General features: G+C 39.1%; 2 protein-coding genes and 1 non-coding gene across 3 annotated transcripts; 2 read left to right on the forward strand and 1 right to left on the reverse strand.

Moving 5' to 3' along the window:
- Positions 1-9,424: 9,424 nt before the first annotated feature.
- Mccc1 (Methylcrotonoyl-CoA carboxylase 1) lies at positions 9,425-147,513 on the forward strand. Its single transcript, XM_067149707.2, has 14 exons — positions 9,425-9,561; positions 25,133-25,295; positions 37,762-37,979; positions 45,877-46,024; positions 58,227-58,460; positions 83,204-83,416; positions 90,112-90,283; positions 109,204-109,325; positions 113,442-113,591; positions 117,952-118,102; positions 120,687-120,880; positions 131,832-132,014; positions 141,562-141,670; positions 146,940-147,513. Exons 1-13 carry the CDS (start codon positions 9,518-9,520, stop codon positions 141,667-141,669), a joined length of 2,100 nt encoding a protein of 699 aa, XP_067005808.2. The 5' UTR covers positions 9,425-9,517; the 3' UTR covers position 141,670; positions 146,940-147,513.
- A 28,957-nt stretch (positions 147,514-176,470) lies between these two features.
- Positions 176,471-277,271, reverse strand: Mtpbeta (mitochondrial trifunctional protein beta subunit). Its single transcript, XM_068228035.1, has 11 exons — positions 277,130-277,271; positions 273,179-273,350; positions 272,882-273,069; positions 267,925-268,112; positions 266,426-266,600; positions 242,548-242,678; positions 233,312-233,439; positions 210,368-210,455; positions 202,837-202,987; positions 202,660-202,748; positions 176,471-177,123 (listed from the first exon to the last, which is right to left on the reverse strand). Exons 1-11 carry the CDS (start codon positions 277,197-277,199, stop codon positions 177,073-177,075), a joined length of 1,431 nt encoding a protein of 476 aa, XP_068084136.1. The 5' UTR covers positions 277,200-277,271; the 3' UTR covers positions 176,471-177,072.
- A 5,680-nt stretch (positions 277,272-282,951) lies between these two features.
- On the forward strand, positions 282,952-283,058 carry LOC136876596 (U6 spliceosomal RNA). The gene has a single exon (XR_010860627.2). It is a non-coding gene; the product is annotated as a U6 spliceosomal RNA (small nuclear RNA).
- Positions 283,059-288,358: the final 5,300 nt, after the last annotated feature.

Below are 288,358 nucleotides of genomic sequence, written 5' to 3' on the forward strand. Positions count from 1 at the left end.
AAATGAATGAACACTTCTCTCCCAGTCACGGATAGCCACCAACTGAGGAGAAAGCATTCGGTTCGCAGGATAAATGCATGGATGGGATTATGCATAACTACTGCCCGGTCGTATTATCCACCCCTGGTGAGAAAAGGAGCCACCTTCCCAAGGATAACACGTCCGGCCCTTTCTCTTGAGGCCCAAACGGAAGACCCCACCTGATCTAAAAGCTGTCAAACACTAATTTCTCACCATTCCCTAATTTCTGCGAGGCACACGTAAGCGGAAATCCCGCTCCCCATGTGCCCCCCTCCCTATTCTTATTTCTCTGTTGCATTTAGGTCACTCTACATATTCGATTGAGATAGGCCCGTCCTATCCCGTCCTACTTCGGTTATATCCTTACATAAGTGTATGAATTAATGAATGAATTAATTAATTGGCTATGATTCCCTGCCTAAATTAGTGCCTCCTTGCACAGGCGGATCGCCATTCCACATGCAAGGGCCACGCCTACGATTATCTACATGAATGTATGAATAAATGAATTAATTAATTCCGCCTCTGTGGTGTAGTGATTAGCGTGATTAGCTGCCGCCCCCGGAGGTCCGGGTTCGATTCCCGGTTCTGCCACGAAATTTGAAAAGTGGTACGAGGGCTGGAACGGGGTCCACTCAGCCTCGGGAGGTCAACTGAGTAGAGGTGGATTCGATTCCCACCTCAGCCATCCTTGAAGTGGTTTTCCGTGGTTTCCTACTTCTCCTCTAGGCAAATGCCGGGATGGTTCCTAACTTAAAGCCACGGCCGCTTCCTTCCCTCTTCCTTGTCTATCCCTTCCAATCTTCCCATCCCCCACCAAGACCCCTGTTCAGTATAGCAGGTGAGGCCGCCTGGGCGAGTACTGGTCATTCTCCCCAAGTTGTACCCCCCGACCCGATGTCTGAAGCTCTCCCAGGACACTGCCCTTGAGGCCGTAGAGGTGGGATCCCTTGCTAAGTCCGAGGGAAAAGCCAACCCTGGACGATAAACAGATTAAGAAAGAAAGACCTTATAGTTTTTTCTCTTCAGTAATGATGAAATCTCCCACCCCCACCCATCCGTTATATCCCGCAAACCCGGATACTGCTTGTTGTCCGTATTTTTTGCCCCCGCACTTTTAATTCCCAATCGCCGCTACTGGCTACGTATGCAATGATTACGTGTACATAGTGCAGGGACTTTTTTTTATCTATGACGGGGACTGTCACTCGTTCGGTCGCCGTCTCTGCGAACTTGTCTCCCGCCAAATACTTTGCCGTAATGCTCTTCTCGGCGCCACAAATTCTCTTTCATTGCATTCTGCTCAGAGCTTTATCAGCGTAAGTCTGATCGACTGTTCGCGCGTTTAGTGCTCAGTGTATTGTTCCAATGCCATTTTCATTGCGTGAGCGTGTGTATACACCGGGTGGTTCACCAGCTTCTTTATTTTTTCGGAGGTAGGTAACCCAACTAACGCGTATATCATAGTCATCCGAAAAAGTTTAGTACCTGCTCCTTTATGGCTTTAGTACAACTATACCGTTTATATAATGCTCGCGAATATGGTAGAAATCGTTAGCGGCAGTGTTATTTAAATTACAATGAATGTATAAAACGATCACAGCTGCGAATAACACTACCGGTATCTTTCGTTTGGACAGGATGTGTCTATAAGGACTACAACGTGTTAGCCGTGAGCAACGGCTAGCGGTTGCTAATGTGTCTAAATCAGGGATCACTACTATTGTATGAGCCAAGCTGTCTGGTAGTAGGTTCGATTCACATTCTGGTACAGCCATTTTCGATTAACGCCATTTACAGTGAATGTAATATGGCCACATGTCATCCTTTTAAAAAGAGTGCATTTTTATTTGGTCCTGAAAAGGATCGGTTTTTTTTTTTTCAGATGTTACGTATCCAAGTTGGATCACGACATGATGTTCTGTAGGTAGGAAGTGAGGTACCCTGGATATTCAATGTAAGAAGTGTTCGAAATGTTGACCACCTTGGTTTATGCAATTTTCTTCACGACGATTTAAAGACATTCATGTACGTTGTAACACTTCAGAAGCAACAGCTTGGCATGCCTCGGTGATCAGTTGCCGAAGGTGACCAGGATCTTCAGGCTCCTGATCATACACTACCTGCTTTAACTGACCCCACACGATGAAGTCAAGTGGCGTTGTATCGGATGATCTGGCGAGCCAGTGAACGGATGCGCCTCTTCCTATACATTTATTTGGATATGATGCATGAAAATGGTTCCTGACAAACACCGATCCGTGAGGTGGAGCCCAGTCCTGTTGAAAACCCATTCGTAATCGCTCGTACAGTGGCACGTTCTCCAGTAAGTGTGGGAGTTCATTTTGAAGAAAATGTAGGTTAGCGTGCTCCCGTTAGATGTCCGCCGAAAAAGTATGATCCGGTGAGATAGTCTCCCAAGATCCCACGCCAGACATTTACTTCCCATTGCACTTAAAATGGGCCCTGTCTTACCCAGTGGGGATTCTCTGCGCTGCAATAGTGCATATTGTGCCGATTCAAAAACGCCATTGTTGTGAAATTGTGATTCGCCTGAAAACAGGGCTCTTGACAAAAAGGCTGCACTATTGGTCAACCTGCGTAATGCCCATCGATAAAATGTCAATTTAGTATCGAAATCACGTCCGTGAATCTGCTAGTGTAACTGCAGGTGGTATGGGTGAAAATGATTTTTATGCAGTATACGCATGACTAATAACCGGCTGATGTTAATATGTTGTGCAAGTACCCGAGTACTAATATGAGGGTTATTATCGACAGCGTCCAAAATAGACTCTTCGTTTGGACCAGACGTTATAGGAGCATCTCTAACGGAAGTTACATTTCCAAGCGTCCCAGTTGACCACAATATTCGTTCAAGGTTTCGGAACGTATTGGCAGTCGGTAGTCTTCTGTCAGGAAGACGCTCGTGATAGAGATGTTGCGACTGGACTGCATTCTGCCTTGTTTCCCCACATATGACCAACATATCAACGTACTTGTCACTGGAATACATCGCGAGTGAACGTGCTGTGATGTGACCTAGTAAGTGTGCATAAACATAGTGTGTCCCTTGAAATAGGGGACAATCTCTCGGTCAAAAAAAAAAACCTAACGGGCGAGTTGGCCGTGCGCGTAGAGGCGCGCGGCTGTGAGCTTGCATCCGGGAGATAGTAGGTTCGAATCCCACTATCGGCAGCCCTGAAAATGGTTTTCCGTGGTTTCCCATTTTCACACCAGGCAAATGCTGAGGCTGTACCTTAATTAAGGCCACGGCCGCTTCCTTCCAACTCCTAGGCCTTTCCTATCCCATCGTCGCCATATGACCTATCTGTGTCGGTGCGACGTAAAGCCCCTAGCAAAAAAAAAACGCGCATAAGGTTGGAATCCAACCACTGCATTATCAGTAATCAAACACTTTGTGTCACCGGCCTTTAACAGACTTAGCCACAGACACAAAACAGAAGATGCTCGCTAAAGGATTATTACCTAAGTATGGCCGTTCGACACTGAAAGTGTATATCCGTGTTAAAGTCTTCAATAATGCTTTACAGTGTTCATTTAACTTTTTACCATTACGGTGCATGTGGCATACATATTAATTTGATCGTACTTCCTCCATAAATTAACAACAACCAACGTACTCTTCATAGGAATACATCGTGAGGAAATGAATAAGTGCTGTGATGTGACTTCGTAGGTGTGGATTACTATTTATGTACGTTGGACTCGGGAGGTTGTGGATTCGAACCCCATGCTGGCCGTCCTGAAAATGGTTTTCTCTGTTTCCCATTTTCACCACCAGGCAAATGCCGTGACGGTACCATAGTGAAAGACCAAGGCCGATTTCCTTCCCAATCCTTCCCTCACCCATCCTTAAGGGAAAGACTCCAAATCACAGCTCCTTCCTTAAAACCAATCGGAAAAAAAAAATTATTGTATGCCCGCTGAAATGGAGCACCTCTGTCGTTGAATAAATTTGCCTTATGCCGCATTCGAACCATTACGCTGCCAATATTCACACACCCTGCGCTCGCGCCCTTAACCGATGTGGCCACGAAGTCTACACACGTACTATGTGCTAGAGGTTTAGTACTTAAGTATGACCGTTCCACCTCGAAAGTTAATTTCCTTGTCAAAGTCTTCAATGATGTTTTACAGTGTTTTTTAAATTACAGAACACGTGGCATAACCTATTAATTTGATCGTATTACGGGAACTTGTTTTACTTGAAGGTGCATAAATTCACATGTTTGCAGAAAGGTCCTCAGTATTTGGCGCGGAATTGTGCATAGTAGTCTTTCCTTTGCTAAGTCCATGGATCAATTTATAATGATGACACACAGGTCGTCCGCTTCTCTGGTGTAGTGGTGAGTGTGATCAGCTACCAACCTTGGAGGCCCGGGTTCGATTCCCGGCTCTGCCACGAAATTGAAAAGTGGTACGACGGCTGGAACGGGGTCCACTTAACCTCGGGAGGTCAACTGAATTGAGGTGGGTTCGATTCCCACCTCAGCCATCCTGGAAGTGCTTTTCCGTGGTTTCCCACTTCTCCTCCAGGCAAATGCCGGGATGGTACCAAACTTCAGGCCATGGCCGCTTCCTTCCCTCTTCCTTATCTATCGCTTTCAACCTTCCCATCCCCCCGCAAGGCCACTGTTCAGTCTAGCAGGTGAGGCTGCTGAAGCTCCAGAACACTGCCCTTGAGGCAGGATCCCTCGCTGAGTCCGAGGGAAAAACCGAACCTGGAAGGTAAACAGATAAAGAAGAAGAAGAAGACACACAGGTAGCAGAAAACCTTATCGACCACAAAGAGAAATTTCAAGTTATTTGGTGTTTATAAAACTAAATTATAAGGGTCTTTAGATTATACGTGTTATTTCGGTTGCTGATATAAAAAAAAAAATAAGGAGCTGGTATGGTACAGGTATACCGTGTGATTCAGTCGCCCCTTCCAATGTAGTTTTATGCAACCCAACTAACGTGCGACATGGTTATAAGGAGGCTATTTCCCTGCAGGCCTGCTGTATGGTACTAATGTCCAGTGAGCACATTTTGCACACGATTCTGAAACCTACCGGCAGGTTATATCGTCCGCTCGCAAATCATGACGCCTTGAAATCATCTAGGGACGTCCTTTGTGTAGTTCCTCAGGACCGGGTGTAACGAAGAGGGGAATCTATGCATAAAACTAGGTAACAGTGCAGTAATTAATGTCTTAGACACCGAATCGGATGGCGTATGGACGCTACTCTCGTCGTACTATTAAGCAAGTCCCCAGCAGTGCAGCATTGCGGATGTAGTTAGGCGTTACCCTAGCAATCGATGGAATGTGTCATCGGCGGTTCGAATCCCGTATCTTTCAAATATTTTTGCATCGGTATGGTGTTTGAATACCTAATCTCCCGCCCACGTTTGCCAAATTCAAACAGTTGAAGGACGCTGTTATTCATCTTGAGCCCTGCGCATAATCCGCTGGTTACGGCCTGAATGTACTGTAATCTCTGCTCTCATTCAGCATTTTTCCACAGATAACTACGTTGAAATGTTCCTAATTTACGGGGAAGCAACACAAAACGCGTGCGAAGCACTACGTCGGTACCAGGAACGGTAACCCGACAGGCGAAACCCGGTTGGTACGATATTCCGCCGTGTTGAAAGATGCCTATGGGCAACAGGCGTGATTTCCAAGCAGCCGCGATAGGCCCGACACATCGGGTGTAACAAGAGGCCATTTTGGAGGCAGCTCGTAATAATCCACTATCAGTACAAGGCCGATTGCACAACAGGTGTACACCAACCAGTCATCCGTCTGGCGATTACTGCCTGAACATAAATTTCACCCATACCATCTTGAGCTATACCAAGAGCTCCATGGGCGGGATTTCGAAGCTCGAAAGCCCTGCCAGTGGCTTTTAGACAGGCTGGACAATGATGGAGCCTTCGTATCGTACATTTTGTTCTCGGACGACTCACCCTTCCACCATAATGGGAACGTCAATCTCCACAACATGCACCATTGGAGTCCGTACAATCCTCACTGTGTGCGACAGTCGGCCCAGCAAGTACGATGTAGAGCGAATATGTGGTGTGGTATCTTCGGGAATCGCCTGCTTAGACCTTATTTTTTTAGGGCCATTGGACGGGCCCAAACTACCTGCACTTTCTGCGTCAGGAACTCTCACTGCTGCTGGAGGATGTGCCCTTGCGCGATCGTTTGTCGATGTGTTTGCAACAGGATGGAGCTCAGCCCCATTCGACTTTATCCGTTCGTAACCATGTGAACGAGGAACTGCCAGGGAAATTGATAGGACGAGGAGACCTTGTTTCTTGGCCCGCCCGATCATGGGATTTAACGCCGTTAGCCTTCTTCTTGTTGGAGCATTTGAAGAACGTCGTTTACACTCACGCGCCGTAAATTCCGACCAGCTCCGGCAACTCATCATGGGCGCCTGCCGAGCAATTGCACTTGGAATGCTTCAGCGCGCATGACGATCTATTGGACACCGGGCCCGAATTTGCATAAACTAAAGCGGTCATCACATCGAGCATTTTCTGTGGTAAAACAATGTCAGGGCCGTTGTGTTCCAATTATTTAGTCTCGATGTGTCCGGCCTGATAATGAATCGTCCCTTCTTAGGGCCACAAACCATATTCATTCACACACAATTTGCATGAAACTTACATTAAACAAATATTTCAAGAATATGGAATCTTCGCCACGGACTTGAAACTTCTACCACACACATACAAAGGGCACTAGGAACGTTTTGCAATACGCAAAAACGGTTGGCTGGACACCCCTGTTATGGTGATGAATGAAAAGAGGGGTGAAAACCGGGCTAGAATACAGCAAGGCGTGACGTTCACACCAGTTGTTACCAAGCAGTGGGATTGAAAGCAAGTTAAGATGTCAGTGTGTCTAAAGGTGAATATCGCGCAATTATCCGCTACAATTTTGCTCGTGGATTAACTGTTGACCAGTGCCTAGAGGAAATGACTCCTCTGCTGGGGAAAGACTGTCCACAACGGACAACAATTTTCCGCTGGTACAAAGAGTTCCAGAGGGGAAATTTTGGGGTTGAAGACGATCCTCGTTCTGGGCGACCGTCTGAATCAGTGACTGAGGAAAACGTTGTAGCTGTGAGGAAAATGTTGCAGCAAGAGAGGCGGTTGACATATCGACAGGTAGAAGAGACCCTCCACATCCCTGCACCAGCTATTCATTCAATTCTACACGACCATCTCCATGTTAGAAATGTTTGTTCCCTTTGGGTGCCCCATTCACTTTCAGAGGAACAAAGGGTACATCGTGTGAAATGGTGCCGAAAAATGTTAAAACAGTTTGAAAATGGGACTTCGCGTAACGTCAGTAGCATCGTTACAGGTGACGAAACTTGGCTTTATCATTACGATGTCCCAACAAAATCCCAGAACGAGGTTTGGCTGTTTGAATATGAGGGTACTTCTGTGACCGTGCGAAGTCAAGGTCAGTGAAGAAAAAGATGATTGCAGTATTATTCACTAAACGGGGCATCCTGACTCGGGTTGTGTTAGAAGGCACACGCATACCTTTCATTGTTTAATACGAGTATAATATTACGGCGTCCAATCAGGGTGAGTCGGTAAAAACCAAAATATCCGGTTGTGTTGTTTGAGCATACAGGCAGGGCAGATGTTTTCAGGCCGGAATTAATATTGCGGGTTACGTAAAACTACATTGGAATGGACGTCTGGATCACACGGTATAACGCCTTCATAGGAAATCTTGTGGGAAAACACGACAGAAATTCCGTAAGAAATTTCCAAACAGAACCGTGCCTAGCGTCAATACAATTAAAAAATCTAGCTAAAAAGTTCAAACAGACAGGTTCACTAAATGATCGTAAAAGACGTAGAAGGGGGACATATTCTTACCAAAGACTTTAACATTACTTATCGATACTTTCAGAAGAGAGATGCTATTTGAGAGAGACTAGAGCACACCCCGCAAAAATAGGCGTTTGGTGCGAGAAACCGAAGTAAGTAAGAGTGTTCTACTAATAAAGCAGTTAGATTACTTGAATTAAAGCCATACAGGATCCGACGGTACGAGAGTTTAGGGAATATGACCCAATAAGAGTTTAAGTTTTTGTAACTGCATTTTAGAAGGTCCGCTTCAGTGATGTAGTGGTTAGTGTGATTAGCTCCCACCCCCAGAGGCTCGGGTTCGATTCCCGGCTCTGCCACGAAATTTGCAAAGTGGTGCGAGGGCTGGAACGGGGTCCACTCAGCCTCGGGAGGTCAACTGAGTAGAGGTGGGTTCGATTCCCACCTCAGCCATCCTGGAAGTGGTTTTCCGTGTTTTCCCCCACTTCTCCAGGCAAATGCTGGGATGGTACCAAACTTCAGGCCACGGCCGCTTCATTCCCTCTTCCTTGTCTATCCCTTCCGATCTTCCCATCCCCCCCCCCAAGGTCCCTGTTCAACATAGCAGGTGAGGCAACCTGGGCGAGGTACTGGTCATCCACCCCAGTTGTATCGCGACCCAGAGGCTGAAGCTCCAGGACACTGCCCTTGAGGCGGTAGATGTGGGATCCCTCGCTGAGCCCGAGGGCAAAACCGACCCTGGAGGGCAAACAGATAAAGAAGAATAAGAATTTTAGAGGGAATTGATTCTGGGAAAATCGATCCAAAGTTGAAATGAATGATTCCTGGGGGGCATGGAACTAAATTTGGATGTCACGGAGTCAGCAGTCGCCATGGATTGATTTCCCTTTATTAACTCCATCATTACCACTTGTGATATCGATCTGCTCTTAATTGATTCTTGTACAGTACCGGTACTAATCCCGAACACTGTAATGTATCTTCAGCAATCTCCATCATTGATTTCTCAGGACCCAGGGGCTCTGAACTTCGAAGCGTGGGTTGGCGACCACGGGGCCCTTTGCTGAGTCCGAGCATTGCTTCCACTTACTTGTGCCAGGCTCCTTACCGGTACTTTCATATATCCCATCCGACCTCCCTTGGTCAACTCTTGTTCTTTTCCGACCCTAACGGTATTAGATATCGAGGCCTAGGGAGTCTCTTCTTTACGACCTTCGTGGCCCTTGTCTTTCTTTGGTCGATACCTTCATTTTCCGAAGTGTCGGATCCCTTCCATTTTTGCTCTGATTAGTGTTATGAATTATGATGGTTGCCTAGTTGTACTTCGTCTTAAAAGAATAATCACCACCAACACCGTCATCATTCATTTCTCAATGATAGGCCTATTGTCCGAGATTCTTACCGGTAAATGTTATGTTGGCTTAATTGAAATACACTACCGGGACCGCTAAATGTCTAGTAGGTGTCTATTATACTTTTGACATGACCTAATGACCAGCAAATATGATAAGTAGTTTATGCAACGCTAGTCGTAGCGATATCAATGAAATGAAACAGCCTTTTTATTTTGTAGTCAGTAGCGTCAGTAGGAGAACAGTAGATAAAAGTGGAGTAAAGTGAAAACACAATGGCATGGATAAGGCTAAAGAACGGAAACGCGGTAGTATATGGGTACGTTTTGTTATGTACAGAATTACTTGTTTCAAGTCCTGTAAGTTTTTAACATCGCGAGCATTTTTTTTCACACACTTTTTGTAAATTAACGGCGGCTGGCAGGCCTAGAGTTTACCATTTCTTCCTCTGTTTCTTGTTGTTGACCATGTTTTTACTATTGAGGTTAGTTTAAGAAATTATTTCTTTTAGGTTTGCTATTAACGAAAAAGTAACATAAAAATGCTCGTATAACAGCAGAGCAAATGATTTGGTAGTTCAGAATGATTAAATATATATGTAGACCATTGGATCCCTATTTTGTTACTACTTTGCCTGTTCGATTTCTTGTGATCAAATCTTTATTTCTGCGGATTCTGTTGCTGTTAGATTCTCGAACTTTACGCTAAGATATTTCTCTCTATCAGTCATTGTCCGTCATGTCAAGACATCCGATATTTCTTGTTGCTTCAAGTAAGGAGCTGGACTGCTTGAGACATCTCAATAAATCAAACAATCATTCATTAATGATCTGCGTTTTGGGTTGTCGCCCAGGTGGCAGATTCCCTGTCAGTTGTTTACCTAGCTTTTTCTTATACATTTTCATAGAACTTTGAAATTTATTGAACATTTCCCGTGATAATTTATTTTAATCTCTTACTTCTCGTCATATAAATGAATATTTGCCCCAATTTGTCCTCTTGAATTTCAACTTTATATTCATACTACGATTTTTCGTACTTTTAAAAGCTCCACTCAAGTCAGGGTTGTCAGATACCTGAAATCAAAATACAGGACAGATGCGAGATCGAGGAAATCAATGGGCTCGTATTCTACATGTTATAAATTTTGGTTCAAAGTGTTATGCTTATTATTATGTTGACATCATAGTGCAGTTTATTAATGCATGCCTTAACATTTATAGACAGACTGAAACTAACAGTACCGTGCAAGTTGGCCGTGCAGTTTGGGTCATGTGGCTATGAGCTTGTATTCGAGAGATGATGGGTTCGAACCCCACTGTCGGCAGCACTAAAGATGCTTTTCCGTGATTTCCCATTTTATACCAGGCATATGCTGGGGCTTTAGCCTGACTTAAGGCCACGGTCGATTCCAATCCTAGCCCTTTTCTATTCCATCATCACCGTAAAACCTGCCCCTGTCGGTGCAACGTAAAATGAATAGAGATAAAACTTAGTTTATTTAATTATTCATACCAGTTCTTTCAATTTCTATATATTTTCATTTCTCTGAAGTGCTGTTATCAGTTTTTTATCATTCTTAGCAATTTCATAAAAATCACTGCATGTCATTTAAGAAAATTCACATAACTTAAATGAACAGCTCAGACCTAATCAAGTCAACAGAACATAATATTTCTCACAGTTGACAGTTTCACACAAACATGCGGTGGACTTTGACTACCTCAGGTAGCTGTCCGCTATTACACATCTTATTCGCCAGGATGGACAACCCGAGAACTGCAAACAATAAAATAAAAAACTATTTTAAAAATATACGAACTCACATCACATAAAGAAACCAGGGAGTGAAGAAATCTATCCTCTTTGAAAGAAAGAAGAAAAGCTCTTGGTAAGTTACTTATCACAGGTGGAAACGCTGGCATATTTCTTGAGGTTCAAAATACGGGACAGTTGCCGTGTTCGGGACGCAGGACATTTAACACGAATGCAGTACTGTCCCATAAAATCCAGGACGTCTGGCAATCCTGACTCAAGCTTATTCGTCTACTTATGTCATTCCACGCCAACTCTTCACTAACAACTCGAAAAATGTTCGATTTATAATGTCCAATGATGGACCCATTATATTGGCACCGGTATTATAAATTTACTCATTCGGGACAAATAGTTCAGGTTCCCTAAGGAAGTGTATTATCCCTTTATGAAACAGCAATCAAATAAATATTTCAACTCATAGTCTTTAATATACTCCCAGAAATCTTATGAATCCGAACTGCCTTTGTAGCTTTCAACTTTCTTTCTTTCTTTCTTTCTTTCTTTTTTTTTTTTTTTTTTTGCTAGTTGCCTTACTTCGCACCGATACAGATAGGTCCCCCTGTGGGTGGGGGTGATAGAATAACACCCACGGTATCCCCTGCCTGTCGTAAGAGGCGACTAAAAGGGGCCTCAGAGGCTCTGAACTGTGGAACGTGGGTTGGCGACCACGGGGCCCTTAGCCGAGTCCTGGTATTGCTTCCACTTACTGGCTTCTAACTTTCATCTCTTTCATCTATCCTATCCAACCTTCCTTGGTCAACTTTTGTTCTTTTCCGACCCCGACGCTATTAGGTTTGCGAGGGCTAGGGAGTCTTTCATTTTCACGCCCTTTGTGGCCCTTGTCTTCCTTTGGCCGATATCTTCATTTTTCGAAGTGTCGGACCCCTTCCATTTTTTCTCTCTAATTAGTGTTATATAGAGGATGGTTGCCTAGTTGTACTTCCTCTTAAAACAATAATCACCACCACCACCGACACAGATAGGTCGTATGGCGACAGTGGGATAGGAAAGGACTAGGAGTGGGAAGGAAGCGGCCGTGGCCTTAATTAAGATACAGTCCCAGCATTTGCATGGTGTGAAAATGGGGAAACCACGGAAAACCATCTTCCATCTTCAGGGCTGCCGACATTGGGGCTCGAACCCACTATCTCCTGGTTGCAAGCTCACAGCCATGCGCTCCTAACCACACGGCCAACTTGCCTGGTTGTATCTATTTATGTATGTCTGTATTATCATAGATAATTTGAGTATTTTGCTAGTATTAGTCGCCTCCAGGACATTATAATCATCTACCTTTACATATTGCTGACTGAATACTTCTGCTTTCTGAAAGTCCTCGCACATACACTCCCCTTGAGCATCAATGATTCCCAGAATGTCCTTCCTGGAACCTGTTTCTGCTTTAAAGTATCTACAGTATACATATCCTTCCATTGCGCCCTGAAATTCATATGGCTGCCAATTATGGCATCCAGTTATGTTTGCCATCATGTTATCCTCAGCTGATTTTTTTTTTTTTGCTGAATTCAATTTCCTAGTAGTGAGTTCCTTCCATCTTTCCTTACTCCCACAACCATTCCTAACTCTACTTCTTTCTAATCTGCACTTCCTTCTTAATCTCTTTACTTCCCTGTTCTAATAGGTCCTTACTATTCCTTATCACTTTTAAAGGTGCATATCTGTTTTCACACTCCTCAACAGTTGTTTTAAACCCATCCCATAGTCTTTGCACATTTCTATTTACCATTTTCCATTGATAATAATTGCTTTTTAAAAATTCACCCATTTCCCTCTTATCAGCCACATGGTATTGCCTAATAGGCCTACTTTTACAACATTCCTATCTAACACATTTATTTTTAACTCTGACAAAGACAGATTCATGATCATTTTTACCATCTATCATATCAGTTTCCCTATAGAGCTCATCTGGTTTTATCAGCACCATGTGTAGAATATTTTTTCTCTCTAGTTGGTTTCTGATTCAGCTGATTCAGCTGTCCTTTCCATAATAACTTATTCACCATTTGTTGGTCATGGTTTGTCATTAGCATTCCCTTCCCAGTTAACATTTAGCAGGTTCAGATCATCCACTACAATAACGTTCCCTTCTGTGTCATTCCCCACACAGCTGATTATCCTGTCAAATAATTCTGCATCAGTGTGAGCACCAGCCTTGCCAGGTATGTGCATCCTAAAACCATCAAGTTGCCTATTGTCTTTAGACATGAGTCTTACACCTAGAATTTCGTGTTCCTCATCCTTAACTTTTTTGTAACTTACAAATTCTTCTTTCACCAGTATAAATACTCTCCCCTTCTATCGTTCCTAAATTGTGTCTAGGATAAACACTCCAGTTCCGTGAGAAAATTTCCGCCTTCATAATATCACTTCTCAGCCAGGATTCAATTCCTATTACAAAATCTGGTAGATATATATCTATCAAATGACTTAATTCTGTTCCTTTCTTCACAATATTTCTACAGTTTAACACTAACAATTTTATGTCATCCTTACTTGACTTTATGCTTCCTATCATTGATCTGTCTCAGCTTTATCCTTGGCTTTGACAAAATGAAAGTGAGTGAGGTATGAGTGATGCTAGTAATGCCATTCCATCTGCAGCCAGTCCCTGTTATGAATGATGTGAAAATATTGCTCATAGGGTCGGTTGGTGCATGCATTTCAGTGGGCTTGAGAGACTGATATGTAATAGCAACTTCTGGCTCGGTGAGGAAAGCAACGGGAAACTACCTCACTCCTCATTTCCCTAGTACGCCTCTTCAGTGACGCCTAGGCCATCTATGACAGCTGATGGTGGAGCTGTTGAAGATCCAACCACCCTTCGGGCTGAGGACTAAACATACACATACACACTGTCTTCACTGCTCCTTGCTCCACCCCATTTCCCTCCCTATAACTCTTCTAAACAAACCCCCTAACATATATGTACCATTGCAGTTCAAGTGAAGGCCATTTGAGAGTAGATCCCTATCTTCTTCCCATCCATTAGGATCTACAAATCTCACTTCGATTTTCTCATATATCCATTTCATAGTCTCATTTAAATCCCCAATTTCCCTCCATTCAGTATCCCTGTACACAGTATCCCACTGATAACAGTCTCTGCAGTCTCTGCTTTCATAAACTTCTTCTGTGCTCCCATAACCAGATCCCAAACATCTCCAACTATGTTAGTACCAGTACCTACCAGTACATAAAAACAAATAACATTATTATTGTTGACTATGGACCATGGACATGAGAGCGGGCGGCGACGGCTAAACAAGCGAGCCCCCACATTCTGTATAGCATCACTGAACTTTGGGACTATGTCTGGTTGAAGCAGTGAACTGGCCACAGCACTTGAAAGAAGGCATATAGACATCTGCGTGGTGCAGGAAACAAGATGGAGTGGAGAAAAGTCACGCAACATTGGGTGTGGATACAAATTCATATACAACGGTACCCGAAGAACAACTAACGGTGTTGGCATTGTTATATCAGCAAAATTTGATGGTTATGTCTCTGAGGTGCAACGCTACGATGATTGGTTGATGAAAATCATATGTCATGGATAGAAGGAAGGTCCATTTTTTCAGTGCCTATGCTCCACAAACCGGCCTAGACGCGGAAACAAAAGATGCCTTCTGGGAACTGCTTGATGAGAAGACTGCTGAAGTGCCACCAGAAGACTACCTCATCATTGCCGGTGATCTGAATGGACACGTCGGGCAGAGGAAAGAAGATCACACTGCCCATGGTGGATATGGATGTGGAGAGAAGAACGACGACGGCCAACGAATTCTTGATTATGCAGAAATTCATGATCTGATCATCACGAACACCTGGTTCAAAAAGCGTGATACTCATCTAATCACGTACTACAGTAGCTCCAATGCAACTCAGATTGACTACATCCTTGTGAGACAACGGAATTTCAAAGATGTTCTAGATACAAAAGTTGTTCCTTACAAAACTGTCAGATGCAACACCGACCTGTCATCTGTAAGCTACGGATAAAGTCGCCAAGAGCTGAATACTTACCCAGAAATGGGCCTAAAAGAATCAAATGGTGGCGCTACAAGGAGAAGGAGGCCGACATTGTTACAAAAATTATAGTGCCACCAATCACTACGGTTGAAGAGAGCTGGACTAAACTGAAAGACACCGTTCATGAAGCCGCATAATGTATTCTTGGAACAACTATATCAAGACAACGTAGGATTGACAAAGACATGTGGATTTGGAATGACGGTGTTAAAGATGCAGTGCAGAAGAAAAAACAGCTGTACCACGAGTTTCTTTCAGATAAAACACCATCTTGTTGGAATGCCTACAAAACAGCCCGTAATGAGGCGAAGAAGGTCATTGCTGTAACAAAAGCAAACCGATATGCAGATCTATATGGAAAACTTGACACGCGCGAAGGCGAGTGGCACATTGACCGGCTACTCAAATCAAGGCACCACAAAACGGAAGACATCCAACGTTTTTACAGCATCAATGATGAAACAGGTGACCTGCTGGTCAACTAGAAGAAAGCGCGAGAACGCTGGCGGAGCTATTTGGAGAATCTTTCAACCAAAGAATTTCCCCACCCACCAATCCTGACCAGCTCTGCTGTTGAAGGCCCAGTGAAGGAAATTGACGTCATGGAAGTTCAGGCTGTACTGAAGGAGATAAAACCAGGGAAAGCCACGGGCCCTGATGATCTTCCGGCAGAGTTCTGGTGCTCTGAACGGTGGGATGTGGCAATATGGCTAACACAGCTTTTCAGTCAGATCATCAAAGAAGGTCAAATACCATCAGATTGGCGACGGAGCATTACTGTACCAATCTTCAAGAAGAAGGGAAGTCCTGCCGATTGTTCTAATTATCACCTGATCAGACTTCTGAGCCATGCAATGAAGATCTTCGAACGTATTCTCGACAAAAGGATTCGCGAGATAGCCAAACTTACAAAAAGCCAAGCTGGATTTGTGAAAAATTGCGGCACAACAGATGCAGTCCATGCTGCACGGCTGTTAGTTGAGAAACACCGTGAAAAAATAAGCCTCTTCATCTCGTTTTTCTGGATCTTGAGAAGGCCTTTGATCGGGTGCCACATGACCTAATCTGGTTAGCACTATGAGAACATAGCATTCCAGAGCACCTTGTTAAGTGGGTACAGATGCTCTACGTAGAACCAAGGAGTTATGTTCAAGCTGCCTCAGGACCGTCCAATGATTTCTGCATCACTGTAGGAGTACATCAAGGCTCTGCCTTCTCACTAGTGCTGTTCATTCTTGTGATGGGCACTGTTACATCAGACCTGCACAAGCCAATACCATGGACACTTCTCTATGTTGATGATGTCATGTTGGCTGGAGAATAAGTTTGATCTCCAGCACCAAACAGAAGAGTGGAACAACTGACTGGCGCAATATGGTCTGCACCTCAACAAAAAGAAGACAGAATACATGACATTAGATCCTCGAGAAGTTGGAAACATCCACGTTGATGGTGAAGACCCACCACAAGTAGAGAAATTTAAATATCCTGGCTCCACACTCTCTGACGATGGCAGACTTATGACAAGGTCAACACAAGGCTGAAGTGGCGAATGACAACGGGCGTCACCTGCGACCGTCGGATGAAGAACCATCTGAAATCTAAGATCTATCAGACTGTTATCCGTCCCGTCGCTCTCTACGGCACTGAGTGTTGGCCTGCTACAAAAGAGGCAGAACGTTGAATAAGCTTCATGGAGACAAAAGATGCTTAGGTGGACAGCTGGCATCTCTAGACTAGATCATATTTCAAAAGACGATATTAGGAAACGCTTTGGCATTGCACTGATCCAGAAGAAAATGCAGGAAAACCATCTGCGCTGGTTTGGGCATGTGTTGCGTGCAGAAGACATACATTGGCAAAGTCAGCATATACATTGGAAGTCGCTGGAAAGAGGCCCAAGGGACGACCAAGATAGCGATGGACCGATACAGTGCACAATGACCTGAAAGCCATAAGACCACATCCAGACATGGCCCGAGACCGAATTAAATGGAGACAACGAATCCACACAGCGGACCCTGCCACCAGGCGGGACAAACGCTAAAGAAGAATAAGAATAAGAAGAAAACAAATAAATTTATTATTGTTGACTATGGACCATGGACGTGAGAGCTACCTGTCGCCATTAGTGGAAGGGACTTCAGGCCGGTTGACAGCAGCCTGCTGTTGACGAGGATAGAGGAAGGTGGCACCACGTGAGATGTCTCGTCTGAATACTCCATGCCCCTTTCTACACATGTGGTGGTGTGCAGTGGAGTGGCATGGTAGGCAGTGGACCATGTGAAAGTGGAATAGGCTACTTACATTTTATTATAGACTGTTATGCCCTTCACGGTTCAGTCTAATGATAATAATAATAATAATAATAATGTTATTTGCTTTATGTCCCACTAACTACTCTTTTACAGTTTTTGGAGACGACGAGGTGCCAGAATTTTGTCCCACAGGAGTTCTTTTACATGCCAGTAAATCTACCGACATGAGGCTGACGTATTTGAGCACCTTCAAATACCACCGGACTGAGCCAGGATCGAACCTGTCAAGTTGGGATCAGAAGGCTAGTGGCTCAACCGTCTGAGCCACTCAGCCCAGTGCTATTCAGTCTGCAGGCCTCTGTGGATTTATTAAATGCCTCCTCAATCCTCTATTTCTAACTAGCTCTGTGGCCTCCTTTAATTCCATACCTCTTATCTTTATACTGAGTCAAACTATCACCATCTTGGTCTCCCTCTAGTTCTCTTACACTCCATGACAGAGTCCATTATTTTTCCAGATAACCTATCCTCCTCCATTCGCTTCACATGGACCCACCACCGAAGGTGGTTTATATGTACCATTTTATCCATTGAGTTCATTCTTTCTGCAATTGTTCCAATCTGTTTTGCTACTTTCATGCCTATTAGGCCTACTTCTAACTTAAGAATAAGATATCCTGAGTCCACACAGTTTTCACTCGTGCAGCATAGTTGGTCTGAAAACGGACCACTGGACCAGTACGAAGACAGTTTCGTCCAGGAGCTGACTTCTTTCTTACAGAATATTGTTGATTGCAACTGCAAACTCATTGCATTAATTTTGCTACACCTTGACCAAAAGTATGGCTTCTGATTGAGATAGCTAAATAACATTCAGGAGTTTCATGCTAGCCCAGGAGGGCATATATAGCAAGCGGAGATGCAGTTCTCCCATAGTACATTGGCACTGCATTGTGCTTATCACATGTATAGCTTGCAGTAGTGTCGCTACCGGCCAGTGTCTTGGTCAAGGTGCGATATCCAACAGATGAACCCATGCTGTACTGGGGCAAAATACTGGTAATTTTGATGATTGAGTTCCTGAATATTATTTGCTACACCTTGATTCAATCTCACTATATTACCATCCTGGGAAAATACATATTCTAAATACTTCCCTACTTTCCTGCTTCTTGCTTCCCTGCTGAAACCCCTGTGGGTGGGGGCAGTAAAACAACACCCACAGTATCCCCTGCCTGTTGTAAGAGGTGAACAAAAGAGGTCCCATGGGCTCTCAACTTGTGAGCATGGGTTGGCGACCATGTGCCCCTCAGTCCTGGCATTGCTTCCACTAACTTGTGCCAGGCTCCTCATTTTTGTCTATCCTATCTGACCTCCCTTGGTCATCTCTTGTTCTTTTCTGACCCCGATGGTATTAGAGTATTCGGGGCTTAGGGAGTCTTTCATTTTCACACCCTTCGTGACCTTATCTTTCTTTTTTTCTGAATATATCAGCAACTATGTTAGAAGAATAATAATTTAAAATCTAGAATTCAATCTTTTGGATTTTAAGTAATAATAATAATAATTAAGCCCACTAAGGAGCGCTGGTGACTAGTTCTTCCTCGATGCTCTTCTTTGTTCCCAATATCTCTTGAGCCCTGCTGATAATTTCTCCTTTCTCTCCTGTGAAAGGGGCTTCCGACTTCTAGGAACTCTAGGTGGTGGGGTCCAAGACTGTACCATAGCACAAAATTTGGAACGATCTTCTATATCAATATCTGAAATCCCAGCCGAATCCAAGTCCTTCTGTACTTCATTAAGCCACAAGCTTCCAGTCTTGTAGCTTTTAACCAAAGAAAAGATCTTCTTGGTAAGCCTGTTGCTGTCCATTCGTTGTAGGTGTCCATAGAACTTAAGCCTCCTACGTCGCATGCTGGTATTGGCTGATTCTAACTGTCGATACAGCTCAGAGTTCGATTTAAGTCTGTAGGTTCCATCTGGGAGCAATCTCGGTCCATGAATTTTCCTGAGGATACGTCTTTCGGCTTTCTCTAGATCATCCATGGTGCCTTTTTTGTTTATCAGGAGGGTCTCTGAGGCGTACAAAAACTGTGGTCTGACAACAGTTTTGTAATGACAGATCTTAGCATTTTTCGAAATGCACCTCTTATTATAATGGTTGTGGGATAGTTGGTACGCTGCATTGAGTTTGTTACACCTTTCTAGGATGGATGTACCGTCTCTACCATTGGGGTGGACCCATTCACCAAGATAGCGGAAGCGATTGACTTTCCCAATCGTTCCATGTATGGTCGTCAAAGGGGGGTTACCGGGATGCCGAGTCTCAAAGTACTTAGTTTTGTCATACGATATGTGTAATCCAACCTTCACCGCTATCTCGTGCAGGGCTTCAATAGCAATGACAGCATCCTTAGAGTTGTTGGTTAGGATTGCAATGTCATCTGCGAATGCTAGGCACCTGATCTCAATCTTTCGAGTCCCGGCTCCAATGGCAACTGGTTTGATTTCTAGATTCCTCAGTGTACATTCCCAGTTCTTGATGACTTTATCAAGCACTAGATTAAACAGAATGGGTGAGAGGCCATCACCCTGCCGTACTCCAGTTTTTATCTTGAAAGTCCAAGATAGTTCTCCCCTGAACTTCACCTTAGATGTTGTATCCATAAGAGTCTGTTGGATGAGGGTGCGTGTGTTGTAATCAACACCTCGTTCTTGCAGTACGGAGAAGAGTGTCTGGCAGTCGATGGAATCATAAGCTTTTTTAAAGTCGACGAAAACCACAGCGATGTTCATACTCCTTACTTGTTTTAGTTGGAGAATGGTTTTTAGGTTGAAGATCTGCTCGGTACAAGACCGTCCCCGCCGAAATCCTCCTTGATGTTCACCAATCGTTCGATCACATTGGCTTTCTACATTGTCCAGTAAAATCCTTGACAGCACTTTGTATGCTACTGACAGCAGAGATATCCCTCGGTAGTTGTTGACATCACTGTGGTCACCTTTTTTATGTAAAGGGTGTATGATAGCTGATTTCCAGTCATCAGGGATCCTGCCAGTCTCCCAGCAATCGATCAAGATCTGGTGTATGGCCTCTGTGATCTTATTTCCACCTGCTTTTAGAGCTTCCGCAATGATGCCATCTTCCCCGGGTGCTTTGCAGTTCTTAAGATGTCCGATGGCATTAGCAACTTGCTGCATTGTTGGTGGGTTAGATGGGAGGTGTATCTCTGGAGGATCTTCAACAGGTAATCTTTCCGTGGGCTCTTCGCAATTGAGCAGCTGCTCAAAGTAGTTTGCCAAAAGTTCCACGTTCTGGCTGTTGCAGGTGACCAACTCCCCGTCTGTATTCTTAAAGTGAAGACATTGTGGTTTATAACCTGAAAGTTCCTCTTTGAAGGCCCGATAAAAGTTTCTGGTGTTGTACATTTTGAATTCTTCATCTAACTTCTCCAGTCTTGACCGATCGTAAGATCTTTTCACACGTCTGATGGTCTTACTCGACAGTTTCCGCATCATTCTGAAATTCTCCCAATCTTCCTTTCGTTTAGTCGAGTACCACTTCGTCCACGCTGCGGCACGCTCATCAACTGCAAGATCGCATTCAGTATTCCACCATCTATGTCGTCTCTTCCTTCGAGGTTGTCCGAGGTTATTGGTCGTTTCGCATATGGTGGACTTCAGTTGGTTCCAGTCTTTCATATCTTTTTGCAAGATGTCGGTTACAAAACGTTCTTTATTCTCCGACAGGAATTGGGGATCAATCCTTGGTGGAACTGTGGTAGAAGGTATATTTCGTTTTGGCAGTAATCTGGTCTTTATTTGTGTGAAGAAATGGTCAGAATCAACATTCTATCCTTTACGAACTCTGACATTCATGATCTCTTTCCTGCATTTTACACCGATTGCAACATGATCGATGATCCTATAGCTGCGTTCGGTGATTGCCAGGTGGTCTGATATTTTGGCTTTCTGGGGAAAACTGTGGACATGATCTTCAACTGATGTAATCTACACAGTTCAATTAAGCGCTTGCCGTTGGTGTTTGTTCGTCTATGTGCTGTGTAAGGCCCCAGTATATCTTGGTACTGTCGTTCTTTTCCCAGTTGAGCGTTGAAGTCACCTACGAGTATTTTGACATGATGACCGGGGATCTTACCGATCTCGTCTTCTAGCATCTAATCAGTTTTTTTTTCTCTGGTTTTTGGTTATCATCATCTAAATAGTATAAATTCAGCATCCTTATGGCCATTCACAGTTTGTGAACTGATGTCTTTCAAATATATTACATTAATATACAGGGTGGACCATGTAAGTTGAGACTGTACAATATCTCAAAAACTAAGCTGATGATGGCAAATACAGTTGCCGAAATGGGTCCCTATGTTGAAATCTAATGAAGTTAAATGACAGTCCTTTGTGAATACAGTGGCTTTTAATAATATTAATATTATTATTATTATATTATTATTATATTTTACCAAGGCAGAGTGAACACCTTTTTATAGTTCGCTGACATTCATTTTACGAGGGACTGTTTTTGTTGTATACAAGGAACTTGGCATACAAGGCACAACATAAAAGTTTATTGCTTCAACACATTTATACAATATGTACATGAAATAGAACGAAACTTGTCTTGAAGCTTGTTGAGTTGCACACGTTTAATGTTAATATAAGGTAGTAGGCTGAGGGCCTGAATAATATTTACATTTGAGATTCCTATATACATTCAATCTTGTCTTGAGGGGACAGTCTGTTCAAATGAGAGAATGTTCTTGATAGTCGAAAACTATCGGTCATGCATAATAACAAGTGTAACATGTAGAGAGAGTTCGTACTAGCAGAATGCTAACAGGAGGCATATAACTTGCAAGAAACTTGCGTCTAATGCTCATATATGGCAGAATGCTATGATTGGAGTCGGAGCACTGTATGGGACTTGTGTGAGTAGCAGAATGCTTGGATGGGTGCTTGACATGGCTACGGGATGCAGGATGAATGAGGCAATGTCCAGAGGTGAAACCTCACGGCCAGGAATCAGTCCACCTATTCAGAACACATTTTTAAGAGGGTACCTCTGTGTCTGACTTGCGGTGTAGTCTGGTCGTTGGACACTGTAGGAGTCCTGGAGAGGTGAGAAACGTTGCTCCTTTTATAGCGTTGGCTGATGTTACCGATGATCACGTCAGCGCACTGCAGTCTGCCTCGTGGTCTCTAGAAACATCCATGTGTCGGGTGAGCTGCGGAGATTGTAGGCGCGGAGAACACACACAACAGTTTTTCACTAAAGATCTGTACTACAATGGACCTCCATATCAAACATAAAAATGTTTAATGTTTCAAAATTACATCAGCCGAATTTATTTTAATGCATGTCAATAACTAAATTGTATAATTGGCCAAGAAACATTGAATGCCCTTAAAATCTAAGCAAGTGTAATTTTAAAGAGATAGATTTTACCAAAGACTTGTATTGCAATTAACCTCCATACCAAGCACAAATATGTTTAATGTTCCAAAATGATATTAGCTGAATTCATTTTAATGTATGTTAGTAACCAGAATGTATAATTGGCCAAGAAAAACTGTATGCCCTTAAGGTCTAAGCAGCTGTAAAAAGGTTTTTTTAAGAGACTGATTTTAACTAAACTAGATGCTTAATCATCATTTTGCAACAACTACAAGGACTTGACAACGTTTCAACTATTTATATCCAAAAGATTGTACAGAATTAATGAATTATAATATATCGCATAAGAAATATGCTAGTAATTTCAACAAAAAAGTTTGATAGTGTACACCTAATACACAAAATAGTTTAAGAGTATGGTTCATTTTGTATATACATATATTTTAAAATTATGATAATATAGATTTGTATAATGCCTTGTAGCAATTTTTCCTTTTGGCTGATGATGGCAAATACAGTTGCCAAAACCGGTCCCTATGTTGAAATCTAATAAATATGTGATGTATTAATAACTTTACACTGTTGTAGTATTGAATAGGTGGAAACAATCACCCTCATTCCTTAATGTAAAGCATGTCCTATGCACGCCTTCATGTTGTCCGGAGTCGTTGGGTTTTCATAATACAGTCGATCTTTCAGGTAACCCCTAAGAAAAAGTCCCAGGATGTAAGGTCAGGAGACCGAGCAGGCCAATTGATGTTACCTGTGCATCCTATCCAACGATCATGGTAACTGTTATTTAAAACATCCCGAACAGTACGTGCATAGTACACAGGGCATCCGTTGAGCTGATACCACATTTGCTTCCTGATTTCTAATGGTACATCTTCTAACAATAATGGCAATACCTCCGGTAACAAGTGTCTGTTCTTTGCACCTGTTAAGGTGCTATCAATAAAATATGGTCCAAATACGTCTGCACCCAAAATCCCACACCACACATTAACTGACCAGAGTCTCTGATGTTCCACTTCTCGTAACCAATGTGGATTGTCCACAGACCAGTAGTGCATATTGTGTTGATTTACTTCACCATGATTTATGAATGTATACTCATCACTAAACAATACTACCTGAAAAAGTTAGTATTATTCCTCTGCCAACCTACAGAACGTTAGTCCAAAATCATCACTGTGTAGTTCTTGATGTAATGACATATGGTAAGGATGGAATTTATGCCTTTTCAGTATTTCAAGGACACTGCTTTTGGACATTCCCGCATTGGTAGCTAATATATATATTGTACTGAAAATTTGTCAATTTATTTCTTATAATTGCATGTCAGTATGGAGCAAAAATGAAATTTATAGCTTATAATTGGTAGCTAATGCATGAGAACTAACACGGGGTTCATAATTCACTGCAGCTAGCACCGCAACTGCTCTATCGTCATCCGTAGTGATTTGTCTGTTCGTCTTTTTCTTTGGCTGGACACTGCCTTCTTTGGTGAATTATTTTATCACACGATAAAATGAAGCTCTTGATGGAGTTCTTCTGTCAGGAAACCTTCCCGCATACACAAGAATAGCCTGTTCCACATCTCTCCTAGATTCGCCATAAATGAGAACCATTTCCACTTTCTCTTGTTGCAGAAGTCAGTCCATTTCAACTCGCAGACAACTGCATATGCTTCAAATGCTAAACAACTTGCATGGAACTGATGGTTGTACTTAGTGATCACTAATTGTAGTAGGTACATACTACCAATGGATCCACCTGGACTTGCAGGCGGTTGCAAGTACAATAACAACAGATACCAGGAAACTGTCCTACCGCGGAAAGTAAACAAAACAGCAGACACAGTTGTCTCATGGCCACCTTGCCGTAGTGTTATGCTGGACTGTGTCAAATGGGTCCAGCCATTCATGTAATTCATTCATACTTTTCGTTGTTATGTACGTTGGTGTATGAACAATTGCAAGTGCGTTATACGAAAGTTGTTTAATTTTGTATGAGGAATGTGAAAACAAAAGAAAAGATGTTGGTTCCCAATTTAGAAAAACGTCATGTGACCTTCAGATGACCATACAAACGTTCTCCAAATAAAACATGACAAATACAGCATGTTCTTTCCCCCTTAATATCAAGCAACTTTTATTCCAGACAGTTTTTTACACAACACTTGGTTTTTGAGATATTGTACAGTCTCAACTTACGTGGTCAACCCTGTACATTGTTTTGCACACCGGTGTATTTACACAATATGAAACTTGTTATTGAAATTTACTAATATTGTAATATTCATGAGAACTATGAATGTTAATGAAGAAATAATTTTAATTTTGAAGGTATCGCCACATCTTGAAGTACTCTACTATGCCCATAAGAAAAGTTCTGATAGCAAATCGTGGGGAGATAGCCTGCAGAGTTATGAGAACTGCTAAGAAGATGGGTATACAGTCTGTAGCAGTTTACAGCGATGCTGATGCTCGAGCAATGCACGTGGAATTGGTAAGTGAAAAGTTTACATAATATGAACCTTTTAAACTAAAACTAGAACAAGTTCATCAACATCATCCTCCTTCTTTCTCCTTATCCAGCTCCTGCTGGGTCTGGATATGTATAGCACTTCTCCACCTTCCTCTCTCCTTCCACAATTCCTCTTCCATCAGTGTGTACCAATCCAGGTTTCGTCTTTACATTGGTCTGTTTTCACACCAACTTTGCTGAACGGGAGTGAAAGTTGGGTGGGCTCAGGGCATCTTATTCATAAGTTAGAAATAACAGACATGTGAAAGGGGCAAGAATGATTGGTGATTACAAACCCACTTCATATTTGATGATATAATCCAATGGTTTCGTAAGAGAATATTTTCCACCTAAACAATACCTTTATATTTTGCCTTTGGCAATTTATAATATCATTAAAAATAACAGTAGGCTACATGTTTTGTTGCTTTGCGATCATCATCAGCTGTATACACAAAAGCTTAGATAAAGAAGCATTAAAGTAAGTGCATAATAAAATCCTTGTTGACTTAAAAACTATTGTTAGTAAAGAACGTATGAGTTGGATGGGGGTGGGGGGAGTGCGGCGGGAAGTGTATGGGTGTTACAAGGAAGTTAATGTAAAATAAGTTAAAAACTCCATCTTATTGAGCTAAAATGTCTTTAGTATCGATTTAAGTCCCGAAGACGTAATTAAAATTACTTATTGTTTTAATACTAGAAGTGGGTGTTGTAATCTTGAAGAAATGTTTTTAACTAGAATGTGCTTCTTCTTTCATTGAATTCTAGTTTTCTTCCGAGTCACATTGTACTGTGCTGGGAAATGTATAGAAAAGGTTGATCCACTTGTTTGACCCTTTCTAAGTTCAAAAGGTAGATTCACTGTTGGTTTAAGTTAGGAGTTGTGTTCACAGACATTTCAGGTTGGATAGCTTGTTGCACAATCCCTGTCCGATTCACTTTCTTTACTCCCCATTTTTACGGGTGTGGGTCTGTATCTACTGTTCTCAATCTAGTGTTGGTCCTCAACAAGGATGCTTTAGAGAAGTCGAAGATGAAATGGTGAGGTATGTGCATGAAAAACATATGAGCGGAATGGCCATATCACAGCACACAAGACTTGCTGATCTTCAACGTCTACGTCTTTACTATACTGAACATAGCTAGCCGCTGAAGCCAGATGAACTTAGCCAAAGCCGGCAAGTGAGACATGCATTTAGCGGCAGCCGGTTATTCCTGGTGCTTAGTCAGACTTTTATAGACGACAGGAATTCTTTTGTGATGTATCGTCATATTGTAGTGAGTTGTTGAACAAGTATTACCAGTGAATTTTCAGTGGGTTCTTTTCGATATTATGATGCCAATTTTAAATTAATTGTTATTAAACATGGGGAAATAAAGAAAAATTGTGCAACCACAAGAAAATGCAGCATAACTAAAGCCACTGTTCGGCGTTGGCGTGAAGACAAAGGGTAGTCTAAAACTGCGTAGGCTATTGTACAAAAAAGGCATTCAGTGGCCTGCAACAAGGGCGCTTTAAAGAAATCAAATTGTAAGGTATGTGCACGAAAAATGCAAGGTCGGATTGGCCATAATATAATATTCCATACAAATGCATGCTTGCGAATAGGAATTCCCTGAACTTTCAAAGGCAGTATCAGATACCTGTAATGAAAATGATTAGGGAAGTAGGTAGGATTTACATGATACTTCTGTGTGTTTATTTTATTTCTCAAATTAAATTTGAAATTTGTTAAAAATAAAATTATGATTCCACAAAGCACTTTTTAAGCCGGATTTATTATTATTATTATTATTATTATTATTATTATTATTATTATTATCATTATTATTATTATTATTATTATTATTATTATTATTATTATTATTATTATTTTCTTTTTTTGAAGGAAAAATTGGGGGTCATTTTGGATTCAGAGAAATACAGTAATTGGAAACAGAGGATTGTGGAGACATTTTGTTAATTCACAGAGGCTTGCACCGAGTGAGGTGGCCATATGGTTAAGGTCATATAGCTGTGAGCTTGCATTTGGGGCATGATGGGTTCGAATCTCACCGCCGGCAGCCCTGAAGTTGGTTTTCAGTGGCTTCCCATTTTCACACCAAGCTGTACCTTGATTAAGGCCTTGGCTGGTACCTTCCCAACTCTAACCCTTTCCCATCCTAGCATCGCTGAAAACCTTTGATGTGTTAGTGTGACGTTAAACTACTAGCAAGAACGTAGTCTCATAGCACGAAAGGACCAGATCACGAGAGTGGCAACGTTTAAATACCTGGGATGTAGGCTAGGTTCACACCAGCAAGCAACTTGCAAAAGTTATTGCTGCAAATTGTTGCAAGGCACTTGCTGCTGGGTTTACACTTCAAGCAACAAAACTAAACAAGTTACTTTGCACAAGTTTTTCACAAGTAACTTGCAGATACTGTTCACATATGCTTGCAGTGTCAGTCAACCAAAATGGCGACATACTGGCAGATTGGATGTGCTGCAGCTCTCTTTATTCTCGTGAATAAGGGAAAAGAAGAGATTTAGGAAGGTTTCGGTTAGGGGCTCGATACTCAGAAGACCACGTCTGGAGTCTACAATAATCTGCTGCAAGAATTGAAATAAAAGAATGCGAATAGCTATCAAAATTTTTGTATAATGTCTACAAAAGATCTCTATTGTTTATTGAAATTAATTAGAATGAAGTGGAAATGTGCTACCTGTCAAAGATTTTCTCCTAGAGATCAAAATTACAATAAACAGGCCCGCCGACTTTGTACCCGCAGTAAACAACAGAGAGATACAAATCTGTTCGGTAAAATACTGCTAGAAAATATTATTTCACTTTCTAATTCAACTATTTATACTTTCTATGCTTTGGCAACTTTACATCTTAGCATGTGGGCACATATTATGTCATATGGTATTACTCCCTCTGGCCTAAAATGTTCCAACACTCGGCACCCGGATTTTCCTCGTATGAAAATGCAACTGCTGCTTCGGTCAAGTGGCTTATAAGAAGTTCCATCGAAATGCCACTATGTTACGTGATGGTTTAAACATTACACTAGTTGAGGACCAGCCCTAACAAAACTCGCCTTGTCTCTTAAATAAGACAGGTGTAAAATTTCATAAAATCACAATCCGAAACTCAATACAGAGTACATTGAAATCTTGGTAATACCAATTTAATGGTCCGTTATTGGACATTATAAACTTTCCAGCTAACTCATTCTTGGTTGCCTGCATTTCACCCCTATGTGCTAAGTTGGGCTCATCAGTTGGTACTTAGCACACCCACCAAGACGCATGGCTAGTGCATACCGTGGAGGCCACTGCATAGGCCACTTGAAGCCACCAGCAGTGCCAATGCACTATGAGAGACTTTGACTCATTTCCAAAAATTGATGCCTGCCTGGCCATCAGATGATATATATGTTGATTCCCACAGGGAATGTGAAATATTTGTCCTGAATGAGTAAATTTATAATACCAATTTAATGGTCTGTTATTGGACATTATAAATTTTCCAGCTAACTCATTCTTGGTTGCCTGCGTTTCACCCCTATGTGCTAAGTTGGGCTCATCAGTTGGTACTTAGCACACCCACCAAGACGCATGGCTAGTGCATACCGTGGAGGCCACTGCATAGCCCACTTGAAACCACCAGCAGTGCCAGTGCACTATGAGAGACTTCGTCTCATTTCCAAAAATTGATGCCTGCCTGGCCATCAGATGATATAGATGTTGATTCCCACAGGGAATATGAAATATTTGTCCTGAATGAGTAAATTTATAATACCAATTTAATGGTCTGTTATTGGACATTATAAATTTTCCAGGTAACTCATTCTTGGTTGCCTGCATTTCGCCCCTATGTGCTAAGTTGGGCTCATCAGTTGGTACTTAGCACACCCACTAAGACGCATCGCTAGTGCATACTGTGGAGGCATCATGAAAAGTTTTCATTCCCCTCCATGAGGGGGAGGGGCGGGCCACCTAGAAGGTAACGCCTTCTCTCTGGCCAGGAGATTCGGCGGGGTTGTGGGTTTGATGGAGTAGGAGGATGGGCTAGGGTGATGATTTGGCATGGTGGAGGAGGTGGGGGAATTTTCCTCTGGCTGTGTGCTTTATTTACAACTTGGGTCTTTTACAATTTTATCAGACTTTTACAACGTTTCATTTACTATTTACAAATTAAGATTGCAACTGGTGAATTCGAGTAATGGTATATACAATGATGTGAGCTAAGAGTTTTCACATATATGTAGCACAGATGTTGAATATGGGCTGGTTAAAATATGACACCAACTTGATAGTTATACTTACATAAATACTGTATGTACAATGAGAAGGGGTAATAGGGATTTAAATTATATGAGTAGAGCCCATGTTGTAATGGGACTATTTACAATGTGATACCAATTATAGAGTTATATTTATGTGAAAACAGTATATACAATGAGATGGGATGAAAGGGGTTTTACAATAAAAGTTAGGATAAATGTTGTATTTGGACTATTTACAATATTGCACCAACAAGATAGTTATAATTGACATATATACAGTAAATACAATCATGTGAGCTGACTGAAGTTTTACAGTAAATGATGTAGAAGAGAAAAGATGACAATAATAATGTTAATTGGATTATTTACAGTATGTTCCAGTTAGATAGTTGTTCTTATATACATAAGGTGTGTACAGTCGACATCTTTATTTAGTCAGTTAGGGAGTGGGGAGGGCATCGACGAGGGCTCACCGTGATATTGAATTGCCATTACGATATGATTTATAGGCTGATTGGGGTGTTAGGGGTGCAGGTGGGGTATTGGGCGTGGGGTGGGTGTTGGGGAGTGGTGGTTGCCGTCGCAGTTCTCTTGGAGGCATCGCCTCAGGGTGGGGGTAGGGATCGGTAAAGGTTGTAAGGTGTCTGGATGAAGTGTGGGGAAGGGGGAGGTGGGCCGTTGAGTAGGTGGTTTAGGAAGGGGTGATCCCGGTCAGGAGCTTGTTGATAGGTGCGCTGAAATTGGTTGAGGACATAGGAGTCCAGATTGGGGAAGGGAAAGATGTCGTGTAGGTCCAAGGTGGGATAGTGGAATGGGAGCCGGAGGGCGTGCCATACGATGCGTCGTTCTATGGAAAGGAGGGGGTGATAGAGGTTAGGGTTGGATTTGGCTATGGCTGCCTAGGTGGTGAGTCCATAGGTTATGGGTGGTTGGACAAAGGATTTGTATGTGTGAAGGAGGAGGGAGGATTGGAGACCCCACTGTGTGCCGGCTAGGCGCCGCACCAGTCGGGCACGATTGGCTGTCTTGGATTTGAGATCTTGGAAGTGGGGACGAAAGGTTAGGTGTTGGTCAAAGAGGATGCCGAGGTATTTTAGGGTGGGTTTACCGTGGAGGCCACTGCATAGGCCACTTGAAGCCACCAGCAGTGCCAGTGCACTATGAGAGACTTTGTCTCATTTCCAAAAATTGATGCCTGCCTGGCCATCAGATGATATAGATGTTGATTCCCACAGGGAATATGAAATATTTGTCCTGAATGAGTAAATTTATAATACCAATCAGTATGCACTAGCTATGCGTCTTGGTGGGTGTGCTAAGTACCAACTGATGAGCCCAACTTAGCACATAGGGGCAAAACGCAGGCAACCAAGAATGAGTTAGCTGGAAAATTTATAATATCTAATAACGGACCATTAAATTGGTATTATAAATTTACTCATACAGGACAAATATTTCATATTCCCTGTGGGAATCAACATCTATATCAACTATGGTAATACATATTCTGTAATGGAAGCAAAGAATCCACAACCTCCGCTCACAGATGCACAAAATAATAATAATAATAATAATAATAATAATAATAATAATAATAATAATAATAATAATAATAATAATAATAATAATTTAATTAACAGGCCCGATCACTTTATACCCATGATAAACGCCAAAGAGATACATACATGTTCAGTAAAACACTGCTAGAAAATATTATTCATTTTCTAATTCAACTATTTAAACTTTCTATGCTTTGGCAACTTTACATTCGTAACATGTGGGCACATTTTTAATAATAATAATTCATTAATATCTTACCTTTGAAGGAACATACTATGTCCAAAATCATTGCTATGCTATTCTCTGTGAATTTCATACCTGAAAAATACGGCCACCGAGACTCGGCTGGTATCTCTGAGGAGCCACATTTTATTTTAACAAGTTTTTTCACTTCCTGGGAAAACTGTGTTTTTGGGTTGTGCCATTCTCTCAGTATTTCCTTCGGTCCTCTGCATTGGTACTGAAAGCAATGGGTGTCTTAATTCTGTCTTTGAATTCACTGCTGTGAACGTCCCAAATTTTTGGGAAGCTCTTGAATTTTTGTATTAATTCACCAGGATACCTTCCTGGACCATTGAGTGGTGTGGTCATCATCATCATCATCATCATCATCATCATCTCCCAACTCCAATTTCCCGGGTGTGGTGTACAAATGCTCGCCATCTCCCTCTGTCTTCATACATCTTCTGTTCCAGTACATCCTCCCATTTGTGTCCTCTCTCCTCCACATCTGATCGTACAGTCTCTATCCAGTGTTTTCTATGTTTTCCCTGTGTTCTTCTTCCTAATGAGATTAAGGTCAAAATATTTTATGGCAGGTCTTTCACTGTTCATTCTCATTATGTGCCCATACTACTGAAGTCTGCATTTCTTTATGACACTGGTAATAGGAACCTCGACACCAGCTACTCTCCTATTCAGTTCATTTCTGATCTTGTCCTTTCTGGTGGTTTGGTTCATGGATCTAATGAGTCTCATTTCAGTTGCTTGGGAGTAATGGAGTCCCACTCCCATTCGACAGGCGAGGGACTCCTTGGAAACAACTTGGCGAACAAAATGGAATTCGATAGGGAGCTATCAATATTAATGAGGCTTATGGGTGAAAGAAAGTAGAACTGGCTTAATAAGCGAAGAGGATGCATCTGGATGTGCCAGGAGTAAGTAATATTCGGGTAAGGGGAGATAAAGAGGAAGAGATAGGAGATTATAGTGTACTTGACGGATGTTAAAAAGGGAAGGGCAGAGTATGGGGTAGGATGAGAATTGTTTCAGTGTATTCACCATGTGAGGTTGCAGAAGAGAATGAAGTTGACAAGTTTTATGAAGCATTGAGTTACATCGTAGTCAGGGTGAACAGCAGGGATAGAATAGTGCTAATGGGCGATTTCAATGCGAGAGTTGGAAATAGAACTGGAGGATATGAAAGGGGGATTGGTAAATGTGGGGAAAATATGGAAGCTAATACGAATGGGAAGCATTTGCTGGACTTTTGTGCTTGTATGGGTTTAGCAGTTACGAATACATTCTTCAAGCATAAGGCTATCCACTGCTACACCTGGTAGGGTAGGGGTACCAGATCCATAATAGACTATGTCTTAACCGACTTTTCAGGAAATCTGTAAGGAATGTGCATGTTTTTTGGGGATTTTTTGATGATACAAACCATTATCTGATCTGCAGTGAACTAAGTATCTCTAGGCCTAGGATAGAGAAAGTGAAATCTGTCTGCAAATGAATAAGGGTAGAAAATCTCCACGACGAGGAAATTAGACAGAAATACACGGATATGATTAGTGAGGAGTTCCGAACAGTGGACAGTAAGCAGGTTCTGGATATAGGAAGAAAACGGGTGGCATACAGGGATGCTGTAGTTGAAACAGCAAGGGAATGCCTAGGAACAACTGTGTGTCAAGTTGGGAAAAGGCCAACATTGGTGGAACGATGAAGTGAGAGCAGCTTGTAAACGAAAAAAGGAGGCTTATCAGAAATGGCTGCAAACAAGGGCTGATGCAGACAGGGAATTGTACGTAGATGAAAGAAACAGAGCGAAACAAATAGTTGTTGAATCCAAAAAGAAGTCATGGAAAGGCTAGGTCAAGCAGCAGGGAAACTTCTCTGGACAGTAATAAAGAATCTTAGGAAGGGAGAGAAAAAGGAAATGAACAGTGCTTTGAGTAATTCAGGTGATCTCAGAATAGATCCCAGGGAATCACTGGACAGGTGGAGGGAATATTTTGAAAATCTTCTCAACATAAAAGGAAATCTTCATGGTGGTGTCGCAAACAACCGAGCTCATAGGGAGGAGGAAAATAATGTTGGTGAAATTATGCCTGAGGAAGTGGAGAGGTTGGTAAATAAACTCCATTGTCATAAAGCAGCAGGAATAGGTAAAATTAGACCTGAAATGGTGAAGTATAGTGGGAAGGTGGGATGAAATGGCTTCATAGAGTAATAAGATTAGCCTGAGTGTTGGTAAGGTACCTTCAGATTGGACAAAAGTAGTAACTGCACCTGCCTATACGTAAGGAAACAGGAAGGATTGCAACAACTATTGAGGTATCTCATTGATTAGTAGACCAGGCAAAGTATTCACTGGCATCTTGGAAGGGAGGGTGCGATCAGTGGTTGAGAGGAAGTTGGATGAAAACCAGTATGGTTTCAGACCACAGAGGGGCTGTCAGGATCAGATTTTCAGTATGCGCCAGGTAATTGAAAAATGCTACAAAAGGAATACAGTAGACAGTTGTGTTTATGTTTTGTAGATCTAGGGAAAGCATATGTCAGGGTACCGCGTGAAATGATGTTCACCATACTGGGGGACTATGGGATTAATGCTAGATTATTAAAATCAAGAAAAGGCATTTATGTTGACAATCAGGCTGCAGTGAGAATTGATGGTAGAATGAGTTCATTTTTCAGGGTACTTACCGGGGTTAGGCAAGGCTATAATTTTTTACCTTTGTTGTTCGTAGTTTACATGGATGCTGAAAGGTATAAAGTGGCAGGGAGGGATTCAGTTAGGTGGAAAAGTAGTAAGCAGCCTGGCCTATGGTGACGATTTGGTCTTAATGACAGATTCTGCCAAAAGCCTGCAATCTAATATCTTGGAACTTGAAAATAGGTGCAATGAGTATGGTATGAAAATTAGCCTTTCGAAGACTAAATTGATATCAGTAGGTAAAAAAATTCAACAGAATTGAATGTCAGATTGGTGATACAAAACTGCAACAGCTAGATAATTTCAAATATTTAGGATGTGTGTTCTCCCAGGATGGTACAAGGTGTAGTAAAGCTAATGCAGTGAGCTCACAGTTGTGATCAACAGTATTCTGTAAGAAGGAAGTCAGCTCCCAGACGAAACTATCTTTACATTGATCTGTTTTCAGACCAACTTTGCTTTACGGGAGCAAAAGCTGGGTGGGGTCAGGATATCTTATTCATAAGTTAGAAGTAACAGACATGAAAGTAGCGAGAATGATTGCTGGCACAAACAGGTGGGAATAATGGCAGAAGGGTACTCCGAAGGAGTAGTTAAAAGGTTAAGTTAGGAATGAACTCGATGGATGAAGCTGTTTATGCATAAACCTGCTTCGGTAGTGGGGTCATGTGAGGCGAATGGAGGAAGATAGGTTATGTAGGAGAATAATGGACTCTGTTATGGAGGGTAAGATAAGTAGAGGGAGACCAAGATGACGATGGTTAGATTCAGTTTCTAATGATTTAAAGATAAGAGGTATAGAACTAAAGAGGCCATAGCACTAGTTGCAAATAGAGGATTGTGGTGACGTTTAGCAAATTCACAGAGGCTTGCAGACTGAACGCTGAAAGCCATAACAGTCTATAATGATGGTGTATGTATGTATATATGTTATGTATGTATGTATGTATGTATGTATGTATGTATGTATGTATGTATGTATGTATGCATTGTTCGTTGCTTCGTAGCATTTCCATTGGCTGAGATACAATTGGATACAACATCATTCCCAGCAGTCAAGTGAAATGCATTCCGTTACCAACACACGCACAATAAAAACGCAATCATTTAAAAGGCTAGGAAAACAACAGATAGTGAATCTGCCACCTGGGCGATTGCCCTAAATGCAGATCAGTAGTGATTGATTTGATTGAACTAAATTCAATCTGTAACAAAACAGTGTACAATACAGACCAATAGCTTTGTGACTAGCAGGCATGCTATACTACTTCAGCTTTCTGAATCCGCCGCTCTCACCATACGGAATGCTAGAGGCCTAACAGCTGTTTCGTGGCCCTAACCTGGGGGCAAGCCCCCAGATCTCCTTTGCTTGATCCCAGTCCAATGGTTTTGTCACTAACCTAACCAATCCAGACCGGTGGTTTGGTCACTAGCCGGACCTAACCAGTCCAGACCAATGGTTTGGTCACTAACCTAACCTAACCAATCCAGACCAATGGCTTGGTCACTAACCTAACCTAACCTAACCAATTCAGACCAATGGTTTGGTCACTAGCCAGACCTAACCAGTCCAGACCAATGATTTGGTCACTAACCTAACCTAACAAATCCAGACCAATGGTTTGGTCACTAGCCAGACCTAACCAGTCCAGACCAGTGGTTTTGTCACTAGTCAGATCTAATTAATCCAGACCACTGGCTTTGTCACTAGCCGTCACAAGTTCGTAAGTTCAAACGTTGGCAGCCTTGTACACCGCTTGATTACGTCCACAGAGAAGTCAGTGAGGAAAAAACCAAATGGCAGTGCAATCACGCGTAGATGTCAACGCCTGAAAAGTGCTGCGGTAACGGAACTTTTGCCTTAGAAGGAGCAACAGAAAGAGGAGACAAAGAGTACATGAATTGAATTCGGTAGGGAAGAGGCCAAAGAATCATAAATATTGGGCAAGAAATAAGGAATTTGTATTTGTATCATGCTGGGCTGAGTGGCTCAGGCGGTTGAGGCATTGGCCTTCCGACCCTAACTTGGCAGGTTCGATCCTGGCTCAGACCGGTGGTATTTGAAGATGCTCAAATATGAAGGTAATCCCAAAAGTAAGGTCTCCTATTTTTTATAAATACATAGACCTGTTTATTTCTACAATAGTTTACATCATTTTACAGCTTGAATATTTAGCTATTTTTCTACATAATCACCATTTCGGTCGATGCATTTTTGTAGACGCTGCGACAGTTTTTGTATACCCATTTCATACCAGATCGCCGCCATGCTGTTCAGGAAGTTGTGAACCTCATCTTTCACCTCATCGTCGGTGCTGAATCACTTTCCAGCCAAATGTTCTTTCAACTTAGGGAACAAGTGATAGTCACTGGGCGCCACGTCGGGATTATCGGGTGGGTGGATGATGATGTTCCACTGAAACTGTCGCAGGAGAGTAATGGTTTGCCAGACAATGTGCGGGCGAGCGTCGTCATGGAGAATGTTTATGCCCTTGCTCAACATTCCTCTTCTCCGGTTCAAAATTGCCCATCTGAGTTTTTTCAGGGTCTCACAGTACTTGTCAGTGATAATTGTTGTCCCAGCGGGCATAAAGTCGACCAACGATACCCCTTTCTGATCCCAAAACACAGTTGTCATGACTTTACCGGCAGGCTGTGTTTGCTTGCATTTCCACGGCTTTGGCAAAAGAGGGATGCCGCCACTGGCGTGATTGTTGTTTGGTCTCAGGTGTAAAGTGGAACACCCAGGTTTCGTCACCCGTGACAATTGAGCCCAAAAAGTTGTCCTGTTCGGCTGCAAAGTGTTGAAGAAATGCACAGGAAGAATCAACTCGTTGTCGCATGTGGTTTTCAGTCAGCATGCGTGGCACCCATCTTTCGCATACCTTCTGGTATTTCTTCTTTTCCATTAAAATTCTGTGAGCGGCCCTTCGGGAAACCTGAGGAACCAAAGGGCAGAGATCATCCAGGTTGATTCGCCGATCTTCACACATGATTTGCTCAACCTTCACAACTGTCTTGACGGAAATTGACGGTCTCCCGCTCCTTTATTCCTCGTGAATTTCAGTCCGAACGGCTGCAGACTCTCTACACCACTTAAGAACATTTTTGACATCCAAGCATGACTCCCCATACACTTCCTCAATTGGCGATGGATTTCAATCGGTTCAGTACCTTTTGCGTTCCAAAACTGAATGACTGTGTGCACTTCACACTTGGCGGTAACATCCAACGGGAGCTCCATTCTCAACGGCTGCCAAGCCAAGACTGAGTGCCTCTTCACAATATTGTGACTAACAGCCACACGAACAGAGTTCTGTATTTATAAAAAAAATAGGAGACCTTATTTTTGGGATTACCCTTGTATGTCAGTCTTGTGTTGGTAGATTTACTGCCATGTAAAAAAATTCCTGCTGGACTAAATTCCAGCACCTCGGTGTCTCCGAAGACCATAATGATAGTGGGATGTAAAGCCAATAACATTATTTTATTTGTATCACATTTTCTCATTGTTAATTACTTAAATTCTCCACTGTATGTGAAGAATACTTATTCTCTTCCATTAGAAATGTCCTTCTGTTTTGTTGCTATAAATGGTAACCCCTTTCCCTGGACCATACTGTTTATCGCTATACAGTATAATAGATTCCATTAAAGACTTCTTCTTGTTGCTAGGCAGATGAAGCATATCACATTGGACCAGCAGCTTCTCAAGACAGTTACCTATGTCAGGAGAAAATCTTGAAGGTAGCTGGTCTTGCAGGCTGCCAAGCAATTCATCCTGGATACGGCTTTCTGTCTGAAAATGCAGAATTTGCTGAGGAGTGCCAGAAGTCAGGTGTGATCTTTATTGGACCTCCAGCCTCTGCCATTCGGGATATGGGAATTAAAAGGTAAATGTTTATGTGTGTATACTATTTCAGACATCCCCCAGTACACCTGAACTATAGTCTAGATCAGAGGTTTACAAATGGTGGCCTGCAAAGTCACATTTTGCGGCCCGCAAAGGCTTTGAAAAAAATATATTTAAAGAAATGTAAAGATAATTTACAAAAATTATTTCATAGCTCATTCAGAAATGTATTACTTTTTATACCCTATATAGACCCAAGACAGAAATAATTCATTCTTTGATATTATTTCCTGTATTCACTTGGTCTGAATACATTGTTTTTGATTTTTTTAAAAATTCAAACTTGGGCAGCAAATGAGCCATTCACAAATGCCAATGCTAGGTCTTAACCATTATAAAAATGGCTGTGGGATCCATACCAAATCTTGAACTTCATGCCAACCATACTGTGGACATTTTATATAATGTAGCATGCAATGAATACCAAGAAATCTTTGATTGTCATTGGTGTAAGAAGTGGTTTCAATTCTTCGTTCTTCTGTCATTGGTAGTACTGGCTGGTACACAGTGCTACATACTGGAATAAATTTTCTGGGAAGTACACTGCTGGGATTTTAGGCTCTTGCAACTGTCTATCATTGTTCCTTTCACACTTCTTCCACTAAATGTTCTTTTTAAAGTTTTGTTTTCACTACATTATTAATTTCAGTTTGTATTTAGGTATTCCTTTTTTCCTTTTTGTCATTTGTCAAATATTAATTCAAATGAACTGACATTGTTTGGTAGTGTTCTTCCAAATTCAATTGTCCTGGGTATAACAACAATTATTTACAAAATTGTGATTCTTTTTTACCTAATTTTTAATTGTTAAAATGGACTCTTTATTGAAAAGCGGTGACAGTGAAAGTAAATTTTATTAATATTATCATTTAGACTTTCACGGCCCGTGTAACTATTCATGAGGTATATTTTTGGGCTTATGCCGTGTAATTAATTATAAAAACACACGCAACGCGTTTCAAAAGGAACCTTGCCTTTTTTCATCAGGAGACACAGAGAAAATGGAATGACGCGTAACAGGTTGCCCGTTTACATCTTAGGGCACCATTTCAAGTTCCTTGTTGCCTTCTCCTAGCAACCTCCTAGCAACCTCCTACATTCAGTATCTTCAATACGGACAACAATGATTTTTTATCACTTGCAATGAAATATAAGCCGCTGAAAAGTTCCTGTTTTAAAAATCCTGAGTATACTCGTGATATTTTTATGGGTTCTTTTTAACTTGCATGTAAAATAAATAACACAGCACTAAACAGATAATATGACACTCAATACTGTATAAGAAAGACATTGTTCATATGTTTGTGGCTATGTGAAATGCCCTAAAACAAGGATCATCACAATGCTACATCGCACCCTTTACACATGTACCTGGATTCCCTTTGTGCCTTCTTCCCTTTAGCATTGTGCACAATGACTCAATGTCAAACTCTTCTTCACTCTCCATTTTCACCTGACAGACGAAGTATACTGAGATAGCAATAAATATGGAAAAGCTGCAAAAACAAGCTGCCCGAGTCACCGATGTCCACTACGGTTGAGTCAGAGACATCTTTTGGCAAAAATAGGAACCTGAAGTAATAATTTTATAAATATCTGGCGGAAATACTGAAAAACAACAAGAAACGAGAATATTCGGGCCTTTAAATTAGTTACTGATCGGTGAGCGACATTCCCGTGTATACTCAGGTTTTTATTTTATATAAATATATAAAATCCTGAGTATACTCTGACTTTTATACTAAGAGGTTAATTTCACTCTTTTATGCAATTTTAAAATATTGTTTTAAGCAATTAAAATTATTAAACCTTCATTTATTTCATACTGGTAACTCTGTTCCATTTGCGGATTTTTTCGAAAATGGCCTATTATTACAATGAGGCCCAGGATCATGCCTAAGGTTTCCAGTGTGGCCCTCAAGCCCTTACAAATTGGAAACCCCTGGTCTAGATGTCACTACGACTGCTGCTGCTGATATAAAAAGTGGCTGAATGTTTGATGTTGAGTGCTACGAGATACCTGCAGAATGGGTGAGGCAAGGGATATTAGTGACTTCAATTTTGGAATGGTTATTGGATGCCACATCAGTAAGTAATCAGTCGGGGCCATTTTCATTCTTTTCACATTACCCAGGTCAACTGTTGGGGACATGACTGTGAAGTGGAAATGGGAAAACATAACCACATCAAAACATGCCCGGATAGATCTTGTGTGTTGACCAACAGGGACCGTTGAGCCTTGAAGAAGGTAGTATGCAAAAGTTGCATGACATCTTTTGATACTTTCACAAGTGACAAATTTTATTATGTCTTGTGTGACCATTTATTTTAAAGATTTTATACCGGGTGGTTCACCAGTAATATGACAAGATGTGTGTTTACGGGCTAGAAGATGGCTGGAATCGTGAGGGCCACTATTAATTCATTATGGGTGCCTTAAATAAACCTGTAAAATGAGCACAGATCTGAAGAACACGTACCTTACAACAGGAGGTGCACTCTCAGACCAGGAGTAGATATTGTGTAGGCTGGAAATTGGGTGCTGCATGTCGAGCCTCACAATAGCTCACTTGGCACTGGTGTTGTGATAGTGACTGGTGCTCGAAGATTCAAATCCCACACAAGTATTTTTTATTTATTTTGCTGCCAATTGCCTTGGATATGGTAAGGTTACATACTTGACAGCTTCCGCGGACTGATTTGTGTATTGGGCCGTATGTATTGTGGCACTGAGCTGAGTTAGACGAAAATGAGGAGGTGAGGGTCTGTGGCTAGGACACAGGCAAACAATTAGCTATGTCGTACATGTTCCAAGCTTCATAGACCACAGGTAGGGCCAAGTCTGCCCTAGCGAAATGATAGCAATATGAAATGGCAGGTAGGTATGTAGCTGCGCGGACTCCCCTCCTTGAGGCAAGTCACAACACAAAACACAACACAGCACAAAGCTTATTCACTGCCTCATCATGTATTCTGATGATGAGTATGTGGATGTGTTACTCATCACTGGAGAAACTAAAATAATGCATACCCTGCACAACGCCTGTATCAAGAACGCTATCCAGATAGATGCAACTGACAGGCATAATATTTTGGAGTGTGGAAATGCATTTGCAGGCTACTGCATCCCTGGGAAGGACATGGTCTGTTACAGATCATCCCATGAGGTCTGCTCACAATGAAGAGGTTGTGTTGGACACTGGCCACATAAACCTTACACTGGCACACGGGCAGTTGCACAGGAGACAGATATCAGCCGGGCATCTGTTATGCGCATATTGCATACCCAGCGGTTTCAACCATACCATCTGCACTTACACCATGATCTCCATGGTCATGATTTAGAAGCATGGGTGGTGTTTTGTCAGTGGACCCTACAAGCATGTGGACACCAATCCTACCTTTTTAGCGACAATCTTATTTACGGACAAAGCACGATTACACAACAATGGAACCGTTAATCAACACAATATGCATTACTGGAATGTGGTTAATCCCCATTGGGTATGACAGGCAGATTTTCAGGTACATTGAGGCGTGAATGTATGGTGTGGCATCGTGCATAATCACCTCATTGGTCCCCATTTTTTTGAGGGACCACTGGTGGGAAAGCGCTATCTGCAGTTTCTCCGAGATGACATACCACCATTCTTGGAATGTGTGCCTCTCCTTGACCACTGCAGGATGTGGTTTGAGCATCATGGAGCTTCACTGCACAAGGCGGTGCCTGTCCAGAACCATCTCCATGTGATGAATCCTGATAAGTGGATAGGAAGGGGTCCGCTGGCCCATCAGATCGCCTGATCTTATGTCCATACATTTTTTTCTGTGGGAGAATGTGAAACAACTGGTGTTCGCAGAGGTACCAAGCAGTCCTGGTCACCTTAGACAGTTCATCATTGAGGCATGCCGATCTGTTGCGCTGGAGATTTTGCAATGTGCCAGATGTCCTTACAACATCACGCACAGGTCTGTATCGAACACGGGGGGTTGTCTGTTCGAGCAGGTGCTGCGTTAAAAGACATAGGTAACTGAAATCCTGTCACATGTTTCGTAGCCTCTTCCAAGCCACTCCATACCATATAACACCATACCAATGGCCCTTTTCAGGGCCATGTAAACAAATCAGTCTGTGGAAACTATTAAGTATGCAACCTTGTCACATCCCAGTCAAGTGGCTGTTAAAAAAAAAAAAAAAAAAAACATGCATGGGATTCAAACCTATCATAACTCCCACCGCGCCCCTGCCAAGTGAGCTATTGCGAGGCTTGACATACAGTGCACAGTTTCCATTTTATACAATACTTGTTCTTAGTCTGTGTGTACACCTCCTGTTGGAAGATACATATTCTTGGTATCTGTGCTCGTTTTACAGGCTCATTTGGGATACTCACAATGAATTAATAGTGGTGCTCACAATTCCTGCTGGTTTTTAGCCCATAACCACACATCTTGTTATTGTACCTCGGTTTAGGGAGAGGGACCGATGTATTTCAGAATTGTAGTAAAAGCGGTGGAATGTGTAAAACTTAATCACAAGGGGCTGGTGAACCACCCAATATTTAAAGATGTCTACCACAATATTCAGTAGCTGAGGATGAACCAACATGGGTCGAAACATGTACTACTTATCATAGTTGGGAAGTACTTGAGTATAAATGTAATAAAATTACTTGTAATGATTATTTTTTAGTAATTTTTGCTTGTAATCATTTATTTTTCACAAAAGGTAACTTTTACACATAATTTACTCCTTAATTGTTACTTTCTAGTAATCGATATACGTACATCACATCAAGTGTTAGGCAACTTACGGGCCCCAGCACTCACAAGCGTCACACCAAAGGCATAAACCTAACTATACAGTGCGCACTGGTTCATTTACTCACAGCTTGTTGTAGTTACTGGGTGAGATTTAGATAATTCTGAATGGAACTGGAATAAACATGTAATGATGAAGGGATTATGGAATTTCCATTCCACTATTTGAATAAATATTTTGAATTACTTGGACCTGAAAATAATGAAAATACGAATATGACATAGAAACTGTGCTGATGGTAGCCACTTAATGTCTATATTCTAAAAAAGTACAAAATGAAATAATGTCTTTTTCCTTGCAAACTTTAGTATTATCCCAGCCCCATCTGAAAAAAAAAAAAAAACAGTCAGTGATTTCCTAAAAGACTTGCATTCTGTGAAGTAATTGTAATTGTATTTTATTGCTTACTTATTGAAGAAGTACTGTAATTAGTAATTGTATTTGAGTAAAATATGACTCAGCTATTGTAATTCAGCCAAATTACTTTTATTTTGTACTTTTGCCATCAGTGCAACTTTTAAAATATGATTATAATTTCTATTTATAATTAAGTGGATAGTCGATAGTGGATAGTGTGTTGAAAAGGTGGACCAGTTAAAAATAATTTCTCTTAAAGAAAGATTTTAATGTTAAAAAATTGTATGAAACCATCGCGTATGAATTCTGTAGTGCCACTGATTGTTCAGTTAGCATCATGACTCTGCACTGGGAGATACATGGCACTTAGCATTTGCTGGTGAACTGTGTGGTTCATGGAGAGAGGTGTCCCTGAGCCAAAAACATGCTGCCACTGGTTTGTGAACAACTGGAGATGCATTTTGAAGTGATGAATTATGCTATACCATGTGGCAGCAAGAGGGAGGGTTGAGGTGTAATGAATGCCAGGCAGATAGTATATGCCAGTCTGTACAGTGCTTACAGTGAAATTTGGCAGTGTTGTGGTGACGGTTTGTGGGGCAGGGTGTTTCTCATGAAAGAGACTTAATACCGTATTTACGCGAATAATACCCGCATATTTTTTAAAAAAAATTGAGGCACAAAATTGGGGTGCGGGTTTCATTTGCATCAATGTTGGCATTTTTTTTCAAAATCAGCTTTCCTAAAGTTAGGGTACGGGGATTATTCAGTGGCAGGAATTATTTGCGTAAATACAGTATTTTCTACAGAAGCATGTTAAAGGCAGAAGATATAAAGACATAAAGAATTGTGTATGAACTAGTTCAGAGATGATAACTGTGTGTTTCTCTGCAATAAAGCAGGATGTGTTTGTAGACAGTAAGGTTCCAGAAATTGACTGGCCAGCCCAGAGTCCCAGACTCAGTCCTATCAAACACCTCTGGGATGAAGTGGAATGGCAACTTTGCTCCAGACCCCAGTGACCCACATCGCTAACAATACTTGCTTCAGCTCTGCAGGGAAGAATGGCCTGGCTCCAGAGATATTCTGATACCCAGTAGACTGTCTCTCCCCCTCTGCAGAATTAAAGCTGTATAAATTCCCACTCCATATTATTGTCCAGTACTAGGCAATGTGTATCCAAGGAACTCTTAAGGCTGGTTTCCACTGATTAACATTAAACAACAACATGTTAAATGTTAAAACTTTTAAATGTTAACTGGTGATACCATTAACATGTTAACTGTTCAGTGTTAAATACTGTTTCATTTAACATTGTGTCCACACTTATGAACATGTTAAACTTTACTTCGCCAGGCTGAGTGTCTCAAGACGGGCGAGGCCCTGGCCTTCTGACCCCAACTTAGCAGGTTCGATCCTGGCTCAGTCCGCTGGTATTTGAAGGTGCTCATATACTTCACCTCGTGCCAGTAGATTTACTGGCACATAAAAGAACTCCTGCGGGACAAAATTCCGGCACCTTCGTGTCCCCGAAAACCATAATAATAGTTAGTGGGACATAAAGTAAATAAACTTGACTTCCTTTGTTTATATACAGGTAGTTCATCATATCAGTTTGTGGTAATACATTCAGATGCCTTGTGTCTTGTGTTTTCAAACAAGGACATTGGACTCAGATGAAGAGGGTCTGGCCCTTGTTATTGCCACTGTTGCTTCTTACAAGATCTTGAGAAGGAAGGAAAGGAGAATGTGGCTACGACAATATCTCAATGAAAGGCACAATGTGGATGACGTTCTGAATGAGCTAAAAATAGAAGACAGGTTCAGATTTAAAAACCTTCTGAGAATGCCTTAGCATGATTTTAATGTAGTTTTGGAGAAAAGATACTTCCTATCATAATAAAGGACGCACAATTACGAGCAGCTTTTCTGCCTCACCTGCATCATGGGATAACTCTGCATTTCGGCACAGTATAAACTTCGTCTGCTCCCATCCCCGACTTCTGACTTTTCTGAACTTTTTGCAATTCTCGACTGTATTGGAAGCGGAGGGAGGCTAGGTTTTTTCAGTGCACTCGCGGGTGCAATTATAGATAATTTCGAGTTCCTGAAAACTGTCGGCTTCCCTTGCTGTATGTCGGTGTTCCTTCGATTAGACATTCCACAAAGGAGGTCTTTCTATTATATCATTAATTAAGTCCAGAGTGATCTCTTTGCTTCACTCCATTTCTGACTATAAGTTTGAGTATAATGCAGATAGAACGACACACGTGTGCATACTGTATTTGTAGCTTGTAACTGTAATCCTAATTTTTTTCACATGAAGCACATCGTTTAAGCTATCTGTTGGCATGGAAACGGCACGGAAGTTGCCGAAGCTCTGCCGACATCTCACGAACAACGAATTGACTTGACAAGTTTTCCACATGGAGCGGAAAGCACGCCAACATGTTAAAAGTGTTAACCATAACATTCTGAGTTAACATGCAAAGTCAATTGGAAAATGCAATGACAACATACATGTCAATTCTGGCATGTTCAATTTAACATGTTGGTGTTAAATGTTCATCAGTGGAGACTGGCCTTTAGAGGAGCAGTTTCACATATCTCTGTGTGTGGTTTAAAAAAACTTTATTATTACTAGGAAGATCTAGCAGTTACTTATATGAAAACTTGTCTCAGTAAAGCCCTGTTTCAGCACATCTAAAGCCATCATGGCTGCTGCAGGTGTACCTATTATTGAGGGGTACCATGGAGAAGACCAGTCCTTAGAAAAGTTGCACCATGAGGCAGAGCGCATCGGATTTCCGCTCATGATAAAAGCAGTTCGTGGTGGGGGAGGCAAGGTAATAAATACTTCTGTTACTTATGCAATTATCTGTTGTAAAATATGTTATCAGAGAAACCATAACAAACAATCTTAACATCTTAATTGGTACCCTTAACTTCATAGTAATTAGAAAAAATGCAGGAGAGTATTGAGTACAGTCGCTTTCAATAAGAAAGAGCCTCGGAAAGAAGATTATAGATACAAAGTATGTTACAAGTGTTTATTTATATATCCACCTATTCAATACAAAGAGATCTTTTTAGAAATTAAATATTATTATAAAATGTTAAGGGACATGTTTTGCCCATATTAAGGGCATCATCAGCCTCAAATTCAAACCTGTATGGTGAAAAATCAGGATCCTGATTGCTCTTACAAGCCATAAAAAGAGGATATCATTATAGGTGTCAGTCTAAACATACAAAATATTAGAATGTCCTTGGCTAAAATTGCAGTATCAAGCTGCATGTCATAAGTTCACATGAATATAATTTCCGGAGCATAAGGAGGGTAAGTGTTTTTATACATTTTCCATGTTTTACCTTTCTTTAAACCCACATTCTCTTCAAAAATACCTTCCTAAGCATTCACTCTCCTCTTGTTACAGACTTCACACCAAAGAGCTCTATCAACGTCGATAAACCTCTGACTTTCGTCCTTCAAATAAGATAAATACATCTATAGACAACCAAATGCTTTTTCCTTGCTCCCATAATTACGTAAGGAAGACTGTTATCTTATCATAACACATTCGACTTTCACTCCTTCAGCCAGTTAAATAGACTATAGGCAGCTGAACAGCCATTTAAGAGATCTGTTGTCTTATCACAACATACGATATTGGCATCTGTAACAGTGTATCAGCTTTGCTTTTTCTTATCATCTTCAAGGAAGCACATTTCTGTTTCATTATAAAGACTGAGCTGTTTACTGCCCTACCCCAACAAGTTTTTCAGCACTCTGGAAATTATATTCATGTGAACTTATGACATGCAGCTTGATACTGCAATTTTAGCCAAGGACATTCTAATATTTTGTATGTTTAGACTGACACCTATAATGATATCCTCTTTTTATGGCTTGTAAGAGCAATCAGGATCCTGATTTTTCACCATACAGGTTTGAATTTGAGGCTGATGATGCCCTTAATATGGGCAAAAGATGTCCCTTAACATTTTATAATAATATTTAATTTCTAAAAAGATCTCTTTGTATTGAATAGGTGGATATATAAATAAACACTTGTAACATACTTTGTATTTACGTACATTTCAATACGGACCTAACATGAGAATTATAACATGTAAGAAGATTATAGACCGGACTGACACGTCCTCTCAGACAATTGTAAAGTATGATGACCGTAAGGCTGATGATATAGAATGTTCTGAAAGGAAACCCCAAATAAAAAAGAGACCCAAATACCGAATTGGAACTATGAACATACTATCATTAACTGGAAAGGTAGAAGAACTCCTAGACATGATGGATAGAAGAAAAATATCAATATTGGGATTAAGTGAGACCAAATGGAAAGGGATTGGAAGTAAGACATTTCGTGGAGGATATAAATTATACTGGAGTGGACAGGAGGAGGTAGCGAAAAATGGTGTTGATTCTTAATTAACGAAGGGACTGATGCTACAGCTGAAGTTATCCTCAAAAGTGATAGAATCATTAAAATGTTCATGAAACTGGAGAACACTAAGTACACCGTCATACAAGTGTATGCCCCACAGACAGGCTGCAGTGAGGAAGGCAAAGAGAAATTTCGGCAAGACCTGGAAGAAGAAAATGTTATTATTATTGGAGATCTAAATGCGCAAGTTGGGGTAGACAGGCTTGGGTATGAGAACATCATTGGTCCACATGGATTTGGACAAAGGAACCCAGAAGGAGAACAACCATTAGATCTGTGCAGAAGAAATGATCTTATAATCAAAAATACATTCTTCAAAAAAAGAGACAGTCACAGAATAACAAGGTACAGTTGGGATGGCCAGTATAGAACATTGATTGACTATGTAATCACGAATAAAGATGGTGGCGGGTAATCACATATGTAAAGGTCATCCCTAGTGTAAGCATGGACAGTGACCACAGATTGTTGGTAGTAGACTTCAAACATAAGACTAATGAAATGCAGAAAATTATTATGAAAAAACCAAGGGTTAAAACTGGGAAGTTGCAAGAAGTCCAAATAAAGGAAGAATACAAACTAAGGATTCAACAGAGTTTGCCGAAGGGTGAAGTAACCAGCGTTAATGAAGAGTGGAAGGCCTTCAAAGACACCTTTGTGGGAGAAGCCAAAAACCTATGTGGAGTTACAAGTTCTGTCAAAAGAAAAAAGGAGACACCATGGTGGAATGATAGAGTGAAAACAGCGGTGAAAGAAAGAAACCAAATAAAAAAGGCACTGGACAAGGAAAAACAAAAACAGGGACAAGAACAAAATGAACAAGAAATACAAAGACTTCAAGGAGTATACAGGAACAAGGAACTTGCTGTAAAGAACATTGTAAGGGAAGAAAAAGAGAAGAAATGGAATGAGTTTGCAGACAAACTGGAAGTGGACAGTAGAGGAAATATGAAATTGCTATACAGAGTAGTGAAAAACAAGCAAAGGGATCAAGAGACCATAAAAGTAATAGAACATGATGATGGAACTCTGGAACAAGAAGAGGGAGAAATTAAACAAGAACTCAAGATCTATTTCGAAAAGCTGCTGAATGGAGATACAGAAAACATCACAACGGATAGAGGAGAGCCAAGTCGAGGAACTCAACTGAACCACCAATTACATGGCTTGAGGTTGAAAATGCGCTCAAGAACATGAAGAAAGGAAAGGCAGTGGGCATAGATGAAGTAAGTGCAGATATGCTGAAAGCAGTGGGAATTCCAGGAATCCAATGGCTCTACAGACTGCTCAACAAGATATGGGAGGAAAATACTATTCCTGAGGACTGGATGTTGGTCACCATTGTACCTCTGCTCAAGAAAGGAAGCCGACAAAAATGTACTAATTACCGTGGTATCACACTACTGTCTCATGTCCTGAAAATATTGGAAAAAATAATAGAGACCAGAATCAGAGATATTGTTGAACCAATTTTGGAAGAAGAGCAGTATGATTTCAGACCAGGAAGGTCAACTACAGACCTTATATTTGCAATTAGGATGCTAATGGAAAAATACTGGGAGAAGAACAAGCCTTTATTTCTAATATTTTTGGACATTGAGAAAGCGTACAACAGTGTACCAAGGGAAAGAATTTGGCAATGCATGAAAGAACTTCAAGTGCGAGACAGCCTCATAGACAAAGTGAAAATCTTGTATAGTGGGAACAGAAGCTGTATTCAAGTAGGATGTAGTTTGTCAGACTGGTTTGAAACAAAGAGAGGAGTGCAGCTGGGCAGCTCATTGTCACCACTTCTATTTATTATTGTAATGGATGTAGTAATGAAATCTGTTAAAAGGAAAGAACATGGAGATATCAAAGCCTTCACATTTGCAGATGATGTTGCAATCTGGAGTGACTCAGAAGAGGAATTGGGAGAGAGAATGCAAAGCTGGAATGAGGAGTTTAAGAAATATGCTTTAAAAATCAGCAAGACCAAGACGGTGGTGATGAAAGTGTATGGGGAAGGAGCAGAACCAATAGTCATGTTAAATGAAGCCCAACTGGACAGCATTCCAGTTTTCAAATACTTGGGTAGCGTTATATCAAATGACAACCTAGCAAAACATGAGGTGAACAATCGAATCAATAAGGCAACACAATTTTACCACCAGGTAAGACATCTGATGTGGGATAAGCAAATATCCATGAAAACAAAAATGACATTGTACAAATCCTATTATATACCAATTCTTACATACAGTCACAAAACCACAACACTGACCAATAGAGATAATTCTAAACTTCATGCAGCTGAAATGAAATTCCTACGCACTATGATCCAGAAAACCAGGAAAGACAAGATTAGGAATGAGAAAATTAGAGAAGTAGTAGGAATAGATGATTCTCTTCTCAATAAGATTCAGATATCAAGACTGAAGTGGTTTGGTCACATGAAGAGGATGCCAGTAAACAGAACTGGAAGGAAGGAATTTGACAGAAAATTAGAAGGAAGACAACCCGTGGGAAGGCCACGAAGGAAATGGATAGATTTAGTTAAGAACGATGTACTGCTGAGAGGTCATGATTGGGATAAGTTGGTGGAGGAAGAATGGTAAAAGGACAGGATGAGATGGAGGAGGCTCATATACCACACCTGGCAAACTGGAGATGGTTTAGGATGATGATGATGATGATAATGATGATGAAACTTTACTAAGGGCCTTCCCTAACTCAGATTTTATATGTCTGTCTTTCACCACTGTACCCCAAGAGTGTAAGGGGTATTTTGTGGAACCAAGATGTCCCGAAGAAATGTACGAAAGTATTATATTCAACCTACTGTGAACCCATACTAAATTAAGCAGCTGGATCGTGGACTACAACAAAATGAGAGGAGAGTAGAATACGGGCAGCGGAGATGAAATTCCTAAGAGGTATCGATGGCAAGACCGGAAAGGATAGAATTAGAAATGAAGAGATAAGGAAAAAGACAGGAATCTTGAAACAACAAAGCTAAAGTGGTATGTGCACATGATGAGATTGGGAGAAGAGAGAGAGTGCCAGAAAATATTTTTTCAGAGAAGTTAACAGGAAAGGGACAACGAGGAAGACCCCGAAAGAGATGGACAGATTCAGTGTGGGAGTGCATAGAGAAGAGGGGAGGAAAACCAGAATATGTACTTAAAAAAAGGAGAAAAGTGGTGGAGAGATAGGCAGCGATGGAGGTCCTTGATTCACAACCCGACCCGGGAAGCTGGAAACGGGAAATGAAGATGATGATATGACCCCAAATTCAAATCGTATGTTTGATAAAGCAGAAATGGGACAAGTTTCTTGTGGGATTTGTAATTTTACCTGTTTCGTTCATTCTTTTTGATGCTCCAAAATCTTTTATTTGCTTTGTTGGATCAATAATAAAGAGAAATTCATCCAAGCTAAAACTACAGCAGTGCTATGCTCCCATGGCTGATAGATGGAGGGAAGTCCTAGCTAAATTATTGGATATACTTTGATGTGTTTGGCAAGCTCATACATCTTCATTCTATGAAAAGTACGCACAGAACAAATATTTGATAGTGAATTTTTAAACCATATTTATTCTGTAGTATTTCCTCATGAAATAGAGTATTTGTATGGAGAATTTAAATTTGAATATGAGGTTCATCAAAATATTTCAAGAAGCTCTTGCACAGCCATGTGATAGATAGATAGATACAAATAGATTTCTCCTTAAATAAAAAAGGAAATACGTACAGAAGTTGATCTACAATAAGGAGGGAAAAATCTTTTTGTGTTTTAATTTGTTTGTTGTACCTGTTACTGACAGATTGGATACCAAATATATTTAAATTTACTTTTGGTTTTTCCAAATGCAGCTGACTTCAGGATGACTGTGCAGAAAGTAGTTGAGAACGCTCCTGTGAGGTAATTCATCTACCATTGTCAGACAGTAGTGACAGTAGTGAAGGTGGTTTAATTCTGTAAAAGTGTTATGATCACTACATAATGAACATCAAGATTCTTTGCAAAATTACTGTATATGTGTCATTGTATTCATGTCGTGACACCCCTCTCCCCCTTCCATTCTTATGCATTACTCATCCCTCTAAAACATGTTCTGGATAGTACCCTCATAGCATCTTTTAAATATTGTATCTTGTTTATTATTTAAACAATTTATCTGGTGTCTCTTACATACTGCAGTAGAATTTGGCTAATTTGAATCTGAAGGGTCCCAAAATTAAATTTGAATTAACCACAAGTTCGATTTTTAAAAAATCACACCCTGTACTGTCCCATCTCGAATTCAAAAGGCTCCCTGGTCTCAGTGCTGTTCAGGGAGACAAGATCAGGTATCCTGTTGTGGCACACTGTACCACAAGCACTTTATGCTAAACAATAGCACTGTTAGTTCTGTTATCAGTTTTTGGTCTGTAGCAAAGCCCAGCTTTTGTCACTTAATCCATCTGCAATTAATGACAGATATTAAATCCATGTGGAGTTTGGGTTTAGGCCTAACAAGCAGATTTTCCCAGTTACCAGAACTCAAAATATGCTATGTAGAAAAACTAAAGGAACATAACATATCCTCAGGTGGTCAAGAGCATCAACCTTTTTTTAGCTTTGCAACAACTACAGTTCCATTTCCAGCACCAGCATGATTCTGCCCTATTTTTTCACCCAGACAGTGTTCAGTCATCCTTAAACATAATTTTTGAAAATATGTATGTTCCAATATGGTATTTTTACTTTCAATTAAAGAATATAGTATTCAAATTAAACACAACTTTTTAACATTTTGTTGTATAAGAATGTCAAGGGACCACAAGAAAAATACAAATTATTCATTATTTCAAATTTAAAACATTCAAATTAAAACAGTTCTTGTATGAATATTGCTTTGCTCTGCAGTAGAGGGAAATGAATACAGAACTAGTTGTTGTTCTGTGGGATTTAAGTACTGATTAAATGTAAACTAGTATGGAATGAGAAAAGTATAATCATATAACACTACCTTGTCTCTCAGCATGAACTATAAAATGTATCATTAGTGCACATTCTAGCTTTTTATAAATTATTATTTTGTGTCCAAGCATTGATACAATATGAACAGTACAGATATACGTACAAATATGCATAAACATAACTTACATGTTATACTACTCAAAATACATGGCACTTTACAGATATACTGTAATTTGATTACAATAATCAGACATCACTTGTATTCCATGACATGACTGTGAAATTGCTTAAAATTTCAATAAAGTAAATGACAGGAAATCCAACAGATAACCATATAACCCGCTTGCTAGAAAAGTAGCACTGAAGCTCAACTTGTAGGATTCCAGCAAGATATAGCAGATATCCTGGATTCAGGAGGTCAAGTGGACTGTATCGCGGTTGACCTATCTAAGGCATTTGATAGGGTGGATCGTGGGAGACTACTGGCAAAAATGAGTGCAATTGGACTAGACAAAAGAGTGACTGAAAATAGAACTCAGAAAATTAGAGTAGGCGAAGCTTTATCTGACCCGGTAATAATTAAGATGGGAATTCCTTGAGACTATTATTGGACCTTTATGTTTTCTTATATATCAGTGCTATGAGTAAAGAAGTGGAATCAGAGATAAGGCTTTTTGCAGATGATGTTATTCTGTACAGAGTAATAAATAAGTTACAAGAATGTGAGCAACTTCAAAATGACCTCAATAATGTTGTGAGACGGACAGTAGGCAATGGTATGATGATAAACGGTGTTAAAAGGCAGGTTGTGAGTTTCACAAATAGGAAAAGTCCTCTCAGTTTTAATTACTGCATTGATGGGGTGAAAGGTCCTTTTGGGGATCATTGTAAGTACCTAGGTGTTAATATAAGGAAAGATCTTCATTGGGGCAATCACATAAATATGATTGTAAATAAAGGGTACAGATCTGTACACATGGTTATGAGGATATTTAGGGGTTGTGGTAAGGATGTAAAGGAGAGCGCATATAAGTCTCTGGTAAGACCCCACCTTGAGGATGGTTCCTGTATATGGGACCCTCACTAGGATTACTTGATTCAAGAACTGGAAAAAATCCAAAGAAAATCAGCTCGATTTGTTCTGGGTGATTCCTGACAAAAGAGTAGTGTTACAAAATTGTTGCAAAGTTTGGGCTGGGAAGACTTGGGAGAAAGGAGATGAGCTGCTTGACTAAGGGGTATGTTATTAAAATCTAATTTTTATTTTAATTTTTTTTTCCACTTTTTCAATATATATTTTCTTATTACATTATAAATTTTACATTATTGTTAATTTCATAAATGGGACATGTTTGGCCTTATATTATGGGCATCATCAGCCATGTTTCTACTTCAAAATCATGAAAATATAATCAGGATGCTGTTTATAGTTGAACTTACATTACTCCTTAAATATAATGAAAGTTATTTAAAATGTGCTTTTGCGTTACAATAAGTATCCACATTTGACTAGTTAAAGAGATGGCTTATAGGATTATGTGTGTATGTATATATATATATATATATAGAGAGAGAGAGAGAGAGAGAGAGAGAGCGAGAGAGAGTGAAATACTGAAATTTAATATAAAATTATTGGAATAGCACTAAAATATTTTAAATTTAAAATTGTTCAACAACTTTGCACTTAGTCTTGTTGTTCACTAGTATATTGATTTATTTTTGAACACGTACTATTAAAATACAATTTTAATTCACGTTGGATGTTCTCTAAGTTATTAATCTGGTTAAATGTCTAGTAAATTTTGTTTACTATCATACTTAAATACCATTAACATTGTAAAATAAACTAATAACTAGGTTGTGACTTATTAAAAGGTGTTGGCTTGTAGAATACAGCAGTCCTATGTTTATGGGTATATCCTATTAAATTTATTTGAAAAACATGTAATAAATTAAATGGATGTTGTTGAGTTATTTAGATGTTTGTTGTTGTTTAGTTGTAAGAATAAGAAAAAAACACAGAACTGCTGTATTCTACAAGCCAACACCTTTTAATAAGTCACAAACCTAGTTATTAGTTTATTTTACAATGTTAATGGTATTTAAGTATGATAGTAAACAAAATTTAATAGACATTTAACCAGATTAATAACTTAGAGAACATCCAATGTGAATTAAAATTGTATTTTTAAGGGTACGTGTTCAAATATGAACCAATATACCAGTGGACAACAAGACTAAGTGCATAAACCTGCCAAAGTTGTTGAACAATTTAAAATTTAAAATATTTTGGTGTTATTCCAATAATTTTATATTAGATTTCAGTATTTCATTCTATGTATATACATAATCCTATAAGCCATCTTTAACTAGTCAAATGTGGACACCTATTGTAATGCAAAAGCACATTTTAAATTACTTTCATTATATTTAAGGAGTAATGTAAGTTCAAATATAAACAGGATCCTGATTATATTTTCATAATTTTGAGGTAGAAACATGGCTGATGATGCCCATAATATAAGGGCAAATTAAATATGAATGGCACAGTGGTAGTTAAGAAAAATACACAATAACGAGCCTGGTGACAGATAATAAATAATACAATAACAGTACGGATTACAGTGCACAGTGATCAGGCAAGATAAAAATTAACACACACTGTGCGACTACATTGACACCCAGAAAAAACAAACAATAAATTGCAACAGAGAGTCACTACACCCGAAGCAGTAAATTAAAAGGAACAGAAATAAATTAGTTCAAGCAAGAAGCAAGGCAACTTACCTCAAGGGGTAAATGTGTGGAGAGCGGCTTATAGTGGATCATTGCAATAATGACCACCCTTTAAAAAAAAAAAGAATTAATATAGTAAATTTTAGAGATTAGTTCAGAACCATTATCATGGGTTTTAGAAATAGTAGAATTTCATAACAACAGTATATGAGTATTACACAAGTCCTCAAGGGAATCGATAAGTAAATCAGTAAATAATTGGATGATTTAGAAATAATAGCTCAAGGAAGAAAGAACTGGTAGTTTAACAATTAAATTAATTGACAAGGTTAAGCGGAGAAAAACGAAACCAAAACCTTAGTACGGTGTTAACACAAGAACAGGGTATTTTAAGTTACCAGGGAGCGGAAATCAAAAGCAAATGCCCTCACATATAATAATTCATATGAAAACCCACCGTACAAGGGACTCAAATAGGGATAATTCCAAAATCAATTAAGGTAGAGAACTTAAAATTAATAGAATTAAAATCAGAGGGCAACGTTAGATAAACCCCCCCACAAAAAACAAAAAAAACAAAAAAAAAAAAACCAACAAGAATAAGGAGAAATGCTTACAACCGAAAGTGGAGCAAGGTAGAGCAAGGACAAGTCACGAAGAAGTCACTCCTTAATCCAAAGGTTTTCTAATTAAATTGCAGGAGAATAAGAAATGGATGACACCACAAATCATCCAATGAAGTGGTAAAATAAATGTGAGATCATTAGATATCACCTTTAAGTCTTCTAGAGCAAACTCAAGTCAAGCAGAAGTAACTGCTTAATTCAATGAATTTCTAATTGAATGCAGAAGAATAACAAATGGATGACACCACAAATCATCCCAATGAAGTGGTGAAATAAATGTAAGATCAGTAAATATCACCATCAAATCCACAAGACCAAACTCAAGTCAAGCAGAAGTAACTGCTTAATTCAATAAATTACTAATTAAATTGCAGGAGAATAAGAACGAATGACACCACAAATCATCTGATGAAGTGGTGAAATAAATGTAAGATCAGTAAATATCACCACCAAATCCACAAGACCAAACTGAAGTCAAATCAATCTGCGACGTTCACCCGATCTCGGTCCAATCAGACTCAAGTCTCTAATCTGAAAAAGAAAATTTAAGTGATGATTTCAATTTTCTCAGTACATAATTAATGACAATTAGTGATTAACAAGTTACCACCACAAGGTGAATTATGTTAAAAAGGTTAACATAGAGAACAGATAGGCATTTTTAAGTTATCGGCCACCAGTAATTAAAACCAAGATTAAACAATAGAATTTAGGAAAATGGCCCAAAACGTCCCATTAAAGATAATACTACACGACTTAACTGACATTCAATGGATACAGAATTACAAATGGAAAAACACAAGTTTGATAGCCTCCATAACAGAAGGACTGAATCAACATTACTGACAACCAGAATTAATTAAAACCAGAAACCAGAAGAATAATGGGATTTAGGAAAAAGGGTCAGTAATGAACTAATGATTAAATCTGCTCCCAAATAATAACGAGAGGAGGTCGGAGTGGATAATCCAAGATCAGAACTATTAAAGACACAAGGTCAATTTACGTATCAAACACAATCAATAGGTAGAAGAAGTAAAAAATAAAACGTCACTTACAAGACTTCCCACCCAAAAGGGTAGGAACCAGGGTAAACCCTGGAAAAATACCGGAGCCTACATGGCACGTCTATCTGTTACAAAAGACAAAAGTAAACTGTCAAAATGGCTTCTCCAACACAGGTCAAAGCCATCCAGCCTCCCGTTAGTAATAGGAAGTGGAGGGGATACACAAATCGGGTGCACAGCATATTGCAGAACTATACAGAGAAAGATCTGTATAGCTCTGTTAACATCTTAAGGTGGACATGGTTTAAAGGAATTCTAAAGTTAAAGTATTCTTACAAACAATAAAGTAAAATTTGTAAAGTAATAAGAAAATATATTGAAAAGGTAGAGAATGTTTTAAAAATAAAAATTAGATTTTATTATTATATTGAAACTCAATACGGACCAAAAAATGAGATTCATAACTTGCAATAAGTGGTATGTTCGAGCTGTCAGTGGAGAGATGGCATGGAATGACATTAGTAGAGGAATAAGTTTGAGTGGTGTCTTTAAAAGTAGGAAAGCCGGGCTGAGTGGCTCAGGCGGTTAAGGCGCTGGCCTTTTAACCCCAACTTGGCAGGTTCGATCCTGGCTCAGTCCGGTGGTATTTGAAGGTGCTCAAATACGACAGCCCCGTGTCGGTAGATTTACTGGCACGTTAAAGAACTCCTGCGGGACTAAATTCCGGCACCTCGGCGTCTCCGAAGACCTTAAAAAGTAGTTAGTGGGATGTAAAGCAAATAACATTATTAAAAGTAGGAAAGATCACAGTATGAAGATAAAGTTGGAATTCAAGAGGACAAATTGGGGAAAATATTTGTTTATAAGAAGGGGAGTTGGGGATTGGAATATCTTACCAAGGGAGATGTTCTATAAATTTCCAGTTTTTTTGCAATCATTTAAGAAAAGGCTAGGAAAACAACAGATAGGGAATCTGCCACCTGAGCGACTGCCATAAATGCAGATCAGTAGTGATTGATTGACTTGATTGATTGTAGCAATAAAACAAAGCACACAAATAATTATTATCTTAAAATTGTTCTGTGTGAACTGATTGGTTAGATTCCCTAACAGGGGCAGCTATCTGTTGGATATTCTTTCTCCCAACATTTTTCCTTGTTTACTGTTCCACAAGTTTCTGTAAGTTTTGTAATCTAGATGAGTGGTTAGAAAGAAAGATGTTCTACTTCTCTTAAAACTAATTTTGGACTTTGTGGCTTGCAGGGCATGAGAATAGCAAGAAATGCTGGGGAATTTAAGAGTCAGCTTGAGTCTGCTCAGAGAGAATCCCTTAAGGCATTTGGTGACCAAGCAGTCTTGCTGGAGAAGTTTGTAGAAGAACCCCGACATGTGGAAGTTCAGATCTTTGGAGACCAGCATGGTAATTGTGTTCATTTATTTGAACGTGACTGCAGTGTACAGCGCCGCCATCAGAAAATCATCGAGGAAGCTCCTGCTGTAAGTCAAAAAGAAACTGACCTCTTATTCCTAACAACTTTGTGTCAATCAATAAAGAGCTCTTTTCTTTGTAATATTTTCCCCTTCTCTGTTATATCAGTTCCGTTGAATTATTTTTCTGTGGATCATTCGGCATACCATGTCGGCATGTAAAAGATCTCTAGTGACACATTTGGGGCTGATTGCAGAAACGGTGTTTAGACGATGTCTATGGTTAAACAATGCCTAAGTATGGCTGCCGCATTGCAGAGACGTTATTTATCACTTAGACACTGTCTAAAACTGATGTTCAACCGGTCATGTTTAAACACTGCCGAGAACACTGTTTAACCTCAAATGAGAGGAGTGAATCACAATCAGAGGTTATGTACCATGAAACATGCAATTTGTATTATCATGTTGAGACGATTCTGGGAAGAAAGGTTAGTCTGCTAAATCGCAGAAATTAATTTGACATGTACGGGGAGATAGATCTTAAAATTTTTCGCTTTTCAAGAGACTGACAAAGGGACAGTCCGGTAACTGTCAACTTGAATACAATTCTTGGCAACCAACATATTTTATTATATACATGGGGTAATTTCAATTGAATTATAGGTCACTTCGACTAGATACATATCAGAATTACGTGTCCCGATCGTCAGAGGGCTGTCACATACATCAACCAGGAGGGATTCACATATATTTACTGCCAAGTAAACACACATAATAGTCAAATCTAAAAAGTAGGTTGTATGTGGTTTTTATAAATACATAATCGTATAAGTTTTCGACAACTATCAGATAGGAAAAGGCAAGTGGTGGTGATGATGGTGATTATTGTTTAAAGAGGAGGACTGGAGAAGAAGAGCCGTGGCCATAATAAAAGCCCTCGTATATGCCTGGTGTAAAAATAGGGGAAAACAAGGGGTGTTGATGATGAGTTTCGAACCTATGATCTCCAGAATGCAAGTTACATCTATTATACCCTACAGGGCATAAACAACAATGCATAATCGAACTTACCTGCTTACCTGTTACCAGATAAATGCACCAGCCTAACTGCAGTTGGCAGACAGTCGTTTACTGGGTTCTTGCGACGAGAGTATAATAATATATAATTTTACAAAGCATAAGTTTCTGTGTTCATATCCAACTTTCCTTTACAATAGATTGCACTCGTAGTGCAAAAGGTAAATGCCCTAAAGGCTTACATCTGTAATTTCCCAAAGACAACATGAAATAGCTCGATGACTCGGCGTGGAGAAGTAGATCATTGAACCCAAAAAAAGAACATCTCCCCTACATGGAACAGCATCAATAGACCTACAAATAAAAGGACATGATGCTAGGATCAGAATTGTCTTGCAGAAATAAAGCCATTGAAAAGGGGTCCCCATACAAATTGGGGAGTACACACACAAATAGCAAGTTTGAATCTACTACTACAGGCATATCTCTCCCTATCCCGCATAGAAATATATATATGGATGCGAACACAGGTCCATTAAACAATCATTGTATTTACAAGATATACTAATTCAACTAATTCCTTAGTGCCAAGTTCATATGTAAGCCACACCTCTATAGACAAGTAAAAAAAAAAAAAAAGAAAGAAAGAACCGCTGTCACATACACGTCTTGCCTGAAAAGAAAGAATTCCTCATAACCTGGCCCTTTAAAGATGGCCGCGAGCTCCCCCGTCGTGCGGGCTGGGGAAATGACATCCAAGTCTCGCCAGTGAAACATCCCCTCACTACAAAAAAATGTAAACACGGCCTAATTTCCAAGCGCTTAGAGCTCCTTCACAAAAGGGCTTTATCTTCCTCTACTCATGACAAACCAATAGCCACGTAATGAGTGAGGAATCACATCACATTCTATATATCCAAATAAGTAACAGACGGCCATGGATCTCATTTATAACACATAAAGTATTTCGCCCTGCTATACACATAAAACATCACCGTCAATACATATGACGTGTTCCTGGTAACCTACGGGTGTAGGGTTCTAGCCCTTGCTTGGCAGAGTAAAAACAGGGTCGCACATATTAACTACACAGCCTACGAGGTGGTTCCATTCACCCACAGTCGAATATATAAATGCAAGCATTAAAAAAAAAAAAATATATCATTTCAGGCGGCATGCAGGCGCTTTGTTACGCATGTCTGACTACCCTTCTCAATGAAAAGAAAATTAGACACTTTCCTAAGTAACCCACAGTTACAAGCAGATTTTATCCGACGTCCGGCCACTAAGGAATACTGATCTAAGCGCATAAACAAGCTCCCGTAATACTAGGTACACTACATCCTATCACATAACCTAACTTAATCCTTGCTTACAACAATAAAATTATATATGCCTTACACTTGAATATCTAAGAAAAAAACATCTCAATAAATAGCCTGATGGGCCATAATCATGTCCCCTACTATTATTTACAAATTTAATTACTGTATTTCTGCATAACAACCCCCCCCCCCCGATCCTAACACATGCATTATTGATTATGGTTCACTTATCTATCATCTTGGAGACCTCTTCCTCTCCTTCCGGGTTGAATCGCCTGCTTAAGCCATCATGGTAGTAGTATAGTCCTGGGTCGATCCTCTAGGTCCAGTCTCCATGTGTAGCTCGTTCATGACGTCGTCTTCCGGAAGGAATACTCGTTCAAGACGCCGTCTTCTCGAAGTTACGGTCGGAGGCTCTCGTATCGCATGTCTCTCTAACACGGGACCGGTCTTCACCTTAGTATCAGAAATTAACAACTGAATCATTCGAGGCACTTGTTATTATTTCATGCCCGATTATCCCAGTCTCATATGCCTAGCGGGAACAATGCCGATTGCTCTAGTTTATTATTAGCACCTTTTTTGCACTTCACAAACTTCCCCTTACCGCTTCATAATGAAGTCTATAAATACGGCATTTTTTACCAATTGTTAGGCACTCGCGACCTCACTGCAAAGCGGCTAAATATTATCCTACACTTGAATTACCTCCGGTATACACGGTATTCTTTACCATCAATTAAGTAGGCACTCGTGACCTCACTGCAAAGCGTCTAAATATTAGGATATACTGGAATTACCACCGGAAAGTTTATAGATTACCGCTCCACTGAAACAAAGTTAGCGCAACTGCACTAGTTATTCACAGTCTTTGTCCTAAACAAAGGTTTCTGGCGTAAATATAAGCAGACACGCGACACGCACGGACAGCAGTCTTATCGTCGAATGAATCCCCTCCTTCCACATCTTTCAGCTCTTATAGGAGGCAGAGACCCACGCGACGCCCTGGGAAGCCCCTGGAAACAACTTGAGATTGGTATGCAGCCACTAAACAGTTTCCCACAGTCGGCGGCTGGCCACGTAGTTATTAATCTGATTATTTTGTTAACAGCATTACACGTATCGTTGGCTTCGTAAAATTCTGGAGATAATTTCTATCCTTTTATCATCCTGGAAAACCTTCAGATAGAGGAGATATCGCTCAATTTCCGTGATGTGGTGCACCTGACTACTCCCGCTAAAATTTTTTGTTAGGATGGCATGGTTCTCCCCCAAGCAAATTCTTATCTCTTTTTCTCCCTTCCACATATTCTGTCTCACTCATGCATCGCCTAGGGAAATCACCTTCTGGGTTCCCGTGTTCTATATTTCATCACGCCCCTCCAGTTGGCGTCATGTTGCGCAATATTATTTCTGCGTTAAATATCATTTGTTAATGACTGAACAGAATGGTACACTATATGGCCCGTACAACACACTCGGTTACACTCCCTTCGTCGAAGCTACCGTATTTATGAGTAGATTACACCCACTGTAACAATGCTATAATCAAAGCTACACTTCCCCGTACGGGGGCATGTCGCTTTAGTGTCGATAATATGATGAGATTTAATTTCAACCGAAAGCGATACTCTTATCTGTGGGCAAGTCCTGCTTAACCATATTTGAGTAATGTGTAGGAAGACAAACAGCTGACGCGTTTGGCACGTGCACCAACGAATTTCATTGGTTGCGACAAGCAAAGAGTTGCAAAAAAAATACTTCTGTCTCCATCTTCAAACCAGTATTGATACTTTAAACGATGTCTAGTTAAACATCGCTGAACAATGTTTATGCAGTGGAATATCATGCTTGATTTAGATGTTGTTTAGGTAGACGTTGTCTAAGGCTTAAAACTAATCATCATTTCCGCAATCCGCCCTGATAAAATTAATTAAAACTCAGCCATAGATCATCCAACAGAGATCTGTTTTACTGTACTTGGCCACATGGTAGAGTAAAACTTAATGTCAGTATTGATGGGCAGGCAGCCTGAATGGCGTCTTATGCAAAGTGCATTGACAGAACTTTAAAAAAAAACAGTTTTACTACACAAAACATACTACACAAAAAAAAGTTCTGTGCATCATCATCATCATCATCATCATCATCATCATCATCATGCCTGCTGAACATGATTGTGTAGGCATCTGACGCTATGATTAGCTAGTTTGAGTCCCATTGGTGGAAAAAAATTCATCATCAGAATATTTGCTAGCAGGTAATGGTATAAAATTTCTAATCACTAGAGTGTGTTGAAAGCTGGAGTTCAGTTCCAAATCTCTCTGCAGCATTCATATGGAGTGAGGGCATGACACTGTTGGCAGTGGTTTGTCCATCTGATGGGGATGTTAAGCCTTCAACAGACCCCTTGTTGTTATTTGGCAGGAATAGGCTATGTGCTGACACCAGGTTCCACCCTCTCTGTACATCATCATCCTAGGAATCATAATTTCTCCATATCCAGGTCAGTCAGATTATATCAAGTACAGTTTCTCTTTATCACTTCTCATTTTCACTTAATACACATTATACTTAGTAACAGAAGATAAAGGGAACAAGAGAAAGAAATAATAATAATAATAATAATAATAATAATAATAATAATAATAATAATAATAATAATAATGTTATTGGTTTTTACAGAAGAACAAGGAGGAAAGTAATGGATAAAAGAATGTCATAGTGGAATTACCGAGTGAGGGAGGTGATAGAAAAATAAAATAAGGCCATGAAAGTGAGGGGTTGAAAGAGCCAGAAAACAGTCAACTGAGAGGTAGAAAAATACAAAAGCTAGACCAAGAATACCAAAATAGGAAATTAGAAGTAAAAAGGATCGCGAGAGAAGAGAACGATAAGTGCTGGGGTGAATTTACCCAAAAACTACAGGAAGATAGTAAAGGCTGCACAGCCTGGTTAAAGGGAAGATAAAGAAGATATCAGAGCACTAAACAGTAAATAGGAATATAGAGCCGGGCTGAGTGGCTCAGACTGTTGAGGCGCTGGCCTTCTGACCCCAAATTGGCAGATTCAATCCTGGCTCAGTCCAGTGGTATTTGAAGGTGCTCAAATACGTCAGCCTCGTGTCGGTAGATTTACTGGCATGTAAAAGAACTCATGTGGGACTAAACTCCGGCACCTCAGTATCTCCAAAAACTGTAAAAGTAGCTATAGGATGTAAACCAAATAACATTATTAGGAATATAGTCGGAGCAAGCAAGAGATTAGAAATTAAATAAAGACCTATTTTGATACATTTCTGAATGAGGGAGAAACTAGTGAAAAGGTGGAAGAAGGGCTAAGGACAGATGATGTTCCAATCACTTGGTCTGAGGTGGAAAATGCACTAAAAGTGACTAAAATGGTGTGAAAATTGGGTTCCAGAGGACTGAACAAGAGGTATTATCCCTTTATTAAAAAAGGATGCAGAAGAAAGTGTTCCAGCTCTAGGGGTATCACATGTCTCTCCCATGGTCTAAAAATAATTATAAAAAACTGTTGAAACCAGACTATGAACAGTGATAGAAACTTTCCTGGAAGGAAAACAGCATGGATTCAGAGCCAATAGAAGAACAACATACTTGATCTTCACCCTAAGGATATTATTGCAACAGCACTGGCGGAGAGGGAAAGACCTAATTGTAGTGCTCTTAGACCTAAAAAAGGCATATGATAGGGTGCCTAGACTAGTCATGTGGAAGTGCCTCAGAGAATTGGGAGTGCCTGAATATCTCACAGGCAAGGTCCAGATGCTGTACTGTAACTGTAACAACTGTGTGTGTGTTGGGGATGGCATTCAGAATGGTTTAACACTTTGAGTGCCAGGCCGAATTTCATAGGATTGTCGTTTAGTGCCGTGAGCTAAAAACATCGAGTTACTCCCTGGTGCCAAAACGTTCACAGGCTTAACCAAGCAAATGATCGCTGAAATGAGGATGTACTTATGATATATTAGGTTAACTTATTATGTATATTAAGTAAAACCCCATATGGGGTCGTATTGCTCATTACAAATTGTATACGTACACGCGCCCCCATATGGGGTCGCACTTATACGGTAGTTACTGTCCCGACGCTCGGTCATACTTACCTTTTCCGTTGCAGGGATGCGTTATATGCTGTTGATTATGAGAGGTGTCTTAGCTTGTTCATACTTGAGCCGTAAAAAGTAGATCCCCGATTTCAGGTCAGGAAATGTTTATAAATGATCTTCCGATTTTAGGTTAGGAAATTTTTGTATAAAATTTTGTTATATAAAGTAATGAAAATCATGCAATTTTTGTTAATTAGGATGTAGCGGGATAGTATTATAAGAAGAATTAGTAGTTACGGAATATTGAATAAGTATATAATTTTATTTGTATAACATTTAATTTGAGTAAGAGAACCTAGCAGCGATGATTGTGCAACATGGGAAACCAGTGACTATATCGTTGAAGACGGTCATAATTGTTTCAACAGCTGGCTTGGAAACCCGGAGTACAATGGGGAAGTTTATGCTGAAGACTGTAATTCATCAATGTGGATGAACGTGCGAGATCGCTATTTGCTCTGTACTGGGTTCAAAATCACTGTAACTATATACTTAGTCTATATCATCTTTGTCCCACTTCTTCCATATATCGTCCAGACTATCTGCACCAAGTCTTTTACTGCTTGATTTACTTGTAACGACTTAGAAAAGAAAACTCACAGCACTGCACACTTACATAAACAATCCGTGCAACAGATAAACAGTGACTTTGTCACCCTACAAAGCACTCTTGACGTATCCATATGGGGTCACGCCAAAACAGGAATTGAGTAATGAAAGGTGGACTATGCATGTACTTAAATAGATGACCAGCAGATGGCAGGAAGAGAACTTATACAGCTTCAAAACACATACTTACTGTGCACCCAAATGGGTTCGCACACTTCTCGATTTAGACTGAATGTACGACCCCATATGGGGACGTGAAGTTCAAAAACTTGACTACTCTCACTACTCTCACTTGTCACTCAACGTGTTAATACCACACAGGGTGCCCAACAAGGGAGCGCACTCTCATCATTGCTATTCCATTACTGACATAGGCGAGCAGCACACCACAGTCTGCACTATATTGTACCGGTAACGGCGGTACAAACTAAGTCCCCGTCATGAAAATCTTAAACTTACGTGTTATGCTCCGGACCGCTTACGAAGAACTAACTAGGCAGCGAGCAACAGCTGTGCGCGCGTGACGTAGTGAGCGGGTGACGTCACAGCATGCCTCGCCACACTACAGAGCCTGGACCGATGTAGAATGTTCTACGAGTTTCGACGGATCAGATATAAATACGTACTGTTTCGCTCAGCAGATCAGTGTCTATTCCAGCAGGTTACAGTATGCTGCAGTGTGTGTGTTCCAGCAGGTTACAGTATGTTGCCTGAGTGTGATACCAGTGTGTGGCCGGAATTTCTATGTGCACACTAGACTGTAGTATTCGCACAGTCAGTTCGCGGGTACCGTGATCGAGCGTGAAGCCGCTATTAAGTTTCAAGTTCGTGGACTTTAATCTCATCGTGTTGAATATGGACTTATGCAGATTTCTTTATATTGTGACAGCCTTTTACTCCGATAGGACGTGAGGTGAATTGTGTATCGTCTGGACATTATCTATTGACTGTTACTCTATACGAGTGTCTACGACCCACAAACGTTTTCGAGTGCTCAAAATTGAAATTTTATGGACAGGACTTAGAACTGATTGCTCCTTGCCGAATACTAAGTACTTCGAGTTATAAGACTGTGTTTGAATCCAAATTTAATTTACCAATCCATAAACTGTGTCGACATTTTAGGTCATAAACTGTGAACTGTGCATGTGTGAACAGTGCATTTCTATTCTAATGAACAGTGTATTTCAATTCTGCGAACATTTAGTTTACGAACAGTCGAACCAGGGACTGTCAGTACTCAATTAATTTCGTCTTTGGTTTCATGTTATTTTCAATACGTGAATGAGTTCTGATTCACGAGCGGAACATCTTTATTTCATTTAAATTATATTGAATGAACTGAGTCATGTGACATTACTTCACGTTGTACTAGGTGCAACGAACTTTAAGTAATTCTGTTAAACTCGACAATCAGTTCCGAGTGGACTTTATTTTACGAATATTTCTTTCACTTTTCACCGTGACAAAATTAAGTGACATTTCACCGAGACATTTGTGTTTGCACTTTGTTAAAAGCATTTATAAACACTCTCTCATCTGTGCAGAAGCAGCCTTTGCATTAACTCGCCCCAGAGCTTAACGATGTTCATTCATGTTCACCATTTACAAGGACTACCTCAACGCCATGGATTTTCAAGACACCGAATAGATCTTCTAGAACTTCCATCGGGGGACGAATGGTGGTTCGCTGCTATGGGAAATGGAGCTGCCGGAATCCAAGGACATCGCCAGCCATAGGACGAGGAACATTTTTGACTGTATACGCTGTACAGAGGTGATATTAATTTCAATCTTTTAATAAACTCTGAAAAAAAAGTTTTTAGGATTTCTTTTAAACAAACCCTCTCCCTCTGTATGCACTTCAGCGACTGGTACACGCCCTGCGTCTCATCTCTACCGAAGTACCAAATTTACTGTTACAGAGGAGAGGGGGAGAAATTGGCGCCCCAGTCGTGTCGGGGCCGATTTGGAGTGCAGTAAAATTAGAAATTAGCGCTTCAGTAATATCAGAACTTAATTATGAGTGCAGTAGACATTAAATTGACACTTAACCATTATAGGCTCAATTTTGAAGTACTAGTAATAAATTAAGAAGTGCAGTGATAGACAAAAACGCACTAAAATCGTGTGACTTAGTAATATAATTCAGATACATTTCCAGTGCTTTATGTGGAATAACTATTGGCATTACAGTGAACTTTCTAACAAGATTTAACTTCTCTTTTATAAGAAGTGCTATCAATGATATGGGATAATTTTTGTGTGTTAAATGTCTTGGAGATTTTTTCTTTTTGAGAATGACTTTGAACATGAACTTTTAACCATTGGACAATAATGGTGATATCTGAATTCTTTTCAAGTGATTTATGATTTTCTTGTTGCTTGGTTTAAATACATTACCATCAAAATGGAAAATATTTTAGCTGCTATTGAAGCTCTTAAGATTAGCTTAAATGAACGTATCGCCAAATCGCATGCTCAAGTAGGTGCTGATTTACAAGCTTGTATTATCGAGGCTAATGCCGCAACTGCTCAAGTAGGTGCTGATTTACAAGCTCGTATTAACGAGGCCAATGCCGTAACTGCTCAATTAGGTAGTACTTTAGAATCTCGTATTACTGAGATTAACACTCGTATTGATGAGGCTAATGCCGTAACTGCTCAATTAGGTACTACTTTAGAAGCTCGCATTAACGAATCTAAGGTTGCAACTACAGCCAACTTAGAAAGTCGTATCACACAAGTAACTAAAGTAATTAATACCAAGTTTACCGAAGTTAATGCTTATTTGGAAAATAGGCTTACTAAAGCTAGTTCTGAGATTGAAAAACGATTCTCTGAAACTAATGCGAAAATTAATTCTAAGTTTACGGAAATAAACGAACGCCTCACCCATGACCTAGAAACAGTAAAACAGGACCTTAAACTACAAATAGTTGAAGACTTAAAAGCTTCTTTTCCTACCTCACATCAATTGATTAAGGAAGTTGAAAGCTTAAAGGCAGAATTTAAAGAATCTCATGGCCAGTTATTACAGGCACAAGCAAAAATAGCCTCTATTCAGGATAACATCCATGAATCTTTTAAGACTAACTTTCAGAAAATAAGTAATGAGGTCAATTTACTTAAAACCAGGCAGGAGGAAACAGATAAGCATGTAAAAAACCAATTAGATAGCGCACATACTCAAATCATTCGCATAGGCCGCGATGTAAATGAAGTGAAGCAGGACCTCGAAAAGGAAGTCCAGAGCGTGGAAAACTCCATCCGTGGGCAAGTTAAGACTATCAAGGTCGAATTGCAAGGAAAAATAGAGACGATTGATAATAGAATCTCTCAAGTGGAGAAGGAGGTGTCTACACACCAGTGTCAAGGGTCTAGCGGAGATACTTCTAGTATGTCCACTATCTTAAAATTATCAGACGATAAACCTGCAAAATTTTCCGGAAAGGAAGAGTACACTGCGAAAGAATTTCTTAATATTGAAGAGTACTATCAAGAGAATAAAGTACGATCCGATCATCAATTGAGGATAGCTTCTAGATTATTGGAAGGGAAAGCACTAAATTGGTACACAGCATTTAAATTTAACATTAAAACCTATGATGAGTTCAAGGAAGCCTTGTTGAAGAGGTTTTGGAATTCGGAAATTCAACATTTGATTAAGCTACAATTGTACTCTAGGAGATACAACACAGCTATTAATTCTTCACGATATTCTGATTTTCTCATTTCCCAATTAAAGAAGATGCAGTTCTTTGATCCTGCTTTGCCAGAACAGGAGTTAATACAGGTAGTAACTTTACAATTTCCGGCGCATGTACAAGAAATTCTTGTGGCAGCCAATGTTCAAGACCTAGAACAACTTGATGATTTATTAAGGAAACTTGACACTGCCCATACACAAAATCCATCCAGGGTTACTAAGACGAAAGAGGTTGCAACCAACCATGTCGAAGTTAACAACCCGCCGAGATCGAATCCCGAACCCCGTGAGGAAGTAGAACCACGGAGAGATCCATTATCTCATTTCCGACGATTTAGGAGACGTCCGTACAGGCAAAGTACGCCTTACAGACGTAATCAAATGTGGAAGAAACCTATCGAGTCGCCTACTCGAGATGGAGATTCGCCGAGAGCCAAGATCGAAAGAAGATGGAGAGAAACTCGCGAATATATCCAGAATCGAAACCGGGATGAAGGATTACCTGGCGCTACCTCTTTAGAATATCAAGAGCATGCCAGAAGACAGAACACGACGCCTGCGACCAACCTTGAATCGACAGGCGCAATAAAAAAAAAAACTTCGACAACACAACAATAAGATTGCCTGAAAACCGTAGTAGAGGGGAAATAATTTGTGTCACTAATATTAATTACTGGTACTTGGATGACTCAGATCTCTTGTATGAAGATCCCACTCCTACAACACCGAAGGTCCAGCGAAGTCTTCCAGTTATTAATATTACTTTGGATACCCTTTACGTAACTGCCTTAATCGATTCTGGAGCTCAGGCTTCATTAATGTCTGAGAGGTTAATTGAAATGTTGAAGGGGGGAGAAGACATGTTATTGATACCAGTCGCACAGATTGAAATTAAAGGGATAGTACCGGACAAGCATATCAAATGTAAATTTCAAGCTTTTGTTACATTTGACATTGAAGGTGTCCAGTTCGAGCATATATTCCTAGTCATTTCGCCGATGAAATTCAACGTCATTCTAGGGTCAGATTTCCTAGCCAAGTATGGGGGAATCATCGATTATCCTGCCAACGTCATACGATTTTTTAATATCAACTCTGTAGAGTTGCAGCTGGTAGATTGTAATAATTTGAAGTGCCAAGGTCTGGGTACCCCATTCATAGAAGCCGGAGGCAAGATGAGCGATGCTTTGCCTGCCGATGAAATAGATTGCGAAGAGGGTAGACCCGGTCAAGAGGGACCCGTCGAGGGCCAGGAAGTGCCCATTGTTGAGGATATGTTCGACGAAGGTCGTGATCACTTCATATTTCTCACCAGTGCGGCTGAAAGCCCAGAGTTCGATTCCCGCATGGCAGAAGCAACTCGACAAATATTTGAGAAATTCCCTGAAGTTTTTGATGACAAACCAGGCGTTATTAGAGATTTTGAATACCAATTGAATGTCAAGGACACCTCTCCTTATAAAAAACGGCCCTATCCAGTTCCTGAGAAGTACCGAGAGGAAGCCAGGACTGTGATAAAGGAAATGGAAAATAATGGTATCATTTCTAAATGTGTCACTCTGTATTTAAACCCCCTGGCTATTGATAAGAAAACCAGCTGTTTCACATCCTGAACTTCGCATTTATGCAAAGTTTTGCCCACTTTATGTAGGACCATATAGAATTGCAGAGGTTCTCGAGAACGGGGCATACAGAATTAATAAACTGGATGGAAGCATCGAGGGCATTTACAATGCAGCCAACCTAAAGAAATATTTCAGGAGAGAATATCATTAAAAGAAAACCCTATCGAATTTTCTTTTCCCCAGGAGGAGGGGGAGATGTACCGGTAACGGCGGTACAAACTAAGTCCCCGTCATGAAAATCTTAAACTTACGTGTTATGCTCCGGACCGCTTACGAAGAACTAACTAGGCAGCGAGCAACAGCTGTGCGCGCGTGACGTAGTGAGCGGGTGACGTCACAGCATGCCTCGCCACACTACAGAGCCTGGACCGATGTAGAATGTTCTACGAGTTTCGACGGATCAGATATAAATACGTACTGTTTCGCTCAGCAGATCAGTGTCTATTCCAGCAGGTTACAGTATGCTGCAGTGTGTGTGTTCAACACCACCTAGATATAAGGCCTGTGCATGGTGTCGAGATTAAAAGGAAAATGGCGGACTGTTGAGGCAATGCCTTGTGAAAGTGATCCGTAATTTTGTCATACAAAATACAATAATGGTCTACAAATGTTGTGTGCCTGATTGTAGGGGAAACTACAGTGCCAATAGCAAAGTACAGATTTTTAGATTTCTGAAAGATGAAGATCTAAAAAAGAAATGGATATGTGCAATAAAGCGCGAGAATTTCGTTCCAACGAAGTATTCAGTGGTAAGTAACTAGATACTAGGTTATGCATTTTTTATTTGCAAATGTTTTATTTCATAGTGTGTTCATATATTAATATAATCAAGAGATGGTAGTATAATATATCTGAAAAAATGGCTATTAGGTTAGACGGGATCTAACCTCTAACATGTATGGTGAAATTCGTTCAGGTTAGGTTAACTGATTGTCTGTAATTGCAGGTTTGTGAATTACATTTTAATCCGTCCGAAATAAGGAAACATACTGAGTTCCACTGTGAGGATGGACAGCTTATAACTTTACCACGGAAGGTTCCACGACTTATCCCCAGTGCTGTTCCTTCACCTTTGCCAAATTGCCCAGCGTATTTGAGTAGTTCAAAAACGTATCGAGAAGGTCCTGAAGAGAAGAGAAGAAGAAGAGAAAATGAAAATATCCAGGCAGCAATCGAGGAGAGTGAAGTAGAATATAATTTACACAAGAATAGAATAACATTTTCTAATTTCACTGACCTGAAAGACAAGTTAAATAATCTGAATGTAGGTGAATCATGGGACATACTTCACAAAGGTGTAAATATAGTAATAGTTAAAATTGTGTTGAACCCTGAACCTGAAATAATTAGTTCTATAGTTATCAATGAAACTTTGGAGTTAAGTGTATACTATAAGAACATAAAATTAGACAGTATTGGTAACTTTCATTTCCCACAGTCTGTAAAGGACTTGGATGAAATTTCAGTGCTTCTTGAAAAAGTTGACACGTTAAGTTCTGAGGTTCACAGTGCAAACAGCACTAATGACATTTTAGGTTTAGCAGCATACCTTTTGAAACAAGTCAGCATGTTAGAACCGAGACTAAAAGGACAACTTGAATTCATGATTGAACAGATTGCACTTTGGTCACACGAGAGGAGGAGTTATAGTCCATCCTTTCTGATTTTATCTTCAATATTGCAGTCCATTTCAGCGCCCGCCTGGTGGCCATGATCGTTAAGGCGCTGAAGTCTAAAACGGTCTAACACCGAGGTTAGCCGGTTCGAGTCCCGTTGGTCGAAAAAATTTTCACCATCTGAATGTTGGCCGGCAGGGTAGGGGAGGTGGTGGTATACAATTTCTAATCACTAGATTGCGTGCCAAAAGCCTGGATTAAATTCCAAACCTCTCCGCAGTGCTCATATGGAGTGAGGGCATATGACGCTGTTGATGGTGATTCGTCCGTCGGATGGGGACGTTAAGCCTTGAGCAGACCCCTTGGTGCTATTCGACAGGAGTAGGCTATGTGCCGGCACCGGGTTTCACCCTCTCCCTACTATCATATATCACGTCATTCATTTCATCTCCCATTAACTCCTCTGATGAGATTGACGTCAGGAAGGGCATCCGGTCATAAAAAACCGCCACGACAAATTCATCTCACCTCATACCCGACCCCGTAGGGAAACGGGACAAGGGTTGGACAAACATTGCAGTCCATTTCACCCCATTGCTATGCATACCTCAGACATCTCAATTTATTGTATCTGCCTCATCCATGTACCATCAAGAGGCTTTCTTCTTCTTTAAAAATAGATCCTAGAATAGAACAGCATGATAACAATTTCCTGAAGTATATAAGGGATAAATTTTCTGGTAATGATAGTGATAAGTTCATTGTGCTTATGATGGATGAAATTCATGTTAAACCATTAATGGATTCTAAAGGTGGTAATGTTGTTGACAAAGCATTCAATGATGAGCAGTTAGCAACAGGTGCTTATTGTTTTATGGTTTCAAGTTTGTTATCTGATTTTAAGGAAGTAGCTCACATATTACCTGTAAAATCAATTACTGGAGAATATTTGCATGGTGTACTAAGAAAAGTTATTGTAGGATTAGAGGAAATAGGGTTTAAAGTTGTTTGTGTTGTTAGTGATAATAGTTCTGTAAACAGAAAATGCATGCAAATATTTTCACCTGAAAATGAATTGAAATGTGTTTACCCGCACCCTGCTGATGAGAGCAGACCACTTTTCTTTGTGTCTGATAGTGTTCACTTGCTCAAATGTGTTCGCAATAACTGGTTAAATCGAAAGGATGAGAATATGTGCATGAACTTCCCTGATTTTGAAGATAACAGTGCAGTGCAGTGTGCTTCTTTTCTTACAATTAAGAAATTATATGATCTTGAGCATGAAAAGTTCATAAAATATGGTTATGGTCTGTCTCTCAAAGCATTAAGTCCTTCATCATTTGAAAGGCAGAATGTAAAATTAGCTCTGCAAGTTTTCAATGACAATGTTATAGAAGGGCTGAAAGTGTTAGGTAAAAAGTGTAAGCTACCATATTATAAAGAAACAGCCTCATATATCAAAATAATAATAGATTGGTGGGCTGTTGTCAATGTCAAAACACCAGGTAAAGGGTTAAGGCTCAACAACAGCTTAATGTGTCCAGTCTCTTCGAATTCAGGGGAAGGGCTTCAATATTTGAAGAAATTCCTACAATGGCTAGTAAAGTGGAGAGATCTAGGTGTAAAAGGTTCATTATCATCTGAAACAATGGCTGCTTTGATATTGACAACTGAAGGATTGTTGATGTTGATAGAATATTGTTTGTCAAAACTTAATTTTGCATATGTCCTATTAGGAAAATTTCAAACAGACATATTAGAAGACAGGTTTGGGAAATATAGGCAGCTTGCAGGAGGGCAGTACAATATTTCTGTGAGGCAGTTGTTTGAAGTTGAAAAGAAGTTAAGGTTACTGTCATCACTGACTCTAAAGATAAGATCAAACGCATTTGGGGAGATTGAAGTAGATGAGTTCTCTGACCCGCCTCCTGAATCCTCTGCCTTTTTGGATTTTGATAATTCATTGTGTAAGAGCATAGATGTACATATAAGTTTACACGATATTGAAAACTGTAACAATGACATGCCAATTTTAGTCTATTTAGCAGGTTATTGTTGCTATAGTGTCTCAAAATATTTGAAATGTGAACACTGTAAAGGAATTCTTGTTACTGAGGACTTCATTGATGCTGATGATGAGGCATATAATCTAATTAGAAATAAGAGTAGGGGTAGGCTTTTGTTCCCTGAAATGTTTGTTATCAATGTAATAATACATAATTATCTGGTAGTAACAAAATTATGTACAGATTTTGAAACAGAGTTTCTTTTAGTAAATGATCATAGGGAGGTTGCATGTGAGAGTACAATGAAAATTATTCATGATAAAGAACTTTTGTGGGAGCCAGATATGTGCAATAACAGACATACATCAGAATGTGTTTGTAGAAAACTGGTGTGGACTTCAACAAACATTCTTTTGAATAATTATTGTAAGAAAAAAAGTTCCATGTCAAAGAATGTATTGACGAGGAAGAAACGTGTTACTTGTCAACAGGACTGAATGTCATGCAAATCTGCATTTATGTAAATAAGTGTGTTGTTGCTTTCAATTTTTTTTGTGGGTGGGGGGACAAAATAAAACATTTATTATGAATTTCGGTATTCTGCCATTCCCTTAATTCTTGAACCTCACTTGAGTTTCAGCATTATTTAGAAACCTTGTGTATCAACTATCCCTATTTTTTTCAGAAATAGTTTCTTGAAGGTGCAAGTGACTTTTATCTGAAAGAATGAGGGTTTGGGGTAATTATTTTGAGGTTTAAGTAGCCAGATCAATTAAAACATATGGTAAGATGCCATAGTGACATTATGATGATTGCCTCTATTGTCAGCCATCTTGGTTTCGTGCTCAGGCCTTATATCTAGGTGGTGTTGGTGTGTTCCAGCAGGTTACAGTATGTTGCCTGAGTGTGATACCAGTGTGTGGCCGGAATTTCTATGTGCACACTAGACTGTAGTATTCGCACAGTCAGTTCGCGGGTACCGTGATCGAGCGTGAAGCCGCTATTAAGTTTCAAGTTCGTGGACTTTAATCTCATCGTGTTGAATATGGACTTATGCAGATTTCTTTATATTGTGACAACCTTTTACTCCGATAGGACGTGAGGTGAATTGTGTATCGTCTGGACATTATCTATTGACTGTTACTCTATACGAGTGTCTACGACCCACAAACGTTTTCGAGTGCTCAAAATTGAAATTTTATGGACAGGACTTAGAACTGATTGCTCCTTGCCGAATACTAAGTACTTCGAGTTATAAGACTGTGTTTGAATCCAAATTTAATTTACCAATCCATAAACTGTGTCGACATTTTAGGTCATAAACTGTGAACTGTGCATGTGTGAACAGTGCATTTCTATTCTAATGAACAGTGTATTTCAATTCTGCGAACATTTAGTTTACGAACAGTCGAACCAGGGACTGTCAGTACTCAATTAATTTCGTCTTTGGTTTCATGTTATTTTCAATACGTGAATGAGTTCTGATTCACGAGCGGAACATCTTTATTTTATTTAAATTATATTGAATGAACTGAGTCATGTGACATTACTTCACGTTGTACTAGGTGCAACGAACTTTAAGTAATTCTGTTAAACTCGACAATCAGTTCCGAGTGGACTTTATTTTACGAATATTTCTTTCACTTTTCACCGTGACAAAATTAAGTGACATTTCACCGAGACATTTGTGTTTGGACTTTGTTAAAAGCATTTATAAACACTCTCTCATCTGTGCAGAAGCAGCCTTTGCATTAACTCGCCCCAGAGCTTAACGATGTTCATTCATGTTCACCATTTACAAGGACTACCTCAACGCCATGGATTTTCAAGACACCGAATAGATCTTCTAGAACTTCCATCGGGGGACGAATGGTGGTTCGCTGCTATGGGAAATGGAGCTGCCGGAATCCAAGGACATCGCCAGCCATAGGACGAGGAACATTTTCGACTGTATACGCTGTACAGAGGTGATATTAATTTCAATCTTTTAATAAACTCTGAAAAAAAAAGTTTTTAGGATTTCTTTTAAACAAACCCTCTCCCTCTGTATGCACTTCAGCGACTGGTACACGCCCTGCGTCTCATCTCTACCGAAGTACCAAATTTACTGTTACAATACATTTAGATGGAATTGCAGCACCACTCCATTCTACTGAGAGCTTTGTAGCAATCCAAGATTGTGGAACCCTTGATAATGCTGAACGTAGTTGTCTGTGAAACGTTGAGACTATCAAATGCTTCTGGTCTACAGCCTACAAGCCCGATAAATACAGACATTGGTTTCATTAATTCAGTCAACTCATCCTCCAGTTGGTCTGGATCAAGGATCATATAAGAGAAATAGATCCGTCACTCCTGTATAATAAAGTTGGCTGAGAAAACAGTTCATGGAAGCTACAATGGCCACTTTCCCTCTGCCAACATAAGGAAATAAATCCCACGATAGTACCTCGTAGTAAACACGATGATGATAGTTGTTACTTTGTTAAAATTTTAATTGTGATAGAGATAATGATGTATTTCGGTAGGAAAGTTGTATCTAAAGCTTCTCTCATGTCTTTTACGTGAAAAGTAAATTGCAATTACCGTATTTGTATGTTGGCTATACTGTTATAACGCTAGCTTGTATCGTTGTTTCACCGTTCGCATTTTAATGTAAATTTACATCTATTAAGTGATAAATGCAACATTGATTACTGAAAATGTTAATGCAATTAATATAAAACCCCAAAACGTCCATACTTGCCTAAATCACGATCTAACATAACCTCATTCTTTCGTTCGTTCGTTCGTTGAACCCCTCCCACGACTTTTATGTATGGGAATGGAAAACACGAGAAGGAAAGGATGAAAGTAAAATACAGCATAATGCACACAGTTTATATTTTGAATTTATTTATTCCAAACAGCAGGTAAGAAGCACAATCACACAGACGTTTACGCGCAATAGCTAGGTAGTTCAATGTGAAGTACGTTCATGATCATAATACTATTTCTTAACACTAAGAACGCGCATAATTATAATTTCACACCATACTCTCAAAAAACTGGATCAAAAATCTCGTTCAATGCGAAAGAATCTCAACAAATTTTCGTCTAACAAGCACTATTACATACCGAACGACAAGGTCCCTTCGCGCGCAACGATAACGGTGTTGTGTTTTGAATTTGCTGTACCACGCAACTGAATGTGTAATGCCAACCTCTGCCTTCTAAATTAACCCTCTAAAAGAGAATTTTAGTTTTCATTAGTTGGCGGAGATCGATTGGCCCATCTCAGAACTGCTTCGCCCATCTCAGAACTGCTTCGGACGCTCCCTATGAAGTGTCACCCCCCTGGTCTGGATTAATGAGGTTCTACCATGACGAATATAAGGACACGTGTGAGGACTCCTTGAGTTCAAGCGCACCCCACCAGGCAGCGCTAGAGTGGGCAAGTTCCACATTACTGATCAACTGGTCTTAGAAATGATGCCAGAGGAAACGTATTACTCCATAACTGACAAGTATATACACTGTTTTTTAAAAAGCAATGAGATATTACAATTAAAATACCATGGCGGGGTACAGTGGAAAAATCATACATGGAAATAAGAGTTACGGCCTTTGTCACATGTTGCCGAAAGCATAGGTTACTGGAGTGTAAATATACAGATAAATAGCACATAACTCCCAGCATATTAAAACAATTTGTCGGTTACTGGACTTCCGAAAGCTTGCGTGAAGATTTGGCGGATGCTCGAGATTATAAATCTCTAAGAAACAATGTTAAGTTTTGGTCCACCCAATCAATATACATCACATTACAAGTGAAAAACTATTTAATTAAAAAGCATATTAAATATTAGGGACATGTTACCATGCAAACCATAGAAAACAGAGGCGAGAAAAGTATTTTGAAGAATAAATGCATCAGGCTTCCTCTGACCACTGTACAGAGGAAACAATATGTTATAACGGATGCAGAGAGGGCAGCCAGGTCAACCAGACTCAAGACGTTTTGGGAGAAGGAAAGGAAGACAAATTTGTTGTAGTCTGATTTAAGTGCTCCAATGTGGGCGTAAACTCTGTAAATAAATAAATTAGGGACATGTTTCATCTCTATTTGAGACTTCATCAGCCATAAAATCACTTGGTAGATTACAAAACTCATTGTTCAGAAATTGAAACAAATGGAAGAACCTAATGCTTTTTTAAGGATTATTTGAGAAACACAAAAGATATATATATATATACATTATTTACACAAAATGACCTCACTTCTTGCAAAACTTTTGTTGTCTTCAATGTTAAAATTGAGATATAACTTGAAATGTGACATGCCTGCCATAACGTCTCATACGGAATACAATGTCCATTGTTGCTGGCCGTATTTAAAACAGAAGTTCCTTTATGAACTGTTAAGAAAACACTCGAGAACAACGCTTTGAATTTCTTGGATGTAACCGTTAAGAGAGAACCAGACAAGTTCTCTTATAAAGTATACAGAAAGGACACGTTTACTCCAGTGACCATTAAAAATGATTCTTTACATCCTGGAAGTCATAAGAGGGCTGCCTATTTCAGTATGGTCTATCGAGTCTTCAATTTACCTCTACCTCATACAGGAAGAGAAAAAGAATGGCGATACATACAGAAGATAGCCATTATGAATGAGTTCAGTAATTATAAGTAAAAAGAAAGAAAACATAAGATAAACACCAGAGAATTCCAATAGTTCAAAGTACGTGAATTTTACTTTTACAAACACAGGGATTTTTTAATTATCACAAAATGATTTAAGAAACACAAATGTCAAGTCTCATTTTCAACTAAGAAAAATAATGGTCATATATTTTATAATCATTGTACCGGGCGGTACACCTCCACTCCGCTAATTTAAAAATTGCGCCAGGTGAAACTCCTCTGCTGGAGGAAGTCTGAACTTTATTGACAGTATTAATTTTCTACCTTCTCAGAAGATGTCACCACGTGGAAAATTTTGAGTTTTTGAACTGTGTCATTTTTGATGTGTTTTTGTTTCGCTTGAAGTAAGAAGTGTGAACTTTCTCTTCTAAAGGACACTACTGAAGATCTACAATAGTGCAACCTAGTGCGGAGTCAAAGAACTATTTTTTTGGAGAAAATTTAATTTCAAGAGTTTGTTCTTTGTTAAATTTCTTTCTATCATTGTTTAAGTTGGCAATATTTACCCCTTTCTTCCCCTTGTTATGAATGTATCCAATCCCGAATTTCTTCAATTAATTTCTATCCAATCAGATGTATCTTCCCCCAACTTGAATCTGTTGCGGGGTCCTATCCAATAAAGAGTTTGTGGGAGGGTGTTTTCTTTCCCCTAACGCCTAGAAACTTCCGCGAGAGTATTTAAACTGCTGATTTTTGGGTCTCTCGGCCACTTCTGTTCCATCTTTCAGTGTGTTAAGTACATAGCAGGGGGCGGGAAGCGCCTCTTTCTTCTCCAGCCGTTCAACACAAGGTAATGGCCGATTAATAACTTCTTTCTTTGCTAGCTCAGCAGTTTAACTTTCGGGGCGGGTTCTAAGCGTTCAACCATGTAACCTTTTCCTAAAATGTAACTTCTCTTTTCATCTATTCTCTTGTAAAACGACATATTGGGATAGAGAGTGCTAACCCTCTCGAGCTCCCACTCACATTGTCTTGAGGTGAACTTATTTTCTCAACCTATTTTTCGTTAATGTAAAACAAATTGTTCTTTCTTAAGTCACCTCTTTAGCATGGGATTAGCCCTTGTATTAACGGCCTAGTGCCAAGTAGGTCTTAATCAAAGTGTATTAGGAGTGCAAGTTCGCCTCCTCTCAAATTGTTATTTTAGAGGTCATTTAATTAACCTGCTTTTCTTTTAATAGACCTCAGTAGATTGGGTATTTTACCCCTGTGTTTATGTCCGTTGAGGACAACTTGAAGGTGGAGTTTGGTGTGGCCTGGGAGAGGCTTAAATTTTGATAGCGAGTGGCTCTTTTGAAAATTCTGGGTTGTATGCCTCATGGAGGTTTTTCAGTGTAATTTGGAGCAAGGGCTCCTAGGTATAAATGGGGTTTTCTCCCCCTCTGTTAAAACTTGTGTTTGAGGTAAAACTGAGCTGATTGCCCAAGCATTGTGAAGTCAGGGCGCGAAGCCCAAATTCTGTAAATATTGTAACTAACCCCTTTTGAATTGCTACTTTGTACCTGCCATGCTTGTTATTTCTTTGTTTTTGAAAAGAAAATATAACCTTGTTAACTTTTAAATTAATTTTACATTGCACTATAATTTCGTAGCTTGAAACCCATTCACACCCGCACCTTCTTTCACCTCTACCTACCACGGAAAAGTCCGTAACAATCATAATAGTGTAAATTACAATAAAGAGGACTTCTTAGATTCAGGAATCTATAAACTTAAGTGCGATCAATGCTTCTTCATGTACGTGCGACAGACAGGTAGGAGTTTTCAAACTAGATATCTCGAACACGTCAATACCAACAGATACAAGGCCGGGCTGAGTGGCTCAGACGGTTGAGGTGCTGGCCTTCTGACCCGAACTTGGCAGGTTCGATCCTGGCTCAGTCCGGTGGTATTTGAAGGTGCTCAAATATGTCAGCCTTGAGTCGGTAGATTTACTGGCACGTAAAAGAACTCCTGAGGGACTAAATTCCGGCACCTCGGCGTCTCCGAAAACCGTAAAAGAGTAGTTAGTGGGATGTAAAGCAAATAGCATTATTTAACAGATACAAGAAGTATTCTGCAATGAGTGTCCATATGGGAGATACTGGTCACCAATATACTGACATAAATAAAGACTTGACCATTAAAAAAAAAAAGTGAGCAAAGGGAATCTGATGAGCAATTACGAAAATATTTATATAGGTTTGGACCAGAGTATTAATGCAAATAAAAATTTAAATGACGTACAAGAGAACAGAAATCCGTTATGTGAACAGATACCATTGCTTCTATCATCACGAAAAATTAATAATTTGAAGTCACCTCCTCTAATTCAAACTTTCTGCCCTCCCACTCCCACTACAGGCCGAGCTATTTCCCCTTCCCTCACTAATAGCACTGTTCCCCCTCGTTCCACCACTAGCCAAGTTCTGCCGGGTGAAAGAAAACAAAACTATAACACGCACAGTAGCATGGCGAGAAGCAAGTCAAAGTGATTCTCAGTCATAAACCAGCTATAGGGAGTTTCATCCAATTTGATGGTAAGTTTTACATTGTACATTTGTGACGGAATCTCTTTTCTTAGATATCTGAGGGTTTTAAACTCGTTAATTTTTATATCTCTTTCTTTCCAGACGTTGTCTTTTTTAAATAGGAATATTCTTAAGATTTAAGCCACGAATATGGCGGTCATGCAGCGCTGATCTTTGCCATACGACAGGCGATATCATATGGCTTCAGATTTCTTCTACCTGAATAGCTCAGTTTGAAAGTATTCCTTACAAGTTAAAGTTTTTGAATGTTCTGATGTGGATTTGTACCAATCCTATTTCCCAAGCCAGAATTTCAATCTTCCCAGTCAACACACTGAAACTACCAGATTCCAACAATGCTTGCAACATTTTCAAGTAAGGTTGTTCATATTTAACATTGCAGAAAGATTGTTTGCAAGAAGTGTTAAACTACCTCATTAAATATGTGTATATTTGTTCTCCAGTGTTTTCTCAACAGTTCATAAAGGAACTTCCATTTTAAATATGGACAACAACAATGGACATTGTATTCTGTGTGAGACGGTATGGCAGGCATGTCACATTTCAAGTTATATTTCAATTCTAACATTGAAGACAACAAAATTTTTTGCAAGGAGTAAGGTCATTTTGTGTAAATAATGTATACTAGCAGTTTCCTGCTGGCTCTGCCTGCAATGTACAAAGTATAGTGTTGTTCATTACTATCTTCACGGATGTATTTGCAAAGTTTCAAGTTAATGAAATAAAACGTATGATCTGCTGTGGTAATAGAATGTAATATTATGTCAACAAAACACTTGAAAATACATCACACAAAGAAATTGAATTAAACGTTTCTTGGAACAACACTACACGCCGAACTGTAAAAAAGTCCTTTAAAGAACTTTGTCGTGGAGACAAATGTACTCATAACTTTTCTCAGAATCTACCGATTTAAGTAGTTATTACCTCAAAAGAAAGTGCTTGATCCACTGAGCGTTTTTAGACCAAAACGAACTGCGTACCTCAATTAGAACGAAAGATATGATTGCTTCAATAAGAAAAAATGTTGAAGAAATGAGACGTCAAATTGAATGTGAATTCATAACTTTCCTCAGAATCAACCAATTTGAATAATTAAGAGCTGAAATGAAAGAGCTTAATCCACTGAGTGTTCTTAGGCCAAAACGAACTCCATATCTCAATTAGAACCAAAGATATGATTGCTTCAAAGAGACAAAAGATTGAAAAAAATCAAATAATTTGAGGAAGGCAGAAGTTACGTGTTTTATAGTACCGGATGACAAATCTGTGCATGAATACCATTTAGTTTTAAAAAATGAAGGAAATCCACTGGATAGAATGGCCGGACTGACTGGCTTTAGTTTTCATAAATTTTTTAAATATATAGATATATCTTTTGCGTTTCTCAAATAATCCTTAAAAAGGTACCTATTAGGTTCTTCCATTTGTTTCAATTTCTGAACAATGAGTTTTAGATAGATAGATAGATAGATAGATAGATAGATAGATTGTTCTTCAAATGTGATCTTGAGAGATTTTCTAGACTGATTAGATTTCTGAAACTGTTTCAGCCTGGTTTGTCTTCTGAGCTGCGGTCCGAGTTGGGCCGAGCAGCAGTCCGCGCAGCTCAAGCTGTCGGCTACGTTGGAGCAGGCACTGTAGAGTTCATCCTGGACTGCCGCACCCATGCTTTCCATTTTATGGAGATGAATACTCGTCTGCAGGTAGAACATCCCATCACTGAGATGGTGACTGGTACGGACCTTGTACAGTGGCAGTTACAGGTATGTTAATATACTGATGTCAGTTTTCCTTCTCCCTAATAATGATGATGACGATGATAATAAAATTCACACAAATAATTGCATCTCTCCCCAACAACAAGACATCAGGCAAGGATTCCATGGTTGCTGAACTTTTGAAAACTGGCTGGTGCCAATTTTGTTGCTAATGGAAGAACTCTTTCATGATATGCGAGAATTGGAAACTATTCTAAGGAGTGGCAATCAGCTCTTATACTTCTTCTTCCACTTTTTCCACTTCTGTGGGGTTGTGGGTGCGAACTGTGTTGCACATGTGGATTTGGTCCTGTTTTATGGCCGGATGCCCTTCCTGACACCAACCCTATATGGAGGGATATAATCACTATTGCGTGTTCCTGTGGTGGTTGTGAGTGTAGTGTGTTGTCTGAATATGAAGAGGAAAGTGTTTGGACAAACAGAAATGCCCAGTCCCTGAGCCAGAAGAATTAATCAGACGCAATTAAAATCCCGATCCCAGCTGGGAATCGAACCTGGGACCCTCTGAACTGAAGGCTTCAACGCTGAGCATTCAGCCAGGGAGTCAGACAACCAGCTCTTATACATCCTCACCATAATAAAGGCAATAAGGTAGATGTGAATAACTACAGTTGCATACAAAATCCTGTCAAAAGCACTTTATAGCCGCATTGAACCTGCTGTTGATCCACAGATTGGTGAATATCAAACCGGCTTCCGTAAGACCCGCTCCTCCAGCGAACAGATTATTCTACTAAAGAGTATCATCAAAATCAGATCTCGTCGCACCAAACCAATTGTATTGACTGTTGTTGATTTCAAGAAGACCTATGATTCAGTTGACTGATTCAGTCTTCTTGATATACTGAAGGAGATGGACATGCACAACAAGACTTGTTCCATCATTAAACAAACTTGGACCAAAACCTATTCGCAAGTGAAATACGTGGGGGAAATCTCTAGGTCCTTGGAGATTAAGACTGGTATTCATCAACTTTTCAACTTTCTTTTCTTGAAAATGTTGCCTGTGAGTGGAGAAACAATCTTTCCAAAAATAGTATTTGGCTGGGCACTGAATCCAAAGCAGTGAATGTCGACTGCCTTGATTTTGCAGATGATGTAGTTCTGATGGCAGATGGCAGATGGCTGCAAAATCACCCATCTCCACAGTGAAACAGTACAAGAGTAGCGGAAGTTGTAGGTTTCCAGATATCTTTTGAATAAACTGAAGTAATGAATATCTGACCATGTTAATACCACTGCATTTCTCAGTATCAAATTTGGAAAAAATCAGACATTGCATTCATTTTAAGTATCTTGGAGAGAATAATTTCCTTTAATGCATTGGAGAAAGAAACCCTGAAATATTGGGCTAAACACATGGAGACAGCTTTTCACTTCTGCAAACCCACTTATCAGTCCGGATCAAACTCATGGCAGCCCAGACACTGCCACTACACTGCAGTAGTATGTCCTGAAACCTTATATACTACTGCATGCATGGGCCTTCACTCACTACAGTGAGATAGTGAGGATTCAAATAGGAAATTCCTAAGAAAAATCCTTGGCCCATGTCAAAATTCTGCGGTTGAATATTGCCTTAGATCAAATTTAGAGCTGTAGTCTAAATTTGAAAAACTCTCACTTTTACTTGTAACTTATCTCGAATGCCTAAGATCAGAATATCTCAAAGAGTTCTTGAACTCATGGCTTGGAAATGTACCACTCCATGGGCAACTGCAGTGAAGGATCTGGCCAGTGTCTCTGAGACACAGGTTCAAGAAAGAAGTTAGTTGAGGATCTGGGTACACAGGATAAAGGATCTTCTTGAAAGAGTGAGAAGACTACCTGGTACAAAATGGTCTGAAGAGCAAAGAACTGCATTCTCCATCAAGATGGAGTATTGGATATTCATAAAGACTGACAGGTGTTAACCATGGTCCTAAGAGGCCGAAACAATTTGTTAATTATAACAACAACTCCTCAAAGCAAGTTCAACGTACCAAGCAAGTGGCTGTGTGGTTTGGGTTACGTAGCTATCAGCTTGCATTTGGGAAATACTGGGTTCGAACCCCATTGTCAGCAGCCCTGAAGATGGTTTTCTGTGGTTTCTCATTTTCACACCAGGCAAATCCCGGGGCCATACCTAAATTAAGGCCAACTACTAGACCTTTCCTATCCTATCGTTGCCAAAAGACCTATTTGCGTAGGTGTGACGTAAAGCAGATTGAAACATATTTCAAATGGAGGTAGAGTGCAAGCGTACTGTTAATGGTTAACGTCAAATTATCACATACATAGAATTCACATAAATATCGTGGTAGTATGGCACAGAGAAATGGCCCGAACGGTAATCCACCGTCAACAAAGGAAGTCACTCACCTGGAACAGCACACATCAGTGATACTTGCAGATCCAAGGCGAACTGTCAGTATTGTCTCAGACCTCCATGAACCTAGAGGTACCCCTACACGTGATGGAGCATGTCCAATACCATATCATTTAACATGTCTTGTGGCAAAATGTCCCATTCCTGTTTGAGAACCTGAATGGTTACTGGTGGATGTGGATGATTTGGAAATAGCTCTTTTGAGGATGGTCCATACATTCTCTATGCAGTTCATGTCAGGGGAACAAAGCAGCCAGTTCATTCTTTCTATCCTACATTCTTCCATGTTCATAGCTCCTGCCCAATTTGCTTGAACGTTATCATCCTGGAGAGTGAATCCTTCCCCTATTTTGGCTGCAAAGCACATTACTGTAGGTTAGAAAATTTTGTATAAGTACACCTGAGCAGTCATGTTCCCCTGGATCTTTTGTGTATGGTGGCCCAGAAAAGGACAGAACCTGCAAGCTGTTAGTGATGCTCTACGGTGAAGGACTCATTGTAACATTTCCCTCATCCCCTCCGTATGTGAATAGAATCATCATCTAGTGCAAACCAATGCCTTCTTCATTAGATATCATATTTTGCATCTGTTGATCTCTTGTACAATTCTGGTGTGTTCTAACCCATGTGATGCGATATGTGATATGTCAGCAACGTGGAGGTACCTTGTATGGTCTCCTAGACATCAGTCTCCAGTTGTGGGGTTGATTTCACACAGTTTGAGCACGTACAGCTACCCGCATGGCTTCTCAGAGTGTTTTGCACAGAGTACTGGCTGTGCATTGAGGGCTGCTTCTTTAACGTCTCACTAACACTGTGACTGAAGGATGGGAAAGGGTTAGGATTGAGAAAATTGTGGCAATGGCCTTAATTAAGGTGCAGCCCCGGTATTTGCCTGGTGTGAAAATGGCAACCACAGAAAACCATCTTCAGGGCTGCCGACAGTGGGATTCGAACCCACTGTCTCCCGAATGCAAGCTCACAGCTGCGTGACCCTAACCGCACAGCCAGTTCATCTGGTGATAAGCTTGCCACTGTGCGGTGGTTTAATAGGTGTATTATGCCAGCGCGTGGCAGTGACATGGGCAATGTGTAAAGGTTTCTAACAGAGTCTGTGTTCCCCACCATATGCATGACTGCTATATATTTGATCAAGGATGGTGCAATGGCAATATGCTAAACTTTCTTTTGTGAGAGAGAGAGTGTTGTACAAACTTTCAGCTCGGCCAGAATGTTGTGGCATGAAGACGTGCAGAGTGAGCTAGACCAGTAGGGAATAAGAAGAGTTAGGGTACACGAAAGTGTTGACAGAGAGAGTGAGGCAGCAAATTCGGCATCCTACAGTGAAGTTACCAGCGGGCCAGCTCGTAACGGACTGAAGCGACACCCCTCAGTGCTGTGATGGACGAATCCAATCCGCAGACCGAAACTGAGCCCACGTGCAAGTGCCACGACTTCCCGGCTGAGTTCTACATATCACAGGTCATCAGGGTCCGTGTAATGAAAACGGCTAAACACGTTGTACTATTGACTAAACAAACTACTGTTTACAGTTATTTTACAAGTGCACTTGAATTTGAGTTTTCCTCATCACATGGCTTGTTCTAACTGACTCAGCCACAGTGGCACGGAGCTCCTACTCTCCATCTCTCGGTGCACTGTCATCCCCACAACACAGCTATTTCCAAGAACTCGATTCACGTGCCACGCTGAATTTTGTTTAGCTAAGACTATCTGATTGATTCACTGACATACTCCCGGATGACACGACCCCCTCACTCACGACTTGTGACTGACTCTCGTTCACTTACAACTGTCTCTTTTTATAGGCCCATGAAAAATTCAAGTTTCTTTCATTTTTGCTTCCAGATCATTCTGGGCACCTTCTCCATAGTTGGCCCTCATTGACACAACACATACATCTTCATTATAGACTGTTATGCCTTTCAGGATTCAGTCTACAAGACTCTATAAATTAAAGATATACTTCCACAATCTTCTATTTGCAAAATTTGTGGCCTCATTTAGTTTTACATTTCGTATCTTTGAAACATTAAAAAGAGAGTCTAACCACAGTCGTCTTTATCTCCTTCTACTTCTCTTACCCTCCATGGCCATTATTCTCCTAAGTAACCTATCCTCTTCCATTCACCTCACATGACCCCACCATCAAAGCCAGTTTATATTCACAGTTTCCTCCATCAATTTTCATCCCTAACTTAGCTCTTATCTCCTCCTTCCAAGCAGGCTTTCCTTCCGGCCATTGTTCTGACCTTGATTGTACCAGCGATAATTCTTTCTACCTTCTGTGAATAGTACATTCTGAGTTCACCAAGCTTTCACTGCCAAACAGTAAAGTCTGCCTTTAAACAGACCAGTGTAAAGATAATTAACTTCTTTCCTACAGAATAGTATTGATCGCAACCAAGCGAGTTGGCCGTGTGGTTAGGAGTGCGCAGCTGTGAGCTTGGATTCGAGAGATGGTGGGTTCGAACCCCACTGTTGGCAGCCCTGAAGATGGTTTACTGTGGTTTCCCATTTTTACACCAGGCAAATGCTTTGGCTGAACCTTAATTAAGGCCTTGACCATTTCCTTCCCACTCCTGGTCCTTTTCTGCCCCATCATTGCCATAAGACCTATCTGTGTTGGTGCAATGTAAAGCAGGTTGTTAAAAAACAAAAGGCATTGATCGCAACTGCAAGCTGACTGTATTAGTTTTGCTGCACCTTAGTTCAGTGTCACGTAGCATGTTACAATCCTGAGACAACACGCAGCTTAACAAAGTACTTGAATTGATCCACTGGTTCCAGTTTTGTATTCCTGACCTGACATTCTATCCACTTGTGTTTCTTCTCAACTGACTTTGATTAATTCCTCTACCTCGGGGACTGGGTGTTTGTGTTCATCTTTGTTCACATCATCATATACGTACAGCACATCACATTGTAAATTATCATTGAAACACATAATAGTGAATACATCCCTCCATATGGGGTTGGCAGCACAACAGGCACGGGTCGTAAAACTGGGCAAAATCTCATATGCCAAGATTGTACAACATGGAGTGTCTGTTTTGGGATACGGAGGCTAATTCTCTACCATAACTCCACAGAGGAAGCATCAATAAAGTCCATCAACAAGACACCTTCATGGTCCCAAAAAATGGTAGCTGTTGTTTACCTGTTGCTCAGAGTCAGGTTAAACATTTTTGGCTTGTTTGGAGGAGAAGGATGCATCCACTGCTTCGACAGTTCTTTGGTTTCTGGAGTGTCATGCAAGACCCAAATTACATCATCAGTAACGTTAGACTTTAAAAACTCTTTTCCCTCACTATAGTAACGCGTGAGAAATATTACGGCTGACGCCATTCACTTAGTTTTGTGATCGTCAGTTAACATTGTTGGGACCAAACATGAACAACATTTCTGGTATCCTAAGAATTGAGTCACATTTCTGTACAAAGAAGACCTTGAAATGTCTGGGATTGCTGTAGGAAGTTCACTGATGGCAAATCTCCATTTGTGGTGGACAAACAAAGATCTTCAGGAGGCTGTCCAAACGCACATTACCTCACTGGCGGCAGACTTCTTTGCAGAGGGCAACGGAAAGCTAGTGTCATGATACGACAAATGCCTGAATCGTTTTGGTGATTATGTGGAAAAATAAGTATGAAACTACTGAACTTGTAGTGATAAAATAATTTTGTTATGTCATTGTGTCTTTTTTTTATATAGTCTATCTGAGGTTGAAAAAGAAACAGCCCTCGTAATAGAAGGAAGCAAACAAACGTCAAATCGATACCTATATATAGAGATAAGGACATGGAAGGAACACATAATAGGATAAATACAATGTCAGGTCAGTGCGAGAAGAAGGAACAACAGAAGGAGGAAATAAGGATAACCTTAAAACATAACAGAACACATCATAAATTACTGTCTCTCATCAATCCCAGTTCTTCTGCACCCATTTCTTCTCAGCCCTTGACGACCTTGTTTCTACTTCCCAGCTTCAGTAGGAGAGTGGGCATCAACACTCATTGAGGGAGGCATGATGGCAGATCTGGGTTATGAGGAAACCTGAATAAAGACACAAAAAGGGACGGGGTTTAAGACAAAGAACTAGTGAAGATAGCCCATCTACTTTTTATTTATCTGATGTATGTCAGGCCAAGTAGTATGAGTACTGAACATTTCTTTCAAGTAAAAGTATTCATTCTCAATTTTTCATGGAACATCTTATGTCCTGTTTGGGGAAATAATGGTCCTTTAACTTAAATGGTTAGATTAAATGTTTATTTTTCTTCCTCAGGTAGCCAGTGGTGAACCTTTGCCATTAAAGCAGGAGGATATCCAAGTTCATGGACATTCCTTTGAGGCACGTATCTATGCAGAGAGTCCAAGGAGAGGTTTTCTGCCTGGTGCAGGACCTCTTGTCTATCTGGACACACCTCCAGCACAAGTGGATGTTCGCATTGAGACAGGTTTGTCTGATACATTGACTATCATGATTCAGCTTATCACAATATGAAAGTAACCTTAAGCCACTGTTTTGGTTGAGATACTTTAAATCTCCCATTGAATTAAATTATTTCTTGCTCTCCAGTTTGTAAGTTAAGCTGAAAATAGTACAAATAGAGTGGAAGAGTAACAACAACAACAACTCGAAAAATCCCAAGTGCCAGGGCGCCATTTCACCTTGGAGATTGGAAATATGAGTCTGACACCTTGCTTTCTGATCTTTATGTGATTCATCATCATCAACATGAATTCCTTCCAGCGAGTTGGGTAGGTTGTTTAAGAACGATGTGCCTCCATTTATTACGGTCCTGGTATGCTTCATTTCTTTCTAGGACAGCCCATGTTTCTCCTCTCTTCTCTAGGTCTTCTCTTATCTGAACTAACCAACTTTTTCTAGGGCGTCCAATTGGTCTTCCTCCCAGAATGATCTTTTCAGAATACTACCTTGCTGTTCGAGTCACCTTCATCTGCTTGACGTGTCCTAGCCACTTCAGCCTTGCAACACTCAGCCTTTCTTCCGTGGTCAGGTTGACCTGCAGGTCTCTTCGTATCTGATCATTCCTAATTCTGTCCTTCCTTGTTTTCTGTACAGCTTAACTAAGGAATATGTGCACAGGGATACATGTGAAGACCTTAACAGCAGTAAAGGCGTAAAATGAAAGTTTTCAATTCGGCTAAACTGGCGGAGGAGTCAACCCGTCCATCTGGGGATAGTACAGATGGAATTCACTTCCTTGTGGGAAGAGGAGAGATCCTCAAAGGCTAAGGGTGTAAACCCTGAAGGAAAATCCTCTGATGCGTTAGGCTGAGCAAGTCAGCAGAAGAGTGTTATTATGTGTTGCTTTCAATCTAAGAGCGAGCCTTGGATGGAAGAATAAACCAAATTGATGTGATTGGGTGTATTAAAAACAAATTATAAGAGTTCAAAGTTTCAAATTTACCTTGAACCTCAAATGTATTTACTTCCATTGAGTGTGTTGAGTGCTGTTGAAAATGTATATGAATTTTATCTACACTTTAAAGAGAGTGCACCAGCTTAGGGATGCATCTGAAATTCTGCAGATGAAACTTCAGAAAATCCAATACCTTCATGCTGTGAGATAGACTGCCAGCAAAGTTGGTGCATTAACTGCTTTAGAGAAGGATTGGAAATGTATCATCATTCATCTTGCAAAGGCAGTTCTGAGAAGACAAATGCTTCTGCAGTTGCTGAAGGACTCCTCAAAAAGATTGAAGATATCAAGTCTGTTGGCATGATACATTTCATTCTGGTTTATCTTCTTAACTTGAGAAATCTCATTCTTATTTCAAATAGAAGATTTGTTAACTCTTCTTCCGGGTTGAATAGTGTTGTTGTTTTCTGTACCTTCCGTACTCTTAGCCAACATTTCAAATACATCACAGTACAAGGTAATCAATCTCCCAGGCAGCTAAAGGTAAAGCACAATAACCATTCTTGTTGTTGATTCTAGCTGTAATCTTTGAGGGATACCCTGTAGAGTAAAGGATGCTTGTAATTGTTATTGATATTTAGAAATTTCATGATCCAAAGAATGGACAGTCCAACTCCGTCCGCCGATCACTCAGGCTGCTCAAGGTTCCAAAACCCATATTGAAGTGGGAATTAATTCTTTGGATCTAACCAAGTTCACCATATGCATGTTTATTTTTCGGAACCAAACTACAGAACATTCATAGTGTCAACTTCATATGACATTAAACTCCGTGGCATAATTTAACAGTTTTAAAAACTAAAGACATATACAAGCTGGACAAACCGCCATGGGCATACAACAACGGAGTCATCGTCATTTTAATGGATTTTAAACTGAAATGCAACATCGTCATGTACCATATTTTATTTCATATTCATCTGTGCAAGGCGTTATAGTGTGTTTCAAAGTTGTTTTAAAGTTATATTTCATATTCATCCGTGCAGATGTTATAGTGTATTTTTAAGTTGTTTTAAGGTTATATTGTGTTTGCCCGATTTGACTTGTTGGCTAATGATGGCACAAGTTTGGTGCCGAAACTAGTACCTCATGTGAACGATATGTGATTCATTCACGTTAATAAATATCTTTGTATTGAATAGGAGGAACCCTCTTAATTTCAATTATTGTAATTGTTATACCAGTAATTAAAATTTAAGACCAAAACGTGTAGGCCTATGCATAAAATTGAATTTGTATTATTGTGGCACCTGGTTTTCAAAACTGAGACCTAGATCAGAAGAAAATTTTTCAGGCCATGCTTATGATTATGATGGTACACCCAGCAACATGACTGCATTGGCAAAGTAATTCTTTAGTGGATGTGTTTGGGCAAAGGTCTTATCTCCAATCATACACCCCACTATAGAGACCATTTGCAACGAATTTACGATTTTCAGGAGTGGAAAGTGTGTTGGAAAAGGAAAGTACAGAATGAAAGAACAGCAAATCACAACAACTGTACTGACAGACAAGGTGTCATAAGTCACGTCCCTTTTCAACATTGCAATCCCAGCTTCTGTGAACATACAGAATTGGATCAGGGAAAATGTTCACAAATACCTGAGTCTGGCAGAGATTTGGCATCAGGATAGATTTGTCAATGTTCCAGTAGTGGTGGGAGCTCTGGGACAAATTCCTCACCAGCTGTTTGATACACTTCACCAGCTAAAGCTCAACAAGAACATCTACATTAAGCTCCAGAAGACAATGGTTTTAGAAAGCTGCAGCATTATGAGAAAAGTGTTGGATAGGGATTCGAAGAATCTCTAAATCAAGACATTCAGACGATCGGTAGTGTTTCACTAGGCTTGAATAACAATCCCACCTAACGCAACTGAACACCATGGAAATAATAATAGTAATAATTGATTTTATTTATTTTATTTTATTTTACATTTTATGGCCTACATGAGACCACTCTAGTCAATTATACAAAATATTTCTTGATTTTTTCATTCTGAGAGATGCTGCCTTCCTTTGTTTTGTTGAAAATACCCTCCCATTAGATCTTTTATTGATCTTGGTCTGTTGCCTGGTGTGTGTGTCTCTAAGTATCTTAATTTTTCTGATATGTTTTTGAGATTGTCTATTGTTATTTGTAGTTCTTTAATATCCTCCTTAATTTCCATGATCCATTAAATCTTGGTCTTGCTATTCCATAATTTTTCAATTCTTCTTCTGCTAATTCTGGTGTCAGGTGTTCTGATAAGATGTCCCAAGAATGATATACATTTTTTCCTAATTGTGTTCCATACGGGTTCAATTTCCTTATAAACGTTTTTTTTTTTAAAATGCTATTCTCCATTGTCCATTAACTTGATAGTTTATTTATGCATGTTCTAATTCTTCTTCTTTCTGTATTAAGTATTTTGCCTGTTTCAGTTGTATTAGTAGTTTTAAAAATGGTTTCACTAGCATAAGTTATTTCTGGCTGTGTGACTGTTTTATAATGTCTTAATTTTGCTGCTGTTGATAAGTTTTTTTAAAATTGTATGTAGTCTTGGTAATATAATTTGCTTTGTTTAATTTATTTATTCTGTGATGCCCAGCTGGTTTCTCATTAAGATTATAAGTTATGATTTCTCCTAACGGCTTAAATTTATCAACAATTTTGATTTCTTGCCCATCAATTGTTATTTTATTTACCAGTGGGGGATGTGTAAACATGATCTCAGTGTTTTCAAAGGACATTGTAAGACCTATTTTTTGTGCTATTTCCTGTAGAGATTTAATTTGGTGTCAAGTTTCCTGAATGTTGTTGGGAAATAGAACAAGGTCATCAGCAAATCCTAAACAGTTTAAAGTTAAATTTTGTGTGGAGCTCAGTGGCAGCTCGTGGCTGTAAAGTGTGGTGAAGAGCTATTACCCATTCGGTTTCGAGCGACAGATTTAGGAACTTCTTTCTTTCTTTCTTTCTTTCTTTCTTTCTTTCTTTCTTTCTTAATCTGGTTGGTTTTTCCCTCGGACTCAGCGAGGGATTCCACCTCTACCGCCTCAAGGACAGTGTCCTGGAGCTTCAGACTCTGGGTCAGGGATACAACTGGGGAGGATGACCAGGCGGCCTCACCTGCTTTGCTGAACATGGGCCTTGGTGGGGGATGGGAAGATTGGAAGGAAGCGGCAAGGAAGCGGCCGTGGCCTTAAGTTAGGTACCATCCTGGCATTTGCCTGGAGGAGAAGTGGGAAATCACGGAAAACCACTTCCAGGGTGGCTGAGGTGGGAATCGAGTCCACCTCTACTCAGTTGATCTCCCGAGGCTGAGTGGACCCTGTTCCAGCCCTCGTACCACTTTTCAAATTTCGTGGCAGACCCGGGAATCGAACCTGGGCCTCCAGGGTGGCAGCTAATCACACTAACCACTACACCACAGAGGAGGATAAGATTTAGGAACTACGTGTTGTTTTTGGTTGTTTTGTACTCGTACCTCGTACCTGTGACTGGCGGAGGGTCCAGCACGTGACCACGATTTATTGAATTTAATGTGTCGTCATGACCACGAAAAGCTAGTTCTTGCTTTCTTAAATAGAGCATTGCATCAATTACCAACTGAAGGCAAAGCCTATTTAAATGTACATTTTCAATGAATTGTACAATTACAATATACAGTCTGGCATTTTCCTTCAGGACATCAGAGATCGTATTTTGGTTTGTTTCCAATGTCTTGAAATCTAGCTGCCGTATTTTATGTTCTGCAGAGTCTGAGTGCTTATGTAAAGAACGTGTTGTGTTCAAAAGGGCTAAAAATCCTTCTTTATTCCAAATGTTATTTTTATTGATAAAAGGCAAGCAGGCCCAACAAAACAGCTTCTGTAGAGCTGGAGAGGAGCACAACCATAGAAATTCCTTAACCACGATAGTTTGAAACTAAGATTGTAAGATTTACCGCAATGTTTCACTTCTTTTGTAGCACAAATTTGCAGTAATTCAGTAGGGCAATCAAAACGTAGAACTTCTGATCTTCGTTTCTCCAACGTGAAAATGGTGTTTATAATAAAATGCACACTATGTCATAAATAGGATACATATTTAAATAAAACAGCACAGCACAACGAATGAACCACGATGCGTAAGTACTCATACTTCACACAGGATGACGCAGGGAAGACAAAACATTCCGCTCTTCCGACAACTTCACTAGCTCATTCCGCTATGTGGAAAGTACGTGGGTGACGTCACGGTTGTCATGGCAACCGCCAAGGCCAAGCGCTAGGAGGGAGCACTTGGGAGGTAGAGGCAGCTGCGGAATCTTTTGTCTTCACTCAGTCTCACGCGCCGTACTGTGGCCGACAGCCGGCACTTTCGTGAGTTCCCCTGCTTTTCATCAGGTGATGAGGTGCTCCAAACACCGTACAATAAATTTTCTTTCCGTAAAACCAACAAATGTCACAAGAAAAATAAATTTAAGTAATTCATTATGGTAAAAATAAGTGGTGAAGTGGCACTTCACCTACTTCACCTGAAAAGCCACCCCTGTTGGAGCTTCCAACTTTTATGTTCTTGTACCATTCCCTAATTATAAATTCTAATGCACAATTAAATAGTAATGGTGATAAACAGTCTCCTTGTCTTAAACCTGTTTTAAAAAGTGGTTCAGAAACCTCTCCTCTAAACTTTACTTTTGGTTTGGTATTAGTTAAAGTTCTATCAGTTTAATTAATTTAGGATGGAGTCCAAAATTCCATAAAATTTTTGACATTGAAGGTCTATGTATACAATCATATGCCTTCTAAAAGTCAACAAATGTGATTACTGATTACTATAGGCTTGTTTTGTTTTCTGTAGTATGCCATCATTAATTTTAGAGTGACGATCTGTTCAGCACAACTTCTCCAGGGTCTAAAGCCTCCTTGGTATTCTCTTAACTCTTTTTCTAGTTGATCTTTAATTCTTTCATATTAAGATCTTGGAAAAAATCTTGTATGTGTAGTCTAAGATAGACAATCCTCTGTAATTATCCAGATTACTCTTATCTCCTTTTTTATGAAGAGGGTGTATTAAGGCTGTTATCCAATGTTCTGGAAACTGTTCAGTGATCCAAATTTTTGTTAAAGCCATGAGTAAGGAGATTTGAACCGTATTACTTGAATATTTCAACATCTCTATAAAAACCTGGTCTTCTCCACATGCCTTATAATTTTTAAGTTCTTTTAGCACTTTTTCTAATTCTTGAAATGTTGGAGGGTCTGTGTTATTAAATTTGGTTTTTATTGGAGTATTTGCATTAAGTTCCTTAGGTTCTTCACAGTTCAAAAGTTTACTGAATGCTTTTGCCGTAATCTCACCATTTTCACTACTGTTATGTGCCATTTTTCCATTTTCATCTTTCAGCATTAATGTAGGAGAAGAAAATATCTGTAGTTGTCTTCCAAAAATTTCATAATAGTCTCTAGAATTGGTGTTATTATGATACTTAACTTCAATTATATCCTTATGAAATTCTCACTTAATTTTTCTATTATTTTGCAAGAATGTCTTCCTGATATTTTTTAGGTTGATAGCATTCTCTTCTGATTTATGGGCTTGGAACTTTAACCATGCCTGATGTCTCTCTTTATGAATTTCATCACATTCTGTTGTACATGAGGTATGGTTTTTACAAGGCTTTAATGGAGCTAAATTTTCAGCTCATTTTTTGAGAACTGGGATCAAGGTCATCTGTCAGTTTTATTGTTTGCGTGACTTCCTTATATTTGTCATTTTTCATTAACAGGTGTGGGTCATAATTCCTCTTTACTTTATTAGTTTTGATAATCTTCCTCCTTAGTGGTGTGAATTTAAGTTTAATTTTGGCAATGTAGTGATCAGAACCAGTATCTATTTCTCTTAATACTTTTTACATTATAAATTTCCTTATGAAAATATTTACCCATACAAACATGATCAAGCTGCCATTCCCCTTTTCTCCAATCAGGATGCTTCCAAGTTTTAAACTTGTTTGGTTTCCTTTTGAAATATGTTGTTTTAGATATAAGGTTCAACAAGTCGTTGGCCATTCTTGTTTGTAAATTTATGTGGAGCCCATTTTCCAATTATATCTCTATACTTTTCTTCCCTTCCTAATTGGGCATTTAACCTCTTAACATACCAATTATTTACAAAATTGTGGTCTTTTTTTACCTAATTTTTTAATTTAAACCTAAGAATTTCATGTTTTGTCCGTATTGAACTGAGAATGGATGATAGGAAAACTTTAAACGGTCCACCTTTTCAATACAAAAATGTTATAGTTTATTTAGAACATGTATTTGCAATTGGAACTAGTTTCGACGCTGTTTTGCGTCATCATCAGCCAAAATGTGGGAAATAGGCCAGCATGTAGGCATTTATATTACACAAGGCGTTACCTTAAACAATACACATTTTACAAGGAGATAAAAACAGGGACGAATATAGAAACAAATGAATCGTTGAGAAAGCAAAAGTTATACATATTAAAAATAACCTTAACCACACATCTTGCAGTGCGAAAGTGTTCTTCTTGAATGATTCTTGAATATAAAACACACGCGCACACATTTCTGAAGAGCCAGCAGGCAGGACAAAGTAAAGTGAAACCTTAAGAGTTCTTCTGAGAAGAGTTCATCATTTTTTCTATGTTCCGACTAACTAATGAAGTCTCCCTTGAGTTCCTGATAAACATACACAACAGGAAATTCTCCTTCACTCTCAACAATAGCTATAAAGACCAACGGTAAAATTTCATTTTAAATATTGTGCAGAGACGTGAAAGCATGATCTTGAACATGATATAACTCCTTCATATAACACAATTTTTTTACACAAGGTGATACATTAAATAATACACATCTTACGAGGAGATAAAAACAGGGACGAATGTAGAAACACATGCATCATTGAGAAAGCAAAAGTTATACATATTAAAAATAAGCTTAACCACACAACTTGCAGTGCGAAAATATTTGCCTTGAATGATTCCTGAATAAAAATGCACGCGCACACACTTCTAAAGAGCCAGCAGGCAGGAAAAAGTAAGGTGAAACCTTAAGAGTTCTTCTGAGAAGAGTTCATCATTCTTTCTATGTTCCGACTAACTAATGAAGTCTCCCTTGAGTTCCTGATAAACATACACAACAGGAAATTCTCCTTAACTCTCAACAATAGCTATAAAAGACCAACGGTAAATTGTATTTTAAATACTGTGCAGAGATGTGGAAGCATGATCTTGAACATGATATAACTTCTTCATTTAACCACCTTTGAAAGTCTCTCTCTATATTACATAGCTTCATTAACACACCATTCTGTAGATGCACAAAATAATCTTGTAATCTTCACAGGTCCGGTATTCAGCTCGACAAGAATATAAAATAGGTATTAAGGAATACGTTGTTGAGAGTTTGGAGGTTGACTGTGCCAGTATTTGTGGTGTATTGTTGCAGCGTTACGTGTAGGGTGGGGGCAGGTTTCTATGATGTTTATTGTGGGACATGAGGCGGTAAAGCTATGGCGCGAGATGAAGAGGAACAGAGCGTGTTGGATAGTTTAGGTCTGGGGAGCGGCCATTGTTGGATTAGGAGGGGAGAGGGGAGGAGCGGTAGGGGAGGAGGAGTGGAAGGAGGGGAAGTATGGAGGGTGATGTGGTGAAAGTGTGTGGCGTGACAAAGTATTATGCATAATCTGAAAGACAGATCTGTTTTTCGGGATATTCATGTTTTTGAAAAATTCAATGAGAAAGTCGAATAGGATCTTTGGTTTCTCTGAGATATCATTTAAGTTTAGGTTGGGATTGAAATATTGGTCTAAATGAATATAGAGGTTTTCAGTGACGTCTAGGAAAGAACCTTTGTTTAGAATATCTAATACCTCAAGATCTTGATTTATTTCAGTAAAGTTGTGCTTAAATTCTTTTATATGTAGGCCGACCGCAGAAAAACGGTTGTGTTTTATGGCATTGACATGTTCTGCATATCTGATTTTAAAGCTGCGTCCTGTTTGCCCTAGGTAAGAACTTTTGCAGTCTTGGCAAGAAAACCTATATACACCTGATTTAGAAAAAGGACTACTTTTATTTATTGATGAAGAGTTGTGTAGGATCTCTGTGCTTCTATTGTTAGTACGAAAGGCTATTTTAACGTTGTGTTTTTTAAAAACGTTAGTGACATTGTAAATTTCTTTATTGAAGGTAAATGTGGAAAACGTGGCAGTGCTAGTATTGTCTTTTATTAGGGTGGTTTTTGGGCGGTGTCTGAATTTATTGATTATTCTTTCAATAAAGGATTCATTATATCCATTGAATTTTGCTATAGAGCGAATGGTGTTCAATTCTTTATTTAAGTTTTTTCTTGACATCGGAATTTTGAATGCTCGGTCTACTAAGCTATTATATGTAGCCGCTTTGTGTGTTTGGGGGTGTAGTGAGTCATTTCTTATAGTAGTGGCCGTTTGAGTGGGCTTTCTATAGATACTATATGTGAACGAAGAGGGGTGCCTATTGATTGTTAGGTCTAGGAAGTTGATGGAGTTGTTTGTCTCTGATTCTAAGGTAAATTTAATGTCATGATCAATGTTATTAAGGTTTTTGAGGGTGGAGCGTTCATCTAGGATTATAAATGTGTCATCTACATACCTAGCCCAGAATTGGGTATTAGCAAATTTGATGTTATTGTCGATGGCGGTGTGCTCTAGGAAATCAAGGTAGATCTCTGCTAAAATTCCTGAGGCTGGTGAACCCATAGCCAAACCATCTTGTTTGTAAATGATCTTATCGAATGTGAAGTAGTTATTGTTAATTAGTAATCTTAATATGGTCATAAAGTCTTGAACTTCTAGTTTACTTAGTTGATTGTTAGCAAATAAGTTCTTTTCGATGATCGGGAATAATGAGTTGGTGTTTATACTGGGATACATGTTGACTATATCAAAGGAGTGCATTGAATGATATGGTTGAAGCTTGAAACTGTTTAGTTTGTTCACTAATTTTACAGTGTTCCTGATGGATTTATTTGATGAGAATTTATAATGTTTATTAAGAAATTGTTGGATAAATTGAGATAATTTATATAAGGGGCTTGGTCTGTAGTTTATTATGGGTCGAATAGGGACACCGGTTTTGTGGATTTTGGGTAGTGCTTTAGCTGTTGGTAGGCCTGGGTTCATAGTAATTAACTTTTGTTTTTCTTGCTCAGTGAGGAGAAAAGATGTGCTCTTTAGAATTTGTTCCAATTGCCTTTGAATTGATTGTGTTGGGTCCTTCTTAACTATCGAAAAGGAGTCATTATCTAAGAAAGTTTTGGTTTTTTGAATGTAATCTGTTTTATCCATAATGACTGTTGTGTTGCCTTTGTCGGCCTTTGTAATGATGAGGTGGTTGTCTTTGACTTTCTTTTTAAGATTGAGAATTTGTTTTCTTTCAGTAAGGGAGTCTTTGTTGATTTTGGTGATAGGGGTCGCAGTGCGATTTTTTGAGAAAAAACTTTTGTTTAATTGTTTTTTTACGTCCATTCCGAGTTCGTCTTGTAGTTCATATGGCATTTTGCTGATAGCAACTTCTGATTCAACTACGAGTTTGGAGGCTGTAAGGGCCGAGTTGAAACAAGGCCAGTTGTGCTTTGGACCTTTCAAAAGAATTCTTATATCGTCCTCATCTAAGTTGGTGGTGGAAAGATTAATTACTGGTGGGTGGAATTGTTGTAGAGTGTCATTAGTGAGGTTAGGCTTGCTGTTAGGTTTTGTAGGGGAGTTGCTGTGTTTTACCTTATTTTTTAAGTGCTACAAGTTTTTTCTCTAGTATTATCTGTTTTTTGGACAAGATATTGAACAACTTGATTTGGACTTCGTCTTGAAAAAGATTCCACTGAGCATTTGAGAGTAAGGTGGCTACCTCTAAGTGAGTTTCATATAAGCGATGATTTAAAAACGACTTTTTCTTATAGAGAAATTTTAGTTCATTTTCTAACCAAAGTTTGTTTGTCCTAACCTGAACATCTTGTTGATGGGGAGGAACAAAACGTTGTTTCGTGACGCTTTTTAAAAAATTAGGGGTTAAATTCTGTGTAATGCACTGTTTGATAAATGCTATATCCTTGCCTATTTTCCCAATTTTGATTTTTAAGCCCAAGTAATGATAGGCTAACGACTTTGCCTGGTTGGCTGCTTCATTTAAACCTAAGAATTTCATGTTTTGTCCGTATTGAACTGAGAATGGATGATAGAAAAACTTTAAACAGTCCACCTTTTCAATACAAAAATGTTATAGTTTATTTATAACATGTATTTGCAATTGGAACTAGTTTCGACGCTGTTTTGCGTCATCATCAGCCAAAATGTGGGAAATAGGCCAGCATGTAGGCATTTATATTACACAAGGGAGACTTCATTAGTTAGTCGGAACATAGAAAAAATGATGAACTCTTCTCAGAAGAACTCTTAAGGTCTCACTTTACTTTTTCCTGCCTGCTGGCTCTTCAGAAATGTATGCGCGTGTGTTTTGCATTCAGGAATCATTCAAGACAAATATTTTCGCACTACAAGATGTGTGGTTAAGGTTATTTTTAATATGTATAACTTTCCCTGTTTTTATCTCCTTGTAAGATGTGTATTGTTTAATTTCCTGTTGTGATCTCCTTGTAAGATGTGTATTGTTTAATTTCCTGTTGTGCATGTTTATCAGGAACTCAAGGGAGACTTCATTAGTTAGTCGGAACATAGAAAGAATGATGAACTCTTCTCAGAAGAACTCTTAAGGTTTCACCTTACTTTTTCCTGCCTGCTGGCTCTTTAGAAGTGTGTGCGCGTGCGTTTTTATTCAGGAATCATTCAAGGCAAATATTTTCGCACTGCAAGTTGTGTGGTTAAGCTTATTTTTAATATGTATAACTTTTGCTTTCTCAATGATGCATGTGTTTCTACATTCGTCCCTGTTTTTATCTCCTCGTAAGATGTGTATTATTTAATGTACCACCTTGTGTAAAAAAATTGGGTTATATGAAGGAGTTATATCATGTTCAAGATCATGCTTTCACGTCTCTGCACAATATTTAAAATGAAATTTTACCGTTGGTCTTTATAGCTATTGTTGAGAGTGAAGGAGAATTTCCTGTTGTGTATGTTTATCAGGAACTCAAGGGAGACTTCATTAGTTAGTCGGAACATAGAAAAAATGATGAACTCTTCTCAGAAGAACTCTTAAGGTTTCACTTTACTTTGTCCTGCCTGCTGGCTCTTCAGAAATGTGTGCGCGTGTTTTATATTCAAGAATCATTCAAGAAGAACACTTTCGCACTGCAAGATGTGTGGTTAAGGTTATTTTTAATATGTATAACTTTTGCTTTCTCAACGATTCATTTGTTTCTATATTCGTCCCTGTTTTTATCTCCTTGTAAAATGTGTATTGTTTAAGGTAACGCCTTGTGTAATATAAATGCCTACATGCTGGCCTATTTCCCACATTTTGGCTGATGATGACGCAAAACAGCGTCGAAACTAGTTCCAATTGCAAATACATGTTCTAAATAAACTATAACATTTTTGTATTGAAAAGGTGGACCGTTTAAAGTTTTCCTATCATCTAATTTTTTAATTGTTAAAATGGGCTATTTATTGAAAACTTATGACAGTGGTAACAATGAAAATACATTTTTCGAGCTTAACAATGAAATATAAGCCACTGAAAAGTTCCTGTTTTAAAATCCCGAGTATACTCGTGATATTTTTTACAGGTTCTAAAACAAATAACACAGCATTAAACAGATGGCAAGTAATACAACATGACACTCAATACTGTTCATATGTTTGTGGCTGTGTAAAATGCCGTAAAACAAGGATCAACACACAATGCTACATCGCACTCCTTACACATGTACCTGGATTCCCTCCGTGCCTTCTTCCCTCTAGCATCACGCACACTGCTACACATCCTGCACATCCTTGTTGGGTTTTGCTTCTTATCCGTCGGAGGAATCACCAAAGGAAAATGGCGGCCAATAAGTCGCATTGGGGTTGCTTTTGTTGAAGGACGACCTACTGCTTTTGGAGAAAATTCCTCTCTATGATGTTGTGCAATCATTTTCTCAACGACAGCCACACGAAAGTCAACAGCATTCGTCCTTCCTCCATATTTTTTGAAGTGGACAAAAGCATTCCATACTGCTAGTACCAAGAGGTGAAAAAATATCTTTTTATAATACTTTTTCCCTCTCTTCCGTGGCAGGGGGTTGATCTACTTTATCAACACTCCCCATTGTTTCGTTATACGTGAACACAGATTTAGGTTTCACAACTTCCTTTTCCTTTTTCTGTCCTCCGCGTCTTTCCATTTCTGCATTATGGATGGTAGATAGGATGCAGACATCTCTTGTGTCTTTCCATTTTATTGCAGTCAGTTTACCTTGCTGGAATGCTGCAATCTCGCCCTTCTTGAGTTTCGTTCTCCAGAAATTTGGAGGCATATCTGCTCTATTGGGGCGCACAGTGCCTAACATATCTGTGCGATTGGTAATCAGAATGTCGGCCGGTTGGGGAGAACTGTAATAGTTATCCACAATTAGACAGTACCCCTTCTTCAGCAGGGATTTCATCAGTGTCATAACAACTTGTGATGACATGGGTAGATGTCTGTAGTCATCATCAAATTTAGAGCCCCTGCCCGTGTATATGATCAGGGACCAAACATAACCTGTAGCTGACTCACACAGCATGAATGTTTTGATACCGAATCAGGCTCTCTTGAGAGGCAGATATTGGACCCAGCCCAATCGTCCTTTGTACAGCAGCAAGCTTTCGTCAATTGTCACATCCCTTTCCGGGTACACACAGTTCCAAATTTAATAGACATGTGATTCAGGATAGGCCATATTTTGTTTAGTTTAGGTTGTGGATGATTTTCTGCAACATATGTACTATTGTCCGAAAAATGGAGGTACCTCTTCAAGTTAAGAAATCTTCGAAAAGGAAGTTGACGAAATATGAGTGTAGTTAATATAGGTGCCTTGGACCAATACATTTGATATGTTGGTTTCTTTACAATGCTTTGCAGTATTGTCAGCGCGATAAAAATATACGTTTCATCAATTGTTGTGTAAGTAAGTTGGCAGGCCCAGAATATTCATGTATAATGGAAGGCTTAATGAACATGCCATTTTCATTGAAAACTTTTGAAGAAAAGAAAAACATAATTGAAAAAGATAGACCCATGCCTTCTCTTACAAATTTATTCACGGAATCAAAAAGAACAGAACGATATTTTCATGACTCATGGTACATAAATCTGGACTAGTTATGTGGTTGTGCAAAAATGAATAAACTGTACTGTTAGCCATGTATTCTATTTTCCTCAGAAAATAATGCTTGGAATGAAGACGGTGTGGACTGTTTAGATAGTTTCAGAGTTTTAAAGAGACACCATGAGGTGTCTCAAGCACACATCAACTCTGTTGCCAATATGATTCAGTTCGGAAGGTCGAGAATAGAGTTCTGTTTGAGTACAGAAAGAAAATTGACGAGCATAATAAGCTAGTAAAAAATAACAGATATATTGGCAGCACTTTAATAAATACTGCGTGTTTTCTTTCAAAGCAATGATTACCTTCCATGGGTCATCGAGAAACTGAAAAATCTGGTAACAGAGGTAATTACAGGGAGTTACTAGCATTAATTGCTAAGAAAGATGACGTATTTCAGCACCACTTAGAAACATCTACAGTTTCCTCAGGACTTTCATCTGATATACAAAATGATATTTATGAAGCCATGGCTCCTTTTATGACTAAATTAAAGATGAGGTTAAGAAAGCAAACTTTATTTCCGTTACTTTGGATGAAAGTACAGACGTTTCTAACAGAGCACAACTCTCGACTGTATTTAGATATGTTAGTCCCAAAGGCAAAATTCAAGAGAGATTTTTGAGATTCAGTAATGTAAGCAGTTACCGTTTGGCTGTTTCTCTCTCTAAACATCTCTTTGGAGTGTTACAAGAATTTCAGTGTGGTGAAAAGTTAGTAGCAGAGACATTTGATGGCATAGCAGTGATGACAGGACAGCACAGTCGGTTGCAGAAGTTAGTCAGGGATAAATACGACCAGACTATATTTGTTCACTGCCACGGTCGTAGGCTCAACTTGGTATTACAGCAATCTGTTAACCACATCAAGAAATACAAAGTATTTTTTCATACTTTGACTGGGTTAGCAGGGCTTTTTCTCATCATCCCTTCAAAGAACCGCTGCTCTTAACAAAGTAATATAGAGATGATTACTAACAGTAGCGCCTACTCGATGGATATATGCTGGTAGGCTCGTTGAAGTTGTGTCCTCTCTCTATACAGATCTCCTTGAACTCTTCAGAGAAATGCAAGATAATGCAGACGAATGGGACGGTGGAACGAGAATTCAAGCTAAGGGTTACTACATAATATTGCCTTCTGCTCCAAAGAGATCCAGCAATTTAAAGCGTTTTTGCAGACAACCAGAAATAATTTTGAAACTATGTGGTCAAACTAGTTGTAGACAACACACTACACTATCAACCACCACAGAAACACGCAATAGTGATCACATCCCTCCATACAGGGTTGGCGTCAGGAAGGGCATCCGGCCGTAAACAGGGCCAGGTCCACATGTGCGAAGCAGTTCGCACCCGCGACCCCACAGGTGTGGGAAAAGCGGTAGGAAAAGAAGAAGAAGAAGAAGTGGTCAAAGTTGCAAGACAATGAAGGGAGGCAAGATTATCCTCAAAAGTGCCGAATTGATTTTATAGGAACTAAGAAAACATCGTATCTCCGATTGTATTTGGAAACAATTGACATCATATCCGTGCAATTATCAGATAGATTTTCTGATATTATCAAGCTTGAGTTCCTTCAGTTAATTGATATTGAGATTTTCTGATATTATCAAGCTTGAGATCCTTCAGTTAATTGATATTGACCAGTTTAACAATTTCGCAAAGGAGTTCCCGAACAGTGTCTATCAGTCGTTAGTGAAAACCTATAGACAAAACTTTGACTGCATGAAACTTGAAAATGAACTGTCTTTCCTCTACTTTTTTCCTCTCTTCCGTGGCAGGGAGTTAGTAGCAGTGTGTTGATCTACTTTATCAACACCCCCGCTAGTGCTACTGTCACGTTCCTTGAGTTGCTTTCACAATTGCACTTGCTATCTCCTGACATTTCAACATTAGTCTCACTATCAGAGGACACATCACTCTCCGAATTGTGAAGAATAATGCATACGACCTGTACCAATATTTGCTCTTAACAAAGTGGTCTTATAAAAGCATATCCAGAAGCAGGGAAATTGATTGACCTCATTCTCACCATCCCGGCAACTAGTGCATCCGCTGAAAGAAGCTTCCAAAGAAATTTTTCAAGTACAGGACAGGCTCTCTGCACTTTCTTTGATTGCGATTGAGAAGAAATTTCTGAGTGACATAATGAAGAGGCCTAATTTATATGATGCTGTGATAGATATTCTTGATGCCACAACATGCCGTCGTATCGAGCTGAAGTACAAATAGGAAATACTGAGGTAAGCCTTGAAGCTCCGTTAGAAATTCATTTCAAACTTTAGTTGTTCCATATATTATGTGCCATTTCATCATTTTCAAATGATGTTATCTTATACAAAAGTAATATCAATTATCAAGTCTTACACTTTTATGAAGTGACATCTGTACTGCTCATAAAAAATGCTGTGGTGCGAGCGACAATATACTCTCAGAAGGAGTGTGGTAACACTTTTCAAAATGTTACGCGTCGCCGCTGCCGCCGAGTAGGGTTTTCCTTCCGTGCTGTTGCAACAATGTATGAGGGATAGTGAGGGGCTTTGATTCTTGTTGGGGGAGGAGTCTTCGAAGGTCTGCCTGGCTGCGGTCTTTCATGTTTATTGTACTTCAATATGATGACCTCCTGACTTCTTGTACAACAAGTAGGCATTTAGGCAGCATATGTCCAGCATATGGCAGAAGTGCTTCTGGTAGTACTTCTTCAGTTCTTTACGAGTACATCGATAGCTCACGAGATACGCATCACTCATGTCAACTCCGCGCATCTGACAGTTGTAGTCAATAGCTAACTTTGGTTTCGTTGTTTCGTTCCCTCTCTCCCTACACGACACCATGGTGTCATCATGCTTAGTGCTTATGAAGCACACATCTTTTTTATCCTTCCACTTCATTATCACGAGTTTCCCGTTACAAACTGCCACTTTTTCTCCCTTCCTGAGTGTGCTGTTTTTGATTTCCGACGGAACACGATTTTGACGCAATGTACCCATTGCATCTGTCTCCTTATCACACAGCTTGTTATACAGATGTGGGCTCGAGAAACAGTTATCCATTGTTACCAAATACCCTTTGTTTAGAAGCATTGCCATGAGTTCCAAAACAACTTTCGAACACCAAATACCCTTTGTTTAGAAGCATTGCCATGAGTTCCAAAACAACTTTCGAACCATATGGTTCATTTTTCAGAGACTCATCAAACTGAGTGTCTTTTCATATATACACTAAGAAATTCCACACGTAACCAGACTTAGATTCACACAGTTCAAATGATTTGATACCAAATCTTGAGCGCGATATGAAAACTTTCCACGACAAATGTCCCTTCCACATCATGAGAGACTCATCTACAGACACATCGCTTTTGGGTATGTACATACTTCAGAATCTGCTATTCAAGTGGTCCAGAATAGATTTCAATTTGTAGAGTTTCTTCGGACCTCATGTGGCTTCATCGTATGCTTCGTTATCGACAAAGGGTAGAGAATTTGAGAAGGAGTTGAAATCTTCTTTCAGAGAACAGCTCCAAAAATATTGGGGTTTCTAATATCTGTCTACGTGAAAAGTAGCTCTTGTTGTCAGGTAGCTGATGAATGCCTTGCAAGAGGAAGAATGCAAGTAAAGTCATAATTTCATCTTTATTCATGTCAGTCCACTGATTCACTTTCGAATATAGTTTCAAGGTTGGTGTGCTTTCTAAAAGCTGTTTAGCATACCGGTTGGTTTCCCTACTTATTAGTTCCACTAATTTAGGAGTGATAAACAATTGAAAATATTCTAGCGGATTATTTACGTCTTCAGTTTGTACCTTTAGTCCAGGTTGTGCCGTAAATGTAAATCTCGGCCGTTCATATCCTATCTTTGTCCATACATCAAGCTGAATATCGCTGCTAGTGCTACTGTCACGTTCCTTGAGTTGCTTTCACAATTGCACTTGCTATCTCCTGACATTTCAACATTAGTCTCACTACCAGAGGACACATCACTCTCCGAATTGTCACAGTGTAATAAATCAAACAGTTCTTCTCACAGACGTTGCCAAGTTCCATTTGCTCCTGCCATAATGCACTATCTACCACTCTCAGCAGCCTGGCGGCTGGTACTGGCTGTGGTTTACAAGACTGGAGAGTGATGCTGTAGACAAAGCTCAAAATGAACATTCACGCATAAAGGAAAGCGATCTCAGTTCCTATGATGGAATAAGTTGTCATACCCATCGCCGAAAGTCATTTACAATATGATGACAAAATATTCCATCATGGCCACTTAGGAAACCATGGGGCTATGACGATTTATTCTGTCATTACTGCTTGAAAGGTTAGATTTCAGTAAGTGGCTTATCGGTTCATATCTGAAACAAATTAAGGATTTTTAATAATATTTAATCAGTTTACATTATTATTATTATTATTATTATTATTATTATTATTATTATTATTATTATTATTATTATTATTATTATTATTATTATTATACATACGTACGTACGTATGTATGTTGTTGTTGTTGTTGTTATTATTATTATTATTATTATTATTATTATTATTATTATTATTATTATTATTATTATTATTATTATTATTATTATTATTATTTATCCTGTACCCTTTTGACTAATAGTAACATGGTGTAATGATTAATTTCTTCCCAGGTGTTGTCCAAGGTGATGAAGTATCTGTTTATTATGATCCAATGATTGCCAAGCTGGTTGTATGGGGAGAAAATCGTGCTGCAGCACTGTTAAAACTCCAAGCCAACCTTGCAGAATACAATGTAAGTTTCATGTTCATAGAGAAATATGTTTATTTATGTTTGAAGAATGAAATATACATTATTGTGCCTAAGGAGATCTATACCGGTACTGTGGAATCTTGAGTATCACTTTGAAGTTATGTTATTGACCAAGTAGACTTCTGCACAGTAGAAATTATGCATTATTTGTAAAAAAGAACTAGATAGATTTTGCAGGAGTGAATAAGATTGCCTCTCACTTGTTTCCTATTGGCTGTTAGGTGTCAGAGTTGCCAGTGCTTGATGCCAGTATCACATGTTCACTTCTTAGTTACAGTGTTATTTATCATCATGATTATCATTATTGTGGACCAACTTCAGTTGCCTGGGTGTTGTTTACAAGCCCTTTTCATCCATGAATCATTCTTCTTTCACAACCTTCTCCCAGTTTTGTCATCCTCTCCTCTACATCTGCCTTCACTAAATTAGTCCACTTTTCTCTAGGTCTATCTTCTGGTAAGTTGGCTAATAATAATAATTTCGTGTGGCTATTTCTAGCCAGATGCAGCCCTTGTAAGGCAGACCCTCTGATGAGGATGGGCGGCATCTGCCATGTGAAGGTAACTGCGTGTTAATGTGGTGGAGGATAGTGTTATGTGTGGCATGTGAGTTGCAGGGATGTTGGGGACAACACAAACACCCAGCCTCCGAGCCACTGGAATTAACCAATAAAGGTTAAAATCCCTGATCCAGCCTGGAATCGAACCCGAGACCCTCTGAACCGAAGGCCAGTACGCTGACCATTCAGCCAACGAGTCGGACTAAGTCCGGTAACAAACATGTAAATATTGCGTATGTAGAAAGAAATTCTGTCTGTTCTTTGTCATTGAGTAGTTTTTTTTTTTTTTGAATTGTTGTTGCTAGGCAAAATTTATAGTTTTTGTTATTCATAAATATTTGTGTTAGGATGGTTGAAGAGAAGTTAAGTACAGAACAGCAGTGACCAACCAGATGTCAGGGGGAACTGAACCCACAACCTTCTGATTTCACATTGGATGCTCAACTGATTCAGGTATGGTGGCCTAAGTCATATTTGTTTCTTTGAAAAGGATCTGAACGACAGGTCTGGAGCTACTGCCATCACAACTGTAGATTGCACGCATGTCTCCTACTGTGGGCCACATTTTCCACAGCTGCATGTAATTTGGATCCTTTCCAACAGAACAAACATGACGTAGGCAAACACAGCTCAATTAATAGAGCATCTGATGTGAGTTCCCCATAGTATCCATTTACATCTCTTCAGCTTGTACTATATTTACTCAACACAGTGTATAGTGTTTGGCAATGATGACCAACCAGTTTAGCGAGGTTCTGCGTAGTTACATCATTTCTCTGCAGCAATCCAATCAGTTTAGTAAAGAACAAAAATAATGATTAGGGGAACACTAAAAATAAAACACCTAAAAGTAAACTACAGCATGTCATTGACCTAGCTAAGGCAGGAGGCGTGTGACATGGTGGAGCCAGTTGAAATTGCACCAACGACAGAGTAACGGTATTGCAACAGCTTGCATTCTGTGCTGGAGTGGAGAGCAGAGAGGACTTCATTAGCATAAGTTCCAAAATTCTATTTTTTAAGGATTTAAATAGAAAGCAACGTGAATGTTTATGCATTTCTAAATATATTTGTGTGTGATTTGGTAGAATTTGATAATGTTCTGTCAAGAACAAAACATTTCATTCTATTTTAATTTTGTTTCTTTTCAGGTATAATTCAGTTACTGTGTGTTTTCTTTTTCAGATAATTTATAAATTTATTTATACAAAATTAGTTTTGGTAGACTGAAGAACCTAATAGTTATAAACTATCCAACTCATCCAAGGTCTGACCATCTCTTTACTGCTGTTGTTTTCTTGAAGTACTCTTCTTTCTTTCCCTTCTCCATCCTTTTAACGTGCCCATAACATCTTGCACATGAACTCTAGATAATTTGTACCACACTTACGCTCATGTTCATAAAAACCAGAACACCTTGAAGGACTAGATATAGGAAGCTCATATTCACAGAACGTGTTCATTAGTATGTTCTGACCTAGCTCAATAGCTGCAGTCACTTAAGTGCGGCCAGTATCCAGTATTCGGGAGATAGTAGGTTTGAACCCCACTGTCGGCAGCCCTGAAAATGGTTTTCCGTGGTTTCCCATTTTCACACCAGGCAAATGCTGGGGCTGTACCTTAATTAAGGCCATGGCCGCTTCTTTCCCACTCCTAGCTCTTTCCTGTCCCATCGTCGCCGTAAGACCTATCTGTGTCGTTGCGACGTAAAACAACTAGCAAAAAAAAAGAAAAAGAAGTATGTTCTGAAGAAATGATTAGTATCTGAACCATGTCAGCCCTCAGATTCAGGTCAACATCAATATCTCTGCGCACCACCACCGATTGGTAAAATGTGCCTGCGGCTCTCATTGTCGCTATAAACAAAAGGTAATGGATCAGTGTGACTTGAGCAGACGTGCAGGATGCCTCACAGACGTATGTGAGAACCGTACCGTCAAATGAGTGAGTTTGAAAGAGGGCACGTTATTGGCATGAGAGATCGTGATGCATCCATCTGGGAAATTGCTGGTTGTGTGGGACGAAGTACGTCGGCAGCACAATGGGTGTGTACAGAATGGTTCACAGAAGGCCGTAGAACATGAAAAGATGGGTCTGGTCGCACCACCAAGACCACCCTCCTGAGAAGATCAAACACCTAATACGAATGGCATTGCAGGACAGATTTGCGTCCTCCTCAGCTCTGGCACAACAGTGGAACAGTGTGACACATTGTACACTGTCAGGAGTGACAGTCTGTTGCTGGTTATTTCGGTCTGGGTTACCGGCGCGTCGTCCACTTCTCCGCCTACCTTTGACTAATGTGCATAAACATGCTAGACTGCAATCGTGTATGGAATGACGTCACTGGGGAAGAAATGATAGCAGATAGTGTTTTCGGACGAATCTAGGTTCTGTTTGTTTGAAAATGATGGCCGCATTTTGGTTCGCCGCAGGCAGGGTGAGAGGCATCATATTGACTGCATTCACACAAGACATACAGCACCAACTCAAGGCCTTATGGTGTGGGGTACTATTGGGTACAACCACAAATCACAGTTGATGCGAATGCAGGGCACTGTGACCAGTTTGACCTACGTGAATGACATCCTGTGACCCGTAGCCATACCCTTTCTGCACGACACTCCAGACGCTGTATTTCAGCAGGACAATGCGCGACCACATGTTGCTGCATACACACCTGCCTTCTTGTTGTCACAGGATGTCAGACTGTTGCCCTGGCCCGCCTGATCACCAGACTTGTCGGCAATTGAAAATGTGTGGGATATGGTGAAACGATGGGTGCAGTGCTGTGACCCAGTGCCAACCATCAAAGATGAACTGTGGAATCAGGTGAATGCAGCATGGATGGCTATACCCCAGGACGCCATTCTCGCCTTGTACACATTGATGCCATCATGCATGGAACAAGTTATCAGTGCCCATGGAGGACCCAGTGCCTACTAGGCAACAGGACACATGCTGACCTAGGTGACTGAAATGCTAATCGTTTCTGAATGTACATGTCCTGTGAATATGAACTTCCTATCTCTAGTCTTTCAAGGTGTTCTGTTTTTTATGATCATGATGTATATTCACACCAGCATCAGCTCGATTCACTTCATTCCTCGTTTTATCTTTCTTTGTTCTCTGAGGCATGGCACATTTAAACTTCATATCAGAATCTTGAATTATACTGCTGTCTTGTTTGGAAGAAAGTACATGTCTCAAGTGCATGTCAGTATGGGTACGTAGTAACTTTTAAGCAGAATATATTTTGCACTGTCTGGGAACTTTGTCATTCCAGAGCAATGTTCTGACTTGATTGTACAAGACTGCTGTACTGTTGGTTCTTTTAGTAATTTCCCATTTACTGAAATATTTTTTGTAGTTTTTAACTGCAGATAATATGTTTTTAAAAATATAATATATTTCATGCTAAATACTAATGCATGCAGTTGATGGTCAAAGATATCTCAACCCTATAATATGAATCAACAATAGTAAAATAGCAAATCATCTTATTTTTCATGTACTACATTAATATGTTTGTTGTGCAGGTAGTTGGTCTTGATACCAATGTTGACTTCTTAATGGATCTGAGCAAGAATGAAGACTTTGGGGCTGGAAAGGTGCACACTGGTTTTATTGAACAGCATCAATCAGAGCTGTTTCCAGAACGACCAGTTGAGAACTACCAAGTTGCTCAGGTGGGTGTTATAAAATTATTATTTTTGATCCCCACATCTGTCAGTTATGATGCAAGATTTTTGCTAATTTAGGGTGCTGTGGACAAGACTCAAAAGATTTTATGAACGTTTTGATCCATTGCATTCTCGTTTACACATTGTTTGTTGAAAAATTTGTAGCTCTGGAGTCACTCTTACAATGTTCAATACATTGGAGTCAGGTGTTTTGATCTATATGATCAGTATGTCAGTTACTTAAAGTGTGCACACTGGGTCTGTGAAAGTAGTTGCTTTTGAATAATTCCATAAGGGTGAGAACAGGAAAGGCACCAGAGGCTAAGTACTTCATTGTAGAGGGCTGGCATTAGTAGTGCAATACATTTTCCTCAAGTGCCAAAGAAGGTGTAGTGTATAGAGTAAGTGTTTCGTAGCAGGATAGGCCAACACTGATTGCAAGTCCTGGAAATCAAAAACGAAAATTAAAATAAACTATTAATGAAGCATATGAAGTGTAAGGAATACATTTTCTGCCATTTAATTGTTTAGTCAGTCATTGCCATCAGATGATTCACATTCCATGTCACATTTTAAACACACGACCGGCAAACAATTTCTGTTGGGAGAAGATCAGTTTGTCTTCAGAAAAAATGTAGGAACACAGGAAGCAGTACTGACTTTACGTCTGATCCAAGTAATCAAGTCCATGTAAATGACATTCATAGATCTAGAAAAGTAATTTGATAATATTGATAGGACCAGGTTATTTGAGATTCTGAAGGTGATCGGCTTCAGATACTGACAAAGAAGGATTGTGTACAGTCTATACAAAATTCAGTTTGCAGTGAGAAGAATCGAGGAATATGAAACAAATCCAGTAAGGAGCAAGACAAGGCTGTAGTTTTTTCCCCTCTTCTTTTCAGTGTTTAAGTACAACATGCAGTAAAGGAAATCAGAGAGGAATTTGGAAAGGGAATCACAATCCAAGGAGAGGAAATCTTTTTGGTATGGTGGGGACAGTCTTGGAGGAGGAATACAGGATGAAATTGAATACATCCAAAACAAAAGTAATGGAGAACAGTCAAATGAAGTCAGGTGACACAGGTAGGCAATACAGTAGAGCCTCGATGCATCATTTTTCAAGGGGGAGGAGGAACATGATGATGGATGCAGGAAAATACTAAATGCAGGTGACTTATAAAATAGTGGGAAAGCAAAATAATAAAATTATGGGTACTGTATTTGGGCATTTTTCGTCATGTAAAAGTAATAATAATAATGACGTGTGGCCTCTTTCGAGTTGTCGCGTGATAGGCGATCTATGCGCTTATGAAAATGCGGCTGTACCTAAGATGAATCCTAATGCGTAAGTTGGCACACACACACAGCCCCCAAACCGTCGGAATTAATCAGCAAAACTTAAAATTCCCGACCTGATCGTGACCCATCAAACTGAAGGCCAACATGTGCTAACAATTTAGGCATGGAGCCGGACACGCTCGTACTATACATAATGATATGAAAATATTGCAATCATGATATATGCAATGAAAATAAAAAGCACGACTTTTACGCTGTTTCGTTTCACTTTTCCTTACATCTCATAGTAATTGGAACACCTTCAAGGTCAGTTTTCTTATTGCAAATGAATGATATATGTGGATATTCCGGCAATAACCTGTATTTTGGTAAAGATTTCGTAGACCCTTCTCTAACGATAGGTTAGAAATCCCAAATGGCGCGGCTTAGACGATGTCACAGAAGTTAGAAATTCAACACAGCGCTCCTCAGATGATGTCACAGCCGGCTAAGCGATGCTGCCAACTTAGGAGTTAGTTTCAAAACCAGGCTAGTGAAAAGATTGTTGGTCTGGCTTGGTTAAGTCTGACTTGTAACAAGACAACTGGGCACGGGGCAATAAAGTGGTCAACAGGCCTCTAGCATCCCACACACATCACAAGGTATGACGCAATTAATAACCCTGTGACTAATTAAAATTGAAATTTGACCAGAAGAAAAGAGAGAATGATACAATACATCGTAAAACACACAGGACTTGTTCAGTTAGTTTTTGAGGAAAACGTAGGTGATAAGAATGGTAGGAATAGAGTAAAGCTTGAATATGACAAACAGATTAGAGCAGATGTAGTAGTTATGTAGAAATTAAAGGGTTAATACAGGATAGGAGCAAGGAGTACTGCATCAAATCAGTTTATGGACTGTTGACCCAAATAACTACTACTACTGCTGCTGTAAAGGGGAAAAAATACCAATGATAGGAAAGTACGAATCACTGAAAGGGATAAACTCAATAACTGGCCATGAAGATGAGAAAGAACAGCTAAATAGGGTAAACACAATGACAGGTCAGTGTGCCAAGAGGAGAGGACAAAATGACCAAGGACAATCTCCAGTTCTTTATACTCGGCCATCTTTCTTTTCATCAGTCCCTGTTCTTCTTAATACATAGACAAGTCAGTAAGTATCTGCAATTTTGCTCCAATTGCCTTTAAGTTCGCTGTATGGCATTCTGTGCTCACCAGTCACTAGGTGGCACCATTCTTTGCGTCTATGGTAGGTTTCAGCGTTATCAGATCAGTACAGCTTGCGCTGTTGCGACGTAAAGATGGCCACGCCACTCTCTGTTTGCACCAAGAAAGAACAGCATTGTGTCATCCTTTTTTGTAGTCTGAGGGTGAACCAGGAGCAGAAATTCATAGAAGACTTTCAGCACAATACAGGGACAATGTTTTGCCACAGCGAAGTGTTTACCAGTGGATTGAACAGTTCAAGAGGGGTCGCACAAGCGTGAAGGATGAGGAAAGATCCAGGCATCCATATGCAGCCATAACTGATGCCAATATTGAGCAAGTGTGTGATATGATCCTGAGTAATGGATGAGTGACTGTTGATGATGTTGCAAACCATATGCACATTGGCCATGGTTCTGCGTATGAAATCATGCTTAACAACCTTAACGTTCAGAAAGTCTGTTCGAGATGGGTTCCAAAACAACTCGGTAAAGAGCAGAAGCGCAATCATGTGAGAATCTGTCAGCACCTACTGGACCGTCATGCTAACTAAGGTGACATGTTTCTGAAACGGGTCATCACTCGAGATGAAACATGGGTTTACCACTTCGAACCAGGGAGCAAACGTCAGAGCATCCCGGATCCCCAGTCAAAATTTTAAAAAATCAGGAAAAGTGATGCTCACAGTGTTTTGGGACTCGCAGGGGTCAATCCTGGAACATTACCAGGAAAAGAGCGAAACAGTAAACAGTTAACATTACAGTGATATGCTGGTAAAGAAGCTGAAACCTGCAATTCGCAACAAATGCAGTGGTCGATTGTCGGAAGGAGTTCTTTTGTTGCATGAAAATGCTCATCAACATACCGCCACCCACACCGCTCAAACTCTTCAGATGCTGCCTTTAGAAGTGTTCGAGCATCCTGCAAACAGTCCTGATCTTGCCCCGTCGGATTACCATCTGTTTGGTGGTCCACTTAAAAATGCTCTGAGAGGTCGTAGATTCAGCTCCGATCAGCGGGTGAAGGAAGCGGTGCATATGTAGTTTGCTGCGCAACCAGAAACCTGTTCTGCAGACGGTATCAGAAAGCTTGTGAAATGGTGGACCATGTGCGTTGAAAAGCAGGGTGACTATGTTGAAAAATAATATCAATAAAAAGTGTGTACTTTTTTTTGTAATAAATTGTAAAATTGATTGCAGATACTAATTTGTTCTCGTATATTTCTTCTCAGCCCCTGACAAGTTTTGACATGAGAAGTGTAAGATAAGAACAAGAAGACTAGATAAATATAGGAAAAAGGAAAAGACATAAGATAAAGATGACTTCAAGTGGTGAAGGAGTAGGAACACATGACAAACAAAGAAGGAGAAAAGTATCCTAATCGGCCAACATTAGTAATGGAAAGGAACAAAAAGGTTACAAATCAATAAATAGAATGATCAGTTTGATCTGTTTGAAGACAGCAGTGGATGAAAATGTGTAGGATTATCATCCTTATTTTTTTTTTTTTTGCTTCCTATACACAGTGACCTGACATTATTCCAAAAATGGCAATCCCTATTTACTAACATGGCGGGACCACACGTTGGTCTGCCACTGTTAAGCAGAGTTCTTCTTCATCCATCTTTTCCGAGCCTGTAATCATCTCATTTCTGCTTCTCTGCAAACGCACATGGCCCAACGACCCAAAAGCTGGTTTTATTCCTGTGATTTTTAGATCTGTCATTATGTTTATCCTATGATGTGTTCCTTTTGATATTCAGTACTTCACCATTTTCATTTTAATTATGTGAGAAAATCTTGTGAAAATTCTTATGATAAGTGGTAAATATAACTTTTGGTTCTCATTTCAGGCTGTCCTTGCATTGATCCTCAATGAGCAATTACAGACTGTTACAGAAGCAATGAAGTCAGCAGATCCATTCAGTCCATTTGCGTTGGGCAAAGGTGTTCGATTTAATCATTGGCTGGTTCGAAGCTTAACACTTACATATGGAGAACAAGGTTTGTATTCATGAGAAAGAAAGAAGACTTTTAAATTAGGCTGGTGTTAACAAAATGTGCCAGCTCTGTGGTGTAGGAGTAGGGTGCGTCTTAGTGCAATGCCGAGGAACGATTATTTTGATCAAATTACGAAATCCACGCGAGTGAAGTCGCGGGTAATTGCTAGTTTATCCATAAATCATAAACAGTTCCATTATACCAACGGTTATTTCTTTGACTAGTAAGGCATAAATAAAATTGCTCTTGCATAAGAAAGTCGTAATATACCGCGCATAATTTTTTCCAGAATTTAGCGAAGGAAAACTTCGGTGCATGCATGAATTGAATTAAGGTTGGTACCACTTTGCCTCAAAAAATGGATTCTGATATACTATAGCGTTGTCCAGGCTTGGTCTGTGTGGTGTCAGTAACACACTAGAAGTGAAATTTCCGAAAAACATCAAAAACAGTTAGTGGGATGTAAACACAGTAACATTACTATTATTAGAAGTGAAATGTGAATCATGTATTAAGTATGGTTACAAGTTCTTGTAATCACTTGTTCATGGCTAAAGAAAAGTTTAGCGTCATTGAAGATGCAGAATACATTCAAAACTGCACAGCAGGAAAAAAGTACAGTGTCAGAGGAAGTTGTACTCATGACTGGTTGAAAAAAACAAAATGCGACTCAAAAGTCAAATAATAATTGCCAGGCATTTTGTGCAACACGTTCTTTTACAGCTAATTCCAGATGGCACACTCATTAAAAAACATAAGCAAAAGGAGCCAATTACAAATATCAGGGGAAGGTAAGCAAACTGCATTATAGTTCTGATCAAACGAGCTGCTTACTGAACTCCATGTGAAGATTATGATGCGTTTCTTAACACATTGCTGACCGAATGCTTGAGCTTGTCACATACCCTGTGGACCGGACAGTTTTCTGCTGAGCATACTAGAGTGCACATGATTATAAAAATGTACATAAGTATTAAACTAGTCAAGATTTTATCTTTAAAGTTGTAAATATGTTGCCATTGTTGCTTTCACGGATCATCTTTATAAAACCATCTTCAGCGTCAATTCCTGATACATCATCAATGTTTACATCATTGTCGTCATCAGAGTCACTTGAATAAATGAGCAAGCTATGTAAATTACGGTGTGTAGGGGCTTGAATATCACTCCCACTATCACACATTCAGTTTCCACTAATTCACAATCACTATATCCATTTGAACGATCATCGGCATACAATTCTTCTAAAATATCGTAAACTAACACTGTATTACACGAGCGCTCCATGTTATCATTGACTGAACCGCCAGAAAGAAAGTCGACATTTCGAAACTAAATCAAAGAATAGAAGAAGGCCGTGAATAAAAGAAAAGTGGCAGATATACATCTACGATTTATTCTACTCATTGTGCAAGTCCGAAATAGTTCAATGTATGGTCAAGAGATGTCGCAGGCAGACCAAAAATGATGTCGTGAATAAAAACGAGATTTCTCGGGGCCCATCACCTACCGCTGACGAGCGTACTACAAGATTTCTCGGAGCCCATCACCCATGTATTAAAAACAATTTATATTTTTTCCAGTTTTGGAATATGTAGCATTATCATCATCATCATCATCCTCATCATTTTACAGTTCCAGTTTCCTGGGTACTGTTGGCGAGCCTCTTCCACTCTGTCTTAGTGAGATATGTTCTGTTGTTAATGACGTCCACCAGTGTCCTTTTCCAGTCTGTAATGTCCATCTTTACGATGTCCATCCAGTGGGTTCTTGGTCCACAATCCAACAAGACCTGCTTATGTTAACTTGGAGAGACATGTGACAGGAAAACGGATGGTGGATGTAGGATTAATGTCTTGTAAATAACAGACAAATTAAAGCCAGTTTTCTTCTTTTTAAAATTATCTCCTAAAATTAGGATCCATGGATTATTTGTGTATATTCAGCAGTGTTTCCTTCCAGTAGTATTATCTGCATTATTATCACATTCAATAGAAACATGGTAGAATAAATGTGAATGCAGTAGAGAAAGAAAACTCTCTGGGAAAGGACACAGAGAGTGAACACACTAGCAGAGTGGGATAGCTAGGAGAGAGGCAGATTGCTACTTCTCTTGCATAGGGTGCTGAGATAAATGACAAAATCAGATATTAAGTTTGTAGCTGGGAACCATAATTACTTGTTTTAATACTTTTATTGAGAATATCAGTTAATTAGAATAGATTTTTTCAGTTTAAAAAAAATTAGGATTTAGCAGCAGTGCAGGGTCCTACAAAGGTGGCTTGCAGTGGTATCTCAACAGTGTATTAGCCAGCATCTTGGAGAAGTGTGGCATTCCAACTAATCAGCCTGCTGCCACACTAAAGTAAAATGTTGGTTTTTGAGAAACCTGGTGAAAGCTATCCAGTTTTGGTTAGCTGAGATCTGCCCATGTGTAGGAGCTATCCTCGTGTGTAGAATTATTACCTGCCCATGATCTAGATCTTATCAGCTTTGTCTGCTAATTCCTGCACCTTGTTGCTTTCTTTATGATAATGATGAAAATTGTATGTTGTATAATTGAATTAAACTTTCTTTGTTTTTATAGCTATCCCTGTTGAGATCACTTATTTGGGCGAAGATCAATATAGCCTTGACATCAGAGGTACAAAATTATCAGTGATGGGGTCGCTCTTGAAGACTAAGGATGGCAAGCTGCAGAAACTCAAATGTATTGCTGATGGTGTCATACACTACTGCAAGGTTGCCATAGATTCTGGAAATATTCATTTATTTAATAGGGTAAGCATTCAGTAAACTGTCAGTTGGCTAATTGGGTATCTGTGTCATTTATGGATGATGTCTGTCAATTATTTTTATGTATTAACATTTCACATTGTACTGGAACAGCCTTGCTCAGTTTCTGTGTAGGATCATACAGCGTGAACAGTAGGGGACAACCTGAACATAGGGATGAGGATGATTATCATATATGCCTTAGACAAATGAATATGTTTTCCCATGAATGGAATAGTTGGCATCACTCATAATTATATGCGATTAACTGAGCCAAGTGTAAAGGAAGAATTCAGGGAAGGTGTCTGTAGGTTGTTGCTGAGACAAGAACTGAAAGTGATAGATGAAGAATGGGATACTCTAAAGAAGGTTGTGGTTGGTACAGCAGAAAAAGTACCTGTATGTGGACGACAGAGTCAAATAAGAAAACCTAAAGAAACTGCCTGGTGGAATGATGATATTAAAAAGGCTATCAATGACAGAAACCATGCAAGAAGATCCTTATATCAAGCAAGAACGCCAGGAGATCAACATGAAATAGAGGAGAAGCTGTCACTTTACATAAAGAAAAAATTACAGGTCAAACAGATGGTTGTAGCTGAAAAGCAGAAATGCAAGGAAGATCTCTGCTACCAAAATAATGCAGGATGGAAATAAAAAACTGTTATACAGTATTGTTAAGAATAGAAGAACTCAAAATGAATCTGTCCAATCTGTATAACTTCCTAATGGTGAGGTGACTAGGGATAAGACCAAAATATTACAGGAGTTCCAAAGGCACTTTGAAACTTTGCTGAACTGTTATGAAAATGTCACTCCATTAGACGATGAACCTTATGATTTTGGGAGCACAAATACCACTAGTCTGACATGGTTGAAAGTAGAGACAGCAATATCTAAGCTGAAAAACAACACATCAATTGGATCAGATGAATTAAGTGTTGAGATGATCAAAGCACTAAGAGAGATAGGACAACAGTAGATATACAGGGTGCTAAATAGAATCTGGAAAGAGAATGTAATGCCCAATGACTGGAAGCAAGGAGTCATCATCCCATTGTTGAAAAAAGGTGATAGAAAGAAATGTACCAACTACAGAGGTATAACTCTGCTGTCACATGGCCTCAAAATCTACGAATCCATCTTTGAGAGCAGGATTAGAAAATATGTTGAACCTACACTTGAGGAGGAACAACATGGATTTAGACCTCATAGATCAACTATAGACCTCATTTTTGCCACCAGAATGCTCTATGAGAAGTATTGGGAGAAAGGTAAAACACTTACAACTGTTTTTCTGGACATCGAGAAAGCATATAACCATGTACCACGCAAGCATATATGGGAATGTTTGAGACATAAGAAAGTGCCCGATGACATCATAACACGAGTACAATGATTATATGATGAAACCAAGTGTTGTGTCCAGGTCCAGGATGGAAGGTCAGGTTGGTTTGAAACAAAAAGTGGAGTCCAGCAAGGAAGTTGTCTTTCACCACTTCTCTTCATAATCATAATGGATGAAGTTTTAAAAGTGGTTGAGAGAAAGAATCCAACAACTAATGCCCTGGTTTTTGCTGATGATGTAATGGTATGGGGTGAGACAGAAGCGGAAGTACAAACTAGACTAGATTTCTGACATGAAGCTTTTACAACCTTAGGTCCCAAAATCAGCAAAACGAAGACGGTTGGCTTGGTGATGAGTAGAAACTCTCCAACTGTTCATCTAAGAATTGAAGATGAGGAGATGGATATTGTAGACAACTTCCAGCATTTAGGTAGTGTTCTGTCATCAGACAATACCATATATCAAGAGATTAGTAACAGAATACAGAAAGCTTCCAAATTCTATCACGCTGTACGTCAAATACTTTGGGATGAAACATTTCTGTTAGTTTCCAAGATCAGCTTGTACAAAATATATCTAGTACCTATATTGACATATGGCCTGGAAGCAGCAACACTTACTGGACCAACAAAGAGTCATCTTCAGGCAACGGAAATGAAGTTCCTCTGTTCTTGCCTACAAAAAACAGAAATGGATAAAATAAGGAATGTGGATATCTGACAACAGTTTGGATTGGAAAGAAGCTTGCTGGAGACTCTAGAAGTGAAGAGATTGCAATGGTGTGGTCACATGAAAAGAATAAACCCTCAAAGGACTCTTCGAACATACTTTGACCACAATGTTTCTGGAAAGAGACCAAGAGGAAGACCTCGTGATGTTTGGGAAAAACAGATAATGAAGGACCTTGAAATTAGAGATGTGAACTGGTGTCGCATATATGAGCAGCATCTGTGGATGAATAGAACCAACTGAAGGAGGCTCGTACACAACCACACCCGGCTTGCTGGAGCAAAGAAATGATGATGATGATGATGATGATGATGATTCAGCTGTTTCTATAGCAATACATACAAATCAGTCAAATTATATCAAACATAATGTGCAGAATGAGCTTGGTTTACTTTCATTCATGCAGTCTTTGTTCAGTTTAGGGAAACTTTACAGCAGATTCCTTTCAAGAGAATAGGGGAAGTATCTTAACATTTTCAGTGTGAAAAGGAAAAATTAGTAAGAAAATTAAACTTCAGAAAAATATTATGTATATTTTAATATTTTAATTTTGAGTATTCACTGATGATGGAACTAAGCTTACGAAAACCAGTTTTGAATTAAAATTTTATATTGTGTGCTGTCATAGATTGTGTTTAATTTTAAGTTTTTAATTGAAAAGTTGTGCACATCACAGTAAGCATATTGGCTTAACCCTTGTGACGCTAGGCTGTAACGTATTGGTTACGCTAAGAATGCCAAGACAATTTTAATGAAAATGCACATACTAAGAAAAAACATTCTCCTACTTACAACTTTAGAGGTAAATCCCTGTTCTTTTTTTTTTCCGTAGCACACAGATGGATAGACAACATGTGAGTAAAAGTGTACAAATTTGTTACTATTTTTTGAAAACTTCAATTTCAAAATTTGACCTAATGTTTACATTTATAGTGTATTTTTAACATGGGTATGATACCTATGTGAGAATATTCAACTAATTTTGAATTAAAAACTGTAGTTTTACACAATTCTTAATGGTATAATTTGAGCATTATGAGTTTTTACAAAATTATGCACACATAGGTTAAATTCACAATAATCTCTTCTTTACTTTGAACACTTATCAGTTGATAAATTATTCTCTGATGAATCACTTAATGTTAAAACGTTGCATATTTTAATCATCTTTCATATACTATCCATCTTGACACTATTGGATGTAAATGAATAAACATATAAACAAGCGAGGTAACAAGCAAGTGACATGAAGCAGCAGAGTGCAGGGCTACCACACGTGAAACTTACAATGCGTCGAAAGAAAGCTTTTATAAAACTTCACTAATATCGATATCACATATTATAGAAATTTCCAGAGAGTAAAAGCTTCAATCTATCCGGCAGTATTACTTATGCTGCCATCGTGCAGCAGGAATTGAAGATACAGGTGAAAGAAAAACATGGCCGACAGATCGGCCTGTGGAATTTTTAACAGCAGCTTGCTTGGCCGATAGTTTGGCCACCTGACACTATAAAAGTTCATTCCCAAACTAAAAGACATACAGCACTTACTAATAATGTTTATTATCTTACATCCAAATCAAACTATGTCTTTACAACATATGCTTGAAATGCCCTCCTGTTCAGTAATGAATGCGCAAGCTCTTTTTACAGGCCACTTTGTGAAGCACCTGTACTCTGATGCCGGTAATCACCCTTGGTAATGTCGTTCTTTAGTTCCTCGAGTGAGTGCAAAATTTTAAATTGACATTTCCTTCAAGATATCCTGAAAGGGGACAAATGAGGTAAACGTGGGGGCCACAATTCTTTTGAATTGAGATAATCACTGTAAAATGGTCGATCATTCTCATTATCATATTGTTAGGAACTGCAGAATTTGGATACCTCCTATGAAACTCGCCTGCAACATCTGTACAAGAATGACGTGTAAATTAATGTTTACCAACGAACACGACATTGTCCGTCAACCAACAGACAAAGCTGTACTGTAGATGATGGCCGATACATGACAGATGGCATTTCTGTCTATTGTTCGTACTCCTGCAGTACCACCTGGCGGTAGGAGATGCAATAACTGTGATACAAGTTATAAATTGATTTGATATGCGTGACCTTTAGATCATCTAAGATAAAATTCTAAATGAATTTCATAGTATAAAGTCCACCTGTTCAATACACGTTTGCCATTTGATAAATCGTCTGTCTAAAATGCTACATAGGACATGTTTTGACCTAGCCTAGAGGTCATCATCAGCTAAAATAACATAAAGAAGAAAGACAAATACAAAAAACAGTGATACATAAAAAACTTGAGATAAAATACTATCAACAAATGCAATGGTAATCTATGTTTAAAGTATACATAGCTTCACACTTGGATGAATTTAGTTGTAAGTGTGGGTCCAACCGTATTTAATACAACTATTGGTTGGCTGTAGGAAATTGTGAAGAATGTTAATAGTTGTTCTATTTAGTCATGCTTTTGGAAATAGAGTGGAGTTTTGAAAAATCCGTTACATTTCTTCATGGAGAATATTAGTATAGCTAGGATCTAAAAGTGAAAACAAAAAGCCAGTATGAGAAAGAAAAGTGAAATAGAAGTAAAAGATAATACAAAGAGTTGCAAAATATTACTCACTTCCTCTTTCCTCCAGCCCTGTCCTTGTATAGATCAGATGGGTGGTGTTGACTGGCTACCGTTCTGATGTTGTGTTGGGTGGGAGAAACGGTGGGTGAGGGGAGGGAGAGTGAGTGGAAGGATGGTAGGACGGACCAGTAATGCGTGTTGTGATAGACTTAATTGAGCTTTGCTCAAGATCTTTCTCGAGTATTGTGTCAACCTGGATGTTCGTCTGTTTTTTTTTCATTAAGATTATGGATGGGATTGGATTTTTGTTTGTCAGATTTGTTAAGTGTGTTTGTGTTATAGAAAAATTTAGAAGTAGTGTTGTTAGTTCTAAAGGTGACATTGAGGTTCTGTTTTTAACACGTTGGCCGCCAGAGCGGTACATTGTACCGCTGAGTGAGTGTCTCATGAGGCCACGGCGGTACAAAGTACCGCTGATAGGTGTTGCTATATGAATTTCTCTGCCTGGCCGGCGGACCGCTGAGCTGTTGAATTCCATATGCTAGCGTACCGCTATGGCCTCGGAGCAAATCCTGGCGTGCTTGGTTTCTAAAATATAGTCTTTATTTTATTTATTATTATTATTTTTTTTTTTTTTGCTAGGGGCTTTACGTCGCACCGACACAGATAGGTCTTATGGCGACGATGGGATAGGAAAGGCCTAGGAGTTGGAAGGAAGCGGCCGTGGCCTTAATTAAGGTACAGCCCCGGCATTTGCCTGGTGTGAAAATGGGAAACCACGGAAAACCATCTTCAGGGCTGCCGATAGTGGGATTCGAACCTACTATCTCCCGGATGCAAGCTCACAGCCGTATTTTTTATTAATCCAATCTCCTTTTATTGGCAATATGCGAGTATTTGTCCAATCAGTTTAGCCATGCGCTTAGGTGTGCTGGGTTAGCTAAATCGCAAGCTCAAGATTTTGAAGATTGTGAGTTTGAATCCTACTGTCGGGAAACCTGATGATGGTTTTCTGTGATTTCCCATTTTCACCCCAAGCTTATGTTTACCTAATCAATAGGCCACACTGATTCCTTCCAAATTGTTGCACCTATACCTGAGCTGATTTCTACGCTTATCGCAGTAAATATATTGTAAACATGAGCGTATTTGCATTTTCTAAATTGACAACATTCATTGACAACATAGCAACATTTTACATTACCATTGAGCATTTGTCAAGGAGTAACGAGTAAATAAATATATTTCAAATTTAATTTGGTGAAGAGTTTTTTGTGTTGCAAAACGTAATAGATCAGTTTGACATGGACACTACTTACCAGAATTCTCATACTGAAGGGCTAGCATAATTATCTTCCGAGTTCCAGAAGAAAACGGTTTTACTTTTATAACTAACCTCTCCGTTCACTGGTAAAATAACTTAGAAATATCTCGCAAGTATTTCACACACACCCTACTGTAAAATAATGAGTACCTTGCGATTATAGTCCTAAGCGGTAGTAAACAAATCATGGCACGCTCTGTTATCTACAATGTGTACTATCAAGCAATGCAAGCTTCTAGTACCGCTAGACTGTACCGCTCTGGCCGTCTAGGCAAAACCATGCAGTGAACTTTTCTGTGGGGCCACGGCGGTACCTCGGGGTGCTGAAAATTTTATTGTATTTCGTATGTACATTGAACACTTAAGTGAAATACCACTTCGAATTTTGCTTTACTGCTTATTTACTACATGCATAGAAAAAAAATGCTTTGGCCACCGGGACATTTCTTGCTATGTGTCCTGGCAGATTTGGTATAGGTTATTGCTGTTGAAAGTGAAGGTGACAAAATCAGTATTGTCTTTCTTTTGTTTTTTAATTGTGGTGGTGGGTTTATTTCTTATCTTATTGAGAATTCTGCTAACAAAATTGCTAAAAAATCCATTAAGGTGTGCTAAAGTGTTGATGGTGTTAATTTCTTTTTGATAAGCTTTCTTGGACATAGTAATATTCAAGGCTCTATATATCGTACTATAAAAAGAGGCCTTTTTTGAGAGCCATGGTGCAGTGAATCTTGTCTCATCATGTTCACTGTCTGGGTGAGTTTTCTGAAGATTTCAAATTTTAGATGGTTGTCACTTCTAATTTTAAGACCTAGCAAATTTAAAGAATTATCTGTTTCAGATTGAACTGTGAATTTTATATAGGGGTCACAAGTATTTAGCTTATTAAGGATACGTTGATCAGTAATGGTGAAAATGTCATCCACGAATCACGACCAATGGAATGCCATATTTATTCGTGTATTAGACCCCCCTTGGCTTTTGGAGACAAAGAAAATGAAAAAATAAATCTTGCATACAACACCTCCTCCCCCTCCCCAACATTATTCACCAGAGAACAACAATAATTCTGCTTCGAAGTGGGAACAAGTCTTACTGCAGCTCTGATGACATCACACAAATTTGTGAATAGTTTCGTCCGTACGGCCCACGCAATGAAATGTCCCGCCTCAGTAGCGTAGGCCTACTGCAGCTCTGATGACGTTGCACAAATAGATGAATAGTTTCGTGTCTGACCCGCGCATTGCAAATTCGCATCAGTCATGTATATATGCCTGTGTTTTGTAGTTAAGAATGTCCACCAGTGTAATGGTTAGCACAATTAGCTGCCGTTCTCGGGAGCCTGATGTAGATTCCCGGTAGCGTATTGCCAGAGATTTATGAATGGCAGGAAGGTTGATTTGTGGTAAAAATGGTACATGCAACTCCCTTCCACTGGGAGCCTGTCTTAAAAGAGCCGCACCATCTCGGGATGGGGAAACGAGTTTACTTTAGTTAAGAAATATTCACAGTTGTTTCTATTGATATAGCAGGCAAGATCATTAATAAAGTGAACATTCAATATCTCATAAATTAGGCCAATATAGGTTTTTTGGAGAGAAGGAGGTTTAAAACATGATTAAAAAAACAATCAAATCATAACGATTGTTTTACTCACCAACGTACTTCACAAATAATAATAATAATAATAATAATAATAATAATAATAATAATAATAATAATAATAATAATAATAATAATAATAATAATAATAATCATCATCATCATCATCATCATCATCAGTTTTCCACTCCAGTTGCCCAGGTGTGGTTTACGAGCACTCTCCACTTCTGTCTGTCCATGTACCACTCTTCTCTCAAGACGACATCCCAGCTGATTCCTCTTGTTCCTATGTCCTCTTTCACAGTCAGGTCAGGAGTGATCCTGATACCGTATCCGACAGTAGACGGTACTACCTGCGACTGTCTGGCCGAGGTTTGGGCGGCCGACACCAAACCCGACAAACTAGGGGAAGACCAACAGCTACGGGTGGAGGAATTTTCCCCTAGAAGGTTTGATGAGACCCTTGTGTAGGAAATGACACATAAATTCATCAGCTGCTGCCTTGCAGTGAGGTAGGGGACTGCCAAAGGCTAAGGGAGAATACCCCTGACAGAAAATCCCCAGCAGTGTTAGGCTTAGCAAGTCAACTGAAGGGTTATATTGATTGCTTTCAACTACAAAACGAGCCTCGGAATAATAATAATAATAATAATAATAATAATAATAATAATAATAATAATTATTATTATTATTATTATTATTATTATTATTTTACATCCGCACTTAACGATTTTAGGAGACGCCAAACGAAACATACTATGCGTTAATAAAAAAATTGAGACAACGATCGTACGAAATTAAACATTGACGTTAAAACGTATTACCGCCACCCCTGTAGATATCCATAAATGCGGCAAATTTTATTTATTTTTTAATCTTCCCGTTGTGGAATTTCTGGCACTATGCGGGCACTTGATAGAATACATAACCTAAACAATGCGGTCTCTGTTACCTCATTTACACCTCTTTAGGTAAATCCTGATATGATAAATGTGGAGAACAAGCATGAAATATACTTAAAAATAAGGGTTTGACCTTCAACAGCCGCAGTTATCCAAAGAACGCTTCCAGTCACTATGTATTACATTCAGAAGCACAACTTGTAACATACGCTAGTTATCAGCTGGTTGTTTGGCACACATTCTAGTTTCTACATCACGGCTTTTCTCCAGAAGCCATCTCCAGAAATCATTTGGGAATAGATTCTCACTGTTTGGACTCGATAGTTGGGAACAAAACTATTTTTAAAAGTTTTTTAAAAAGGCGGGACCTCGAATGCTCTCAATGCATGGCTGACGAGATGGCAGTGAAAATGACAATATTTGGAATGACGACATGCCGGTAGCAGAGAAGTGGGCGGCACAAGATATTAATTCAAATGAAAGCAGTGATTAGGTTTACTCAGGTTTACTCTGTGGTAGGCCTACTGCTCAACTGACAGGGACAAATGACTGGCCATTAAGTTCTTTTGTATCAATATTGTGTAATATGATAATACGATAACCTTATCCCTTTTCTGTACGGGGTGAAGTATGAAGTGAGACGAATCTTTGTAGCGAGTTTTTATGACTGTATGCCCATCCTAACATCAACCTAATCAGAGGAATTAATGAGATGAAACGAATGACGTAATATGAGTAATTAAACCTGACTATAAGTTTATTGACTTTATATGTAGGCCTAAAAGCTGTGTTCACCATTTATTGTCTTTTTACATTTAGAAATACTGCCTTCCAATGAAAATAGCCAGTATAATTCAAATACATTCATATGTTTATTAAAGAATAGTGTAGAATGTTTACATTTAGAATTTGTAGCTCTTTATAGCCTAGAAGCCATATGTTCACTGCACAAAATTTGAGGTTATCGCATATTGGACCCCACCCAACCTCCACCCTCTTATTTTTCTTGGCTGTAAAAGTGGAAAATAAAACATACAAATAAATACGGTATGCCTGGTGAATTGTTGAGTATCTTGGGTTTTTCCAGATTGTCTATAAATTTCTGCTATTTTCCTCTATGAGTGAACACATGAAAGATCACAATCACTCATTCTCCACCATGGATAAAGATCTAGATATACTACATATAACCAAAAAGGGAACTTTATTAAACATTTCAGAAAATATTTATATAAGCCTCAATCAAAAATCCAATCCCATCAATAATCTTAACGAAATCCAAGAAAAAAAGAATATCCTGGTTGACACAATACTCGAGAAAGATCTTAAGCAAAGTTCAATTAAGTCCGTCACAACATGCATTACTGGTCCATCCTACCATCCTTCCACTCACTCTCCCTCCCCTTACGCGCCATTTCCCCCACCCCACACAACATCAGAACGGTCGCCAGTCAGTGTGGAGGTCAACACCGACCCAATCTGATCTATACAAGCACAGGGCTGGAGGAAAGAGGAAGTGAGTAATATTTTACAACTCTTCGTATTATCTTTTACTTCTATTTCATTTTTCCTTCTCATACTCGGCTTTTTGTTTTCACTTTTAGATCCTGGCTATACTTGTATGCTCCATGAAGAAATGTACTGGATTTTTCAAAACTTCACTCCGTTTCCAGAAGCATGACTAAATAGAAAAACATTTATCAGTCTTCACAATTTTAAAGTATTTCCTCCAGCCAACCAATAGTTGTATTAAATACAGTTGGACCCACATTTACAACTAAATTTGTCCAAGTTTGAAGCTATGTACAGTACATTTTAAATACAGATTTCCATTGCATTTGTTGATAGTATTTTATCTCAAGTTTTTTATGTATCACTGTTTTTTGTATATGTCTTTCTTCTTTATGTTATTTTAGCTGATGACGACCTCTAGGCTAGGTCAGTCATGTCCTATGTAGCTTTTTAGACAGATGATTTATCAAATGGCAAACGTGTATTGAACAGGTGGACTTTATACTATGAAATTCTTTTAGAATTTTATCTTAGATATTTAAAGTCAATATGGAACTGGAATGAAGTTCATTACCTTCAGATCACTCTGTATATTTGAATAAAATAGTATAGGACATAAAATATTGGACCAAACTCCTTGGAAAGATGTTTAAAATGCATATTAAAATAACTCGCCACCATTTTTTGAAACACAGATCCAAATTAAATGATATTATCTTTGAGAAAGTTTAGTGTCATTTTTAATTTCATCATGTAGCAGTATGCACTCAGTTGCTACATTAATTTGGTCAAGAGCAGCTTAAAATTAACTACCCCTTCTCTATTTTGCCTTTGAATCAGCTATGTGCTATTCATTAAGTTATTGTGTGATGTCAACTCAGCAAAGCACAAAATTAGTATATCTGATAATGAGATAGATGGCGGTGGATATATATATATTTTTTTTCTTCCAGGCTGGGAGCTGGACTTTAAGTATGCCCGAGACTAGATTCGACACAAAAACTTCAGACGCTTCCAGTAGTGCCGGGGCAGCTACAGTTCCAATGCCTGGAGTAGTGGACAAAGTGTTTGTAACTGCTGGTCAGAAAGTTGTATCCGGAGATCCTCTGCTAGTTGTGATTGCAATGAAGATGGAGGTGAGGGCACAACTTTTGAGCCACCACCATCATCATCATCATCATCATCATCATCATCATCATCATCATCATCATCATCATCATTGTGAATTTCCCTTTTCCAGCCCCACCCTGTTTCAGGATGTTAATGGCATCTCCCTCTGTCTTAACTACCACTGTTCTACCACAACTCTATTCCAATCCAGGTTCCTTAACATGCTGTTCTTGATTAAGTCCAACCACTTAGCATAAGACTACGAATTGTTCTCCTTCCTTCTATATTAGCCTAAGCATCCTTCCCCTTCCATCCTTTTAACATGTCCAAACCATTTAAGGTTATCCCTCTCCATTCTGTCGTAAAGTTTTCCTTCTTACAACCTTAAGGTCAAGATTTGTAAACCTTGACCTAAAGGTTGTATAAATAAGTCTACATAAAATCATGTAGATAACCACATTAAACGTGGAAAGTATTGAATAGGTGTTTTTTTATAAAATTATCCTTGATATCTATGCCTAAGTTTTCCTTCTCCAATTTCTTTCTTGACATCATTTCTTACTCTACTCTTTTTTGACTTTTCTATCATACTTCTTAAAAAATTTAATTTCACTGGTCTAGATTTTATTCTCATGTCTTTTTTGTCAGTGTCCAGAACTCTGCTGTATATATGTCAGCATTGGGCAGTAGTGTTTTTTTATACATCTCCTCTTTACACTTTATTGGTACTTCCTAGCCAAGTTTCTCACACTCTGGTCGAGTGCATTTACCTGTTGCATCCTTATATTGATCTCCATGTCCAGCCCTGCATCAGTTCACCTCGAAGTACTTGAAGCTCTCCACAGTTTCAAGGTTTTCTCTCCTTATTTCTATAATTCCCTCCCCTTCCTCCTCTTGTCAGCACCATTGTACCATTCTTTTCTTCGCTAATTTTCATTCCAGCATGTCAGGTTGTGCTTATAATTCCTCTCACCAGGCAAATGCTGGGGCTGTACCTTAATACAGGCTACGGTCGCTTCCTTTCCACTCGTAGTCCTTTCGTGCCTAGGACTGTCTGTGTTGGAGCAATGTAATGAAAATTGTCAACAACAAAGAATACTTCCTGCCTGTTTGCTCCCCACACCAAAATATCATCTGCAAACAGCATTACATTAAGCTCCCTGTCCCCATATTTTACCTTTGTCTCCTTCACAATTTCATCCATAACCGTTAAGAATAACAGTGGTAACAGCATACTTCCTTGTCGTCATCCAATTCCATTCCAGAACTGCTATGTCCTCCCCACATGCGCAACAATTTTTGTACATTGCTTGTATATATTCTGTCATTTGTTTTTCAAATCTTTTCTGTTACAAAAGAAGCCATACTTTTCCGTATTGACTCAGTTAATGCAACTTTAAAGCTTTTCAGTCTGTCAAACACAACCAACACTACAACATACCTGTAAAAAAAAAAAAAAAAAAAAAAAAGAAAAACTACACTATGCACTATTAAATAAAAAATGACATGTTTCATTCTTGAAAGAATATCATCAGATTCCATCAAATCCCTTTTTCTTAATTGATGAAAATTAGAAACATTTACGCACTGAGTGAGTTGGTCATGCTGTTGTGAGCTTTCATCCGGGAGATAGAGGGTTCGAAGCCCATTGTCGGCAGCCCTGAAGATGGTTTTCTGTGATTTCCCATTTTCACACCAGGCAAATGCTTAGGCTGTAACTTAATGAAGGCCACAGCCACTTTCTTCCCACTTTCCTATCCCATCGTCGCCATAAGACCTATCTGTGTCGGTGAGCCGTAAAGCAAATTTGGGGAGGGGATTATTTATGTTCAAGTTTAGTTTCTTCTTCTTCTTCTTCTTCTTCTTCGGCTTTTCCCACACGCTGTGGGGTTGTAGGTGCGAACTGTGTCACACTTTTGGATTTGGCTCTGTTTTACGGCTGCATGCACTTCCTGATGCTAACCCTAATTATCTTTATATATATATATACGGAGGGAATAGAAGCCTCTGTGGCTCAGGCGGCAGTGCACCGGCCTCTCACTGCTGGATACCGTGGTTCAAATCCCGGTCACTCCATGTGAGATTTGTACTGGACAAAGCGGAGGCAGGACAGGTTTTTCCTCCGGTTTTCCCTGTCACTTTCATTCCAGCAACACTCTCCATTAACATTTCATTTCATCTATCAGTCATTTATCATTGCCCCAGAGAAGTGCAACAGGCTTCGGCAGCCAGCACATTTCCTATCCTCGCTGCTGGATGGGGGGTTCATTCATTCCATCCCTGACCCGGTCAAATGACTGGAAACAGGCTGTGGATTTTCATGGAGGGAAGTAATCACTATTGCGAGTTATTGTGGTGGTTGGTAGTGTAGTATGTTGTCTGAATATGAAGAGGTAAGTGTTCGGACAAATGCAAACACCCAGTCCCAGAACCAGAACAATTAATCGGAAGTGATTAAAATCCCCAACCCGGCCGGGAATTGAACCCGAGACCCACTGAACTGAAGCCTGAAACGCTGACCATTGAGCCAGGGAGTCGGACTCAAATTCCATTTATGCCCTTTAATCCTTGAAAGTTGGAACATATCTTCATGAAGTGCTCCAGGAGTACATCCTCTTTCCTTGCTGGTCCTATAAAGAGTGTGAAGTGGTGTAATGCTCTGGCCAGCTGGATAGTGATTTGAAAGTATCTGATAATGTTCTTTCATGACTGAAACAAGTCATTCTTTGTTTAACTCTTACCCCTCGTCTGTCGGGTGAGGCCCGACATTACGATATTCCGTTTAAAGTCGGATGAGCCCCGACATGACATTGTATCGCCCACCGCTCGTCTGCCGTCTTTTGGCCGACAAAATACATGGTGCCATACTGTACTGCCATCTTTTGATTCAGTGTGGAACTTAGTAAAATCCTGATACTATTTGACAGTCGGTCAAAAATCTATTATTTTAAATCTGGCAGTGTAGCCGTCAGCTGTGTCCAGTCCACTCATGCACGCGAAGGCTCGAGCGATGATAAAACAACAGGTCCGCCATGTGCTCTCTTCATCATATACAGTGTACTGTTCAATGTTGTATATGTCAGGTAATTCTACAAAACTCCAGTATTTTTGCACTCCTACTCCTTCCTTTTTTTTTTTTTTTCTTTTTTTGCTAGGGGCTTTACGTCGCACCGACACAGATAGGTCTTATGGCGACGATGGGATAGGAAAGGCCTAGGAGTTGGAAGGAATCGGCCGTGGCCTTAATTAAGGTACAGCCCCAGCATTTGCCTGGTGTGAAAATGGGAAACCACGGAAAACCATCTTCAGGGCTGCCGATAGTGGGATTCGAACCTACTATCTCCCGGATGCAAGCTCACAGCCGCACGCGTCTACGCGCACGGCCAACTCACCCGGTACTACTACTACTCCTTCCTTGTACCCTCAAGAATATATCTAATAGTATTTGGTGGCGCCTACAAATGAACTGGCAATGGCTTGTAAACCGTAACCCAACATGTAGCTGATGCTGATGCCTGGCCTAATTATAAATCAACAGATCCCGATTTCAAGAAATTGTTGTTTACGGCAGTTTCAGGCTACAAGCAACTGCGATGTGTGAAACAGAGAATGAATGAGAGTTTTTTCAATTGTTTTTTAACGATAATATGTTCAGTGGAATTACTAACGAAATTGGTATGTGATAACGATAGTAAAAATAATAATAAAAATGTAAAATAATATTTCTTAAATTGCACATATTGCTTTTATTTGCTCCAGTATAGCTTGATGTAAACGTTTCATCATCATCGTCAATGTCCCACTCCAGTCACCCAGGTTGGTTAACAAGCCTCCTCCACTCCTTTCTGTCCTTCTACTTTCCTGCTCCATTACTTCCGCCACATCCAATCCAGCTTCTCTAATGTCCTTCCAAATCTGATCCATCGACCTTCTTCTCGGTCTTCCAACTGGTCTCTTTCCCTTAACTTCCCTTCTTGCTACCCGTTCCTTTCCCATTCTTTTTACATGTCCAAACCATCTCAGTCTTGCTTTCTGTATCATCTGTACTAACAGTTCTATATTTAGCTCTTCTCTGATTTTAACATTTTGAATTCTAACTCTTCTTGTCTTTTTAACTGATGTTCTTAAAATTTCATTTCTACTGCTTGGATCTTAATATCCTGTCTATTGTTAGATACCAGCATTTCTAGTCCGTATGTTACAATTGGTATAAAATACTATTTATATAATGTTAATTTTGTTCTCTTGGGTACTTTGTCATCCCATAAAAGCTCTCTGACTTGATGATAAAATGTTGTACCTTTACTTAGTCTGTTATTAATTTGAGGATTGATTTCATTACTTCCATTAATAATGCTACCCAGATATGTAAACTGTTCTACATTCTCTAACGGTTCTCCGTCTATGTTCACTTGGCTTCTCTTTTTCACAGTGCACGACTACAGTTTTCTTTTTACTAATTACTAGAGCCCGGATTTCCATGCAAATGCATGTTTTTAAATAAGCTAGTTACACTTCACAAACTTTTTCAAATATTCGTTTTATGACTTAAGGATTCCAAATAACCGTTCTTTTTCCCTGCATGTTCGCATGTTTTGGCCTTTTTAGGAGAAAATTCATGTATAATGCATATTTTGAATATTTTGGATTTAATATTGAATATTTGGACGTTTATATTGCATAATATGACTTTTCTTCTGACTTTGGCGCATATACAATATTAACTTGCATGATAGTGCCTTTTATGAATGACGGTTTGCAGAATTTGGGACAGTTTTTCCATGTTATACAGTATGTCTGTTATTGAGAGACGGAGATAATGTATTCCTGGCATCCTATCTGACAACCACAGTTAGTAGCATACAAACGGTGGAGATCTCATAAACCAATTAACCAAGCACTTTCTTATCTGTCGCTTGAGTAAACATTGACGTAAGTTGCAAGGCCGCACGTCGATCACTGTCATTCTTAGGAATATGGTGTCCCAGTTATAAATTGCTATGAATTGAACGTTACTAAATGATGGTTCATTTTTTTTGTTAGATGAAATAAACAAAACTTGTACAGTACCGGTACCACACTTCTGTCTCTGTGAGGCCACGTTACTGAGAGAGCAGCTTACAAACCTTGGTTTTGCACTGTAACTTCCGTTGTTATCCTGTATTCTCCTACCCGGAACTCTCACTCGTCACACGTCTTTGTTATCACAGTTTCAATATTTAGCAGTTTTTTAAGACATCATCATTTGCAATCATCGCATGGAGAAGTAGTTGCGGCAGCTAGAGATAAGCTGAACAGTGATCCGTTCAAATCCTGATTCTGAATTCGTCAAGCTTAAAAAAGACGTACAGTATTGTGGTAAAAAAATGCAAAGACGTACAATTTGACCTCATTTTGTCCCGGATGTCTTCATTTAAGTATGCACCTGTCACTTCTTGCTACGTAGAAAGGTCATTTTCTGTGCTAAAAAAATGTGCTGACAGATAAAAGGATAAGCTTAAATGAAGACAATTTGCAGAAATTAGATTTTGTACAATGTTTCAAAATGGAACTTAATTTTATTAGTGCATATTTTCCAGTTTATTGTGCATATTTTTCCATATGATAGGGCATGAATGCATGCATATTTTGAGATTTGATAGTGCATGGAAATCCGGGCTCTACTAATTACCATTCCAAACTCCTTCAGATTTTAATTCCAAACATTCAGTCTCCTTTGTACTTCCTTTTCTCCCTTTCCCCAAGCCACATCATCATCTGCAAATACCAGAGTATTCACTTCATCACTATTTATATTCTGTTTTACAGGTTTTATTATTTCATCCATCAATAAAATAAACAATAATGGTGACAGTGCACTTCCTTGCTTGAGATCTTTTTTTTGTATAAAATGTTTCAGAGTCAGCACTCCTCACTTGTACACTGCTTTTACTCTCATGATACATGACACTCATGATACTCTCATGATGTAAACATTTATAGCCTAAATACAGTGAAACCTCGTTAGTACGTTCCTCATTAACACGTTTTCCCGTTTAACAAGTCTTAAATTTGAAGTCCCGGTGCCCATCATATTAAATCTGTATAAAAAATACCTCACTTAACACGTCACGATTTTTAGCCTTTACCGCTTAGTACAGTCATATATTTCCCAGACCTGAAAATGTTCTTTGTCATCCCTTGTGTGTGGAATGTCATTTCCAACAGAGGTAAGAGCCCTCGCCACAGGTCGGTCGGAGAAAGTTGCGCAATAAGAGGAAATGACCTTGAATTCTCGAACACCGAGTATATTGCGCCTTCAAGGGGCAAGCTGTTAGCTTAGGTAAAGTTGAGTTTTGCGTCATTGATTGGCAGCATAGACTTTACACTAGAACAAGACCGGACAGTACTAATTTAAAGCACAGTAATAGATTCCACTGTGGCTAGGAGCACTGAATTCAGTTTTCACATTTTTTTTTTCAAAGCTGTCCTGTTGACATACATGGCTTATGGCTGGGAGTCATCCAAAATTATGCATCATGGAAGTTACTGCCACAAAATGTGTAGCAGAAGTGTAAGTCCAGCACTGTGCAGTCGTTGGTGGATAGTCATGACCAAGAGACATATCTATGATCATTTGATTTTCTTGAAGGGAAAAGTGGTTTTTTTTTTGGTCTGTGTTCTTTGTTCTATGGAAAGGTCTTTGTTGTCAGTGAGATTGTTGAATAACCCAGTGTGCTTGATTGTGCTTGTAGCCTATTTCGCATTCCAATCAGAAGTTAGAAATTTATTTATTCAAAATCATTCTTTCCAACTTCGGAAACTTTCCTTTGCGCACTTGTTTTCTTTTTCCATTTTTATTTTGCTTTTACGCATTTTCAGTTTTGTGTCGGTTGCCCACAATAGTGTTCAAAGTAGAAGGTGCTATTTTTAACGTTCGTGCCAACTCTACGCGCTTAAGATGTGGATTCCTATCTATTTCAATTAAAGTGAAACAAGAAATAAAGTGGTTCAAACTATTTAATACAAGTAAATAAGAAATGTAGGGTTACATTCTTATTTGGTTAAAAGCGGTACCGGTCTCGACCACAAATCTGGGTCATCATCAGCCGATTAAAAATATAAAATTTTAAATCATAAAATCCAGAAGAAGTCGAAGATCAGTCACTTATATGTAGCAAGGCGCAAGTCCCTGAAGAGTAGCACAACACGCGATGTCCGGCACTGTGCCTTAAAATGTTTACGAGAAGAGGTGAGCAGTTCATTCAACAAGCCTGCAAACACTGCCAGGCGCGAAGTCGCAACACGATTTAATAAATTTGAAGTCCCAAAATCGTGTAGAAGTCGAAGACTACTATACAGTTCAATTTGGAAAATAGATACCACCTACAGTTCAGATCATTACAACATTCAAATTTAAACTCGTACCTTACGCTACCTCAAGTACGACCCAAATTCTTAACTTCAAGAAATAACACGCTATGCATATGCGTTTTTCATTTGCGCTTTTTTACATTTTTCTCCTCACAATTGTTTTTTACGTCAGCTGTTCTGCATCTCTAAAGAATCTACAAGATCCTATTAACATTGATACATACTTCAATTATATTAACTTGTATTATATATTTTCGCAATTGAAGCATTTGCAGGCTTGTTCTTTAAGGTATTCACCGAGATTCACCGGCATTTAAAAGCACATTGCCAGATATTGCGTATGTTGCGCTGATCTTCAGGAGCTAGCATCTTACTTTATTTAAGCAACTTGTTTTCGACTTTTGCACAATTTTGGGACTTAAAATTTATTAAATCGTGTTGTGACTTCGCGCCTGGCTGTGTGTGCAGGTTTGTTCAATGAACTGTTCACCTCTTCTCGTAAACATTTTAAGGCACAGTACTGGACATTGCGCGTGTTGTGCTACTCTTCAGGGACTTGCGCCTTGCTACATATAAGTGACTGATCTTCGACTTCTTCTGAGTTTTTGTGATTTAAAATTGTGCAGTGCTAATCCCTATTTTCTTATATTGCTTCTTGAACTGCTTTTGTGAAAACTTATCTTTTAATTTTTCGTTTTCCTATGCATTGTTTTTGTATTTTTAATCGCTGATGATGACCCAGATTGTTGGTCGAAACTGGTACCGCTTTTAACCAAATAAGAATGTAACACTACATTTCTTATTTACTTGTATTGAATAAGTTGAACCACTTTATTTTTTGCCTCAATTTAATTGTGATACAGTTCAATACGGAACATTATGAAATTTTAAAATCCTATCTATTTCTCGCAGGATTCTATTATTTTTCTTGAAGTTTTCACAGCCCTTTTTTTATCCATAGCTAGGCTATCACAAGACAGATACTGTATGTACAGCGCCACTGAACTTCTCATGATTATCCTATTAGTCTGTAAATAGGCTGTCATGCGACAAATAATCACTTTGCTCCTTTTTACCACTCAACTCAATAAATTGAAGTTAATGCTAATAACTGTTCTTGTGATAAGATGATTTAAATCAGTGTGGTATAACTGAAGTTGAAATAAGTCTATAGTGCAGCAATAGCAGATCTTCGACAGGTCACTTGTGGGTGCCGTTAAACAATAAGGCTTCCATATACTGTAAGCCTATCCCATTAAAATGTTATGTATAGATGCAGGCAATGGTAATGCGGGGTACCTACCATTCATACAAAAATACAAACTACTAGTTTGACAGTTGGCACTTTTTTTTATTCACCGGCGAGTGTGTCTGAAGCAGTGCCGAGTACTGCCGAAGTTTCGTGTTCAAGATGGCGGTCGAAGGCACTTAATCGCGTATGGCGAGTATAACCTCACGAGAAATTCATGCTCGAACAAAGTGCCCAGAAAACCATGCTTAATTACCCACTGGTCAGAAACCTAAGGCTTCAAATAACAATTCATTATACAGTTGTTTTAGGAAGAAAGTGATCTGCTGTTCTAAGTAGGTACTGTAGCTACTTCTATGAGCCCAAGGGCAAAAGAATGTCATATCTGTTCTTCCGTGTTTTTCACATCTTTTAATAGTCTCTTGTTACTTTAACAGGCTCCAGTAGAAAATCATTGATATTTGTTCTCTCGACTTTTTCACACATTTTAGTGCTCTCCTGTATTTCCTGACTGGCCGAGTTGGCCGTGCGATTAGGAGCACACAGCTGTGAGCTCGCATCCGGGAGATAGTGGGTTCGAACCCCACTGTCGGCTACCCTGAAGATGGTTTTCCGTGGTTTCCCATTTTCACACCAGGCTGTACCTTAATTAAGGCCACAGCCGCTTCCTTCCCTACTCCTAGACCTTTCCTGTCCCATCATCGACAAAAGACCTATCTGTGTCGGTGCAACGTAAAGCCAATAGCAAAAAAAAAAACCTCTTTCAGCTATTCTATTATACAGTATTTTCTAAAGTTTCATCTCACTTGCCTGGAGTTTGCTCTCCTATCATTTTGTCAATTCCAGCTGTCTTCAGCATATATTTGAGTGGGGCAGTAATACGTCTTATACAGACATACTTTTAAGTATTGGAATTATTATTGCAATACATTTCAGAGGCTCATTCATGGACATTCTTTTCTTTTTGCCAGCATGTGATCCGAGCTCCCCGAGATGCACGTATTGACAAAGTCCTGTGCCAAGCGGGAGATAATGTACCCAAGAACAGTACGTTGGTGACATTCTGTGAAGATAGATGAGGTGAGTAAACAGATGGTAAGCACCAATTTGGAATAGACAGAGAATACGGTTTATGGTATTTTGGTTTACTGAATCATCATTGTTATCATAGACTGACTCTAATTGCAGTATACAAGTGCTTTGTACTTGCATGCCCTCATTCCTCTTCACCTTGTTTGATGTGATGAAGCCACCTTTCCGTGATATAACACGTTGTCTCTTGCCTTCATCTGCAATTTCCAGCCACTTTCTTGCAGTTCTTTGTGGTTCCAACTATTTTTAAGTGACCAAACCACCTTAGCCTGGCCTTGAATAAGGTTTTAGCTCACTAGGGAAATGAGGAGTGAGGTAGTTTCCCATTGCTTTCTTCACTGAGCTGGAAGTTACTGTTACAACACTCTGCCAAGCCCAGTGAGAATGCATTTTTTTAAAATTTTTATTATTATTATTTAACACAACATGCTTATTAAGTATATGGAATCCTCTGTATTTATTAAATGAAAATATCTTCATTTAATGAAGTTTTACGTTCAGCTAATATGAACCATGTATAGACAACAAATGTGTTCCACCGATCAATACCTATTTATTGTAAATGGATTTACATTAGTACCGGTTTCGGCCTTTCGTGGCCATCATCAGCTAGTACATAATTATATTACAGCCATTAGACAAAATTACAAAGTTGTTATGTTAGATCATCCGGATGTCTAATGGGGATGGAAATCGCAGCAGTGTGAGGTTAAAATATCTGTGATCAAAGGTGGTGGTGAAGGTTACAACAAACTAAAACCTATTGAGTGTACTTTGGACATGAGTACATTAAACATATTAAAATACATAGGCCACAGTATAAAACATTTAAAAAGTTAAACACATTAAAATATGGTATATATATGTTAAAACGCTTATTAAAATTTGAGTTCGTATTGCATGGATTTCATTCTTCAATCTTCTTTGTGGTTCCTATGCTTCTGTATCATGTTGATTTAGTTGTATGAGGTGATCTTCGAGATTGTTCTATGGCTGATATATGTCATATTGATACGTGGTAAGAACCCTTGTCATGAAATTTTTTTTTGAGTACTATGTAATCCAACTGTTGATGTACTTCAGTAAGTTTTTTATGATAAACTGCAAGACTTGAGTTTAAATTTTGATTATGGGAGCTGTTAGTGGCGACACCTCTCTCGTCTATGTTCGTGTTGTGGTTGTTATTATTGTTGTTGTGGAGGTCGTGTACCGATATGTTTGGAGGCTTGCAGACACGGTACACGACAGCCATAGAACAATCTCGAAGATCACCTCATACAACTAAATCAACATGATACAGAAGCACAGGAACCACAAAGAAGATTGAAGAATGAAATCCATGCAACACGAACTCAAATTTTAATAAGCATTTCAACATATATATACCATATTTGAATGTGTTTAACTTTTTAAGTGTTTTATACTGTGGCCTATGTATTTTAATATGTTTAATGTACTCATGTCCAATGTACACTCAATAGGTTTTAGTTTGTTGTAACCTTCACCACCACCTTTCATCACAGATATTTTAAACTCACACTACTGCAATATATTTTATTTCCATCCCCATTAGACATCCAGATGATCTAACATAACAACATTTTTGTGATTTTGTCTAATGGCTGTAATATAATTATGTACTAGCTGATGATGGCCATGAAAGGCCAAAACCGGTACTAATGTAAATCCATTTACAATAAATAGGTATTGAGAAAGCTTATGATTGCATCCATAGAGAATCTCTGTTTAAAATTTTAAGACACCTTGGACTACACCCCAAATTAATAAACATGATAAAATTGACTCTCACCAATACCAAGTCAAAAGTGAAGTTTAGGGGGGAAACATCAGAGACATTTGAAATTAAAACTGGACTACGGCAGGGAGATGGGCTCTCACCACTATTATTTAACTGTGCTCTAGAAATGGTAATGAGGGAATGGTTTAGAAAATGTCCCCCCAAAATAAAGATTGGCCGAAAAATCAAAACAAATTGCCTGGGTTTTGCTGACGATTTAGCATTACTAGCAGTGGACATAAAAGAAGCAAAAACCCAGATATCAGAACTTCAAAACATTGCAAATAAAATTGGCCTCAAAATATCATTTGAAAAAACAGAAATTATGCCCCAAAAACCAACACAGCTAAAAGAAGTCACCATAAATGGTAATAAAATCAAAATAGTAACTCAGTTTAAATATCTTGGAGAAGTAATAACACATAACTTAAATGAAAAAATCTCAATCCAAGTAAGAACAAATAGATTAGCTAAAGCACAAAAATTAACATGGGATATCTACAAAAAGAAATGTCTATCAATAAATACAAAAATAAAACACTACAACACAGTTATAAAACCGGAAGCTACATATGCAGCAGAAACACTCTTTTACCTGAATAAACAATCAAAGACTGACAGACTTCAGAAAATTGAAAGGAGGATTGGAAGAACCTGTATCAACAAAAAATATCAGAAAGATGGACAGTGGCGGTTAATACCTAACAAAGTCGTGTACAAAGAGCTAGAACCCATTACAGATACTATGCGTAAGAGGAGACTGGGATTCTTTGGACATATCATGAGGATGCAGGACTCGAGACTTCTGAAACAACTAGTACAACACAATCTCGTCTCAAAAAATACCACAACAGGATGTAAATGGATCAGAGAAGTAAGAGAGGATCTGAAGGAAATAGGCCTTACAACAGAAGACACCAAAAATAAGATAAAATTGAATACAAAACTCAAGAATACAAACCTCCGCTTTACCCTTACACAAAACAAACCAACAACACGCACATTTTCAACTGAGGAAAGGGCACGAAGATCGGAGCGTCTGAAGAAGTACTGGGAGGACCGCAAAGCCCGAACAATCCCTTCAAAGAGACCTGAACGACGGACTGACTAAAGTGATCCTATGTGGTCATAAAAGAAGAAGAAGAAGAAGAAGAAATAGGTATTGATCAGTGGAACACATTTCTTGTCTATACATTGAATCCAATCAATATGGAAAATGTAACTTATAAATAATAATAATATAAACCATACCTGCTGATTTTTCCCTCTATTCGCTGGACCTGTTATTGTTACGTCATCTGCTCTGAACTTCATGCTTGCACTATATAGGCCGATTGCAGAAACGATGACTAGTTTTAAGCCTTGGACAACGCCTACCTAAACAACGTCTAAGTCGAGTACGATCTTCCATTGCATAAACAATATTCAGCCGATGTTTAACTAGATATCGTTTTAACTTTCAATATTGGTTTGAAAATGGAGATAGAGATAGAAGTATCTTTCATGCAACTCTTTGCTTGTCGCAACCAATGAAATTCGTCAGTGCACGTGCCGAATGCCAGTTAGCTGTTTGTCTTCCTACACATTACTCAAATATGTCCGATTCGTTGGCTGAACGGTCAGCCGGTTCAGAGGGTCCCGGGTTCGATTCCTGGCCGGGTTGGGGATTTTAACCTTAATTGGTCAATTCCAATGGCACGGGGGCTGTGTGTATGTGTTGTCTTCATCATCATTTCATCCTCATCACGACGCGCAGGTTGCCTAAGGGTGTCGAATAGAAAGATCTGCACCTGGCGAGCCGAACCCTTCCTGGAATATCCCGGCACTAAAAGCCATACGACATTTCATTTTACTCAAATATGGCTAAGCATGAGCATGACTTGCTCACAGATAAGAGTATCGCTCTCGGTGGAAATTAAATCTCATAATATTATCGACACTAAAGCGACACGTACGGGAAGTGTAGCTTTGTTTATAGCATTGTTACAGTGAGTGTAATCTACTCATAAATACGGTAGCTTCGACAAAAGGAAGATGAAGCAATAGTAATATGTAACCGAGTGTGTTGTGTGGGCCATACAGATGTAGCTTGCATTCTGGAGATTGTAGGTTCGAAACGCATCATCAGCAGCCCTGAAGATTGTTTTCCATAGTTTCCCTAGTTTTACACTAGGCAAATACTAGGGCTGTTATTATGGCCATGGCTCTTCTTCCCCTGTCCTCCTCTTTAAACAATAATCACCACTATCACCACCAGTTGCCATTTCCTGTCTGATAGCTGCCAAAAACTTATACGATTATATATATAAAAACCACATAAAGAAGTTCAGAATGATTTAGAAGAGCTGAATATTACAATAAAGCAAATTGAAAATAGAGAAGAAAAAAGGATTCTCAAGAACAAACAAATAAGATTGTCATTAAAAACTGTACAACACAAACAATATGTCATATCTGATGAAGATAGGTCACCCAGGTCAGCCAGAATGAAGAGGTTTTGGGAAAGGAAGAAGATGATGCAAGCTAAATCTTCAGTTAATTCTTTGTTAACATAAATGTATTTGGGTTTGATTTAAGTGCTCCAATTTGGGCATAAACTATCTAAATAAATAATAAATAAATAAAACCACATACAACCTACTTTTTAGTTTTCACTATTATGTGTGTTTACTTGGCTGTAAATATAAGTGAATCCCTCCCGGTTGATGTATGTGACAGCCCTCTGACAATCAGGACATGTAATTCTGATATGTATGTTGTCGAAGTGACCTATAATTCTATGGAAATTACCCCATGTATATAATAATATATACCGGTTGCCAAGAATTGTATTCAAGTTGACAGTTACCGGACTGACCCTTTGTCAGTCTCAAGAAACAAGTCTCTTGAAAAGCGAAACCTTATTTTAATATCTCCCCGTACATGTCAAATGAATTGCTGTGATTTAGCAGTGGGCGACCCACAGAGAGGCCGTCGGACTAACCTTTCTTCCCAGAATCGTCTCAGCATAATAATACAAATTACATGTTTCATGGTACATAACCTCTGATTGTGATTCACTCCTCTCATTTGAGGTTAAACAGTGCTCTCGGCAGTGTTTAAACATGACCGGTTGAACATCGGTTTTAGAGAGTGTCTAAGTGATAAATAACGTCTCTGCAAAGCAGCAGCCATACTTAGGCATTGTTTAACCGTAGACATCGTCTAAATACCGTTTCTGCAATCGGTCCTTTATGTTTGGGTGGCATTTTAGTGTGCCATAACTGGGTTAGAATGTAGGTTTCAAGGCTATACACGATGGCGAGCTGTTATGAATGTTATGAATTGTCATTCTTGTCCTCTGTGGGATTTGGCAATCCCATAGAAGTTTTTTAACTTGGCAATACAAACTTGCTCCTTTTTGAACTTTGCTGTAATGATACTTAATTATTAATTGCATTAAATGCTTTCTCTGTTTAGGAGTTGGTACACCTTCACAAGACTCAACAGTAATTTGCTGTGGTAACACTTCCAAGTACATGATGCTGGTTCTCCAAGATAATCATCATCTACTCAGTTGCCAAGTATGATAGCAGAATACAGCAATAGAAGATTACTGCAGATACAATGAATGCATTATATGATGGATACTTAGTTCTGGAGGCAAAGAGGAAAAGAAAATCCAAAAACTCATCTATAACTTGTTATATTACATAATATGATAACCAAATAAACAAGGAATTAAGGTTACGGTACATAATCAATATGGGAAATAAAAGATGAAGGGAAAGTGATTGACTGGAACAAGAGTGTTAGAAGATACATTATAGAGTAGGACTGTTTCAAAATAATTTAGTTTTTGTATCATCCTGTTCTCTATGATCAAGTAAGCTGCTCAGCTTTCTAAGTTGGTAATATCATGAAGTATGCAGTAATCATATTTTGTAACCAATTAATGAAATATTCTGTTTACTGCAGAATAATCTTTCTGAAGGATTTACTGAAATTTTGTGTACTTTCCAGAAAGTAATCAAAGATACCTGTTTGAAATGTTTGTATTCATTTGTCCTTTCTTTTATTTCCATGAAATATTCTGAAAGAATAGTACTTTATTATTGTGTAATTATGAAACATGCTTAGTGTGGCCTGTCTCTGAGACTGGGTATTTATTTTTCTTTTATTAATTAGATGTGAATGGTAAGAATGGATCAGATACTATACAATATACCTAGTTTAGCAATAAATACTGTCACGAATTACTTTGTGAATAAGTGAAATATGGTTTGAGATTTTTCAATTTCAGTCTTACAGTGTGCAGCAATCAGTCTTCAAACTGTCCACTGTTAGCACGCATACAGGCTTGGAGTCTCTTTGGCAAGTCATCTATCGGAGAACAGATTTTAATCAATTGGGAAATTGACACAGCTGCCACCAAGGAAAGCTTGAAACTTTTATAGGAAGGGTGTCTTTTTGCAGACCATTCCTTCTAGAACTTACTACAGTTTGAAGTCCAGGTGTTGTTAAGATTGGGGCTACCAGAAGGCCACTCAGCAGTGGAGATGAAGTTTGGTACATTGGCATGCAACTACGTACTTGCCTTATGAGTTAGTGCAGAATCTTGCTATTACTCAAGTCCTTCGCGAGATGGTCCAGAACACACTGGCACTTGTTTTTACACTTTTTTCACAAAAATGAATCCTGATGGGGCCCTCATAGCTTACCTCCCACCAAATCGTGACTGACGAGGGATGGTGACTTCTGTGGACTTGAGAAACACTCTCATGAGCTTCTGAAGAACTTGATGCATATACCCTATTGTTCTGGCAGTTAAAGCTCTCTTCAGTGGTGGAGACTTTCTCGTCAGTAAAGAGAATTCTCCAATGCCCATTGTTGGTGTACTGCTGCAGGAGCTACCTTCATTTCAGTTCCTTCTGCTGCTACACCTGTGGTATCCGGAAATGTCCGGTGCTCTGCCAATAAGCTCTCACCCTAAGGTCTTCAGAAAGTACCCTGGGTATTGATTGTGATGAAATGTTGAGCCCTGTGCCATTATTTTCTGCTTCCGAATGTGATTTTGCTGCATACAGGTCACCACTGCTTTACTAGCTGTCACTGTTCTCACTCTTGAAAAATAATCAACCCTCCTGTGATCTTTTACACTGTCTTTGTAAATTGCTGGATCATCCGTCAAAAAAAAGTGCGTGTGTGTGTGTGTGTGCATATTATCTTTCACTGTTGAATATACATGGGTTAGGACTAACCTTTAGCACAATGATTGATTGCTAGCTGGAAAACCTGTCCAAGCCAAAAGTTGGTGACAGTATTTTTTGGCCAGACTAGGTATATTACCACGAACTCACATAGAAAAAGGACTTACAACTAAAACGGGTCAGTAAAATAACATATGAAAAAGGAAACAAAGTAGAATCGTATGTAACTATTGCAATTTCGTCGCCATAAGACCTATCTGTGTCGGTGCGACGTAAAGCAAATAACAAACAAAAAAAAAAAAAACTATTGCAATTGTTCTTGTTCTCTTTTATATTCAATTTTACTATAAACATAGTAAAATATAAACAAGAATAAATACAGTGGTTCAATAATTCTTCAATGTAAAAGTGGAAAGCATTTACTGAAAATAAGGTAAATAATACAGTATATACAGTTAAACCTTGTTAAGACGTTTCTGCATGGGACAAGGAAAAAAGAACGTGTTAAGCGAGAAAGCGTACTACTGCTTACACAAATAAAAACGATCCAACAGGGATATGGAAACACTAGATACAATTTTTTCTGACACGATGGGATTTTACATTGTATATCCGCAGGTACAGTGAAATCTCTATGAGAAGAGAGTATTAAAAGGTTTGAAAAACACGAGAGAACAAATATGAAAACTTATTCCGCTGGGGCTTATAAAAAAATAGTGCACCGAAAAGTGTTAAAAACACCAAACAACAAATATGAAAACATTCGAACAGGTCCCATAAAAATATTGAAAGTATTATTGCAGATCATACTCTCTGTAAAACAAATATTAGTAGAAGCCTTTTATTTCGGACTAGTTGGTTATTAACACTAGAACGGCCGAACTTTCCTCATACCTATAAAGGCCGCAGGCGGTCATTTTGACCGCTGCCACTTACTGACATATATCTAGCATCCAGGATCTGGGAAACATGCGAATGTTCAATTATTAATTTTGAAACAACATAGTTAACAATTGGGATGTATTGTATACAGATCAATCCATTGTTAAATATTAATAATTGTTCATATTCTCTCACTTCTAATTGGTAACAATGAAATATTTTGACGGACTTGCTATTGAATTCCTTTATGAAAAAATGATAAAAATAACAGCCTCAATTTGTTTACAAGCCTATTTAGGCACTTGACAAGCAATTTATGTAAGTTATTAACTCACATGAACATTTTCCGCAGGCTACTTTGTTGCACGAAGAACATATGTCAGAGGTTTAGTTCTCTTTATAACTGGAGTTCACTTGACGTTGTCGTCGCTTACGACTGGCACATTGGACCTGAATCTGACGCTCAGGCTGAAGTGTAAGGAGTTTTTTTGTTTGCTAGTGGTTTTTCGTCGCACCGAACAGATAGGTCTTATGGTGACTAAATGTAGGGAGTTCAATCAACCAGGATCTTGTCTTCACAAAAGCAGATCTTAGTTCTTTTATTACTTCAAGAATATAATCAAGTCGAGAGATTCTCTGTCCCGTAACTTCCATTTGATCAACTGCATCCGCACCATACTTAGTTCCGTTATAAAATTCAGTAGCACTAGGGAGGTTCTTGTTATCTTCACTGACTTGAACGCTTGGGTGTAGAATACTTAGCAGAAGCACATTCTTGTTCATTTTTCCTTGATATACTGTTGTGATCTTCCTTCTGGAGAACGACAGTCTCGTACAGATTCATACATAGTGCTTTGATTGACTCCGGGATTTCCTTCCTCACTCGATTGATTGTTCCAACAATACTAGTTTTCTTCTCTTTCAGTCTCTCAGCCAGCTTTGCTAAAGTAAAGAAGTTATCAGTGGTCACGTTATGTCCTTCCATGAGTATGGGTCCATAAGTTTCAGGACAACATTTCCAGGCAGTGACTCATGGGCAGTTCGCATTTTGTTTTCCCCACGATAAGGAAACCCATTGCACACATACTTAGAATCAACGTCACCAGTAGCCAAAATTTTATGCCAAATTTATCTGGCTTGTTGGCCATATACTGCGCGAACCTGCACCGAGCTTTGCTGCGGAAGTGTTGTTCATCGGCTGTGACATTCGCTCCTGGTTTATAGCAAGCATAGTTCCTTGCCATAGTGTTGGTAAAAACAGGGGGACCCCATAAAGAAGACCACATGTGATCTACAGCTAGACTAGTAAGTTTATAAGCTCCACGGGCATATAATATACCAATAAAATCTTCTGGTTCTTCCAAAGAAATAGACCACTTGTTGTCCATTGTCTGTCTGTGAGCTTCGGTCTCTGTGCACAATTTTATATGCTTCAACATGGATGTGTCAATGAATAAACGTCAGACACTAATCTTGCTATTAGTCTCTACGTTACGCTTAGCGTGAGAAGTAGGCCCTGCTGCCTCTTTCAGTAAATTCTGAGCAGCCATCCTTCCAGGGGGGGGGTTCCCACTACTGTCGATAACAGTCCAAATAAGTGTCCCATCCTTACCACATAACTGATCCCCTGGTGCAAATGAAGAAGACTATACCAGTTCATGACCTCTCCCACCTCGTCCCCTTCCTCTTCAAACAGGTGGCCCGCTGCTAAGAGACCATTCTCTGCTGCAAGATTGATCACGGCTGGTTGAAGGAGTAACTGCGTCTATCGTAGGTGCGAAGTCCACTGTGTGAATATTTTCATTAGCCGAAACACTATCACTATCCGAAACATTGCCACACTGTTGAGGCATAGAATCCTCATCGTCACTCATTACGTCTATATCTAATAATGTATCTTCGTCTCCTGATTCATCTTCTAGCTTTTCAAGTTCTGCTAATAACTGAACAGGAGTAAGTTTTTGCCGCCTAGCCATGATTATGCACTATACTACACAAGGGACAGGCACTAACTCGTCCACCCGCGACCACTGCTAGAGGCATACTATTTAGTTACATCATACGCCCCTATAGCGCCAGTTGTAAATATATCACAGGAAGCAAGCAGTGAGCAGAATAGAGCTCACCGTACCAAGGAAGTGAAGCGGTCAAAATGACCGCTTATGGCCTTCCTAGGTATAAGGGACAATATCGGTGTTCCCTTATCAACTACGGATGTAATTTTTGGCGTGAATGTACGTAACCCTAAAAGATTAAAAGTCACAAAAGCACAACCTCGTGCATTAAAAAGTACGAGCGTGGAAATACCTTGAAATTCGCTAACGGTCAAAATGTCCGCTCTGGCCGTTCTAGTGTTAAACATTATTTTTCTGGTCACACACTTAGACAATGAATTGGAGGTTATACACGGCCATGTGTGACTGCAACAGAATGACTTTGGCCGCCATTTTGAATCAAACAAAACTTTGATCGACTAAGACTGATTCGAGTGATCGAGTCAAAACTGGAAGGTGCGAGTTTCAACATTCACGCCAATTCTGCACGCTTGAAGATGTGAATGCCAGTCGATTTGCTGACAGACTTTAATTTTGTATTCATTAGTAAGGAATTTCACGACTTTTTATGTATCCATATTTAGGCTATCACAAGATAAATATGCACCACACTGGTCAACTTCTCACGATTATGTTCCAGATGTAGGTTATCGTGCAACAAATTTTTGCTACCCTTCACTGTACAACTAAACACGAAATAAATTTCTAACTTCTGAATGGAATGCGAAATACAAGCACAAACAGGCTCATTGTGTTATTCTGCAGTTTCATTGCTAACCGGCAAGTAAATCTGAGCATTTCTCAGGCTAATGGCTTGCTCCCCAAAGGTGCAATTTATCCTGTGAAGTTCAAGAATTCAAGGCATTTTCCCGTTAACACGGAACTGTGGCGAGGGCTCTTACCCGAGTTGGAAATCAAGTTCCTTCCACATTTTCAGGGCTAGGAAAAATGTGATCGTACTAAGCAGTAACAGCAAAAATTCATGGCGTAATAAGTGAGGTATTTTTATATAGATGTAATACGATGAGAATCGGGGCTTCGAATATACGATGTGCTAAGCGGAAACATGTGTTCATGAGGAACGCACTAATGAGGTTTCACTGTACATTGCCTGGTCACTACGCTGACCACAACATGCACAGTGTGGCTGGTCTCGGGAACTGTATTACAATATCGTGTCACAATGGTCACTTCCCTGCGACAGGCAATACCGTACAAGCTGCAAGTGCAAGGTCGAAAGTGAGGAAAGTACAAAAATAAACAGCTTTTGAGCTTCTAACAGTAAGAAAAATAAATAGCATTGTTGTATGAGGCCCTGAACAAGAGACTGTGCTACACTAAATGTGGATTCAATAAGCATTTTTTTAGAACTTCTTTTCAGTACGCTTCATATTTTAAGTTTTATGCCAGTTGAAGTCCTTTCAAATGCTCCCTCTAATCATCCATGAATGTTCCTAGCCTTCCAGTCTTTTGACAGCTGTTAGCACACCTCTTCCATTTGTGCACTTAACCCTTTACCTTGTGTGGCTGTTTCCTGTTAACGTCTTTTGTCTATTATTTTCCTATGTTTGATTATATTCTCCTCAACCTACACTTCCACATCAGGAACAAATATCTCTTGACAAGGCATTAATGGTACAAATACATTTTAGTTTGTTAGTTATTCAGTGGATCTATCAGTGATCCCACTTTCTAAGTTTCAGTTGTGGATGAATACTTGAAAATTTGGATGAATATTTGTTATATTTTGTTATTAATGCAAATAAACTGTTTATTTTTAGTAAGAATGTCTTTATTTTTTTTATCTTCTAGTTATTGCCGAGTTATGAAAACTTAGAAAATTGAAGGATAAAGACATGTCCTTGACCTAGGTCTAAACAGAATTTTCTCTGCGCTAAGCTGTCGTCGTTATCTTTATAGAACTGCAATGACTAGCGACCCACTCTTGCTTCGCCTGGGAGTAATTATGGATAGGCCTTACAAGATTTGCTTGTGGATGACTACTCATTTCCCTCCTGATGTATTTGGTGGGGACTAAAGTCTGTTCGTATCACCATTTACAACGCCTGGAAGGTATGCATGCCCACTTAATGGCATGGACAGACAAATTGCCTACGTAACTCCTAACCATTCAAATGCAAGGACAGCTGCGTATATGTTGAAATTTTCTCTATCTGAGTATGATAGAAGGAAGTAGGTTAGTAAATGAAATGAAAATGAAATGGCTTTTAGTGCCGGGAGTGTCCGAGGACAAGTTCGGCTCCCCAGATGCAGGTCTTTACATGTAATAAATATCATTTTTTGGTCCATATTGATGATATTTGATTGATATAATAACATGAAGTTATTTATTAGACCACCTAATCAATACAAAATCGTCTTGGATGATTTACATAAATTTGTTAACTAATAGTGGTACATGTTTTGCCTTCCCTGAAGGCATCATCAGCCATAGTCTTAACCTTAAATTAAAAATAAGCGTCTAAATAACATGTAATAATGAAATGAATTTTAAATCTTGAAGAGATTTGAAGTAAAATAACAATAAAAATAACAATGATGGTTTAAAAATACAATGTGATGAGATATAATAGTGGAAGTATTAACAAAATTAACATTAGAAGGCTGCTAAAATAAGTGCAATGGATAAAACAACAGATTGTTATACAACAAGTAGTAAGATTGCATAAAAATTAAGTTGATAGTCTGGCGGTTATAATTAGACGATGGCGAAAAATCGTATATAATCAAAGCAAAAAAGAGAGAATAAAAGTCAATGTTAGTCGAGAGATCCGAAGTTAATCATGATCTTGAAGATAAAAGACGAAAGTCAGAGGCATATGGTGTAGTTGTAGAACACGTTGAGGATATGAAGTTGTAGAATAGAAGTTGAAGAACAGTTTCAAATAGGATCTCTATGGGCCATCTCAAAATTTGGAGTAATGCTCAAATGTTGTAAATTGTGAGTTTGTATAAATTCTAGTTGAAAAAGCATATAATAGTGGAATCTGTAAAAGGAAGCAAGAAACGTAGAGTTATTGTGTGAAAAGATATTTGAAAATATTGAAGTAGAATCGTGTGCACTTACCATTTAACGGTGACAAAGATAGCTTGTAACGTTATGAGTTAGAAGTATTTGCAACAGTAGACTTCTTGCTACGTGTGTTGTAGCTGAAGGTTTGTGCTGGAGGGGGATCTGTTTGCGTTGACGTAACTATTGGAGGGGGGCTGCTATTGGTGGGAGGGAAGGAAGAGAGTGTATTACTGCGCGTGTTGTATCAGTGTAAGGCTATTGGAGGGAGCGATGTTACGGTGGGTGTGGCTATGGGTTTATTGGTTGTATTTGAATTAGAGGTACTTTTCTTCAAGAAAACAAATGTAAAACTCCTGACCAAAATACAAACAACAAAGTGTCCCCATCCCATTTGACTAACATTCCCACTACAATCAACCTATCTAATGCAACCTTCTCTAACCAAGAATTAAATCTATTAGATAAAGGCATCAAACATAATTGGCCTAATCACAAAAAAGCAGAAGATATCATCACTACCATCGCTGAAACCGAAACTAATATCGATAAACAAATCCCAATTGATAAACAGAATGACGTACGTCATGAAGAAAAAAGAAACTCCCAAATTTGATTAATGAAATAACATCTAATAATAACCACGTCTCGAAACAAATTCTAAACCTGAAATCCAAAATCCATAACAACAATGTAGTAATTACAAAAGCAGATAAGGGCAACACCATAGTAATAATGAACAAACAAGATTACATCAATAAAACTGAAACTTTTTTTTCAGACAATACCTATACCTTAATTAACAAAGATCCAACAAACAAAATACAGCGTAACTTAAAGAACCTTCTTAAAAATTCTAACTTCATTTTAAATGATCAAGATTATCAGAAATTAACTGTAATGAACCCAAAATTACCTACAGTCAGATCACTGCCCAAAATTCATAAAAAGGATGTCCCCATTCGGCCTATAATTAATAGTATTAATAGTCCTACCTATAAAACCTCTCAATTCCTACATAAATTCCTGAAAAAACACTTCAAATTTCACAACTCCAACCCCATAAAGAACTTGATCGAACTTTGTAATTCCCTAAATATGTTCAGTCTACAACCAAACCACGTTTTATGTTCTTTTGACATCACCAACATGTATACTAATATCCCTATCAACAATACTGTTAACATCATAAAAAACAATCTGTTGAATCAGAGCACATTGAGTAAAATCGAAATTGATGAATGGTTAAAATTAATTTTGTTTTAGACAACAACTATTTTACCTTCAATAAGAAAATTTACAAACAAGAAGGTCTAGCGATGGGAGACCCGTTATCTGGAATACTAGTCGATATATACTTAGATAATCTCGAACATAGTAAAATTATTAATAACATCAACGACTCTGTCTTTGGCATCACTATGTTGATGATACCATAGCTATCATTGATAAACAAATCAACAACAGCAATAACATACTATCATTTCTCAACAACTTAGATAATAACATTAAATTCACTAAAGAAGATGAGTTCAATAACTCTTTGAACTTCTTAGACATCAAAATCACACTAGCATTGAACAAATTTGACTTCCAAATATACAGAAAACCCACCTTTTCTCCAACAACCATAAAAAAATGATTCTTTACATCCCAACTCACATAAAAAAGCCACTTATCACAGTTTAATATATAGAGCATTAAAGATCCCTATGTCCTCTATTAATTTAAAGAAAGAATTACTATTCATTAAGGAAATAGCTAAATTCAATGGATTTAACACGAGTATGATTGACAAAATCATTAATAAAACCAAACTGAAACTAGCTACAAATTTAACTCCATTGAAACCCGTCAAACCAAAATATGCTAAATTCACGTTCACTAACCATAGCATTTATCTGATAACCAATTCATTAATGAAGCATGAAATAAAAATAGCCTACACAACAAAAAACACTAATCGTAATTTATTCTTCAATCACAACTCTATTAACATCACAGACAATAGTTACTCTGGATCAGGAATATACAGATTGAAATGCTTTACATGTAATTTTTCTTATGTTGGCCAAACTGGCCGCAGCTTCTCCACCAGATACGCCGAACATTACAATGCCCAAAGACACAACAAATTCTCCGCAATGGCCAACCACATGAGGGACACAGGGCATAAATTCACCACAATAGAACAAGACCTCCATATCCTAAAAAGAGTCGATAAAAGTAAACTCATGACAGAATATGAAAACTTATTTATTTTCCTCGACCAACATTTTAATAAAGATAAGAACCTAAATGACACTATTGATAAAAAAAGCCCCTTGTATGAACAGATTCTAATTTTATAACGAGAATCAACTCCCCTCACCAACATATTCTTAAAAATCTTCAACCTCACATCAATTAGCGTTCCCACCTCCCCTACAGTTAATATACCCCCCTCCTTTCCCTCCGCTGCTAGTACCTCTAATTCAAATACAACCAATAAACCCATAGCCACACCCAACGTAACATCGCTCCCTCCAATAGCCTTACACCGATACAAAACGCGCAGTAATACACTCTCTTCCTTCCCTCCCACCAATAGCAGCCCCCCTCCAATAGTTACGTCAACGCAAACAGATCCCCCTCCAGCACAAACCTTCAGCTATAACACACGTAGCAAGAAGTCTACTGTTGCAAATACTTCTAACTCATAATGTTACAAGCTATCTTTGTCACCGTTAAATGGTAAGTGCACACGATTCTACTTCAATATTTTCAAATATCTTTTCACACAATTAACTCTACATTTCTTGCTTCCTTTTACAGATTCCACTATTATATGCTTTTTCAGCTAGAAAATTTCTACAAACTCACAATTTACAACATTTGAGCATTACTCCAAATTTTGAGATGGCCCATAGAGATCCTATTTGAAACTGTTCTTCAACTTCTATTCTACAACTTCATATCCTCAACGTGTTCTACAACTACACCATATGCCTCTGACTTTCGTCTTTTATCTTCAAGATCATGATTAACTTCGGATCTCTCGACTAACTTTGACTTTTATTCTCTCTTCTTTACTTTGATTATATACGATTTTTCGCCATCGTCTAATTATAACCGCCAGACTATCAACTTAATTTTTATGCAATCTTACTACTTGTTGTATAACAATCTGTTGTTTTATCCACTGCACTTATTTTAGCAGCCTTCTAATGTTAATTTCGTTAATACTTCCACTATTATATCTCATCACATTGTATTTTTAAACCATCATTGTTATTTTTATTGTTATTTTACTTCAAATCTCTTCAAGATTTAAAATTCATTTCATTATTACATGTTATTTAGATGCTTATTTTTAATTTAAGGTTAAGACTATGGCTGATGATGCCTTCAGGGAAGGCAAAACATGTACCACTATTAGTTAACAAATTTATGTAAATCATCCAAGACGATTTTGTATTGATTAGGTGGTCTAATAAATAACTTAATGTTATTATTTCAATCAAGATGCAGGTCTTTCGATTTGACTCCCGTAGGCGACCTGCGCGTCGTGATGAGGATGAAATGATGATGAAGACGACACATACACCCAGCCCCCGTGCCAGCGAAATTAACCAATTAAGGTTAAAATTCCCAAATCTGCTGGGAATCGAACCCGGGACCCCTGTGACCAAAGGCCAGCACGCTAACCATTTAGCCATGGAGCCGGACAGTAGGTTAGTAAAGCAACATCATCAATTCAATGGGAAATATATACCAAAGTAAACTTTATTTCAATCAACTTTCGGGGAAGCAAGTAAAAGGAAGCATAAATGCCGTTATTGATATCTATATCAGGGTGTAATCAAAATTATTTTCCATTTCTTAAAATCTGCATTATTTCATCGCACAAGTTTTATTTTGTACAGTATTATTAATGACTTCTTGCCATTTCCCGGGTAGCTTAACACCAGTTTCCCAAAACGTTGTACGTTTTTGCTGGATGAACTGTTTAATGATCCTTCTGCAGTCCTCCAACAAAGCAAGGCATTTACCATTCCGAAAATTTTGTAGAGATAGAAATAGATAATAATCCAATGGAGCTATATCAGAGCAGTAAAATTAACTAATTTGACCATTCTTTGTCCAATATGGTCCGGATTGACTACAACAAGTATATAACTAAAAAGGCTCTTAGTGGGTCCGACCTGTTAATACTTTATTACATAATTATGTAAAAACAATGCTACGCTACGTCAGTTATGTTTCCAGGAATTGACCCATTCTCTTTATCAGCAATCAATATATCCATACAAACCAAGACCCGAAACTAATTACAAATGATTAACACTGGATATTAACATCTAAAAATAGCTTATAAAATGACAGTCCTATTATTTTTGCTCTGGGTATTATTGTCCTGCTGTAACGTCCTTCTTGAAGTTATGATATGCACTGGCAACAAAGAATGAGTTGTCGAATGATTTGTCAAATGTTCGTACCTTCTTTCTTCCTCCTTCAAGTTGTTTTATTATTCAAGTGTCGAGTGGGCATAACTCATATATTTACCGTATAATCCCAAATATCACCCGCACTTCTTTCCCCAAAATATTGGTTCAAAATCTTGGGTGCAGGTTGTATTCAAGCCATTCATTCCCATAAATATTTACTACGTTTACATGGAGTATTAAAGTAGATTTGAATACGGTTACCGTACTCATATACCACATGTAAACGGGCATTCAGGTCTTATTGTGTTTTAGTTGCATTCTAGAAAACAAGATTGATTTTTTCTCAATACGGTTACAGTGGCATGTAAACACGAAATGTAAGGTAATGAAATATGGTAAATCAAAGAATATGGGTAAATATGCGGTAAATATGGAAGCCGCTGTTTCGGATGCTCGATCGTCATTTGTTTCACACGTGTTGCTGGCATGCTGGGTGCGCGAAAAGCTGATCTCGAGGGATATCGTACTTTGCAAGAGTTGAGACTGTTGGTTACGGAAGTCTACCTCGCTCACATTCGAGTTCCGAATCTGTTGCAAGTTATGAATCTCATTGTAGAGCCGTATTGGAATTCAGAATAAGAAGTTGATAAATTAATAAAAACCACCTTTCCAATACATAGTAATTCTTTATATTTAGGATAAAACCATTAACAGATATTAAAATTAGGACATGTTTCACTCATACTTTGTGAGCAGCATCAGCCAGAATAACCTAATTCAAGGTAGGTCAGGGTCCTGATCCCAGTACATATAACGTAAAAACGTCTAATAATACAATGATAAAACTAATTACAACAATTTAAAAATGATCAGTAAAAATATAATATGTCTATTAAAACATTTATTGACCATTAAAATAGCTTGAAGTGTAGGTGAATGGTAAGAAATGTTATTGGTGCGTTGCTGTGAATGATGATTCTTACGGAACAATGAACATACTGTAATCCTCACACGATGGCATTAAACTGTTCATAGTTGTGAACTGCTATCTTGTTACAGATGTCTTAAAATCACATGTGTTGGTTGAAAAACGAATTGTATGGATGGATAAAACATTGCCTGGTTAGCGTAATATGGCTTTAAAAGATTTCCTCATGCTATATTTCATCGTAGTGTTATTCAATATACCGGGTGGTACAGCTGCCCCTATTCACGCAGTTTTATGCAACCCGCAGATTATAGTCGAACCTAAAAATATTGACCTTGACTACTCACTACAACACACTACTTACAACGCTTTCCATAATTCGTTTATTCGTGTCAAGCAAATCAGCATTAATGATAAAATACCGATTGATGGTAAAGAATCGTGAAAATTATGTGTCGCAGAAACGTCCTGTACAGAGAATATTATTGGTGAATGACTAGAAGTAGCAGCAACGCAACAGCGCTAAACAGCAACCCGTGATAGCCGAGCTTGCTAAAAGTTAGAGGACCGGTGTTCGTTAGTAGGCGGTTCGAGTCCTGTGTACGACGAATAATTTTATTGCGTTGTTGATGTTCGTGAGAGTCGTGTTGTTGACGACAAATCTAAATCATGATCAGTTCTCATATTGCAGGTACTCAGCTATTTTTGTTTTTTAAGGAGCTCTTAAAAGAGCTATTTGCAATAAAGTGAGATTGTACCGACAGCGATGCGATGGGCTTATGCATGGCCATTCGATTAATGAAGCAAATGTTCAAAATGACCACCTGCTTCGTTAATGTACATCTGAGCATGGTGGAGGAGAGACATTCCTGCTTGCTGCAACATATGTGGTGGAATCTGCCTGCAGGCTTCCGTGATAAGCCGCCGTAAATGATTCGGGCTCTCAGGCTCCCGCTCATAGACTCTTTCCTTTAAATAACCCCAGAGGAAAAAATCGAGTGGAGTAAGGTCAGGTGATCTAGCTGGCCATGTGACCGGACCCCCTCATCCAATCCATCGTCCAGGATATGTCCTATGCAAGTGGTTCCGTACTGCCAACGACCAGTGTGGGGGAGCTCCATCCTGCTGGAACCACATCCGTAACCGTGTCATAAGGGGCACATCCTCCAATAAGAGTGGGAGGTACTCACGAAGAAACTCTAGATAGCGTCGTCCCGTGAGGTTTCCTTCGAAGAAATATGGTCCAATTATCTTGTCACCTAGTATCCCACACCACACGTTGACGCCCCATTGTACCTGAAATCGAGCTCCCCTGATCCAGTTAGGATTTTCAACGCTCCAGTAATGGAAGTTGTGACGATTAACAGTTCCGTTGTTGTGAAATCTGGATTCATCACTAAAGAGAATGTCCATTAAGAAATTCGCATCAGCTTCAACTCTTTGTAATATCCATTGCAAAAAATTCTATCCGTTTTGGAAAGTCATCTCTGTGAAGTTCCTGGTGCAGCTGTTGATGGAAAGGGTGGAATTTATGGCGGTGCAATATTCGCAGTACAGATACATGACTGATGTTCAGTTCATTTCCTATGGCCCGTGAGCTTGTGTGCGGGTTGTATGCAATTGCATTTTGACCAGCTTCGTCGTTATTTCCAGACGTCACTGGAGCATCCCGAACGGGGGGTAATGTATGAAATGACCGCGTTGCACGCAACCGTCTTTCAACACATCGAAATGTATCTGCAGTTGGCAGCCTTCGTCCAGGAAATCGTTCTTGATACAAGCGTCTGGCTTCCCGTGCATTTTGCCTTGCTTCTCCATAAAGTAGTACCATATTCACATAATCATCCCGTGAATACATAATGTTTGCTTTCGTGCTAACCGTACAGTACGTGCTCACACGTTGCTGCTAGGATTACGACATGTTGTTTCATGTGCCCTACGTATGAAGTGTAGACCGCTGTTAGTTGGTCTTCGAGTCGAACGTGCACAGTTGCTTGGTTGAATGGGTGGGTCAGAATGTTGACAACACGTGCACTGCACTTCATTCCCTGTAGTCGTTTGCCATATCGAAGTCGCATGTTATTATTCCTTTCGTATGTATGCTTTCTTTGTAAAGGTGGCAAATTACTTTTGAGACTTAAGAACGTTAAATATTTATTACGAATGGCCTTACAAGTATAATATAAAAATAAAATTGAAAAGCTCGTAACTAGATTCGAACTCTAAATGCCTGCCAACATATCGCATGCTCGCTGCGATTGGTGCCATGTAGCCACTGCAGGCGACAAAGAATTGGTCTTGTAGCTCTGTACTAATGGAATTACCTAGGCTATCGCTTCGATACTGATCGTTGATGTTAAAAGTTCTGAACTCGAATGTGCAAACACCACAGTGAACTAAAGAATCTCGTCTCTCTTACGCCCAGATAGTTGCAACCATTTTCTACGCGTTACTTGGTTGAATGAGTCCAGCGTTATGTTTCAGGTGGTATTCACAATCGGTGCGTATGTGGCGATATTTATGATACCTGTTTATTATAACTTCCGTAGAAGAATATCGGAGACTTCAGAAAGGTCTTCGTAAACGATGCCTAGGCGAATACGAAATGACATTAAAAAATGCATGACTCAAGAATGGTTGGAACCCTTCCTGCTTCAAGTAACCTATCGAGGTACGTCTTCCATACGTAATTCCGCGCAGCTATTTGCAACGTACAAGCGCCGTCATTGTAACTCTGTATTCACGAGGAAAGCGGAAGTTCCCGCTTCGACAAGTTACTGATGAGCTACAGCCTTATGGTCCCGTTTTATGCCTTTTTTGATCGCTCCAACGGTAGTAATTATCACATCTGCTGTACAGCATTTGCGTGCCACAGATTATAAACTACAGTGCAAAACACGTTTCTATCAATTTCGATGTGACGAGACTGTATTACAAGTTGTCCATTTCATGACCGTATCCATGTTTAATCAAGAAGTAAGTATAAATAACCACCTAATCGATACTTTATTAATGCCTCAGGCAAAATTGAATAAAATTAAAACTTACAGGACATGTTTCGACCACTTAGTAAAAGTTCTTTTATTTGTGCTTATTGTCAATGTTTTTCTTTTCAGTTCTTTATTTATACAGTTGAAGAGGACCACTAAGTGGTCGAAACATGTCCTGTAAGTTTTAATTTTATTCAATTTTGCCTGAGGCATTAATAAAGTATCGATTAGGTGGTTATTTATACTTACTTCGTGATGAGACTGTACAAAATGGTGGTGCACTGACATGTCTGTAATTGGTCTTACCCTATCACGTTTTCTATGATACCACGACCGCCCTTTCAATCAAAAGAAAATGGCCTCTTGGACCAATCAGGTGCGCAATTCTCTACCGACAGCTATAGGCGTGTTTATGGTTTGTACAGTATAGTAACATTTCGTAAAAATTAGTAGAGTATTGGACACCGCTCTACATAAAATGGTACTGTGTTTTTGAGATGGACCTCACTTACTGCCCCTTGTACCATTTTTCCATTGTGCGGAGAAGTCTACATCGGGTTAACTGCACATAACATTGCTGTAAGGTGTTGCGCAAGATGGGACTAAGAGGCATTTACGTCCTAGCTGGTTGCATATATTCGGGAAAAAATAGGGGCAGCTGTACCACCCGGTATAATATCATTAATCTTCGAACAGGAGACTAAAAGATCTCATAGATGGAAAACATGAAACAGGTGAGCCCTGAAAAAAGAAAAGAGAAGTGTCAGTTGCTGGGATTTAAATATGTCCTGCTGTGGGGAAATACTGAAAGAAGCGCTTACCCTTGTGTTGGATGAGGAATAAATGGTCCCTTAGTTGTCTTAGTAGTCTGATGATCACTAACTTGTTGCTCCGTGTGTTGTACGAATGTGTTCATAGAGGTGGGGAAGATGGCAGAAGGGGAAAGGAGGGCGGGGCGTTGCGTGAGTTCTGAGCTGAGAGAGGGGAAGTAGTTCGAGAGGGCGAAGCGGATGCAGTTCCTGTTACTACCGGTGGATTAAAAGCATGTTTATAATGGAAGATTTTCATAAAATTGTTGGCATTGATACCGAAATTAGCGATTAGATCGGGGATTTGTTCAACTATGGGACTATTAATGTCCGAGATATCATTTAAATTTCTAATTTTATTAAAATGATGGTCCAAGGAAATGTAAGCGCTTACTTCGTCTTCTTCCTCAAGGTCCAAGGAAATGTAAGCACTTACTTCATCTTCTTCCTCAAGAACTTCATTTTCTTGTAGATTTACATCCTCGTAGAGGGTTTCAATGTAATTTTTCCACCTCTTTGCAATCTCGCCATGATCATCGAGAATTACTCCCTCTGCATTACTATTGTTACATCTCTTTCCAGAGAAAATCTTTACCATCTGATACACAGAATCTACATGTCCTTTAGTAGTTTTTTTCTTTGATCATTGAGCATATACCCTCATAATAATTTTCTCTTGCTATTCTTGCTTTCCTGTTTATAGCATTCTGCATTCTTCTACATTCTTTTTTGTCTTCTGATCTTGTTGAGCTCTTGAGTAACCGTCTTTTATCTATCATACCTAAAATTTCTTTAGTGATCCATTTCTTCCTAGGTGGTATTTATTTTCCCCAAAATTTCATCAGCTGCCTCCGTCAGATCTTTTTAAATTTGAATCCATGAATCTTCTATAGTATTCTCTATTTCTGCTTTAGTTATCTCATCAGTTTTCTGCTGGTATGCCTCAGCAATATTCTTATCTCTTTCAATTTACTTACCGGTATTTCTTTTCTGTATTCTTTTAAATTTCAGTCTGCTCTTCATCATAACGATATTATGATCGGTTTCCACATCAGCACCCGGATAGCTTCTGCTATCTTTTTACTTGATTCATAAATCTCTTTAACTTATTATATAATCAATTTGATATCTATTGATATCACCTGGGGCTTTCCAAGTGTACCTTCTTCTTGTATGGTTTTTAAACCATGTATTGATGATTACAAGTTCATTTATAGCACAAAATTCTAACAGTCTTTCACCTCTTCTCCAGTCCATATTTTCTTACTATGTTATCTTCTGCTTCTTCAACTACAGCATTCATGTCTCCTAGTATGATAAGGTTTTCCTCACCTTTTACTCTACTAATAACTTTTTCTATTTCTTCATACATGTGTTCTATTTCCTGATCGTCGTGACCAGTTGTTGGCATGTAAACTTGTACTATTATTGTATCTCTTGGTTCTGTTTCTAGTCTAACCAGTATTAATCTTTCACTGAATTGGACATATCCTTTCACTCTTATGCCCATATCTTTACTTTGGACTATTCCTACTCCTGCTTGACCTGGTACGTCAGATGATGTTCCTGAATGAATTATTCTAATATCGCCACTCCAAAAGTCTCCTGCATCTGGCCACCTTACTTCTGAAACTCCTAAAATGTCTATCTTCGTTCTTTTGATCTCATGTTTCAAATCTTCCAACTTTTCACACTTTTTCGATTGCTATTCTTCCCTCTCCTCCACGTTATTTTCTTCGCTTCATCTCTTCAGTTGTCCTCGCCCGGAGATCCGAATGGAGGACTATTCCAGAATAATTTACTAAAGAGTCTTCCATCATACTACCAATACTCGGGAAAGCTTAATAGGTCATTAATGGAGTAGTTTCCCGTTGTTTTCTCCATCCTATGCCGTTGACCAGCACTAACGTGGCTCATCTGCCTTCAGAGGTGGTTTCCTACCTCTAGGGCAAGAGAGTGCCCTGTATCATTATGCGCTCAATCGCCCTCCCACAATGCTGTTGGCACTTAGTAATGGTGGGAGACATTCAGTCCTTGTATTTGTTAGCCACTTGAATATGACAAAAATGTATATTCAAAGGTTGCCCCCTCTCTACCGTGGGGAGGTGAATATCAGGAATTTCCTTTCATCGAGTTTAGGACTATAATGGCATTTCCTAAACTCTCCAGAGCACAAAACTGTATTTAATATCGCTCTATTGCTGGTAGCTACACTTTTTATAGTAATACCGAAGATATTTCAAGTTGCATATTTTCCTTAGTTTCAGAGAAATTAAAGTATATAAGCACATCACTTCTCCGTTCTGTAAAGCAAGCATGATTAGTAGATGAAAGCCGGGAGAGATAAATATTACAATCTTATGATACAGTTTCTGGATTTCAGACTTCTTTATTACAAAATACTTTACCTGTCTCCTTACTTTCTTCATACATTCTCTGTATTGGTTTCTCTCTTCACTGTAGTATAAAAACACAGAAGTACATTCAGTAGAGTTGTTTCATTTTCCCTTTTCAAATCGTCCATGCCCTCTTTGAAAAGCTGAAGGAACTCTCTAACTTTGGCAGGAGATGTCTATCCAGCTGCAACATTTTATCTGTTATCTGACAACTGTTCATGTGATTTTTGATTTGTCAAAACTGCCACAATTTGCTCATATTGAATAAAGGAGAGCATTAACATTAGCACTTTAATGTTCCACCAATTTCTGGTATAGGGTGTTCTCTACATATCAGATGCTATCTTTTGGGTATCCCACAGTATTTTGTTAATCTCCTGTTGAAAGTATGTCGCGACATAGTGTTCAGACAATGTGTAGTGCACGTTATTGTTGTTAAACTTCTGTAAACCTCTAAAGCCTTCTTCCTATCTGACCGCTGCCTGGCTCTATGACAATTGACCTTTGATCAAAGGAGTCCCAGTTTCGATTCCTGGTCGGGTTGGGAGATTTTAACTTTCATGGGTTAATTCCTCTGGCTCGGAGGCTGAGTGTTTGTGCTGTCTTCTACATTAAAATTTAACTCAGGTAGGACCCCATCCTCACAGATGTGCAGGTCGCCTGTATGGCATCAGCTGAAAAGACCTGCACCACGCCTCTCCAGAGGTCACATGTCATTATACATAGCACTTGACTCCTGGCAAGTAATAAAATAATGTAAACCTCTGAAGATCATTGCTTTATTTCACTATCTCTGCAGTGGATATGTATATACATTTAAGTACCTTTTCTGCTATGGCAAATATAAAGACAGTTAAATGAGGAAGCTTGAGAATGCTAGATGATGTAATGCATGTGAATTTGTCACATATCTGACTTGATGTAAAAAGAGATGTAAAATCTGATAAGGTAAAAAAATACATAAATGAAATGGTGTATGGCTTTTAGTGCCGGGAGTGTCTGAGGACAAGTTTGGCTTGGCTGATTTGACGCCCGTAGGCAACCCACGCATCGTGATGAGGATGAAATGGTAATGAAGGCAACACATACATCTAGCCCCATGTCAGCGGAATTAACCAATTATGGGTTAAAATTCCCAATCCTGCCGGGAATTGAACCCGGGACCCCTGTGACCAAAGGCCAGCACTCTAACCATTTAGCCATGGAGCCAGAAATTTGACAAGGTCACGTGAGTCATTAAACTTTTCTGTAAACATGCTACTTAACTTTACAAGTGACATTATTATTAATAATATACAGTGGCATGTATAACTTTTCAATAATAATTTTGTGTTCCTTTCCTTGTTCCTCCCATCTATCTGTGTGTGACTTGGTTTGATATTTGTTTTGTTCCTTTCCAATACTTACATATTGTAAGTTTATCTACAACTTCAATTCAATTTTTTTTCTTTTACCACCTGAGAGGAATTGTTTAAACTAAACAGAGATGTCATCCTTTCTCACTGCTGCTTCATTTTCTTTTTTCTTCTTGTTGTTGTTACATACTATAAACTTTATAATGTTTCTGTATTGTCACTTCAACGCTTATAAAAGTTCACAGAATTCCAGAATCAAAAAATGGTATTGAAAATCCACAGCCTGTTTCCAGTCATTTGACCAGGTCAGGAATGGAATGAATGAAGCTCCTATCTAGCCGCGAGGATAGGAAACGTGCCGGCTGCCGAAGCCTGTTGCACTCCTCTGGGGCAATGATAGATGACTGACAGATGAAATGAGATGTTAATGGAGAGTGTTGCTGGAATGGGGAAAACTGGAGGAAAAACCTGTCCTGCCTCTGCTTTGTCCAGCACAAATCTCACATGAAGTGACCAGGATTTGAACCATGGTATCCAGCGGTGAAAGGCCGGTGCGCTGCTGCCTGAGCCATGGAGGCAAAAAAAAAAAAAAAATTGGTATTATAATGTCTAAATCAACGTCTATGGTGAGGCACTTATTTTTTTTTATTTTTTTCGCTTTCGGATATTTTAAAGTATGTTTATTAGAAAACAAGGCTTTTAACATCACTGCAGACGCGAATTTTAATTAAGTATTCTTCTCACAAATGCCTGAAGATTGTTACAAACACTGACTTTTTATTCATGCCACCTAGTGTTATCACAAAAGTATTTCTCCATAGATGCTTTTAAATATTTTAAATATGTACTTTGGTATATAAGTTTTTAAACACAATTGTAGACATGAATTGTAATTTAAGTATTATTCACACATATTTCCTCACCCCCAACCTCCCCCTCCCTTTTCATTTAAAGCACCTAGAACAATGGTTTTTAGGATCCCATGAGACAAATTTTTAAGATCTAATGTGCTTACTGTCCAAACGTTCTCATCTAAGATATTTATATACAGCTGAAGATGACCACTAAAAGGTCGAAACATGTTCTGTGTGTGCTAATGTATTTTTAATTTTGCCTAAGGCAAAAGAAATAAAGTATCGATTAGGTGGCTTTTTAGATTAATTTGTTGATTATACTCATCGATACGGCCATGAAGTGGACAGCTTGCAATGCCAACGAAACTGGTGTGTTTTACAATTTACTCCCGTCCAAGACATATGCTGTTTGTGGAGAAAAATGTCACAGAGGCAAGAAAAGTAAAGAAAGACTGACAACGCTGTTACGTGTTAACAGCGACAGGAGTGAAAAATTACCCCCACTAATAATTGGAAAATTTAATAATCCAAGATATTTCAATAACACCCATACACTCCCACGTAAATATGATTTTAACAACAATGTGTGGCTGACATTGGAGATATTTCTAAAATATTTATGAAGCTTGGATGCTAAGATGGCATCAGCAGGAAGGAAGATAGTGCTGGTGATAGATGTCTGGCTAATCCTTCAGATACATCTTTCCTGCGGAATATCAAAGTGGTTTTCTTTCTTCCTAACTGCGCCAGTCATCTATAGCCTTTGGACCTTGGCATTATTCATTCTGTGAAACTGAAGTACAGGAAGGCCCTGGTTCAGTGAGCTATTTCTTTCCTCAAAAGAAATGAGGAAATTAAATCGAATATACTCCAAGCCATGCATATGTTTGTAGCAGCATGGCAACTAGTCACAATGGACACTACTCAAAACTGCTTTGGCCATGCAGGTTTTGGTGCCATTTCAGAAGCTTATAATGAAGATGACACTACTGATGATATTGGGGAAGATTGGGGGTTGTATCAAAGGACTCGAGTGCCAGAGCATTAGAAGAATTTGTTACTTGTGATGATATCCTAACCTCAGCACCACAGATGGATGTTGGGAGCCCTTTGTGACGATGTAAAAAGACAAAGTACTGAAGAGGAAAAAGAAGAGGATCCTGCAGAACCAACTTTTGGGGCAGCAATGGAGGAAATGGATATTGTCCAATGGTACTTCTCCTCCAACGTTGATGAAGACCTCATCAACAGTCTAAACCAAATTGAGAGAAAACTTCTTTCTGTGAGACATCCGAGCAAGAGGAATCAAACTACTGTACTGGATTATTTCAGAAAGTGAAGGTTAATATGCTTATTCTCACAGTTCTCATGGTCTATTTTTTCACAAATCTCTAACGTCATGTTAGGTCTCTGTTCCTTCTATTTAAAATTGCAAGTCAGTAATACCTATCTCTCTTTTCCTTGCTGCAGGCTGTGCTCCCAATGATCCACTAAGGAATTCGTTACGTCTGCTGTTTTGTAAATATTTTCTGTTATTCTTGTGTTGATTTGAGTTTTCAGCATTTCTTAATATGTTCATTTATTATTTCTTGGCATTACATTATTATTTCTTGTAATATATAGCCTATTTTCTTTGAATCCCCTCTTACAAAAAAAAAACATTTTACGCAGGGAATATCAAATCCCCCATCGTTCAGGTCACTTTGAAGGGATTGTTCAGGCTTTGAGGTCCTCCCAGTACTTCTTCAGACGCTCCAATCTTCGTGCCCTTTCCTTGGTGGAAAAAATATGTGTGTTGTTGGTTTGTTTTGTGTAAGGGTAAAGCAGAGGTGTGTATTCTTGAGTTCTGTATTCAATTTTATCTTAATTGTGGTGTCTTCTGTTGTAAGGCCTATTTCCTTCAGATCCTCTCTTACTTCTCTGACCATTTACATCCTATTGTGGTATTTTTTGAAATGAGACAGTGTTGTAGTAGTTGTTTCAGAAGTCTCGAATCCTGCATCCTCATGATATGTCCAAAGAATCCCAGTCTGCTCTTACACATAGTATCTATAATGGGTTCTAGCTCTAGGGGTTCTACAGCATAGCTGCCAACTTTTAGAAATCAAAAATAGGAAGATTTTTTTAATTCTTGGATTTCATCACATATTTTGCACCATGGTCTAATTGAAAAAAGGACAGGATAAAAAGCATACATATCTACAGTTACAATGTGAATTGACCATTAAATTTAAAATTTTAAACTAAAATCATTAAATGGTTACAAGAAACTGTACCTAATCACTTTCATTTATGATACATACATACGAATAACAACACAGTCGAACCTCGATATCCCTAACCTCCATTACTCGAATTTTCAGTATCTGGAACTTAGATTTTCTGGCTGTTTGTCCTATTCTTGACGTGTATTTCTCTGTTCTCGAAATCCAGTTATACGAATTTCTCGATTTCTCGAAGCAAATATTTCCTCCTTTGAAGCAAAAAATACTCTGTAACTCGAATTCTGTGTAACATTAACTGTGCAATACGGCATTTGTGGCTTGTGAGGAACAGTTAACAAGTAAAGAAAGGATTCCAGTGAAGCTGGAAACTAATATGACGGCAACCGAAAAATTCGATCTTCTAGTGATCGGCAAATCCTCGCCGTTTCTCTGGTGTCAATTACCGGTCACATACGAAAGCAACCCCCGAAGTCGCAGATGACAAGCTCCATTTACGAATCTCGGCTGCGTGTACTGACGAGAAGTTTCAACGTGAAGGGAGGAAAGGTTAACCGCAACAAACAGAAAAGACTGACGGATTTTTTTCCAAATGTGTTAACGGAGGTATGATTCTTGTTTCACCACTGTATCTTACTGTATCTTGTCTTCTAAAAAGTTACTGTAATAAGTGTTATAATTACAGTGATGCCATAAAATAGAGTTTCTTTGTATATTTTTAAGCACCGTTAAACATAATGCATTCAGTAAAAGCCCGTAGATACATATGATTCAATTGTGTGCTATACATGCTCAAAAACTGTATTCTCTATATCTTGAAATAAAATTTATCTCCCGAGGTGATTCGCATAATAGTCTCCTTTATTAGACTGTAAAATGAACGGAAACATAATTTTATAGGTATCTCTGAACACTTGGAGATGATGTTTGTTATGCTTTTTGGCCATAACGTGAAGAGAAAATACCAGAAACTGTCACCGACACAACTCCCTGAAATATATTTAACTCATTAAAATTATGAACTAAGAATAAACAAAAATGCAGTGAAATACGCGAAACTACCACATACAAAACAGATCGGTACGTCTCATACATTATTAACATACGACATTGACACGGGGAAAAGCACAGAACTGCTAGAAAAAAGTACGTGGCACCGAGCTCGATAGCTGCAGTGGCTTAAGTGCGGCCAATATCCAGTATTCAGGAGATAGGTTCGAACCCCACTGTCGGCAGCCTCTCCCACTCCTAGCCCTTTTCTGTCCCATCAACGCCATAAGATGTATCTGTGTCGGTGCGATGTAAAGCAACTTGAAAAAAAAAAAAAAAAAAAACACGTGGTTTACAATTCCAACGAAATTACGTACAAAAACGATGTTAATAGTGCTCATTCTTTCGTCCCGATTACCTGAGTCGCTAGCACGCGCCAGCCTCTAGGACGATTGTCGACCCGAATCCCCAGCCGTAAAGCACACGTGCTGCTGTAGCGAGCAGGAAACACGATACACAAAGGCGACGGACGATACACTCGCGAAATAAAGCATCAAATAAAAACGTTTGAAGATAAAGTTGGGTAAATTACACAAGCACATAAGAATTTATCCTTTATCCTAGGGAAAGAGTAATGACTGTATTGGAGGTTATATTGTTCAAAAATAGGAAGAATTAAAAATAAATCGGAAAATCGGAAGATGAGTTAAAAAACGGAAAGTTTCTGGGTAAATCGGAAGGGTTGGCAGGTATGCTACAGTATTCATCAAAGTACAGTCTCGTTAATCCAAACTAATTGGGACCAGAGTATGTTCGGATTATGTAATTTTTCGGATTAACCGGAAAATATTTTCTAATAATATTATTTTTACGTCCCAGTAACTACTTTACGGTTTTCAGAGACGCCTAGGCGCCGGGATTTTCTCCCGCAGGAGTTCTTTTACGTCCCAGTAAATCTACTTACACGAGGCTCACGTATGTGAGCACCTTCAAATACCACCGGACTGAGCCAGGATAGAACCTGCCAAGTTGGGGTCAGAAGACCAGCGCTTCAACCCTCTGAGAAAAATAGTTTCTACAATACAGTACATACTGTAATTTAAAATGTCCATTCTTTAGCAGTTACATTAATAAAATACTGTATAAAATTACAGTAGGGTAGTTAAGAATCCATAGAGGAGAAAACGACTAAAACTAGGTTAAAACTTGTCTTGTAAAACTGCTAAAATACGGTAACTGGTTACACTTTTACACTGTGCCCGGGATGCGAAGAGCTGCTTGTGATGTTTATTTAACAGCGAGTGGATGGGTGGTGACTGTCATCAATTACAAACAGACCAAGAAATTGTAGCTATGGTGGAGAAAGAATCTGGAGTTGATGAGGAACAGAGTGACGATGAAGAAGACCACAATGAACAACTAGCGTCACATTCAGATGCCGCGGCCACCTTAGAAATTGCCGTACGCTACGTCGAGCAACACTCCGTTGCTACGCCCACTGATGTGATGTTTATGGGACGCTGGTTTAACAATGCATCTTTGAGTAGGTTCCAATCACTGCAGCAAAAGAAACTAACAGACTTTGTAAAGATAAACGACCAGTGATAGATGTTTTATGAAGTGTAATTATGTTGACATTCAGTTATTCTAGTATTATATGACTAATAAAATGCAAGTAAATCTTCATTCTATAATATATTCTCTCATTTCAATAAGGAGATTTTTTTAAAAATTGAATATTTCAGTTCGGATTAACCGGACTTTCGGATTAACAGGGTTCAGATTAACGGGATTCTAGTGGATATAGAAATGGTAGTCTTGATTCCTTGGGTGACCGGTCAGTATAGGGCCCCGGGTTTGATTCCCAGCCAGGCCGTGGACGTCTGATTAATTCCCCTGGCTCAGGGACTGGGTATTTGTATTGAAACGGGAATGCCATGCCGACATTCTCTGCCCAAAGTATTTCTGAGACAATACAAGCTAACACCCATCTAGGTGATATGAAACTACCGTTGTATGCACAGGCAGCGGATATGATGGCGAGTCATGCGCCTGTTCGCTGCTCTGAGCTCGCCAAGGACAAATGACGTCACAATACAACCTTCTATACGTTCTATGTCACTATCTCTTGAACTAAACATGATATCATATTTCTTACTACACCATCATGTAGCCCAGTGTTGAATATGGTGATATACCAAGTTGCAAGAAGATCGGCGGCAAGATAGCCAAGTAATTAGAAGTCAAGGTTATATGAATTTTGAAGCCCGTGGTCCGACCTTCACGTATAAGAGGGCCACAAGGTCAGTAGTAAATCAGCATCTTCGTGTCGTCCCAGCCGTTTAGTGCGTGGACCAGCTGTGGGACTTGGATTCTACATCGTTACTCTGCCCGGTGAAACGCCGATGTTCTACGCGTAAAGTACAAATGTTCAGTACATTTTCTAAGTCCGAGGTGCGAACCTTGAATTCTAAATTTAAAGTGTGAGAAGAGGTGTTTGAAATATTACAAGTCATTTATAGTGATTGTTTTACATTTAATTGTGACATGAGTGTGACAGGATTTATCTCATAACAATAACACTCAATCTACGAACAAATATTCGCGAAGTGACTCGTGAGAACTCAATTCCTTTTCTGAAAGACTGCTTCATAAGAAAACTTAGTTGTTTTCTTAAAGACTGTGCATTGAAATTATTTCGTTTGAATAACACTTCGAATGTGCATTTACAAAACTGTGCTTTATTTTCTGAAAAACTGTGCCTTAATCATTTATGAATTGATTGTGCCTTAATAGTGGAACTTCGCCTCTTGCGTTAGATTTTGCCTTAACTTATCTTCATGACTGTGCTCAGTGAAAACTTTTGTTAATTTCCATAGGAACTGTGCTCTTTCAGATGGTGTTTCGGTATGGGAACTTAATTTCTTTTCATACTTCTAAAGACTGTGCTAAATGAAAGACTGTGTTAATTTCAAATGACTCTTCTAAATGAAGGAACTGTGTTAATTTCGAGTGACTATTCTCAATGAAAGAACTATGTTAATTTTATGAGATTGTGCTTTGAAAGACTGTGTGCTTTAGGAAACTTTGAAAGACTGTATCAAGAAAGAACTGTGCTTTCTTTCATTCGATCTTGTCTTAGAGATTGTTCTCATTTCATGAACATTGCTGTAGTACATTAATGGGACTGTACTTCATTACGACGCTTATCATACTTTCAAGTGTTCTATGAAACTACGTCTCAATGACATTCTTTGATTTTCATTAGGCTGTGCTTAAAAATAGCAGTGTTAAATTCATTGCATTAACCTTAGTGATGGAGAAGGTTACGCGAACTGTGTTTTTCACACTACTCCATTAATTTCCATTTTTCCGACGAATGAATCGGACAGTTATTATTTCACTTTTGAACTATGTTATTACTTTTTGTTGCAGATTGTAAAACTCTTCGATAAAGGCAGCTCTTGAAGCTTATTTATTTGTGCTAAAGTTTATGAACAGTGGAACTCGTAACTCGTATGAACAGTGTTACGCAATTATCTCCAGTGCAGGAAGTGTCGTTCAGATTTTATTGACATTCTGTTTGGTGTAACACGCTACTTTACTCCCTTCATGGGACTTAAGTGGAATACAATCATTAACTGTACATTCCACGCTGCACTTCACCTGTCATCAGACTCCTTGGTTCGAGCCTCTCTACCAGAACATCCAGGGCCATTGACCACCGAGGGATTACGTGGTTCCATGGTGCAGAGAGGTGTTCAATGGTGAGGGGTAGGAGCTCGTCATCACGGGACATCCCCGACGCCGTTGGGATGGTGTCCTCATTTTCCAACTGACGCCGATGGGATGGTGTCCTCATTTTCCAACCTGAACTCCGTAAATTCAGCTGTTCATCTGTGACAAGGTGATATGATTTGCTCGTTTCTTTTGAATAAACAAAAAGTTCAGAACTATAAGAACTTATTGTACTACCTTCCCTCTGATGTTTCCTAAGCATGGACCGTACATGCACTGGCGTCAAACCAATGTTCTCCACCGAATTAAGTACAGGCGTCGTCGATACGGCTGCAGTATTTGCCTCCATACATATCTTCATTTACACACAACACACATCACGTTGCCAACCACCACATAAACATGCTATTGTAAATACCTCCCTTCACATAGGGTTGGAGTTAGGAAAGGCACCCGGCCAACACACTGGGCTTAATCCACACAGTGCTCATCTTAACTCTTTCACAGTCTGGCCGAGTACGTATACGGACTCCCCACTACCGTTGTAAGGTGTCAGCCCAAATATGTACTCGGGCTTGTGCTTTGATTGTAGCCAAAAATGAATGCAAAGCCATCTGTTGCACATCGTTGGAATCACAAAGATATTCTCTTTGCAATAGGGCTGCTCTTAAGTACTGCATGGCATGTACAAATTAGGGACAAAAGAATTGAAGCTAGCCGTGTTTGTTTACACTATGGCTACCTCAACGTGCAGTGTTTCGTGGTTTTCTTTTTATTGCTGAAGGATGATGTTGGAAGAGAATTGTATCGCAATAATGATTTACTTAGTGAAAGTTCAAGTGAATCTAGTGATGATGAAAATATCAATTGTGATGAAGACGACAGAGGTACTATCAATGTTTTAGTGGCAACAGGACTTTACACTACCGTAAATTTCCCCATATTTGTAGATTCTGTTCCTATTCCTGATAAACTGGGCAAGCAGGAATGAAAATAGATATTCCTAACAATTTTACAGAACTGGACTTTGGATTTTAAGAAATTTAATTTAATTTTCTATCTATGTCTGTATTTCTTGTTTATCTGCATGAATTTCTGGGAAGAACATTAAAAAGAACAAATTCATTATTGATAAATACAGGCACAATATATTTTCATATGTGATTCATCCCATAATATGTACAATATATAAAAAGACACTTAAATACAGTATATCAAAGTAACAAAGTGATATCAATTTCAGTCTAATTCTTGAAGTACAACAAATTCCAAGTTCTAGGGTAAAAAATATATAATCACTGTAACTAAAAATTGTTTACACACTGTTGATTCACCATTTTATACACAATTGTCTCAACTGAAAACAGGAAGGCAGACTAACAAAACTAAAAATACAGAATATGTCTCCACAAAAAACTGCTATTAGAATATAACCTTTTTACAATTCTGGCATTATGGCTCACTTTGTACATTCTTGTAACAGTAATGTTCACTGAAACAATTCCCAACTGTAATGATACTGAACAACTTTCTTTACCAAATTCATACAGAGAATAAAAAATAGGGGGCAGATCCTCCATCAACAGTTAAACCTTCCCCAGCAATCACAGATTCTGTCCCAAGGAATGGGCTACACACATCCTTGCGCTCACCACATTCTCGTCACACTTTCAGGACACAAGCACCATTTGCATTGATAATTGCTTCCTCAAGAGAGCAAATCTTCTTCACTTAAATGCTGGAGCATCAGGATGCCGTTCCACAAGCATTGCCACTCCCTGGAAATGAGCAAAAAATGTATGAATTGTAAATGAAAACAAGTAAAAGAAACATACCTTATTTCTCTTAACACAAGATGAGTTCACACCCCAAAAGTGAAAATTCACAATCATGTGTGTGCAGCATATTTCTGTGGCTTGGTTCTGAAAGGGCCAATGTCATTTTTTATCGAAATTGAGATATTAACTGATATAAACGCGTTTTATCCTGGCTTGCAACATGTTAAAAGGGCCAATGTCTCTGTTAAGTACTAAACGAGCAACTAACGTTTAATTAAATAAGCCCCTGCCAATAATGTTAGATTACCAATAAAGATTAGAGACCTGGCAATTTTTAAAGAATACGATAGAAAAGATTAACACTTAATAAGGTGACTTTCACAAAGAAAGTATAAAGTTATTTAAAGTTAGTTGTTAATAAAATAATTGGAAAATTATAAGCAAGACTTCAAATGCTCATAGCGAAACAGGTTTTTTAACATTGGCCCTTTTAGAACCAAGCCACAGATTTATTTTGAAATTATTCACAGTGATTATATATATCAAGTCACGTATGTGACCCGTTATGCAAAAAGTGACCCTAAGTCAGCTATGGAAATTTTACAGCAGAGCTGAACAAAAGGATGACGTTGGAAGGAATTGTATCGCGATAATGATTTATTTAGTGAAAGTTCAAGTGAATCTAGTGATGATGAAAATATCAATTGTGATGAAGACAACAGGAGGTACTATCAATGTTTTAGTGGCAACTTTGTAGATTTTGTTACTATCCTTTCCAACAAAGATGGCCTAGGCTACCATAGCTCAATTGGTAGAACAACAGACGCAAAATCGGGAGGTTGTGGGTTTGGGCTTAACATCTCTTCAATATGTACTAAATGTATGTAATATGTAATACGACCTAATAGGTTGAAAGTCGGTTTCAATTACAATGCAGTTATGAAAATTCAATATTCATCAAAAGAGTTTGTGGTATAAAAATTTCATTTCTACGTTTTGACTTCCTGCGCTACCTGTGGGTCTTCTTAACCAACTAAGTTACCTAAGTTACGCAGCAGTTTGAGTCTTTGTCACTTGATGTAATAAAAACTTTGTACAATTGGTAATAAAATTAATGGAAACTGGAATTGAGTTTTAGTCAAAATAAACAATACTTATTTCCTGAACTACTGCAATTAGAAGCACAAACTCTTTTTTGAAATTAACTTAACTCATACATACATACATTATCATTATAGACTGTTATGCCTTTCAGCGTTCAGTCTGCAAGCCTCTGAGAATTTACTAAACGTCGCCACAATCCTCGATTTGCAACTAGTGTTGTGGCCTCATTTAGTTCTATACCTCTTATCTTTAAATCGTTAGCAACCGAGTCTAACCATCGTCGCCTTGGTCTCCCTCTACTTCTCTTACCCTCCATAACAGAGTCCATTATTCTCCTAGGTAACCTATCCTCCTCCATTCGCCTCACATGACCCCACCACCGAAGCCGGTTTATGCGTACAGCTTCATCCATCGAGTTCATTCCTAGATTAGCCTTTATCTCCTCGTTCCAAGTACCCTCCTGCCCTTGTTCCCCACATGTTTGTACCAGCAATCATTCTTGCTACTTTCATGTCTGTTACTTCTAACTTATGAATAAGATATCCAGAGTCCACCAAGCTTTCGCTCCCGTAAAGCAAAGTTGGTCTGAAAACAGACCGATGTAAAGGTAGTTTTGTCTGGGAGCTGACTTCCTTCTTACAGAATACCGTTGATTGCAACTGCGAGCTCACTGCATTAGCTTTACTACACCTTGATTCAATCTCACTTACTATATTACCATCCTGGGAGAACACATAACCTAAATACTTGAAATTATCGACCTGTTCTAGCTTTGTATCACCCATCTGACATTCAATTCTGTTGAATTTCTTACCTACCGACATCAATTTAGTCTTTGAGAGGCTAATTTTCATACCATACTCATTGCACCTATTTTCAAGTTCCAAGATATTAGACTGCAGGCTTTCAGCACAGTCTGCCATTAAGACCAAGTCGTCAGCATAGGCCAAACTGCTTACTACATTTCCACCTAACTGAATCCCTCCCTGCCATTTTATACCCTTCAGCAGATGATCCATGTAAACTACGAACAGCAAAGGTGAAAGATTACAGCCTTGTCCAACTCCTGTAAGTACCCTGAACCAAGAACTCATTCTACCATCGATTCTCACTGAAGCCCAATTGTCAACATAAATGCCTTTGATTGATTTTAATAATCTACCTTTAATTCCATAGTCCCCCAGTATGGCGAACATCTTTTCCCTCGGTACCCTGTCATATGCTTTCTCTAGATCTACGAAACATGAACACAACTGCCTATTCCTCTCGTAGCATTTTTCAATTACCTGGCGCATACTGAAAATCTGATCCTGACAGCCTCTCTGTGGTCTGAAACCACACTGGTTTTCATCCAACTTCCTCTCAACGACTGATCGCACCCTCCCTTCCAAGATGCCAGTGAATACTTTGCCTGGTATACTAATCAATGAGATACCTCGATAGTTGTTGCAATCCTTCCTGTTCCCTTGCTTATAGATAGGTGCAATTACTGCTTTTATCCAATCTGAAGGTACCTTACCAACACTCCACGCTAATTTTACTACTCTATGAAGCCATTTCATCCCTGCCTTCCCACTATACTTCACCATTTCAGGTCTAATTTCATCTATTCCTGCTGCCTTATGGCAATGGAGTTTATTTACTATCCTTTCCACTTCCTCAAGCATAATTTCACTAACATCATTTTCCTCCAGCCACCATAATGATTTCCTTTTACATTGAGAAGATGTTCAAAATATTCCCTCCACCACTCCAGTGATTTCCTGGGATCTATTATGAGTTCACCTGAATTACTCAAAACACTGTTCATTTCCTTTTTCCCTCCCTTCCTAAGATTGTTTATTACTGTCCAGAAAGGTTTCCCTACTGCTTGACCTAGCCTTTCCAGGTTATTACCAAAATCTTCCCACGACTTCTTTTTGGATTCAACAACTATTTGTTTCGCTCCGTTTCTTTCATCTACGTACCAATCCCTGTCTGCCTCAGCCCTTGTTTGGAGCCATTTCTGATAAGCCTTTTTACGTTTACAGGCTGCTTTCAGTTCATCATTCCACCAAGATATTCACCTTTTCCCATCTTTACACACAGTTGTTCCTAGGCATTCCCTTGCTGTTTCTACTACAGCATCCCTGTATGCCACCCACTCACTTTCTATATCCTGAACCTACTTACTGTCTACTGTTCGAATCTTCTTACTAATCATATCCATGTACTTCTGTCTAATTTCCTAATCCTGGAGATTTTCTACCCTTATTCGTTTGCAGACAGATTTCACTTTCTCTACCCTAGGCCTAGAGATACTTAGTTCACTACAGACCAGATAGTGGTCTGTATCATCGAAAAATCCGCGAAAAACTTGTACATTCCTAACAGATTTCCTGAATTCAAAGTCTGTTAAGATATAGTCTATTATGGATCTGGTACCCCTAGCCTCCCATGTGTAGCGGTGAATAGCCTTATGCTTGAAGAATGTATTCGTAACAGCTAAACCCATACTAGCACAGAAGTCCAGCAAATGCTTCCCATTCCCATTAGCTTCCATATCTTCCCCACATTTATCAATCACCCTTTCGTATCCTTCAGTTCTATTCCCAACTCTCGCATTGTAATTGCCCATTAGCACTATTCTATCCTTGCTGTTGACCCTGACCACAATGTCACTCAATGCTTCATAAAACTTGTCAGCTTCATCCTCATCCACACCCTCACATGGTGAATACACGGACACAATTCTTGTCCTAATTCCTCCCACTGACAAATCTACCCACATCATTCGCTCATTTACGTGCCTAACAGAAACTATGTTGCGTGCAATGGTATTCCTGATAAAGAGCCCTACCCCAGACTCTGCCCTTCCCTTTCTAACACCCGTCAAGTATACCTTATAATGTCCTATCTCTTCCTCATTATCTCCCCTTACCCGAATATCACTTACTCCTAGCACATCCAGATGCATCCTCTTTGCTGACTCAGCCAATTCTACCTTCTTTCTTCCATAAGCCCCATTAATATTGATAGCTCCCCATCGAATTCCATTTCGTTCGCCAAGTTGTTTCCAAGGAGCCCCTCGCCTGTCAAATGGGAGTGGGACTCCATTACTCCCATAGGTCCGAGGCTTCCTTAAAGTGTTCTGAGCTAGGTAAATTCATGAAGCAGGATGCTGCCCTACTTGCACATAGTCCAAGTGAGGATCTCTCCTCTAACGGGTTATGGACCACCGGTGAATTGTATAGTCCTAGCCGCCTGAGCACAAGGAGAGCCACGACTCAGAATATGTCCGAGATGCCCACACCCATTCCATAGCAACTGGTATCCCGACTCTCAGGACCACTTACTAGGCCACTCAGCCGTTGCCCATGGTTCACGAACTAGGACGTGACTACAGTAACCCACAAACTTAACTCAGAGGGCAGAATTTAATGTATTAAATCCCAGAACAGGTCACCTGCCAGCGGAATTTAATATATTAAATGGTCAGAGATCCAGTGTCACCAGCACATATAGTAATAAAAAAGCTCAACAGACGGCAGTTCACAGAACTTATAAAAGGTCTGGCTTAAGGGGAATCCTCGAATAGAGTAGCATTATCTCCCTGCTAGCTTTTTACAAGTTGTGATGATGATGATGCTTGTTGTTTTAAGGGGCCTAACATCGAAGGTCATCGGCCCCTACAAGTTGTGAGAAGCTATCGTGTTCAGTCAAGCATGCGTCGCCAGTTTTGAGACCGGCCTTCTTGCGATTTATATAGCTATTTCGTGACATGGTTAGTAAGAAGAGTCAGTGAGCAATAGATTGCTTCAATTTTGGACTCTACGGATAAGATGGAAATTTAAGCCGTGAGTCTTCTCAGTGCAAGAGCGACTCAAGTGTCCCGAAGAACAAAACAGCTGACGAAAACACTGACGTGAGCAACTCCAACCCAGGTCCTTCAAGTACCTTTCTGATATAAAACATTGATCAAGGACCAATTTTACATTCATATTTTGACATGGCGACCAAGCCGACAAAAGTATTTTTCACTATTTCTTGATACTGAAATTTTGACACAATTCACCAAGAAAGAGTAATTCAGGGAAATAAATGAAAACAACAGGCAATACCTCCAACTAGAAGATGTAGAATCAAAGACTGGTTATCTCCAACAACTATATGACATAAGGTGTGGAATGACTCTTATGCCTTTTTTTTGTGCTAACATACTAGCGCTAAAAAATCTGATAAAATCCTGCGGACCTCTGTGATGGAGTACATCCAATAATTCAAGATAAATAATTAGTATTACGTACATATGCATGTAACTAGTATTAGATATTTCTGGACAGTTTTAATTTGCCATATTTTCGGTCCACGTACAGACACAAAACGCTTTGTCAAGACACACAAGCTCAAATTACCGATATATAACACTATAACATACCGTACCTGTAAAAACATACATACTATTAAACAAAGAATGACATGTTTCATTCTACAAGAACATACCATGTGTGTACAATTGGCCACTGGCTGCAATAAATGTTACATTGTTTTCATAGACCCGGCGAATTAGCCATGTGGTTAAGGGCACGCAGCTGTTAGCTTGCATCCGGGAGATAGTGGGTTCGAACCCCACTGTCGGCAGCTCTGAAGATGGTTTTCCATTCCATTTTCCCATTTTCACAACAGCCAAATGCTGGCGCTGTACCTTAATGAAGGCAACGGCTGCTTCCTTCCCACTCCTAGCCCTTTCCTATCCCCTCATCGCCATAAGACCTGTCTGTACGTGCGACATAAAGAAAGTAGTAGAGTAGTTTTTTTCATAGCATCACCACTTCATTTCATCGACTAGTTTACGCAACGTAAACAATATTGTACATACATGCGCATGATTTAAGTGATATGATAGAATCTGAGGATGTTCTTGCAGAACAAAACATGTCATTTTTTAAAAGTGTGTATTTATTACAGGTATGTTATAGTGTTGTATATTATATTTTGAACTTGTGTGTTCAACAGACTGAAAAGCTTTTTAAGTTATATTTAACCAAGTCGACACTGAAAAGTATGGCTTCCTTCTTAGCAAATCTTTTTTTAAATCCTGAGTATCGGATGCCAATTTTAGAACCACAAAATTCTCAAATCTAAAAAACCGACTTTAGGGACCTTTCTGCGCAACGGGTCACACATAGATAGATAGGAACATGAATAGATATACATAATAGGATAAACTCAATGACATATCAACAGTGGAAGTGGAAGCTATAGAAAGGAAGACAAAGGACAAACACAAAGGAAAATCTGCAAGTCTTCACACTGCAGTTTTCAAATAAGACAGGCTCTCTGCTCATCAATTCTAATTCTTCCAAGCCCATTTCTTTACATCTTCACCTTCCATCAACCTTGTCCAGCAAGCTCCTAGGCACGCCACACCCAAAAGCATTTTATGCCTAACTGCCATATTTCAATGATGCCGCCCCTGATATGGATAACAGACACTGCACGCTGGACTTCAGTGGCATTTCCTGTACAGGCGGACCAACACTCACTCAAAGGAGCTCCTCTGTATAAAGCCACTGCCTGTATGGTCTACTATACACAATATAATATACACATACATATTTATTCATTTTCATTACAGAATGTTATGTCTTTCAGCATTCACTGTACAAAAAACCATAAATCAACTAGCCACCTTCAGGGTATTTAGATACAACTGATGTCTCCTTTATGCCTTTTATCTTCCACAGCCAAGCCAACCTGCATCCTGGAACATTCTAATTTACTTCTAACTCTGTCTTTATTACAAATACCCTCCTCTTGGTAATCCTGCCTGTTTGTGTCAGGAAATGTTCTCCCCACTATCGTACACTACAATGCCATTAATGATCGAAAACCTGTAGGTACTGCATTAACGCCTGCCCCACCCTACTGTCAAGGCCCCAACTCTTCAAGGATGACTTTCCACTAAGTTTCAGTACGTTTCCATTCCTCCTGTCGTATACGACGAACCACTCTGTAGCTGTTCTGGGCCGTGGCCGGTCTGGTCTGACTGTCAACCAGCACTGTAGCTAATCCCAGAGATGCTATATCAGGGCTTTGGGCCAACCATTTCATTTCATTTCATTTCATTTCATTTCATTCACTCCCATTTTGGCAAACCATTCTGTCATGGTCTTTGCTTTATGAACAGTTGAACTAATGTTGAAAGTGAAAAGGACTACTCCTAAAATGTCACAGGGTAGCACAGAATTGTCCCATATGCCTGACAGACTTTGGCGTTGACATTTCGAGGATCCATATCCAGTGGAGCAAGACTTAACCAAGAAAAACAGGCCCACATAATTAGCTCTCTTCTAGTAATGCCATAAAAAAATAGGGTCTTTGCCATACAATTCCTTTAAAGTTTTTTTCCCCATTACCCATGAATGTATTAAAAGACAAGAGTGGGCAATTTTTGCCATTGCAATTAGAGAATTACCAAATGAATAAATAGGATACATCTCTCATGTGGAAATTACAGCAAAATTCTATTGTACTTCTTTATACAATTCTCAAAATTTGATTCATTGAATTATTTTAGATGAGATTCTTGTTTAAGAAGTGAAAAAGAGATATGGATGCCAAGACTGCAGAAGTAAGGCGAATGATAGTGCGGATCTGATGTTATGGCTAAGAGAATCCTGCAACTTTGTATGATCAAATTTATGCCTCCAATGGAAATACTAAATTCAATGAAGATTGATTGTGCCAGAAAAACAAGAAATTAATAGCAAGTATTCTATTAAACTGTCAAAAAATAATGAACAAACAAGGCCTGTTAAAAAACTGAACTTCGAAAGTAACATGCAAATTCAGTGTGTTAGAAGTTCCCTTGAATTTCCTACAAAGAAACAATTGCTTTAGAATCTTCAAGATCAGTATTTAAGAAGCTATCATGAGCAAATAGCAGTGTCCAGTAAGTGGCACTGTAAAGTGGTATCCTTCCTAAGCAACACTAGTAATTTGCCGAGCATTTCTGAAACAATTAGTTATCACTCATCACCTGTTAGCTTGTGACTGTGCTGTAACTGTCAAGATGTCTGAATATTAACAACAGCATATAAATAGTTGCTTCTGCTTCAAACTGAGGGAAAAAAAAAAAGTTTGCAGACACACACAGAGGTGTGGAAAAAATTTTCAGAGACCAAAGAAAACACAGGTCAGGTCGAACATGAAAGTGCTGTGAACATTTTTTTTCCCCCCATCAACAGCGTTACACACCATAAATTAATACCTGATGATCAAACGGACTGCTGCTGTTATCTCAAGTTGGAGAAAAAACGTCACGAGAAAGATACCACACTTGTGAAGAAAAAGTCCTGGGGCCTAGCCTCTACCATGGCAACTCCCCAGCTTTCGCATTTCTGTAAATTTTTATGAACACTAAAACAACTGTGCTTCCCCATCTACCAGGCGAGTTGGCTGTGCGATTAGGGGCACGCAGCTGTGAGCTCACATCCGAGAGATAGTGGGTTTGAACCCCACTGTCGACAGCCCTGAAGATGGTTTTCTGTGGTTTCCCATTTTCACACCTTAATTAAGGCCACAGCCGCTTCCTTCCCATTCTCAGGCCTTTCCTGTCCCATCATTCCCATAAGACCTATCTGTATCGGTGCAATATAAAACAAATAGCAAAAAGTAGCTTCCCCATCCAAACTACCTCACCTCCCCTATCCCTGGTAGACTTTTCCTATCGCCCAAACTGCAATTTCCCCTATCCCTGGCAGACTTTTTCTATCACCCAAACCACAATTAATTAATTTATTTATTTATTTATTTATTTGGGAAACTAAAATATTGCAGTGCCAAATTACACAGTTCTGGAGTGATCAAGAACCATTACAAGAGAACAACACAATGCAAACTTTAAAAATATAAATGGTAAAAAGCAACTAAGAAAAATCAACTAATAACAAAGTAAGAAGAAGAAAAATATTGAATATGACACACATGTAACAGTACAAAACAGTAAAAAGTAAGCATTATATTATGTACAATAGAGGGGACAGCAATGAGAAGAGAAAATTTTAATACGGAGAAATTTCTCCGATTAAACTCTTTGATCTCAGTTCAAGGAGTTGTTTTCTACCTAACCTAGATGTTGTCCGTATATAAGCTATATTATGCTTCTTATAACGCAGTGAAACATAATTCTACAACATAACCTCTGTGAATTGCTTACGTTCATGTTTTACAGATGTCTGATTACTGGGATATAGAGGGTTATTCAGCTAAGTTGTCCATCTCAAATAACATATGGACCATTCAAGATAGAACGGCATTAATATCCTCTGAGATAATACTATTAACTTTGTTTTTAAAATGGAACTACACTGTTTTCTACACTTATCCTTAAATCTACGTACATTACAAGTTCAGCACTGTCATTATTCCGAAAATCAATCCAACAACTTCAAGAAAATGTAATGTATTCAAACGTGCTTCATTTCCCAGCTGCAGACTGCCCTGTTTGATTCACGCTGCGTATGGAACATGCAGAGTTGCTTCACCTTTTCCTGACAGCTATGTATTCGCTCTGCTGTGCTCATAAAAGCACTATGAACAAATTTATGATTTAAAACCTCTTCAATATCGCTGTAGGTGATAGGTACCATAAAGGAAAAGCTGACATACGACGGGCTCTACGTGACAATATTTTTATCCTGATGTGATATTAAACCACACAAGATCGAACGAGCCTAGTGCAACTGGGCAATTACCCTTTCTTAACACCGATTCTTCAAAAAAATGAATAAAAGAGAGATTGACCACGAAGGTCGTGAAAATGAAAGACGCACTAGGCTTCGCAAACCTAATACCGTGGGGGTCAGGAAAAAAAAAAAAGTTGGCTGAGGAAAGTCTGATATTCGTTTGTCCTTCACCTGTGTTCACTGCAAGAAAAGCACATGAAGAAATTCTAGTACACGCTGCAAAGCAATTTCATATTTCATTTGTTGACAATCACGGCCAGGTCAATCCCACCATTTAAGTATCATCCAACGGGCAAAGCTATTTCATATTCAATTTGTTTTGTGGTGTTGCAACATCCACTTTTCTGAACTCCGGTTACATTTGAACTACAAAGTTCAGTTTTGTACAACGCGACGAAGTCGTAATCTCGGTTCATTTTCAGAACTAGGTTCTAAATTGATCTCCGATCAGAGGTCTTTATGCAACCAGGCCCTAGAGTGTTATTTTTTAAAGTTTAGTTACTTTTTGAACAGGCCTTGCATAGACTGGCAGGGGGGGAACCCACACACACAATAAATTACAGATAAACATGATAAAGGCAATCCTTAAATATACAGAGGAAAGGAGAAGAAATTACAGAAACGCAGAATATTGCATTATGAATGACCAGCCCAAAGTATAACAGAAGGCCATTTACCCAGACAAGAAACAGAAAATGGATATAGAACCCATTGGAATGTATGCGTACTGTTCAAAATATTTAAAAATATATCTTCCTTGAGGCTGGGTGTAAACTATTGGAATTTAGTTAAAGAAATCTGGAATACAATAACTAATATTTAAATAATTTTATCAGGTATCAAATAGTGTAACGATTGTGTGCTTGTGTGCGAGAGAAATATAATCCATTGCAATTAATTAAGCATCACTGAATTCTGATGTTTAATTTTGTGAAGCCAAAGATGGTAGTGAAGGGTTGAAAGAGAAATATCAACCAGAAGTTATATTAGGGAACAGATAGGTCTTATGGCGAAGATGGGACAGGAAAGGCCTAGGAATGGGAAGGAAGCGGCCGTGGCCTTAAGGTACAGCCCCAGCATTTTCCTGGTGTGAAAATGGGAAACCATGGAAAACCATCTTCAGGGCTGCCGACAGTGGGGTTTAAACCCACTATCTCCCGGATGCGAGCTCACAGCTGCACGCACATGGCCAACTCGCCCGGTATGAAAGGAGGTTGTGCAAGTAAGACAGAACACTGTCTTTAATACACTTTTTGAAAACTGTAAGCCTCAGGGCATAAGACTCTGACAAAAGAGGGGGCCAAGGCAAAAACGCAATGAGGTCACTACAAAGCTCCAATTAACATTACGATATGATAATACTGGAAGATCTACAGTGCATCCAATCTTTAGCATGAGATAGCTAATGGAAAAGAACTGGGAATATGGAAAGGATCTGGTCATGACTTTCACAGATATAGAAAAGGCATATGATAGTGTCTCCAGAGAGGTTTGAGAAACCATGGTTAAAAAGAGATTAGGAAGAGAAACGTTAGAAATGGTGCAAGCAATGTACAACAACTGTGTTAGCAGGTTACTGACCCCAGTTGGAAAGACAGAATGGTTTATGAATAAGACTGGACTAAGACAGGGGAGTGTGCTGTCAACACTTTAGTTTATTATGGTCATGGACAAAATTGCATAGGAAACAAAGGAAGCCTATGGAGATAAAGAGATGAGGATACTGCTATCTGCAGATGATGTGATCTGGGGAAAGAACAGCAAAGAAATGCAACAACAACAAGATGTACTGAACAAAAAAAAATTAGAAATATGGCTAGAAAATCAGTACAGAGAAAAGCAAGACTATGGTGATGTCAAGAGGGGAAAGTCAAGGAAACGGCACTGTGAAAATTGGAAGTCAGAGTCTGGAAATTGTGGACAGTTTTAAATACCTAGGAAGTGAATTAATGCAAGGGAAGACAGAGTGAGAAATGAAGATGTTAGGAAGGAAGTTGGGATAGGAAAGCTAAATGAGAGAATTGAAAAGAATAAACTAAGGCAGTTTGGACACAAAGAGGATGGAGGAGAATAGAATTCCAAGACAGATGCTGGAGGCAAAGTGCGAGAGCAAGAGAGCAATAGAAAGACCTAGAAGAAGGTGGATTGAATCAGTGAAGAGCAGCATAAGAAGATAGAATTTAGACTGGGACAAGATCATGGAAGAGGAATGGTGGAAGGAAAGAGTAAGACGGAGAAGTGCCATAAATACCCCGCCCTGGCAGGAGCTGGATAAGGTGAAATGATGACGAATACTTAACAAAGAAAGAAAATTTTCCAAAACAAGTTGCAACCCTCGAAGTACAGCTGAACCTCCATATAAGGAAGGTCGATATGATTAACTCGCATTAAGCTATACCCTTGTATGATACCTACAAATATCCCATCTTAACAGTGTTTATTTACATGGCGAATGATGCTTATTTGACATTCATGAATTTGTATTAAAAGACTACACCAAAGACTAGCTGTTATCCACGGCTTTGCTCGTGTGGATTTTGTAATTCGACAAAAGTAATCGTTCCTCACTACTGCACTAAGATATAATCTGAAAATTACTAAAAACTCACCAAAATATTGTGTTTTGCTTACCCCAGAATCTCTTTATAAACCATGTTTGTGGTATTGGTTTTTAGGGCTAAAATGATCAAGCTACTGGCCGAGGTAACTCGGAACATGCAATATAGAACTGTCCAAGTTGAAAACAAATAACGTGTATTTATTTTTAAAGGAGATTTCAAATACCAATTTCTATGTGTGTAACATCCTCAGTTATAGAGATATCCCAATAAAAACAATTCAACCCTTTTTTCAGCCCCCCTATCCCTAAGCGAATTTTCTAAAAACACAAAAAATGAAGTGTTTCTTTATCTTTAACAACCTGCTAGCAAGCCCGTATATTTTACAGGCCACCTTCCTCCCGAAAATCACCCAGCCTGTAGTCTCTACCGGGTCGCTCATTTCAACAAATGTTATTTTGCTAAGCGTTGTTTCTACGGGTCTGGACACTGGAGAATTATGCCTCATACTGTACCAAATACATCAATGTAGTGACACTAACAGGGAAAGTGGAAGAAATTGTAGATTTTATGGTTGACAAAGAAATAGCACTGCTGGGAATCAAGTGAGACCAAATGGAAAGGAAAAAGTGAGGGGGAACTAGAGAAAGGATATACCTTATACTATAGTGAAGGAAGGGAAGCCAAAAATGGTGTAAATCTCATAAGTAGAAAAGATCTCAAGGAATATCTAGAATTGGTGGAAAACATAAATGACAGGTTGATTAAGGTCAGATTGAGACTTGAAACTGGTGTTACCGATATAATTCAAGGGTACGCTCCAAAAAAGGAAATACAGATATGGATCTAGAGGAATACCTTGAATATCTGGAAGGCCATATACAGGACAAATAAGTTGTGATCATAGGAGACATGAATGCCCAAGTAGGTCAGGAAAGAAAAGGAGATGAAAGATATAAAAGATGATTGAGATTAGGCAGAGAAACCTAAAGGTGTGGAAATTGCAGGAGAAGGAAATAAATGAAGGGTTCCAGACACCCATTAAAACAAGTACACCTAAGGAAGACATCGGAAGGATCGAAGTGTAGCGTTATTAACAAAACTCTACCTGTGATACATATATATTTGTGTGAACTATCTACTATCTACGACATATAATTATATGGTGTCTCTCATCGGAACTGGTAAATTTGCTAATTCCTCTACGGACATTATGTTCACGGGCTAAGTACTGTACTGAGCCGTGGTTTTCCCGTTCATATGGAACTATTATTCTACTCTATGGAAAGACTAAAACCTTGAGTCTGGTAGACTTGATTATTTTAAAACATGAGCGCTGTGAGCTGTTGGAATATTGGTCATATTTCCTGTCTAAACGTGGCTATTGTGACCTGTTGGAACACTGTTTTGTGCTTGGTAATACTTCTGCATGATATGATTACATAGTGGAACGATACATGAACGCCTACGCCATCTGTGAGAGTGGCTAGGAACTTATCTTGGTGGTTCAGCGGTCTCCGCCAGAGCGTGTAGCGGAGTTGAGACTGTGTCGCGCCTAGTGACGGTGTGTGAAAGTCGTCTTTTAGTTGTTGGACTCGCTCGTGGCTGGAAGCGAAGCCATGTTTAACGGCTGGTCTGTAATTAAAACAATCCTAATGCAAACTGTAGGTATCGGGTGATAAGACGAGTACACCTCGCCTAGCAAGGAAGTTAATATGTAGAATTTAGTATTTAATCATATTAGTTTTTAGAATGTAAGTCTTTCGTAAATTTTTCTATTTGTGAAGTGCCGTGATAGTGGGTCGTAGCACGAGGATGTTACCTGAGCATTACTGGTCTCCTCAAAGTTCGCCTTTTGGTCTTATTACTGTGTATTTATATATATAGTTTGGGTGTAGTTTTCTGTATTTTATAAGTGTATTTATTGTAAGTGAAGTAAGCTATGGCTTGGTGATGGAGTTCATATTTGAAGTGTGTGTTGGGTAACGGCAAGGTGCAGTGTGCTCTAGGTAATGCTCAAAATTTCGTCCCTGCCTTTTCTAAATTTGTGATTCTCTTGGTTTATTCTTGTTTCTGGTGTATCTACGTGTGTTTTGGTGTATTATTTGATTCGTGTGCTGTTTCTTTTGTTAAATTGCATCTTCATTATGCCGTGTTTATTGTGATGCACTCTTTCGTCTGTTCTCTCTGATATTTTGTTCCCATATTATCGTTCTGTAATTCGGTTCGTGTTTCGGCCTTCTGTTACTCGTGTTACGACCTAACTACTACGATTGCACTGGAAGCCACCAATTTCCTTTTAAGGGCATCATTATTTTATTATTATTATTAGTTGGATTTTTCATAGATTTTATTTTAATTCATACGTATGACTAGGGAATTGGATTGTATATTTATTGCATTTTGCGGGTGGTTTATTTTATTATTGCCCTATAATATTAGGATACCTACATTTATTACCACGATGAAATTCTTTAACAATGTAAAAATTTTAATGATTTAATTGAGGGTTTTGGGCACCCCTAGTGTGGAGTGATTGTTTCTTGGGGTTTATCTTCTCTTCTCTGTATTGTTGCTTATCTTATCTTATCGCCGTGTGGCCGTTACGCAACTGTCTTTATTGTCATTGTTGTCGCGTGGGCTTTAGCATCGGCTGTCGCATACCGCTGTCATTAGTATGATGTTTGTTTTGCGGTATTGTGGAAAAATCGTGTGTTTTTCTATCTTGTAATGTGGGTCCCGCCTCATTAAATTGTGCTTTTCTGGTCGAGTTGTTGCTGATTACCACATCTACTATGTGGGGTGACTTTAATTATTATATATTAGTGTTGATGTTATTTTAACTACTGTACGATATGTGTTTTCATATTGGTGGGTTGTAGTGTAAGTCCCGTTATTTTTCTTGCGTTGTTTGTTTACGTTTTGTGAGTTTGTGAGGAATAATCCTTCGGCTGGGACGTGTCGAAGCCCTCTATTAAATAATTCATTGTAAATTTTATTAATATTCCATGTTTGTTCACGAACACTTATAGTATTTATTTAGTTAGTTGACTGGTGCACCAGAAGTTTATTTTACAAAGAAGACTTATTTTAAAGAATATTAATTTTATTTATATCTAGATTTGTTACCTGTTTTATTTTCGTGGATGCCAGAAGGAATATAATCTTATTTTTTTAAAATTCATTACGTTAATTTGGGTCTAATGATTTTTCTTTTATTTTTAATAATATGTAAGAATGAATTTTCTTTTAAGTATAAATTAATTTAATATTTTATGTTGGTGTTATTTGGGCGATGCCTGTCGCAATTCCTTATGATCCCATCCTCTAATCTTATTTCTTTGGGTTTGGTCCTGCACACTTCCATTTTGCCTTTGTTGATGCTGTTTACTGTTTATTGTGTATGCGCACGTCCCAATGACGCTTGTCATTTTCTTGTGTTGCTTGAGGGCGTTGCAGAAGAAGAATGGGCGTACTTTAAAACAGTCATGGTGGAGTTTGCAGAAAAGACCTGTGGAGGAGTATCAGGAAGGAAGAAAGATCAAGAAACGCCCTGGTGGAATGACAGGGTAAAAGATAGTTAAACAGAAGAAACAAGCACGGAAAAGATGGCTGAGAAACAGAACAACAGAATGCAAAACAGAAATCAGGCACTGCAAGAAGGAGTGCTCCAAGGTGGTTCAAGAAGACAAAAAGAAATGCTGGCAAAAATTCACTGAATCTCTGCAGGAAGATACAACCGGAAGCAGAAAGATCTTATTCCAGTGGGTAAAAAAGAAAAACCCAGGTGAAGGTGCTTAACTTCATTAAAATTTAACAGGAGGAAGTGATGACATAGAAGCAAGATATATTGCAGGGGAAGAGAAAATTCTTTGAACAGCTTTACAACGTGCAAAATACCCCAGTACAAGGAGAAATCGAAGAACAAGATGGAAGGTAAGGAAAACGAGGTGTCCATAGCAGAGATTGAGTGGGCCACTAAAAGAATAAAATGAGGCAAAGCAGCTGGAACTGACTAGGCCACCATAGAAATAATAATAGCAGCAGGAGCAGTTGGTCTACTGTGGTTGTATAGACACTTCAGAGTGATATGTAGAGAAAAGACTGTTCCAAAAGAGTGGACAAAAGGAGTCATTATACCAATTTTAAGAAAGGAGACAGGAAGTGATGTGAAAATTACAGAGGAGTGACACTGATACCTCATACAGCTAAAATCTTTGAAAGAATCTTTGATAAACAACAGACAGAGTAGAGGGAAAACTGGCAGAACACCAGGTCCACATTTGACCCAAAATGTACATTGCATCAAATGATGGAAAGGTATTGGGAATATGGAAAGGGCATGGTAGTTAATTTTAATTTAATTTCGTGTGGCTATTTCTAGCCGAGTGCAGCCCTTGTAAGGCAGACCCTCCGATGAGGGTGAGCGGCATCTGCCAAGTGTAGGTAACTGCGTATTATTGTGGTGGAGGATAGTGTTGTGTGTGGTGTGTAGGTTGCAGGGATGTTGGGGACAGCACAAACACCCAGCCCCCGGGTCACTGGAATTAACCAAAGAAGGTTAAAATTCTCGACCCGGCCGGGAATCGAACCCGGGACCCTCTGAACCGAAGGCCAGTACGCTGACCATTCAGCCAACGAGTAGGGCATGGTAGTAGCATTTCTAGATATTGGAAAGGCATATGACGGTGTCCCAAGCAATTTGGTATGGAAAACATTGACAGAGGCACATACTGGGAACGAAACAATGCAGATGGTAATAGCATTGTATCAAAATTGTAAAGCTGTGTTAGAACCAAAGTGGGTCAAACTGAATGGTTCAGAGTTGAGACAGGCTTAAGAAAGGGAAGCGTATTGTCTCCCTTACTCTTCATTACCATCATGGATAGAATTCTACATAATATCAAGGAGAAGAGGATGGGCAAGCAAGTAAAGTCCATGCTCTTTGCTGATGACATCGTAGTCTGGGGAGATACAAAGGGCACTAGGAAAGTTTTGCAATATGCAAAATGTGATGGTGAGGGATGAAAAGAGGGGTGAAAAACCAGTCTAGAAGAGAGCAAGTAGTAAGAGTTATAGAAAATTATCCCTCTAAAAATATAATCTTACGACGGCGGTATACAAACTGATAACAAAACCAGCTATAGGACAACACAACAATGACTATAAACACAGTTTTCATGACATCAACCATGATATTGACGTCGTAGAAATAATGGAAAAAGGGCCCTTACTTGACATAACGGAACAATGTTTTATATCATTAGATCAGTATTTTAACCCGAATTATAACCTGAATGAGGTTTCCGAAAAACCCACGATATTGTTTGATACGCTCATTTCAGTGATCAACAGTCTAAAAAGACCAATAAATCAACCAGTACACAAAATGGTGCGCAATATGCTCATATACCATCCCCTCCGTAATCCACGCCCTCCCGACCAATAACCTCGCATTATCGCGATCCCCCTTCCCCTACATAACATGCTCCGCCCCTCTTCTAATACTCGTAGTCTGCTTTCTGCCGTTCCAGTAGACAGTTCCTCATCGGCTTCATTCTCGACAACACAGTGCTTAGGGTGAGTTTCTACTTAAAACGAAAATAATGCCTATTAAACTTAGTTATTCTTACGCTAATACATAGTATATATATTCTTTCTTCTTAGGTCCGTATTGGATCGAGATATTTCTAGAACCTCAAAGACCTTGAATGTTATGGTCCAAGAAAATTTGGTTCACCAGTCCACTTCGACCAAGTCGATCTACATTTTATAACATTAGCATAAATGACGGAATATTACATTACGATCATTGCTTAACGACATTACATTACGAAATAAGAAATTTATTCAATCCAATCCACCGAAAATAGAGTGAACCTGCAATCGATTCTAAGAGGAACTGCTTTGCTCACTATATATCTTCACTGAAAAAGGGACCTCTACAATGGACAATTAATATTTTAAAGTTTAAAATATCAGCCGAATTTATCATTTTATTCGACTTGTTATTAAATAAACAAACTATATTAACGCAAGTTATAGAATTACTACAGACTTATAATGTAACTTATCTCCATACCTAGCACAAATAGGTCACTGTTTCCCATCTGACAGTAGGCGATTTCATTTTAATGCATGTCAATTTAGTACTATCGACCAAACAAGTGTACTATTATCTTTAACGCCTAGGAGTTATAAAAGTTTTTAAAGATTGAAAATTGTTATCTGGATGCTCTTTTAACATTTGGTAATATTTAGAAAAACTGACAATAAGCTTTAACTTTAGTCAAATAATTGTATAAAGTCATAATATATCGCATAAAATATGCTACCAATTTTAATATAAGGTTTTATGGTGTACACCAAAAATTTTTTAATAGTCATTGTAAGAATATGTTCATTTTTATATATACATATATGTATGATGTAAGTTATGTTAATATTGTACTTAGGCCTTGTCACTAAGTTTCCTATGGCTGATGATGGCATACAAATAATGCCGAAACCGGTCCCAATGTTTGAAAGGTAATAAATATGTGATGTGTTAATGACCTCACATTGTTTTTGTATTGAAAAGGTGGACATAACTATCCTCAATTTATAGTGTAAACAAAACCAAGTCGAATATAACGTGTACTATCGATTATAGGATAGATTTCTCCGAAAAGACTAAGACACCACCAAATTCTTTGAGTTTCAAGAACATAACTATTACCACGGCGCAACCTTCACACCAGCTGTTACCAAGCAGTGGGATTGAAAGCAAGTTAAGATGTCAGTGTGGTCTAAAGGTGAATATCGTGCAATTATCCGCTACAATTTTGCTCGTGGATTAACTGTTGACCAGTGCCTGGAGGAAATGACTCCTGTGCTGGGGAAAGACTGTCCACATCGGACAACAATTTTCCACTGGCACAAAGAGTTCCAGAGGGGAAATTTTGCGGTTCTGGGTGACCGTCTGAAGCAGTGATTGAGGAAAACATTGAAGCTGTGAGGAAAATGTTGCTGCAAGAGAGGCAGTTGACATATCAGCAGGTAGAAGAGACCCTCCACATCTCTGCACAGCTATTAATTCAATTCTACACAACCATCTCCATGTTAGAACGATTTGTTACCTTTGGGTGCCCCATTCACTTGCAGAGGAACAAAGGGCACATCGAGTGAAATGGGACTTCGCGCAACGTTAATAGCATCATTACAGGTACGAAACTTGGTTTTATTATTACGATGTCCCAACAAAATCCCAGAACAAGATGTGGCTGTTTGAAGAAGAGGATACTCCTGTGACTGTGCAAAAGTCAGTGAAGAAAAGGATGATCCTGACTCTGGTTGTGCTAGAAACACAAAGGACAGTTACTGCAAAGTGGTACAGTGGGACTTGTCTGCCTCAGGTCATCCAGGCTCTCAAGCAGCTCCGTCGAAATTCACGGCTCAACACTTGGCTCTTGCATCACGACAATGCTCCAGCACATTGTGCTAATGCAACAATGGATTTTCTTGCCAGATCAGGGTTGACTGTGCTTGATCACCCTCCATACAGTCCTGATCTTGCCCATGTGACTTCGCACTCTTCTCAGAAATGAAGATGAAGCTGAAAGGGCAGTGTTTTGCATCCGACGTGGAGCTTCTGGCAGCATAGGATCAAGAGTGTGAAAATGTAACTGAAGAAAAGTGGGAGAGTTGGTTCAGTGACTGATTTCGACGTATGGAGAAGTGTACTGAGTGTGGTGGAAATTATTTTGAAAAAATCTAAAGCGTTCACTCACACTACAAAACTTTCCTAGTGACCTTTGTAATGATGAGGAAGTACAGACACAAGTTGATTTATGAAATGAGGAGATAAGAAATTTTGGAATGAAGATTAGTACTGCAAAAAGCAAGAGTTTGATCATGACAAGAGGTAACAGAAAATCCAGGGAAGTGATAAAAATAGGAAGTGAACCTCTTGAAGTAGTGAGAAATTTGAAATATTTGGCTAGCATGATGTCACAAGATGGAAATTTGGATGGAGAAATTGATTTAAAAATACAGCAGTTTGGAAGTTTCTACCAGTGTGTGAGAGATTGTATGGAACTAAGATGTGCCAATGAAGTGCAAGAAGGTTTTATACTCGTCCTATTATAAACCTATACTGACCTATGCTTCAGCAGCCTGGACGTTGACTAAGCGGAACCAAAGAAAGATACAAGCAGCTGAAGTGAAGTTCTTGAGGAGCATACAGGGAAAGACAAGACGACATAGAATACGAAATGAGGAAATAAGGAGAAGTGTGGGAGTGTGTAAAATTCAAGAGATTGATATAGCAAAGCTAAAATGGTTTGGACACATGAGAATGCCAGAGGAGAGAATACCAGAGAGAACATTCATGGATACAGAGTCTGCAAAGAGGCCTAGGGGACGGCCTAGAATGAGATGGAGGAGCTCTGTTGTGGACTGTATTGCAAACAGAGGAGCCGATAGCAATAAAGTACTAGAAGAGGAATGGTGGAAAGATCGAGTAAGGTGGAGGGCTTTGGTACACTACCCTACCCAGAGAGAAGAAGACTGTTAGCAATGATACTGAGCAAGAGATGACACTCAAGTATACATATTTAGCACAAAATTGGCAGCATTTAAAGATTAATTTAATGAAATAGACTGCCACTGCAAGAAACTGCCACTGCAAGAAACTGATTTCTGCAAACTATACTGGCAACATTTACAATTGCTGGGAGAACAAATTCAGTGTACCGTACTTGAATCAGTCATTAAGAATTTAGTTATTAAGAAAACAGTTAATTGCCTTGGAATCTTTAGATCAATATTTATTAAAGAGGTTATCAAGAGTGAAAAACAAAGTTACTGATTTCAATCCAAAGTAGATGAGTGCAGCAACAATTTATTTCAGTACCATTTTGTAGTCAAATTAAACCAGAAATGCAAGAGTATGCAAGTATATATTTGTGATTTTAATTTTTTTTTTTAACTCTTTGCATGTTACATTGAATTAATCTGTACATCAAATGGTATTCTCATGCAATTTCCTATTCCTTCAATATAACACTGATATAAGATTATGATCTGCTTGGGCTAGAAAAAAAAAAAATTGTTATCCGGAAGTTCAATTGTATTCTCGCTATGGCCATTGGATCCCAAGCCAGAGCCTTCAAGTTGTAGGAGAACACTTGCGTTTGTCCGTTAAAACCCTTGAAAACCATTAACGACTCATTTCTGGGCTTCTAGTAGCAAGTATTCGCTAAGCTGGCCATTGATTCTCACTTCTGCAGAAAGGCACCTGTTTATACAAGCATTAAAATTTACTTTAAAAATCGCACTTCCACAATCTTAACTAAAGGCACTGAAGAGAAATAAAATGCGCATACTGCTTTAGATGCTACACTACACTGGAGTCGTCCGCCTGGTGGCCATGATTGTTAAGGCGTTGAAGTCTAAATGGTCTGACACCCGAGGTTAGCCGGTTCGAGTCCCGTTGGTCGAAAAAAAATTTACCATCAGAATGTTGGCCGGAAGGGTAGGGAAAGTAGTGGTATACAATTTCTAATCACTAGATTGCGTGCCAAAAGCCTGGATTAAATTCCAAACCTCTCCGCAGTACTCATATGGAGTGTAGGGCATATGATGCTGCTAATGGTGATTCGTCCGTCGGATGGGGACGTTAAGCCTTGAGCAGACCTCTTTGTGCTATTCGACAGGAGTAGGCTATATGCCGATACCGAGCTTCACCATTTCCCTTCCTAGTATTATATTATTATATTATATTTGCCTTTATTTGTAGTGGCGAAGTTAGGACTCATGGTCCTCTCTTACACTTAACCACACTTCATTAACATAGTACATCTGAGAGCAATATTCATAATCTTATCTTAAAACTACCATTACAAACTAGAAACAAAATATGAAACATAATAACATAAACTCTATAAATATTCTTAGTCATGTCTTAAACTATCGTTACAAATTAAAAGTTGATTGACACTAAATACCCTAAGCACAGTAAACGTACATTCATACACACATTCACTGCCAGATTCATTCAGCCTGGTGGCACATATCGAGGAGATGCTCACGGCAAGACAACTTGAAGGAATTTAACCCAATCGCATCATTTGACGACCCTAGCTCGTCATAGTTACTCGTGGCATATGAATCAAATGACGAGCTCTGCTCGCGGCGATGCACAGCTGTGCATCAATTCATATAGTTCAGTCAATAACCCACAGACGCCACTTGTATACATTCTGAGCTGAAGTTTACACATGTGGCTTCGGTTTTTTCCCTTTCACCAGGTTCTCGCACACTTCCGGAACAAGAGATAAGAGAATCTTTTTTCACATAATTTCGCTCATGTCAGTTGCCATCATGGCGTCAAGCAGATATGCTGGTGTTGATGAAGAAGGAATACGAAAGCTAATAGATAGTGTTTTAGAGAGTGATATTGAAGGCAGTGATGTTTGTGACGACGAAATAGACCCTGAAGTCCTTAGTTCGAGTACTAGCGATGCGTATAATAGTTCTGATGACACGGAAAGTGAAGCAAATAACTACGGTGTGCCGAGTCTTTCGAAACGAGCTCGTACCTCAGCACAGACTAACTTGACTGACTGGAACTGGACAAAAAGTGACAATAAACCTGTTGTACATAAGTTTAGTGAATACAGTGGGGTTAGTGAAAATTTATTGAAAAAGTTTGATACGCAACCACTATCTGAACTCTCAGTTTTTTGTGAATACATGAACCCTTTGTTTGACAATATATCTGTCGAGACAAATTCATATGCAGCAAAACAGTTGAGCAATCCTGACAGAAAAAAGTTGAAAGACGATGACAAATGGTTCGAGACTACACCCGACGAAATTAGGGCATATTTTGCGTTAGTTATACTAATGTCACAAGTGCGAAAGTCAAGAATACAGTTATACTGGAGTAAAAACAGGTGTATAAACACTCCAATTTTTCGTGAAACCATGAGCAGGGGAAGATTTATTATAATTTCACGATTTTTACATTTTGTTGACGATGAACAAGTCGATAGTAGTGACAAACTAAGAAAGATTAGGCCTATAATACAACATTTCTGCTCCAAATTTTCAGAATTATATTTACCTTCACAAGACATTGCTCTAGATGAAAGTCTAATGAAATTCAGAGGCCGCCTTTCATATGTCCAGTGTAATAGGTCTAAACGTTCTAGGTTTGGAATAAAAATTTACAAAATTTGTGAATCAAGTTCTGGCTACTGTCTGTCTTTCAAAATTTATGTAGGTGATGATGTAACGGATCCAAGTCTGCCAGCGAGTACAAACGTCGTGCTCAACATGTGTGAACCCTTGTTAGGCCAAGGACATACATTGTTTTTAGATAACTGGTATTCTTCCCCAGATTTATTCAAAAGGCTACACGACAAGCAGATGAATGTAATTGGAACTGTTAGACAGAACCGAAAAGACATGCCTCGCGATATCAGTAAGAAGAAACTAAAACGTGGAGAGTATGAGACGTGGGCTGCCAACAGTATGTTGTGTGTGAAGTGGAAAGATAACAAGGATGTTTGCTTTCTCACCACTAAACACAAATCAGCTGACATGACAGGGACAGGCAAACTCAGGCGAAAGAAAGGACAAACTCCGAGGGAAGAAGTGATAAAGCCCAAGTGTGGCCTTGAATACCAGAAGGGGATGGGTGGTGTTGACCTTCAGGATCAGGTTACAGCTCTGTTCCCTGTCATGCGACGCACAGTGAAAGGATATAGGAAAATATTCTTTTATCTCCTAGATATGTGTATTTTCAATTCCTTCACTGTGTATCACAAGATCGCTGCTAACAGAAAGACGAGCTACACAGACTTCCGAACTAGCATTGCGCAGCAGCTACTAGAGACTGTTCAGTTGCCGGAGTACTCGGTTCGAGGTCGACCTTCAGTGAGCACCACCCCAACCAGATTACAAGCTAAATTATGGGCCCACTTTCCCATGCGTATTCCCCCTACAGAGAAGAAATCAAAAGTCACAAGAAGGTGTGTTGTGTGCTACAGCCGGGGTAAAAGAAGCGAAAGTTGCTGGCAGTGCAAAAAGTGTGGCGTAGCTCTTCACTTAGAAGAATGTTTTGAGGTGTACCACACCCAGCAGACGTACTAAAATAGCGGCATTGGTAAGTTTATTACTTCTTTATCATGCATGCAAATTTTCAGAAAGGAATATTTACTGGTTGGTTTTGTATGATTTTCTAAATAATAGTGTGATGACGACGGCCGCAGAGCGGTATTTAAATGTGATTTCTTAGTGAACTCCTATGGTATTTAAATGTGAGGCGAATGGGTTAAGGATTGTATGGCTCTAATGTTGTGGGGGAGAGAATTCCATATTCTAGCTCCATCATGTCATTCATTTCATTAACTCCTCTGATGAGGTTGACATCAGGAAGAGCATCCAGTCATAAAAACCCGTCACGACAGATTCACCTCACCTCATACCGGACCCCGAAGAGAAATGGGACAAGGGTTGGACAAACAAACTCTAGGAGTGGGTAACTATGTCAAGCAAATATACATTCCTGCAGTGCGGTATGGTAAGGTTCATTTTCCTTTACACACTCACATAAGAAAATAAGGGAGTAAAGATATTTGAGAGCAGTGCATGTTTCGAGGAACCCCGCCTGTGACACTTATTATGAGGATAGTCTGCAAGGTTAGAGGGTGGGTAAGACCGTGCTTCAAACACCTTCTGCTTGCTTTGATGCCAGCTTGGAATGCAATGGCCATGGCATACTGAAATCCAAAGCACAAAGGCAGACAATCCCTTAGCAAAAGATAAATGGAAATGAAACACTGACAATCACATCTAAAAATATAAATAATATGACAGAATGAATAGTTGTTAGAGACTTATACTACCACACAGTCGATACTCCACGACTGCAGGCCCTGTTGTCTCTTTTTACTCTAGCATACTGCCTGTAGCCATTCTGCGTTTAAGCTTGGTTGGTAACGATGGTTCGAGAAGGGATGCGCGCCGCGGAAGACATCTGGAACGGCGTGCTGTTACGTTGCACAGAACGACCGCTGTCATCAACCTTCTTATAGCAGTTACAGACAATATGCACATTTCACAAGGGTATAAGATAAGAGAATTGAAAGAACACTTACTTGTCCACCAGCAGCACATGCAGCAACAAGACCCAGTTGACCATTTTCTCGGATGAGACGGTTAGCAGTGTGAGCAATAAGGCGAACACCTAACAACAAATAAAATTTAATACATTAAAAATAAAGAGGAATTCCTATAGGTGATCAATTATATCATAAATGACTGATATTGCTTACCTGTTGCACCGAAAGGATGACCAATGCTCAGGGATCCACCCCAGTTATTGAACTTGTCCATAGGAGGGACACCAACTTTGCTGCTACGATTCATGTAGTTCTTTGCAAACCAATCTGAGTCCATTGCTTTCAAATTGGCCAAAATTTGTCCCTGCAAAACAATTCCCATGACTTATGTGTGATCATTTTTCAATACAAGGCATATCAAATGAACTGCATATCACCGGGCTTCTCCATCATACTACGACCATGCACCCTCTCACTGTTATCACAATGTCATTCCACCAAGAGACACAAACAAGTTCACTTATAAAACACAAAATAACTTTAAAATGTGAATAGAAGTGGGTCATTTTTGAAAATTATGATGAATGCAAAAGCTGATAAGTAAAATATATATACACATTTTTTTTAAAGTCTTAATTAACGTAAATGAAGAATACAAGGGGCTTGCATATGGAGAGGAGTAAGGCAAGGATGTACCCTCTTATCAGTTTCTTTTTGCTCAGGAAAAAAAAAAAAAGAGCAAAGAAAAAAAAGCTTGAATGCATGGTATTCTACGAGTTCCTCGCAGGTATACTTTTCTGGAGTGAAATTAAGGTTTTAGTAATAACTAAGTGGTTTTAATCCAGATAATCATATTTAATTATTTATTTTAAGAATCATTGTCAGGTACTAGTTTCAACCCACAACAGATGTCAACCTCAATAATAATAATAATAATAATAATAATAATAATAATAATAATAATAATAATAATAATAATAATAATAATAATAATAATAATACTCACTCTGTAGGCTTCTGAGGGATGTGAAGTTCCTGTGCCGATCACATAATCCTCTTCCATCCTTTTCGATCTTGAGCCTGCTCTTCCCAGTTATCAATTTGGAGGGTCTGGCATACCTTGTTGATCTCCTTCAAGGTGCTTTGGGGGTCTTCCTGAAGGTTTTTTCCCCATTAAGAGATCCCTTGTATAGATCTACTAGTGCTCTGTTATCCTGCACCCTCAGTACATGTCCAGCCCAGCGCAGTCTGTTGGATTCTATCACACCCATTATAGTGTGTTGTTGAGAGAGGGTGTAAATCTCATAATTAGATCTTATCTGCCTGCTTTGGGAGATAGGATCAAATCATGGGCCAAAATATATTTTCTATAAACTTTATTCTCGAAGACTTGCAACTGCTGCTGCTCTTTCTTGCATACAGAAGTACTGGTTGAATGATTGTATTGTAATCATTTTTGCATTCCTTGTTTAAAACTTGGAGCCTAATATAGGGCTCAGAGTAAAATGCCTTATTTTCATTCTTTATTCTAGCTTGATGTTCCTGTTGCCTTTGGTTTTTCTCATCGATTAATACACCAAGGAATTTAAACTCCTCTTCTTTTAAATATATATTTACCAATCTTCAAAGGAAATCTGTCAACCTCCTCATGATTCAGTCTCTGTACAACCATGTAATGTGTCTTATTTACCCGTAAGCCAATTTTTGCTGCCATTTCCTCTAGTTCCACAAATAACTGCCTAATTTCTAGTTCATTGTGGCCAATAAGAAAAATATCATCTGCATATGCAAGGACTATGTTGTCTCCCCAATATGATGCCAGCAGGTACAAGTGCTAATTTCCTGATAATCTTCTCCAGTGCAATGTTGAACAGAAGAGGAGAGAGTGCATCCCCTTGTCTCAGACCAGTTTTATTCTGGAAGGAACTTGATTTTCTGCCCTTGAGCAAAACACAGCTAACATTACCATCCATACACAGTTTGCACATGTTAATTTTATGGGAAAGCCAAACTCCATCATGATGTTCCACAGCCCTTCTGTATGGATTGAATCATATGCCTTGAAGAAATATATAAAGAGATAATGAACCGAGTCCTTGTGTTCCCACACCTTATCATTAATAGTCTTAATTGGAAATATGTTATCTGCAGTGAATCTGTTACTATGAAAACCGTTCTGATAGTCCCCCAAAAACATTTTCAGCAAATGGTTTTAAACACTGTAAAAGAATAAGACAGAATTTTGTAGGCCATTACAAGAGATATGCCATGATAATGTTGAAGTTCTTCCTTATCCCTTCCTTTATGAATTGGGAGAATAAGTGATTCCTGCCATTCTTTTGGAATAACTTATTCGTGCCGTATCCTTAGGATGATCTTACATATGTATTGATGTAATCTTTCTCCACCGTACTTAATAAGCTCAACAGGAGTGTTGTCAGTACCTGAAGCTTTATTGTTTTTTTAAACGTATAATACTTTGTAATACCTCTTCATATGATGGCTCTGGTATTTGTTCTTCTGATGGGGAACTAGATGGTTTACCAAAACAGGTTTCTGGATCACAATTCAGCAAGGAATCAAAGTATTGCTTACAGTAATTTAATAATTTGTCCTGATCAGCAATTACATTTCCAGACTTCTCACATAATACTCGATCTTGGTTGAAATCCTTTTTTAATTGTGTTGACAGTTCCATACATCTTGGAGATGTTCTTGTTTCTGTAGTCATCTTGGAATGATTCTATTTGTTGTCTCAGGTAGACTTTTTTCTTTCTACGAATTGATTTACTACATTCTTTCTGTTTTTCTCTGTACAGTTTCTCAAAATCTACATTCTTATTAGACTGCAGCCACTTATTATTATTATTATTATTATTATTATTAATACTGTTCTATTAACTACTTTTATGGTTATTGGAGACGCCAAGGTGCTGAAATTTAGTCCCGCAGGAGTTCTTTTAAGTACCAGTAAATCCACCGACACGAGGCTGACACGAGTGTCTTCAAATACCACCGGACTGAGCCAGCATCGAACTTGCCAAGGTTGGGGTCAAAAGGCCAGCGCCTCAACTGTCTGAGCCACTCAGTCCGACAGGTCATCCTAAGCCAATAACAAAAGGGAAATAGACAACATGGCAAGATCCAGAAACTATTGAACCTATAGATATCTACACAGTGGGGGTGGTGTGAATTGTTGTTATTATTATTATTATTTTTTTTTTTGCTAGTTGCTTTACGTCGCACCGACACAGATAGGTCTTATGGCGACGATGGGACAGGGAAGGGCTAGGAGTTGGAAGGAAGCGGCCGTGGCCTTAAGGTACAGCCCCAGCATTTGCCTGGTGTGAAAATGGGAAACCACGGAAAACCATTTTCAGGGCTGCCGACAGTGGGGTTCGAACCTACTATCTCCTGAATACTGGATACTGGCCGCACTTAAGCGACTGCAGTTATCGAGCTTGGTGTTTTTATTATTATTATTATTATTATTATTATTATTATTATTACTGCATTTGTTAAGGACATCTATGAACCATGTTTACACAATTTTTATAATTAAAATCTAGTTCAGAAAACTATGAAGATGCCTTAGGCAATGAAGTCATGTTCTAAAGCTTAGATACATGCAGTATTTCAGTATTTATAAAATACATGTAATATTTCAGTGTATATAAAGAAATAAATAAATTAATTGAGTTGTGATAATCCTCAGCCTGTTTCCAGTCATTCGACTGAGTCAGGAATGGAAAGAATTAACCTTCCATCTAACGGCGAGGACAGGAATTGTGCCGAAGCCCGTGGAACAATGATTAATGAATGACATAAAATGAAATTATGCTGAAGTGTGTTGCTGGAATGAAAGATGACAGGGAAAACCGGAGTATCCCGAGAACAACCTGTCTTGCCTCTGCTTTGTCCAGCACAAAGCTCACATGGAGAGACCAGGAGATTCATGTAATTGAGTAGTATAATGTGTTAAATATTCAATGATGTGTCTTAATATGCTGGGATGTGGAAAAGAACATCTGTTTTTTTACTTTTGAAAGCTGGCATGCCTGCAATTACAGAGGCAATGAATGAATGATTGAATGAATGAATGAACTTTACAAAGCAAAAAAATTAAATGTATCCTCCTAATTCAATACCAAACATTCCATCATTAGATGGAGCAATAAAATTCAAACATGTTTCAGCTCGTTTGAGCCATCTTCAATGAAATAAGGGTGAGGGGTTAAAGTAATCTACATAATATAAGCTAAGGATGTGTTAAAAATGACTAACATTAATAATAGATATTTGAACTCTGGATTTTACAAATTAGAATGCCAATCCTGTAATTCCAGCTAAGTAGGTCAAACAGGCCGCAATTTTGTCATAAGATACGCCGAACATCACAACACACTCAAATATAATCGTTTTTCAGCTATGGGTGAACATCATAAAGCATTCAGCCATGAATACACATCAATAGATAAAGATCTTAAGATCTTGCTTTATGAGCAAAAAGGCACCTTGCTCAACATTCGAGAGCATCCACATCGATTTAGATCAGTTTATGACCCCCTGTCACAATTTAAATGAAATCAACGAAGAAAAGAACATTCTACTTGAAACATTCATTCCATATATTTGTCAGAACTTCTATAATAAAAACAAGCCCCACCTCCATCTCTCCAACTCGCTACCACTCCCCACCAGCCCTGCACCACCCTTCCCCCTCCGCTCCTCCCATCCTCGCAAACACAGCTGATCCAACAATAGACACGATCGTACGAACGAGACCGTTAACTTTGAGAAGGCCAGTTCGAGAGGACAACCACATTTTTAAGTACCGTAAGTTTTAAAGTTTTCTTAACACCCATTTTACACTTTTTACTTATCAGCCCAAGTTTCTCAAACCACCTCATTTTTTTCCACTACAGATTGGAACTTCATTGACGGTTTCCACTATGGTCACTTACAGTTTACCATGCACCCGTTCCTCCTCCAACACAGCTTCTCAATTTCGTCGCTGCCCTCCCGACCATTTAAAATAAGGCAAACACACCTAGCCAACACTGGAAATAATCTTCAAGAAGAGGGACCGCTAAATTGAGAAGAAATTGGGAATGGTGCTATTCTATAAGATTTTAAATTCATCAGTGTTTTTTCCCATCACTTATCCCATACATTTCACCTGGCATGTTGTCTCCTCTCAAACTTGGTTTCTCAAGTTTTTTCGCTCCCCTCCTAGCCATTCGCAGGATGGTGTTTCTACAAAGACAGACTGTTAGCCTGAATTTTAAACACAGTGATTTCGTCCTGTTTTTGAAGTGTTATCTAACTAAACATTTTCAGTCTAAGAGGTTCACAACCTCACTATTAGCACTTATTGTTTCATTTCCATCTGTTATCTTTTATTTTATTTTCTTAGGTTTAGCACATTTTTTTATTTCAATTATGTTTTATATTAACCCTTAGTTCACTGAATTTATCTCAGCGAGATATTTATTGCTCCATCTAGTGATGTAAATATTGTACATTGGTATTGTTTTCATTTCCATCTGTCTTCTTTTGTTTTTCATTATGTTTTTAGCACATCCTTAACTTATGCAAATTACATTAAGCCCCCCCCTCCCCCCTCTATTTCACTTAAGATGGTTCAAACGAGCCAAAACATGTTTGAATTTTATTGCTCTATCTATTGATGGTATATGTTTTGTATTGAATTAGGATACTTTTTTTTTTTTGCTTTGTAAAGTGAAAAACCGTCAATACGGAATGATTCTAATATCTTGTAATGAATGAATGTACGGAAATAATGGAAGGGATAAAAATTAATGGTGAGAGAATGATTAGGTTTGCTGATGATATTGCAATCAATGAGGAAAGAAAAGAATTATCAAAGAAGTGAAAATGACTTTTATAAAACGTTATATCGAGTGTGTTGCTAATCATATCTTGGCTAATAGGAAAAGAGAAGACTAAAGGCATTTGGGTTGCGGTTTTGGACATCAATAGAAAGAATACCCCCAGACAGCAAATATGACATGGATGTTATTTAAATGAAGAGATTTATTTACTGGACATTTGCACATCCACTTTTTTTTCTATTTTTGTTACTGGTTTAACATTGCACTAACACACAAAGAGGTTTTCAGCAATACAATTATGGGAAAGGGCTATGACTGGAAAGGTAGTAGCTGAGGCCTTAATTAAGATACAGCTCCAGCATTTTCCTGGCATGAAAATAGGACATCATGGAAAACCATCTTCAGTGCTGCTGAATGCAAGCTGATTGCTATGTGACCCAAACCACGCAGCCATTTGCCATTAACATCACTCAATTATCCAACAAAATGAATTAGTCAAACACACTTACATTGCTGGAGTATACCTCAACATACACTTTCAACAATAATGATTAAAAACTCAAAAATGAAGCATTTCGGGTTTATGTTTATAATATATTTTTCCTATTTGGGTGTGAGGAACCCACCCCACTGTTTGACCAAGTATTTCTGATATACCTACAGTAAAACCTTGTGAATTCGAAGTTGTTGGAACACAAAAATCAGACTTTAAATTATGTGACTTCGAATTAACCGCAACCAGTAATTCAGAAATGCCAACCCTTGTCGCGTCACAAAATATTGTAAGACCCGTAACTGCATGCAATGAACCTTGATTCACAGTTTAAATCTTTCAAAAGCCACGGAAAAAAATAAATGTCTAAATGTATCCAACAATGTGCATTTACAGTATTCAAATAATGCGCTTGGATAACTCACTGGCAAACACAACCTCACGCAACAAAATAATAAATACGTGATTCAAAGACAAGGAGAAATCTATGGTGGCTCCCCTGTGCAAGTGCTTTATTAACTGGATTACTGTACTGTATGTATTTAGATGCGCTGTACTTGCAAGGAAAGTACCCGAAGCCCTTAAAACATCATGGCTTATTGAACTTTCCTATGACGAGAGGAGGAAGTATCTCGCTTCCGCCTGCAATGCAACTCAAGACAGTGACCCCACTCTTGTATGATTTCCCGACCCGGCACTTCTCTCCTTTAAAACAGCAAGTCCATTTGGACTTGGCATTAAAGGAGGAGAAAAAAAAGCAGTTTCTTCGGCGTTGAGAATATTGTTTGGTGCGTACAAATCAATTATGTGAGCCACGCTTTTTTCTGCCAACTGTCGGCATTTCCAATGTTCACGGAATCAGCTTCGCCGCACATTATCTGCTATGTGATGTTGTGGCGTTGGTAAAAATGCTGAACACAAAAGAATTATACGATTTCACTCAAACTCAGTAACTATGAAGCACACTGTGGACACACCGAAGTGAGTGAAAGTGCAGACTACCCCTGAACATTCTGGAAGATGCGTTCTATCATGACATGCAGAGATTTTGAATTGAAATTACTCTGTAAAATACTATTTTTTAAAAGTGTTAAGGCAGTTTTGAATTAAAAGACTGAATTTTGGTAATGGGACCAACATTGCTCTTCGAATGACGAATTATACGTATTTCAAATTAAATCGTTTAAATAACTTGCAAAACCACACTTCATGTTTCCGGGAACAAGAGCTTCTTTGATTCGGACGGGATTCTGAATTAACAGATTTTGAATTATCGAGGTTCTACTGCATGTACTTTTAGCCCCTGTGACTCCCTTACACTCTTCTTCAGTTATTCAAATATACACTCTAGGTATGGATATTCTTACAATAAGCTATGTAAATATGTATCACTTACTGCAAAAGCTTCATGAACTTCCCACACATCAATATCTTCAAGCTTGAGTCCAGCCTTCTCCAAAACTTTGGGAATTGCATAGGATGGCCTAAAATTAAAATAATGCATAAATAAGAGCTGAAAAACTAAACTAAATTTACTTCTTGGTAGTTCTGCGTACAAGAGCACAAATAGAAATTCATTGTATAAATTTATCTGCAGTATTTGGTTCCTAAATTTAAAAATAAATAATTTATATTACATGTATGTACAGGGTCTCTCTCTTATAAACCCAGACTGTCCAGCAGCATTTCTCCTCTCCGAGACCTAAATAGCTGTACCACAGGCGTGCGCATAGTTCCTGACTTTGCAAAGAGTGTACAAGTGTTTGACCTAGCATCAATAGCCAGTCTGAATCTCAGCTGTTAATACAGTGAGACAGTTATCATTGCAACACCGTATTTCCGAATGCAAAAGTATTAATCAGCTCGACAGGTACGCAATGCATTTCTTCAGCAATTTCTTGGTAAAGTGCCACCTTCATGAGCACAAATTCATGTAATTGTAAATAAATTTGAAACTACTGGCTCAGTGCTCAATAAAAAACATGCGCACACACTAACAGTTTTAACAGAGGAAAAGTCAGATGACATTGGTGAGAATCTTGAACGGTCACTGAATAGAACACTTGCAAAATGAGCACAAGTACGGGTTTTGGTTTCTTCTCCACACAGAGCTACAAAGCTGTTACACATTAAACCGTACAGGTTTACATGGGCCCACTGTTTAAACCTTGCTGATCCAGCCACAAGAGAGATATTGCGAGTGGTATCTTGCATCATTGAATGATCGTTTATTTGACCCACAGCTTGTGTTCTTTTCTGATGAGGCCTGGTTTCATCTTATCCTTTTCACTGCCGAGTTTTGATGACCAGGCAATCCCTCTGGGCTGGGTTTTTTCAAAGGAAGAAGCACTTTTACAAATGCATTTTTAATGATACTAGTGACTTGACTTATTTCCTTTAATTCCAGGTGGAACATAGGGCCTCGACGAAATTTCTCCAGCTTGTTCTATCTGCCTCCAATGTTTCAATACTATTAATACTATAATATAATACTATACCATCCTCTTAGGCCCGCATCCCAATAAGGGGTTGGGGGTGGAGTGAGATATTTTACACCATATTTTTACAGCCGGATGCCTTTCCTGATTCAATCCTCAGTTGAAATGAATGATGGTGAATGAAACTGGATAAGGAAGTGGAAGGAATCAGCTGTAGCTTATGAATAGGAACTGTCCCGACATTTGCTTGGGAGTGCAAAAGGGAAACCACGAAACAAAAAGAAATTCTCAGCACAGCTGACGGTGGGGTTCGAACCCACTCGCCAGCCGAGTACAGAGTTTGGTTCCATAGTCGTAGCATGTTAATATCTGCGGCTACTGCGCTCGGTGATACTGTTACTGAAATATAATGTAAAATTGTTGATCCAAGAACAGGTATTATCAAAATCATTTACATTTGTGGAAAAAATTATTTATCTGAGGAAGGGGTGACAATTCTGCATGAGATTCATAATTACTACTTTGTCTGACATTTCTTGTAGTTTAATATTGCCACTTAGAACTTCTCCACCTTCATTATAAAATTATAGCTCTCCAGAATCACTATTTATGAGGAAACATTCAATTTCTTCGTCAAGAGATGAATGTATACGTCAACACGCCATGATGGCTACACGTTAGCAGGAAAGATGTTCCACTCCAAGGAAGCTGAAATAACACCAGATTGCTTTCAAAACATGCAAAATGGAGTGGTATATCTGCTGTAGAGAACTTCTTTGGGCATTTCCATGGAATCTCAAAGCACGACACTATATTGCATTCATCTGTGAGATCGGTGAAGTACACACTGCACGAAAACGTATATATACGGGTTTGGCGGACAAGGCACAGCGTTCAATAACGTATATATACCGGTTTGGCAGTGAATGGGTTAATGGTCATGTGAACAGTCATAACTCTCGCTTTTGGTGTGCAGAAAATCCTAATGGTGTTTATAAAGTCCCTCATTATAAAGGATAACAATTCATCTTTTATAAGGTAAGATTTCATATAAGAATGTATACACACTTACAGCAGTCAGCCGTACGGAACGTAAGTTGGGCTGAGGCAGCTGCTGTAGCGCAGGGTGCAAACACCGCGAGCTCGGTCTGGGTCTATAAAAGAGACCCGGGTTGAGCTTTTCACAGCAGAAGCCTGCAGTTAAAATATCCCTTACTGATGCAAAATGTACACTGGGTAATGCTAAGAGAAGAGAAGAGAAGAGAAGAGAAGAGAAGAGAAGAGAAGAGAAGAGAAGAGAAGAGAAGAGAAGAGAAGAGAGGTTGGTTTTTCTAGACACTTTTACTTTAGATTTCTCCCTTTACTTTCATTCTGTGGCTAGTCAAACTAAGAATTTCTTATCAGTTGAGATGGCCTTGTCTTCCACTGTGAATGGATGACTGAAACGCGGACAGATCAAACAGATAGCAGGCATCTTGGATTGCATTGCATTCGCCCAGGGCATCTGCATCTGGTGCAGGAAAACCCCACTGCTGTACATGGCACTCCACAATCACAACTTTTATTATAATTTGGATCCACCTTATTCAATAAAAAAACTGTTGGTTAGATGAAATTACAACATATATTTCAATCAGAACTAGTTTCGACGCCCTTTTTACGTCATCAGCTGATATAGGTTCTTGGAAAAATTGGCAATCACATAAGTTTATCTACGTCAAATTGAACACAATTTAAAACCATATTAACAACCTAAAACTGTGTTACAATTAAACTGTTTCAAAGTCCATATTTTCTACAAGTCCGAGACTTGCGAGTCTTAAAACTTAAATCGATGAAAACATATGTAAACCAGTTTCCCCACTAATAAACTAACGTGGATTAAAAGAACAACTTAAAAATAAAATAGTCTTGAAGAAACATTAGCTTAATTTAACACACTTCTTAAAATGTGACGTAGAATCGTATTAAAATAATTCAATAAAATCTTCAGAGTCGCTTTAATGGAGCAATCCTAGTGAGGTGGAAACGAGCAATCGGTCCTTTAAGATGTTAACAAGTACAACGTTCCCAGTTCAATGCGGACTTGAAATAATAGGAATCTAATAAACTATCGCTTAACTGAAGAGAAAATATAAAATTACGTCTTATAACAAACGTTTTTATGTGACTCACCTCAAAAGATCGCTGTCCATGCGAAACACAATGAAGCCTAGCGAGCAGTATTGTGTTAGTAATCAAGTGTCCAAGGTTGGTCTGGGCCGAAGGGGGGAAATAGGGGAAAGCAGGAGGAGCAACTGAGGAGCGGCAACCTGTTGGAGCTCCGGAGGGCGTGGTCGTAGAAAGCAACTAGTAAAGCTATTACGCATAATATGAAACACTGTCCTATTGACCGGTATATGTACATTTTTAAAAAACTCAATAAGGAAATCAAAAAGAATATTTGATTTTTCAGAAATTTCATTTAAATTAAGGTTTGGATTAAAATACTGATCCAGGTGTATATAGCAACCCTCCGTAACATCCAGCAAACTTCCTTTTCCTAAGTTCTCCAAGATCTCAATGTCCTGTCCTATAGATGTGAATTTATGCTTTAGATCATGTACATGCTGACCTACCGTGGAAAATCTGTTATATTTTATTGCATTGGTATGTTCCGTGTATCTAATTTTAAAACTTCGTCCTGTTTGACCTAGATATGTGCACCCACAGTCGTTACATTTAAATCTATACATGCCCGATTTGGTATATGGGTTCGATCTATTAACTGAGGCTGAATTGTGCAATACAACTGTATTATTATTATCGGTACAAAACGAAACCTTGACATTATGTTTCTTGAAAACATTAGAAAACTTATATACATCCTTATTATAAGTAAATATTGCGAACGCCTTCTGATTAGGTTTGTCTTTGGCCAAAGTGGTTTGTAAACGGTACCTGAACTTGTTGATGATACGTTCAGTAAAGCATTCACTAAAACCATTAACCTTAGCCATTGAACGGATTATATTGAGTTCTTTATTCAAATTAGCTTTTGTCGTGGGGATCCTAAATGCCCGTTCTACTAAACTATTGTATGTAGAGTTTTTTTGACTGTGGGTGTTCTGAGTCTTGTCTAATAGTGACTGCCGTTTGTGTAGGCTTTCTAAAAATACTATAAGCAAAAGATGAATCCGATCTGTTGATTTTTAAGTTAAGAAAATTAATTGATTCACTACTTTCTGACTCCAAAGTAAATTTAATCTGTGGGTCAATGTTATTAAGTACATCTAGAGTAGTCGTTACGTCCCTAACACGTTCGTCTAAAATTACTGATGTACTGTCCACAAATCTAGACCAAAACAGAATGTTGTCAAATTCTCCGTCGTTCTCCATCATGTATGTTTCCAAAGAATCCGGATAAATCTCCGAAGATTCCATTGCCAACACATCCTGTTTATAAATGACCTTGTCAAAGACGTAATTATTATTTACAAGTAACTTAACCAATTTCCTGAAATCTTGTATTTCAAGTTCACTTAGCTGACTATAGGATCTTAGATTCTTAAAAACAATAAGAAGCAACTTATTGGTTCTAATACTTGGAAACATGTTGACAACATCAAATGAATGTAAGGTATGGTGAGCTTGTAATTTAAAATTGCTCAATTTATTAACCAGTTCTATGGAGTTCTTTATGGATTTGTTTGCCGTAAATCTATAGTGTTGTTTAAGGAATTTCTGAATGAACTTAGCTAATTTGTATAGAGGACTGGGCCTGTAATTTATTATGGGCCGAATGGGAACCCCGGCCTTGGTGAATCTTGGGGAGTGCTCTCGCTGTTGGAAGGCCCGGGTTCATATCTACTAGTTTTTGCTTCTCCTGTTCGGTAAAAAGGAAGGAAGTATTCTTCTTCTCTGTTCTTGAAAAAGCGCATATCAGATTCTGTTTGGTGAATCTGAATCCACAAACATGGGAATCGCTTGCTGAAGATCATTCAACCTGGTGACAGATCATCCCGGGCGCTGTCAAGACGTTTAAAGGGAAACAGCGCAGTTATAAAGAGGCCAAGCAACAAGCACGAAAAATCAGGGCAGCTCAACTACGCCCTCCTCCAACAATTCTGTGTGATCTGTGTGGTCGTTTGCCCCATGCTAAGATTGGACTGTTGCATAAGACCAATAAATACAAGAATTGTAAATACTAAGATTGGAATGTTTAGTCACCGTAAACACATCCACAGATAGCCTTGATTTCGGAGTGAAGTGACACAGAAGAAAATTATACTCGGAAACAAGTTAAAGCCGACGATTACTTACGTACAAAGAAATGTAATTTGTCTAGCTCAGTCTTTTGGAAGGTAACAACCTATATATGGCACAGATTTGGCCTGAGTTTGTTTCAGTGAATTTTGTCTCACGGCAACGGACGAGTTAAAGCCGACGACGATTACTTACGTACAAAGAAACGTAATTTGTCTAGCGCAGTCTTTTGGAAGGTAACAACCTATATCTGGCAGAGATTTGGCCTGAGTTTGTTTCAGTGAATTTTGTCTCACAGCAACAGACTGCTGAGCTGATAAGAGAGCAAAAATTACACTAGTGTTCAACATTATTTCACATTAGTGCTGAAATATAAGAGCCTCAATATTTCCTACGACTAATGGTTTCTTCGGAGATTGTCTAATTTTCTGCTATTTCTAGTCTGGTGGCACTTTTTTCATTATAGGAATGAAGTTGCAATAACGCCGAGTGTTGGGCGGCGTAAATAGCCTGAACCATTACAAGGACCAACGGCTAAGAGTGGAGGTGTCCTTATTGAAGGAAAATGGGCCCTCGGTGAAGGAAATGCCACTGAAACTCCATATCAACTCTGTGACCTGTACTCCAGAGTAGCGGTTACAAAAGGCGTCTGTTCTCCATGTTAGGAGTGGCCAGCAAGTTTCGGTTGGCAGTAGCTCTAAGATGCCTTTGGGAGTGCCGAACCCATTGTAATAAAAGTCTGTATGATGACAAGTGTACTGAAACCTCGGAAAATGCTGGGGCATTCCCCACAAGCGACGTGCAATTCTTGTGAAGCTAGGAGAAATGTGAAAATAGGCGACCAGCAACCAAATACATCAAGATAGCGACCATCAATGTAGTGACACTAACAGGGAAAGTGGAAGAAATTGTAGATTTTATGGTTGACAAAGATATAGCTTTGCTGAGAATCAGTGAGACCAAATGGAAAGGAATAGGTGAGAGGAAACTAAAGAAAGGATACACCTTTTAATATAGTGGCAGAAGACAAGCCAAAAATGGTGTAGGTCTCATAATTAGAAAAGACCTAAAGGAATACCTAGAATTGGTGGAAAACATAAATGACTGGTTGATTAAGGTCAGATTGAGACTTGAAACTGCTGTTACATGCTCCACAAACAGGAAATACACATACAGATCTAGAGGAATACCTTGAATATCTGGAAGGCCATATGCAGGACAAACAACTTGTGATCATAGGAGACATGAATGCCCAAGTAGGTCAGGAAAGAAAAGGACATGAAGAGTTTATAAGTCCATTTGGATACGGGAAGAGAAACCAGGCTGGAGAAATTTTGATACTTTTGTAACAGAAATGGTTTTGAAAGAAAAACAGTCAGAAGATAACAAGATATACTTGAGATAAAAAAAATCAAAACTCTGATAGATTACATTTTGGTCGAGAAATGTAACAGGAAAATGTTGGTAGACATAACAGCCCTCCCAAGTGAATCTTTCAAAGAAGATCACAGAGTTGTGATAGCTAAATTAAAGATGGAAAAGGTACAAAAGATGACGGATTAGAAATGCCCTGGTGGAATGACAGGGTAAAAAGATATAGTTAAAAGGAAGAAAGAAGCTTGGAAAAGATGGCTGAGAAACAGAATACAGGCACTGCAAGAAGGAAAGCTCCAAGGTGGTTCAGGAAGTGAAAAAGAAATGCTGGCAAAAATTCACTGAATCTCTGCAAGAAGATACAACCAGAATCAAAAAGATCATAGTCCAGTGGGTTAAAAAGAAGAAAAACCCAGGTGAAGGTGCTTAACTTCATTACAAATGACAAGGAGGAAGTGATGATGCAGAAGCAGGATATATTGCAGAGAAGGGGGAAAAAATTTGAACAGCTTTACAACGTGCAAAATACCTCAGTACAAGGAGAAATCAAAGAACCAGATTTAGTGCAGATGGAAGATAAGGTAAACGAGGTGTCCATGGCAAAGACTGAGTGGGCCACTAAATGAATGAAATGAGGCAAGGCAGCTGGAATTGATGAGGTCACCATAGAAATGATAATAGCAGCAGGAGCATTTGGTCTACAGTGGTTGTATAGACTCTTCAGAGTGATATGGAGAGAAAAGACTGTTCCAAAATAATGGACAAAAGGGGTCATTATACTAATCTTCAAAAAAGGAGACAGGAAGCAATGTGAAAAGTACAGAGGAGTGACACTGATATCTCATATAGCTAAATACCTTGAAAGAATCTTGGATAAATGAATAAGAGAGTAATGGGAAAATTGGAAGAACACCAGTATGGATTCAACATTTACATTGCATCAAATGATGGAAAGGGGAATATGGGAAGAACATTGTAGTAACATTTCTAGATATTGAAAAGGCATATGACAGTGTCCCAAGGAATTTGGTATGGAAAACATTGATAGAGGCACAGACTGGGAACAAAACAATGCAGATGGTACTAGCAATGTATCAAAATTGTGAAAGCTGTGTTGGAACCAAAGTGGGTCAAACTGAATGGTTCAGAGTTGAGACTGGCTTCAAACAGGGAAGTGTATTGTCTCCCTTACTCTTCATTATCATCATGGATAGAATTCTACATAATATCAAGAAGATGATGGGCAAGCAAGTAAAGTCTATGCTCTTTGCTGATGACATTGTAATTTGGGGAGATAATGAAGAGGAAGTACAGACAAGTTGATTTATGGAATGAGGATATAAGAAATTTTGGAATGAACATTAGTACTGCGAAAAGCAAGACTTCGATCATGACGAGAGGTAACAGAAAATCCAGGGGAGTGATAAAAATAGGAAATGAACCTCTTGATGTAGTGAAAAATTTTAAATACTTGGGCAGTGTGATGTCACAAGATGGAAATTTGGATGGAGAAATTGATTTAATACAGCAGTCTGCAAGTTTCTACCAGTATGTGGGAGACATTGTATGGAACAAAAATGTGTCAATGAAGTGCAAGAAGGTTTTATACTCGTCCTATTATAAACCTACACTGACCTATGCATCAGCAGCCTGGACGTTGACTAAGCGGAACCAAAGTAAGATACAAGCAGATGAAATGAGGTTCTTGAGGAGCATACAGGGAAAGACAAGACGAGATAGAATATGAAATGATGAAATAAGGAGAAGGGTTGGAGTGTGTAAACTTCAAGAGATTGATATAGCAAAGCTAAAATGGTTCGGACACATGATGAGAATGCCAGGGGAGAGAATACCAAAAAGAACATTCATGGATACAGAGTCTGCAAAGAGGCCTAGGGGACGGCCTAGAATGAGATGGAGCTCTGTTGTGGACTGTACTGCTTTGGTACACTACCCTACCCAGAATCTGGAAGAGGGAATGGATGAAGAAAGCAGAGAAAAAATTGCAATAAAGAGGCAAGCAGTGCTGATCAGGAACTTCAACTTTGTCCGCATGGCAGCACCACTGTAACATTTTGCCAGTTATTCATACGCTAAATGAAGCGAATGGCATACATTCAATCATCATCTATTAAAGATACTATTTAAAAAAGTTTATGTTGGGTCCACCTTGTGAATACACTTTGAATGACTGAAAATTATTTATTCTATCATACATGTTTCTTTAATAGATTTAGACAAGTTATTACAGGATCAAATGAAATTAAGTTTTGTCAGATAATGATTTCTAAGGCCTCTAAATTTGACAACTTTCACATTATTATTTTAATCATACAAATACACTGATGATACTAACTGCTACTTACCCCAATATTATGAAGGTGGGAATAATAAACTTATGACCCTGACAGGAAAATCAGAAAAGTTGATTGACTTTATGGAGAAAGAGGATGTTGCAATAACAGAACTGAGGTAAAGTGGAGTGAAGAGGATAATTAGAGGGTACACCCTCTACTGGCGTGGAGGAGATGAGGCAAACAATGGAGTAGAAATGATTGTTAACAAAATCCTGGATGAAAATGTGGATAGGGTAGACTAGGTTAGTGATAGAATAATCAGAGTACGACTGAGGACGGAAGAAGGAGTAAAAGATTTCATCCAAGTTTATGCACCACAAACTGGAAACAGTGAGGAAAATATAGAAGAATTCTTGGAGACACTGAAGGAAGTAATCCCCGATGTGGAAGTGATAGTCATGGGAGACCACAATGTGCAGGTTGGAAATAACAGAATTGGTAAAGAAGAAGTGAGTGATTGGTCCATTTGGATATGGAGAAAGAAACAGTGAGGGAGATAAGTTAACTGATTTTTGTGAGAGAAATGGAATGATTGTGGGTAACACTTGATTTAGAAAGAAGAATAGTATAATACTTGTTTAAAGAGCCTAAATTCTAGGTCATCAGCCCCTAATGGTATAAAATGAGACGAAATGTTATGACAGTTTAAAAATTCATAATCCTCCACTGACCAGAATTCGAAAACATGAGGACAAAGAATGAATGGATGGATATGAAGTTAAAACAATCAGTGGATCCGACCCGCAATGCCCCTCATTTCCCAGAAACTAGCGTTAAACAATGGTATTACTGACCAAGGGACTGCTTCCAAAGCATAAAACTAAATCGATGATGATTGTAGACAAAACGGTTCCAAAATCGAGGTCATCGTCTCCTCATAATGGTACTTATCAATAGGAAAATAGAACCATGCTATGTGTTATGTTGCGGTACTACTCAAAAGCAACGTAGATTCGCGGTATTCCACATATTATGGTACTATTTACAGGTAATGCGCACATGTAACACAGACCTATGGTGTTCCGAACAATGTGGCGCTATTTACAGGCAACGCAAACCTATGACGTTTCTCACATAAGTGGACTAACCACAGGCACCCGTACCATCCTGTGGTGTTCCTCACATAGTGGGTACTAAGCACAAGCAAGGCAGAACCATGGTGTCGCTCATATAGGGGTACGAATCACAGGTACTTTGAAATGTATCCTGAGCCACACACTGTCGCTACTAATCACAAACCTATTTTGTATCTAACATAGTGGTACCACAGGCAAGTAAAAGCAACCCATGGTGTTCCCCGCATGATGGTACTAATCACAATTAGTTTCATGGTTCTAATAGAATCATCACTTGGTCGCTCCTTTCAGTCGCCTCTTACGACAGGCAGGGGATACCATGGGTGTATTCTTCGTCTGTGTCCCCCACCCACAGGGGGTTGAGAGTTTGGTCTGCAAGAGCTATTTTATTTCGCTCAAGTCTACCAGCAAGCCGGTTAGAAACCCCCTCTATCCGCCACCTGGGATGCACCACGTGGGAGTATCACCTCTCCCCCTGCTATGCCAGTGTAGTAGGTTCGTGGAATAGTATTAAGATCACTAGATATGGCTGTGGTGACAAAAAAACAATACAAAAAGAAACAGTATTATTTTTTGGTTGAGAAAATAAATCATAAACAGTTATAGGATGTGACAGCACTACCAGGTGAGGCATTTGATGGAGACTACAGAGTAGTGAGAGCAAAAGAAATAAGACAGAAGAAAATAGAAGTATGGAAATTAAGAGATAACAGAACTCAGGAGAAATTTCAGGAAGAATTATAACAGCACATCCCTGTATCAGAAATAGGAAGTGTAGAAAAAGAATGGACCAAATTTAAAAAACTCATTTGTAAGCTGTGCAGAGATTTGTGGCAAAACTTCAGCATGAGCGAAGGAAAAGGTGGAATGAAAAGGTGAAAGAAGTTGTTAAACAAAAGAAGAAAGCATGGCAAGAATGAAATAGAGACAGGAAGGACGTAAGATTAAGTATCAGGAAATGAACAGTAAGTGTAAAAAAAGTGGTGAATGAGGAAAAGAATAAATGTTGAGAGAGATTCACACAAGAAGAATGTAAATGGTGGAAAAAGGATGTTGTATGGATTGACATACCTGCCAACTTTTGAAAAGGGCTATCAGTAAAACTCATCACTACAAAAAAAAAAAAAAAAAAAAGTAACGATTTTCGACATATCCCGGCTTGATAAAGATGTTGATATTGCCACAATAAACCCTTTAGCATCCTACATAAAGATGTTGATTCCCATAGGGAACATGAAATATTTGTTCCGAATGAGTAAATTCATAATACCAATATACAGTAAAACCTTGTTAATTCGAAGTCGTTGGGACTTAAAAATCGGACTTTGAATAACGTGATTTCGAATTAACCGCCAATTCGCAATTCAGAAGTATCAACCCTTGCCACGTTACAAAATATTTTAAGGCCCGTTACTGCATGCAGTTAACCTTGATTCACAGTTTATACCTTTCAAATGCCATGAAAAAAGAACTATTTCCAAAATGTATCCAAGAAGGTGCATTTACAGTATTCAAATAATGCACTTGGATATCTCACTGGTAAGACAGGATACGCGAGGACAGAAGATGGCTAAAATCTTTGGAATTGGACATGTAGACCCTAAAGAAAAATGGCACGACTAATCACATTGCTCTATTCTAAACTGCCGAGATTCCCGCTGGGAATATTTTAGTCTAGCTTGTGAATTTGTGACAGAAGGCACATGAATTGGGTTTCTGGTTGCAGTATTGAAATGAATAAAAATGTTGGTGGATCTAAGGGAATTAAGTATGACATGAGTGAAACAATAACCATTGTGCGTAATTGATCACGTGTGTGTAGCGTGGGAGGATCCGGAAGTAACAACTTTCGCGCCACTAAGCACATGGCTGACGTTAGTTTAATTCAACCAACGCCAAGTGAATTAGGCAAAATGGTACAATCGTCCTCAGACTTTCTACTCTGTACCATGATACAGTAAAAATAAGAAACCACGGACACAGGTTCATAACCTAGTGAAGCCATTGGATAAAATTGTGATGCTTAGCAATATCACCGGAAGTGGGTGAGAATCACGTAGTTGGACCGTAGGCATATAACAGACATGCATTGAGCCAGTCAGGCAGTCTGTATTGTGCCACTCAAGATTCGGCCTCGTGTTACTCGGACACTTAGTGCAGTCATTTTGTGAAGGCGTGTTCAACCGAAGACGAGGGAACGCCAGGTTACTGATAATTTGAATCCTGCAACAAGATAATCTAAAAATGAAGGTGAATATTCATAAACTGTATTTATTCACTCACCACGGAGACAATAGGCTCTAAGTATAGGAAGTTCTTAACATAATAACTGGCTGTTGCCAAGGACAGTATTGATCTCACGAGTCAAAGAGATAAATGAATGTAGCTGGATTGTTTTGGAAACAGTATGGGGACGGACTAACATTCCACTACGGCTAACGGGACAGTGTGCAGGTAGAGAGAAAACAGTTTAGTAAACCCTTATGCTGTCATCTGTATTTCGGTTGCGGGGGCCTGCCCGTAAGCTCATTACGGACATTACGATGACCAAACTAGCCAAGGACAATGAACGTGAACAAGAAGAGTGAAAGTAATGCCTAGCCAAACGCCTGAACAGGGAGTAGATTTTATCGGGATTTCAAAGAGGACCAGTGTGCCGCACATCAGACCAGCTGATAGGAGGTTAAATAAATAGAGGACAGAGCTACAACTTCTACGCTGATAGAGTGAAGCCACCCCTAGGAGTATATATATAAGGATAAGTGATAGTGTTATAGCTTAGGATTAAGTAGAAGAAGTGTGGTGCGTGTGCAAATAAATCGTGTCATCAGTGAAAGATGTGCCTAATCGGATATACACCAGCTGCCACCACGGAAATGTTATTAACATGGAGTAAAACCCTGGAAGGTACCTTGTGGTACATGGGAGAGACTGACTGAATGCAGCTTTGGAGAAATGTAAGTACAAGATTATTGAAATGTTGTTTTAATTAATATGTAAATAATCACCTATAGCCGCAACTACGCTGTCCTCCGTTAGAGATGTTTATGTCTAATTTTGATTTGTTCTAAGGTTTTGTAAAGGACAGCTGATTTTCTAGATGTTGGAACGTCCACTGTATTGTTTATAATCTGGACTGATATCTATCTGTGCCTAGATTTAAGTCATGATTGAAATTATAAATAGAGGTCAAATAATAATAACAACAACAACGACAATAATAATAATAATAACAACAACGACAATAATAATAATAATAATAATAATAACAACAACAACAACGTTCTGGTCATTCATATGACAGGTGCCTTTAACACCTGAGACAGAACTTACTTCCGCGTGTACGTGATCGTTCGGCTTGATAATATTATAGGTTAGTTATCACAGGATGCCGTCTCTTTCAGGAGTGTATTTTAGGTCTAGGATGTTTATTGAAGCTCAGCTGTCTCTTTCATTTTTATCATGTGGTTTGTTTGCTTTACCAATGTGGGAGGATCCACCTTAGTAACCTTAGGGGAGGAAGACAGCGTGGTTACAGTGTTAAAACAACATTTCACTTAAAACATCCAAGCATATTGCAACTTATTCATAAGTCTCTGAACAGGCCTGTGTAGAGTTGTAAAGATGTAGGACTGTACATAAAACAGTAGAGTTAAGACATATGTTAGAATATAGGTAAAAGGTATGCGAGTCATGCAAACCCAGTAGGGTTAAACCGTTGAATATTTAGTTAATGTGTAGTTGTCAGGCGGTCTGTTCAGTTGATTTCGTTATGTGAATTTTAATTTAAGTAATCCGTGGTGACTACAGAGTGATTCATGAAATGCTCATGCATGAAATTGTTTGAGTATCCTTCCTATACCACATCATGAGAGGTCAAGTGAGGCCATATTTAATGTGTCACTAACAAATAATACTAAGGTAACAGGGAGCAGTGAACTGCCAAACTCAGGTGTGTTCTCAGGAACTCATAATTAATTTATTCAGAGCAGTGCAAAATTCACCAAAGTCAGTGTAATCCTTTTGACAATATCTGTAAATTAAATTAACAAAAATAATTTTTGGGACTGTTTGGAGCTCTTTTGTGTTACAATTAATGTATTTGGCAGTATGGGTAAAGATAACTAGAGCACGTCTGTCATTGGTCAATGTTGCACATCTGTGATGTCAATGATTAATTTCAAGTGTGATTATACGGTTATGAGAGTTCTTTTTTATGATGTAACCGAGCTAATGATGGCCGATTTACAGCTCAGGTCCATTTTATAACATGGTGTGCTTATTTACCACTCCTGAGGTTATTTAATCTCAATCGAAAAAAAGTAATTAGTAAAAAAACATTTAACCTGGTCCATTATCATTTGGTAGTGAATATAGTACCCGTAGTACTTGATCCTTATGTACCTGACGAAGAGGGAGGAGAAGAACACCGGACTGATCGCGCCCCAAGCAGATGAGTCTCAATAGCGGTAAGTATATTGTATTTACAGAGCGCCGTGGCAGAAGAAGAGGATAGAGGAGCTTACCGCTGATCGACATTTCCAAGGGTACAATACCATTATCAGAATGATTAATGCCCACAACACTATTAGGCCTATCATTTGTTTGAAATTTTCCCTATGAATGTACTTAAAACCATTTCTGCCTTACGACTGGCTTTTATGGAAATCTGAACACAAGCTTGTGCACTACCCCTATAATTGTACTTACACCCACGCACATTGCACATAAAACTATAAACATAATGCACAGGTAACTGAAAATATAAAGAAAATACTTTCAGATAAGAACACGAAACAAACGATAACCTAATCACAGCGGACATTGTTGGAATAAATAAGCTTTTTAAGAACAAACAGCTCCTTACGGCATTGTAAGAGGCTCTATAGCCTTTTAAGAAAATGAATATCATTTACAATTAACAATATTAAAATTTCTGTAAATATTTGGTAAAAACACGGCTTACACAAATCAAAACAGACACATGCTAGCACTCCAGTTGCCGTCATTAAAGACGGTTTCGATAGGTTGGTTAAGGTCTGAAGTATTGTAGTTGGTCTTGATATAACCAAATTTCTAGAGTAAGGCTCTCTTGGTACCGGTCATATCAAAGAATGAGTTATCGGCTATCGTGGATTTGCGTTCGATCTTGCTTTGAACCACGCAAACAATCGATTGTACGGAAGTGGGGTGATTATCAAAGTTAACATTTCAAATTTTTGACCGCAGTCGTAAAATGACACCATCCATCCATAAAACCATAAAGTGCTGCAATTTCCGTAAATTTTAAGGATAAACCGTAAAAGTTGGCAGGTATGGATTGATAAAAAAATATTAGAGAAAAGAAAGAGATCTACACTACATAAGTAAAGGAAGAGAGTGAAAATGTAATAATCAACCCAGAGGAGATAAAGAATAGGTGAAAAGATTATTTTGATTAACTCCTGAAAGTGAGAAATGATGCAGAAAAGAGAGTAGTGGTAAATGAGGATGATCCAGAAATGGAGAATGATATTGCAATGGCAGAGGTGGAAATGGCTGAAAACAGGAAAAGCAGCAGGGATGGATGAAATGTGTGTGGAAATGATAACGGCAGCAGGACCTATTGGTCTACGTTGGTTACATAGGCTGCTAAGGTGAGTAATGAGGAAAAGGCAAGTACCTGATGATTGGTGTAAAGGTGTAATAATGCCAGTATTTAAGAAAGGTGAGAGGAATTATACTGTTGTCACAAATAGCCCAAATATTTGATAGAATAACAGAATGGAGGATGAGAGGAACAGTGGAAAGAAATTTAGAAGAAGAACAGTATTGATTTCAACAGGGCAGGTCAACAACAGACTATTTTTACCATGCGATTACTGATGGAAAAACAGTGGGAATACAGTAAAGATCTGCCAGCCCTGTTGTAGCCCTTTTGGTAGTTCCAGGAAGGGGCTAGTGACTCACACGACCTGGGATCTCCCAGCTGGCTTATAGGGGGGGGGGGGGGGGGGGACCTTTCCATGTTTCTCGTCGGCCGGCTTATCTGCGAGTTTCTTGGAGATTCAATGGAAACATTCTGCCTCTAGTCACCTCACAAAAATTATGGATCAAATCATCCAAGCTATAAAAAGGGAGGCTATCCGTGGACAGTCAGTCACAGTTGGGCTCTGTGATGGAGTCAGTGTGAGATTCGGTATGTTGGGGTTCGGTGACTGGGCTGAGGGCGACAGAGGTGTTGGCTGTCGCTAGTGTCCCACCGAGGTCTGAATTAGAAGCTGTTGTTGTTATGGTGTCGGAGAGACCAGTGGGTGGGTAGGCTGGAGACGACTGAACGGAAGACTGTACTGTGTCTTAGTGTATTTCTGTGGACTGAGGCTCAGCGTGAGGGAAGCCGTTATTGCGAGTGGAAGGTAAATGGATCTGTGTTAATGCCTGCTGTTGGATACCGTTGAGCTGTTTAGTTGTTCACTGCATGTGAGTGTGTGAATTAATGGACTGTCTGTGGAGTCCAACCAGCGAACAGTCATCGTGTGTCGAATGGCCCGTAGCCCTGTATTCAGATCCAGCTGTCTACACACAGCTGCTGTATGAGGTGACTGGACTTGAAGTGCAAGTGAGGATTACGCATCCACACGTATAGCAATGGGCTCGACCGCCTACTATACCAATCTTCATAAAAGGAAAGAAAAATCCCACCTAATCAATACATTTATTTTCTTGTAAAGTATTACAATCTAGGACCGGTTTCGACCCTTCATAGGTCATCCTCAGCTATATCAGAATCACATTTGCATTTCTATCTTATACCTCTGAAAGACCTTCATGATGTATTGTTTCATAATTTTCAGTGAAAACCCATCTAAAAAACTTACAAATTTCTAAGCGTTGTGTTAAAATTAAAAATTAAAATTACAAAACTTTGTCTATTATATACATGCCCTTGGGCTGACAGAATGCATCCTTGGGTTGATTAAGCATCTATCTTAGGTATTGCTTATTCTGTTGAATCGAAACCCTTTTATACTTATGTACAATCATGAATAGACTATCAGTAAAATTTGATAAATAAAGCTTGCGTGATAATTATAATAAAATATCATGTTACATCTTTATACCTTATTGCTGGAGTGATATTATTTTAGGCAAAATATAAATGCGTGTTGACCTCTATAAAATATTTTTAAATAAACACACTAATGTACTTTAAAGTCTAATCATTGTACTTTAAAGTCTAAAATACTTATTGCTTGGATCTTGCGTTGTTATGTGGTAAAATATTATAACAATTTGTCTTATATAACATCAGATATTGATAATGCTTAAATATGCCGTGTATGGTTGGCTTTTAAACCTAATGATTAAATGTCAGTTCCTTCTTGCATAAAATTACAAGTTTCATATTATGTTGATTATGTATTGTATAAAACATAAATGTCCATTAAATTGAATGTATCATTTACTACAGAAGTTTTAAAAACACTTGAATGTCTAGTAATATAGTCAGTGTGTTTAATGACACTGAAACGTGTTGGCCTTGATTCTTGCGTTATATTTCCATAATTTGCCTTTTTTTTATATATGTCGAATGTTGATCTTTATAGGTTCCATTTGTAAATAACATCACATTCCTATAACTGTGAAATGGATCAATATAAGCTTGATGCGTGTTAAATTATGGAATATATGTGTGATTCAGTTCTGGCCTAACTTCTGGAGTTTTCTCCCATCAAATGCCGTAAGACTGTGGTGGTTCCTTTCCCTTTTTTAAGGCTGGTAAAGTCTGTAAGCCAAAATGAATGAAGTGAGTTAGATTTCAATAGAAGTGTGATATTGTGTGAATTTGTAAAGCCTGAATTAATTTACTTACTGCTGGATGTTTGAAATGCAAGTTTCTTGGCCGTTTGACGAGTAATGTACCTCGTACTGATGGTTCTAGTGTTGTCTGTTGTGAGAGGGGCGGAGGGATAAGTAGGGGAGGTTGTTACATGTGTATGGGCGGAGTCACTGAGGTTCGCTGTCTGCGCCGTAGCTTGTGTATGACGTCGTCTGTCGACTATTTTGACGTAGTCGTTTTTTAAGATAGGGACGATTTTATTGAACAAAATATTAGTTTTTTCAGATAACTCATTTATATTATAATTAGGATTTGCATACTGATCTAGTGTTATATATAATTCTTCACTTATATTAAGCAAAGGACCTTTAGGTTCTACATTTAATATTTTTAAATCGTTATTTATGTCCGTAAAATTGTGCTTATATTCATGCATATGTTGCCCTATTGCCGAGAAATGATTATGCCTAATTGCGTTTACGTGCTCATTATATCTAGTCGTGAAATTCCTGCCTGTACGCCCCACATAACTTGTTAAACAGTTGTTACATTCCATTCGGTAGACTCCTGATTGAAGATATTTGTTACTACCATTTACTGATTTGCTATTATATATGACATGCCTATTATTTTGTGTAGTCTTAAATGCTATTTTAATGTTATGCTTCCTCAGAACATTGGTTAGTGAATATACGCCCGTGTTATTGAAAGTGAAAGTTGCGTAATTTTTTCTGGGTTGATCTGTTTTCGTCAGAGTGGTGTTGGGTCGTGATTTGAACTTACGAATGATGGAATTAACCATTTCTTTTCTATAACCATTTTTTTGAGCTATTTCGTGAATTAGTTGTAGTTCATCTTTGAGATCTGCTTTTGACATCGGTATATTAAACGCTCTATAAATCATACTTTGATATGCTGCTTTTTTATGTGGATTAGGGTGATTAGAATCTATTTTTATGGTGTTTATTGTATGTGTAGGTTTCCGGTAAATTTTGAAGGCGAGATGTTTTTCGTGTCTAGTAACCGTTAGATCTAGGTAATTTAGTTGGCCGTTACTCTCAGATTCCTTGGTGAATTGTATACATGTATCTATGGCATTTATTTTATCCAATATTGCATTTTCGTTGGTTGTTCTGTTGTCGATGATGACGAATACATCATCCACAAATCTGCACCAGAAAGATATTCCTTCAATTTTACTAAATGCAGTATGTTCTAAGTAGTCTAAGTATATATCTGCTATTATCCCGGAGGCGGGTGATCCCATAGGTAGACCTGTTTGTTGATAAATTGTATCGTGAAATTTAAAGAAATTGTTATTGACTGCAAATTTGAGTAATATCATAAATTCCTCAATTTCCAATGTGCTTAATTTACTATATGTTTTGAGATTAGTTCTGATTATGTTTAAGGTAATACAATACGTAAAGACCCCACAATTACAGTACAAAGAAATCTAAAAAACTTGCTTAAGAACACACGTTTTTTACTCACCGAAGCAGAAGCAAATAGCTTAATAATAATGAACCCCCAGTTACCGAATGCTAAAGCTCTTCCCAAAATTCACAAAGAAAATACCCCTATGAGAACCATATTAAATTATAGATCTAGTCCCACATATAATCTCTCTAAATTTATTCAGAAATTTCTAAAAAATCACTATTCCTTTCAGGCTAATAAGAGCATACGAAATTCCATAGATTTTTGCAACAAAACAAAGAACTTTAAGTTAGATAAATATCGTTCCATAGCCTCCTATGATGTAACAAATATGTATCCAAATATCCCCACTGACAAAACCTTAAACATAATCAGAACTAATCTCAAAACATATAGTAAATTAAGCACATTGGAAATTGAGGAATTTATGATATTACTCAAATTTGCAGTCAATAACAATTTCTTTAAATTTCACGATACAATTTATCAACAAACAGGTCTACCTATGGGATCACCCGCCTCCGGGATAATAGCAGATATATACTTAGACTACTTAGAACATACTGCATTTAGTAAAATTGAAGGAATATCTTTCTGGTGCAGATTTGTGGATGATGTATTCGTCATCATCGACAACAGAACAACCAACGAAAATGCAATATTGGATAAAATAAATGCCATAGATACATGTATACAATTCACCAAGGAATCTGAGAGTAACGGCCAACTAAATTACCTAGATCTAACGGTTACTAGACACGAAAAACATCTCACCTTCAAAATTTACCGGAAATCTACACATACAATAAACACCATAAAAATAGATTCTAATCACCCTAATCCACATAAAAAAGCAGCATATCAAAGTATGATTTATAGAGCGTTTAATATACCGATGTCAAAAGCAGATCTCAAAGATGAACTACAACTAATTCACGAAATAGCTCAAAAAAATGGTTATAGAAAAGAAATGGTTAATTCCATCATTCGTAAGTTCAAATCACGACCCAACACCACTCTGACGAAAACAGATCAACCCAGAAAAAATTACGCAACTTTCACTTTCAATAACACGGGCGTATATTCACTAACCAATGTTCTGAGGAAGCATAACATTAAAATAGCATTTAAGACTACACAAAATAATAGGCATGTCATATATAATAGCAAATCAGTAAATGGTAGTAACAAATATCTTCAATCAGGAGTCTACCGAATGGAATGTAACAACTGTTTAACAAGTTATGTGGGGCGTACAGGCAGGAATTTCACGACTAGATATAATGAGCACGTAAACGCAATTAGGCATAATCATTTCTCGGCAATAGGGCAACATATGCATGAATATAAGCACAATTTTACGGACATAAATAACGATTTAAAAATATTAAATGTAGAACCTAAAGGTCCTTTGCTTAATATAAGTGAAGAATTATATATAACACTAGATCAGTATGCAAATCCTAATTATAATATAAATGAGTTATCTGAAAAAACTAATATTTTGTTCAATAAAATCGTCCCTACCTTAAAAAACGACTACGTCAAAATAGTCGACAGACGACGTCATACACAAGCTACGGCGCAGACAGCGAACCTCAGTGACTCCGCCCATACACATGTAACAACCTCCCCTACTTATCCCTCCGCCCCTCTCACAACAGACAACACTAGAACCATCAGTACGAGGTACATTACTCGTCAAACGGCCAAGAAACTTGCATTTCAAACATCCAGCAGTAAGTAAATTAATTCAGGCTTTACAAATTCACACAATATCACACTTCTATTGAAATCTAACTCACTTCATTCATTTTGGCTTACAGACTTTACCAGCCTTAAAAAAGGGAAAGGAACCACCACAGTCTTACGGCATTTGATGGGAGAAAACTCCAGAAGTTAGGCCAGAACTGAATCACACATATATTCCATAATTTAACACGCATCAAGCTTATATTGATCCATTTCACAGTTATAGGAATGTGATGTTATTTACAAATGGAACCTATAAAGATCAACATTCGACATATATAAAAAAAAGGCAAATTATGGAAATATAACGCAAGAATCAAGGCCAACACGTTTCAGTGTCATTAAACACACTGACTATATTACTAGACATTCAAGTGTTTTTAAAACTTCTGTAGTAAATGATACATTCAATTTAATGGACATTTATGTTTTATACAATACATAATCAACATAATATGAAACTTGTAATTTTATGCAAGAAGGAACTGACATTTAATCATTAGGTTTAAAAGCCAACCATACACGGCATATTTAAGCATTATCAATATCTGATGTTATATAAGACAAATTGTTATAATATTTTACCACATAACAACGCAAGATCCAAGCAATAAGTATTTTAGACTTTAAAGTACAATGATTAGACTTTAAAGTACATTAGTGTGTTTATTTAAAAATATTTTATAGAGGTCAACACGCATTTATATTTTGCCTAAAATAATATCACTCCAGCAATAAGGTATAAAGATGTAACATGATATTTTATTATAATTATCACGCAAGCTTTATTTATCAAATTTTACTGATAGTCTATTCATGATTGTACATAAGTATAAAAGGGTTTCGATTCAACAGAATAAGCAATACCTAAGATAGATGCTTAATCAACCCAAGGATGCATTCTGTCAGCCCAAGGGCATGTATATAATAGACAAAGTTTTGTAATTTTAATTTTTAATTTTAACACAACGCTTAGAAATTTGTAAGTTTTTTAGATGGGTTTTCACTGAAAATTATGAAACAATACATCATGAAGGTCTTTCAGAGGTATAAGATAGAAATGCAAATGTGATTCTGATACAGCTGAGGATGACCTATGAAGGGTCGAAACCGGTCCTAGATTGTAATACTTTACAAGAAAATAAATGTATTGATTAGGTGGGATTTTTCTTTCCTTTTATGAAGATTGGTAAATGTCAATACGGAAAATGAAATTCATAAATCAAGAAGCCTACTATACCATAAAGAAGAGAGAGAGAGTTGTAAATAGACAACAATTAGAGTGTGTGGCCATTCATGGTTAATTAGAATTGTGTGGGTATATGTTTGTGTGCATTTATTGGGTCATCCTGAAATAAATTGGAGTAATAAAACAGGCGAGTTTCATTTGTAACAAATGTATGCACCAGAGGCTTGGACTTTGACAGCAAGAAATGAGAGTAAAATTCAGGCCAGTGAGATGAAGTTCCTGAAGAGTATGGTAGGGAAGACAAGGAGAGAAGGAGTAAGAAATGTTGAGGTCAGAAAAGAGATAGGGGAAGAAAAACTGAGTGATAGGATGGAGAAGAATAAATTGAGATGGTTAGGACATGTTATGAGGATGATGGACGGAAGGATACCAAAAACAAGTGTTGGAGGCTAAGATAGAAGGAAAGAGGGCAAGAGGGAGACCCAGAGCAAGATGGACTCCGTCAAGAACAGTATAAGAAAAAGAAGACTGGATTGGAATAAAATTACTGAAGAGGAGTAGTGGAAGGAGAGGCAACGGTGGAGAAATGTCATCAACACCTCAATCTGGCAGGAGCTGGACAAGGGGAAATGAAAATAATGATCACTTACCCCAAGAGAAGTTGATCGAAAGGATCTTGAGAAACATATACAAAATCTCGAAGATATGCTTTAGGTTTCAGACCAAGCTCCTTGGCTTTTGCTTCAGTTGTCATAAGGCAGGCAGAAGCACCATCAGTCTGTAAAGAACAATTGAAATAAGATTACAAAGCGGTATAGGAAGAGTAGAAGAATACTGCATGTCTTATTTGCATGGGAGATCATATCTTAAAGCAACTGAAACAGTTTATTCACGAGTTGTCCAGCCTGCACGGAAAGAAAATTATTTATAAAAAGTTTTAAAAATTACTCCTATATGATGACCATATTTATAGGAATCCAAAGCAAGACACCGAGTACTTTTGGACTGAGTGGCTAAAAAGAAGTATGGTACTAAATATACTTTATGTATTTACTGCATACTATAACACAAAAATACTACATAGTGCAGAACACAGATGACATTCTGCAATATCTTGTAAATAGCTTTCAAATGTATGTCTATGTCTCATTATTAGTTCTCCGATAAAAGATTACAATTATAAAAGTGATGATTATACTGTAAGTGATAAGTTAGAATTGCACATCTTTAACCCATTCCCATACAAAGACGGATCTCTCTGTCCGAGCTATGCCATGTCTTCTCATACTAAGACTGAGAGATCCGTCCTGGTACCGCGCGTTTATGAACGCAGTCTTGACTGCTGTCTTTTGTTTATCAACTTTGTATTAGTACAAAAGCTTCACCACAGATGACAGAACGTTTAACATATACAATTTCCTTGGAATATTCGCTGTGAAAATAATGTGAGTTGAATATCTCGTATCTAAGCACCCGTGGCTTAGGCACGTGTATCAAGATGGCAGCTTCAAAGTGCCATAGAACTCGACATAAGTGATTAAGATTGGGTTGGAAATGACGATAGTTTGTGTGACAGTCATGACTTTGTCAGCGACAATGAACAAAACACTCTTTTACTGGCAAGAACACCATGGAATGTTAGGCTTGCCGGCAATGTATCACCAGCTGTTTCTGGTTGTATTTCGGATGAAAATAAGTGGCAATGGGAGCACGTAAGTTATTCTCCACAGAATAATATTTGCAGTGTTACTGGCGAAATTGATGCTGTAATTCAGAGACAGCTAGGAGAAGCTCCTAGTGAGTTAGAAGTAGTGAATGTATTCCTGACTGAACAGTTTTGGGAGCAAGTAATCAGGGAAACCAATGCTTATGCAAATTTATTTTTGGAATCTGCTGTCGAGGATGCTGGACTGAGTAATTCTTATGAAGAGAGGCACTAGTTTCCTGTTACTGCTGATGAAATGAAGGCACATCTCGCCCTTTGTATTTTGACATCTCAGAATAGGAAGCCTTCATTACAAGATAATTGGTCCAAATGCAGGGTAAGAGACATCCCAATATTTGAGGAAACTATGCCATTCAAGAGAAAATCCATCAATAAATTCCTCCACTTCTCCACTGATTCTCCTGATACAGAGAGTGATAAACTCAGCAAAGTTAGACCTGTAATGGAATTACTTTTAGAAGTGTTTCGAAGAGTGGGTACATGTCCAGTGAAAATGTTTGCATAGATAAGAGTTTGATGAAGTTCAAAGGTAGATTATCTTGCATACAATACAATCCATCAGAGAGAGCTAGATTTGGGATCAAAATCCACAAGGTTTGTTCATCAGACAATGGTTACTGCTGGAGATTCAAGGTTTATACTGGGAAGGTGAGTGATGGTTATGTGTCTGGAACAAACTCCCAATTTCTTGCAGATGAGAAAGTAGTAATGGAAATGTGCAGAGAACTTCTAGGTAGCTGGAGAATTCTGTACATGGACAACTGGTACACTTCTCCCACACTTTTTAGACATCTGCTGGATAACAAGACTTATGCAGTTGGAACAGCAGGGCCAGACAGGAAGTTCATGCCTAAGGAACTTGGTGACACAAAACTGAGAAGGGGCGAGCTTACATTTTTGTCCAGTAATGGGGTTTTTGCAGTAAAATGGTCAGACAAGAAGGCAGTTCATATGCTTTCTACACTTCATGATAGGCCAGATTTTGTTGAGGTGAAAAGGCATGACGGCAGAAAGAAGCTAAAACCCAATCTTGTCACTGACTACAATTGAATGGCTGAAAAACATAGTGGGCCAAGTACAATTTTTTTTAAATGTAGAAAATTAAGGTTAAAGTTTAGCCACTGCTATAATTCACAGGCAAAGATTACAGAGACTAACATTTGCATACTATAGTTAATAGATCCACTAATCACTACAAAACAAAATACAAAAATTATCTGGCATTTCAATACAAATAAAAGGTAAATGAATGCCATCAGTTTTCACTGGAGTGGATTTGGCCCATTTTGGCTCTAAATGGAAAGTATGAATTATAACAATATGCCAGTGGACCAGCTCCACGTGGCACACTGTAATGTAGCTAGGTAGCTGTAATTTTGCTGTAGCTACACTAGAGTATTGCAAATACTTAAAAAACCTATTAATTTTTTTTTTTTTCTATTTGCTTTACGTCGCGCCGACACAGATAGGTCTTATGGCGACGATGGGATAGGAAAGGCCTAGGAATTGGAAGGAAGCAGCCGTGGCCTTAAGGTACAGCCCCAGCATTTGCCTGGTGTGAAAATGGGAAACTACGGAAAACCATCTTCAGGGCTGCCGACAGTGGGGCTCGAACCCACTATCTCCCGATTACTGGATACTGGCCGCACTTAAGCGACTGCAGCTATCGAGCTCGGTAAACTTAATAAAAAGTGGAATGATTGGAAACATGGCAATTAAATTATCATATTTAGCTTTATCCAGCTTAATGGGCACCCTTTAAGCAGGACTCAGTTCCCATGGTGAAAGTATTGAAGTTGTTACCTTTACATATGGCCTGCCGTTACGAAAAGTTGAAATATCAAGGATTTTCCATTCTATTTCGCTGACGGTGTACCTGAACTTAATCTTAAGAGGTTCATTAGACTGGGAATGAAACCACCTAATTTTGAGCCACTGAACCTTCTCCCCATCTACTGTTTCCTTACGAATCACAAACTTTTTTGAGAGCTCTTTAATGTTCACAAAATCTTTGTTCCAATTTCTTCACATTAAAGGGCTTATTTTGCCTACATTTCTTAACTAAGGTCAGATAATAATCTACCGTGAACAGTTATTTTGCCTTAAGTTTTGAAGTTTCAATAGTTCTAAAATCTCTGCCATTAAGCAAATATGAATGGTCAGGTTCTAGGAACTTATGATCCATAATTTTAAGTTGGGAATAATGAACTAATGTGGCCCACAAAGATGCAATATACTGATTCCTATTCTGACCACCACAAGTGTCTGAATAGGCTATTAAATGATTTGTTGTTGTGCTGATGTTCCCCACGTAATACAGAATACATGAACCTACTTCTGTCGGACCCCTTTGTTCTGTATGTTCACCCCACATGTACATGTACCCTTTATCATTCTCACAGTTATGTATTCCTATATTATACACCCAAAACATCCTCTTGTAAATTTCTTTTTTCCTATTTGCTTTACGTCACACCAACACAGATAGGTCTTATGGCGAGGCTCTCGTAAAAATGAACATTTCTTTTCTTCCAATTTGTATCACTGTTTGTTTATATTCTCCTCATGGCCGATGGTACTACCTCCAGCGGCTAGTTCAATTTGGTTGGTATTTTGTGACCCTGTAACACATAAATGTGAAGACGTGGAGAGCCCAGTTGAAGAGATAATACCCGAGTCAGAAATGAACCGCTTGATGGGATTAACTCAATTTCAGAGGTTGGTGGATTTGGCCCACTATGTTTTTCAGCCCTTCAATTGTGGAATAGGTAGGGTAGATTCTCACGATCAGCGACTGGCATCATTCCTGTTGATGAGGAAATATGTAAAAGGGTACAAGAAACTGTATTTTTATATGCTGGATATGGTCCTATTGAATGTTAGTGTTATTCATCACCTCAGCGCTGGTACGAAGCGAGAAGGGTTTACAAACTTCAGAGTCAATGTAGCTGAGCAGCTGTTGGCATATGTTGTGTTGGCCTCTTTCACAACTACAGGATGTCCAAGCCCAGGGGAAACACAACTAAGACTTCGGGGGAAGCAGTGTCCGGTTCCATGACTAAATGGTTAGCGTGCTGTGCCTTTGGTCACAGGGGTCCCGGGTTCGATTCCCGGCAGGGTTGGAAAAATAACCACCATTGATTAATTTCGCTGGCATAGGGGCTGGGTGTATGTGTCGTCTTCATCATCATTTCATCCCCATCAAGATGCGCAGGTTGCCTACGGGTGTCAAATCAAAATACCTGCACCTGGCGAGCCGAACTTGCCCTCGGACACTCCGGCACTGAAAGCCATATGCCATTTCATTTTTTTTCTTCCAAAATACCACCAACATCAATAAAAAAAAATTCCATCAAGGAAATGCAAAGTCTGCACTGCCCGTGGGTTGCGGAAGGAATCAACCTTTGAATGCCATAAATGTAAGGTGGAGAACTGTTTTATGGTATTTCACACAGCTAAGGACTTCTCAAAGTAAACCTGAGAACAGGGTACCCATTTCCTGTTATTTTGTTGTAAATATAAGTGTTTCAAGTCTCTGTACATAGCTGCTGGAATTGCACTTTAAAAATGGTATTCTAGGTCACATATTTATTCCAACAAATGGTAGTTGAATGGATTCATCATTGTGAATAGATTATTGTTCATGTTGAGAAATCACCTGGTAATTTTATACTGCTGGTGTATGTCATAATATGTAATTATATGGGGAAAAAATATATAAAAATGAATTAAATATTTAGTATAGCTTCATTTAATAAAAGATTGCTTAGGATCAGACAGATGCAACTGAATTTTTAGTTTTCTGTAGATATAGTTCTGAACAGGAAATGCACATTTATCTCTGAATCAAACATATACCTATCACCTACCTACCAGATGTAAAAGATATTCCACCTATGTTATTGTTAAAACAGGAGATTCACACAGCCATAATCGCTGTTATATCTCCGATTCTATAGCCCCTGTCATGTAAGTACATATACTAATTGAACAACCTTACTCTTTCTCCCCGTTAATACCAAAGGTAAGTGATTTACAGTTATTTTCTAACCATTCGGTTCAATTCAGTATCGCTAACCATATAGTTTATGGACCCTACTTGCTGATATGTCTTACTGTTAATCCTGCATGTTGGAACGTTGCAGTCGTGATTTTTGTACGACTTTGTATTATGAGATTATACGTACTGCCACTGCGGGTAAAAGTAGAGCATGTTTTCTTTTTCTGTAGAATTGTAAATCTGTTTTGGGTAATACCAGGTAAATAGTATTGTGGCATGCTCAAATAATGCATTTAATAACGTAGTTGGTGTTAAATGTACTAATAAAATGCTGGGTTTGTCAGTCTTATTTTATCCAACTCTTATGTATAGAATTCAGTTATGACATAAAAGCAAGAAAACTCAGCAAGAACTCCTCCAGAAAAGAAACCAGCCTTACCTCCTCTATAAAGACCAATTCAATTGACATGGAAGGAAATTTTGTTATCAACCTAACCTTGTATTGTCATGAATTTGTTATGGTTCACAGACTTAGCCTTTGTGTATCCTTATTGACTTACTGATGGCATATGTACATGGTAATATCAGAGCCCCCCCCCCCGAGAAAAATTTTGAGTGAAGTCTAAAGCATGCTCCTTGCTTCTCGATAATGACACCCCTTTTGCCCTTCCCTCTAGCAAACTATTCGAAAGTATATCATATTACACACAACCTGTCAGTTCTGTGATAAAACATTCCTTGCAACTTGTTTCTCATGCAGCAGCTGCTTTTCAGTATAGTTTTTCTTGAAACATCCTTCACACTGTGATGACATTTTCATCTTCTGAACCATAAGCAATTCCAGTGCAGTTGTAGGCCTCAGTTCTTTCTCGATCTTTCTGTCAACTGTCAGGTACACTTAACACAGCAAATACAACATTACTGAAGGATTTATAGTGGAGAAGAGCAGCACCTGAGCTCCTTCATTCACAATTATGGGTAGCAAAAGTCACGATCGAATAAGTATCGTTGCCAACTCACAAGCATTGAAACAAGGATAATGTAGGAGAAAGGCTCAAAAGGATTGAACATTTTTCCTTTTTTTTTTCCGTAGAAATTTTTTTTTTGTGATAATGTCAGCTCTTCTGTAATAATTTCCCCTTTGTAATTCCGTAATCGTGAGGTGAAATCCATAATAATTACGGACAATCTGTAATAGTTGACACCTCTGTAATATTTTATTTTCAAGTGCTACTTTAAAAGCGGACCTGGCTTACATAAAGTCCAATTTTTATTCTTTATCTGGAGCGATCGTAAAACAAAGTGGATGTTGTAAAGTACATTGAGCAGAAATTAAAGCATGCAAAAGGAACAGTGACATCTAGGGTGTGTAGAAAATTAGGAAATGTACTAGAAAAGAAAAGTGGACTTATGCACCTGTGTGGAATAAGCGACATTCTTTGTGGAAATTCTTTAACTGCACATTTCCAGGAATTTTCTCCAAGTGATTTAACTCTATTCAAATACGCTCCGATTACATCATGTGTTTATTTAAAGTTAAAAATTTCATTGTTCCATATTGAATATCAAGCTGGCAAGTTGCTTCAATGAATCTGCTCGTCTTCAACTCCTACACGAATATGGACCTTCGTATGTGTTCGATTGTGACGTGACTTTATGCCTGACAGTGTTTAAATAACTGGCTTTGAACAGTTCTCCGTTATTCGTAATCATTGTGGGACTTTGCCTAGCGCTGCGTGTGACTTGCTGCCGCTAAGAGAATTGCGCACTGTTTTTCTTTTGATTGACTTCTATTTTACTTCTAAGTTTTACAGTGTCTACCCCCGTTCATTTCCTTTTCATATTGCCTCTTCTACTGATCCTATGCATTGTTTTCCATTTCTTAATCGCCTGATGATGACCTGGACAAGGGTCGAAACCAGTACCATTTCTAATTATTATTAAATAAGAATGTAATTCACTACATCTCTTATTCTTTGGTATTGAATAGGTGGAATCTCCTTATCAATTATTTCAATTTTAATTGTTACATCATGTGTTGTCGAAATACCTTTTTTTTTCACTACAAGGCGATACTCAGCGACAACAGGAGGGGATTCTCATTCAACAACCGTAAGCTGCATCTGGTCATAAACTGCAACTATCCTGGTGATGGAGCCTAGATCAGGTATGAAAGCTTCATCCAAATAACACATTTTGTGTACAACGTAAAACTGATTTAATACTGAACAGTGAAAGTAACTGCAGTGTTTATGTCTTCCACAGGGAGTCTGTCCTTACCTATGAGTATGCAGCATAACATTGATTTCATGAACTATTCATCATTAATTGCAACCTGTAACAATCATAATAAATGTTTATCTGTATGGAACGTAGATGCTATTGTTAGATATTCTAAGCTATTTATGGCATCTGATTCTTTTCAGCATAGAATTTAACTGTCAGTGCAAAGAATGGACAATGTACTGTACTGTATGATTTTTCCGATTTTATTGAAGTTCACAACCTCACACTGATGTACTTGCAATGGATCCAAATTTTTAAAAAAATGATATTCATATAAACGTGATTTACATTACGCCTAGGCCATACTTATGTGACACGGTTGAAGTAGAGCTCAACACAGGAATTCGCATTATGAAATACAAAAGTGATGTTTACTTCTGTGACTTCAAAACATCACACAAATGTACTGCCAGGGCTTAAAAATCAAACAAAGGTGAAGGTGTGTCAACTGAAAAATGTACTGTTTTATTAATAAACACAACAGTGATAAGAGTAACTCTTGACAGTTAATTTGTATCTTACTACTTTATAATTACGTATGTTAAGCAAAAGAAGCATATATCATTTTTTCAAATATGATCTTTACACTACAAATTGCTACATATACAGCAGTTAAAGATGTGCAATAAGTATCAAAACTGTTTTTAAAAGGGCTGTTGTTTGTACAGAATATGGGGTTCTGTGAATGAACAACTCATCCAAGTTTTACCAATACGGAATTAGATTACACCAATTTACAATGCATTATGTGATGAGTTGCACATACATCAATCCACATGCAACTAGTTAAAAAAAGATGTCAACACATTTGGCACTAAATGAAATGTCAAACTCAGCATGGCATCAAGCCAGTATTTTAAGCACTTATTTTTGGCACTTTGAAAGACATGAACAGCAATTTTTAAAATGTTGATGGGACCAAGCTATTGGAGATTCTGAGGGTGATCAGGATCAGATACCAAGAATGAAGAATTATCTTCAAACTTTATAAAAATCAGTCTGCAGTGATAAGAATCAAAGACTTTGAAAACAAAGCAGCAATCCAGAAAGGACTGAGGCAAGGCTGGCTGCAGTTTGTTCCCCATCCTTTTCGATGTTTATATAGAACAGGTTGTAAAGGAAATCAAAGAGGAATTTGGGAAGAGAATCACAATCCAAGGAATGGAAATCAAAACCTAATATTTTATTTCAGACTGCAGAAGACCTGGTTATATTACTGAATATGTACAGAATCTAAGGGAAGGAGTAAAGATGAAAATAAGTCTAAAACAAAAGTAATGGAATACAATCGTACAAAGTCAAGTGATGCAGAAAATATTAGATTAGGAAATGAAGCCTTAAAGGAAGTAGATGAATATTGTTACTTGGGTAGTAAACTTACAATGACAACGAAGACCATTCTTAAGAAAAAAAAATTTGCTCACTTCATACATTGATATAGAAATTAGAATGATGTTTTTAAAGACTTTCGTCTGGAGCATGCTTTTGTATGGAAGTGAAACATGGAAACTAGCTCAGAAAGAAAATAGGATTTTTGAAATGTGGTGTTGACAGTGAGATGGATAGATCGAATCACAAATGAAGAGATACTGAATTGAACTGGTGAAAGGAGATCTATTTGGGTAAATTTGACCAGAAGAAGAGATAGAATGACAACACATCTTAAGACATCCAGAACTTGTTCAGTTGGTTTTTGAGGAAAAAGTAGGCAGTTAGAATAAGGTGTGAATATGACAAGCAGATTAGAGCAGATGTAGAAATGAGAAGATTAGCTCATGGAGTGCTGCATCAAACTAGTCTATGGACTAATGACAAACAACCACCACTTCTTGCAGTTATCCAGCGATTATTCACTTTTAATTCTGAACACTCACCAAAAATGAAGCATTAGCAGCAGTCACTGTTCCGTGTGGTTTGACAAAAGCTGGCTTCAACTTGGCCAGCTGTTCGGGAGTAGATACACGGATTCCATTATCGTTGTGAATCACACCATCAACACCAGGGACTGTACATAAAGAAACAAGAGACAGAAAATGTTTATTTGTTCAATAGGATTAGTCTAAAGACATCATTATGGATACAACCTCACAACGAACCATAGACATCTTTTGAGTTCTGAATTCAACAGAATCTCACTCTTCAACATATGCGCGTCCCTTCTCGATATTGATAAGTACTGATAGATCTAAAATGACATAAGCTCCTGAATTTGAACGGATAGGATTAATTCTTAATTCCTTGGGTGCAATCACTCAAGAGTTTTACACATATAATTTACTGACTGTAAGAAGTTAACAATGTCCAATGTCTTGGAAGTGTTGTATACTTCCTGTCATGTAAGCTTATATACTATGGGTACACCTTGCTCTTTCTCCCCTGTTAATAGTGAAGGTAGTGATTTATAGTTATTTTCTAAATGTTGGGTTCGATTCAGTGTCGCTAACCATACAGTTTAAGGACCCTACTTGCTGATACGACGTCTTACAGTTACTATTAATCTTGCACGTTGGTACTATATAGTCATGGTTTTTTTCATGACTTGCAAGATTTATGTATTGCCACAGCTGCATTGTTAAAATTACTAATGTTACTTAGCTGGCAACCAGGAATGAGTTAGCTGGAAAATTTATAATGTCCAATAACGGACCATTTATATTGGTATTATAAATTTACTCATTTGGGACAAATATTTCAGGTTCCCTATGGGAATCAACATCTATATATGTGTAGTCTAATCGCGGAGTTGAGTCGAAAGGTATGAAAGAATGCAAAATTGAAGATATGTTAGAAGTTAAGAGTGGAGATAGTGAGCTTCTAGTTATAGTTCAGAATTGTATTCTGATAAATGTAGTAGTGATAATGATTCTGAGAATTATGAGTGTGAACAAATATTGTGTGAAGATCGAGGGACAGGGCTACAAAGAAATGTTACTAGTGATAACTGGAGTCACAATATTTATTTTGATGAACTGAAAATATGGGAAAACAATGCTGGTCCAAATCACTATTTACCTTCCGGGAGTTCAGAAAAAGTCTTTTGAATTATTTGTGGGATTGGAATTTTATGAGCTAGTAGCAGAGCAAACTAATATTCATGCCGAATATTTACAAAGAAAAACTGGCACTGTTGATACTACCTGGCAAGACACTAACACTGATGAAAGTAGGCCATATGTAGGAATTCTAATTTATATGGGACTGGTTGTTTTACCTGAAACAGACGATTACTTCCTAGGAGACTTTTGCGTGCGCACGTTAGTAAGGCAGGCAATGATACTGAAACAATTTAGGAAACTTGGGCATACTGTATTTACATCTAAGTAGCCAAGTAAACAGGCCAACACCACAATACGAACATTACGATATTCTGTACAAAACAAGACCATCTCTGCAACTTTTCGAAAAATTCAGAATTTTGTACGCACCTGACTGGGAACTCACAGTAGATGAAGCTATGATAGGTTTCAAGGGAAGATTTGTCTTGAAACAGTACCTCCCAGGGAAACCCACCAAATGTGGTATCAAAGCATGGCATATTGCTGACAGTGGAAATGGCTACAAAGGGAAGAAAGAAACACGGGACTAGAATTTATTAGTAGGAGAGCAGGTGGTTTTACACCTGACAAGAGTCATACTGGGGAAAGTGGCATCACGTTTATTTTATAACTTTTTCAGTTCTACAAAAGTGATGAAATGATTGCTAACCCATAACACCTATGGTTGCGCAACAAAGAGGATAAACAGAAAGGGTTGGTCTGATCAGTTTAGGAAACCTGCATAGTTGAAACTCAAGCGGGGAGAATGTGGGGAAAATGCAAAATGAGGGTGTAACAGCAACAGTCTAGAAAGATAAACGTCCTGTTCTTATGCTGTCAACAAATTCAGATTCTGTGAATGATGGTACAGTGAAACGAAAAATTAGTAAAGGCAATGAAGAAATAGAAATTCATACCTGCCAACTTTACAAAACCAAAAAATAGATTTTGATACGGACATCAGGAAAAATCAGCAGATACAATTGGTCAAAACTGCTTATTCTACGTGTCTTGCACAATACATACATTATCCCAGCAAGCTCAATGCATCATGTTGCCAAGTCCACATTTAAATTAACACATATTTCCAGTGGAACTGAGTGGAACCTAAATCCACAAATATTTTACTCTCATATGTATTCATATTCGGTGATACCTAAATATACAATACCGGAAAACTTACAAAAACATGTATGGTATGGTAGGACTACCTTCCTTCCATCTTATTGATTTACAGAAACTTCTCCATCAGCAGAAAATTGCTGTTGATTAAAAGAAGCAGCAGTGGCATAGTTTGCCTGTTTGAGAAACCCTCTGTCAAAAGTTTGTTGAAAGCAGTTGCCCTGTAACCTTGATTTTACTGTCAACAACCTCTCCAAGTTTTCATCACGAATAGATGACTTGAACTGTGTTCATGTTTTAGTCACCTGACTAAATATCCTCCCACATTCAACGTTGCAGTGAGGGATTGTTAAAATACCAAGAACAACACAAACTAATCTATCAGTGAAGTATGTTCGAACTGATGAGAAAAATTCCTCCTCATCATGCTTCAGATACTCTACGAATTGGGAATTGCAACTACCAATGACCAAGTCAAAATCATTCTTCTAGTTTCTCCTGCTGTGGTAATCAACTTCCAAACGAGAGGAGAATTTAACCACTGAAGGTTGTACAAATTTCGATATCAAATTCCTTAATATGTCCGGCAGCAGATCCTGCAGTAAATGGATGTGACACACACTTGACAGCAAAATTACTTTTGGTTTATCAAATGTAGGAATAACATTTGATAAAAACAGACATAAAGACTTATTTATATTTGATGACTGGAACATAAAAATCCTTCAGGAGATAGACTGCACTTAATGAAGGAATCCTGTTAGTTGTTTTGGGTGATTCATTGGTTCTTTTCCTTGAAAGTGGTTTGTTTAATCTTTGGAAAGTTTCGAGACTTCCAAGCTGATTTGTCTTACCAGGCTTCACTTCAGATAGAGTGGACTGGACAAAGGCTGCCACTGTTCCAACAACCTGGATAAACATTTGCCCTCAGAAAGCCAATGGGCGCACACATGCTTTAAAATTTTCCTTGTCTCAACATTGTATAATTTGCTTTACCTCGCACCGACACAAATAGTGGTCTTAGGCCAGCCGCAAAATGAGACGCAGGTCCATGAGGTGACGCAGGGTGACTCGCGTTGAATTCTTCACGGCAGATCCGAGTCGCGGCGACAATCTTCGGAAGTAGGATTGCAGTTTCAGCACACAGTCTTATGACCTATCTGTGTCGGTGTGACGTAAAGTAACTTGTAAAAAAAAAAACTTAATTACTTCCTTCTCTCATACCCACTCGTCATAATTCGTCACATTATCTGTTACTTATTTACCTCACTAAAACTCACTTTTTGTGTATGGAAATAAGTTGTTTTCAATTTGTATATCTCAGTTTAGCCATTACAAATAATTTGTATTTGTCACACGAGTTTATTTTCGGAATTTCTCACTTCAAAACAATTATTTTTGTATTCATCAATAGATAAAACATTTATCTGCAATAAATTGGTATTTTGTTGCTTTACATTGTACATTATTTCTTCCTCAAAACACAATATATAGTTTATGGTGATTTAGACAAAAAATACATTTAATATGATTTTCAAAAAGAATTCCTGAGTCAGTAAAATGGATTAGCAACATTGAGAACAACCAAAGTCACCGTGAGTCTTGCAGGAAACTGCGGAAGAGACTGCGGTTCGCAGGGTCACCATGGGCAGCATCAGCGTCACGTCACCCTGCGCCGTAACATGTGCGGGTCCAGTCAGTTCTGTGGTCCGCAGAAACTCACTGCGAGTCACCCTGCGTCACCGCATGGACCTGCGTCTCATTTTTCAGCCAGCCTTATGGCAATGATGGGATAGGAAATGGCTCGGAGTGGGAATAAGTAGCCATAGCCTTAATTAAGGTACAGCCGCAACATTTGTCTGGAAAACCATCTTCACGGCTGCCGCCAGTGGGGTTCGAAACACTATCTCCCGAATGCAAGCTAACAGCAGAGCGCCTCTAACCGCATGGCACCAACTCACTTGGTCCGATTCTTTAGCTTTGTACATATGACGGCTTCCTCATAGTCACACATTAAATTCATTAACACTTCTAATAATTAAGAACACTGCCACTACAACTTCCAACAATACAGGAGTACTATGGTATATTTTACAACACTTATTGTCTCAAAATCAGACAGTTGTTTCAAGGCTAAAAATTACACCTCCCTATTCCCTAACAGGAAGTATGTGAGTGAGATGATTAGTCTCTGATAAGCCTTCCGAAAATAGTATGAACTCATGCTCCACACATGTGAATCAGATGCCATTACTTAGCAAATGCATAGATTAATATATTGCATCATGCACCTGTGCGATTATGCGAAGCACAATGCTATTTTTATATATATATATATATATATTGATATAAAACAATGTCTTGACTGATTCATCACCGCAGAGCAAAAACTACTGAACATAAAGAAATGAAATTTTGAGGATAGGCCTACATTTATATTGTAGTGTAGCTGCTCACTAAGGAAGGATTTTTGGATATTACATCACTAAGGGGGTGAAAGAGTGAATACAAAAGGTGGCAATTGGCAAAACTGAAGGAATTGTATCACAAGTAGATCTTCAATACGGACAAAGAAAATGAAGTTTATAACCTGCAATTGACTGACGCGAACGAACATGAACATAGCACGCGAGAATAAGAGAGTGACAATCTATATCTGCGTCGCGATATACAGGTTTCAATAAACATCGCACATTCGCGTGCATTTCTCATATTAATAAACCTCAATATTTCATTTGAATGCGGCCAATGAGCGAAGGACTTCCGGTCATTGGCATACAAAGCTGAAATGGCGGGCTTTGAAAACAGATGTTTGAAGTTCACAAAAAAGCTAAAATCGGGAGAAATAATAGAATAATTGGGAGGTAGGGAAAACTGTCGAAAATCAGGAGTGGTGGTGGTGGTGATTATTGTTTTAAGAGGAAGTACAACTAGGCAACCATCCTCTATATAACCCTAATCAGAGAAAAAAATAGAAGGGGTCCGACACTTCGAAAAATGAAGGTATCGGCCAAAGAAAGACAAGGGCCACGAAGGGCGTGAAAATGAAAGACTCCCTAGCCCTCGCAAACCTAATAGCGTCGGGGTCGGAAAAGAACAAGAGGTGACCAAGAGAGGTCGGATAGGATAGGTGAAAGTGAGGAGCCTGGCACAAGTAAGTGGAAGCAATGCCAGGACTCAGCTGAGGCCCCCGTGGTCGCCAACCCACGCTCCAAAGTTCAGAGCTCGAAAATCAGGAGTCCCGGGTGGGGTGGACATCAGTGATCAGAAAAAAGAATACTACGGGGTTGGGCGATTGTCTAAAAAATGATGGAAATTCATTTTTCATTTTGTGATCAATATGTGCGTTGTGAACAGTTTCATTTTTTATAATATGAGTAACCGATCAGCTTTCACAGGTCATGGAAACAGACAGCTGATCTTCTGGCGCAACTTGGTGCAACAGCTGGATGGGAAATTTACGTCCCGCAAACATATGGGAAGGAAAAGAAGTTTACCCATCGGTTGCCCATCCCCTAAATTATTTCTGTTTTGCTTTACGTCGCACCGACACAGATAGGTCTTATGGCGACGATGGGACAGGAAAGGGCTAGGAGTGGAAGGAAGCTGCCGTGGCCTTAATTAAGGTACAGCCCCATCATTTGGCTGGTGTGAAAGTGGGAAACCACGGAAAACCATTTTCAGGGCTGCCGACAGTGGGGTTCGGACCTACTATCTCCCGAATACTGGATCCTGGCCGCACTTAAGCGACTGCAACTATTGAGCTCGGTCTAAATTATTTCATTCTTTTGTGAAGATACCTGGTCATGCCAAATGTGTGCTTTGTGTTTAGAAACGAAAAATAGGGCAGCTTTGGAAGAGACAAGCAAATGACATTCAAATGTAAGCAGTGCAATCTTCCACTGTGTAGGACGGGGTGCTTTTTGGAATACCATCAGGAGCGAAATGTGGATATTCAAAATTAGGGTGAGTACACATTTATATGCATTAATCATTTAGGAACAAAATGCAAAAGAGATTACATTTATATCTTTATTCGTTTGACTTCTAGTTATTTTCTTTTAACGAGTGGTATTTAGACTGCTGTGCCTATTTGGATTTAAAGGACACTGTCAGAAAACACGGTAATTACAGCAGGGCAACAGCCTTTAAATGGGGAACAGCAAAGGGATAAGCAAATAGGTTATAACCTATTCAATTTAAGTACAGTATAAAGCACTTGCACAGGGGAGCCAACAAGACTGTCCAAATTGGAAACATGACACCAACAAAACATACTTTAAAAACCCAGACATATATAACAAATATCAAGAATAATAAATAACCTGAAAAGTTCGCAAATGTTTAATGGTCCTGGTTTTTTGTCACATTTGGCTTATTTTGTTACTTTTTATAAACATTAGTTACGAACTGCTCCATAATAGGCCATAGTCTTAATTGCAGCATCGTCAGCATCACTTGCACTTATCACAGAATCCAACATGGCTAGAGCGGCAAGTACATAATTTTTTGACAGAATAGTTGCCACCTGCACCATATTTTCATCGCGTTCAGCATCAGCTGTAGCTGCATCACCCTCTGGCATCATGTGCAGGGTCTATGGTGATGTATTCGGAGAAAGTTATACCGACATCGAACTTTTGCCGTAACTCCTCCCATTCATCTTCACTGTCTTCTACTTCATTTAACGAACCAAAACCACACTTGACGAAGCAGTTCTTGATTGTTGATGAAGGAATAGCGTCCCAGGCAACTGTCACACTCTGCATTGCATCAATCACGTTCCACTGGCGTATTTCTCCCGCCGGAACATTTCTAGCAGCTTCACAGAGAAAGTAACACACCAGTTGCTTTCTGTAGGCACGGTTCACGGATGAAATTATACCTTGATCTAGGGGCTGCAAGTAGCTCGTAGTGTTGGCTGACAGAAAAAGAAGACGTGCATTTTAAAATTAAATTATGTTTGTGTGCAGCATACTGATCCTGATCCAACAGCAGAAGTATTTTTCTGTCCTGGCATGCCATTATGCGCTCAAGGTATACCAGCCAATCCTCAAAAATTTTGCCTGTCATCTAGGAATTTTTAGAAGACTTGTATTTGCATGGAAAGTGCCTGATGCCCTTAAAACATTGTGGCTTCTCAAACTTGCCTATAATGAGGGGAGGAAGTCTCTTGTTCCGTCCGCATTGCAACACAGGACTGTGTCCCTATCCTTGTAAGATTTCCCACCATGGCACTACTCTCCTTTAAAACAATAAGTCTGTTTGGGCTCGGCATTAAAAAACAATACAGTCTCATTGGCATTGAAGATATTGTTCGGTGCATACGAACTGATTATGTGAGCCACGCTTTCTCGCCAAACGTCTGCATTGCTAGTGTTCACCGATTCTGCTTCTCCGCATACTGCCTGCCACATGATATTGTGCCGTTCCTTAAAACGCTGAAGTCATCTGTTCGAACACAAACTCAAGCCCTATCTTTAGCGCCAGTTCATTTGCCTTCCCCTTAATAATATTGCCATCAACAGGGGTATTGTTCGCCCGAACATACCAAAACCACTCGATCAACTGTACTTCCAAATCAGCGTGTTCAGCTCCTCGAATGTGCATTCGCTTTGCTGTATTTACACCTTGCATTTCTTAAGCTGCTATGCTCTCACGGTTTTTTAAAAACGTTGAAAGCGTGGACAAAGGAATTCCAAAGTCTTTAGCTATTTCAGTTTTAGTTTTTTTGTCCTTTGTCGACCTCCCTTATAATTTTCATTTTCCAGCTCAGTGTCTTGGAAGAATACCGACGCTTAGCCATCTCGCAACACAAAAAAGGAACACTAAACTAAAATACCATAACATTAATTAAAACACAGAATAAAATATAATAACTTTGAAGTTTATAACCGCACACTGAAACCTGAAGTAAAATGAGTAACTACCAGAATACAAAAGAACCAGTGTTCCCAACATATATTTTTAAGATCCGCTAAATACTACTAAAAATCCGCTAAAATTCTTCCAAGAAATCCGGTCTCAAATAATGAGCAATAATAATGAGTTATAATAATAATAATAATAATAATAATAAGTTTATGGGTATGTTGTCAAAACCATTCAAGATCGAAACAGGTGTCTGACAAGGGGACGGGATGTCACCACTTCTGTTTAATGTTATACTTGAAAAAGTGGTCAGAGAGTGGAGGAAGAGACTGATGGAATTAGGGGTGAAAAATGGAATATCACTGGAAAGATCTGGAGTCAAAATTGACTGTCTAGCATTCGCAGATGATATGGCAATACTGGCAGAAGACACTGAAACAGCCAAGGTACAAATTGAAACACTTCAAGAGACTGCTGTAAAGACGGGACTTCAGATATCCTTCGAAAAGACGGAACTAATGATTCAGGACAAAAAGGATCCGACACAAAATATTGTCACCAAATATGGAACAATTAAAAGAGTACAGAAGTTTAAATATCTAGGGGAATGGATAACCCCAACAGGACTACCAGGAATAGCATTACAGGAAAGGGCAAGAAAGATGGAAGCAGCATACCAGTTATGTCGAAATGTCTACAATAAAAAATCAGTTTCATTCACTGCAAAAATCAGACATTACAACACTGTCATCAAACCAGAGAGTCTATATGCGATCGAATGTATTCCACTGAACAGGAAGGGCTTACTAGAAAACATTGAAAAGACAGAAAGGAAGATCTTGAGGAAGATACTAGGGCCCAGGAAAGTGGGTCAAGAATTTAGACTGCGACCAAATGAGGAACTATACAAAAGGACCGAAAAAATCACAACATCCTTCAAGAAGAGAAGACTCTGCTTCTACGGACACATTAAAAGAATGCCACCAGAGAGAACAGCCAAGCGAATTCTGGAATACATGGAGAACAGGAAGACACAAACTAGCTGGCTTAAAGGGGTCAAGGAGGATATGGAGGAAAATAATATATCACAGCAGGCAGTGTACAACAGACAGGAATACAGAAAAATCATCAACAAAATTAAGGGATTCAAAGATCAAAGTAGAAAAAAACGGACCGGCAACAACTGGTCACGAGAACGTAAAGAAGCCCACTCCGAAAGGATGAAGAAGTACTGGGCCGATCGAAAGAGGAAGAACCGTAAATGAATGATACTTAACGTGGTCCATAGTAGACCTATTCGAAAACAAGAAGAATAAAAGCAGATGTCTGCACTCACCTGATCTGTGAATTTCACCAGGATTAACCCCCTGCCCACGAGCTAAAACTTGCGTTTTAGATCCGGTTGAAAACTAGATGAATCCCCTACTTCAGGGGCCACACAAAGAACAGGTCAGTTCATTAAACTGTGTTCCTTCATAGCATAAATATAAATGCTACTCTCTCACAGCTTCAGTTTCATTATCTGTCGTCATTCATCAACTAAGAGTAAGTGCCCTTTCATACGCGTTAAGCCGCGTATACACTTGAGCATTCGCCCCGAATGAGCATGAGTTTGCCCAATTTTGCTCAGATGAGTACAGGGCAAACCGAATGGATTTGCATGCCTCAGCCCAATCTGAATGTTGTTGGTACCTCAAAGTGAGCACATGCTCTGTTTGTGTTCAGTGTGGACAGTTCATGACGAGTGGGGTAGCCCGAACAGTATGAGCTGACCGTTTCCACTATGCATATATGATCTCGTGCAAGTGAAGTGAAGGAAGAGTGTGAAAGATAATTTCCAGTTGAAATGGAATTGTCCCAGGATAATTCTCCTATCCTCCCGGAGTACTACCACAAGTATCCCAAGGACGAGTTCTATTACAATACCTTAAAAAAGGACAATGCTTGGAGTGAAATTGCTGCCCTCACGCAATTTCCAAAAGGTGAGTGCCACAAGAAAATTGAAAGCCTCAAGGGTTCCTACCAGAGGGAATAGGCAGGAATGAAAAGAAGCATCATGACTTGAACAGTTTTAAGTCTTGCAGTGTTTCTTTGTTCTTGCAGCTGTGTTAAACAGAATAAATAAATAAAACTAAACTACCCGAACTTTTGAGATCAATGACATAATCCCTTAACGAGGCTACAATGGCTTGGCAAACTTCAAGTATGATTCTGCCAATGGCTCCTTTCGAAATTTTGAAGAGGTACTCCAGACTCGCGTAAGAGTCTCCTGTAGCCAGAAATCGCAGTGTCACAGCTAGGCGTTCCTCAGCAGATATGGCTTTCCTAAATGTTGTGTCTTCTCTCTCAATTGTAGCCCTGATAATATCCAAAGTCCTCGGATGGCATTCTTGTAAAATTTTTAACATTGTCATCTGTTTCATGTCCGATCGTTTTTAACAATTGAGCATTGCATCTCTCTTCATACAGTTTTCTTTGCCACCACCGCTTTCTCCTTTTTGTTTCCAAGTAATGCAATAAATACATATAACACTCACTGGCAACGATCAATTTTCGATTCACCATTGTAGCCTGAGGTCAGGCAAAACACTACACTACACCTAAACAGAGTGTTCTCGGTCTGCACGAGGTGGAAACTTGCTCAACAGATTGGCATGCGGGTCGTGCTTGTGCGCTCCCGAATCTGCAACGCATGCTCATTCGGGGCGAATGCTCAAGTGTATACACGGCTTTATAAATTTATGACACCATGAGCTCATAACATCAAATCCAAATAGGCCTAACATGTTTTCCTCACGTGACTGCTAGCTCCTGACAAGAAATATGGAATAGCTCAGAGAAAGACTGGAATACAAATTTTTACAAAACATAAAATGGACAAAACACTAAATTCTGCTATAATAAATCTAGAGTTCCGCCAAAAAATCCACTATCCACTAAATTGGCAACACTGAAAAGAACTATGATTTCACTAGAACTTGACAACTCTGAAGCACGCTGTAGGCACACAAGGTCAAATTTCGGAAAGATACCCCTGCATGTTCCGGAAGACATTCTATCGAGATGCAGAGAATTTTTCATTCAAATTACGCCGTAAAATATTATTTTTCACAAAATGGACGACAATTTCGAATTAAAAGTCTTAATTTTAATACTGGGACCGACGTTCTTTAAATTACCAACTATCCATATTTCGAATTAAACAATTTAAGTAACATGCAAAACAGTACCTCGTGTTTCCGGAAACAAGAGATTCTTCGAATTAGGCGGCATTTTGAATTGACCGATTTTTAATTATCGAGGTTCTACTGTAGTTTTACATAGTTTAGTTTATGAAAGATCATTTTTAATGGTTTGTAATTCATTATTTATCAATCTAATTCTGTTACCGGTCAAGTAAGGCAGGGACAGCTGTCCCTAAGTTTGCCAGGATAAACAAATTATCCATATCTGTCGCTCTGAGAGTTCTTAGTATAGATAAGAAAGTATACATAAGAAATGTGTTTTTCCACCAATCAATACACAATTTATTTTAAATAGATTAAACTGGTACCGGTTTCGGCTCTTAACGGCCATCATCAGCTAGTACATGATTTGTTTCCAGCCATTAGACAATTCACAAGTTGTTATTGTATTAGACATCCGGATGTCTAATGGGGGATGGAAATGTATACAGTAGCATGAAATTAAAATATCTATAGTCAAGGTATAAAGTTACAATAAGTTAGAACATGAGTATGTAGAACATATTAAAACATATGGGCCACAATATAAAACACTTAAAAAAGTTTTAACACATTAAAATTTGGTATGTATAGGTAGACACTTGTTAAATTTTTTTTTCTTCATGTTACATAGATTCCATTCTTCTATCTTCTGTGTGGTTCCTTTGCTTCTATGTTATGTTGATTTTAGCTGTGTGAGGTAATCTTCGAGAATGTTCTGAAGCTGGTATGCGTCATATTGATATGGACCTTTGTCATGAAGAAATTTTATTCTGTTATATATTCCAACTTGTGATGTACTCTGGTAAGTTTTAATATAGTAAACTGCAGGTCTTGAGTTTGAATTTAGAAGCAGTTGGTGGCAACACCTCTCTCGTCTACATTTGTGGTTGTAGTCTGTAAAGATAAGCTAATATAAGTATACCGGTGGTGTGTGTATGAAGGAATGCCTGGTGTGTGTATAGAAAGAGTACTTACTATAGTTGTTGTGGAGGTCTTGTGCCAATGTGTTTGAAGGCTTGTTGTGTTCTACTGCGAGTGCGTCTGGGGCTCATATTAGCTGTGGAGGGGGATGTAGGTGGAGGGGAAGGAGTGGCCGTTGGGGAAGTGGGGGCGGGGTCGGGCTTGTGATTCGTTGGTTTGTTGGAGCATGTGTTTACTATTTTGAGGTAATCATTCTTTAATGCCGGAATGGCTTTATCAAAAATGATGCTGGTTTTCTCTGTAATATCATTAATGTTATGATTGGGGTTAGCGTATTGGTCCAAAGAAATGTAGAAATCTTCGGTTATGTTGAGCAGGGGGCCCTTGGATATAATAATTCCTGTTATAGGAGTTGGCTTAATTAGTTTCTTTCCCGGAGTGCTGTGAAACAAGTCACTACTATCAGCCCCGTTTCCGCTACTGCTATGTTCCCCAATCCCTTTGTCCTTCTGTTCCTGGAGGCCAAACCCTCTCTGAATAACAGAACGCTTTGAAAGCCCTAATGTTTGACATATGCGTTCCACAACATGATCTGCAGGAACAGAGAGACGGCTATACAAGCTTACGAATTTCCTCCCCCACTCGTAAAACTCACGAATTCTCCGCACTAATTCTACTGCCTGACTATTAAGGGACACTCCACTTCGCACTTTAAGACCATGTTGTCATTTCCAAGACATTGCACTGCATTCGTTAAAATAAAATTTCACAATTATATCACAATGAAAACAAAACTTTCATAAACGCGCGAATCACACCCGACCACGTGCCAGCGGCGACAGACAAAACGGCAACACTTCAATACAGTAGTCAAGCTACTTATAGATGGCACCACTATACTACCCATATTGCCAAAAACAATCAACTGAAAATAGTTCGTATTTATTTTGTGGCTCGCTTAAACCTTATAATTTTTTAAAAATGTTCATATTTGTGTAAGCAAATACAAATTTATAAGCACTACGCGGAATTAAATATGAATTAACGTGAATAAAATGTGGAACTGTATCTGACATTAAAAGTAGTAGATTGGTGATTCTGACTGACGGGTGACGTTCTTCATTTGATTTTTGTAGTGGTGCCAACATGACTTACTACTGTCAAGTGCAACCTTGTGCCGGCCCACCTATAAATGAAGATCAATGACTGACTGAACTCCTTCCCCCACCTCACCCTTATCCAGGGAGCTTCTGGATTGGACTTGTAGGTCACTGATCTCCATCCACTTCTAGCACCTCACTGGAGAGACAACAGATGCACGTCGCTTCTGGAGTATTCTTTAGATCTTTGTTGCGACCTGCTTTGACACATGGGCCCAAAATTTCAACTACAGCCGTTATCAGCAACGGATAGAATAAGGATGGTGGCAATCATTGTTAAAAGCCACTCCTTTTTGCCAATCTCTTATCTTGGCAATCTCTCCTCTCTGTTCAACTGGAATACCATATTACGTAAGTAATTTTACCACCATCAATTTTGAAATGGAAATTTAGTGGGGAAAATAAAAGTTCAGATAATTTCCCTCCCCCCCCACCCCAAAATTATTTAGAAGTTTTCTGTCATCTGTCTGTGCATTTTTCTAATTTTTTTTTTTTGCAAAATGCTGTTTCAAGAGCTGGGGCCTGTTCCACGAACGAACTTTGCAACTTTTCAACTTTGCACTTTGCAAGAATTGAAAAGTGCAAAGTCTTTCTGTTCCACCATGATCTAGGTTGTAGTGATGGGTCGAACTAGCTCTTTTGTGGGAGCTAGCTCATTCGCTCCCGCTCCTAACTGAGAGTCGTTCAAAAGAGTCAACTCTTGAGAGCGGGTAGGTTGGAGCGAGCCGAGGAAGTCGGCGCTCTCCGCCTTCAGGTTCGTTCGTTCATTCATTCTTCCGGTTTAGGGCAGACGGCTCTTTATGACTTCCGGCCGCTCTGTATGACTTCCGGAAACGAACGAGATAGCACAAATAGTTTACACTTTCCATATCAGATGGCAATACAATGTCCAGTTTAGAACGCTACTCTTGAAATAAAATGACAACTAATATATGCACTACTGGCAACACTGGCAATTAATCTAACGATAAAGCTTTATATACAGTAACAAAGAAATGTATCACAAATATACAGTATGAATGGATGACATCTAATATTACTTAAGTTAAATTCTTCTAAAAATGATGTCTTTCAAGACTGAATGCACTGTAACGAGACATATTTTCGACATACTGGCACTACTTACACGTTAATAAATAATTGTTTAAAAATGTAATGCGTTGTAAGTTGCTATAGTTTATACTAAGACTGAGTTATTTATTCATGATAACCCAAAAAGTGTTATTTTACATTCTGTAGATTGCTCATGCCTTCCGTTTATATTTGTAGGAATGAGATAGTTCACCTTTCGCACAACAGATGGCAACACAATGTCCAGTTTTGAACGCTACTCCTCTGGAAATAAAACAAATGCTATATACACTGCTGGCCACATTGGCAATTCATCCCATGTTAAATCTTTATATACAGTAACGAAGAAACATATCACAAATATACAGTGTTAATGGATGACACCTAATATTACTTTTCCTAAGTTCTATTCTTCTTAAAATGATGTCTTGCAAGATGGAATCCACCGTCGGGACGTATTAACCCTCTTAGTGCCGGCTCCCTTACTGCCGTGGTTGCTAAGAATGCCAGAGAGAAAATGCCTAATATGCAGCACCGAAGATAAAAGCATATCCTATCCTCACTTTTCAAGATCTCATTGTAGTTTACATTTTCTTGTAGCTAATTGATCCCCCTCTTCACTCATTACATTAACATCACGAAAATAATCCATACTTCCGAGGAAAAAATTTAATCTGTTCATGCAATTTTGGAAAAATTTTAAAATTCAAATTTGGATCTCAGTATATCCTAATATTTTCATCGTATTCACCTAAATTTGTTATTCCCGTGCATACTGATGCATTGTTTACTAGTTTGTAAAATATCATTGTTTTAAGAGTAATAGTTCTTGTGAAAATGGATTAAAATACTGATTTGGTCTAGCATCTAGGGCTAAAATTGCACGTCGTGATCGAACTGAATTTTACGAAAATCGGGAATCTGGTCATCATCGTCATTACCGTCACCGTCAATTCCATCATTATTCCCGTCACAATCATTACCGTCTTTATCGGAAATTACATGCATCACTGTCACACGAGTAAGTTGGATAACATAACCACCATCGTCATTGTTTGAAACGTTACCGGCATTATTATTACTCTCAGTATCATCTGAATCATCGCCTGACTCAATATAATCAGAATCGTCACTCAAATAATCAATATACTGTACCAAATCGTCATCGATTTCAAACACAATACGAGACTAGCCGCCATTATTACGAACACATGGTCTACAGGTAGGCGCCAAACAGCTGAAATATAAAAAAATCATATCAACACAACATGTCGCACAGAGATTCTGGTGGTAGATTTAGAAACTATGTAGTATCTACTACAGAGTGATGCCTACTGGAGCTGCCATCTGTCAGATATGTGCAAACTATAACGACTTACGTAGACAGCTGCAACACGGAGCGCGCCTGGCACTTTTCGCTAGGCTACAGAGGAGCGCAATAGCGCTCCCCGTCACTCTAAGAGTTAAGATGAGTCTCTGTTCCTGTTCACGTAGTTTACATTTCACTCAACAGATATCAGAATATCCTTTATCGACTGGAGCTACAGAAAGTTTTTCGCTCGCGTTGGAACAACAGATTCTTTCATTCAATAATGCAGCGTAGGAAACATAACTGATTAAATGCGATCAGCACAAATATACATATCACCATGTATAAAATCTCTTAGTACGGTACACACAGTATTTTTTTTCTTTTTTTCCCGTACAGTATGTCACACTCTTCTATTATTTTTTTTTTTCAAGAACGATTGCATAGTATATATATTAGCACTCCTTACATGATTACACTATTTCTTGTTCTACCGCTTTTCCCACACTTGTGGGGTCGCGGCTGCGAACTGTTTCGCACATGTGGATTTGGCCGTTTTATAATAAACTAGCTGATGTACCCGTGCTTCGCTACGGGATTCTCAGAAAGACTGACTTTGTGGTTTTCCTAACTGAAATCAACATAGGTCATTACAAAAACATAAGTATGAATATAGCGATTGAAAGCAATGCTATCATATAAAATACTCGATGAAATGGAAAGCCGCACGTCTTATCACTTTTAATGAACAGTGCTGCGGTTAGATTGCGGTGCCAATCTAATAGTCCAAAGTTCCAGAGCTGGGATGACCAGGCCGCAGATTGCCATGAACACTCATCTGTCATTATTCTGCTAAATATGCACACTGTTCATTCGAATCAGTGCCTCAGAGTAGGGACTGAATAGCCCCGATGCTATGATGATCCAGTGTGTTACGTACCAGTAGTATCAGAAAATTTATAAACCAGGGGAATGGCATGCTAAAGAAGAAAGTTATCTAACTCCCCAGCTACTTCCCATCATTATTCAGGCAGGCTGTTACAGTCTGTCCGACTGGGTGAGTTGACCGTGTGGTTATTGGTGCGCAGCTGTGAGCTTGCATCCGAGAGATAGTGGATTCGAACTCCATTGTCGGCAGCGCTGAAGATGGTATTCCGTGGTTTCCCACTTTCACACCAGTCAAATGCTGGGCCTGTACCTTAAGGCCTAAGGCACTCCTAGCCCTTTCCTATCGCATCGTCGCCAAAAACCTATCTATGTCGGTGCAACGGAAATAAAATAATAAATACTCTGTACGCAGCAGTAATCCTATCTACCGGAGATGAGGGGCAACAGAAGGCACAAAGCACATCACGACAAACAATGGTCAATGTAATGTTATTGTTGATCAATGTTATGAGCTTTCTATATTGTAGGCCTACACATTTGGTTTTCTTTCGACTCTGTGATTTGTAAAATATTTTGTACCGTAAACTGTAGTTTCTTATTCTCCGACTATACATACCGATTTTCATTAAATACTGTTTACCGATTTTCTTGTTACTCAGCGCTGATATGGACTTGGTAACAAAAATCCAAATTCATGAATATCTTGGTGATCATAGCCAGTATGGTAACAATGTATAAGACATGAATAATACGAAATTTAATACTATATAACCTTAGTTATCTAGCATTCATCGACTACACTTCTAATAAGAAATATTTGAGAATTACATTTTAGGCCTTCCCCTAAACTACCATTTCACTCAGCGTGAATAAAATAATTTACAGCGTAGACTATAGCTACTTATTTCCTGACTTTGCATACCGATTTTCATCAAGATAGAACTACTAATAACAATATTTGGGAAGTAAAATTTGAGGCCTTCCCCTAAACTACCATTTTTCTCAGCGTGAATACAATTATTGATAGCCTAGATTGTAGCAATTTATTCCCCAACTTTGCATACCCATTTTCTTTAAAATACGACCACTAATAACATAAATAGTTGAGAATTAAATTTTAGGCCTTCCCCTAAACTACCATTTCACTCAGCGTGAGTAAAATGATTTATAGCCTAGATTGTAGCGGCTCATCCCCCGACTTCACATACCGATTTTCATTAGACCACTAATAATATAAATAGTTGAGAATTCAATTTTAGGCCTTCCCCTAAACTACCATTTCACTCAGCGTGAGTAAAATAATTTATAGCCTAGATTGTAGAGGCTCATCCCCCGACTTCCCATACCGATTTTCATTAAATTCTCTTCAACCATTTCCTCGTGATGCTTGTACATACATACATACAGACAGACAGACAGAAATTACGGAAAAGTAAAAAGTGCATTTTCTTGTTACTATGGACATGACCGATACAGAAATACCATTATTTTCAAATTCTGAGCAATGTACAGACAAAACTCTTATTTTATATATATATAGATAATAATGGTATTGGCTTTACGTCCCACTAACTACTTTTACGATTTTCGGGGACACCAGAATTTAGCCCCGCAGAAGTTCTTTTACGTGACAGTAAATCTACCGACATGAGGCTAACGTATTTCAGCACCTTCAAATACTACCGGACTAAGCCAGGATTGAACCTGCCAAGTTGGGCTCAGTAGACCAGCGCCTCAAGCGTCTGAGCCACTCAGCCCGCCCAGCCCTGTTTTACGGCCGGATGCCCTTCCTGACGCTAACCTTATGCGGAGGATGTAATCAATATTGCGTGTTTCTGTGGTGGTTGGTAGTGTGGTGTGTTGTCTGAATATGAAAAGGAGAGTGTTGGGACAAACAAACACTCGTTCCCAAGCCAGAAGAATGAATCAGAAGGGATAAAGATCCCCGACTTGGCCGAGAATCGAATCCGGGACCCTCTGCACCGAAGGCCTCGATGCTGACCATCCAGCTAAGGAGTCGGGCTCCTTACACGACTACACGTTAATAAATAATTATTTGAAAATATACTGCGGTATACACTTTGGCACGAGTTATTTAGCCTATATTTTAAAGCCAAAATTAGCGTTATTTTCTATTTCCCTTCATTCGATTTAAAACTACGGTATGTCATTTTATCCACTGTGCCGTAAAACCGAATAATTTTGGCAATATGTTGATTCATAACTACAAAACAGGTGAGGATTTGTCAGAGTATTTCTTAATTATTTCAGACAGAATAAAACTACGCCGTTTTTACTTGCCGGGTGGTATATTCAGTATTCTGGATAGTGACTGTTCGTGTTTTAGTTGAGGATAGTTAACCTGAACTTTTATTTGCTCTTGAAACCTACTGGATCTACAGTACATCCTTCATAAATTGTGGGTGCATACAGGAAGTGAACTGGTAAGTATTGCTCTATAACATGTTTATTTCATTTTATTGTTTCAGCAAGTTGTCAGAAGTATGGCACAAATAATGTACCTAACAGACATACCAGACACCACAACCACTGCATTCAGTGCACTGACTGACTCACTCAAAGAGGGACTGACTGACTGACTGACTGACTGTGGGAAGAGGCTGGACGAAAGCGGTTTCTGTATGTCACGTGATTATCTGAAGCATGGTGTTGGCCAGAAATGAACGAGAGTCGATGTGACGAGCCAGCTCTTTCATGGAGTCGCAGTCGATAAAAGAGATAAAAAATTAGATGTATGGCTTTTCAGGCGTTTTCTCTATTAACCAGCATTTCATCTTAGGCCTGACACTAGACTCGTCAGAGTGGGATGCGTCAGACCCTACCCACTTATGCTGGGGTGTATGCAGGTGAACTTATCAGAAGCCTCTTATGTGGCACAGTCTGATAACTGCATACGGGAGATAAAACTCCACAATGGAATTAATGCCCACCTAGCAATTCCAAATGGTAATTCTAAATTCCCATGGAGGGAATTAGATATTTTTCCACCAATAGAGCATATCAAAAATCAGATCAAAATCAGTCAGTCAGACTGACGAGTCTAGTGTCAGGCCTAAGACGAAATGCTGGTTAATAGAGCAAACGCCTGAAAGGTGGTGGTGGTGGTTATTGTTTTAAGAGGAAGTACAACTAGGCAACCATCCTCTATGTAACACTAATCAGAGAGAAAAAAAGAACGGGGTCCGACACTTCGAAAAATGAAGGTATCGGCCAAAGGAAGACAAGGGCCGCAAAGGGCATGAAAATGAAAGACTCCCTAGCCCTCGCATACCTAATAGCGTCGGGGTCGGAAAAGAACAAGTGTTGACCAAGGGAGGTCGGATAGGATAGATGAAGGTGAGGAGCCTGTCACAAGTAAGTGGAAGCAATGCCAGAACTCAGCTGAGGGCCCCGTGGTCGCCAACCCACGCTCCAAAGTTCAGAGCCCCTGAGGCCCCTTTTAGTCGCCTCTTACGACAGGCAGGGGATACCGTGGGTGTTATTCTACCGCCCCCACCCACAGGGGGTGCAAACGCCTGAAAAGCCATACATCTAATTTTTGATCTGATTTTTTATATGCTCTATTGGTGGAAAAAATATCTAATTCCTTCCATGGGAATTTAGAATTACCGTTGATAAAAGAGTCGGCTCGTACTAGCTCTCAAGGAGCAAGGAGGGAGCTAGCTCTTACAAGAGTCGACTCTCAATGAGAGAGCTAGCTCTCTCCAATGAGTCATTCAAAAGAGTCAGTTCGTTCATGAACGACCCATCACTACTAGGTTGTACTTTTCAATCTCTTCGCAAAGTGAAAAGTCTTTGCGAATGAGTGATCGGAACGAGTTTATTCCATGAACAAACTGTATAGGCCTAATACTATATGATTTTAATGTTTTACTTTTCACGGCAAACTTGACGGTATAATTGTGGTACCGTATAAGTTTTTATCATGGGAAATAAAGGTTAGTATTACAAGAAACTGGCTGTGCTGGAAGTTGTCAAGGAGAAACGTGACATCCTTTTTGAAAACTTTAAAGATAACCTCTCAAATGATGACACACATCAATGTTAACGAGAGTAGGCTACCGTCAACACATCCACACATAGAAGGAAATTCACCCTTCATTAGAAATTCCATCGCTATATTGGGTGGATTATCAGACCAACATACTGTTAGGAAATATTAAATTTACTATAACATCTACGACTTTGGTAACAGTTCTGCAAATAATTGATTTTGATGTCCCATGCATTGGTGCTACACCGTGCAGCTGGGCACTATTTACTAACCAATGTACATATATAAGAATACAAGAATTTGTCCTTTTTCGGAAAGGAATTGACTTCTTTTTGTTGCATGTTTCAATAAATGACCAATCATTTCAAGAATATAGTCGACCTGTGTTGGGGTAATACGAAATCACTTGCGAAAGTCCGTCGAAGTGAGGTTACGAAAATTAATCTCGTCTTTGTACGTTCTCTTACTGGATTCTTCATCACTGTCCTCACTTAATGCTAACTAAAGTAACGTGTTTATATCACTAAACAAAATTCTACGCCGAGAAACTAGGTCCCCGACATTGACAAAGCAATGCACCACATGAACTTGACTTTAAATTCAATTAGCTCGTATGCTAAAGAGAACTGCCTATTAATTAACCCGAAGAAAACGCAAGCAATCATAATAGGACAATCTAGACTTTTAAATACGCTAAACATCATACAACAGCCTAACCTCATGCACTGTGGTGAAGCTATACCTTTTAAGAAGTCTGTAAAAAACCTAGATGTTGTCATGAATGACACATTAAACTGGAATGACCATATAACAAGTGTCTGCAGAAAAGTATATGCATCTCTTCACCCCGTAAAAATGAAACAATCCATTCTTCCATACAGCATGAAAATAAAACTTATTCAAAACCTCATTTTTCCAATAATTTATTACTGTGATGTCGTATTAACCGATGCAGCTGCAGAACAAACTATGAAACTTCAAAGGGCAATGAACTCTTGCATATGATTTATATTTTCTTTGAACTTTAGGACACATATTTCCCCTTATTATGAGAAGCTATCCTGGCTGATAATTGATCAACTGAAGAATTTACATAGTGCGACACTAATTTTTTGACTTCTGAACGAATCTACACCTGAATACCTATCGTCACATTTTAACTTCCTCTCAAATCTCCATGGACATAATACCAGATCGACTTCTACCCTTATGATACCAGTTAATCATTCATCTGTATACAGCCACTCTTTCCAAGTGTCTGGGGCAAGGCTATGGAACACACTCCCTGTCAGTATATGTAATAGCACTTCAACAAGTCTCATTTAAACGGTCTTGTCGAGATTTCCTCTTAAATACGTGACCAGCTTGTATGAATGTTAGTGTGTATGAGTGCAAGCGTGATTTAGAACTATTGTTAGGTTATGTAGATGTAGACAGGCTAGATAATATTAAACATTAAAAATAATTATAATCTGTTATAATATTACTGCATAAATTTAGGTAGATCCTAGGGTCTGCTAATGTTATTTTACCAAAGTATATGATTATGTACTGTACGTAGTGGTTAAGTGTAAGAGAGGGCCGTGAGCCCTAACTTCGCCACATACAAAGGTATAAAATAAATAAATAAATAAATAATACATACTTGTTAATTAACAGATGAAAAGGGAATCATCTCTTTGCAAGATTTATGAAAACTTTCCACTTCATTTCTTTGCACTTTGCATTTCTGAACCAATGGAGAAACATAACAGGCTTGAAAAGTGAAAAGATTAGTAACTTTTCACTTTTCACTTTGCAAGCTAAATCTGAAAAGTGATGGAACAAAATCTGAACTGAAAAGTGCAAAGTGAAAAGTTACAAAGTTCGTTCGTGGAACAGACCCCTGATCAGCAGTTTACAGGCGGTGACCGAGAAGCAGAGGCTGCAACACTGCAGTAACAGGACTGCATGGCAAGCAACATAGTGTTGGTCTATACACACTTTGCTAATATGCTAGTACTAACCACGTGGGAGAGCCACACTTGGCATATCACATATACGGGTCTCTGAGCAATCAAGTTTACGTAAGTGAACAGTGGTTAACATTCGGTAAGAAAGACTGGAGTTACAACTCACAGTCCAAATTAAGAGTGATCACTTCCTGCAGCATGGAAGTTTTGTGTAGAGACATCACATGTTTGCTAATGGCATAAAGAAAAAGACAACTGCAGTGTACCACAAAGACAGCCTTACATTTTTCGGAGTAAAGAAGGCCAGTATCCAGAAATGTAAAAAAAAATTAAAATGTGTAACCAGATTAAGAAATAATTGCTATTCAGTTCTGCAAGAAATGTTATTAGAGTTAAAGGGGCCAGAAATTGAAAAGAAAAGCAATAAGGGAATCTCACAGTTTATTTTCCTGGTGTGAAAATGGGAAACCTCAGAAAACCATTTTCAGGGCTGCCAATGGTGGGATTCGAACCTACTACCATCTGAATTTCAAGCTCACACCTGTGTGTCCTAACCGCATGGTCAACTCACTCGGTCTCTCAAATTTCAAAGTGTTTTTTTTTTTTTTTTTTTTTTTTTTTAACTAGTTGCTTTACGTTGCACCGACGCAGGTCTTATGGCGACGATGGGACAGGCAATGTCTAGGAGTGGGAAGGAAGCAGCCGTAGCCTTATTTAAGGTACAACCTCGTGTGAAAATGGGAAACCACAGAAATTTTTTTTTTCAGGGCTGCTGACAGCAGAGTTCAAACCCACTATCTCCTGAATGCAAGCTGCGCGCCCCTAACCGCATGGCCAACTCGCCCGGTAAAATTTAAATCAAGCAGAGGGTGCACTTTTCATGAAGAGGAACAAACTTTCTCTTTGAAAGAGGACAACTCTATCCCAGCTATTGCCAAACGAATATACCAAAAAGGTAGTGAAGTTACACTTTGGTATTTTACATTCAACATTAAGTTCTCATTTTTTCTGCCTCATTTTCTGAGGTAAAAATATGCTAAAAATCCAAAAATACAGTATCTACTAACGGTATGAATGCAGATTTTTAACGTATGTCTATCTGTATTAAACACTTCCTTGCATAACAGAATAATTACAGGTTCCTCAAAATTCTATTAAATGTAAGTTTTTCCAGTGCTTACCTTTAAAAGGAGCAATATCTGTAAGATACCCCTTTTCTTGGGCCTGTTGTGCCAAGGAATGGGATCTCATAGCATATTCATCTTGTTCCTTGCGAGTGATGCCAAAAGCTGCAGCAAGTCTGTCACCAGAATGGCCCATAGTTTCACCAGATGAGAACTCTGCAACCGCAGGTAACTGCACACAGATGGATAATAATATTAGTTACAAAGGTACAGAATATCCTGGAAAGGGAAGGAATGGTACGGTACAGTACAGTACTGGGAAAGGGACTGCATACATTAACAAAGAATTTGTAAAAAAGCAGTTCTAAGAGTTATGTTCAGGTTTTATTTTTTGAGAATCAACTTGTAACTTTGAGCATTGGATAATGTACATACGAAGATCCCAGAAAAGCTTTAATTTTATTTATTCAACATGTAAATTCCGAGAAAATGCCTGTGTCATATGTCGCACACTGGGCAGTAGTGCTGTCTTTGTTTCATATACGGGAATTTTTCAAGTCCGGAATGTGAAAGGAGGAGAGTTAGCTGGTCTGGCACCCACCTGTAAAACTGCTAACGCCGAGTGTTCGGTGGTGGTAAATAACCTTACTCCCTAAAGGGGCCAACGGCTTCGGGTGAATAAGCTCCCTTAGGTGGGGTGATGGTCTCCTCCGTTGAGGAAATGACACTGGGATCCATCACTTGAAGATCCAACAGCAAACAAGCTGAGGAGGAACCTCTCACTTCAGTTCACAACAGTTGTGGAGGTGGATGAGGTCATGCCAGGCGGACTGGCTGTGAAGGCGCTACTCATGAGCTGGTAGTGGTTTGGGCACACTCTTGCCCTTGGGGTGGGGAAACTTCCCCTAAAGGCAGATGAACCACATGTGGTCAATGGCATAGAAAGTCCTCAATGGTGGACCAGTTGTTCAGACATGTTACCCTTACTCGACTGGAATGGCAGATGAAGGCTGCACTGATTAGGAAACCTCCAATCGTCTTGCATCTGCTTGCCACTGAACATATTTCCCAGTCATCAAGTAAGTTGCGTTTGTTGACATGCAGATATGAATTTGTTATATTGCTATCATTTTCTTTCAATTAATATGAGTAAATGCAATATAACATAACCTCTACAAATGATGTTATGGCAGTAAATACACTGCAAAAATTGTGTTGAAGATAACCACATTAATATTTATCCCATGTAAATTCCTGTTTATCTTATCTTTCATGTTAAAACAAAATGCTATCAAACTTTCCCAAAACATTTCAAATCTTGTCAACCCTTTAGCAATGTTGAACAATTTCCGAAAAGATTTGACAACTTTTCCTGTGAAGCATTGAATTGAAAGAAAAATTTGGCAGTGTACCACAAGCATTACTGCTGTATTTCATTTCAAACTTGAAGTTACAATATGCTGTATGCTACCTATGTTTCATTACATTTAAGTTTGTTTAGCTGATACTAGCAATAGATTAATCGATTGTAGACCCAGTTGAATAAAGTAACTTACCTCTGGTGCAAAGTGGCCTGGTCTCAGTGATGCTAAAAGTGATAGGGTCTGTGGTAAGGATTTTGCTTTTCCAGCCTTAAGCATCAAGCTTCTCATCGGTCGTGAGTGGCGGATTGGAACATCTGAAAGGAATTCCACTCCACCAGCAACAATTACTTCGTTAGCGCCTGAAGCAATCAAACCTATACCTAGAGAAAAAGAGAAATATCTGTTGAAGGGAAAAAAATATTAGGGTGCAGAAGCTACTAAATTTAGCACTTCACTTTCCAACTAAGCCAAGCTACACAATAGTGTAAATGTACATAATATTTAGCTTTATACATATGTACATAGATCCCTTATGGCCATACTTATAATCCCATTTAATTTATTACGTATTGTGTTCTCTTTATGCACTAATATTTTTCAGTTTGTATCTTATGTTTTTCATTATGATACTAAAAACTGGTGGATTCTTAGGTAGTACATATAAAATGTTCATGAAATAACTAAAAAATCTAATATAGTGATAAACACACATGTAGTTCTTTGTTGAATAGGACGTCGTATGATTGTACGGCTTGAAGCTGTAGTCATTAATAGATGTCTAATACATAGTGGAAGGCATAAGAAATCAGTTCAATGAGAATTTATGATACATTCAAATGATACATAAAAACTGGTAGATTCATAAGTAGTACATTTAAAAATGGAGGCGTCATGTAATTATAAATGACAGTTGATGGCTTAAAGTATCTTATATTGTATTGAATAGGTGGAAACCAAGGTTCTTAAACACTACTAAAGGTTGGGCCCAACGCGAGCCGAGCTGCTATTGGTTAACGAAATGACGTCACAGTAGGAGCAAAGCAGCCGAGCCCAGAGCGTGCGAATCAGTAGGAATCTCATAATATCAGCAAACATTACAGTTTCTCAGAACTAATTGCAGACCAGACATAAAGATTACTGCTGTTATAAGATTGAAAAGGAGTACAGCGTAGTAACTTTTCATTATTTCCATTACGAATAAGGCGTAAATGTAACGTGACGGCACACTGACCAACGCTTGAAATTTATTAACATTTCCAAGTTCCTCTATTTAGTTTGAGGAAGGTTATGCGCTTTCAAATCTGTAAATATAAATATTTAGAGATATGAACCTACAACCTGTTTTCCAGTCTCTGACCGGGTCAGGGATGTAATGAATGGACCATATATAGGCTATTATTACAATGGGGTCGCCACTCACAAAGTGATTTATTAATGACTGATAAATGCTATGAAATGATAATGGAGAGTGTTGCTGGAATGAAAGAAGACAGGGAAAACCGGAGTACCCGGAGAAAAAACTGTCCCGCCTCCGCTTTGACCAGCACAAATCTCACATGGAGTGACCGGGATTTGAACCACGGTATCCAGTGGTGAGAAGCCGACGCGCTGCCATCTGAGCCACGGAGGCTCCGCATAGACAGTCTACTTTTAAAAAATTAAACAATAAGAAAGAACAGGAAAAACACTTCATTAGAACACAGTCCTACCTGTGAGATTAGATGTCATGAAGTGGTTGCTTTTGAAGATAAAATCCACTGTCGTGCCTTTCACTGATGAGGTGCTATGGATTTTTCAGTTCTTGTCCGAATGTTCATTTGTCGTATGCATATATATATTCTCGTTCTAACATACATTGTTAATATTTCTGGTGGTACAGCGGGGAATTTACTGCTAATTATTTGACACACTTTGCGTATAATATTAGGTATGCGTCACAGTTCAGCACGTCCGTGAGTGTCCCTGAAAATTAACTCAAATTCCTTTATTTGGTTTACCATTGTAACGATGGAACGAGTAGACCTCCCCGAGATAACATTTCTATCCATCCCACAGAGGCTGTACCGGAAGAAATGGAAAGCATTTCCCCAGTGGGACTTCGCATTGACCTGTCATATTATCTTTCACGGTCGGCGATGTAGCCGGCGAGGTACCAAAATCCCTCTGCTGAACAATCAGGTGTCGCTGTACATTGCTGCGAATCTTTTTTGCTTTACGTCGCACCGACACATATAGGTCTTATGAAGACGATGGGACAGGAAAGGCCTAGGAATGGGAAGGAAGCGTCCGTGGCTTTAATTAGGCCTAAGGTACAGCCCCAGCATCTGCCTGATGTGAAAATGGGAAACCACGGAAAACCATCTTCAAGGCTGCCAACAGTGGGGCTCGAGCCCACTATCTCCCGAATATTGGATATTGGCCGCACTTAAGCGACTGCAGCTATCGAGCTCGGTCGGTGAATCATTAACGGCACAGTTTTCTATCGCAATGATAATGTACAATAAACACAAATTTCATTCCAGCTACTATTACGCTGTTCACGCAACTAATGAAAAGAAAATAAGTGCACCTTACTGCACGAAACACAGCAACTTAACAGAGATCTCACAGAAACGAACTCCGACACACACACTACTACGCAAAATACAGTAGGCCACTATATAAACCAACAGCAATATACGGAAAGAAATTACGTATAGTTATACGTGGAAATCCTTTCTTTATAAGACAACGAAATGAGATACACGTGCGGTTGTATGCTACACAGTCACGGTGCTCCTGTGATGACGTCACGAGCAGGACGAGGGAAAACTAACATCTACTGCGCAACCAATGTGGACCACCCGTGGGTGGAAACAAACAAAAGATATTTTCCTATATACAGTTCATTATTATACACTCATTTTTATTGCTATCGCGGAGATTTACTGACCTCGGAATGACGTGTCACTGATCCCAATGTCCTTATGCTTTGAGTGAACATCTCTATATTTTTAATTATTCCAACGCACGATTAATTACGATTTAAGATTGACTATATATCATTGCTTCCCCATAAGGAAAGCTCTAGGATGGGTACACCAACATGGCGGACCGCGCGCTCTACTTGGCATACTTTCTCCTGCAGCGGAGAGCTGCCATCAGCAATCCATGTATCGAGATCAGTGCTGCAGAGGCATACTATGGAAATGAGTGAGCTTGTCCCATTGCTTTCCTTACCGAGTCAAAGTTGCTATTACACTACAGACTGTAAATCTCATGTTAAATCTGTATTGACGGTTGAACTTCTTACAAAATTGTACAAAACTATTTTAGTCCTAGTCAATACATATATTTTTTACGTAAAATTAAGACGAAACTTTACATATCAGTCTGCCCAGCCCTCTGAAAAATGTATCAACCAACCTTATAAGCAACATTTTCACACCATTCATAACAAGGACTGGCTCCATAAGGACTGATATTACTAGCATCGCTCAAGTGGTGGTGGTAATTATTGTTTTAAGAGGAAGTACAACTAGGCAACCATCCTCTGTATAACACTAATCAGAAGGAAATATGGAAGGGATCCGACACTTCGAAAAATGAAGATATCGGCCAAAGGAAGACAAGGGCCATGAAGGGCGTGAAAATTAAAGACTCCCTAGCCCTCGCAAACCTAATAGCGTCGGGGTCGGAAAAGAACAAGAGTTGACCAAGGGAGGTCAGATAGGATAGATGAAAGTGAGGAGCCTGGCACAAGTAAGTGGAAGCAATGCCAGGACTCAGCTGAAGGCCCCGTGGTCGCAAACCCACGCTCCAAAGTTCAGAGCCCCTGAGGCCCCTTTTAGTCGCCTCTTACGACAGGCAGGGGATACCGTGGGTGTTATTCTACCGCCCCCACCCACAGGAGGAACTACTTTGATGTAAGCGTGCTGCTCAACACGGGTTACTTCCACCTCGCACGACACTCACCACCTGACTGATTTCACAGCCCTCGCTGCGCTACTACCAGCTATCAAAGAGCCATGTGTTGTTCTGCATACACACTATGCCTGCAGAACTTCCACACGACACATATACGTTTGTGATCCGTTCACATATCTACAAGAACAAAATAGTTGCCATGATTTTTGCCCCAATCCTCATAGTAATAAAACCTGAAAATACAGTTCAGTGTATCACTGACCTAACCGGAGCATAACATAAAAGTTAACTAGCCAGCTGGACCCACGCCAACAACACAGTATTACACCACCTTGTGTTCTATGGCAACAAGTGAGGAAGCTCTGTTGGAAGACTTCATTAACTTCTAAATTTCAAGTATTTAAGGATTTCTAAATATTTTTTTGATGTAATCTGATAAAATCTGATTCACCAGTGCACATTTTTCTATAATTCCAAGATCTGATCCCTAACCAAAGTGACACTGACCAATGGTCTGTCATGAAACAGTGGTCCCGCAAGTAGGGCCACACTTCCTTCAAGGGACTTTATTCTGAACACTCCTCACGTGTTAGATCAATGGTTAGCTGTATTTTTACTGTGCTCAGACTAATTTTTTTCAGCAGCTAGTAGCACTGTCATCTGCCTAATTAACAGAAACAAGACAGCTTCTTCCTTCTTGCGTGCCGCAGCATGCTCTCGCGGTGCCAATTTTTTACAATTACTGAAGCTGTACCCAAAATCTAATTTATTTACCTATTGAATGAAAACCTAAAACCTGTTTTCCAGTCACTGACCGGGTCAGGGATGTAATGAATGAAACATATATAGGCTGTTATAACAATGGGGTTGCCACTCCCAAGGTGATTTATTAATGAATGATAAATGCTATGAAATGATAATGGAGAGTGTTGCTGGAATGAAAGATGACAGGGAAAACTGGAGTACCTGGAGAAAAACCTGTCCCGCCTCCGCTTTGTCCAGCACAAATCTCACATGGAGTGACCGGGATTTGAACCATAGTATCCAGCGGTGAGAGGCCAATGTGCTGCCATCTGAGCCACGGAGGCTTTATTTACCTATTAAAGCCATTAAATTGATGGCGCTTGAGTGGTACTCTAAATTTTTTTCGAAGGTTGAGAATCCTGCTGTAGAGTTATGGTGAATTCTTCATTCAATATGTTCTAATATATTTAAATTTTCATACTTGACAATAGAAACCTACCTGTTGTCATAGCAACATTGGAGCTAATGCAAGCCATAGTCACAGTATGAGCTGGTGTTCTGTCAGAGAAGCCAGCACACAATGCAGCTTCACGTGCAATGTTGCTAGTTTTCACTTCTTGAATGACAGTGCCATATATGATATACTCTACAATCTCCCTCGGCACGCCTGTTCTTCTCATTAGTTCTCTGTTAGAATAGCAAAAAATAAATTAGCCTAATTAATTAAAAAAATAAAAGAATTTTAATACAATACTTATTCAGCAATTTGAATGACCTTGAGCATACGAGTACTTACATAAGAGAATGCCTTGCCAAATCGTGTGGCATCAACTTTGCATACTGAGTGCCAGACTGAAGGAAGGGCGTCCTCACAGCATCCACAAATACTACGTTCTTTCCAGTTCTATCAGGTATAGATTTCCTTGGTGCTTTGTTTGTTCTACTAGTCGATATACATCGTACTGCTCCTGAAAAATACAAAAGTTTACACAAGTACATGTCAAGTTCCAAAAAAGAACTTTAGGAAAGCAAGTGCCAATGAGGTGATAGGTTACACTTTCATAGCTTGTTCGCACTTTAGGTAGGTGAAGATCATGAGAATATTATGTGAAATGATACCTAAAGTATATGAGAGAAGAGTCGTCTTCTATGCATGCCAGGGAACCACTAACCCTCCCCAAGAAGTATTCTTTCTTACATAAAAAGAATTAAATCAAACACTACCGACACCACTAACAACTACAACAAAATATTAAAATCCGAGAAGAGCTAAATATAGAACCGTTAGTACAGAAGATACAGAAAGCAAGACTGAATTGCTTTGGACATTTAAAAAGAATGGGAAAGGAATGGATAGCACGAAGGGAATTGGAAAGAGAAGTTAAGGGAAAGAGATCAGTTGGAAGACCAAGAAGGTGGATGGATCAGATATAGAAGGACATTCGAGAAGCTGGATTGGATGATGCAGAAGTAATGGAGCAGGAAAAGTGGAAGGACAGAAAGGAGTGGAGGAGGCTTGCTAACCACACCCAGGCGACTGGAGTGGATCATTGATAATGATGACAACAATCTATGATGTGTGACCATTGTGTTGCTATTGGCTGTAGGGCAGTTGCTATTGCCTCTGATGCAGCTTGGATCATGTCTCTTGCACTGCTACCACATTCCGTGAAAATATTGAAACCACAGAATTCGAAAGTGACATGGCATGGCGTAACAGTTGTAATTACGCTCCGCACAAGGCACGGAATAAATCATGCAGTATGAAACAGAGATCTGCAACTGAAAGTGAGCGGAACTCAATTTTCACTTGTCATTTTACTTGCCCTCAGCCCAATGGTCTTGTCACTAGCCAGACCTAACCAATCCAATCCAATCCAATGGTCTTGTCACTAGCTGGACCTAACCAATTCAACCCAATGGTCTTCTCACCAACTCTGTACTCTCACAGGGGATACTACAGACCTGTGGGCCACTTCATGGCTCCAGTTAGGCAGCTAACACCCGCTTTGCTTGCCCCCAGCCAAATGATCTTGTCACTAGCCAGACCTAACCAATCCAGAACATTAGTCTTGTCACTACTTAGTTCTTTGTCACTAGCCTGACCTAAGTTGAGAAGTTAGCACCCATGTGTAGCACGCTGTGACAATGTGTGAGCCATGCCATGTTGTATTCTTAACCTCTCTTTTGCGAACTATTTAGTAGAGATTTACCGAAGCGATGCAAAGTGGTCAGCTGTCACCTGATTCCGAGAAAGAGCTGCTGGATGGACGTCTCATTGAGGAGGAAGTCACTTCCATAGATATAGTTAGCATAAAAGCAATTAACAAAGAAGCAAATTTCTGTCACCCAGATCATCCTTAATGGGTCAGTTACAGCCAACTTCCCTTTTCAATACCAACGAATTTCAACAGATTGGTCACACTTCTAGTACTACAGTGAATCCTCTCACATTTAAAGTGAAGTGCAGTGGAGATGTAAAATTAAGAGATTATGTGAAGGAGTTTCGTGAAGAGATTTTCAATACGCCTACTGATGGAACAGTTCTCTTTTGTAAAGCGTCTGAGGTTAAGGTAGCAGCAGGAAAGCAATTTAATGTGAATTCTCACTGAAAGGTGGTGGTGGTGATTATTGTTTTAAGAGGAAGTACAACTAGGCAACCATCCTCTATATAACACTAATCAGAGGAATAAAAGGGAAGGGATCCGACACTTCGAAAAATGAAGATATCGGTCAAAGAAAGACAAGGGCCACGAAGGGCGTGAAAATGAAAGACTCCCTAGCCCTCGCAAACCTAATAGCGTCGGGGTCGGAAAAGAACAAGAGTTGACCAAGCGAGGTCGGATAGGATAGATGAAAGTGAGGAGCCTGGCACAAGTAAGTGGAAGCAATGCCAGGACTCAGCTGAGGGCCCCATGGTTGCCAACCCACGCTCCAAAGTTCAGAGCCCCTGGGGCCCCTTTTAGTCGCCTCTTACGACAGGCAGGGGATACCGTGGGTGTTATTCTACCGCCCCCACCCACAGGGGGATTCTCACTGAAAGTTATGTACTGTAGCTCCATCAGTTTGCATGATTTGATCTATCTGCTGTATTATACTAATAACTTTCGGTACTTAAGATGTTTAATGTTAGTAATATTTTCATATTTGCTACGTATCACTAAATCCCTTAAGTCATATTTTACCTTTTTTGGTAATATTTAGCTAGTTTTTATGGGTATATTTGCTTCATATCTTGTACTGCTTTAGGTCATAAATTTCTGTATCCTACTAATATTATTGAAAACAAAGTCTGCATCTGTGATATACATACAAAACAATTTGCTCTATGTCACACCAACACAGACAGGTCTTAAGGCGACGATGGGATACGAAAGGCCTACGAGTGGGAAGGAAGGAGCCGTAACCTTAAGGTACAGCCTCACCTGTGCCTGGTGTGAAAATGGGAAACTACAGGAAACCATCTTCACAGCTGCAGACACTAGGGTTCGAACCCACTATCTCCAGGATGCAAGCTCACAGCTGCGCACCCCTAACTGCACGGCCAACTCGCCCGGTAAACAAAACAAAATTTTAATTGTACTGACTAGGCGGAACTTACACATTTAACAGCAATTTCAGTGAATGACATTCTGCTTAGTTGAGCACCTCATTTCCTTAATTCTAAGTCTTCCCAGCCCGAAGTTTGCAACATTGCAACATTTTTGTACCACTACTGCTTTGTCGGACATAACCCAGAACAAATAGTGCTGCTTTCCTTTAGATCCTTTCCAGTTCTTGTATCAAGCAATCCTGGCGAGGGTCCCATACTCTAACTGGGGTCTTACCAGTGACTTATATGCCCTCTCACATACATCCTTACCACAACCCCTAAATACTCTCATAACCATATGAAGAGATCTGTAACTCTTATTGACAATCCAGTTTATGTGATTACCCCAATGAAGATCCCTATGAGTCACCATCATCTCATCATAATATGAATTTAAAAAAGAGGGCTTCTCTTTTTGAAACTCACAACCTGGCTTTTCACCCCAGCAACTATCATACCACTGCCTGCTGTCCATTTCACAACTTTGTTAAGAAAGAAACTGAAGACACAGGCGGAGAGAAATGCCACTTGTTGGCAGCCCCAACAGCACTTTTAGGCTATGCCTTAGGATGAAGAGTGGATGCAGCATCTATGTTATTACTGCACCAATTACCAAATAAATTAAAAAATTACACACAAATTAATGAAGTTTAATTCCTTATATGAGGTCTAGTCCTTTACGCCTTGTTCCCTTGGCATACCATGACAGTTGAATGACAATATATTAATTCACACACCACCTAAATGAAGTCCAACTCACTTTGCCTCTCTAAGCAGATTTTAAAAAAATGAAAAAAACATTCATGAGAAGCACTTGAAGCTGGCACTCACTGTCCAAGAATTTTCAACTTACAGTAATTCTGTTGAAAATGTTCTTTAAAAGAAGTAAACTACCGGAATAATAAAATAATGCAGTATCAACTCTTTCACACAGGCATCTAAACAATGTGAGGGAAATGTCTGAATGCATAAATATCAATACCTTCGCCAAGGCATGTATAAATTAATTCATTTTACAGAGCTTTAGCTTTCTACATTTAAAAAAAGTTTAAATGCCAGTTTTAATCCCAAGATTGCAAGTAAACGCCGTATTACAAACCAGCAGCTTATCAAATCCGCCATTAATGCGATATGCAGCCACAGTATTTATCTTACCGAGTGGTACGGTGTATACATTGCCGTTTAATACGGGTTTGACGAAATTCCTCACTACATAAGACGCCATTCTTTCAGACTGTTCTCTGGTCTGTGCAGTGTGCTGGCTCGGCACTCCGTCCAAAGAATTCTACAGCTTGGAGAAAGTACTGTAAAGTACTTCGTAATCCAGAGTGCAGAGTATGAATAGTTCAAGACGAAGTACAGAGGTGAAAGTTCAAGATGAAAATATAATTGGATGCCAAAATAGATCATCGCTGATTAATGACGTTTCCAGAAGATACGAAGACTGCCCCACCCTAAAATGTTTATATTCAAATTAACTGAAAAGAAACGATTTCCATTTCTTAATGTGAGGGGAGTAGAGTGGGGAGGACATAAGTCCACGCCGTTTGAAAGTTAAGTTTCTAAAGCGTAAACAAATATTATTATTTGTGAATGGATTTAAAGTTTCATAAATGAATATCGGAACAGGCGAAAGGCTTAAAAAATTAATGTCTTCAATCAGGGAAAAAATATCATTATTTTCTTCCTCTTCTTCTCCTTCCCGTTTTGCTCATAGTTACCTTACCAGTAGCGCCGACTTTGGGGCGAGGGGAGGCAAAGCGTTCCCTGCCTTGCCCCCCAAAATAATCTTAGGGGGCAGAGTAGCATTTTTTCTACATAAGACGCCGTTCTTTCAGACTGTTCTCTGTGCAGTGTGCTGGCTAGTGATGGGTCGTTCATGAACGAACTGACTCTTTTGAACGACTCATTGGAGAGAGCTAGCTCTCTCAATGAGAGTCGACTCTTGTAAGAGCTAGCTCCCTCCTTGCTCCTTGAGAGCTAGCACGAGCCGACTCTTTTATCAACAGCTAGTCGTTCAATTACGAGTCGACTCTTGTATGAGCTAGCTCCCTCCTTGCTCCCTGAGAGCTAGCACGAGCCGACTCTTTTATCAGCAGCGACTCCAAGAAAGAGCTAGCTCGTCACATCGACTCTCGTTCATTTCTAGCCAATGCCATGCCTCAGATAATCACGTGACATACTGAAGCAGCTTTCTTTTTTATAGGCTGCCCAGTCTAGCCTCTTCCCGCATTCAGTCAGTGTTCTGAGTGCAGTGGTTGTGGGTTGTTTGTTAGGTACGTTTTTGTGCCATAGTTCTGGCAACTTGCAACGTAACGAAACAATGAAATGAAATAAACAACATGTTATTGAGCAATACTTACCTGTTCACTTCCTGTATGCACTCATAATCTATGAAGGATTTAGGGCCTAGTATAGATCCAGTAGGTTAGGAGCAAATAAACGACACGAAGTTCGGGTTAACTAACCTCAACTAAGCACGAACAAACAGTCGCTATCCAGAATACTGAATATACCACTCGGCAAGTAGAAACGGCGTAGTTTTATTCTGTCTGAAATAATTAAGAAATACTCTGATAAATCCTCATCTGTTTCTTAAATGAGTTCGTAGTTATGAATTAACATATTGCCAAAATCTTTCGGTTTTACGGTACATTGGATAAAATAATATACCGTAGTTTTAAATCGAATTAAGGCAAATAGAAAATAACACTAGTTTTGGCTTTAAAATATAGGCTAAATAACTCATACCAACGTGTATACCGCAGTACATTTTCAAATAATTATTTATTGACGTGTAAGAAGTCCGACTCCTTAGCTGGATGGTCAGAATTGAGGCCCTCGCTGCAGAGGGTCCCGGATTCGATTCTCGGCCAAGTCGGAAATGTAATTCTTCTGGCTCGGGAACTGGGTATTTGTGTTTGTCCCAACACTTTCCTCTTCATATTCAGACAACACACCACAATACCAACCACCATAGAAACACGCAATATTGATTACATCCCTCCGCATAAGGTTAGCGTCAGGAAGGACATCCGGTCATAAAACAGGGCCAGCCGGGCTGAGTGACTCAAACGGTTGAGGCGCTGGCCTACTGACACCAACTTGGCAGGTTCGATCCTGGCTCAGTCCGGTGGTATTTGAAGGTGCTCAAATACGTCAGCCTTGTGTCGGTAGATTTACTGTCACGTAAAAGAACCCCTGCGGGGCTAAATTCTGGCACCTCGGCGTCTCCGAAAACCGTAAATGTAGTTGGTGGGACGTAAAGCCAGTAACATTATTACTTATTATAAAACAGGGCCAAATCCACATTTGCGGAACAGTTCGCACCCGCGAACCCACAAGTGTGGGAAAAGTGGTCGAAGCGGAAGAAGAAGAAGAAGTAAGTTTAGATAGTGTAAGGAATGCCAATATATTGAACATATACGACTCATACGGTTTAATCGTTCTTGAAAAAAAAAAAAATAGAAGAGAGTGTGACCATACTGTACACGAAAAATAGGCAAAATGCTATGCGTACTGTAGTATACTTGGTTATATGTACATTTGTGCTGATAGTAGTTTCCATTATTTTCGTTAAAGATCGCGTTTAATCAGCTATGTTTCCTACGCTGCATTAATGGATGAAAGAATCTGTTGTCCCAACGCGGAGTGTCAAGTGAAAAAATTTCTGCAGCTCCAGTCGAAAGAGGATATTCTGATGACATCTTTTGAGTGAAATGTAAACTACGTGCACAGGAATAGGAATTCTTCTTATGCTTATCTGGATTGCCGGGGTGGAACGGAAGTATTGCCAATATCTCGAACATACGTCCCGTACGGTGCATTCAATCTTGAAAGACATCATTTTAAGGAGAATGGAAGTTAGGCAAAGTAATATTAGATGTCATCAATCAACACTGTATATTTGTGAGACGTTTCTTCGCTACTGTGTGTAAAACTTTATCATCGGATTAATTGCGAATTTTGGCAGCAATGTACATTTGTTTTATTCCAAGAGTAGCGTACCAAACTGTACATTGTGTTGCCATCTGTTGTGTAAAAGGTGAACTATCTCGCACCATCTCGCTCCTTCAAATAAAGACGGGAGTCATGATTAATCTAGAAGATGTAAAATCACGCTATTTTGGGCGCTTATGAATAAAAAACTCATGGCTTAGTGTATACTATAGTAACTTACATCCCATTACATTCTTAAACAATTATTTATTAACGTGTAAGTATTGCCAATATCATGAACATACGTCTCGTCACGGTGCATTCAGTCTTGAAAAGCATCATTTTAAGAAGAAAGGAACATGGGCAAAGTAATATTAGATGTTATCCATTAATACTGCATATTTGTTAAACATTTCTTCGTTACTGTATATAAAGCTTTATCGTTAGATTATTTGCCAATGTTGCCAGGAGTGCATTTGTTTATTTATTTTATTTCAAGAGAAGCTTTCTGAACTAGACGTTGTGCTGCCATCTGTTGTGGAAAATATGAACTATTTGCGCTATACCGTTCGTTCCCGGAAGTCATACAGAGCGACCGGAAGTCATGAAGAGCGACCGGAAGTCATAAAAAGCCGTCTGCCCTAAACCGGATGAACGAATGAACGAACGAACCTGGAGCGGAGAGCGGTCTCTGACTTCCTGGCTCGCTCCTACCTTCCCGCTCCCAAGAGTCGACTCTTTTGAACGACTCTCAGTTAGGAGCGGGAGCGAATGAGCTAGCTCCCTCAAAAGAGCTAGTTCGACCCATCACTAGTGCTGGCTCGGCACTCCGTCCAAAGAATTCTACAGCTCGGAGAAAGTACTGTAAGGTACATGGAGTTTAGTAGTAATCCGAAACTTAGAGATTTAACTTCGGGCAGAGAATCGGTCGCTTGGTATGCCAACGCCCTTCGGGCTATTGCGCCAAGGGGAGATCCGGGATACACCGGTATATACCACCCGGTGGCGCCGACTGTGGGGAGGGGAGAAGGCGTTTTCGCACCCCTCCCTCAAGAAATGATATTAGGGGTCAGAGATGGGGACATTTCGCCACTCCCCCCCCCCCAATTCTACAACGTATAAGCTATCATGTCCGGTATATTCTCGAATTCAAGCTTTTACTGCTATTCATCTCTTAAAGGATTAGGTTGTAAGTTCCACCTAGCATAATTAGGGTTTTCCCATACCTTATAATGGAGCCGGACCTCAAAATACACATTACAGAACCACTAGTGGATTATAATGATAATCTGCTTACCCTCCATGGTTGGTTTTTCCCTCGGACTCAGCGAGGGATCCCACCTCTACCACCTCGAGGGCAGTGTCCTGGAGCTTCAGAATCTGTGTCGGGGATACAACTGGGGAGGATGACCAGTACCTCGCCCAGGCGGCCTCACCTGCTATGCTGAACAGGGGAAATGGGAAGATTGGAAGGGATAGACAAGTTAGGTACCATCCCGGCATTTGCCTGGAGGAGAAGTGGGAAACCGCTGAAAACCACTTCCAGAATGGCTGAGATGGGAATCAGCTGAGTGGGCTCCTTTCCAGCCCTCGTACCGTGGCAGAGCCTGGAATCGAACCCGGGCCTCTGGGGCTGGCAGCTAATCACACTAACCACTACACCACAGAGGCGGACAAAAGCCGATATTTTCAAGTAGAATGTTTAAACTACAGCGGATATCTACCAGTACAATACGAACCGGGGCTCAAAGTGAGTCGCACATTACAAGTTCGAACTACGGGTGGTAGGAAAACGAGCCGTGAACACAAGTACCCAGGAACCAGGACAATTTACTGTATTCATCAAGTGTCTGTCTGTTAGGTCATCAGCCCAGAGGCTGGTTGGATCCTCAAATAGCATCACCAAAGGTTATGTGGTTATAAGGAAACCGCAAAAACCAATGTTAGCACCAAAATGAGGCGTACTAGGCAAGATGAGGAGTGAGGTAGTTTGCCATTGCTTTCCTCACTGGGTCAGAAAGTGCTTTTGCAGCACGACTGACCCTATGAGCAACACCTTTCATAACACTCAGATGCACTAGTCGTGCTCTGAATGCCATTACTCAGCACCACCCATACCCCAGCAGCTTCCATATTGTCACAGCCATGGATGAGACTGGGACTTCAGTGGAAGCTACACTTTGCTCTGGCCTGTGTCAAGAGATGGATACAAAAGTACTGTATCCATCAAGAAATGGCAACAGGCAAATTCATCAAGTAACAAGTAGTATTTCCTTAAACTATACTGTACAGTGATACCAATGTTTAATTGCTCATCGCGGGGATCAAAATGTAGCCGTCATTAACTACATTGGGACCACGAAAATTACTTCTTCTCACCACTATACTTATATCAGTACCACGAGTAGAATAATATAGTATATTATGTTCAATAATATAATTCATTTTGGAATATGTGGAACCTCTGATGAGGTTGACGTCAGGAAGAGCATCCGGTCACAAAAACTTGCCACGACAGATTCCTGATCATCTTAAAATACCATCTGACTGAGCCAGGATTGGATTAACAAATAAGCAAACAAATATAAACAAAATAAATACGGTACCAATTTAAAACCCTGAGCTAGGTTTTACTGAAATAAAAATCTTATCACTCTCCTTCATCTATCAGTTCAGTGAGTGTCTGGCTAAAACATGGTGGCTGAACTGGAACTGACGGTGTACGAAGATACTACCGGTACATCATTGCAGCTCGCACTCAAAGCGTCACGTCTCATATTCAATGACAGGTCACTCGCTTATGTCTACAAAAGCAAAGTCGTTAGTTTATTCACATGAAAAACAGAAATAAAAACTTTATATTCAAATATCAGGTCAAAATATTGTAAAACATATTTATTCTCACCAATACACTTACTTCAAATGCCTAGGAAACCAAAGGGAGATGAATATATAAGTAATAAAAATACAGTGAATCCTTAGGAGATATTCATTACCCGTTATAAAGTATATATACAACTTTGTGAGAGACAACCTCCGTACTCGCTTCGGCGGTACATATACTAAAATTGGAACGATACAGAGAAGATTAGCATGGCCCCTGCTCAAGGATGACACGCAAAATCGTGAAGCGTTCCACATTTCTTCACTTACCTTGCCTCACATTTTTTCTCTCACTTAAGTGGCAAGAACACATTTTTTCGGAATTCAGATTTTATATTAATTGGAGTAATTTATTGTAATTGTAGCACTGATCTCTATACATGGATCGCTGATGGCAGGTCTCCGCTACAGGAGAAAGTACGCCAAGTTGAGCGCGCGGTTCGCCATGTTGGCGTACCCAACCTAGAGCTCTCCTTATGGGGAAGCAATGATAATATAGTCAATTTTAAGTCGCAATTAATGGCGCATTGGAATAATTAAAAATATAGAGACATGTTCACTCAAAGCATAAGGACATTGGGATCACTGACACGTCATTCCGAGGTCAGTAAATCTCCGGGATAGCAATAAACATGAGTGTATAATAACGGCCGACAAATATTAACTTAGGTGCTGAATACATGCAATTAGCGATCGGTAACACAATACGAGTGAAAACCAGTTTCTGGAAACATTGCTGTAAATTGTATACATGTATGCCACGAAATTATGCATTCTTAAAATGATGTACCTATAAACGTAGCTCACTATATAGGCCTAGATTCGACATATCGTAATCGGTGCTTGATAATGAATTTCTGTTTCCTGTTTCCATGAAATAGCGCGTATATTATCAAATTAAAATATCATTGAAGCAAATGTACACATTTATAAAACCAGCAAATATTCAAAACTTGTCAATATACCACATTACCTGCAGCTTAATTTACTATTACAGACTTCTTTAATTAAATTCAGCTAGCAAAGCGATATTGATAGTCATCATCAGAAATATGTAGCACCAGTTAAAAGAGTCCCAAATACCACGAATATTATAATGGGATAGCCCCAAACACCCACCACACTTTCCCTTCTCCCACCACTCCAGTGTCTGAAACCCATAATTATTATTGATGTAAATAAGGTCTAGAATTCCTCCAGACTTCATTTTCTAAGATTGTTATAAGGTCACGTCAATTATTTCATTGAAACCGTCAGTTTAATTATGAGAAATTAAAAAAAAATAAGTAAATCTTTACTTGCAGTTAATGTTCAGTAAAATTGAAAACAGTTGGCTGTACATCACTTCTAAGGTGTACAGTTTGTCCATTTCTATCAAAACAGTCTTCCTCTAAGTGATCCGAGCAGAGAACAGCTGTTTTAGAAGGCTCCCAATTCTCCCGCCTCATACTCCTAATCCATGATCTTAGAAGTTCGGGTCTCGAGAAGGGAAACCTACAAAAATTAATTGCCATTTTGCTCCCGGAATATGCGAAAAAAGATACAATAAATCTAAAACTCAAAACACTACCCTAGGAAGATTCTTATGTACAGTATAAAACTCCCCGATGAAATGATTTCTCCTTCTGCTGATCGGTTTTGTTTGTAGGCTACATCCATAAGCTGAATACTGCGGTATGTTAATACCCCGTAGAATGTTTTTTCATACATATTTCAGGTAAACACATACATGTTTAAATTGAATCTTGTAATCCACAAGTATACTGCAAGGTAACGAACCTAAATTCGTAAAATACACTACTATTTACTTTGCAATAACACAGCACAGAACACCCGTAGAACTACAATCAAGAGGCCTGGCGTCACTGAACTAGGCATAAACAATGCAAGCGCGCTCCTCGTGATCTATTGCACCATGCGCTCGCTGCCATCTTACTACGCCAGTCATCTTCTATTCGGCTTACTGCTACCCAAGCTACCAGCCATCCAGGTATAGAGATCAGTGAATTGCAGTTTTTACGGCCTGGTGGCCATGATCGTCCAGGCATTGATGTCTAAACGGTCTGACACCACTTAGCCGGTTCAAGCCCCGTTGGTGGAAAAAAATTACCATTAAAATGTTGGACGGTTCTAATCACTAGATTGAGTGCCAAAAACCTGGATTAAATTCCAAATCTCTCCGTAGTCGATGTTGCTATACTGAGTCACAGATTTCGTTCTGTTTTTGCACTTTAGGAGATGATATTGTTCGCATCTGTTCCCACACAAAGAGCATACACAGTATTCGGGAAGTGAAAAATCTTCGTTGTGCAAATCTTGCTGTGAAAACCGTGGATTGCATATCTGGTTATCGCATGTCTTTGCTCCTGAAGCTCCTTGGTCCAATTTCGGTATATCATCGCGTCCGTTGCAAAAAAAAAAAGAACTCGGGGTCGATTTCCTATTATTTCTCTGACAGCAACCGATGCGCTTCCTGATATTGGTGTGTAGCTGGTAGTAGTAAGCTGAGACATATGTCCTCAATGAAGGTATACCAATCTTGATCGAGCTGAATTCCCTACTCCGGTTGCTCTTTTGAGATACCTTGCCTTCACTTTTTCAATTCTTAGTAGGTCTCTTGCTGTTAATTTCTCCCATCATCATCATCATCATCATCATCATCATCATCTGTTTACCCTCCAGGTTCGGCTTTTCCCTCGGACTCAGCGAGGGATCCCACCTCTACCGCCTCAAGGGCAGTGTCCTGGAGCTTCAGACTCTTGGTCGGGAGATACAACTGGGGAGAATGACCAGTACCTCGCCCAGGCGGCCTCACCTGCTATGCTGAACAGGGGCCTTGTGGAGGGATGGGAAGATTGGAAGGGATAGACAAGGAAGAGGGAAGGAAGCGGCCGTGGCCTTAAGTTAGGTACCATCCCGGCATTCGCCTGGAGGAGAAGTGGGAAACCACTTCGAGGATGGCTGAAGTGGGAATCGAACCCACGTCTACTCAGTTGACCTCCCGAGGCTGAGTGGACCCCGTTCCAGCCCTCGTACCACTTTTCAAATTTTCGTGGCAGAGCCGGGAATCGAACCCGGACCTCCGGGGGTGGCAGCTAGTTACGCTAACCACTACACCACAGAGGCGGACTAATTTCTCCCATAAGATGCCAATTACATAGGTGGCAATAGGGGTAATCACAGTCCGGAAGAGTGCCAGTGCTGTTTCGATTGAATTTTATATTGCACATGGCTTTGATTGTGATTGCTGAAGGAAGGGAGGAAGCCATGGTCGGTCGGTCGGTCGGTTGGTTGGTTGGTTAGTTGGTTGGTTGGTTGGTTGGTTGGTTGGTTGGTTGGTTGGTTGGTTGGTTGGTTGGTTGGTTGGTTGGTTGGTTGGTTGGTTGGTTGGTTGGTTGGTTGGTTGGAGTGTGATTCACAGATATTTAAATTTGTTCACAATTTCCAGCGGTTCGTTCCCTAATTTTAAAGCTGCGTCTTTAGCCACTTTTCCTCCTCTTCTGAAAACCATTTGCACAGTTTTCTTTCGGTTTATCATTAGTTAGTTTTCCATGGCCCAATCCTTTAGCCTTGTTAGGATTATTTGGAGGTCCTCTTTGGATATAGATCCTATGGCCATATCATCGGCATACATTATCAGCAAGGTCGATGGCATGTCTTATATAACGTTCGTTATGGACAGAGGCAGTGAAAAAGAAGAAAAATCGACAGCTCAAATTCACAGGTTCAAAAACTGAGGAAAACAACGAGAACATTCTAAAAGCGGGGGAACGCACCGCCTGGATATATGTAGGGTGACTGTACTCCTCTACAACAGCGGAGAACATTAAATATTATTTGAGAAGCATACCTGGAAAGACAGAATGCGAACAGCTAGAAACATTAAGCTCAAATAAAGCATTTAAAGTGGGGATCCCTTTTGGAGAATTAGAGAAGGTAGGAAAACCAGAGTTCTGGCCAAAAAGGGTGCTAGTAAGACATTTTTTTTAGGCCACGGAACCGGGACCAGGCTTGAATAAAAAGTCCTCGATAAACATGAAGATCCCCCTCTGGAACACCGAAGGATTAAAGAATGCATTCGAATTTCCTCAAAAAACATAATACAGAATATGGACATCTTGATTGCCACCGAAACTTTCCTATTGGAACCGACAGCTTTGCATGGTTTTTACGGACACCATCTATATGCTGCACCAACAGCAAGAAGATCAACTGAAGGAGTAACCTGTTTCCTCAAGGCAACAGTAGGACATGTGAAGAGAGTGCTCAAGGAACAGTGGCGGCCGGTCAGTACGTGCTGCCGGGCTCCAGCACGTAGCTTGGAACTGTAAGGAATATTATTTATGTACAGTACAATTATCCTGGTGCCTTTTCGTTGTTTTGAGTACGATATGAATTTGTGTTTTGTGCAAATCAGGACGAGATCTGTCGAACACCTAGCGCCGTTCTCCCGGGGAACAAGGCTCGTGCTCATGTGAAGTGAGCCCTTGCCTGTAGCCTGAAGGAAGCAATACGCAGGCGCAGCCAAGCTTGCAACACTCCCCCTAGCCGGCGGAGTATACCGTAAACCGGGATCAACTTTCACTGATCCCGTTTATAGTTACTTCCTCTCCCGCAAGGGGGTAGAATTACTCAATGTCTCCTGCTACCCGGAGCGCAGCGAGGGATCCAGTCGGCCGTGCTTATGTTGAACGTGGTAAGCGAATCTGCCACTAGAGATTAGCATCGTCTGAGTTCGAAAGTAAAGCGTAAGTGGAGGCAATCTATCTCACACATGCTTATTAAAATATCCATCTTCCTTTTGTGTCAAAAATAAGGAATTCGTAGGCGAGTCAAAGAATCTTTGACTGACCCTAAATGTTATCCCGCATTACAATGTAATTTACTCTGGTGAAATGAAATAGCATATGGCTTTTAGTGCCGGAAGTATCCGAGGTGGTGGTGGTGGTGGTGATTATTGTTTTAAGAGGAAGTACAACTAGGCAACCATCCTCTATATAACACTAATCAGAGAGAAAAATGGAAGGGGTCCGACACTTCGAAAAATGAAGATATCGGCCAAAGGAAGACAAGGGCCACGAAGGGCGTGAAAATGAAAGACTCCCTAGCCCTCGCAAACCTAATAGCGTCGGGGTCGGAAAAGAACAAGAGTTGACCAAGGGAGGTCGGATAGGATAGATGAAAGTGAGGAGCCTGGCACAAGTAAGTGGAAGCAATGCCAGGACTCAGCTAAAGGCCCCGTGGTCGCCAACCCACAAAGTATCCGAGGACATGTTCGACTCGCCAGATGCAGATCTTTTGATTTGACTCCCGTAGGCGACATGCGAGTCGTGATGAGGATGAAATGATGATGACGACAACACGTACATCCAATGATGGTTAAAATTCCAGACCCTGCCGGGAATCGAACCCGGGATCCCTGTGACCAAAGGCCAGCGCGATAACCATTTAGCCATGGAGCCGGACATTTACTCTGGTAATAGGGGAGGTCTCAATGAATCAGTTGGCAGCTCTTTCAGTTGCTTTGTGCGGTTTTTAATCTCGCAGTTATATTACTGGTGC

Source organism: Anabrus simplex, chromosome 6 (assembly GCF_040414725.1).
Source record: "Anabrus simplex isolate iqAnaSimp1 chromosome 6, ASM4041472v1, whole genome shotgun sequence".
Classification (NCBI taxonomy): domain Eukaryota; kingdom Metazoa; phylum Arthropoda; class Insecta; order Orthoptera; family Tettigoniidae; genus Anabrus; species Anabrus simplex.

What these genes read in the sequence shown, in the direction of transcription:
- Mccc1 (XM_067149707.2), top strand. Translation starts at nt 9,518, where the DNA reads ATGGCATGGATAAGGCTAAAGAACGGAAACGCGGTAGTATATGG. An exon ending in AGAACTACCAAGTTGCTCAG is followed by an intron (nt 113,592 to 117,951) that starts GTGGGTGTTATA and finishes TTCTCATTTCAG; the next exon opens with GCTGTCCTTGCATTGATCCT. An exon ending in ATATTCATTTATTTAATAGG is followed by an intron (nt 120,881 to 131,831) that starts GTAAGCATTCAG and finishes TTTTTCTTCCAG; the next exon opens with GCTGGGAGCTGGACTTTAAG.
- Mtpbeta (XM_068228035.1), bottom strand. Translation starts at nt 277,199, where the DNA reads ATGGCGTCTTATGTAGTGAGGAATTTCGTCAAACCCGTATTAAACGGC. An exon ending in TGTATACACCGTACCACTCG is followed by an intron (nt 273,351 to 277,129) that starts GTAAGATAAATA and finishes TGTATTTTTCAG; the next exon opens with GAGCAGTACGATGTATATCG. An exon ending in CATGTGCTGCTGGTGGACAA is followed by an intron (nt 177,124 to 202,659) that starts GTAAGTGTTCTT and finishes GCTCATTTCCAG; the next exon opens with GGAGTGGCAATGCTTGTGGA.